Source organism: Dermacentor albipictus, chromosome 8 (genome assembly GCF_038994185.2).
Source record: "Dermacentor albipictus isolate Rhodes 1998 colony chromosome 8, USDA_Dalb.pri_finalv2, whole genome shotgun sequence".
Classification (NCBI taxonomy): domain Eukaryota; kingdom Metazoa; phylum Arthropoda; class Arachnida; order Ixodida; family Ixodidae; genus Dermacentor; species Dermacentor albipictus.
The window spans coordinates 102,104,236-102,364,100 of record NC_091828.1 but is presented as its reverse complement, the minus strand read 5'-3'; the positions used below and the strand labels follow the sequence as shown (position 1 = coordinate 102,364,100).

Below are 259,865 nucleotides of genomic sequence, written 5' to 3'. Positions count from 1 at the left end.
AACTATTCTTACACCTTGCCAAGACCGTGGCCAATGGGGATGAGCATAGAGTTTCCTACAAAAATTACTCTAGGAAACTCTATGGGGATGAGAACTGCTGCCGCGATGGCGCAGGCATAAACTTGTGTCGACCCCTGCCGGCAGCCACAGAAAGCAGCCGATCTGGGAGTGATGCCCGCTCCACGAACGCGGGGCAGCCCTCCCTGAAACGTCCCTGAAACAAGATAAGCTCAAAATGGTGTAAACTTTTTTAAGCATATGTACTCTTTAAAAAGTTTGACCCTTTGTGGCGTATCTGGCCCCAATATGGTAATCGTAATCTGCCTTGCTTGCCTTTCCGTTCTTTAACACTGCAAGCTCGGTACTTCCAAGTCACGAACAGCGTGAGCGTTATCAGCGTGACATAGAGCACTCTTAAAACGGTTGCACCCTTTGGGGTGTATATTTGTCCCACAACGATAATCGTCATCTCCCTTGCTTGCGTTTCCTTTCCTGAAAACTCGGCGCTCTCTACTTTCCTGTCGAGAATGCTGCGTCACGCTGATAACGCGCATGCCGTTCGTGACTGGGAAGAACCGGGCTCGCAGCGTTAAAGAAAGGAAACGCGGGTAAGACAGATGACGATTATCGTTGTGGGACAAGATACGCCTCAAAGGGTGTAAATGTTTCTAGTAGTGAAGATATGCACCAAATGGTGTAAATTTTCTACACTCTTAAAACGGTTGCACCCTTTGGGGTGTATATTTGTCCCACAACAATAATCGTTATCTTGTCTTGCTTGCGTTTCCTTTGCTGAAAACTCGGCGCTCGCTACTTTCCTGTCGAGAATGCTGTGTCACACTGATAACGCGCACGCCGTTCGTGAGTGGGAAGTACCGGGCTCGCAGCGTTAGAGAAAGGAAACGCCGGAAAGATAAATGACGATTATCGTTGTGGGACAAGATAAGCACCAAAGGGTGTAATTTTTTTAGGGTTGCCTCACAACGATAATCGTAATCTGCCTTGCTTGCGTTTCCCTTCTTAAAAGCGCTGATCTCGCTACTTTCTTGTAGGTAACGCTACGTCACGCTGATAACGCGTGTGTCGTTGATGGCCTGAAAGCACACCTTTCACAGTTATTCCTCGGAATTTTGAGAATGGCAGCCCACAAACAATGAAATGAAAAAAAAAGAAACTAGGACAGCGTATATATATTTTATGCTAGCTCTTCTCAGACGGAAATATTAAAAGCGCGAAACAATAACAGGAGATGGACCCGCGCAAGAGGCCGCGTTTCTACCAGAAAGCTTGCCTTCGTGCATAGCGTTCGCCGCGCCAGCGTTTCCCGGTAAACGTTACGGTTACGTAAGCTGCAGTTGCCGGGAAGCATGAAAAGCAGTCAGGGGTATTTTAATGCTATCGCGTTCCATTCTTAAAGGCGAAGCTTAAGCGTACTCCAAATTTTTCGCATGTGATATGTGTATGGCACAATTTTAAAGTGATACCGAGTTAATAAACCTAGTTCATCGAACGACACTTCTCCTCGTCGTCGTACCTGTCGATGCATCTGCGCTTGCTTCTGCCGGAGCTCATCCCCCTTCACCATCGTCTCCCTGGTGAGCTGATGCGTTTGCACACGAACGGCTGTGTCACATCGCTACACATGCTTGACGAAAACAAGTTCACAATGCACGTACAAATGTTTACCGTGCTAGGACACAGCGAAATCAGCTGCGCAGTGATCGTCGATGCTCACGAGAAATATTTCCAGTCCAGATTGGCAGCTCGTGATACAGTTGATAATGAAATATTTGCTTTTGCACTGTACACTGCTTCGTCCCTGCAGATTGTACGGCTGATGCGGACTATCTAAAAACCGCAGGGGAACCAACGAGATATCTATATACTAGAAAGATATCTAGATATAGATCTATATAGATATCTATCTAGCAGGACCAACGAGATATCTACATACAGCGAAGCTTGTGTGAGTGTGCATAAAGAGTCGAAACACACACAAACACACACACACACACAAATTATACCGAGCTTGTTAAGCCGAGTTGCTGACTACTAGCGAGTACGACGGACGCCTTGAACGCATCACGGTTTCATAGGCAGCATGCGCACAAGCACACCCGTGAGCACAAGTATACGGACCAGGTGATCGCACGATAAAGCCTATTTTTTCCCTCTGCCTGTGAATGCAACTTGAAATTGAGGACTGCAGTCCAAACTTGGCATTGCGAACTTTCCATCGTAGTCGTCAATTTGAGTTTATTTATGATAATTACAAAGAAATTTACTTTTTTTTTCCCGAGACCCTGTGGTCCGTATACTTTCGCTCACGGGCGTACGTAGCGCAATTCCAACCTATACAACAATCCGCAAGAAGCGTTTACTTCCTCATTACCGCGCAGCAGCAGATGCGCGAAAGCGAGCTTTCTGGTTCCTTCTTGTTATTTCCCCCGCACGACCGACGACGACGCGGTGGCAAGCGCCATCTGGTGGGGCTGCAAGGAACCCAGCGGCGCGCGTGCTCCTCTGTGATTGGTTGGCCTATTCGACGACAGACAGCCGCGCAGCTCCCACGGTCTATGCTACATAAAATGCTACACAAAGTCTGAGAATTGTCTACTAACGCGTCAGCAAGTTTTAACTCGGCTGTTACTTAGGTTTTACTTACTAGCTTTTCCTAGATTATGCATGTCTACTCATCGCTTTTTCGGGTGCCAGAGAAATGAGACCAGCGTACACAACGGTGTGGAGGTGAGTTGCCGGGAAGCTGCATGACCCCTTGAAGTTGGTCGTATCAGCTGAGCCAAAACGTCGTCACAGCTAATTGGTTTCGCCACAGCTGTTATTCCTTTTTTATTTTATTTCCTCATTTCCCTTTTTTTTTGCAACGACATTGACGCAGCGACGGTGCCAGCTTCATTAACGCCACCAATCATCTATTATTATCAAACTATTATCACATGCACAAATTAGTTATTCTTTACACTTGGCAGGCCCACAGCAGGCTTCTCTGCAGGCACACCCTTAATTCGGCAGAGTAAGCTTTCAAGGCGGCCTGACGAGAATGGTTTTCTGCCTGATCAATTCTTTTTGTTTCCATTGTCACTTATCGATTATAATTCTACCAGTCATCTGCTCTTGCGCTATTATAACAAGTAAATGTCTTAACTTAGCAAATTACGAATTATCGTGCACATACAAGGCATTACACTTTTCGCGTGACAGGACATATTTTGCTGGGCTACTCGCCGCTTACACATAAAAAAAAAATGTTTTGGACCCAAATTGGCGCCTGTGGACTTCAGTCAGGAAAATGCGGTAGTCACATATTCAAATAACTTTGGGGCTGCTGGCGACGCGACGCACGTCTAGGATCTCGTGCTCTGCGAATAGAACACGGATAGCGCGCTGGAAACGACTGAATGGGATATGTCTTAGAACGCAATAGCATCTCATTCCATCCGAAGTCACACCCCCTAATTCAAAGATTAAGTTTCTTAAAGTTAATGTTCTCTATCTAGCCAGGTAATTAGTACGCATAAGTTATCCTGGCAGCGAAACAGAACTGAAGACAAAACACCGTGCGTCTCATAATTTCAGGCTACGTATACCGGGTTTCATTTATTTGCAGTTTTCTTCAAAGTTTTGTCATCTGGAATGCACGTGCCCAGCGCGTATGCCGACCGATTCGTGGATCTTCGACGTCGTGTGTATGAGGTTAATAAAAAAAAAGAGACCTCCGTTCTGCAACCTAGTTGTCCCTACGTACAAAATGAACTGCGTCTGTCTGTATCTCTCTCTCTAACACATACACACGCACGTACGCATACACACGCACGCATGCACGCACACGCACGCACAAAATATGTGTCGTCTGGAAAGCTCTCGTATAAAACATCTACATGCGAAAGGAACGCGGATCTATTGGTAACAAACTATTGAAACCAGAGAGCTGGAAATGGACCGAGGGTTATGCCCAGCCGACGGTGCTGCTGTGGACTATTAAAACCAGAGAGCTGGAAATGGACCGAGGGTTAAGCACTGCCGACGGTGCTACGACATCCACAGCTGCGGTCTGTCGCGTGGCGCTTGAAAGAAGTGCCGGCACATGCGTCGACAGAGAGACGACTGCAGAAGAAATCATTTATCGGTGATCGATGACGGCCTTTGTGGGGCGTATACCGTTCGGTAGTGCTAAGGCGTCAGCAAGTTCGTCTGGAATGTTAGCGGTACACGTAGCGATCGCTTCCCTTAGAGAATTAATTCGACCGGAGGGTTTACGTACGTGCTCACAAGGGGATCAGCTCAACGGGTTGCAGGTAAGCAGACTTGCATTTTTATTAGGCGAACCCAACTGCCCAATTGATTGAGTGATTGATTGATTGAACGATTTATTGAGTGACTGAATTAGGTCCCAGCCACTGGCGGATCCAAAGAGAGCTGGCGCCCTCCCAACCCTCAGCTTTTTCCCACCTGTATATCAAATGATTAGACACATCCACAAGGCTGCTGTCCCTCTGGAGAAACCTGCGATATTTTAGTGCTGCATAGGGGGCACACTCTACCCCTTCTCACACGCTGTCCCTCTGGGGACTTTCAACGCGAGCCGAGGATCTACCGGCGTTTGGGATCTTACCCTTTCCCCTTTGTTTACACTCCGTTTCTATATGTAAAGATTTATACTATATACATATATGGTGTATCCCAGCTAATTTTAGATAAGCCTTAAATAAGTATGCCGTTGCATTCAAGGAGGGCGCGACCAAATGCGTGATGTTGGCTATTGTATGGTGCAAGTCAGCACCATACAATAGCCACTGTGCAATTAACTGTGCAGTTAAGCGGAACACATTTCATTGTGTTCCGCTTAACTGCACAGTTAGTCAAGATTCAAAAACCAATTTCGCAAGTTGTAACTTTAACAAAAAAACACAGACTGAGCAATTTGTAGAGCTTCCTCGAAGACATTTAAAATTCAGCAGCTTCCAACTTCCTACCTGTTCCGTAACCATCGATCTACGTCTTAAAGGAACGCGAAATTTGAAGGGAAAAAAAAAAACGCACGTGGTCATGCTCACTTGCGGGTCGCGATTGCAGTGCTCTTCGACGTATGAACGAACAGCGCATTTAATCTGGTGCGCTCCATACCGCCGTGGTGGCTACGGCATCGCGCTGCTGAGCACAAGGTCGCAGGATCGAATCCCGGCTCCTGCGGCCCCATTTCGATGGGGCAGGATGCTAGGGCGTCCACGCACCGTGCACCGTAAAATCATTTACACCCTTACAAGTGAAAAGGGGTGCAAGTTTGCCTATAGCGCGCCCCCTTGGGGTGTTAATCACATAACTCCCACCCTACGGGTGTCGGTTATATCAATCACACCCTAAGGGTGTCAGATATAGACGCATTTACACTCGTTTTCAATTTTCAGGGCATAAATTACTGTACAGTGTGCGTACAGTGTACAGCAGCAGCAGCTCATTGGGAATCTTATGATAGGTGGCTTGCACTGACGTCATTTTACAGGCGCGCCATGCTGCCGAACCAGCAAAACGAGCATCCGCGTACGTGTGCGCCTCGCGGGGCTCCAACACAGTGGGCGTCGGTTTTCTGCTAAGCTTTGCTTCCTCCTCGGAGGCAGTGTTAGCCGCGGGAGTGACTGATACATTGACGTCATTAGGTGCCATATTGTAGAACCAACACGGTGAGGAGCTGCGCCGGCGACGCCACGTGCAAGCTATGCATGATACATACATACATACATACATACATACATACATACATACATACATACATACGTACGTACGTACGTACGTACGTACGTACATACATACATACATACATACATACATACATACATACATACATACATACATACATACATACGCTCTTAAAGTCTACCGTCAGCTACATGTACTTCGTTCCTCCAGGAGGCAGGACGTGGCCCAGTTTTTGTAGTTGCAATCTTAAGAAGCCAACATAAAATGACACCAAAAAAGGCATAGGTGCAATTATTTGTATCTTGAATTGCGGTTAAGAAATAAGGAATGAGTGGAAAGTAAAGTCGACGAAAATAAACACACACACACACACACACACACACACACACACACACACACACACATATATATATATATATATATATATATATATATATATATATATATATATATATATATGTCGTAATAACCGAATAACCAAACCATTTCGCGATTGCCCACAGTGCCTCTACGGTACCTCTTCGATTTATTTATTCAGTACAATTATCAATCAAACATAACATTATTTTATCCCACTCTCTTACGCATCGATCACAGTAATAAGTTTGATGGTATAAACACATGTACAAAAGCTTGCCAGTACTCACTCGTTCCACGGTCTTCAGAGAACTGCAGAATCACCCTTTCCGGATCAATCACTTCCGTGCAAGACGTTGGTCACTTTCGTGAGTTGTAAGTTAATGCTATATATTCTTCTGTTTACTGTGTCATTTCTGAATTCTACCGCGCCGCTCTATAATGCCTTAAGGCCTCATATGTTAGGTTAGGCTAAGTACTTTAGTCTGTAAAATGGTGCCTTTTTAAAAATAAGTAAGAAGGGTGTTCTTGTGCAAGCAAGGAGTGTCAGAAGGGTGTAATTTGGGTTAGGTTAGCTTAGGTTAGGTATTTTGGGGGTGTAATTGTTTGTTAAGGAGACGTGGAATTAGGTGTTCCTTGGCGAAAAGGGGGTGCGAAGAGGGTGTAAAGTGGATTAGGTTAGGTCTCCCGCGTGCAAAAATTTTTTACAAATGGAGGTGTAAAAGGGGCGCTTTTTGGCAATGAAAGAGGGGGGCGGGGGTAGGCCTCAATGCCTTAAGGTTTCAAGGCCCCCGAGGGTAGTAATAAGTGAAACGAAATGAAGTGCTTGAGCATATCAGGGACGCGCACGAGTTTGCGATAATAAGATGCCCATTTTTGTTTTCTCTTCTATCTCTCAGTTGGCAGCCAGTAAGCAATATCGTTGGCGCGCTTCAGAGAGAAAAAAAGAGAGCAAGAAATCTGAGACACAGAAGGGAGAAAGCGTACACAGCAATGAAGCGCTTTCTCTTGTCTCGCGTTATCGCCTCTGACTGCATAGCTGGAGGACAGCCGCAGCTGCAAGTTCGTTTGGGGAGGGCGGTGGAAGGGGGGGGGGGGGGGGTCTTTGGCAAGGGTATACACCGACCGTGAAACACAATAGCGCCCCCGCTGGAACGGCCGTTTCTAGTGGAGCAGCAGCGACGGAACAACGAGACCCGAAGTTCTCCAGCAGCCTTATCTCGAGCAGTGACAAACCACTGTTTATCGGCCATCGCAACGAACCGTCGTCGACTGGTAAGTTCGAATTTCGTAGCGGTGCTCCTGTAACCATTCATTAGCCATTCACGGTACGGCTTTTTCACTGGCGTTACTTATCAGCGTGGTTAGCGTGCGTTCCGATGTTGCTGGAGTGAGCCCTATATATACAAGGGTGTTTGAAGTCAACGCCAGTGCCGTCGGACAGACAGCCGAATGTTCCGACTCTTTCTTTGGGGGGGAGGGAAGGAGAAGTTTGTACAAAGAACATTCATATGTGTTTAGCGATCAGTGAGCATACTCGGCCGACCAGGGTCGACTCGTGCCGTCTCGGGCCGGGTTCTGGCTCACAGGTCCAGTATCGGGCGCGAAACAAAAAGCGGTTGCTGCGCGCTGATATAGCGAAAATCCTGGCCGGCCAACTCCGGTTCATTTTCGGTAAGAAAGTGCACTACAGAGGCTGGAAAGAATGTCCGTGTGCTAGTACTCCGGGCTGTTCTCGAAATGCTGGAACGCCGGATGTAACCCGATGCAAAACATTTGCACCCTGAAACGTAGCCAAAAAAAAAAAAAAAGAAAGCCTAATGCCGAGGAAGGGAGTATTCGCGGAGAAGCACCAACCCCAGTTACTATCCATACAAATATGATTTTACCATGCTTTGAGAGGTGGTCATTTATGGCACTCTACGTTATACTAGGCATTATGGGTGCCTAGTATAACGTATAACCCCCCCCCCCCAAAAAAAAGATAAACAAGAATTTCACAGACAAAAGAAGGCGCCGTCAGATCTCGACAACTCCGGTACTTCGCAAACAGTAATAGCTTACGGACAAGCTAAAGCTATATATATACGCAACCTCGCAGTCGCCGTCATTGCATGATTGTCGCTGGTGAGGATATGCGTACGCTGCGGTTAAATTTGAGTGGACATGCGCATCTCACCAAATAACGGTTCGTTTCCTAGAATGCGTATGCGGAGAAGCGCTCATCTCGACAACACGATGTGTCATCGCCGGGACGGTGTGGCAGACACGAGGTGACTCGCCGTCGTCGTGATGTCACTGCATGCACATGTTACATATAAGGTTGCCACGTGCGCACATATAGCGATCCCGAGAGAGAGAATCCAAGTTTTCGCATTCACAGTACATCTTTTGCTATTGGCGGTGACTCGCAGGCACGAAAAGTCAGCCATGGATAAACTACGCGTGGTGGACCTGCGATCGGACACGCTGACCAAGCCGACGCCCGAAATGCGCCGGGCCATGATGGATGCCGAGGTCGGCGACGACGTCTTCAAGGAGGACCCCACCGTCAACGGTACAATCTCGAGACCCCCACATCGTCCTTAGTACGAGCACGTACGTCTTGTAGACGTCTTGTAGACGCTGTGAATTGAAGCATTTTGAGCGCATACGTCTTATAGACGTCATGTAGACGTCTACTAGACGTTGTGAGTTAAAACATTTTGGTATGTCCAGTGGATATTCCGATTTTTTTCTATTGTAATGCCTGGAGTGGACGTATAATAGAGGTAACCGAAAAATGCACAGAAAATTATTTGATGTTGCGCGTTGTTCATACGCCGAAGATGGCCATGCGCACAATGTAACGGGTGTTTATATTACATTGCCACCGGCTGGGCGCTGTGGCACCGTCCCGGCAAGTTTTCGAAACCCCAAAGCATGCACCGCATGACGACCTGCTTGCTGCGCCAACGTCTGGGGGAGGAAAAGAAAAGCCGTTTATAAAACAAAGTTTATTTCTCCGCCACAAGGTACGAGTACTGGCACTTCAGATGCTCAGACAATTACGCCCGTAACCGATTGCAATACAGAATAACAGGCAAAAATTATATTTCACTTATCTCTAATGCAATGTATGTCTGGTCCATCTGGTTGCCTGGCACTATATTGAGCTGGAATAACACGTTTACATGGACCATTTTCCATGAAGTGTGCGGATGGGGACGAGAATACTTTAGACCCACGGCGCTATACGCGGCGGCGGAAACCACTCACTGTTGCAACCCGTCGGAAAACTTTGATGCCTTTGTAGGTAGGCACAGCTATAGTTTGAGCGGCTGCTTGCAGGGTGTTCCCGTCCGTGGGCCTTCTTTCTTTCGCGCCGCGTGCAAATGGAACTGCTATATATTGTGCAAGAAAACAACGTGTCATTTCGCATACTTTGGCGGCGCCTACACTGCAGGACACCAAAGCTGGAACGCGGAAATGATTCGTGGGTTGGGGAGATCACCGAGGCCTTTTCGTATATACCGGAAGCGTATAAGATCGTCCGTGCGCTATTTCGGACTGACATTAGAGAGTTTTAGCTCAGGGGACGCAAGCGGGCTTGCGCACGCAAGAACTAGGGGCCACGGTACTGCGCATGCGCAGATCCCCACGTCTGCGCATGCGCAATACCGTCAGCCCTAGTCTTGTGCGAGAAGAGCTCCCGGCATGCTCCGCGGCCTCGGCGGCCCCGACCAGCGCCACGGACCGGCCTGCATGACCCCAGCTTCACGTTTGTGAAGCCCTCTGCAGCTTTCTCCGCGAAACAAAAAAAAAAGAATTGCGCACTAAGATCGTTCTTTTTACTTCTTACGTAGACATTTGAATTCACATTTGCAAGGTACCTATTTAATTTCACTTTATTTTACCCCCCCCCCAAAAATGTTATAACAGTTTATTTCACCGCCCGATTCACGGCCGATTCCCCAGAGTGGGTTGCGCCATGTCATTAAGGACCAAGAACTATCATGAACTAACTAAAGCCAGTGCATATAAATCTACACTGGCTGCCGCCGCAGACGGCTGGAATACCCTGCAATAGCCGTACGTCGGATTTCTCTCAAAATCATACAGGCATTTGTATCCTGCTTGTTCGTCGGAATGATGAAAAAAAAAAAAAGAACGTTGAAGACCTGCTGGATAGTTCGCGCCGGTTGGTGGATGCGGATGTTCGTGTGTTCTGCTTAAAATGATGGTACTAACACGATATTTTCCCGTCCTTTTTTTTTTACTTTAAATGAAGCTTTGTTACCTCTAAACAACGCAGAAAGTACTGTCAACCCTGGCCTCAGAGCGCCGTAAATAATTCAATAGCTTTATTTATCGCAAAAAGAAATTGATAGACGGACATACGACGTTAGTACACCCTTTTAAGACGTAGATGAGAACACGAGTGTGGAGCTGCGTGAGGAGTACTGCCAATCCGCCTTTCCCTCCATGCTTCCCTTTCACAGAACTCGAACGTGTGGTGGCCGAGCTGCTGGGAAAGGAGTCTGCTCTGTTCGTGCCCACGGGGACCATGGGAAACCTGGCAGCAGGTAGGAATATACTTCCTTAACGTTTCGTTCCTTCATTCATTCTTTTCTATTTATTTTTTTATTTATTTCATACTGCAGACCTAGATCAGGTCCAAGCAGGGTGGTTATACACAACAATAATGCAATGCATTATTCAATCAAGTAGGGTCGTAAGACACAACAGTAGTACAATGAATCAATCAACTCAAACGGGAAACAAGGAGTTATTTCAGTCTGTTATAGTTCGGGCAAAGAAAGAATACTTGAATACATCCGTCCGTGCAAAATAAGGTGTTAGTGAATTCGGATGATGGTGTCGAGTAGGCCTAGACGTTGTACTAGACAGATACGATGCGCTTTACCCTGCATGGAACGCAGCAAATGAAATTCCTCGACATATCTTGTAGGTGTATACTCTAGATATCAGTGGCGCTGTTTTGGGGACAGGAACAACTGGTGCACGCAAAATCAGATTATGCAGACACGTACACACACGTGCACGCGTATACTTGGGTCGAAAAAAGCTACCAGGTGGTGGTGGTGCCTGCGGCCAGTTTAAGCATATTCCCGGAATGTGGCGCTGCGCTAAGCTCTCTGGTGAGTCTCTGGTTTGCGAATGTGGATCATCTTATAAAGCCGGGCTTCGCGATTGATGGATATATAACACTATTCAGAAGAACAGAGATAGATAGATAGATAGATAGATAGATAGATAGATAGATAGATAGATAGATAGATAGATAGATAGATAGATAGATAGATAGATAGATAGATAGATAGATAGATAGATAGATAGATAGATAGATAGATAGAATAAAGGCACAACTATACAGCTACATTGATGGAGATACATAAAAAGACAAAAACAGAGGCAAACAATACACAAATAGATGCGGACAGACAAACAGACAGACTGGCAGAAACACATATACATATACGAGTATATATAGACAATAAGAGGGGCCCAGTTTTTTTTAGCCACGACCAGAAGCCAACAGAAAACGAAGCTAGAGAAAGCATACAGGAAATATTTGTTGGCTTCATACATACATACATACATACATACATACATACATACATACATACATACATTAGACAGATAGATAGATAGATAGATAGATAGATAGATAGATAGATAGATAGATAGATAGATAGATAGATAGATAGATAGATAGATAGATAGATAGATAGATAGATAAACTTTACCCTTTAAACTACCCGCAGTGCCATGGATGAAGGAACGAAGGTACAAACCTTCCAGTAAACGCACATGCGCGTGATCGACTTCGTTTGAGAAAAGAAAAAGGTTCGCCGTCATGATACATTATCTCGCGTTATCGTGGTTTCTCTCGAGGAAGGGTAGGCGGCGCTTATCTCCGTATCGGGTTCTTTGTTCTGATTTCCGGAAAGAAAGGTCGACCGAGCACGTGACACGCATCCCCGCGGGCGCACGCCACCTGCGCTGTTATCTTTCACTGCGAGATAAGCGCGCGCGTTATCAGGCTCGGGGAGCAATGCTTGCGGCTCATTAATCTTCGCGCATTCCTCGACTCGCTGATCTACGCGTTGGAGAGCCAGCGATGCAACATGAACGCCTCGCAGCGTTCCCCCCATATTCCACTGATAAAGAAAAAAAAATCACTAATCAACTTCTGAATTACATATCAAGGCGCATATTGCAATTACGAATCTTAGCTGCCGAGTTTGCAAGATGCGCCTCCCCTTGAAATGAATCTCTCGGATGACAACAGTTTCGAGATATTAGAGAGTTTTAGAATAAGGGCCCCGTGTCCCAGAAGATCCGGCGTCGGACGTCGCCTCTACAAAAAGAATTTCGGACCAAATTCCGAACCACGCACACCCAACCACTTCTCTACAACCAATGTTGCTCAAATGTTGTCTTTTGTTCTTTACAGGGTTATTCCTCGGAATTTTGAGAACGGCAGTCCACAAACAAATGTAATGGCAAAAAACACCGACAGCGCATATCTTTTATGTTAGCTCTTCTCAGAGTGAAATATTAAAAGGGCGACGCCATAACAGGAGATAGACCCACGCAAGAGGCCGCGCTTCTACCAGAAAGCTTGCCCTTCGTGCATAGCGTTCGCCGCGCCAGCGTTTCCCGGGAAACGTTACGGTTACATAAGCTGCAGCGTGGCCTCCGCGATCACGGAACGGAGCTGATCGCGGAGGCCACGGCTGCAGTTGCCGGGCACCATTGAAAGCAATCAGGGGTCTTTGAATGCTATTGCGTTCCACTCTGAAAGGCGAAACTTAGCCGTTCTCCAATTTTTTTTTAAATTCCCAAAGTATGGTACGAAATACATGCGCGTCCCAATTACTGTCAACCTTATTTTCGCGATTACCTCCCCCCCTTTTTTTACAGAGAGAAAAAAAAAACAAGAAAACATTTAAGGGCAAGGAACAAAAGGCTACACAACAGCAGCTTGCCGGAATTCCTGCCCTTTTCCTTGGCAATCAGTTACAGCGAATACGAAATGAAAAAAAAATTATTACAGGCGCACAAGATATGTCCACATCTATACATATACACACATATCTACTGAAGAAATACATTTACCCACGCATATGTAATGCTCTTCATGCAGATTCGCCTCAATGCATAAAATAGGACATTGTAGAAAAAAGAAGGAAGTAAAACAACGGTGCATTTTTACGTTAAACTTTGACGGCGCTTATCTCCCAACCGGTGTCGCTCTGGGGATACATTCCAAGTGGATATATACACGCGTCGCCAACTCACCGGCTGCAGTGCGTGAATTTTCATACGTGTCTTACAGTAATTAATAAGGAATTTAATTAGCGGATGTTTGTTAATTAGCCGAATATATGTTACGATTTCTAGTGCAAGCACAGTCCGCTTCTCCGAATAATCCAGCTCAACGACAACAGAATTACGCTTATCGGCAACGCGGGTGATAACTAAAAAAAAGTGATAACCCAGTATTGTCGTGGTTAACGAAAATCGAGCCTCACGGGTTCCCTTCTCCTCTAACCACCTATTATTAATTATTACTAATTACGTGCATCGCGGTATTAAAGGTCAATCCGAGTCTCTTCGCAAACTTCGCAAGTTTCATCCAGGATGCATTTCCGACGCCCAAAACAACCAAAATGTACATCGTATGCACGTACGTCATTCAATGATACTCCGCGACTTCCGGTTTACGGCAGCGCCATCTTGGGGAACCTATAAGCCTATGCGCGCGCCTCTAAATAAGGTACCCCAAGATGGCGGAAGCAGACGACAGCAGCGGATGTGACGTCTCGTGCATACTATGTAAACGAGGAAAACGTACCTCGAAATCAGTGACGTCACACTGACGTACACCGCCGCCACGAGGTTTTTGGCGCGAAAATTCAAGAAGCTGTAAATTGTGCGCCCCTCGAGCACCCCGCCCGCCCCTTCAAAGTTTTGCAGTAAATCTTTCTCCAGTCGTAATCGTATCCCTCATTTGCAGGCAAACGAACGAAAGCTTAAGAACCTGCAATTGAATTAGTGTGTGCAGATCGTCGAGTTCCACTTAAAGGGGGCGAATAGCCACGTCCCCCGCCTATTAACAAGCTTTCATGCTAAGCCTCATAGTATTGTGCAACTTCATATGCAGTAATGGCCCACTGTGACCAGAGGGGCCAAGAGATCCTTGTCGGCGACGCCTCGCACATATTTCTCAACGAGCAAGGCGGAGTGGCCCAGGTAAGACTGCGCGATTCTTCAGAGGAACAACCAAGGAGAAGAGTGTTAATATTGGAGACTATATATATATATATATATATATATATATATATATATATATATATATATATATATATATATATATATATATATATATATATGTATTCTTGAATTCTGGCTACCCCTGTTAGCTCTCCAATACAAATCGCCGATTATCGCCTAAGTCAGTCAGTCAAGAACTTTATTGAGGTCCTGAGGGGGTCTAAGCCGTTGGAGATCCCACGCGGGGAGCTCCTTGGGCCGAAACCGTATACGCGACGCCCAAGTCGGGACGGGAACGTGGTGACGCCCCGCCAGTTCTTGGGCCCTCTGGACGGCCTTGAGTTGGAGTGTGAGGTCCGGGCTTTTGAGGGCTTCTTCCCATTCGGGCTCACTGGAGAGAGGGCCCTCTGGTAACGCGGTACATTGCCAAAGCATGTGCGAGAGTGAGCAATAGAGTTCTGGGCAGTCTGGGCAATTTGCCGGGATTTCTGAATTGTAGTGACTTAGTAGGCCTCGTGACGGATACGAGTCCGTCTGCAGCATTCGAAACGCGGCCGCCTGCGCGTGCCAAAACCACTTTCTGATTATGAGGCACGCCGTAGCGGAGGACTCCGGAAATTTCCACCACCTGGGGTTCTTTAACGTGCACCTAAATCTAAGCACACGAGTGTCTTCGCATTTCGCCCCCGTCGAAATGCGGCCGCCGTGGCCGGGATTCGATCCCGCGACAGTTCTTCGCCCAGGGTTGGCGGCTCCCTTAGTCCAGAAAGCTGTTGGGAGTTAAATAATTGACCATTTAGAATTTTCCTTTTACCACCGAGTCTCCGTGGGTACATGTCGATTTGAAATATTAAGCATTCGTGGGGACAATCAAGTTTGTTCACACTGTGCCAGATTGCACGCAGTATTAATAATAATAATAATAATAATAATAATAATAATAATAATAATAATAATAATAATAATAATTGCTTGTTCACAGTCATGCTATCTGCGCCAAGCTGATAACTACAGAAGGTTTAGATTGTCCGGGATACGTCGGAATTCTTTACAAGGGGTCTTTCTTTACGATGGTTTGTAGTTACCGCAACTCTGGTATTTCTACGAATTCGTGTTGTCTTTTGTGCATAATATTTACGTTTCAGCGATGCAGAAGCGCGTAGGCCAGTTGGCATGCCGCGTTGTAAAGAATAATAATAGCGCAATACGCTCAGAGGGCGCTCGAACTGTTTCGTCTCACTGTCTGTCCTGTGTGTTGCGCCATGTAATCCTCGAAAATTATAGTTTACGCTTTAATATTTACCAGAAAAGACGACTCGCACAAGTTGGAGTATAGGCTTCTTTTTCAATAAAATGCGGCTTAGAAATGTCACGCAACTACGCGTCCGAAAAGTCGTCCCACTTGTTTTTCTTTCCGTTCTATGTGATCGGATCCGCGCAGCAATATATTGTCATGCGGGGTGATCATTGTTTTTTTAGTTTTACAGAATTCTTAATATAGGCTGTTGCAGATAATTTTGTAGTCTTTGAGCTGGATTATTAATCGAGGCGCGCACATTACTAAAGCTCGATAAATTCAAAAACGTATTCAACTAATTACCAAAAATTCACTAAGTAACTTTTGAATTAATTACTTTACGGCACCTGTTGCAATTTACGAATTGTAGCCGATGACTTTTCAAGCCGTATCCGCCTGAAATGAATTTCCAGGGTGATGCCCAGTTTGGAGACATGCACCACCAAACTCGCCATCAAAAATGCACTGTTGTTCCACTTACTTCGACAATACGCTCTTTTATGCATTGAAGCCCAAAAGTAACTGGAACGCCCACGTATTTCGTCCCACAATTTGTGAAATAACATCTCGATACTGATGTCATCCTGGAAATTCATTTCAAGTGGATACGTCGTCTTGAAAGCTCACTTGAAGGCTTCAGTTCGTAAATTGCAATATGTACCGTAAAGTAATTAATTAAGAAGTTATTTAGTGAACTTCTGTTAATTATTTGAATTTGTGTTTCGATTTCTCGGACTAGCAATGTCCGCCTCTTCAAGTAATCCAGCTCAATGACAAGAATGAGCCTATCTGCCACAGGCGCTTGTATATAATTTCCATAAAACATAAATATAATCACCCAGTAATATTGTACGGTATGCTATTTACGAACAACAATCACTGCCGCAATGGATACCAGCTTACTCCTAAGAATTATGAGTTACTTCAAGCGACATCTCCTACAGGTGCGCACAAGCGTTTTGGATGGCTCGCTAAGCTAATTTTTCTGTGCGGCTGAAACAAATAGCCTGGTTAAAAAACTAACCGCTTCCGAGCAACTAATAAATTACTCGATAGTTAATCGACCAAATAGTCAAGTTCTGAAAAGTAAACCATTCATCGCGATTTTTGAAGGGGCGTGAAAGACATTATGAGGCCGGTAGTTACAAGTTATTTATATAACTCCCAATTTACATAATGATTCCACATTCCGTAGTTGTCACACCGAAAACATCGAGCTTAAAGGCCTTACATAAACCGCAGGAACCTGACAATATTCACAGAGATCAGGATATTAACTGAAATGGCACGTACGGCAATGACAAACTGCGACAGCACTGAAACAATGCACGAAGCGCAATATGTATGCTTGATGCGTTGGAAAGCAGATGTAACATAATTACGAAGGCTTTAAATTTCCAACTAAGAACAACGGTCTCGCTCTACTCACGCACGCTCCCGATTGTCGGGCAAACGCGAGAAAGCAGCAGGTCTCGTCTTCAGCAAACTCTGAACCGCAATGCCGCGAAAGTCAGCATTTCACCGGTTGCTGAAGTTTCAAGCTGGCACTGCGAGAAAATGGCGTTGCAATGTAGTTACCATGGCCATTCAACGCCTCACAAAAACTCCCTCATAACAAAGCCGAGCAGTACACGTCACCTCAAAGGCGGACGCGCATACTCAATGGCTGACGTCGTGTACTGTGATGCCACTTGTTTATAATTGGGATGCAACCTTGACTTACAATACTACTTCTCCGTTGCGTACGCTTCGCTAAAACTCGGCAACATTTCTGGATCACGGCGCACTTGCGCAGTGTACACACGCGCCGCGGTGAATGTTCCTCTACTGTCAGGTTGTAACGTATGCAAGATAAGCTCAGTGCAACGGCAGTGCACGACCTTATGGCCATTCAACGCCTCACGAAAACTCCCTCATAACTCCGCCGAGCAGCACACGTTAGATCGATGGCGGACGCGCATACTCAATGGCATTACGTCGTGCACTGTGATGCCACTTGTTCATAATTGAAGCGCAACCTTGACTTACAATACTACCGCTCCGTTGCGTACGCTTCGCTAAAACTCGGCAGCATTTCTGGATCGCGGCGCACTTGAACAGTATACGCGCGTCGCGGTGAATGTTCCTCTACTGTCAGGTTGTAACGTATGCAGGATAAGCTCAGTGCAACGGCAGTGCATGACCATATCTAGTGCTTACGCTTCCTAAAAAATTCCTAAGGGTGCGCCGAGCTGCACACGCTCACAGCGTATACACAACTACAAATATTATAAGCCTATACTGTGCTCTAACGTGCTCATAATTGCGGCGCAATGTTGAAGTACAACGTTACCGCTCTGTTACGTCTAGCTAAAACTCGGAAACATTTCTGGATTGCGGTGTGAATTTGACTGACTGCGTGTCAGTGTAGTTATTTCTATGTTGTCAGCATGTCGCATATTATAAGCGCAGTCCAACGAAGTGCTTACGCTTCGTTAAAACGCCCGCACATAAGAAAGTGCCCCGAGCAGCACACGCTCACTGCGTATACACACAACGGCAGCAGTTAGAATGCGGCGCCACTTATTTATACTATAAATGCGATGCAACGTTGACTTATAACGTCGCCGCGGCGTTACACGCCTCCATAAAACTCGGTAACACTTCTGGGACCGCGCACACTGCTTGTATACGACACAGCGGCGGCGAGCGTTCCTACATGTTTCAGCATACCTTTATACAGGGTGAATCGATGGAAGCAGCGCATGACTTATAACATCGCCACGGTGTTACACGCCTCCCTAAAACTCGGTAACACTTCTGGGACCTCGCACACTGCTTATATACGACACAGCGGCGGCGAGCGTTCCTACATGTTTCAGCATCCCTTTATACAGGGTGAATCGATGGAAGCGGCGCATGACTTATAACATCGCCACGGTGTTACACGCCTCCCTAAAACTCGGTAACACTTCTGGGACCTCGCACACTGCTTATATACGACACAGCGGCGGCGAGCGTTCCTACATGTTTCAGCATCCCTTTATACAGGGTGAATCGATGGAAGCAGCGCATGACTTATAACATCGCCACGGTGTTACACGCCTCCCTAAAACTCGGTAACACTTCTGGGACCTCGCACACTGCTTATATACGACACAGCGGCGGCGAGCGTTCCTACATGTTTCAGCATCCCTTTATACAGGGTGAATCGATGGAAGCAGCGCATGACTTATAACATCGCCACGGTGTTACACGCCTCCCTAAAACTCGGTAACACTTCTGGGACCTCGCACACTGCTTATATACGACACAGCGGCGGCGAGCGTTCCTACATGTTTCAGCATCCCTTTATACAGGGTGAATCGATGGAAGCGGCGCATGACTTATAACATCGCCACGGTGTTACACGCCTCCATAAAACTCGGTAACACTTCTGGGACCGCGCACACCGCTTGTATACGACACAGCGGCGGCGAGCGTTCCTACATGCTTCAGCATCCCTATATACAGGGTGAATCGATGGAAGCGGCGCATGACTTATAACATCGCTACGGTGTTACACGCCTCCCTAAAACTCGGTAACACTTCTGGGACCTCGCACACCGCTTGTATACGACACAGCGGCGGCGAGCGTTCCTACATGCTTCAGCATCCCTATATACAGGGTGAATCGATGGAAGCGGCGCATGACTTATAACATCGCTACGGTGTTACACGCCTCCCTAAAACTCGGTAACACTTCTGGGACCGCGCACACCACTTGTATACGACACAGCGACGGCGAGCGTTCCTACATACTTCAGCGTTCCTTCACAGGATGAATCAATGAGAGCAGCGCAGTGTAACGTGAACTCGCGACTTCACCGTGCGGTCACGCTTCGCGAAAACTCCCTAACGATTCCGCGGCTCGTGGCACGCGTGCTCGCTTGCCGCTGCAGGTGGCCGCGGTGCAGAGCTGGGCGGTGCCGACGCAGAAGGACGGTCGTCTGCTCGTGGAAGACCTGGAGTTCCGAGTGAGGCACCATGACTTCCACTGCCCCAAGACCGCTTTGCTGTGCTTGGAGAACACGCACAACGTATGCGGGGGCACCGTGCTCCCCCTCGACTACGTGGAACAGGTTTGTGGATCGAGGCTGCATGTCACCACGCGTGCTCCAGCTGCATGCCAAAAGCGAGCGAACTGTTTAACGGTTATAGACTACAGTGCGATCGTTTTTGGTGATGTCGTTATGCCTGCGCACCGATTGGTTTCACAATTGGATGTGACGAAACGTATCCTTACCGGAGCGTGATTTCAAACGTACTTTAAGTTCCGCAGTTCTAACACAGACACGTCTTCACTATTTTCACTTTGATTGTTTGAGAGCAGTTGTAGATAAAAAAAAACATTTTTAACTCTTTTTGGCTATTACAAGTCGCTGAGTTGTTTATTTCTTCTTATACCTTATGGTGTTGCTGCTACTGTACGCAGTGGTATTTCGTACAAGCGCACATCTTATGAAGTATTCTGTACGTGATCATTGTATTTGGGGTTCCTCAGCCTAGCTCGTAAACTAACACAGATTTATCATTACGGAAATATTTGTTATAAATACTTGTGCTCTTTTACTGCAGCATGTTTTCAATATATATATATATATATATATATATATATATATATATATATATATATATATATATATATATTGTTACGCATGAAGAAAACGAAGACCAGTGAACGTGCTTGCGGTCCCGTGTGGAGGAAAGAAGAAGAGGACGACGCTCAGTGGATAAACCAGCTGACCGCTCTTGCGCTCACCTTCGCGACTTAAAGTAAACGGTCCCCTTCATCCGTAAGGGTTACAAACGGTCTCCTTCGCGCGCAACAAAGTGGTGGAGGTGCGGGGTACCGCTCACAACAACGGAACCATCACTGCCGCAGCTTCGTCGAAGCCGTCGACTTGCCGGCCTCCCGCCATCAGCCGTGACCATCTCCGACATGCCAGAAGAAGGAGCCACTCCGAGGGCAGCGCCTAGCAGTCCACTGCCATACTACCGAGTTCCACCCACCTTCGGAGGCAAAGCGGGGGAAGATGCCGACGAGTGGCTCGTCCACTACAAACGAGTGAGCAAATCCAACGGGTGGGATCCAACCGCTCAGCTCACCAATGTGGTGTTCTCCCTGACCGATACCGCCCTCGTGTGGTATGAGAACCACGAGGACGCGCTTACGACGTGGGAACATTTTGTTGACGAGTTAAAGGCGTGTTTTGGGGACTCAGTCGCCAAAAAGAAGCGTGCGGAGCAGACACTGTCGCAACGGGCGCAGCTACCAGGTGAGACATGCACAACATACATCGAAGAAGTGTTAAAGCTGTGCAAGGTGGTCAATGCTCGCATGTCGGAAGAAGATAAAGTTGGACATTTGCTGAAAGGAGTGGCTGAGGATGTCTACAATTTTCTAATTGGAAAGGAGAGCCTCAGTTCTGTGTCCGACGTCATTCGGCACTGCCGAACTTTTGAAACGCTCAAGATGCGTCGGATTGCGCCAAAGTTTGGTCGGTTGGCAAACGTTACGACGGTTGCCAGCGTGGACACGAGTCCTTGCCTCGACCTTCCTTCGACTATCCGACAGATTGTCCGCGAGGAACTTTCCCGCCGCGAAGGGTTGTTGCATTCGACTGTTGACCACCATGGCGTGTACACGTCGCGAGAGGCTATGACGGCGCAACATTCGGCCCCATGGCAACCGATGGTTACCGCAGCGGCCGTGGAGTACAGCGCAGCCCCACAGTCGAGGATGACAACACGCCCGCCGACTCCGCGCTATGACCAACGCACTCAGCGCACGCCTTCTCGACGTCCGATGCATCCTCGTGACACACGCCACGAACCAACCTACTACACGCGGGAAAATGGTAATATCCGCTTCATCGACGAACGACCAAGGTTTCGACCTCTCCCGGTGTGTTATTCCTGTGGCGTCCCGGGTCATATATCGCGGTTTTGCAACCAGCGTATGACCACGTGGTATGGCCAGCCGTCAGAGTTTTCTCGGCCCTCCGAACGGCCACACGGTGCCCCGTGGCCAGCACACGTATCGTCTGGCGATGAGTATTGGCCGAGCAGCTCCCGGAATCGCTCCCCAGCATCTGACAGAAGTTTGACACCCCCACCGCAACGTCGTGCTCCCCGTTCTCCCTCACCGCTGCGTCGCACCGCGTCCCCTTCGTCACCGGAAAACTAGCTAGCGCGGCCGATGGAGGTGAGGTCGCTGGAGACGTGCTACTGACAGAAATACCTCCTGTGTTGATGCTGAAAAACAAAGTGCGTGTGCTTGTAGATAATGTCCCTGTGATGGCTCTGGTGGACACAGGCGCAACAATTTCGGTCATGAGTGTCTCTTTTAAACACGTGTTAGAGCGAAAGGTTTTGTTTAAATGGGACGAAGATTCAAAGTTCTGTGGAGTGAGTGGTGAGCCGTTGCGACCTATTGGTGTGTGTAGTGCTGACGTATTTTTGGGAGGCCATGTTATTACGACAGAGTTTGTAATTATTCCTCAGTCGACTCATGATGTTATTCTCGGCATGGACTTCTTGCGGGAGTGTGGTGCTACTGTCGACTGCCGCACAGGAAAAGTATTCTTAAGTGGTAGGATTCCATCAGGACTCCTGGAGAACCCTGTAGATCGCGAAATTGCACTGTGTGTTTGTGGTGATACGGTCATACCTGCATCATCTACCGTTTGCGTTCCCGTTGTCTGTTGCGGCGCCGATTCCGACTGCTTCGAAGCTACCGTAGAACCGATGCACTTTAACTGTATGAAGAAGAATGTGTTGGTGCCACATTGTGTGGTGTCGATCAAAGGCGGACGCACTGGCTTATGGACCGTAAACTGTTCTAAGGAGCCCGTTATACTATCAGATGGCATGAAATTAGCCTTCGCCAGGGAACACGCGTCCTTATCAGTGGCTGAACTTACAGATGTGCCGGAAGAACCCGATGGCCACAGTTCGGAAACGGCCCTTTTGTCGATGGTAAATAAATCGCTCAGCACGAGTGAACGCCGAACGTTAGTGGGTGTGCTTTCGAAGCACGTTTCGGTATTCGACTTTGCGCAGAAGGACAGTAAACCTGCAATCCCTGCGTCTCGAACGCGCCATATTATCAACACGGGTTCGGCAAATCCGATTAGACAAAAGCCATATCGTGTTTCACCATCAGAGCGCCAGATTATCAACGAACAAGTGCACGAAATGATGAAAAAGGGAGTCGTACAAGAGTCAGCAAGTCCATGGGCAGCTCCAGTGATTCTTGTTAAAAAAAAAGATGGATCTTGGAGATTTTGCGTCGACTATCGCCGTTTGAATGCTGTAACAAAAAAGGACGTGTACCCACTCCCACGTATTGATGACGCAATAGACTGCCTTCATTCCGCCTCTTACTTTTCCTCAGTAGATTTACGATCCGGCTATTGGCAAATTCCGATGCATCCTGACGACAAGGAGAAGACTGCTTTTGTAACCCCTGACGGGCTCTTCGAATTTAATGTGATGCCATTTGGATTGTGCAACGCTCCGGCAACTTTCGAAAGATTTATGGACACTGTATTGCGTGGCTTGAAATGGAACATCTGCATGTGCTACCTCGACGACGTCGTCATCTTTGGCCGCACCTTCAGCGAACACAACTCGCGTCTAGATATTGTCCTGAACTGCATCAGAAACGCTGGTCTAGTTTTAAACTCTAAGAAATGCCACTTCGGAGACCGCCAAACCCTTGTGCTTGGGCACCTCGTCGACAAGGATGGCATCCGCCCTGATCCCCAGAAAACAGCAGCCGTTGAAGCGTTCACTGCACCGCGCTGTGTCAAGGAGCTCCGTAGTTTTCTGGGGCTTTGTTCCTATTTCCGCCGATTTATTCCTAAATTCGCCGACGTTGCGTATCCGCTGACATGCCTGCTACGAAAGGACACCCCCTTTGAGTGGACTCCGGAGTGCGACTCTTCTTTTCGTCAGTTGAAGTTCCTGCTGACGTCACGACCGGTTCTTCAACACTTCAGTCCTTCAGCTCCGACAGAACTCCACACGGATGCCAGTGGCATAGGTATTGGTGCCGTCCTAGTTCAACGCTACGGTGACCGCGAACACGTGATCGCATATGCAAGCCGCTCATTAAGTCGGCCCGAGCAGAATTACACTGTGACGGAACAAGAATGCCTCGCGGTAATATTTGCGGTTCAGCGGTTTCGTTCTTACCTGTATGGACGCCCCTTTACAGTGGTCACCGACCACCACTCATTGTGTTGGCTTGTGAATCTTCGTGACCCTTGTGGCCGCCTTGCGCGCTGGGCGCTCCGACTGCAAGAATACAGCTTCACCGTCTCTTATAAGAGTGGTCGACGACACGCTGATGCGGACTGTCTCTCGCGTATGCCACTTAGTACTACGGACTGTGACGCCGACGACTTCGATCACCTCGTCGCTTCTGTGTCGCCGCGTTTTCCAGACGTCGACTGCTTCAAAACCGAACAGCGAAAAGACGATAAATTAACACCGCTCTTCACCTCTACGACCGCCTCGACGACTGCAAACCAGTTCTGTGTACGTGATGGACTCCTCTATAAGAAGAACTTTTCCAGCACTGGCGCACGTTTTCTCCTAGTGGTGCCGGAGAGCCTTCGCACAGCGATTCTGAGTGCTATGCACGACGACCCTACGTCTGGCCATCTAGGTTCGGCGAGGACGCTCTACCGGATTCAGGAACGCTTTTATTGGCCTGGAATGCGACAATCTGTTGAGACGTATGTGGCCAGCTGCATGCAGTGTCAGCGCCACAAACGGCCATCTACTGCTCCAGCAGGTCTTCTGCAGCCGATCCCGCCTCCAAGCACGCCTTTCCAACAAGTGGGCATTGACTTCGTAGGCCCATTTCCAAAATCAGCCAAGGGAAACCGTTGGATAGTTGTTTGCGTCGACTACCTCACACGCTATTGCGAGACGGCGGCCGTGCCCTCCGCAACTGCTACTGACGTTTCAACATTCCTGCTGCAATATGTGATCCTGCGACATGGTCCGCCTCGCGTGATCATCAGCGACCGTGGACGACAATTCACAGCAGACGTCGTAGAGGAGCTGCTTCGTTTGTGTGATTCCCAGTTGCGTCACTCGACACCATACCATCCACAAACGAATGGGCTTACGGAGCGCACCAACCGAACAATTGTAAACATGCTATCTATGTACGTTTCATCCGACCACAAGAACTGGGATGACGTACTGCCTTTTATCACGTACGCGTTCAACACCGCCAAGCACGAGACCACCGGCTATAGCCCTTTCTTCCTGCTGTACGCACGGCCACCCCGGTACACCATCGACACTGTTTTCCCCTTCTGCAGTCACGAAAATCCCACTGTCGCCGAGACTCTCTGCCTCGCCGAAGAAGCTCGTCGTATTGCTCGTTTGCGCACTTTGGCATCGCAGGACAGATCAAAAGCACGCTACGACATTCGCCACCGCCCGGTAACCTATCGCCCTGGTGATTTAGTCTGGCTGTGGACTCCAGTACGGAAACGCGGGTTATGCCAAAAGCTTTTGGCCACCTACGATGGACCGTTTGTGATTATTGACAGACTCACGGAAGTCACGTATAACATAGCTCGCCTCATGGCGAGTGGTAGAAGAGCTGCCAAGACACAGGTGGTCCATGTCGCCCGCTTGAAATTGTTCACGTCAAGACACATGGATTGACTCGCCCGGCGGGCTTCGTCTGCGACGAGAGGAATGTTACGCATGAAGAAAACGAAGACCAGTGAACGTGCTTGCGGTCCCGTGTGGAGGAAAGAAGAAGAGGACGACGCTCAGTGGATAAACCAGCTGACCGCTCTTGCGCTCACCTTCGCGACTTAAAGTAAACGGTCCCCTTCATCCGTAAGGGTTACAAACGGTCTCCTTCGCGCGCAACAATATATATGTGTGTGTGTGTGTGTGTGTGTGTGTGTGTGTGTGTGTGTGTGCGTGTGTGTGTGTGTGTGTGTGTGTGTGTGTGTGTGTGTGTGTGTGTGTGCGTGCGTGCGTGCGCGCGTGCGTGCGTGCGTGCGTGTTCACTGATGCATACTTCTGAGTTGGGCTGCAACCTAAGTGCATAGCATGTGTCTCTATGTTTGTACTTATGTATAAAATCCCACCAGCTTGGTCCAATTTGACTGTAGTATACATAAATAAATAAATAAAGACACAAGTATATAAAGTTATGTATTGTAAATCGCGGTTACTTGTGCATAGACATTACAGAAGTAGCTGACACGAAAGTTTCGTCGCTTTTGTTCAATTTATTTGTGCTTTCGATGCAGGTTTCTCAACCTCGAAACCCCAGATAAAAAAAAATACTCGCAACCCTCAGAGCACCCTAACTAATTTACTGCAATAGCTTTTGGGTCATTGCAAGCCAAACGCCGCAAAACGTTGCGCTCGGCCACCTCAGATGTTTTCATTAAGGATCCCTGCCCGATCAGTGCGCCATTGACGGCGTTTCCTGGAAGTTATACGAGGCAGATGTCACAGCATAGGGGCAGTCCGGAATAATTTTGACCACCCGGCGTTTTTTAACGGGCACCTAAAAATCTCGCAGCCACCGCGGCCGTGATCGGAACTTGCGACTTCGAGCTCAGTAGCGCAATGCCATAGCCACTGGGCCTAAAGCGGGTTTGCCTATAGCTGTCTCATCTTTCATGTTGAATTCCCTCCAAACTTGTTCCTGTAAACTCTCAAACGCAGGCCGCTCGGTTCGCGAGAACTCACCAGATCCCGCTGCACATGGACGGCGCCAGAATCATGAACGCGGCGACGTATTTGGGCCTCCCCGTTAAGGACCTTCTCAGGGGTGTCGACACCGTCATGATGTGCATCTCAAAGGTATTTATTTATTTATTTATTTATTTATTTATTTATTTATTTGTGATACCCTCAAGGTACATAATTGTACATTGCAGAGGGGAGGGGCGAGAATACATTCGAAGAGTAAAAAATGCAGAATTAGTTCAAGGAATTTCCAGGGAACAAAAGCAATATGAAAAAAGTAGTAATGCATTCATAACAAATAACAGACTTACATAACATGAAAAATACAGGAAAAATCGATACTCTCGAGCGATTGCTTTGACCCGCCGCGGGAGTTTTAGGTTGCCGTTTTGCAATCGTTGAAGTGGAAATTCTCGTTTAGCGACACATCGGGGGGAAGCACGGGGAGATAAGTTCCGTTTGTCAGGAGTTCCATTTAGGCGAGAGATTGAGCTCGAAGGTACACAAGATGCTCTTTTCAAAAGCAGCGGATATACATTATCGTCAGCAGCAGATAATACGCGCGGAAGAGTCTGATTAGACAAGCTGCTTCTCACAAGGTTCCTACTAGCACGCAGCCGCGGAGCAAATAGCTAGCAGCGCAAAACATAATTACAAAAAAGAAGAGTTATTTAACAAAAAAAAATGCCGTTTCAGTCCAGCAACCGCTTATCGTTAACTCTGATCATGGCGAGAAAACCATATGGAAAACCCGAAAAAGAAAGGCGCTAATAGCGAAGTCCGTCGCGATGCCGCTTTAGATGGCTCAGTTTCATTTTCGAAAATTTTTTGTATTTATTTACACGGAGTTTTAAAAAAAAATGTAGTTCCGTTTAACCAGCTTTCTTTCTTTCTTTCTCTCTTTCTTTCCTTCTCTCTTTCTTTCTTTCTTACCTTCTATCTTTCTTTGCATTGTTTCAATGTAACACCAACCAACTATAAGGCTGCTGTTCCGCTTAAGCGGAATTGCCGCCTAAACGATTTCCGTGTCGTTTACCGAGATTCTACTGTATTTAGAGAGCGAGAGATAGGGACAAAAATTCGTTTGGAGGAAGGCAGAGAGGTTGGCCCTTATCGTCGACACTCCGGCCTTCCTTGAAATGTACGCGAGCGCCAGAGATTAAAGTGGAAGGCACGGTGTGACGCATATACAGATAAGGGACGAACTCAACAAGCGTAAGATTACATTCGGTGACCGACGACTGTGCTCACTGATGTCCTTCCTGATTTGAGTTCAAGTTGCTTGCGCTTCTCAGAAAAATATCGCCCAACAAACTCATGTCTTTTTTTTTCAGTGTTTGGGTTTTCACTATCACACCGTATAAAGCGATGATAACGTATAAACACGATCTACGTCCAGAAAATAAAAAAAAAGCATTTAGAGCGAAGGACGTAACTCACGCAATTCACGCAATTATTTCGTAGACGCAGCGCACGCAAACGCACGCGCATGTAACCTGCACGTGTAAGGGGCTTATATAATTCGCTCAAACTTTATATCAGCTAAATTATTTCAGAGGACGGCAAGAAATGCCAGTCTTGCTGCGCGATTGAGCAGCCCCTTTAGGTTGCCCGGTTTCAATTTCTTCTTCCTTTTCGCGGACATCGTTCATTTCTTACAGTTCTTTTGCGATTATGCGATCGCGGTCACTAGAAGTAGGCTTTCTTCTTGAAAGCTAGCTCCCATGAGAAATTGAAAAGAAGAAAATTGATGAAAAGGCAGATTCTATTTTTTTTTAAACCTGCATTTATTTGGCGTTTTATTTTTTTCTAATGTGACACCAGAAATGCCTACAGCGTATTTCCTGCCCTTGTCGACAAAAGTAGCGAGATACGTTGCGCATTCTTTGTCTATGTACCAAAATTAAACGGCATGTATATAGTGCCACCTTTGCCACAATGAGGTAATTCGTCATGGGCAGCTAAGATGTTACATGATCACGAGGACAGCTGAGTGGTGCGACCTGAGGTAAGGGTCAGTGGCTATGGTAAGGGGATGGGCCAGTGGCTATGGGCCTATGGTATGGTAAGGGCCAGTGGCTATGGCAGTGGTAAGGGCCATTTTTGTGTCTTCAAAGAAAGGTATGTGTGTCCAAAGGAAGAAAGGTCCGCGTTTCACTTCGCGCTAGAAGCCAAAATCATGTTACCGTACCAACTCGCCCAACTGTCTATCCTTTTGTTTGCAAAGTCTTGGACATATTTGGGGCATGCGGCAAAGCAGACCTTTAGGACTTCCGAAAGGGTGTAACCGAGCTACTCCCCGATACGATACAGCCTCGCTGTCGCTGGCGCATGAGTTGCTCGAATTGGCGTTATGTAGGTCTGCTCAATTTTTCGCTAAACGGTCAGCTTTTCGGATTTGTTCCAGGGCCTCGCCTGTCCCATAGGATCCCTGGTGGCCGGCCCGAAGGATTTCATCGACAAGTAAGTATCGTCTTCCGTGGAAACTTCTGGAAGAGGCGTGTCTCCGCGATGATGCGTGTATACAACGTTAGTTGCGCAGTAACCCCAAACGCATTTAGCTGGGACGCTTCTGTCACGATACACGGGGACGGAGAAATCGTTTCGAAGGCAAGGTCACTTTTGCTGGCTCCTTACGGGTTTGGTGTATGTGGGATCTGGCTATCTCTATATGTGTGCGACCTCTTAGCAAAACGAGAAGAAGAAGAAACTTTAGTAAAGAATAGTCCGGCAGAGCGCAATTTTTTTTATGAATCGTTGAAAACAATTTGTAAAATTTTGTAAATGATTGTAAAGATGTTGTAAGAGTCAATGTTGATTTCACTTTATTTTCGTTCAACACTGTTTTTGCCCACTCCTGCAATAGCCCTCCTATGGGGCTGCAGTATGTACAAATAAATAAATAAATAAATAAATAAATAAATAAATAAATAAATAAATAAATAAATAAATTTCGTTGCTTTGGAACGTTGTGGAATAGCAGTCACGTAAGGTGTCAAAATGTAGTTTTCAACGAGATGAGAAGCGAGAACTAGTCACCGAGTAGGTAACATTAACGCTACGGGGCGCTATTAGCACCAATATAGTAAACAATAATTAACCATGTTGTGCCATAGACTGCGCTATCGTGAGGACCGGCTCATCTGGCCTCTTGGCCCCCCAACCCCATCTCACCCCCCCTCAAAAAAAAAAAACTGAACAAACAAAAGTGTGTAAAACAAAGTCGACGCGAAAGAAGACGATGTCGACGTACATGCGCGTGAAAAAAAGTGAATAAAATAATTGACACGAGTTCAAAAAAGTAGAGCGTCGGGAAATAAGCGTAAAGTGTGACAATGGAACGAAAAAAAATATGAAAATAATGTAAAAATATTATGCAATTATACAATACATCATCACATTTATAGTGCTTCCAATATTAGTACATATGGATACACGTGTCATGTACGTCGACCTTGCCTTCTTTCGCGTCGACTTTGGTTGACACGTCTTTCTATGTTTTGTTTTTTTCTTTTTGTCGGCAACTATACTGCACCGAATTTTATTAGTCCGTTTGCACCTAAACGAAAAAAAAAAGTAGAAGGTGACAAGAATGTTAAAGATTACACTGTCGTTAAAATGTAGAAGACTGCATCAGTTCAAACTTGAAAAAAACAACACAGGTCAATTATTCGACTTCAGAAAAAAAAAACACAATACGGTGCACAAAGTTGTAAACCTAATGCAGCTGTTGTAAATTTGAGTAAACGAAATACAAAAGCGGAGTCACAGAGCGATACTATTCGCAGGAGAACATTTCCCGGCTTTTATAATTGCACATTCACTTGCGAAACCAAGCCGCTAGCTGGACAACTTCAGGGTGGGTGTTAAGGAATTCCGGTTACCAGGGTTGCCTCTCTGGTACCAGGTCCCATTTTTTTTTTCCCTTGAGTACATCAGAACGCTTGTCTCACGCATGGGATGGCGAACGCAAGTTGCTATTTGAAGCGAGGATGATCGTCAAGTACGGCCCCCCTCTCAATCGCATCGATCCTCAACGCACCTAACTACAGCGTCTCCCGGGGCGCCTTGGTAAGCAAGTTGACGGCGACGGTCAACAGTTAAGACCTTACGTAGCCTGCGACAGCAGCTTCTTTATTGTTATATGGACAACAATGCAAGCGAATTTTTTGCCGTCGCCGTGATGTTCGACATATAACGTTGTTGTTTAAGATCGGGCAGTTCCGTTCACTACTGCGTAACGAAGTGCAAACTACACGATGGTATACTGAGCACGCACCGACCCACTGTCGCCGCTATACCACCGCGCGGCTAGTCGCAAGGCCGTCGCCGTGATGTTCGATATATAACGCTGTTGTTGTTTAAGATCGGGCAGTTCAGTTCACCACTGCGTAACGAAGTGCAAACTGCGTACTCTATGACATTGAACACGTGCTGACTCACTGTCGCCGCTGCACCACCGCGCAACCAGCAGCAAGGACTCCACCTGGTGCTACGAGGACAAACACGGGCGTGTAATTTTCCGGGGCCCTGAGGCTAGAATGAGTGCGGGACCTAATCCGAGCCACGAAGGCCCTGTTCTCATAGTTACATACTAGTCGGTCTCATAGACATTGTTTCATCTGTTGTTAGACCTCTGGGCGTTACTTATATCTATTTTATTTAATTGTTTATTTCTTTCTCTTATTAATTAATTTATTTATTTATTTATTTATTTATTTATTTATTCCCTGGCGAAACGTTCCTTATGCAGTCCAATAATTCCTCATGTGTTGCGTACAATTCTTACTGAAGACATATGCAATTTATATGGAATTTTTATAACGTATGGAATCTCGCTCAAGAGATAGGATCGAATTCGCTGAACTGACAAAACTGATCAACAAGGAGAAAGTAAGGTATATTCGAATTTATAACGTAGGATATATTGAGGAAGTAGTAAAAGAATGGTCGCCGCATGAAATCAGTGAGAAGAAAACCTGGCATAGGATAAAGCAAGGCGCATGCACTGAAAGATAACCAGGGTAACGTACGTCATCAGCAATTTCAATCACATAGTAAAAGCAGCAGCAGCATTTTATACTGAGCTGCACAGTATCCAGAGCAGCCACGCTACCTTCATTCGAAGTAGTGATGAACATGATACAGAGGTTCCTTCTATAACTACCGGTGAAGTTTGAAGGGCATTGCAAGACATTAGCCGGGGAAAAGCGGTAGGAGAAGATGGAATAACAGCCGTTGTAATCAAAGATGAACGAGATATCATGCTTGAAAAGCTTGCGGCCCTTTATACGCAATGCCTCACAACTTCAAGTCTACTAGAGAGCTGGAATAATGCCAACATTATCCTAATCCGTAAGAAGGGAGACGTTAAGGAATTGAAGAATCATAGGCCCATCAGCAGGCTTTCAGTGTTGTATAAAATATTCACCAAGATAATTTGCAATAGAATAAGGGCAACACTGGACTTTAACCAACCAAGGGAACAGGCTGGCTTCAGGAAGAGATACTCTACAATGGCTCAGATCCATGTGATCATTCAGGTAATCGAGAAATCCGCCGAGTACAATCAACCTCTCCATATGGCTTTCATAGATTATGGAAGTGCATTTGATTTACTAAAGCTGCCAGCAGTCATAGAGGAACTGCGTAATCAAGGAGTACAGATCGCTTACGTAAATCTCTTGTAAAATATCTACAGAGACTCCACAACTACCTCAATTCTCCACAAGAAAAGTAGAAAGATACCTATAAAGAAAAGGGTCAGAGAAGGAGACACTATCTATCTATCTATCTATCTATCTATCTATCTATCTATCTATCTATCTATCTATCTATCTATCTATCTATCTATCTATCTATCTATCTATCTATCTATCTATCTATCTATCTATCTATCTATCTATCTATCTATCTATCTATCTATCTATCTATCTATCTATCTATCTATCTATCTATCTATCTATCTATCTATCTATCTATCTATCTATCTATCTATCTATCTATCTATCTATCTATCTATCTATCTATCTATCTATCTATCTATCTATTCTGTGTTTTCCTTCTAGTCCTAGATTACTCTCTTCTCCATGTCATCTCGAACTCATCTGAAGTAGCAAGCCCTACGTAGCAGATCTGACATTTTCAGCTTTCATTAGTACCCTTGCTCTCTCTCTCGTACCAGAGCGAACAATGTATTACACGAATTATATGAATGAATGAATGAATGAATGAATGAATGAATGAATGAATGAATGAATGAATGAATGAATGAATGAATGAATGAATGACGCTTCTCCCCTTCGTGCAGGGTGTCCCGAGTGCGCAAGTGCCTGGGCGGCGGCATGCGCCAGGCGGGCATCGTGGCCGCGGCGGGCCTCGTCTCCCTCGAGACCATCGTGCCCAGGCTGCACGAGGACCACGAGAACACGCAGAGGCTCGCCAGGGGTGCGTCGTGTGTTTATACGCACTCACCGAGCTCCCCGATCCCCCGCACGTTCCTCGGCAAATGTGAACCGTTACAGCGAAGCCGGTCGCTGCGAAAACACCCCTGCGGAAACACCCGTGCGAAAACACATGTGCGAAAAAATGCGAAAACACCCGTGTAGTTATATTTAGGTGCGCATTACAGAACTACCAGTAGTAAAAAAAAAAAAATTCCAGCGTGCCTCATAATCAGATCGTGGTTTTGGCACGTAAAACCTCATTTTCAATTTTTTAACGTGAAATAAAATAAATAGGCAAATAACAATACTGAAATTTACGAAAGCTTTAGTGTATCTTTCTAAAAGCTTCGTTTCGATCTTACAGTGAGAATCTAGTATTCCTGAAACTCACTGAAAATTCTTCTTCTTCTTAGTAATTTGGGAGAGGTAGAAGAAGAAGAATTTTCAGTGAGTTTCCGGAATACTAGATGGTACATGAACACATCTATACTGGCCTTCCCAAGTCTCATCGTAGAGAGGGCTTCTACAAAACGGGGTACCTTACTTAATGACGGAGGATGTACACAATTTTTTTTTATATCCACTGCACCTTCTCGTAACGTTGACATGGTGTACTGTGCGGTGCACTGTTAAAGGGGAGCCCTTCATCAGGCTACCCTCACTTTGCTGGCGCTGCAGCTGAGGCGATACGTCAATGTACTGTACAAGTGTGTATGAGGTGCCAGCGCCTCTAACCTCAAATAATGTTCTGCAAAGTCGGGTGCTTGCGTACTCTCGCCAGAGAGAAAAATTCACGCAGGTCAGATACACTCAGGTAATTGTTCCCCTTAACAGTGTGTAACTACGCCGCTGCCTTTATTTAAGACGTCTAAAAGACGTCTATAAGCCGTTTTCTAAGACGTTTTAAGACGTCTAAACTAGAATGATCCCCTGTGTTGGAGCTGCGGTCCGCTCTGCCGTCACATCATACGCTAGACGGACGCTATTGACGCGAGGTGTCTGTCCGTGCAACGTTTTGCGCAGGCGTCTGTTTGAAAGGCAACCCGTACATGAGCATGGACTTGGAGACGGTGCAGACCAACATGGCAGTCTACGACTTCCACGACATCAGTCGGCTGTCGCCCGTCACCTTCTGCGAGCGCCTCGGAAAGGTTAGTACATATCTTCCTAACGCGGATTTATGCCGTATATACGTGCAGTCGACCACAAGAGTTTGCGGACCTAGCGATCTCGGAAAACGCTGAACTTCCGGGCAGCCTGTAACAGTAGCCATGTAAAACCAGGACGTCACAAGGTTGTTCGCTTATGCAGACAAACCTCGCTACAACGAAGCGGGACATAACAAAATAATGGATAGAACGAAGTGAGATTCCCCTTGAAATCCCTGTAGGGATTGATATTGCAGTACATATGCGATCATTGATATAGGGATGTAACGCATATACCAAAGTAATTTAAAGCTCTCTCTTCAATTTCGTTACAACGAGGTTTTGCCGTACCCAATCACCTGCACTCATTCAAATTCGCTCACACTCACGAGCATTCGGCCACCGTTCTTCGCGTCCACTTATAATCACCTTCACCGACTCACGTTCGTACTCGCGTATATAACACTCACGTCCACTCACATCCTTCGTCAATCACTCTTAACGCTCTAGCTAATGACTGTGAAATGAGCGTGAGTCAGCGTGCCGAGCTACGGCTCCGTCAAGGCTGTGTGGCTGCCCCCCCCCCTCCTTTACCGAGGCGCCTATGTCCGAGCTGACACTTCATTTGTTCTATTCTACAGTGTCAGCGTTGGGCCCGATGAACTGAGCGTCTTTCCGTGAGCACGCAAGGCCGCAAATTTTAGTGTCGATTCTTTCGTGCAAAAGTCACAATGCTGCGACATACGTGTCGCGTAAGTCTACGAGCTTGCTGTACGCTGTTAATTGGTTAACCCAGTATGCTATGTGTGTGTGTGTGTGTGTGTGTACTTGCATTTCGCGTGCTATAGACTGTGAAGCTGCGAACCTCTGTATGGTGTTATCGGACAATTCACGTGTTTACTTGTGCCGAGAACATGTTTTATGTTCATGTGACTCCCTACGAACTTGCAGAAATTTGTGGTCGTGCTATCCAACTATATTCGCTGTATTTCCGTCACTTTGTTGTGGTTTAATTTTGTCCACCGTGCGACGAGAAGTTGCCAGTGCCCACCGAAAACCGCCAACCTCCGCGATTACATAACGTCGATTAAATTTAAAAGAAAAACCTCTACAGATAAGTCTGGCAACCGATACATCAAAGAGAGCGAAACTCTATAAGAGACTTCTTACATTCTTCAGAAGTATCCGTTTGCTGGCTATCGGCCTCCCGCCTACGCAGCACAAGGTTGCAGCGATTGAAGCTGACGCCGTGTTGCTACAACGCAGTAAGTCTGCGAGCACTGCAGACCGATTACACCCTTAAAACACACTTACGGGGGCAAATCGGTCAACAACTCCCGCCATTACACCAATAAAGGCTGTGAGAGCAGGAGTTATTGACTAGAACCGTTACACCACAAAGGGTATAAAGGAGGAAGCTGCTGACTGAAACCTTACACCATAAAGGGTGTAACGGTTCGAGTACATAAGAAAGCACCCTTAGAGAAGGTGCAAATCGGCTTACAGCATGGGAGCCGTCACTGGAAAGAACAGCCAGCTAGCTTTATGGCGACCGCTCGCACAGAGGTCGCGTTGCAGCAACATGGCTCCATCTTTCAACGTTTCTGCTGTGCCAGTATGCACATATAAGTTGTACATTCGAATGAGGTAAACGTCGCGTAACTTTTATAACCATTACTGATTACGTTTCGAAGCGAGCTCGTGTCTCCGGCACACACTGCGTTATATACGTTTACATGTGATATCGATCACACCGCCGCACGCCAGCAGTAACCACGCCACGAAAACAGTTGCGGAATTTCCCTTTAACAGGCTCCGCTGTAAAAAAAAGCTCATTTTTTTGTTGTCTTCAGTGTCACGGCTTTGGAACGCAGCATAGCGTGCAGTATAACCAAAAAGATTAGTACCGACACTACTGGAATCCTCTCTATCTCGCTAAGTGTGCACTACACGAAGTGCCAAAAGAGCTGCGATCATCCTTCTTGTGACGTCACCCGCCGCAGGTGACGCAGAGGGAGTACGAGGACCTCCAGCAGGCCGTCACGGTGAAGATGATTCCCATCAGCCACAGCAAGGCCCGCGCCGTGCTCCACAACGACGTGAACTCGGACGACGTGGACGCCGCCGTGGTCAAGATACGCTACGTCATCGAAGAACTGTGCCGGTCCGCCGGGGCCTAGGTGGACATTGCGCGGTGTCGCACGCGCGGGACGCGGCGGGCGGAGTAACGTATGCGCATGCGCAGAGTCGACGGAAAGCCTCCCTGTATAGTCTTCGCAGTAAACGCCGACCAATTATACGAAAGTGATGTGTGTCTGCGTTTTTCCTTGCAAATGAGTATACTTGTTTCTTCTTTTTGGTGCGATGGCTACTATACGAACACTCCAGGGGCATTTCTGTCGTCGGCGTGTAAATTCTGTGTCTCTCCCAAAGCAGACTTAAACCACATCATGTGGGGCTGCCCTAAGCGCCCCCTTTCCTCAAGCAATTAATATCTAGTGAGGAGCAGTGGGAGGCTGCCTTGCGCAGCTCCAGGCCCGATCTTCAGGAGGCCATCCTGGAGTGGGCCGAGAGGATAGAGGAGGCCTACTTCAAGTAGATCCTCCCCCACCCTTTATTCCATTGCCCCCTTCCCATTAAAGAGGGATAAATAAAGTTTTTCATCATCATCATCATCGCCGTGAGGTTCCGCATGAAGTCCCAATTGCGATGACGTCGCGCGCCCTACGTATGCTGCGAGTGCGAGTGAAAACGGGCGAGGATCAGCAGAGAAGGATGGTGGCTCGAGCTCGCGCGCGCAAGGGAAGGCGGCGGGGAGGAAGCGCGCCGTCTTGCGTCGCGCGCGAGGCTGCAGGGGGGTGTTCTACTCCGGCGGCGATCCCGCCGTGGTTGCTCAGTGGCTATGGTGTTGGGCTGCTGAGCACGAGGTCGCGGGACCGAATCCCGGCCACGGCGGCCGCATTTCGATGGGGGCGAAATGCGAAAACCACCCGTGTGCTTAGATTTAGGTGCACGTTAAAGAACCCCAGGTGGTCGAAATTTCCGGAGTCCTCCACTACGGCGTGCCTCATAATCAGAAAGTGGTTTTGGCACGTAAAACCCCAAATATTATTATTATTATTACTCCGGCGGCGGCGCCGTATGGCACGGCCGAGCGTGTACCCTGCCTTGAAATCACGTGCGGCGAGCCTGCAGTCTAGGAGATCCGATGGCTGATGGCTCCGTCTGCGCCGTGTTTTCGCCGCTTAGTAATAGCGCTGAAGCGAGAAGCAAATCGATGGGCAATTCGCTCGCTACTGCTGCCGCTCATTCTCCCGCTAGCGTTTTGACAGCGAGTGTGCGCGGTCATCGAGAGAGATGTGTTCATGTTTGCCTGTGCCCACGTGACCACCATGCTTGTTAACCAAGTTCGCAAACGAAGGTTTACAAGTTTATACATCTGATAAAACTATACTATCCTTCGACTTCGTGTATCCTTTGGACGATACTGTCACATTAAAAAAAAAGAAGCTAAATCCTCTGTAGGTGCCAATCAACTTTCTCCATTGAAAATTTCTTGTATCTAAAGAACCATGAAAATTTAGCGTACCACAGCAGGACAAATTAATAATTTTCCACTGTTCAGTGAGTTTTGCAGTTCACAGAATTAAAGCGACGCCCCCATCCCCCCCCCCCCCCCTTACGCAAAACCCTAAGTAACTTTCGAGTGATAAAGTATTCTTTGAAAACTCCACTGTCGTTAATTTCGCGGTAATAGAGAGTTTTAGGTTAGGGGACGCAAGCGGCTTGCGTACTCGACAAGGGGAGACGGTAGTGCGCATGCGCACACCCAGACGTAGGTTTCTACGCACGCGCAGTACCGTGGCCCCTAGTTCTTGCGTACGGGAGCCGCTTGCGTCCACTAACCTAAAACTCGCTATTTTAGCCAGTTCTCGCAGAAGGAAAGAAAAGGAATGCGCTATATGCTGCAGGCTTGCACGCTGGCTCCTTTGCACCAGCAGATATAGCATCGTCGTTTAAAATACAGTGTTGCTTGCTCTATAGTTGAGGTCCGCAGCGTCACACAGTGGTGCCACCAGCACGTCATATGTGGTGTTCCGGTATTTGGCAAATTGTACAGCGCGTTTAGTGACAAGGCATTTAAAATGAATAGCTTTTGCTTGCCGCTTTCGGCCGTGTTCGTGGGTGTTAGTGGTCGGCGGTCTGTGGTCGATGCTCGGTGATCGGACTTGCGGCGAGGGCAAGCTCCGAGCAACATACAGGGCGCGATCTTGTACGCGTTCCAAAATAGAACGGAGGCGGTTCGTTCCACCGAGCCAAATACGATTCGTCAATATGAACCGAACGCCATGACATCAATTGTGACGTGATATCTGCTGTCAATCATTCCGTGTCGTCTGCTATCGGACGAACGGAACAGAGCATACCGCCTATTTCATGACGTAAAGAACGAACCACCTCCGTTCTGTTTTGGAACGCGTACAAGATCGCACCCATAATGCCTGCTTTCGGGCAATATAGTCGTGGAAAGGGTGCGCGGGGGGGGGGAGAGGGAGGGTTGTCGCTTGCTCGTTCGTCGGGCTACTTCAATTGCTTACATTGAAAATAGTCGTCGATGGTTTCCGCCCGTAATTCTTTAACCACTTCGTTTGATTTGAGGGTGACATGTAAAAGGAAATCGTATATATGTAGTTAGAGAGCTTTGGCTTGCGCGTATAAACTTTTCCGGAGTACCGGAGACGGGGACGACTGCGACAGCGCCGGTGGCGACTTCTCGTGGCGCTTTGTCGAACCACTATACGCGTTCGAGAAACGTTTCCTTTTGTTGTTGTTACTAGTACACAAGTTACTAGTATTGCAAGATAACTGTCGTCTGAATGAAACCGTACTACGACAGACCGCAACTGCTTCCGCCTACAAGCATATAGCGAATGACAGCCTAGAAACCACTGCCTTCCGTATGAGCATCGGGACGACGAACTCTCAGAAGGGGGACAATGACGCAAGATGCTTTCAAATCACTCACGCCAGCCCGTCCAGTTGTTTACTGCTACCTGCGAAAGATAGCGGCAGTGATGCGGGCAACACGGGCTAACAGGGAACATGCGATTGATGCAACGGGTCATCAGCGCGGCGCAAGAGTAAAGAAGGGATGGAACACTGGCGAAAAAGATTGTATGCGTGAGACTCTCGCTTAGCTTTATTCGCGTAAGTATGGTGGGGAATGATTAAAGGGTCTAGCGCAAGTTACGTTAAGTCACGTGACAGCCTTTTCCTCGCGTTGGACATGCGCGACTTGCATACCATCGCAGCGCTTGCTCGAAACCCACTCGTTTGGTGTCGTATTGTTAGTAACCACGCATGGGCTAGCGAAAGATACGCGAGATCACGTGAGAGTCTTTACCACGTGGTTTGACGCTCGCTGGTACCATTACGTATTTTTTGAGTTTCGCGTTCGTTTGATATCCAAGTCTGCATGGTTGGGAATCACCCATGGGCTCGCGAAAGTTAGGTGATGTCACGTGACTTCTTCACGTAGATATGTATCCCAACTGCGGCCAGTCGCTTTTTTTTTGATCCACTTTCATCGCCATTCATCGACCATTTCTTCAGATAAACTAAGGACTTCAATTCCCGTTATGTGGTCCTTGGTGACACTGTTTGTAGGGTCCTTCATCATCATCACCATCATCATCACGATCATCATCATCAGCCTGGTTACGCCCACTGCAGGGCAAAGGCCTCTCCCATACTTCCCCAACTACCCCGGTCATGTACTAATTGTGGCCATGTTGTCCCTGCAAACTTCTTAATTTCATCCGCCCACCTAACTTCCTGCCACCCCCTGCTACGCTTCCCTTGGAATCCAACTCGTAAACCTTAATGACGATCGGTTATCTTCCCTCCTAATTACATGCCCTGCCCATGCCCATTTCTTTTTCTTGATTTCAACTAAGATGTCATCAACTCGCGTTTGTTCCCTTACCCAATCAGCTCTCTTCTTATCCCTAAACGTTACACCCACCATTGTTCTTTCCATAGCTCGTGGTGTCGTCCTCAATTTAAGTAGAACCCTTTTCGTAAGCCTCCAGGTTTCTTCCCCGTAGGTGAGTACTGGTAGGACACAGCTCTTATACACTTTTCTCTTGAGGGATAATGGCAAGCTGCTCTTCATGATCTGAGAATGCCTGCCAAACGCACCACAGCCCATTCTTATTCTTCTTATTTCCGTCTCCTGATCCGGATTTGCGGTCAGTACCTGCTCTATGCATAGATGTATTCCCTTACCACTTCCGGTGCCTCGTCACAACACTCGACAAAGCATTTTCCATTGTGCATCCTGGTAGCCGGAGGGTATGTATTTTCACGATACACTCGAAACGTATCTTTTCTCAAAGATGTCACGAGAGGAAAACGATTGGCTTTCGCACATACATGACGCACCTTAAAGAAAAAAAAAGTTGTCTTTTATTACGTATTACAATACATTACAGTACAATTTACGTATCACAATATACGTGGACCCCAACCTCTTGGAAAAATTGCAAAAATCGTGCTATTGCCTAAGAATATGTCTTGGACAACATTCGGCCAATTGCCCCTACTTAGAAACTAGTCCAAATTCTAGAAAAAGTAATCAACGTCCGGCTCAACGACTTCATTTCTCAGGGTCTTCTGAGCTCGAGACAGATAGGATTTAAGCCTCAATGTTCCATATGGTTAGCTCACGTTGATTTAGAAAGCCGCATTCGACTTGCAGGACTATATGGATATGTATCAACATTGGTAACTTTAGATATTGCAAAAGCTTATGACAGCGCCGAACATGGAATTTGAATTTCTAAATTAGTAAGATGTGCTTTTCCAGACCATTTAGTGGCCTGGATACAAGAGCTCCTTTCGGGTACAGAATTCTTTTGTGTCAAGCATGAAGTGACATCGGGTACCTATATAAACAGACGGGAGGCGTACCACAGGGATGAGTTCTTTCACAACTTGTGTTTAATATTTTGTTGTCTTGTGTCCCAGTTCATCAGGATGTGCAACTCAATCTGTATGCTGATGACATTGCATTTTTCTCATCATCACGGGATATCAATACGTTATACGAAATTTTGAAATCATACTTGCCTTAACTAGAGTCCAGGCTGGACGGACTGTCCTTTTCGCTTAACGTCAAGAAATGCAAGAGACTTCTGTTTCCATTGTCAAATCCCGTTTTCATTTCTCTGCATTACTGAAATGAACCGATAACGCAAGTTGCAGCCTTGAAGCACTTAGGGATAAGTTATGATGGTAAGCTAAACTGGCAGCAACAAATCGAATCAAATGCTAGGAAAGAGGAACGTGCCAGGGCATTGTTGCGCAGGTTCAGCAATAAAAAATTGGAGGACGCTTAAGCTTCGCCTTCAAGAGTGGGACGCGACAGCGTTCCCGTCGACCCGCCAAGGGGTATAAGACAATGCGCTACGGCACAGCGATCACTTACGATGCGCCCCGCATCGGACTTAGCGCCCACCTATCACGCGGTGAGCGTCGAGCAACGCAGCGTTCGGCGCGGCAACGAAACGTGCGCCTGAGCGAACGGAACGAACCAAAGAACTCGGTGTCTCGGAGGGGAAACGGTCTACGCCAGCCAAACGTCGTGATCGGCACGGGCAGAGAGATAGATAGTAATCTAAAGAAAGGAACGGCGCTTGATTCTGCAACCGGGAGCACGGCGAAGCGTCGTCAGGGGAGAGGGAGTCCCGCGACGCGCCTGGCAGCGGTCCCAATGCGCGCGCGGCGCGCCTCCTGTCGGGGCAGCGCCGTACATTGAGAGGAGGGGGTCTTCTGTGTTTGCCGCAAGATGGCTCTGCGTGTGCGGAAAGCGCAGAAGAAATGCAGCGGAAACGCACTTCGCAACTCGTGTAATTGTGACTTCTGTACGTTACATGTTCATAATAATTACCGATATACACTGCAGTATAACTTTCCACGGCTCGTTTCGAAGGCAACACCGCATTCACTAGAGGCGCGTTTGCACCGCTTGGAAGCATCGAACTCGTGGCTGAGTGGTAGCGTCTCCGTCTCACACTCCGGAGACCCTGGTTCGATTCCCACCGGGCCAATCTTGGAAGTTGCTTTTTATTTATAAAGCGCCTGCCATGATTTATCACTCACGGTAAACGCCGCCGACGCCGACACCGACGACACCGGCTTTTCTGCGACACCAGCTCCTTAACGCTATCGCGTTAAAACACAGGTATGCGTAGAACTACACTGCTTATGATTTATAAACTTTACGTACGCCCCATTATCGAATTTCGCTGTGTTCTTTTTAAGGATGTGCTACACAGAAACTACGACCTTTAATATTACTAGAAAGGCAAGCGCTACGCCTCTGCCTTGGGCCGCCAAGTTTCGTGGCAAACAATGTACTTCATTTGGAGCCTGGAATTATTCCGCTTGAATCTCGATTCAGGCAACTTACTGTCTTGACCTTCCTGAAGCTTTGTGATGCGTCCCTCTTCCATTTTCAACCTGTTTTCGTCAATTCTCCAGAATTATTTTTCACAACAGGTTGGCGGCGTTACCAACAGCCACAAGTTGTTTTTGTTCAGACGCTGTTACCGAAACTTCAAGTTCGTCTGCCGAACCTGATTTTTCCAAAACCTAATTCGTTCCAGTTAAAACTGATCTATGATGACATTTTTACCCAAACCACGCAAAACTTCTTCCGGCGCCCATGCCTGATGAACTCCTTCAAGATAATCTTAATCAATTTCCGTTTCACATTATAATTTCAACGGACGCACCACAACATTTAGAAAACGCCGGTGTTAATTGGTAGCTTTTCAATTCAGCTTAACTGGTTTTTTGTTATCCATCCTGCCGATTACACTCCGACATTCCTTGATGAATCCCTGGCGATAATTCTCGCCATACCAAAAATTGGGTCCACAGATATCTAACGTAATAGTGGTTACAGACACACTTTCGGTCTGCACACATTCAACTTCCACTAATCGGTCACACCTGCTGAGAATATTTTCGACTGTTATTGTCCCGGGACTGTTATTGTCCGGGGTCCCGGGACATAGTGGAATCTTTTTTAAATGAGTCAGCTGACTCGCTCGCATCGTCATCGCTAAATCATCATCATCATCATCATCATCATCAGCCTGGTTACGCCCACTGCAGGGCAAAGGCCTCTCTCATATTCCTCCAACAACATCGCTAAATGGTGCGGTCTTAAACGTTCTTCCTGATTTCTCTTCTACGACAGGAGCCAGATTCAAACGCCCTTTATTGTTGACTTGTAATATGAGTCATCCATACCTTTTGCACATGATTTTAAACATCTAAAATTTCAGTGGAACACGAGCAAATGCCTCTCACGCCTGTGCGAGGTGACGTTAGCAAGTTTCCGCTGCCAAGTTCCCCGCCTGAATTTATACCTTCGTAGATCTCGTCTATTCATAAACAACCTGTGCTGTTCGTTTTGTAATGAACCAGAAACAATTGACCATTTCTTTCTTTGTTGCCGCCGCTTCTCCTACTTTCGCAAAATGTTCCTCATTTTACAAACTAGAAAATTAGGTTTAGCGCTTGGTACTGCTCTGCACAAGCTAGTGAAGCATCCGGAAGGCTATACGCTGCCAGGGTACCGACAGTGGGACATTCCATTTTATTGTTGTCATTTTTCCTTAGCTTCTCAGTTTGAGTTCTTTAATTTTTCAGTGTATAGGTGCTCACAAAATCGGTGTTATCAGCTAATTGCCAAACAATCCGTTTTAATGTTCGCGTTTAACAATTTGGAAAGTTGTTGAGTGATCGTTTCATTCCATGCAGTGTGGTCAATCTACCTCGTGGGTACGAGCCATGTTTTGAGGCAACAACAACAAATCTACGGGAACCTCTCCCAAATCACGAAGAAGAAGAAGAAGAAGAAGAAGAAGCCTAGCTAGATTTGATTGGAGAAAAATGCTACCAGCGCTAGGATTTGTTTACTTCTCCAGTCTCGGCTTTGTAGCCTACAGAGACTGCCTGGTACAAGCGCTCAGTGAGAAAAAGGCTCCGCACCTCACAGACTACGGAGACGAGGTGAGTAATGTATTTGTGAGCCGCTGGTCGGGAAATGTATCGCTCGACCACGGTGACCGCGCAGCTTTCCTATGCACGTAGCAAAATGGTTCAGTGGATACGACACTCCACACGGGAGCATCCTGTAGGAAACTACATTCCTGGTCGCAGCGGCATGGCTCCGAGATCCGAGCCTCCAGCCTCAGGCGATGTCGAAGCCCATTCTCCACCCCCCCCCCCCCCCACCTCGTCTAAGTGTCGTTACCAGAGGCTTCTGTGTCGTTACCAGAGGGTTCTCTTAACCGCATCATTGGAGGTTTCTTTTGAGTTCCTTTCGGGGCCCGAGCAGGTGGTCGCCCCCCGGGAAACATGAACGTTCCGCCTATGGCCCACTGCATTGATTTGCCGTCGTTTTTGTTGTGCGTCGAAGAACCACGCGTTGTGGAAATTAATCCCAAGCGCACAGCTATAGCGTCTCTCATAGACATCTCCTCCTCCCCCCCCCCCCTCAGTGTCCACACCAGGCTTACTGTTTTATCGCACTGCAGCAATATTGTGTGTGACTGCGTTTACACTTCCGAAGTGCCGTTAATCCTTTGCTCCTAACGTTGGCTTCATTGTTTGCCGCTTTCCAGATGCAGACGCTTATTCTCCGGGTACCCACGATTTCAAGCTGCATCTCGCGTCAGGGATCATGCCATACGTGAACAATAACTTTGACGGCCACTGCCATCTGCAAGCACCTGTTGTACCAGCGGACACAGACAGTGCTGGCTGCTGGCGCTCAGAACAACCTGCCGCAGGACCAGGCGGCGCCTACGATGCAGGCCGTCGCAGAACTGTGGAGGCGGGCGCTCTTTTCGTCCTTCCCTATGGTGCTGCTGACGGCAGTAGACGCGGACAGCCACGCGCTCCAGCACGCAGCCCTGGTGCTCCTCCACGTCGTTCTGGAGTATCTACTTATGAGAAGTTTCGCTGCAGTTTTCTCAGCGGTGCGCCCAGGCACCCGGAAGGTATGTATTTCCACGATACACTTGTGACCAGGGGCGTAGCCAGGGGGGGGGGGGGGCGCAGTGGCGTAGCAACAGTGAGGGGTCGGGGGGCCGTGGGCCCCGGGTCCACGGGGCCAGTAGAGGGGGGGGGGGCTGTCATATACGTCTGAAGACACCCGAAAATTGTGGATATCCTCGCCTTCCTCGACTACACCCGGGAGGCGGGGGGGGGGGGGGTGAGAGAAGAGCTAAGGGCCCCGGCTGCCAGACGACCTAGCTACGCCACAGGGGGGGGGGGGGGAGTAGGTGGCTTGCTTATGGGGGTTCAGCCCCCTCCCCCCCGAAATTTTTCGTGCTGCCCATGCACTGCCGATCAAAGCAACCCCCGGCGCCGGAAATCATTCTGGATTTTGTCTAGAACGATTTTTTTTGCACGCCCGAAAAGCCATTTCACCGCGAAAATTGCGAACTCGGGCTGCATTTCGCGGCAACGCCCATGCACCGGGAGTCACATAACGCAAGCAGCCCCATCCGAGCACAAAGTTTCAAAGGCGTTTTGATGGCGGAAGGGCTCGCCGCGGCATCTCGCGGAGGCTGCGGAATCTACACTCTATCATGGAATCTACGAAGCGCGTGGATGTCAATTCCGAAACTTTAAGGGCATAAAGTTCTCATAAACGTTTGATGTGAAAAGGTACACTGACATTTCCAAACGTGTGCTTTAGATTTTCAATTGCACAAATTTGTAAGTTTAACGTTCCCATAAATATCTGACGCCAAAGGTTCATTAACTTTTCCAAAGTCGTACATCGGGCCATACAACGAGACAAGCAAAATCAACACGCTACTCAGACAAGTTGACAAAGCCCGCAGCGAGGCCCGATGAGACGAATCGTTGTGGTGGTTCCTTCGTGCCGTCATGTCACATAAAAAAATATCAACATTTTTTTTTTCACCTGCGCCAAAGCATCCAGTGAAGAGACTAAAGCCAGCCAAGGTAACTACGTTCTTATTTATTTTTTCTACTTTGACTTTTAATCGCGCGGACACACTGAGCCTGTCCATTCTTATTTTTTGTTCTCGCTCCCCTACCCGCGAGCTGCCACAGCCAGCCAGAGCGCATGCGTTTTTCTCGTGTTGCTCCGACCACCGCGCGGCGCACTTCGGTGCGCGTTCGGTTTTCTCTGGCCGAGTGCATTTTCGCCTGGCAGAGTTTTTTGGACGCTTTCTAGCTAGCAGACGAGAAAAAGAAACAATGGTCGCTCGCCGCCATCAGATGGATTGCACCGCGTTCGCTTGAGCGCAACCTCTACATGAAGTCTTGTCTCGCCGGTGTAAGGTACCGAGTGGTACGCGCATGGTTCTTGGTGGACCAAGCGTCTCGTGTTTTCTTCAATATTCCTTTAATAGCCACATTAGTTGCTCAAAGTAGGCATTCGATTGTGAACAACATTGTGTTTTTTTTTTTAAATTACAGTGCCCCCGCCCCACAAAAGAAAAAAAAAAGCGTTGTTACGGTGCAGCGAATCGTCCCATGGTGAAAGTTCTATTTTGTTACTTCTTTTGCGGAAAGTAATGGGCCATGGGACGCTTCAGTTGCCAGATACTCTTATTATATTATTGCGATAGCAATTATATGGAAACTCCAGGCGCATTCCTGCCGTCGCCATGGCCCTCATGTTCCGCATAAAGTCCAAAGGCGATAACATCATGATCGCGCGCCGCATGCTATATGTGCGAGTGAAAGCGTAGGGAGGGGGATGGGGGGCTGGAATGGGTGAGACGACGATGGTGGCTCAGTCTTGTGTGCGCAAGGGAGAAAAGTGAGGAGCAAGCGCGCCGCTTTCCGTCGCGCGCGATACATTGGGGGGAGTGGATGGATTGGGGAAGCGATCTAGGATTCTGTGAATCTGTGATTGCGCAACATGTTTATTTACCTTGTGTGACCTATTATATACCGTGACTTTTTCTTAGATTCGTAGATTTATTGGAGACCTATACGTATGTTTAGATATCTCTTTGCGAGGTTTTGTGCATACGTGCAGTGAACTTTGTTTCCAGTGGCACTTTTTTGCCCTTTATCAAGCTGTATCTTCGCATCTGTATACTCCGTTGTGTCTTCGCATTTCTAATGTACGAGGGCGAGTCAAATAAAAGTGAGCCTATCCACCCTGCGCAATTATGATTCTGTTCATTATCTGCAAGGCCTGCGCGTAGCACACAGGCATCTCATTTACAAAAGTGACACGCAGGTGTGAAAATAAATGTTCTTTAATGCTCTCATACACTGGGTTGAACATGTTCGCGTGAGGTAATGGACGCTCCAGAAATTGAGCAGCGTGGTGCAGCGAGGTTTTTGACAACTGTAGATGTTTCCCAAAAAGAAATTAGCCACCGTATGGCTGCCGTGTACATTGAACATTGCATTTCATTGGCCACTGTGAAGCGTTAGAGCAAACGGTTCAAGGAAGGACGTGAAAGTTGCAAAGACGATCCCAGACCGGACGAAAGCCATCGTGCAATCACCCCCTAACAAAACTGCAAAGGTTGATGAGCTGATGACACAAGAACGGAGGATAAGCATCGATGAACTGGCAGAGCGTGTGAACATCAGTAACGGTTCGGTTCACTGTCACCGTTCACGCCATAATTCATGAACATTTCGATTATCGGCTCTTGTGTGCGCAATGGATGCCCAAGATTTTTGAACCACCGCCGTAATACGGAGAAGTTCGGCGCTGCCTTTACTCATCTGATCCGGTATCACAATAAGGGTGACGATTTCTTGCCTGCAATTGTGATCGGAGACGAACCATCATGTCACTGCTACGAGTCTGAAATCCGACGGAAAAGCTTAAAATGGAAACATTCGAATTCACCACCCCCAAAGAAAGCAAAGGCCGTCATTTCCGCCGGAAAGGTGTTGTTGACTTTTATTTTTCGATCGTCAGGGGCCATTACTGAGAGAATTTGCTAAATCTTGAGAGTCTTATCAATTGTTTCCGATATTGTGAAACGCCGGATCGGCTGCATGTTGCAATCAAGATCAAACTACGTGAAAAATGGACGAATGGGGTCATCTTGTTCCACGACAATGCCCGTCCCCACGTCGCTGACGTGGTTAATAAAAAACTGGCAAAGTTCAAACGGGAAACGCCGCAACATCCGCAATACAGCTCAGATTTGTCGCCTTGCGACTTACACATTTTGGGGCAACCGAAAAAACAGCTCAAAGGAACCAGATTTGCCTCGGACGATGACGTGAAAGTCAGTTGCAGACATTTTGAAGCAACAACCCAAGGAGCTTTATGAGACGGGAATTACGCGACTCGTTAGTCAATGGGACAAATGTCTAAATGCTCATGGAGGCTACTTTTAAATAAAGTACCTTGTTTGTCATATATTCGCATTGGCTCACTTTCATTTGACTCGCCCTCGTATATTCTGCAGAACTCCTTTTTTTTATACGTGCTCTCTGTTGCTACTATAATTTCGGTGCAATTACTCACGATACACGACCGGTGACAGCTGCTCCTGCGTAATACATTGGAACAAATGACAGCGTCATTGACATTTTTCACTGGCCGTTGCATATGTACAAGAATGTAAACAAGGATCTTGAATGACAAAGTTTCATTAACATATTTGCCCTCAGCGTGTTCATTTCATGGCCTTTACGCATATCAGCGGCATGCACTGCTTTGCTGGTTTCGAACTGATGTAGTTCTAAAGGTCGTCTGATATTTTCTTTACGCATTAAATAGACAAAAAACATGGAAGCATTGACATCAGTTATGTTGGGCACAATTTTTGGCGCATACGAGTGTAATATTTTATGAAAAAAATACATATTTCACTTGTACTGATAGTGGGTAGCGTTCAAGAATTCGTTTGCAGCATCTTTGGCAATGACAATGCAATTATTATTCATGTATTTGATCCCTAGGCAAATTGTTTAAACCCGCCGTGGTTGCTCAGTGGCTATGGTGTTAGGCTGCTAAGCAGGAGGTCGCGGGATCGAATCCCGGACACGGCGGTATATTTCGATGGGGGCGAAATACGAAAACACCCGCGTACTTAGATATACGTGCACGTTGAAAAACCCCAGGTGATCGAAATTTCCGGAGTCCTCTACTACGGCGTGCCTCATAATCAGAAAGTGGCTTTAGCCCATAAAACTCCTACGCGGCCTATTCAGATACATGTAAAACGCAGAAACGCTTTTCTGAGATAACTTCTGAATCGCTTTTAATGAAATTTGTTGCATTTGAGAGAGTAAGTTGAATTCTAGTGTCTGTTGGAAGCAGAATTTCGATTTAGGGCCCGAACTTTATCAAAAATATTTTGAAAAAATTCGAAATCTCGAAAAAAATAGCACGAAGTTTACGAATTAATAGCTCTGCATCAAGAACAGGTATCGCGGTTCTGTAAACGGCATCCATTACACCATTCAAAGTGGACTAAATTCTATATGTCTATTTGTATCATGTGAATTGGTTATAGTATGTACAACGGTTCTGCAAAAGCTATATATCCATAATACTTAATTTTTAGAGACTCATGTGTAACATCAACTTTGTCCGCTGTAGATATACTATTATGTGCAATTCACAAAATATTGATATCAATGTTCATTGCTGATTTACAGAGTTGTAAACTTCATTGTTTCGTTTTCTGAAAATTTTCGATTTCTGCCACTTTTCAATAAAATATTGACAACGTAAATCGAAAATTCGAAACAAACAATCACTAGAATTTGATTTTTTTTCTTTTAAATGCAACAAACCTCATCATACTTGGTGAAGTGGCTGCCGAGAAAAACGAATTCTTCTTCTACATGTATTTAGATAGGAGCATCCGACCTAATGTTTTCTCTTAGAGGAGGCCGAGCTGCATTGAGAGACCTCCACCCCTCCCCCCCCCCCCCCTTCCCCCGGACGAACTAATTTTCTGGCTACGCCACTGCTTGTTACCTATGTTCGTGACGAATCAGTGCATATTTCTCAAAGATGTCACGTGAGGAACACGATTGGCCGTCGCACATACAGGACGCATCTTAAAGAGTAAACAACGTCGTCTGTTATTTTGTAGTTGGTAATAAGGCACTCGCAACTAGGTTTTCTCGAGAGAAGTAGGCGTAACGGTCACTCATTATACTGGTAAATTTCCCTCGCCGGGTGGCTGAAATACTGCCGGTCTTTGTTGGTGCTTGCATTAGAGTAGTTAGGCCACTCAGGTATTGCACTGCGACGGCGCTGTGACGTCACCGTAATGAATGCCCACCTATACGTCACAGTTCGGGAAAAGGCGAGCTTCGCATACCATCGGCGGCAAAATGACGTAAGACTTATTCTGGATATCACAGCATCGTGTTGAATTTCGTGTCCATGTGTTACACTAGTGTTGTTACACCAGTGTTGTTACACCAGTGTCAACACCTGCCAAAACACATAGTCAAAACACATAAGCAAATAATGAAAAAGATTGAGGAATTACCTTTAAATTGATTACGTTAAGGCACATATTGAAATCACTAATTGTAGGCGGTGAGTTTGCAAAACGTATCCACTTAAGGTGAATCTCCAGGATAACACCAGTTTCGAGAGTATATTTTCCAGTGTACGACTGTTCACTTACTTTTGTTCTTTTATTTATAAAAGTGCCTTTAAAAAATAAAGCAAGCTGAACAAAAGTTCACTTTACGGCATGTTTGATGGTGCAGATCTACAAACTAGTGTAATACAGGAAATTAATTCCAATTCGATACGCCTTGCAAGCTCGCCGGCTCCAATTCGTAAATTGCAGTATGTACCATAAAGTAATTGATTAGGTGGTTAATTACTGCATTTCATTTAGATAAATATGCGCTTTGATTTCTCGTGTAAGTGTTGTCCGCCTCCGTGGATAATCCAGCTCAACGAGTAGAATTACGTTATATGCAGCAGGCGATTTCTAAATATCCCGGAAAACGTAAAATTTACCGCCTCGTACATGGCTCCCTATAGAGCATACAGTGCATCTCTTATCGTACTTTGCCATCTCGATATGTTTAGAGCTTTTCCCACGCGCTGCTCATAACAGTCGTTATCGGCATATGTATAACTCCGATTGTTCCGAGATCCTGCTCCTGGATCCGAAAGTTGCGGCTTGCGCTTCGAAAGGTCATTAAAATTATTTCTTCCTTTCATTATTTGCTGTTTCGTATACTTTCATACGTAACCTTATCTCTAACATGCCTGTCGAATGTCATTAATGCATCCCTAATTTTGCATTAAACAATCATTTTCTGTGCCTGTGTCCTGCTGTTAGTGTAGTATTTTTACTGGTTATAATTACGCCTAGTTCCATTTTTCCCCACTGTAGGTCGACCTTTCTCCTACGCAGTTATGCTAAAGTACCCTAGCCATCAATGCATTCTTTTACGTGTGCCGTGACACTCGAAATCTGCTAATCCCCCCCCCCCTTCTCCGCGCCCCCTAAATAACCAACCACGTACCCGCTTGGCTTGTTGAATGTATTAGTTCAATGGATTGGCATAGAGCACGACGCTTTGACATCAGCAATAAGCAGGCCGTTGGAGCCGATAGGCTCGGTCTGCTTTCTGAGCACGCTTGAACCGATCCTTGGACTCCTGTTTGAGGAAGTTTCCGCAGAAGTTCTGGGAAACGTCCCGTCGTGGTGCTTTCATGACGAGTTTCGGCAACTAACCCCCTCCCCAATCCCGCTGGGGTCTCGGAATACGTACGTCACAATGACTTCGCGGGTGCCGAGACGCTCTCCTGCAGAAATGTCCAACTTGTTGGCATTTATATGGTGCCCGCACATGCCCCGTTGCTGGGTAGAGATATGATATGAACTGGGTAGAAATGAACTAGGTAGAGATATGAACTAGAGAACGATAACTCGGTCGTGACATAATTTGGCACGTTTGACTGTTGGAGCAATCTTATTTTGTTATAGCGCAAGCTTGACACGGACAACAGAAGGCACATCAGACACACGCAGCGCTGTGTGCGTCAGATGTGCCTTCTGTTGTCCGTGTCAAGCTTGCGCTATGACAAAATAAGATATGCCGTACCAACAAGCCCCTACTGCTATCCTTGTTGGAGCAAGTTCTGCTCTTGCAGCCGCTTGGTTAGAAGTGACTGTAGGTAGCCGTGCCACTAGAAATAGCAGAACGGGAAGCAAGTGCAGAAGAAAATCCACAGAACAAGCGTTTTACTTTAACACGATATGCGTGTGACAACCTTAGCGTGCGGTGCAAAGCTAACGCTGCCATATGCTACAGTACACGGTTCAAACTTGTATAGCGGAATCAGGCAGAACGCTAACGTGGCCAAAATAAAACCACTGGACGTTCAATAAGTGCCTTGAGAGGGCCTCCTGGATGTGCCAAGAGAAAAACAAGTTGGCGGTGTGTCCATCATCCGGAGATGCTTGAAGACTTGAATGCTTTTGGCGATCTATGCAGCATCGTGTGCTAGGCCCATCATCGCTTGCGTATATACCGGGCATGGACAGTGTGTAATCGCACAAGTTCTTACTTTTGGTACTATACGCTACACTAAAAGCGTCTAAAGAATAGCGTGAATGACAAATGTGTTCTGCTTCAATGCGCTGGAAACTGAATTATTGGTTCTCTTGAAAGAAAGGCGTGCCGCGTGAAGTGACATTAGTAATCATTCGCAATGTCATTACTTTAGAATGTTTTCAGATTTGATTCAGTCATCTTTTGTCAAGATACTTACCAGCAAATTATAAATACTTTATTTACTCCCAGGGTGCCCTTTTCCCCATAGCACCCTCTCGCATTTCTCAATACGCACTTCAATAAATTCTTAGAGTGAAACCCCAGACTAGCGCATCACGTAATTTGCAAGATGACACGCAAAGTCACTCACTGTGGAGCTTCTTTGCACCAAAGCATCTCAGACGTTGCTATTTTCTTTCCCACGCTGTGCAAATGAGCTATGGCCACTTTCAGTGCATCATAATTCTTTCCTGCAGATGGGCAAAAAATTTACCGGCTATATTTTCTATTACAGAAGAGCGTCCTGGAACTCTTCACGATTTTCTATATCATTTTCACATGCCTGCTCATCGTCATGGCCATTATCAAAGAATTCGCCGTCATCGTATTCGCTCCACAGGATATTCGGTGCCGGCGAGTAGCAGAGATCGGTAAGTAAATGTTAACATTTCTGTTCCTATAATCTCGTTTGCAAACGCACTCTTTGAATCTCTCGAATTTTCGACACGCAGAACAAATCTTGCAGAACTCTACGATGACCTGAAGTGAAGGCGCTAAAATGACGGAGGACAGAGAAGAAACACACACACACACAGGGCGCCACACAGGACACACACACAGGGTGTGTGTGTTTCTTCTCTGTCCTCCGTCATTTTGGCGCCTTCACTTCAGATCATGCTTAACCAACACGCCCAACTATCCATCCTATCTACGATGACGGCTGTCAATGTGAGCGAGTAGCCGAGTCCATCTGAATGCTATTCGCCTAAATGAACATTATAGAGCGATGGTTGTCGTTCCCGTGTGCTCGACCACAGCGTCTAAACGCTCAGTCGTTCCACAGCCGTAGACGCTAGCGCCACACAGCGACGTGGGAGAGAAACGCCACGAGGAGGATCGGCAGACGACAGCGCAGCATGACCGCGTTTTCGCGTGGCTGCAGTCCGGGCTGTGCCAACAGCTGCCAGGCAGGCACAGGTGCTGCTGTTGAGCCATTTCGCGCGTGCGATGGTTCAAGCACTACAATAGTAAGTTCACGTGGTGCATGCCACAGTGCACAGACATACTTGCTCGCAACAAGCTAACGCTCCTTTCCAGTGAACCAACCGATGAGACGGTGTGTAGGAACCTTCGCTTTCCGGTTTTATATTACAGCGAAGCTGTCAGCGGTTGGTCGGGAATTTTCGTGGCATCGTCCTCACGAAAAAAGAAAAAAAAATTCATTCTACGACTACGAGAAAGAAAAACGTTCAGCGATTAAAGTGAAGAGTGCATATATTCTTTGGTATAACGCATACGATATACAGCAGAGCATTCGTTTCAGTGAAGAACAAGCACAAAACAAGCATCCAAACCACATCATTGATGACAAGGTTCTCCTAATTACAATACGAAGCACGCAGCGCACACGTTTCTCGATAAAGATTACAGTTGTGGAAGCTGCGGCGGCGACGGCAGCTTGCGGCGTGGAGACTGACGTCGTTAAGCCTTTCACATATAAAAGAACCATCCTAGTGGCTGATTTTATTGTTGTTTCAGCACCGCTATGGGTGTACGACGCATAGTTAGGACTCTCGAGAAGCAGCATTAATACGAGGAGATGGCAATACGGCCACCGCCGATGTGCTGCCGAAATTGCCATTACGCTCATCATTACCATTATTCTACGTTACCATTACTATCAGTCCTGGGTGCCGGCTTTCGAGACTAAGACTGTGTTATGGCCATGTCAAAAGCCCGCTATTTACAAAATATTTCCAGCACGAAAGTGCAGCTTATGTGATAAGTGCGTAGTACGCTGGAGAAACCTCCGCCTGACTGGGCGCACTTGTTGGACGCATGTGCGTGTTTGCCGGAGTTTTGAGTGTGTAGCGATGTTCGCTCTATTATATTTTCAGTTTTGTTTTCCATGTAATAAATAAAGAATCGAAAAAGACAATGTGATCTAATGGTTAAGACAGCTGTCTCAGGATTGCAAGGGCGAAAGTTCGGATCCTGCTGAAGTGAACTCTATTTTGTCCAGTTTCTTATGATGCCATAAATGCCTACTATCGGCAATTATAACGTATAATTATTGCGATTACCGATGTCAAATTTACTTGCGATTGAAGATAAATGTCTAAAATAAGCTGTCACAGACTTCCTTCAAGAAGCCTTTAAGACCTCTAATAACGTATTAAGGTTATTAATTATTAATAACGTTATTATTATTAACGTTATTATAATAACCTTATAACGTTATTATTAACGTTATAACGTTATTATTAATAACGTAACAAAGTATTATTATTATTATTATTAGCAAAGCCACAGGGGGTGTCAACGAACTGTATATGTCAAAATGTTTACACTGACACTTCTTTTAGACGTTTCGATTATCCGTTAACGAAGTATTTCAGTCCTTAGTTACTTCTGTGTTGGATTGGAGATGTCACATAATGTCAGCGTCATCTTGTCGCACATTTGCCGCATCCTCATCTACAACGCCGCTTCCCTGCCTTCGGCCTCACTCGCAGTCCTCCTCCAGACAGCCACTTTGGCTTTAATCTCAATTCACTAGGCTTCGCCATCTTTTATAGCTAGGTCACGGGTGTAACGAATCACTCGGCAACAGATGCAACCCGTGACGCCGGTGCTCTAGAGCACGCTCCCATTGCATCGGCGCCTTTGCATCAAAGCTGAAAGCCCGCCGACCGCCACAAATACAGACGAAACTGCCCTCCTACCCACCCTAGTCTCTCCTCAAAATAATAATAAAAAAAAAAAACAGAAAAGTCACTAGGAGATCTGGGATGTGATCTTGCGCGCGTTCCAAAATAGAACGGAGGCGGTCCGTTCCACCGAGCCAAATACGATTCGTAAATTTGAACCATGCCGAACGCCATGACGTCAATTGTGACGTGATATCTGCTGTCAATCATTCCGTGTCGCCTGCTATACAGACGAACAGAACGGAACATACCGCCTATTTCGTGACGTAAAGAACGAACCGCCTCCGTTCTATTTTGGAATGCGTACAAGATCGCACCCCTGGTCTGCTTTGTCCGTGCGTGCTTTCTGAAATGGATGTGTACGAGTGTACAGCTTTCTACTGGCCCAACGTGGCCCACATCCTCTTAACAATGCGCCGACGTCCATTGGTCATGTCTTCTCACTGAGGCTGTATATATGACGGCCCGCCCTTGCGAAGTGGACCGCCTGACGAGGCCGTGCCCCTATGGTCCGAATAGGATGCCTCAATGTGGTTGCTCTCCTTCCCTCCGTGAGTGGGGGAGAGGGAGACCCAGTAGGCACCCTACTGGCACGCCGTGGGAATAGTTCAGATGCACCATCACGTATTACTGTTTCCTTCTGAAATGGAAAAAAAAGGAGCGAAAAAAAAAGCAACTCAATTGTACAGAACATTATATGGTTGACGGGAATGCCTGCTTGCTGGAGCGTTGAAAGACAACAAACGCGAAATGGGCACTGCGAGTCTGAAAAGCGCCTCTTCTTCCTTTTGTTACAGGTCATGCTCTTTTAGTTGAAAAGGGAGTCATACTGGCCGGCATGGAATTCATATTTCAGTTCAGTTCAGTTCAGTTCAGTTTATTCAGACATACATTGCCTGGGTTGAAAGGACTAAAAGGCAGATGAGCTCTGCCTGACTAAACAGAAACCATTCTCGCCTTCATTTTCACCATCAAATAAAGAAATGCACCTGCTTTTTGAAGCGAGGAGTGCATACATTCGTTGGTATCACGCATATAATACACAGTGCAGCATTCGTTTCAATAAAGATCAAGCACAAAAGAAGCATCCAGAGCGTTGTGACAGCGAGGGACACGGGCCGCAGCGGGCTGGCTGGCCGCTGTTTGATGACGTAAGCAGGGCCGGTATTTTCTAGCGATGCCTTTTCCCATTCTATGCTTTTTCCGGCTTTTCGCGATTGGCCAGTGGTCGGAGCGACGGTCTGCCTACATTATCAACGGGATCAGGCGGCCCTGTGTGGTCGATGATAAGAATAGCGTAGAATAAGGAATAAGGCATCGCTACAAAATAGCGACCCAGATCGCCGCCTCGAAGGGCGCAAGGCTGGGGTCGTTGTAGACGCCCAATTTTGTTTTCGCGGCGCTCCAATAGCCGAAATTTTTTTTATTATTCATATCATAAGATGCCTACAAACAGTCACACCAGGGGCAGCATAGGAGGAATTACTTGTCCTTAACTGACCTTTAAAGATATGGTCAATAGATGGCGATGAAAGTGGATGGCAAAAACAACTGGCCCGCATTTGGGATTCGAACCCGCGTGAAAGAGTCACGCGACAGCACGCAACTTTCGCTAGCCCATGGGTAATTCCCAACAATGCAGGCGTGGATATCAATCGAACGCGAAACTCAAAAGCTATGCAATGGAACCCACGTAGCGAACGTCAGACCACGTGGGAAAGGCTGTCACGTGACTTCGGGTATCTTTCGCTAGTCCGTGCGTGATTCCGAAACCATACACACATATGACGTCACATGAACAGACTCGGACCAAGCTCTGCGATGATACGCACGTCGCGCACGTCAAACAACGAAGAAAGGTATGTCACGTGACTTTACGTAACTCGCCAGCCCAGCTACCGATATGGATATCAAAGGAATAATAACCTCAAAAGCTATGCGAAGGTACCCCACCTAGCGAACGTCGAATCGCGTGGGAAAGGATGTCACGTGACCTCGCGTGCCAGTTTACCGGCATAGCTGTGCGCCGGTAAACTGGCAGCAGCTTGCGGTAACTATAGCTTGTGGAAATACAATTGCAACTGCCATAATATATCTAAATGCTAGCGCATAGGCATCGGCAACAGTAATGGTTTGTGTACCATAGTTTCTTCTACTCTGGAGTACATATGCATCCTCCACCAGAAAATGAAGCTTTTTCGTCCTCCTCCTCTATCAGATTGGAATGTGAAGTGGGGTGTAATTTGTAGGGTATACTCTTGCATAAACTTCATAAGCATTTCTCTATATAGACTTCTAGAACGCCGCATCTGTAGCTGAGAGTTTGATTACCAAAACGTACCATTGAAAATAACTGGCCGACATCCGCATCCCCTGAAAACGCATTCACTGTGACGAATTAACACAAGTCCCCTCGCTGAAACGTTGGCTCCGTGGCTTTCCCCGTTCATCTACTGTTGATCACCAGAAGTACTTCCAGACGTGCATAACTGCAGGAAATGCGTTAGTCTATTACGGCGAGTTGGCGCTTGATTCAATTTTTTCAATGGGGTTACGTAAAATTGGGACGCTTGAACGTGTTGGTTCTCGCGCGAGGCATCGTGGGCGTGGTCCACGCAAGTAAAAAGACGACTTGCGAACACCTCACAGTCAGATGAAAGATAAGCAGCAATGATTCTGGTGCAATGCCCACTCAGGCATGTCCGGACGCTCTGTCATAACAGCAGCGGCGGTAATTAACTGCATCGTTTTCAGTTAGTAGCATCCGTAACCATCAACGCGTTTACTACTGTTCGATTTTCCCGCCGTTCCGCCGCACCGGCATGTGGCGCCATGCCACGGTAACGGCTCGAAACGTGATCGTTTCCGAGATCACTCCTCGGTCGCCGCTCTGTGTCGCAGCTGTCTGAGCGGTCGATCTACAGTCACACGTAAACTTGTTCGCACTCGCAGCAACCGCCAGTGCATTGCGTGTGCTGTCAGCAAAACGCGCAGCTGGGACCGTTAGCAAACAGGATGTGGCGACGAGAGCCGTGCGGCGTTTGTGCTGTACTCTCTACGTAACCTGGCGACGTTTACAGCGGCCATGGACAAGCCGCGCGTGGTGGACCTTCGATCGGACACGCTGACCAAGCCGACGCCCGAGATGCGGCAAGCCATGAGGGACGCCGAAGTCGGCGACGACGTCTTCAAGGAGGACCCCACCGTCAACGGTACGCACGTGCAGCCATATGGTGCAGCACGGTTAACACCTTGATCTCCAAACCGCGTTCCGAGCAGCGAGAGTACAGTGAACTCCCGTAGCGAGAGCAGACGGCGCGAGCTGTGGCGTGAGCGCCAGACGACACATTCCGCTATGTTGCGCATGCGCGCGGCCAGCCCCACAGCGTCGTCTGCTTGCCTCGCTCGGAAAGCGGCCCTAACAACGTACTCGCGTACCAATGTCAATGTTCTGTGGCATCAAGTTACTAAATTTTAGTGGGAGCCTATGTTCTGTGGTACGAAGAGCGTTGCGCGCGGCTAAAAGCATTGCAACCCGCGCGGCGCGATTGTCGATTTCGCGTTTCGGTTGCGGCCGTTTAGCGCGGGTGATTCAAAGGCGAGCTCACTGGCGCGATGTTATAACGGTTCGATTTCCGAACTGATATAAGATCGCGCCCAAGCTGGTTAGCACTCAGAGAAGCGCTACTGGCTGTGTAATTTACCTTGCCTAAAAAAATAACTTCGCAGTTTCGCCTGAAAAGCGAAGCATTGAGTGCGATAACAAATTATTAGACAGCTATACGAAGTAAGGATAGCAACTTTATCGGCCATATATATACTTGTAAACATTCGCTTACTAACTCAATTAACAAGCATGCATGGTTCCACGTGCGCAGAGGCAAACATGAACACATATCACTCGATGACCGCGAATGCTCGCTGTCAAAACGGTAGCGTGAGGAAGCGCGGCAGCTGCGGCGAGCGAATTTCCCTTCCCGCTGCCTCTCGCTTTAATGCGAACGGAGTGACAAGAGCACAGCGCGCACGAAGCCATCAGCCCTGGGTGCGCCTACACTCAGTACTCACCAGAGATCGCTTTGAGATAGGGCCTGCGCGGCCACACCATTCGTAGCCACCGCCGCAGTAGAACGCCCCCTGCTGCCTTGCGCGCGACGAAAGACGGCGCGCTTCCTTGCCGACCCTTCCACATTTGCGGCTGACCCTTGCGGCTGACCCTCGTACGCTTTCACTAGCACCTACAGCATACGGCGCGCGGCCGCGATGTTATCGCATAGGAACTTCATATCGAACATCACGGCGACGGCGGAAATGCGCCTGGAGCGTCCATGTAATTGCTATGGAACGAAAAAAAAACGGAAAATTAATTTCCCATCTTCTCGGAACAGCGTTGTTAACACTTTTATCGTTTCTCGAATCCCAAACAGCCGCTCCCTTTCACATTGAACCCGGCAGTACTCGTGCGTACGCTAATGCATATGCATCAACGGTAGACGAGACCTCGCGAAAGAACCAACAGCGATGGCGCAGCTCCTCTCTCACCCACCGCCTCTCTCACCTTCCAATGAAAAATAAATATGCACAATGAAAAAAAGAAGGGGTGCGAGCCACGGATAGTTTGATTACGCGAGAAAAAGCCACGTACTCCCCGTTTACTTCACTCCACCTCTCACGTGCTAAGAACAAGCACGCATGTGCCAGGCGCAAACCAACCAACCGCTTATATACTCCAGCCTGTATGTGCGCGCCTTCCAACTGGCCTATCTTCTCACGCGAGGCCCACACCTGTGCTGACACAGTGCACCCACTATATCCCAAATAATTCCCACATGTTACGACACTTGATTCCCCACACTACACCCATAATATAGGGCTCCAACATATCCCTCACCTCTGAACTCCACCACCTGCCTGATACCAAGAACAAACGTATCTTGCGGTCTTCATCAGCGACATCCAGAAGAACGTTGCAAGCCAGTCCCTGGACTGAGGACCCGCGACAGCCTATACCAGCTTTTCCTTCCAATACGTTGCGTTCTCTCTCTGCACCATCCTTTCTTTGTGTTTTGCAGAGCTCGAACGTGTGGTGGCCGAGTTCATGGGAAAGGAGTCCGCTCTGTTCGTGCCCACGGGCACCATGGGAAACCTGGCGTCAGGTGAGACGGAAATATCTCGTAAACGCCCCTTGCCCTTTCCCTCCATATCTCTTCGCAGAGTGCCGACGCTTTCCAGTCTGTTCTTTGACCTCTTATAGGGAACCCAAGCTCAAGTTAGGGCGCGCGACGACAGCGCGCACTGCTGCCCCAGCGAGCGAGCAGTGCAAAACTGGGGATAGACGGCGCCCGCGCCGCCAGGCGCAACCAGTTTGCAGGCGGCCACTGCACGTGCGCGCCCGCGCTATTCAGTCGAGCCGGGGCACTGGCGCGTCGCGCCGCCAGCTGGGAACGTTGTCAAAAGGCTTCTTGCGCGAAGTTGAGTTTCCACAATGGCAAAAGCGGCCCCGCCGAAGCGAAAGCGCGGTCCGAAGTACTGCTGTGTCGTGGGCTTGTGTGTCGTAACGAGCCCATAATTCTCGTACCTTCAGTACTGGCACAGTTACTTATCTGAAGCAGTGCGTTCTACAGCATGAATGTTTTTCTAACTCATTTGGGAAAAGGTCCGAGACATCTTGTTCTAGGCGTATCTTCGGCTTTCCGCTTGGCTTGCCCCATTTCTGTGGCTGGCTGATGCATGAATTTACTTCTTTATTGTTGACGTAAATGCACACCGCAGCTGCGTGCTTGCACTGAGCCGTAATGCCAGCTTTGCAGGTGCATCTCCTTCTCGAAAGCAAGAATTCCTCTTCTCGTGGCACGACCACTGCAGCTATGAAAGAATGAAAATAAGGGTGAGACAGTGAAGCCATTTGCCACTACTTTTCAAATGCAGCTGCCTTCCAAACTTGCCTCCACAAATATTCAGCAACATGGCATGGTGCGCATTTCCAAAGCTAACTACAAGTTTGCACCTCCGCCACAATACTCCAGGCTGCCATATAAAGCGAAAATAAAGGCAACATAATATGCTTACGTTTACTAATATAAACATTCAGCACAGTGTTTCGAGTGTGCGTTCACTAGCGCGCTAATTACGCGAGCGCATCACGCGCACGATACCATATCGCGCCTTTAATTCTGCATCACTCACACTGAACCGCGTTCGCGAAGCAGGTTTTATGCGCCTGTAAAACCGCTATTTTCACAAAACTCGAGTGCAGGCATGACGCGACCGCCGAAATCAACGAGGTGAGCAGTTCAACTAGCTTCGCAGTGCTTAAATTTCAGCTGCCTCGCCACCAAGTCAGTGGGTGATCCTCCAACGGGCGAAGCACAAGTGTTGTATATTCCCAGGCTTTTCAGTGGGATGCCATGGCCGTACAATTATTTTTTTTTTTCGCACGCCGCAAACGTTCGACCCCGACAGTAGACGACAACAACTGTAAGGCTGCCATATCAAAACAACTAAAGCACACGCTTCATATTCGACTACGAAAAACATCGAGAGTGCGCGGCTTCATTTCGCAGTGTGTATAGACAATCAGTATTTTTAACATATGACAGAATGACCCTCACCTCGAGGTACAGGTCGTGCACGATTTTGTCGCTCACTTGGGAAATACATTTTACATTGAGCTGTGCTTCGTTGCCGTTGAATGTCTGCTCCACAGAGTTTACGTGACTGACGAGCTTTTCTCCTGTTAACAATTTGGCTTTCCTAAAATAGCTGGCCGATCTTTTTGAAGCCGCAACGAAGTCGATACATTGTGACGCGCCGCACGTGCAAAGCGAGGAGAGAGCCCTGCACGTGCACAAAAAGCGAGAGGCTGCAGCGCGGCGCAGCAGAAATGCGCAGTGGATATTCCCAGTTTCGACTTTTTCTGCCACAGATGGTGCTACCCGTCAGGAGCAGTGGCGCCGCTCGCGGTCCTTGGGTAGCCTATAGCGTGACAGTTTTTCCCTCGAAGGAAGAAAAAAAGTGGAATTGCGGTTAGAAATATTTGTATACCAGGTACGGGATAAGAACATCGAAATTACTATCATGTCATTTGCTATTCCGGATGATATTTGTAGACTGGTTTAAAGAAAGCTGAAACGGGCATCTATATGGCTTTGTACGATGTACAACACAATGCCTTTGTATTCGAATGTTTTGGCACTGAATAAACTAAGACTTGGTACTGTAGGGGTTGAAGGACGGGACGTCGGGATGAAAAAACAAAACTTGGGAGGGTTTATTTACATATTATAAAGGGAGATGAGAGTCAAGTACCAGTCGTACAGACATTACGGGCCGGCAGCAACTCGGACGCTGCGGCCCGCGGCAAGAAGTTCGAGAGAGGTGAATCAGGGAATCAGGGCATGTCCCAGAATCCTCAGGTCTCTCTGGAAGGCTTCTTATAAGCCCTTCGAGCACTGCAAGTCACGTCATGTTTGACCAATGGGAGAGTCCACTCCGATGACGCCACTTGCAGCCAATGGTAGGCGCCCGTGTCGTGGTGTCACACCTGGCGGGGCTCTCTGCTGTCTTGCCTCGCAGACTGGCAATCCACTTGTAGGCTGGAGAAGGAGCGGGGTCACACCTGGCGGGGCTCTCTGCTGTCTTGCCTCGCAGACTGGCAATCCACTTGTAGGCTGGAGAAGGAGCGGGGGGGGGGGCGCCCGTGCACCTGCTTCATTGTCGGATGCCCACCTGCTCCCGGTGACTCGGCTCCGCAGTGGTGGCAAATGCCTTCTTCAAAGACGAAGGGGGTCGATTGCGCTCCATTGTCCCAGGCCCCCTTCTAATCCCGGCGACGCACGAACTTGTTGCCTTAAACTTGTTTGCTCGGCCGCTTCTCTGGAATGCGCTTTCCTGCTTCCGCATTCCTCAATTAGCTGTGCTGCCACTCGAAGCGGTTTGGGGAACTCGAAGTAGCCTCAGGAACCAGCTCCATATCTAACAGCTCGTCCTCGCCCCGGTTGTTCTGAATGGCCGGTGAACTCAATTCGCTGGCCAGGAGGAACGCTGAAAGAAGCTGCAGGGTACTGGGGTCGAGCCTCGTTTGACGAACTTCGGGATCCTAGGCCCTGGAGAACAAACGTCAAACAAACAAAACAGCACAGCGCTGCACCACGCGTAAGCGCAGGCTCTTCACCCCTGACTCGCCAGACTATTACTGAGTCAAAATCAACCCTGATCTTTTAGTTCCCCAATTTTGACAACAGTTCCAACCACCCTTCCAAACAGCTATCCATTTCTCCTCGATTGCCGACAAGACCAGAGTACTATTGTTGTTGCAAAACAAAAGGGTCGTCGACGATGCAAACAACAAATGAAAACAGCCGAACATAACATAAGTGGCCTAACTACACGAACAGCATGTTTCCAATTTATCGCAGTGGCGTACTTATCGCACGTAATGGTGCCACTGAACAATCTGGTCAACCTCACAAGTACGTAATCACAAGTGCACCAGCCTTGTGGTCACTAAACAGAACGCGTACTTGCATTGAAGGCAAACTTTTCACTTACGCTTACTCACGTTTTTTCCCTGAAGGTCCTACAGGACACGTGACGTAAACGAACAATTAAACTTGCGGGACTTACACACTCCGCAGAACTCTTAAAATGATGCGTCTTCTAATAACTCGTTCCACGCGTACTTATAAGAGAAGTCAGAATACGGCTGCCAGAGCAACCCAGTCATAAATCTGCTTCCTTCCGTCCACACAGGACACGCGCCAATGGAACTAAGAACGCCTCTCAGTGCAACTCATGCACTTACTGAAAATCTACGCGCTTAACCTTAAAATTCAAAAACACTTAAAAAGAAAGAAGGTTAAATAACACACGCGCTTTACCATAGGCCTTTCGACGATAACCTTGACCTTCAGGTTACTCACACACACCAAAAAAAAGCCTATCTACTTATTAATGAGCATCTCGCGAGACTACATGCTTACATAAAAACGCGTCTTTCAAATCTCGAGCTTCTCGAACGAAAACATAACCAAAGCTCAAACCTTACACATTGAAAGAAATCCCAGTCTCAAATCGCGAAATTTTCCGATGCTCAAAAATAAAACAAAACACTTCATTTCTACGGAAGGGCTCCTGGCCTCCCTTTCCAAACGCTTACGTCTGACTCATACTTTGAGTCGTACCCGGGGTGGGCGTGGTCTGAAAGCTACTCTGGCTGCCGGGGATCAACAAAAGGACTGACTAACTATCAGCTCCCCCAAGACGTTACGCTCTCTTGCCAATTTGCGTCCCGGCGCCCCGCTTTCAACACGAACTCGACTGACCGCGTCGCCACTCCCCACCTGGCCTCGTCCTGCCACCTTGCGTTTCTTCGAACTGCACGCTGAGCTATGAAAAGAACTACGGAACGACGAGGAGCTTAACTGCCTCGTGCCCTTTGTCCGCGTCCGTGCAGAACATTCTTCGCGGTCCCCCTTTGACCTGTGGCTCGAACGTTTTGGATGCGTCAACATCGTCCTTGACGACCGCATCTTTTTCCTTGCGCCCTGCCCTTTTGGGTTTCTCGCCATTTTTGGCGGCGCTACATTATTTACCGTCTCTCGGTCTTTACCGCGCTTCTTTTTACGGCGCTTTCTCTTTGCACTCGTTTTCATGTCGCCTCGTGCCTCGTGCTGGCCGGTACACATTTCGTCGGCCCGGATCGGCCTCTTACCCGCATTGTCTGAGTGATTTACATTTAAATCTACTCTCTCTCTGCCTCGACTGGCGGACAGCTCAACCGACTCTGGCACAATGCAGCAGGCTTTACTCGAGTAAGACAACTCGCACTCTTGCGAACTGCCCTCTACTACATTGCCCAGCGCACGCTGTGAATCGGCACACAGCCCGTCGGTATCGATCGCTGTCTCACGCGCACAGTCCGAATGATTAACTGAATCATCCCTATCTAGGCCATCTAGACTGGCGGAGAGCCGCACCGATCCCTGAACAATGCAGTTGTTCTCTCGTGAGCTACGGAGCTCGCCACCCCGAGAACTATTCTCAACTGCATCGTCCAGCTCGCACTTCACTTCTGCACGCACATCTGGCTCTACATGGGTGCTCGCTTCTGTCGGGTCAGAAGTGCCCTTCTCTTCGCTAGCAACCTCGCTAACATTACCAGCGACGCACACGCTCGGTAACTGTGCCAATTTGTTCGCAGCTGGCCTAGCTGTCTCCACAGTCATCTGTTGGCACAGCACCTCGTCGCTCTCACTACGGCCTTTAACGGCCTCTGTTGCCACTAAGGCATCGTTAGCAGCTAGCGTTTTCCCTTCACTTATGAATCTGCAGCCAATCTCACAGGCACTACTCTTTTCGTCGGCTCCTGGCGAAAATCTGCTAGACACTTCGTCATTCTTTCGCTCTGTACTTCCTACAGAATTCTCAGACAGCCGTTGTCTCTGTGCCAATACCTGATCACAATACTGTATCTCTTTGATCAGTGCTGCTTTCTCTCTCTCATACTTTTGCTCACGCTCAAGCTTACGTTGATTCTCACGGTCGTGAAGCTCACACCTAAGAGCAAGTTCTTGAAGCTCCTGCTTCCGTTCATTCTCGCGTTCTTCACGCTTAAGCTCACTCCTAAGTTCACGACGCGCTCGCAAACGTACACGACGCTCTCGCTCCCGTGGCTCCTGTATCACTTCCCAAGCAAGCTCAATGCTTTTGTGATCATTGCCACTATCATTAATCGCCTTTATGATAGCTGGCGTTTCCATCCGTTCGTCCGCCTCAACTCCCAAATCGTCGCACACCAACAACAAGTCTAACCTCGTCAACCTTCTAAGATCCATGGCAGCTGCCCCGACAGGTGGTTAAAACTGTTTTCCTTAATTAATTTGTGCAAACACACAATGCAACAAACTCCCGATTCCCAGAACTATCAAAATTGAACACACAACCTTTGAGTCTGGCGAATCATAAGGAAAAAAACCACGCGCTCACTTACGGTTGCAGCACCCTGCCATCCGGTTCGTTCGTCCGCTGTTGCCGGTTCCTTCCGGACTCCCTGGGTCGAAGGCTCGCTCCTTCTTCGATACTCCCAGTCTCTTCGGACCTCTTTCGACGAAGGCTCTCTCTTCTTCGCTCTTCCCGGTTCTTTACGATCTCTCTCGACGAAGGTTGATTCGTAGCGCTGCCACCAGCTGATGCATTCGGAGGCGATCCTACCGCTGCCAACCAGATGTAGGGGTTGAAGGACGGGACGTCGGGATGAAAAAACAAAACTTGGGAGGGTTTATTTACATATTATAAAGGGAGATGAGAGTCAAGTACCAGTCGTACAGACATTACGGGCCGGCAGCAACTCGGACGCTGCGGCCCGCGGCAAGAAGTTCGAGAGAGGTGAATCAGGGAATCAGGGCATGTCCCAGAATCCTCAGGTCTCTCTGGAAGGCTTCTTATAAGCCCTTCGAGCACTGCAAGTCACGTCATGTTTGACCAATGGGAGAGTCCACTCCGATGACGCCACTTGCAGCCAATGGTAGGCGCCCGTGTCGTGGTGTCACACCTGGCGGGGCTCTCTGCTGTCTTGCCTCGCAGACTGGCAATCCACTTGTAGGCTGGAGAAGGAGCGGGGTCACACCTGGCGGGGCTCTCTGCTGTCTTGCCTCGCAGACTGGCAATCCACTTGTAGGCTGGAGAAGGAGCGGGGGGGGGGCGCCCGTGCACCTGCTTCATTGTCGGATGCCCACCTGCTCCCGGTGACTCGGCTCCGCAGTGGTGGCAAATGCCTTCTTCAAAGACGAAGGGGGTCGATTGCGCTCCATTGTCCCAGGCCCCCTTCTAATCCCGGCGACGCACGAACTTGTTGCCTTAAACTTGTTTGCTCGGCCGCTTCTCTGGAATGCGCTTTCCTGCTTCCGCATTCCTCAATTAGCTGTGCTGCCACTCGAAGCGGTTTGGGGAACTCGAAGTAGCCTCAGGAACCAGCTCCATATCTAACAGTACACAGTCGGCACTGCAGAGATAGCGACTAAATTTATGCACCTGGGTGGACGCAGCCACCCGAGTATATTGGAGTGTTCAACCCCTTTGGAAGCACCGTGCACGAAATGTTCTTGTTTTTTGTTTTACTCCTTTGAGTGAGAGACGGCGACACCCTGACGTGTTTTTGCTGGCTGTCCAGTGATGACGTCAAAATCAGGATTTGTCTCGCCTAAGCGCCTCGTTTGGACTTGTGAGCCCTAGATTCAGTGTCGCGAAATCGCGACAAAAGGCTCGGAGAGGTTAACCGATTTATTTATTGATTGATTGATTGCTTTATTTATTTATTTATTTATTTTCGTTTTCTAATGCTTTCGCATTTATTACACCACTCGGGCAGCGAATCCAGAATTCAAAATGTCGGCGCGTTTGAAGAGTGAATGGGGAGGGGTGTGACGTCAAGGGTCATGTGAGGAGCGCCGAATCAGAGCTGGTAGATTGGTGGGAGAGAAGGAGGCGCCGTGCCGGCAGTCGTGGAACGAGAAAGACAGAGAGAGAGAGTCGATAAAAGAAATGCTGACGCATTGTGCAGTCGCTCAAGTCTAAAACGCGTGCTTATCTCTGAGATCTCTTATTCTTGCGTGACTTCCGCAGTGATGGCCCACTGCGACAGGAGGGGAGAGGAGGTGCTGGTGGGCGACGCGTCCCACATCTTCCTCTGCGAGCAGGGAGGAACGGCGCAGGTAAGTGCTTTTTACCGTCATCTGACGAAACTGGCAGGCGGAGTGAGATCGATCAGCTACGATGCCATTCACAATCGGCTGCGGTGCCTTGTAGTGTAGCCGGAACAAGCGGATTAAAAAGCCTGCGTAACGTGCACACGAACACTGGTGACTCAAAACTATTAATAGTACTATCTATACTATTGATAGTTTAGTCGTTATCGAGCTATCGATGCTGCACTATGTCGATGGTATCGTACTATCGATCGCACTATATCGATCGTGCTATATCGATAATGTAATATTACGCGACGAAGCACACGTAAACACTGCAACATAAACTGGACGATCGTTTCCCTGATCCGAGTTGTATGAGCTTGCCGGTGGTCAGTTTTAAGGGAAAATGTCTTATAACACTAGCCAAGAATGGTAAAACTATCGATCGCACTGTCAATAGCTAACTGCTGCAACACTATCGACATCACTGCTATCTAAAGTCATGTTTCTGTGCACTTTATATCGATAGTTTCATGGCGAAATATCGCAATATTATCAATACCAGCAGCATCGATAGTCTTTACTCTATCGGTAGTTTCGAATAACTATAGATACTATTGACATCCATAGCCAATACACGATAGAGTGCCCCACGCTGTATCTAGTATATGGTTTGCCGACGTTTCAATGCGACATCAATTCGTAGGAAACTCGCTAATCTTCGTCCTTGGCGTCAGTGCAAGCGGGTGTATCGCGGATGCAGTCAGTGCAAAGCAGAGGCATCGGTGGCCCAGCATCCGCATGACTGCAGCACAGGGTGGTGTATAGGCTCTATGCAAGGTGCTGCACAGATGTAGATGTACACAAAGCCGACTGCTTGATAAGTTGCAGCTGCGCAGTGGCGTAATCAAGGGCAAGCACGCCGGGCACGTGCCCCTGCCCTCCTCCCCCTCACTCTCCTCCCTCGAGATTTCTGCGTTAGTACGCCTCCTCCCCAGCCCTCCTCCCCTCAGCCTCTTCGGAAAAAAAATTCTGGCTACGCCTCTGCCAGTTTTCGTTCGCTAAAACGCTCTCCGAAAATGAAATCAACAAAATGAAATCAAGAAAAAGAAATGGGCATATGGGCAGGACATGTAATGAGGAGGGAAGATAACCGATGGTCATAAAGGGTTACGGACTGGATTCCGAGAGAATAGAAGCGTAGCAGGGGGCGGCAGAAAGTTAGGTGGGCGGATGAGGTTAAGAAGTTTGCAGGGACAACATGGCCACAATTAGCACATGACCGGGTTAGTCGGAGAAGTATGGGAGATGCCTTTGCACTGCAGTGGGCGTAACCAGGCTGATGATGATGATGATGATGATGATGATGATGAAAACGCTCTCCAACTGTGCAGCGCACTGAACCGCTCCAACTGCTCGACGCAGGTGGCCTCGGTGCACAGCTGGGCCGTGCCGACTCAGAAAGACGGCCGGCTGCTCATCGAAGACCTGGAGTCTCGCGTCAGGTACCGCAACATACCCTGCCCCAAGACTGCGCTGCTCTGCCTCGAGAACACGCACAACTTCTGCGGGGGCACCGTGCTCCCCGTCGACTACGTGGAACAGGTGTGCTCGAGGGATGGGATCAACCTTGGATTTTTATTGCCAGCCTTCATTTTTTTTTCTTGCTTTGCAAAAAAGAAGAGTCAATGGAAGCATTTTTTTTTTTCAGAGTGTATCACACATTTTGGGTGCGATCTTGTACGCGTTCCACAATAGAACGGAGGCGGTGCGTTCTTTACGTCACGAAATAGGCGGTATGTTCCGTTCCGTTCGCCCGATAGCAGACGACACGGAGTGATTGACAGCAGATAACACGTCACAATTGACGTCATGGCGTTCGGCACCGTTGAAATTGAAGAATCGTATTTGGCTCGGTGGAACGAACCGCCTCCGTTCTATTTTGGAACGCCTACAAGATCGCACCCATGTTTTCCGCGCGCCGCGAGGATTGGGTCGCGTGTGTCACGTGACGACCTCCGAGTGAGCGAGTGAAGAAACCTTACTGCAGGTCACGGCGAGACGGTCACGTGACCTCTCACCGCCACAGGTTCCTTCCAAGCGTCTATACGGCTTACGCGCACGGAACACGCTGACCGGACGTGGTACTTTTAGCAGCACACTGTCGCTTTATTCAACGCGTGCAAACGCGGGCCCGAGTTGGCCTCGAAGAGGTTCGTCGAAGACGAGCATAGACCAAGTGGCACCTACCGAGTGCTCCTAGTCGGCGTCGGAGAGTTCCTTCGCACAGCGGTACCTATACCTGCAGTCCCGCACGTACACAGTAGACCCACGTCGACGTGAGAGAGGTTCGTCGAAGAGCGACACATACGTACAGCCGTGAGAAAAAGTATACGGACCGGGGATTGCGCGATAAAACTCAATTTCTCCTCTGTCTGCGAATGCAACTTGAAATTAAAGACTGCCGTCTAAACTTGGCATTACGAATTGTCCAGTGCACTTGTCTGTTTCTGTTTATGCATGTTAATTACGACGAAATTCTGTTTTTTCGGCGACCCTGTGGTCCGTATACTTTTGCTCACGGGTGTACACATTGCCATACACTCGGCTACCCCAGTTAGCCCAGCGGTTGGTTTCGAACCCTGCTACCTAAGCAGAGCCAGCCGATGCGCTGCCCGTTCGACCATGAACCATAACCAGTGACCCACGTAGGGGGAAAAGACTGTTAGGTACATACAAACACACAGCCCCCGGAAAGAGCGTGAAGTACCCTAAGAGCGCAAACGCATTGATAACCGCTGGCTCCAAACAGACAGATTCAAATAGCGATACTTGGACCTTCATTTTCTCATCTGATAATCAAACTGTTATTTTGAAATGACTGCCTGCAGGGTTCTTAAACAATGCTTCGCTAGTCTAAATTGATTTTATTGTTTCGCTTATAGTGTCCCTTTAAAGGTGCCCTCCGCGCGCAGGCCTCCCGGTTCGCGAGAAGTCACAACATACCGCTTCACATGGACGGCGCGAGGATCACCAACGCGGCGGCGTACCTGGACCTGCCGGTCAAGGACCTCCTCAGGGACTGCGACTCCGTCATGATGTGCATCTCCAAGGTGCGTGCATAGAGTTTCTCACCACATCACCAAGAGGGAAATCTGGCGCTGCTGCGCTGTGGTATGCATGGGAATGCCCGTATATTGTGGATTCGGATTGGCATCGTTCTCGTGGAGACAGGACACCTTGAAGGCGCGCTTGGCAAGTACCGTTCCGTCTGTCACAATGATTCATTTTCTACTAGAACAGCACGTAAAGAGTTGTTTTAGCTTTATTATTACGCGAAAACATGTTTTGCTTAACTATGAGAACTTGTTATTGTGTGTACGACTACATGTTGCGTAAGAAGTATCAGCGGGCCGCTAAGTTTGGAGGACAGACGACAAGGTTCGCGCTCGCTTTGAAACAGTTGGTCGTCTGTTCTTGCTTTTCTTCGCTTGGTCATGCATCGTTGGTGAGTAAAAATGTAATATGCGTGAATGGAAACATTTTATGAAGATTTTACTTTGAGAACGCGTTATTTGTGCAGCCATATCCACGTTTTAGACGAAGCCTCTTACAACACCAGCCAACACGAGCCTCGCAGACACATATACCGTCATTCCCATGACGGCACGGTGCCCCCTTAAGAAACTCCCATAGACGGTGGCGCCAGATTACCCTCTAGGTATTATAGTGAGAAACTCTATGGGTGCGTATACAACCAGCGCGTGTCGCGATACGGGAGAACGCGGCTGCTTGTATACAACTATAGATGCGACGCAACCAGCGCACGAGGGATAACGCGCGCGCACGGCTTGCCGTTTTATAATAGACGTCCCCCAGCAAATAAGCGGCCACTCGAAAACGCTTTCGTGCGAAAGAAAGAAAGCCACGCGCGTGTAATTTTAAAGCGAACACCTTCCTCTGGCTCTTTCGCCCGTTTTTTTTTTGTTTGTTTGGTAGTCAGGCTGGCACCGCGGATGCTCTCGCCCAAACTGAGATCGAACAGCAGCAAGTATTATATGGCTCTTTGAGACGATGAGCAAACGAGAACAAGGTGAAAGCAGGAATCGAAGTTTCGACAAGTGGACTTGACTTCTTCAAGGCCTTGAAGAAGACAAGTCCACTTGTCTAAACCTTGGCTCCTGCTTTCACCTTGTTGTCGTTTTCCTCATCGTCTTGAACTTCCATCTCCTGTCTTTCCCCCCGTTTTCCATAGCTCTTTCAGAAACACGTGCTGTCGCGCGAAAGCTGTGGGGGGGGGGGGGGGGGGGGGCGTCGGAAGGTTTGGGTGGCGTGGTGGAGAGCTCGGGAAGGACTGCCCTCCTCTTCTCCCGGCCGCAACCTCCCCGCCGTGGTGGCTGCGGGAGAGTACTCCGGCGGCGGGAGAGAAGGGTGTCAGTTAAAAATAATTATGTGGTTTTACGTGCCAAAACCACTTTCTGATTATGAGGCACGCCGTAGTGTAGGACTTCGGAAATTTCGACCATCTGGGATTCTTTAACGTGCACCTAAATCTAAGCACACGGGTGTTTTCGCATTTCGCCCCATCGAAATGCGGCCGCCGTGGCCGGGATTCGATCCCGCGACCTCGTGCTCAGCAGCCCGACACCATAGCCAATGAGCAACCACGGCGGGTGAGGGTGTCAGTCGGACAGGTTGCTTGCGGAGGAATATGAAAGTGTATGAACGGAAGCGGTGCAAGGCGTAGGCTCCCCGTGTAAAAATTGAAGCAGTAGCTTTTCAAAGCTTAACGATTTGATATGCTAATTTTTTCTTGATACACTGCAGGAAAGGTACAGGAGCTAAAGGAGCGCAGCGCCTGACACAGGACGCTGTACTTATGGCGTACAGGGGTGTAGAGGTATTTTGTAAGAGCTCACCCCGTGGATGTACTCTTACTGAATAATGTAGGAGTCCACCTGTAGTCCAAGGAGTCCACCACTCTTACAGAATACTGTACGTAGTCCAAGGAGTCCATCTAGTGGACTCCTTGGACTACCTAACAGTGCTGATTGGCTGGGCTGGGGCATGCTTCAGCAAGACGCAGGGACTCCAGCAATCAGCACTTCAGAAGCAGACGAAATGGACATGTCTACTAGGTGGACTCTTACCAGAATACTTCCCCCCACCCCCTCCCAGTTTTGTACATCACGTGAGATGGTTTGCTAGGGTGGTGCTTGGCTGACCCGGGATGAAAGAACGATGCAATGCGACCGGACAAAGCGCTGACTTTCAAATGATGACGGATTTTATTAGGAGTACGGTTATATATATATATATATATATATATATATATATATATATATATATATATATATATATATATATATATATATATATATATATATGCCAACCGCGCGCCAGTTATAATGTATGAGGTGGTTCACATGCTGTAAAGTTTGCAGTATAGCTCAGACAGACAGACAGACAAACAGACAACAGACAACGAATTTTATGTAATCCTGAGGAGCTACTGTCAGGACCTCCTAACGGGAGGCCATTGTAGCCGCTGGCCGCGCCCACGTAGAGGACAGAACGCCGTGACGCTCCGCCCTTTCCTGGGCCCTCTTGATAGCCTGGGTTTGATTTTGGAGTACCGTGCTTCTGATGGCGTCCTCCCATTCGGCTTCGCTGGAGAAGTCGTTAGGCAACGCGGGACATCGCCAGAGCATGTGAGCCATAGAACAAAACGTTTCACTGCAGTCGGGACAACTAGGGTCCACATCCGAGTACAGCCTACTGAGGAATCCCAGCGACAGGAAAGATCCCGTCTGCAACATTCTAAGAGTAGCTGACTAACCTCTACTGAGCTTCGGGTGAGCCAGAGGATAAATTCTCCGACCAAGTTTAGTAATTTCATTAAATGTGAGGAGTGGATCGTTCTGCTGAGTCCCTTCGTGCCCCTCCGGAGCCTCTAGACCGTTGCGGCTCAGCAAGACCATTTTAGAAAACTATATGTCATGCTAAATAGGTTCACGCCCCGTGAAGTAATAATGAAGACGCGAGAACAACATCTAATCGCGTTGGCTTATTGTTCACTTGATCAGTCCGTAGGTTGGCAGCTCTTTTCTCTCGAGTATTACGAGTTACGGGACAGTGCCTGTAACGGTTGCTTCTTGTTTCTGCAGGGACTCTCGTGCCCCATAGGGTCCCTGGTGGCCGGGTCTAAGGACTTCATATACAAGTAAGTCGTGGCAGCGATACGCACTTCGTTGTTTGTAGACAAGGAAGCACTGAAAATGTAACAAGTGTTCCGATTGCCTACTTCGCGCTTGCAACATACATGTTAAACAACTTGTGCAGCTGGGCCAGCAGATATTTCTCACGCTTTTGTTATGTATAGACAAAATTTTTTAACGCTGCAAGGCTTGCCCCCAATTGATTATCGCTATCAATCTTGCGTATACACTTCAATTATTTAACGCCCTGTGGTCGTTACTTTTCTGTGAGGAACGCTAAATCACACTAATACGTGCATGCGGAACGAAGATTATGGTTCTTGTTTAAAGCCTAAGCAATACCCAAAGGGAGCAAATTTTTCTTAGCGCACGTGCATTATGTCTGTTTTCGAGTGGTTGGGCACTCCAGAAACTCTGCTAAGAAAGGCAGTCGTGGAAACTTCTTTTCGATGTATTAACTGCTTTTATAATTTTTTTTGTATCCGACAACCTTTTGATAACATTTTCGTACTCTCTTAATGGAGTACTTTCACCCTCATTCAACCTGCTTGGAGTCAATGGACACACTCTGAGAACAGTACACACCCTTTGGGGCGTATATTTTTGTCCCACAGCAATAATCGGCATCTCATCGTGCGTGGCTTTCCTTTCTGTAACATTACGTGCGCCCTGCACTTCCAGATCACGAACGGCTTGCGCGTTATGAGCGTGACATAGCATTCTTTTGGCAGGGAAGTAGCGAGCGCAGTTTCCAACAAAGGAGACGCAAGCAAGACAGATGAAGATTATTGCTGTAGGACAAACATGTGCTCGAAAGGGTGCAAAGCATTTTCGCAGTGTACACTCTTAAGCAAAATTACACCCTTTTGCCACACAACAATCGCCATCTGTCTTATCCGCATGTCCTTTCTTCAACGCGGTGAGCCCGGTACTTCCCAGTAACGAACGGCATGCGCGTTATCAGCATGGCACAGCATTCCCGACAGTAAAGTAGCGGGCTTGGCGTTTCCAAGAAAGGAAACGCAAGAAGGCAGATGACGATTATTATCTTATGACGGTCGTGTGGAAAAGATGCATCCCAAAGGGTGTAACTTTGCCTAAGAGTACGCCATGGGATAGCATGAGGTCTGTCAAAAACGGAGTCAAATAAAGGCTAAACATTACTAACACGCAAGCAGTTGACGGTTTACTTCCGTTGTTCTCGTCTGTCGGCAGTAGTATACAGCGCAGAAGAGGGAGGCAGAAATATTGTCTTATTTATACGGTCGACGATGTACGCATGCATGCGCGTACGTCGAAGACGCATGCATGTACGCATGCATGCGCGTACATCTCTCTCGTGATCGTCTTAGTTGGCGATGTTCCTTCCTAATTCAAATATGCACCATCTAGCCCAAATGGATGTTGTCCTGAGCGATACAGTATGTGCGGCAGAACCCTCGCTGTAACGATTTCATCGGAATAGTAAATATACTTCGGTTTAAGCGGTCTGTCGTTAAAAGCGGGAAGTCTCTAAAGGAGTCATTGTAACGCAGGACGGGGGCGCTCATCACACGTGCGGAAGCTTGTAAAACGTACATCGAAACAAAGGCGCACCCGATACCCGGGACCCAACAGCGAAATTCGGCTGACACCCATGGCCGGCTGTCTCGCCTGTCAGTGTTCATCACATGATACTGTTCGAAAGAGCTGCCGCCAGGCGGCGGAGTGATCTTCAGAGAGTTCTTTACCACTCAAGGTTGATACGAAGCTCGAAGGCGCTTCGAACTTCGTACCAAACGGTACGTGGCAGTGTTCATAAATAACAGCACTAAAAAGGAGAGCAAAACGAACACATTCGACAGGATCGTCCATCATCATCATTAAAAACATTTATTGGTATCTGCAGGATCTTTTGTTGTAGTCCGTCAGGGCATTCTTGAACGCTCTTGACTTGGTTTAGCCTGGGTGGGGACCTTTGTCCAGGGCACCGTGCTGTCGTATGTGTTCTTTTCGTCCTATTCTGTAGCGGTGTTACGTATGAACACGGTCGAGATCAACCAACGGGCCCACATAAAGGCGTTGTCGATGTATCCGGCATCATGGTCGTTCCGACAATCGTTCTAAAAATGCGTACACCGCGCGGCCGGGACTACGAAAACTTCGAATAAAGAGATATTTCGAATAAAGAGAGTTCGTTATAACGAGCGGCCGCTCTAATTCCGATAATCGTTCTAAAAATGCGTACACTGCGCGGTCGGGACCAGGAAAATTTCGAGTAAAGAGATATTTCGAATAAAGCGAGTTCGTTGTAACGAGCGGTCTCTCCAAGTGATCGAGCGACTGTGACGTGCAGGGTGTCCCGAGTGCGCAAGTGCCTGGGCGGCGGCATGCGCCAGGCGGGCATCGTGGCCGCGGCGGGCCTCGTCGCGCTCCGGACCATGGTGGCCAGAGTGCACGAGGACCACGACAACGCGCAGAGGCTCGCCAGGGGTAAGACGCTATATATATCGGCCCCAACGTTGAGGGCCGAAGTCTAGTAGCGTACAGTGAGGGGCTAGATGGTATATGACAATATGAGAACAAAGTGAGCGCCTGTGTCGTGTGGTTCTTTCTCTGTCTTGTCCTTTTTGCGCAGTTTTTCTTTGTTCTCATATTGAGGGCCGAGCCGGATATTTCTTGGCCGTGCCTAACTGCCACAGATGTCCAATATCACACCAGCTCCAAAGCTCCTTGTCAACCTCTGGGCATGTTTTAGCGCATACCTGTCAGTGCGAGTCGGGTTAACCGACTGACGCGCCATCTGTGTGCGGCAAGGTGAAACTCGTGGTCACCTAATGCCTGATAAAGAGTGTTTGAAATCAAAGGGTTTCCTGACTATAAGGGAAACAGCGCAGCAGCGATTCAACCGGCGCGGAAATGCAGGATAGTAGGTGGATTTCCCTATGATTCGGCATGGCTTCGTTGAAGAAAACAAAACGCACCTTCTTTTATAGATGGCGCCAAGAGAATGGCGGCCATGACGCATTTTTGCTTCCGCAGTCACTTCCGGCACGTGCTGTCCGCACAAGTATAGCCTTCGAGATCAGTTTCTATTACTCTGAGGGAGCCGTCGCCGGAGCGTAGAGTTGGACCCCGCCTATCGTTTCTTGTGGTTCAGCTGTGTTGCGTGCTTGTCATACAACATCTCTTGAGAGCAGTGTAGCGTTAAACATTGACAACTACTTCGCTTTGTTATGTAACATATACTGCATAAATGAGTATAGACAGTGATGAGTGTCGCTATATAGATCTGGACGGGGCTCTTGGGCGGTGACACCCACCAAGGGTTGCCATGATATTTAGGTACTTTGAAGAATTCCTTTTCATTTGTAACGTTCTCAAAACAGTGCGATGCTAGAAATTAGAGGGTGAACAAGGACAATCGTTGGCATGCAGCAAACTTGAGATGGCAATACACAGTTTTAGAGCAAGGAACCAGAAGGTCGCTCGAAGCAAAAGGGCCAAAGCTTTTAGGCAAAGCCCCCCCATGCCTGGATTATATGTACTATATCTGTGTACTATATCCGTCATTACAGTGCACTTTACCACCATTGGCAGGCTAGTTGAAGCGCTGTATCGGCAATTCGCGTAAATGCAAGTGCCATACTTCCTTCCGCTATAATTTTAGAATGACACTCGATGCTTCAAATGGCAAATACAGTAAAACCTCGTTGCAGTGAACCCGCATATAGTGAACTAGCGGCTATAACGAATATATATATATATATATATATATATATATATATATATATATATATATATATATATATATATATATATATATATATATATATATATATATATATATATATATATATATATATAACCGAGGTGTATGAGTTGCGCACTTCTGCGCTATCTGGTTCTTTGCAGGCGTCAGTCTGCAGGGCAACCCCTACATCGGCTTGGACCTGGAGACGGTGCAGACGAACATGGTCGTCTACGAATTTCGAGACACGAGCCGTCTGTCGCCCCTTACCTTCTGCGAGCGCCTCAACAAGGTTACAATATCTCTCTATTGGAAAAATGCGAGTCTTTGTCAAAAGTAAACGGGGCTATACGTTGTCTGCGACCGCCGTGCTGACTAACGGGATGCTTAAAGGTGTTCCTGTGGAATGCCGAAAGTTTCAACGCCCTGCGGAATGAATTATCGTGTCCTGCATGTATCCTGTATTATCCTGTATCCTGTATCATGCATTTTCGTGTCCTGCAAGTCAGGAGTGTCATTATGTAGTGTCACGGGAACCGCAGCAAACAAACAAAAAAGAACGGGATGATTCTTAAGGTCGAGTGCATGTTCTTCAGGGTCTCTTTCTGACAGACTTCCAGTAATCTTTTTGCTCAACGACATCCAATATTTCGTTAAAAAGTGTGTAGTTTCCTTTCATTGGTGCTCTAATTGTCAATATGTAAATCAGGCGGCTGTAAAGAAAATCACGTTTTTTTTTTTTTGCAGACAGGTGCACATCGCGTTTTCTTTGTTTTTCTCGCAGATGGAGAAATATTACGTGGTGCACAGTCATATGGCATTTTTTTTTCATATCTTCAGGGCCTGCTCTACTTACCGGGAAAACAAATAAAAAACAAACAAAAGAACATATAATTTGTATCTTGTTAGAAACACCTCCCCATTTTGGCGTTACTATTCTCTACAAATGCCCAATCGGCACCTTGACAATTCGAACAGCACTTAAAAAGCTGGATTATAACATTTAATTAAATAATTGGACGTATATGACTAATCAAATACTAGAGTGTTTTTTTTTTACAGGACTGTCAACAAGCCTGAGCAACATGCACTTGTTCTTATTCCCGTAGAACAATCCTTTTTTAATGATTTGGTTCCTGGTAACTGGGACATCCGCTATAGTGAAACCGCAAAGTAGCCCGTATACTTTTGACAAAGGCTGTACATCATTCGTTCGCATGCGCACGTTCGGGAACAAAAGTTCTCGTGGCCACGTCGTGTCGCAGATTTCTGTTCCCTTGGTGTTCCTTTCCCTATCCTTCTCAGAGCCAAACACAGCTCGGACATATTTTAATATAGCTTTGCAAGTCGGTTATATTATCGACTGGTATATTACAAACGTAAAAAAAGAGAGAGAGGAAAGAAACTTTTTTAATGCCTTAGCATTAGGAGTGTCAAAGTGAAACAACAAAATACAAAGTGTATGTGTGTGAAGTGTGGGGCGCCAGTCACGTGGTAGAGGTAAGTGTTTGTGTGTATATCTATCTATCTATCTATCTATCTATATATATATATATATATATATATATATATATATATATATATATATATACATATATATATATATATATATATATATATATATATATATATATATATATATATATATATATATATATATATATATCTGAACGAGAAGCATGAAAACCGCGGGGCTCTATTTTTATGAGTCACATAAGAAGCCGACAAAGATACCCAGGACAGCCTAGGGGAAATTACTTATACTCGTTATTTGAATTAAAAAATTGATAAAATATTGGAAATGAAAGTTGATCAAAAAAGCAACTGGCCGAAGGTTGTCCCCTCATGCATTTTGTCGTAAAAACGAAAACTGTTTTCGAGGCCCATGAACACACAGGTGAAAGTGTAGCATCGCGTAGCATCTTTTGGCGTGCTGTTGCTGTGCACGCTGGATTTTCCTAGTCAACGAGTGGTATTCGAAAGACACCGTCACGGCTGCTTTTTCGTCGCCTGTCTATAACGACGGTTATACGTGACGGTTTATAAAGGCCAAATCGGCGAAGCTTTTCACCAAGGCTGGCGGCATATAAGACTGCGCTTGAAGCAATTTCCATATATATACATATACGGCTCCGCACGCATCTGGTCTTATAAATCGCGGACAAATATCTTACGCAGTCGCTTTCTCGGTTATTCTCGGGAAACGACTGAAGGTAATGTGCATCACTCGCATGAGGATGTGGCCAGCAACTTTTCCGACTCTTCAATCGTTCGTCCGGGCTAAATGGCTACTATAACAATGATGTGGTATAAAGGTTATCATAAACAGGGATGAGGTGCCTCAGACAGGCTGGCCAACGTTTCGACAGGAGGATCTATCTCCACGGAAGATAGATCAAAGACGCCTTCGACTAAGACAGGTGCTCCTATCGAAACGTTGGCCAGCCTCTTTGAGGCACCTCATCCCTGTTTATAATAACCTTTATACCACAGTGTGCTACTCCATCTGCCTGCCCCCTTCTTCATTTATGGATTATTCTAACAATGATGTGATTAACGATGGTTGGACAAGGAATGTCTTTGCAGCCAACGCTTCGATAGGCGACAACGCTTCGTCAAGAACCGTTAGCTGCCCTGACGAAGGTCACCCCGCCCACCCCCTTTGCCGAAGCGTTCGCTCCAGCGATATTCCCTTTTTAACGCGATAGCGTTAAGGAGCTCGTGTCGCAGAAAAGCCGGTATCGTCGGTGTCGGCGTCGGCGTCAGCGTTTTGCGGCGTTGACCGTGAGCGATAAATCACGGCATGCACTCCATAAATAAAAAGCAACTTCCAAGATGGGCTGGGTGGGAATCGAACCAGGGTCTCCGGAGTGTGAGACGGAGACGCTACCACTCAGCCACGATTTCGATGCTTCCAAAAGGTACAAACGCGCCTCTAGTGAATGCGGTGTTGCCTTCGAAACGAGCCGTGGAAAGTTATACTGTGGTGTATATCGGTAATTATGAACATGTAACTTACAGAAGTCGCAAATACACGAGTAGCGAAGCGCGTTTCGCTGCATTTCTTCTGCGCTTTCCGCACACGGAGAGCCATCTTGCGGCAAACACAGAAGACCCCCTCCTCTCCATGTACGGCGCTGCCCCGACAGATGGCACGCCACGCGCGCATTGGAGCTGTCGCGGCTCGCTCCCTCTGTAGAATCAAGCGTCCTTCCTTTCTTTAGATCACTATCTCTCTATCTCTCTGCCCGTGCCGATCACGGCGTTTGGCTGGCGTGCATCATTTCCCCCTCCGGGATACCGAGTTCTTTGGTTCGCTCCGCTTGCTCAGGCGCACGTTTCGTTGCTGCGCCGAACGCCGCGTTGCTCGACCATATGGCTCGACGCTCACCGCGTCTGATGCGGGGCGCCTCGTAAGTGATGGCTGCCCTGTAGCCCATTGTCTTACACCCATTGGCGGGTCGACGGGAACGCTATCGCGTTCCACTCTTGAAGGCGAAGCTTAAGCGTCCTCCAATTTTTTCGACCACGGTTGATCGCTTAAACTCACGCCCCGGGGGTCTTCCTGTGGACTCGCGCATATCGCTTGGCTCGATTGACACGACGATTGAACTCTTCCACAACACTGCCGAGGTGCAACATTTCGCAGTACATGGTTTTGCTTTTTGATGTTTTTCTTTTTGCCCCTCTTTCAGGTCACGCAGCGGGAGTACGATGACCTCCAGCAGGCCGTCACGGTGAAGATGATCCCCATCGGCCTGACCAAGGCCCGCGCCGTCCTCTACAACGGCGTCGGCGCGGACGACGTGGACGCGGCTCTGGTCAAGATGCGTTACGTCATCGAGGAACTGTGCCGGTCCGCCGGTGCATAGTCGTGTAACCATGTGGTCGCTACAACTGGAGACGTGCGTACACGCGGGCGTCACATAAACGCGCGCGCGCGTGTGCGCATGCGCACCCTCGACGAAGCGCACTTTCGAACGTTCGCGCAGCTCGGAACTGCTCCGAACGAAGTTTACATAGTTGGTATGGCACGACTGTGCACGGTGTACGACTGCGACGCTAAATGGAGACGCGATGGGCACAGGGACACGTAAAACAGGCGCACGTGTCTATGTCGTGTCTCTGTCGCCTCTATGTGGCGTCCATGTCGCGTCCAGGTCGCGTCCAGGTCACGTCCAGGTCGCGCCTAGGTCGCATCCAGGTCGCGTCCAGGTCGCATCCAGATCGCATCCAGGTCGTGCCCAGGTCGCATCCAGGTCGCGTCTAGGTCGCATCCAGGTCGCATCCAGGTCGCATCCAGGTCGTGCCCAGGTCGTGCCCAGGTCGCATTCAGGTCGCGCCCAGGTCGTGTGGCACGTTATCAGCGCGCAAAAATCACATACAACACCATACAGTAATATACTTGTCGCAGTGGCAAAAAGTCTTCAAAGTCGCGGTGTTCCCTAACATATCCGAATGCCAGAGCCATAAACCGGTCCCTCGTGAATCCGCGGAGGCCTTGGATTTTCTGGGGAAGGATGCCGACTATCTTTTCGACACCCCCTTCTCTGCGGAGTTTGATTGGTTGGTCGATCGGGATTCAGTTTAACGTTCCAAAGTAGATAACTCTGTGGTATACGCTATAGCGGAAAAAAAAAACATTCGAACTGATTCTCTACAAATGCCCAATTGGCAGCTTGACAATTCGAACAGCACTTAAGAGGCTGGATGGTAACATTTAATTAAATAATGGGATGCAAATGACTAACCAAATACTAGCGTTTATTTATTGTTTTTTAGTGTGCACTTAAATGTTCGATGCACGCGCGGCCGCTCTTGCATTCCACTCCCATCGAAATTGCAATTCGATGGCGAACCACCGACCTTCGTGCTCTGCAGCGAGACCCCCAGCCACCGCTCGGGGTCTCCAGGTTGGTTCTACCAGCCATCACAGTTCTGACGTAATAAAGAATGTCACCGTCACATCTGTTATGCGAGTAAAATTGTCAACTGCGATGTTTCTTTCTTGGCTCTCACTGCAGCTCACGCTGCATGATACTATATGCGATGTTCGCAGAGCAGCGAAGAATTAAGGCATCTTAAGCGACGTGTACCCCACGATATCCGCCTCATGACAAAAGCCGCTACTTTCACACCTGTGTGAATGAAGGACACAGTTAACGTACGGGACACTCCCAGGTCGCTGAGAATGAAAACGGAAAACTTATTTTTTTTTTTCGTGACAACGGGGTAAGAGCAACGTTGCTTTTACGGTTGACGAGCTTCCACTGGTAAACTGACAGAAAGGAACCGGGGCCCGTAGCCACACACAAAAAAGAAAAGAAATATTACGCTAAAAGCGTTTGTAAAAAGCAGATTCGAGACGATGGTGATGGTAGACGGCCAATGACATGCATGCAGCTCTTATACGAGCAAAACGCTTTCTGAATTTGGCCTATCTACAGGGCCGCATTCACAAAGGCTCTTAATTACGCCACAGTTGTTCGAATTCCTGTCAACCCTGATTATTGACATAGTAGCAAAGACTGTCCATCAAAGCAAAGACTAGCAAAGATTAGCCAATGTCAAAGAGCGCTTACGAACGAAAAGCTCTGCGAATACGGCCCCTAGATCTTCGAACAGACTATGGTCCTTGCCGTCCTGTTATCGTGTTTCTCGTGAAAGTTTCAATAACTTTCCCCCTAAAGCAATATAGAGAACGCATGTAAAAAAAAATACGCAGAAACTCCTCTGGAAGGTAAGTATGCCAAACCATTACGACGCGGTGAGGTGGTGGTGATGATGATGATGATGATGATGATGTGTCTGGCACATATCCCCTCACGGGGCTTGGCTAACAGTCGGGCAGATTTTACATATGTACTAAGCGAACAAATTTAGGAATCCATAATGTCGAAGAATAAATCCAGGCGAGTAAAATCCAGGACGATTCTAATCGAGCAGTCCAATAATTTTAATAATCTAATAATGACATGATAATGCATAACAATCTAATGATAATATAATAAGTAATATAATAATCTAACAAAACAACTGCGTTCTATTAGAATCTATTCGAATAGTTTCTGATAGAACGCAGTTACAGTTTGCAAACGGCCAGGTATCGCGCGAGACGCAGCCGATCGAGCGCGCGAGAGGGAAGCGGCCCGAATCGACGACAAAGAAGAAGAACAAAGAAGAAGGAAGCCTCGGCGGATCCCGAACCGCCCGCGGGTCAGCCCCGAGTTGGCCGTCGTCTTCGGTGGACGTCCGAGGTCCCCCCCGAAGACCGCGCGCTCTGAGGAGACGTCGGCGTCGTCGTGAGGCGCGTGAAACTCCACGACCCCTCGGGCCCCCCCCCCCCCAGAGTCCTCCCCCCCGGGGACCGGAAAGAGGACCAGGCAGCCGCTGCCCCCCATGGAGACCGTCCCGCTAGCCGACCAATCCTGCCACCGCGCAGGTGCGCATTTTTATTTATTTATTTATTCATACCGTCAGCACAAGCCAAGACAGGAGTTGCGCTTACATTGTTATCGAACTAGACATAGTATACGTTTAAACAATTCAGTAGCAAGCAATCACAAGGTACATAGTACATGTTTGAACAATTCAATAGAAAGCAATCAGGATAGGAAGGCACAGCATGTAAACAAATATGAAGCAATAAACTACATGAGTAACTATTAACAAGTTATAGCACTATATGGGTCTAACGTATAGGGTAAAAACGACGCGCGTCAGCCTTCTTCGAAACGAATGGGAGGTTGCATGTATAATATATATGCAGGTTCTGTCTCAGCACGACGAAAAATGTTAGGCGTAACGTGAAGACAACGGTGTGTGTTGGAGAGCGAGCGGAGGCTACGGATATTCTAGTTGACATTAAGAGAACAAAATGGAGTTGGGTGGGACCAAGGAGGTTACATAAAAACTTTCTTTAACCTCCTTGGGTGGGACACACGTAATGCGAAGGGAAAGTAAGCGAGGGTCTACAAGTCAGCTGACGTTAAGACCTTCGCATAACAGATCGCTGGGAGAGCTGGGAGAGAGACCTTCGTCCTACAGTCGAAATAATAAATAGCCCGATAAACATGATGCAGGCTCGCCCTTATTCTTTGCACTGCGGCGGCGTAGCCAGGCGAGGGGGAGGGGGGAAGAAGCCCGTTCCAGGTCACTTATGTGCAATCACCCCCCTCCCCACCACCATAGGGTCCCTCGAAAAACGTTTCTGACTACGCCCCTGCAGGGAAGGCCATATAGGGCTCGAGTCGGTCATTCGTTGACCAGAGCCTGCAGCGTGTGCCAGTCAAAGGACGGAGAGGGCTCGCCCACTGTGTGCCACTGATCCTTCCGCGAAGCTCCTATTCGGTCGGGGTGGGGAACAGGGCGATCACTGGCGCGGACAAACAATGGGCGAACCCTCCTCCTGGCCCCCTCTCTTCGCGTTGGCCGATATACCTTCGCACCACTGCACGCAGTTTGTGAAACGGAGTACAGGGGTGAGTTGGAGCATCTGGAGGCATCCTTCGAATTAATTCAGAAGTGTATAAAAAAGAAAGAGTACACCGATTCCCGACCGAGGCGAGTGCATTCCGACGGGTTATCGGCTCAGGCTAAAGGAACCTATATATGTCGTCAGAATAAATGTGGAGCCCCCCCACACCAAACCCCCCCCCCCAAACTACGATGTCAGAGGTGTTGATATGAGACGTTAAACCTAAAGCCCCTCAAACTTCGTAAAGTAGCGACACTCTCCTCCTCCGCCTTCACTCCTCCTCGTTTCTCCTCTCTTTCACGCTCCCTCCTCGACCGTGGCGCCGCCGCTCGAGCGTAGCAACGGCGCTAACACGCACTCCTCGCCACTCCGTAGACGCTGCTTCTCGAGCGAAAATGGCGCTGAAGCACTACTCTAAACAAACGAAACCGGCGCGAGTGCCCACGTGATGCCATTGGGCCAATAGCCACGCGGCGTCGGCCAGAGCGCGCGAGGAGGACGCGGCATTGTTCAAAGCGTGTCGCTACTTTGCAAAGTTTAAGGGGCTTTAGTTAAACTCCCTAACACCCATTTCCCTCTCCTCCTCCCATACGCAGGAATATCGATAAACGATTTCGGCGGAGGCGTGTACCTCTCCCGGTGGCCACCGTCAGCGACGACCGTTGTTCAGCCGCTCCCAAATGAGGACGACACCGCGGTGCTGCCCTCTCCGTGCCAAGCCCCTGCCACGTCTACCGGTGAAACGGGACAACCATCGCTCTCGCAACGCGTCCCGAGCGCGTTCTTGCCTTGCGTCCACGGTCATCCTGTCCTGCTACCGCAGCTGGTGCTTCACGGACCGAGGAACAAGAAGCTGCCGTCCCGCTGCCGCCACTTCACGAGTGTGGTCCTCCATTTCGTAGCGTCCATATTCGCCCTGAACCTGCTGCCTATACTCGCCGCTGCGCTTCTACGACGCTACCGCAAAGCCAGGCTTCTGCGGGCGACGGCGCTGAAGCCGACGAATCGGGGTCCGTACACTGCGACGTTAGCGCCGGGCTGTCCACAGAAGAACAGTCGACTACGCGGCGGGGGCCGGCATGCCGACTGGTCGCCAACTGAAAGAAACGCCAGTCAGCTTGCTGCTATCGAACGGCGGCGACGTCGGCCTGGAGGTAGTCGTCCCAAGACCACGAGACAATGCGGTTGTCAACCGGCAGTGACCTCGTCGACCATGTGGTGACTCCACGCTAATTAGCGTATAAGCTGACTGGGCTAGTTGGTTGACCATGGGCAGTTCTGCACCCTGCTGCCACTGCTGGTGCTACGCGTGTAGAAGTCACTATGAGCCATAGCCTGAGCTAGGCTATGTGTCAGCGAGCCGGCAGAGGAGGCCAAGCGATCCCTGCACTGCTATCAGAGTTTGTGTTGTTTTCTTGACCATCAAAAACTGTTCTTTTTAAGGGCACAAGGAATACCGGTTCCTGCGTGAAGTGGTAGTGATAGCATCGAGTGTCTGTCGGGGCTGCTGGCGCGCTACAGTGATTGACTGCAAAAACTGATGTCTCATGTCGCGCACTGGTGACGTGGCAGCAACGTACAGACGTGGGCCACTGGCGGAGCTTATGTTTTTTCTTCTTCTTTTTCTTGGTTTTGACTTTGTTTTTGTTTTCTTATATGTAGTTGAATGGGGAGCCATGAAAAAATTCTTTGCATTTCTTTAAATTTTTTTTCGCGCCCGAACGCGGAGGTGTAAACCAATAAAGAAAGTGTGTGTTGCCTATTTTCTTCTGCGTATAAGTTTGATCAACGAGCAGTTTTCCGTAGCGTCATCGCAAACGGCGACGAGAAATTTCGCATCGCTGAGTGATGCGCATGTTCCGTTGTAGAGCAGTCCCTTCGTACGGACGGAATGGAACATACGGCACAGCCTTTTCATGTCGCCAAGAATTCTTATTTTCTCGTTATCCGTCCCCTCCTTCCGGGTGGGTATAGGGACAGTGAGAAATATTTATTTTTACAAACGAGAAACCAGCTCCAGCGCGGCCAGGTGTAAGGTTCGAGCTACACCGCGTAGCCGACATCAATCGTCCAAGACCAGTGGCGTAGCCAGAAATTTTGTTCGGGGGGGGGCTACGCCACTGGCCCTACGTATATATATATATATATATATATATATATATATATATATATATATATATATATATATATATATATATATATATATATATATATATGGGGCCAGTGGCGTAGCCAGAAATTTTGTTGTTGCATTTAAAAGTAAAAGTTTAATTCCAGTGACTACTGCTTTCAAATTTTTTTATTTAGGTGGTCAATTATTTATTAAAAATTGGCCAAATCGAAAATTTTCAGAAAACGAAGCTATCAAGTTTAAAACTCCGTGACTCAACAATGAAAAATGATATCACAATTCTGTGAATTGCATCTAATAGTACATCTACAGCGGACAAAATGGATATGTTACACATGATTCTCAAAAAAATTTAATATTGTGGAAATACGGCTTGTGCAGAACCCTTGTACACAACGTAACCAATTCACGTAAAATACAAATTGACATAGCAAACTTGCCCCCTTTGACTGTAATAATAGACGCCGTTTACAGAACCACAGTGTCTGTTATTCATGCATAGCTATTAGTTTGTAAACGTCGTGCTTCTATATTTTCAAACTTTCGAATTTTTTAAAATATTTTAAACAACATTCAGGCCCTAAATCGAAGTTGTGTTTCCAACAGAACTAGGATTTAACTTTCTCTCTCAAATGCAACGAATTTCAGTAAAAGCGATTAGCAGGATTATCTAAGAAAAGGGTTTCTACGTTTTACAAGTATTTGAATAGGTCGCGTCGGATTGGACCCGAGCTAAAGCTTCCTCTTAAACAATTTGTCAAGGGATCAAATACATGAATAACTGCATTGTCATTGCCAAAGATGCTGCAAACGAATTCTTGAACGCTACGCACAGTCAAAACAATAAAATGTGTATTTCTTCATAAAAGAATATACTCGTATGTGCCAAAAATATTGCCCAAAATAACTGATATCAATGCTTCCATATTTTTGTCTATTTAAGTAAAGAAAATATCACACGAACTTTACAACTATATCAGTTCGAAACCAGGAAAGCAGTGCATGCCACTGATATGAAAAATGAAAAGGCAATGTACTGAACAAGTTGAGGACAAATATGTTAATGAAACTTTGTCATGCAAGAACCGTGCTTACATTCTTGTATATATGCAATGGCCAGTGAAAAATATCAATGACGCTGTAATTTGTTTTAATGTATTACGCAGAAGCAGCTGTCACCGGTCGTGTATCGTGAGTAATTGCACCGAAATCAGTCGCAACAGAGGGCACGTATAAAAAGCAGGAATTCTGCAAGATATACGAGGGCAAGTCAAATAAATGTGAGCCAACAACGGGGTACTTCTTTTAAAAGTAGTCTTCATGAGAATTTAGACATTTGTCCCATTGACTAACGAGTCGCGTGATTCCCGTCTTATAAAACTCCTTGGCTTGCTGCTTCAAAAAGTCTGTATCTGGTTCCCTTGAGCTGTTTTTTCCGTTGCCCCAAAATGTAGAAGTCGCAAGGTGACAGGTCTGAGCTGTATGGCGGATGCTGAAGCGTTTCCCACTTGAATTTTGCCAGTTTTGTATTAACCACGTAAGCGACCTGGGGACAGGCATTGTCGTGGAACAAGATGACCCCATTCGTCAATTTTCCACGTTGTTCCTTCTTGATTGCGACACACTGCCGTTCTGGCGTTTCACAATATCGGAAACAATTGATAGCCTCTCAAGATTTAGCAAATTCTATCAGTAATGGACCCTGACGACCGAAAGAAAAGTCAACAACACCTTTCCAGCGGAAATGATGGCCTTTGCGTTCTTTGGGCGTGTAAATTCGAATGTTTCCACTGTAAGCTTTGCCGTCGTGTTTCAGGCTCGTAGTAGTGGCACCAAGGTTCGTCCCCGATCACAATTGCAAACATGAATTCATCATCCTCATTGTGATACCCGATCAGATGAGTCAAGGCAGCGCGAAAGTACTCCGTCTTCTCGCTATGGATCAAAATCTTGGGGATCCATTGCGCTCCAAAGAGCCGATAACTGAGAAGCTCATGAATTAAGGCGTGAACCGAACCGTGACTGATGTTCAGACGGTCTGCCAGTTCATCGATGCTTATTCTCCGTTCTTGTTTCATCAGCTCATGAACCTTTGAAATTGTGTGGGGGGTGATTGCACGATGGTTTTGGCCCGGTCTTGGAATGTCTTTACAACGTCCTTTGAACCGTTTGCTCCAACGCTTCACAGTGGTCAATGAAATGCCGTGTTCAACGTAAACGGCAGCCATACGGCCATTAATTTCTGTTTCGGAAACACCTTTAGCTGTCAAAAACTTCGCGACACCTAGCTGTTCAACTTTTGAAGTGCCCATTATGTGACGCAACCATATTCAACCCAGTGTATGAGAGCATTAAAGAACATTTATCTTCACACCTGCGTGTCACTTTTGTAAATGAGACATGCCGTTCTCCTACGCGCATGCCTCGCAGATAATGAACCGAACCATTATTGCGTAGTTAGGGTAGGCGCACTTTCATTTGACTCGCCCTCGTACATTAGAAATGCAAAGATACAATGGGATATACAAATGTGAAAATACGGCTTGATAAAGTACAAAAAAGTGTCACTGGAAACATAGTTCACTGCATGTATACACAAAACATCGCAACAAGATATTTAAGTATACGTATAAGTCTCCAATGAGTCTATGTATGTAAGAAAAAGTAACTGTATGTAATGCGTCAAACAAGGCAAATAAACATGTTGCACAATCATAGATACACAGAATCTTAGATTCCGCCCCGATTCCATCCACTCCCCCCGATGTATTGCGTGCGACGGAAGGCGGCGCGCTTGCTCCCCGCTTTTCTCCTTTGCGCACACAAGACTAAGCCACCATCGTCGGCTCACCCATTCCACCTCCCCCCCTACGCTTTCATTCGCACATACAGCATGCAGCGCGTGGTCACGATTTTATCCCCCTTGGACTTTATACGAAACATGAGGGCGACGGCGACGGCAGGAATGCGCCTGGAGTGTCCTTATAATTGCTTTCGCAATAATATAATAAAGGTATCCGGCAACTGAAGCGTCCCGTCGCCCATTACTTTCCGCAAAAGAAGTATCAGAATCGAACTTTCACCATGCGACAATTCGCTGCGCCGCAACAATGTATTTTTTTCTGTGAGGCGGAGGCACCGAAATGGAAAAAAAAAACGCATAGGAAAGTATGTTGGCCAGAATCGAATGCCTACATCGGGCACCTAATGGGGCTACAGAATTAATACCGAAGAAAACATGAGACGATTGGCCCACTGAGATCCATTCGCATATTGCTCAGTATCCTACACCGGCGAAACAAGACTTTCCGGAAAGGTTCCGTTCAAGGAACGCGGTGCAATCCTTCGAGTCCCCACAGTGATGGCGGCGAGCGACCATTGTTTTTAACGCGATAGCGTTAAGGAGCTCGTGTCGCAGAAAAGCCGGTGTCGTCGGCGTCGGGTGTCGGCGTCGGCGGCGTTGACCGTGAGCGATAAATCACGGCAGGCGCTTCATAAATAAAAAGCAACTTCCAAGATTGGCCCGGTGGGAATCGAACCCAGGTCTCCGAAGTGTGAGACGGAGACGCTACCACTCAGCCACGAGTTCGATGCTTCCAAGCGGTGCAAACGCGCCTCTAGTGAATGCGGTGTTGCCTTCGAAACGAGCCGTGGAAAGTTATACTGCGGTGTATATCGGTAATTATGAACATGTAACGTACAGAAGTCACAATTACACGAGTTGCGAAGTGCGTTTCCGCTGCATTTCTTCTGCGCTTTCCGCACACGCAGAGCCATCTTGCGGCAAACACAGAAGACCCCCTCCTCTCAATGTACGGCGCTGCCCCGACAGGAGGCGCGCCGCGCGCGCATTGGGACCGCTGCCAGGCGCGTCGCAGGACTCCCTCTCCCCTGACGACGCTTCGCCGTGCATCCGGTTTAGATTACTATCTATCTCTCTGCCCGTGCCGATCACGACGTTTGGCTGGCGTAGATCGTTTCCCCTCCGAGACACCGAGTTCTTTGGTTCGTTTCGTTCGCTCAGGCGCACGTTTCGTTGACGCGCCGAACGCTGCGTTGCTCGACGCTCACCGCGTGATAGGTGGGCGCTAAGTCCGATGCGGGGCGCATCGTAAGTGATTGCTGTGCCGTAGCGCATTGTCTTATACCCCTTGGCGGGTCGACGGGAACGCTGTCGCGTCCCACTCTTGAAGGCGAAGCTTAAGCGTCCTCCAATTTTTTTTTTTCTCGTCTGCTAGCCAGAAAGCTTTCAAAACTCTGTCAGGTGAAAATCCGCTCGGCCAGAGCAAACCGAATGCCCACCGAAGTGCACCGCGCGGTGGTCGGGGCCGTACGAGAAAAACATATGCACTCTGACTCGCTCTGGCAGCCCGCGGGTAGGGTAGCGAGAACAAAGAAATTGAAGAGGCTCAATGTGTTCTCGGCGAATAAAAGTCAAAGTAGAAAAATAAATAAGAACGTAGTTACTTTGGCTGGCTTTGGTGTCTTGACATGGTTGTTCTGGCGTAGGTTAAAAAGTGTTGATATTTTTTTTATGTGACATGACGGCACAAATGAACCACCCCAACACATCGTCTCTTTGGACCTCGCTGCGTGCTTTGTCAACTCGTCTGCTAGTGTGTTGATTTGGCTTGTCCCGTTGTATGTTCCGATGTAAGACTTTAGAAAAGTCAATGGACCTTTGGCGTCAAATGTTTATAACAACATTAAACCAACAAAGTTCCGCAATTGAAAATTTAAAGCACAACTTTGGAAATGTCAATGCACGTTTCACATCAAGAGCTTATGAGATTTATACCCATAAAGTTCCGCAATTGATATCCATGCGCTCCATAGATTCCGTGGCCTCAGTGAGATGCCGTGGCGAGCCCGCTCACCATCAAGGCGCCCTTGAAACTTTGTGTTCGTATGGGACTGCTTGGCGTTATGTGACTGCCGGTGTATGGGCATTGCCACGAAATCCAGCCCGAGTTCGCAATCTTCGCGGTTAAATGTCTTTTCGAGCGTCAAAAAGACATTCTAGACAAAATCCAGAGTGATTTCCGGCGCCGGGGGTCGCTTTGGTCAGCGGTGCATGGACAGCACGAAAAAATTTCGGGGGGGGCTGAAGCCCCATAAGCCCCCCCCCTGGCTACGCCCCTGTCCAAGACACAAATCCCAGTGTCGCAGCCAGGGGCGCGTAGGGGGGGGGGGGGGTTGTACAGGTACTCACCCTCCCCGAAATTTCTGTGTGAGCGTAATGCAGTGATTTCGACTTGTTGGTGAGACACACAGTTGCAAGTTAGCGCCTGTGTGTGTGTCACGTCTTCCTTTCGTCCTTGTCTTTTCACGCGCTATAAACCTCACGATCTACTGAACCGTTTCAATTTTTCCGCGCCTAAATTCATGTAACAAATATATAGATTTTTACCTCCATTTTCTGAACACATAAGCAAAGTCTGCCCGACTCTTGGCCAATCCCCGCGAGTGGGTAAACGGCAAACTCAAAAAGATCATCATCATCAGCAGCAGCAGCAGCAGCAGCAGCAACCTCACGATGTGTGAGCGCGCCGCCTGCCAAGTGCCCTCTCGACCCCCCCCCCCCCCCCCACTTCCTAAGCTTCCCGGCCCCAGTCAAGTGCGTGCAACCCTCCCTCAAATTCAGAGCCAACAGTGGTCGGCTTCTTGACTACGAAGCGTCGACCCCTCGGCTGTCTGCCACGTTATGCCTTGTGTGCTGCGGGTGGCTGGTAGTCGCCGGAGCCCGTATAGAGATTGGAGGATATATGCTATTGACTCTTTATGATTGTACCAGGTGTTTTTTTATGCGACACACCCTTACTAGTGTGCCTTCCCTTTTTGGGAATGGGCTACGCGGATAACTGGAGATTAGCAGCAAACAAAAAAAGGAGATTTCAACGATAGTCGCCCTAGTTAACCAAAATGAGCGAATTAGCTTTGAATTCGCTGAATTGAAGGTACATGTAATCGCGAAATCGGTGCCGAGTAGTGAGGCCATGTCTGCTTAGCATAAATCCTATGACTATATATTGTCTTGTCTTGTCTTGTGTCCCAGACAGTGGCGCATACCCACTAAGGGAGAATGGCCAAGAAGCAGGCGGTTTTTCATGTGCTTAGAAGTAAAGCCAAACTAGATTTAAATTGTGGAGCGTGAGAGTAGAACTGTAATTGAGACGTATGATGAAAATATTCAGAAGAATTTTGATAAAATAAGTTAACGTAAATAAATGAAATAATAGAAAATATTGATAATTTTAGAAAGTCAGCAAGGTACTCTTTTTGTATCTCTAATGAAATTGTAAATTGCAAGAAAAGCATCCCTGTGGCTTGATTCCAGTGAGGTCGCACCGAAAGAAAGAATGGTTGGTGAGGTTAGCGATAGCCCAAGTTTGGTGAATGAGTGTACTAATAATTTTCCTTGTCTTATAAAGCGGCGGCAGGAGAGAAAATAATGTTCGATGGTTCGATGACTATATATAGTGTGAGCGCAACACATGCCTGAATTTCATCATCTTCTCTACTTATCATCATCCATTGTGCATCTCATTGACCTGTATGTATAATCACCAGCTGCACAGCTTGGTCCTCGTGGTGGCAGCGCGGGCTCGGCTGGAACAAAACGCTTCCTTATAATACCGCCACTTTCGAGGTACGAGACCTTGAAACGTGTTACGAAATATAGCTGCGTTCTCTTTCTTTCTCTCGCTCCCAAAAGCCTGCATTTAACATTTTCGAACAGTATTAACCGCAACACTTAGGCATATTTTCTTTAGCACATTTCGGGAATGAACATCTCGAAAGTTCGGCTATAGTCTTAGGATTTCTGTTAAGGAGTCGACGTACGACTTTACAACTCGTCGCGACTTCAGTTTGGCTACTAAAACAGGTACCCTAAAGTTAGTCGTTAATACGTTAATTCTAAAATCATATTTTAGTTATTCAGTGAAATTACCGTTAAAAATCTTGCCCTATCATTGTCCGCTTACATAAGTAGCCTGTCTGCCAAAACGACAGGGGCCTAGATGTCATAGTTATTTTTTTCGTGAGTTCCGCAAGAAAAAGAAATGGCTGTGGCTTAGCTAAGGTTAAGCCCAGGATGCGAAGCATACTAGCCTTTATTTTAGTTGTTGAACCACTGTTTAGCCTGGTGAACTGCTGTTGCTTGGCTATATGTGGTTCGGCTAGACGAAGAGACGACTCATGCAGGCGAGCGCACGAGCTGAGACCCGGCTATGTAGCTACGCGGCCGCAAGCGAGCGCACGAGTTGAGCCTCCGCTTTTGCGGCTTTTATGACGTCATATGGTAGCTACGCGGCCGCGCGCGGCGCAGCAAGGAAGAGCGTGGTTGTGCGGCTAGTATGCTTCGCATAAAAAAGAAACACCTGATATTTTTAGGAACTGCACGGCAGGCTACGAGGGACGCCGCATCGAAGAGCCCCGGATTAACTCAAACGAAGTGGGGGCATTAAATCAGCGCATATACAATGCACTTGCATCCGAGTACACGGGCATTATCCCCGTTCCGCCTCCTTCCAAACGGGGGGCTGTCGCCCACTGCATGTATGGGAAACAAATGAACGGCCTCTTTCAAGTAAGTACGGCCGCTAGCAGAACGTAGTGGAAGAGTCAACGACTACGCAGCGGGACAGCTGACGTGTATATGAAGTGCACATGCGCGCAGGTCGTCCCTTTGAACCGCACAACTGTCATTTCGATCCCTATTGATATAGGGATCGAAATATACAATGATATATACAATCTATTTTCATTCATTTAATCATCCTTATTCACCCCCATCCCATGCCCTTGTATGCCCTGAGGCATTTATCCTCGCATTCAAAAAAAAAAAAAAAAACTCATTTCGCAGCACAGAGAGAGATCTTATTTACAGGAAAGGTGGAGAGGTCGACTCCCGAGCCGATGCGCTCTATAGCCTGCTACTCTGCACTGGGGAATGGGGAGGGAAAGTACTGCGATAGCTGGTGACGTGGAGGAGAAGGAGTGGATGCGTGTGCGCGTACACTGAACAAATAATTCATTGTGACAGACGGAACGGTGCTTGCCAGGCTGTCCGAGAACGATGCCAATCCGAAGTCTCAATATACCGGCATTCCCATGCGTACCTCAGCGCAGCACCGCCAGATTTCCCTCTAGGTAATATTGTGAGAAACTACGAGCTGCGCTTTCAAAAAGGTAGCAGAGACAACGGACAAGACTGAAGTACAATCGCCCCAGCTTGGTGCACACGACCACGAGCTTTTTTTTTTTAGATTCGCCCGGTTAAGTTGGTAGCCGAACTCGGTCTACATATATGTGCTGTATACAGCACGTAATAGTTCGTTATTACGTCATTTTTAACTATTGTTTCCCCCATTTAATTCTCAAAATGTCCTAAAAAATGTAGCGGTTATCTTATAAGAGCTAATAAAGTCACTACTGCTCCGGTGAAGTCACTCCCCTAGCTGTATCAGTCTACTATCAGCATATCGTGTTCCCTATTATCGTACCATAATTCTGGTATCCGTCTACCGTAAAGTCTATTATAAGCCTGTATTATCACCTGTAAGTATAGATTGCAGGACGAGGACCTCTCCCAGTGATCTCCGCGCCAACTCTGTCCGTGTAGAGATTAACGCGGACATAATGCGACGAGTTTCCCTTCGGAGGTTTGACAATTCCGAAGCAAAACGAGAGCATGCTGAATGTCACACACACACAAGTTTGCACACACATACAAGTCTGCACACACACACACACAGAGAGAGAGAGAGAAAGAGAGAAATAGAGAAGGGTAGGCAGGTTAACCAAGAACGTGTCGGACTGGCCGCCCAACACTTGGGGGAAAGGGGAAAGTCAGAGTTGATCAAACGACAAGCAGAGGTTACGGCAAAGACAAAAGTTTTTTTTTTATTTCAAACAAAGAAGACACTTTTCAAAACAAAACAAAAAGAAAGCACACAAAGAAGGAAAGCTGAGACGGACGTCTCAGCGCTGAAGACCTGAAAAAAAAAAGTGCTGGAAGGAAGCAGAAAGAGAAGAGTTAGAACATGCAAAAGTTGTTGTCGCGGCACATGCATAAAATATGCACGTTTATATACACTCTAAACTGATTTACACACTGAATTGTGATTTTATGTCTCGCATTCTTATGTAAGATATGTAAGCTATGGACCGGAATTCGCACCCTTAAGCGTGGGAATCGGTCACACCTTGTAAATTATAAACCATTAAGGGTGTAAAAGCGACAACGTACAGTTGGCGACCGCGTTACCTTGAAGACTGCGTGAGGATTAACCCTTTTTTCTTTTTTTTGCCTCGCTTCACGAAAGGGTCGTCGCACGAGGTTTGTAGTTGCGTTTTTCCGCTGAGCTCTGTTACCTTGTACCGTAGTATCCTTAAAAAAATACTAGGGGAACTCTGGCGCTAGGTTCTATGGGAGCATGCACGCAGGGTGGTTCAGCAAACGTGAAATCGATGGGTGTAGAGCACGGGTTCCCTCAATTACTATAGTGGTATCCACAGGAGCCGCCACCAGCAGGAGTGAAGCCAGCGTCTGCTGTGAAGCCACCAGCAGAAGTGAAGCCAGCGTCAGCCACCATTCACCTCTGAAAGAGAGCCCCGAGAGCTGAAGTGCGCTGCACAGCTCAAGTGCTCTATAGCTTTCTGAACGCAAATGGAAGACTAATTGGAAAATAAAAACTAGTTTCCGGCGACAGTTTTAACACTGGCCTAAATACTGACGTCGCGATCGCCGATAAAATAAGACAAGACATTCAGAGTATACCCTAAAAACTAGCGACGTAAACGTGCCAGTAGAGAAGGACCTGTACGGAAAATTGAGCCATATTAAACTCGTAAGAGTTTCCTTTGCTTCACCAGGAGCTAACGCATATTCGTGTCCACCCTAAGATGCCGGTGGCTTGGCTCCACTTTTGGATCATCATGTCAATTGCAGCAATCTCTTTTTTATGTATATATATATATATATATATATATATATATATATATATATATATATATATATATATATATATATATATATATATATATATATATAATCCTCTTCCGGTACCCTAGCTACTTTGCAGAGACGACGTGGACACGCTTGTGGTCAAGTTACGCCATGTACGTTATCGATGAAGTCTGTATTCCTACGGTTTTGCTGCACTATATTCAAGAGAGTGCGACATATCTCAGCCCTCCGATTCTAGCGCCGCGCACCCCGCTTGCAACGCGACCTTCGACGTCACGAGTTTATCCAGCACTCGCGGCATGCACGGTTTGTGTGAACTCTCTCGTTGGCAGTCATTCCACATCGATATATACCCGATCGGCAGCGCTGCGCAAACGTTACACAGAGAGTTTCAGAAACCGAGAACTCAAAGAATGCACTCGAAGAATATGTGTACGATATGAGGCAGCCGCTCGTGTGCGCACGTCGACGTGCCCTAATGCAACGATCACGTGTATAGCACGTGACGCCGAGGCAGTCGGAAATAAAGCATGATAAACAACGAGAGAGGACAGCCTCTTCGGACAAATCAAAAGAATCTAGACGGCTCATGCACGATGACCCATCGATGGCACACAGCTGGATTGGTGTACTATAGGGAACTATATTCTACACCCGCCGTGGCCTTCGAGATCGCGCGCGCATCTCGGAGGCCATGCACTCGGCAGGCACCGGACGTTCTAAGCACCCGCTTATTGAGGTAGCCGCCTTTACACGAATGCGACAGTATGCAGCCGTGCAACGGCGCGAGTACAACGGGGGCAGCCCTCCCACTTCCACTACCCTCCCTGAATGCGACACGCCAGCCTTCACGTGCACACCGCCGCGAGACGACTTTACCCGTCTCTAGAAGTACACCTACCCTCTTTACTGTGTCATTCACGCGATTCCTAACCCTTTCCCTGCCTAACGTGGGTACTACGCTCCAGAAGTACGGTGCGAATCATTTAATCATTTAATCATGAATCATTTAATCGATGAAGAAACCCTGCATAGAAAGCGATTAATCGATTAAAAGCTAAAATGGGGAATGCTGAATCGTTAATCGAATAAAAAGAAAGATTAATCGACCATCCCTAATACTGGGTTTCAGCGGTAGCTGCCTCGGCTAGCTGGACGGCCCAGACCTGGTTTCGCTGGTCCGAGCTGAACAGCAGGGTCTCCCACTGATGTCGGCTTTGAATTTTTGCGGCACTCGAAAGAAGCGGCCTTCGAGCATGCCCACAGAATATGCGGTAGATCCGCCTTACCCTTGGGTGTGTTCCAATTCCGGCCAGCATCGGAGACAAGTCTACGTAGACAGCTAAGGAGAGGCGAATCGAGCCGTCTGGAAGACGTATAGAAGACGTCTAGAAGACGCTTCCGTGACGTGACGCAACCTCGCGGCGACGAGAAAAAGTTCGAGAAAAGCATGCATTATTCCTGCATTTTATGTCATTGTGTCTGCGAACCTACGAAAAACACAATGTGACACAGGGCGCAAGGAACAGGGGTAATGTCTGACTTTTTCTTGTGTGCAGACAAACCTTCCAGTCGGCTTTCCAAGTGTACTACTCAGCCGCCATTTTGTTTGGACAGGAAAAGTAGCCTGCATCGTTGTTGACTACAATGCCGTCTTCGCGATGCTTGTCTTCTTTGACGCCTTCGTGAGAAACGGAACGAGACTTAAGATGGCAGCTGTCCATTTAGCCGTCTATACTTTGCCGTCCACAGCGAGTATTGGAACGCAGCTCTTACGTAATTTACATTGATCATTACGTAAGCCTTAGCGCGGGGCCAACTATACGATTTCCCCATTCAAACACGGGTAATACTCGGAAATGCTTTTGTGACACGAGCGCCTGCTTTCAATGAATTTCTCGCATTCGAAAGAAAGCTAACTTCTAGTGACTGTAGGAGGAAAAATTTTATTTAGGGCCGGAACATTCGCTTTTTTTTACAAAAATTTACAAATCAGTATCTGCACCAAGAACATATCGCAGTTCTGTAAAACGAATCTGTAAGAGCATCACAAGTGGAAAAATTGGATGTATGAATTGACAGGTTACGTGAAACCGCTACGACGTTTATGAGAATTTTTGCAAACGTCACTCCAAATTTAGTGGCACAGATCGGTGGCACAGAATTTAGTGGCATAAGATCGGTGCATAATACATCGATGGAAGTCGTGAACTGGATGCCCGCGTTTCCTAAAATCTTGCAACTTTTTTTTCCCAAGATAACTACTAGGGTAAATTGAGAATCGATAAGCCTCCTATACAGTTACTATAATATCTCTCTTTGATAAATGCAACAAACCTAAACAAATATCGCCGCCGTGGTTGCAGAGACAAAAATGGTTCCTCCATTCCTATATGCGTAAAGAAAGCTTTAGCCCGGGGAGCTCCAAGCACGCCTTTCAGCAACGGTTCGGGAGCCCGCCTACAGACAGCCTATACACACGTCAAGCAGCGAATTCCTTATGCAGCGCTAGGGACCCGTTATGTTGGGCCAACGCTGGCTGAGTTTCTGTGCATGCTGCTTGGCCAGCTCGGTTGACAGTGCCAACCGAACGCATGAATAAATACAGAGCGCGAGATCCTATGAACACGAATAATATGTACTCGCGTTCGTAACTAAAAAAACCAATAAAATCACCTTTTTTTGGTGTTTTAATTATGTGCCAAAACCGCAGCCTCAGCGACCGACAACGAACCCGCGACTTCGAGCCCACAGCAACGCCATGGTTACGAAAAAAGCTACCACGAAGGGTCGTGTTCGTAATTCGGACCGACCACGAGAACAGATTATACACACGGATGTGAGAAGTCGACGGGGCCCGAGAATGCTTCGCTAAATCGAGAACTTCGTTACAAAGCAGACACTTGGAAGCAGTCGTGTAAACGCTGCAACACCTAAAACACTCGTACGAATAGCATAATAACTTTTTCAGGAGCGATATAAAAGACGCCATTTTTGCTTGCGTGGGCTTGATCGGACTACAACTTGGGACTATTGTATTGTATTGGGCTTTATGGCGCATAAGCAACTCAGGCTATCAAGCGCAAAACACATGGTATAATTTATTTCAAAAATTGGGTATTCTCAGCGAAAGTCCTTGTTCGGACAAGGACTCTGAGGACAATTGGGGACTGAAGCTGCCGCCGGTGCACTCTCGTATTGACCCTTTCTTTTCGCGTAGCAGTTAGTCCTAGAGAAAACAGATGGCGCTTTCGGGGGGAAGGGGGGGGGGGCGCCCGCATCCGGTCAGTGGGTCGCCTCGCACTGGGCGCTCACGGGAAGACTACAAATGAAAGTGTGCAGGGTGACATGGGCTAATTTTGAAGTGAGGGAAGCTCGCAGTAAAATTGAGTATGAAGAACGGCTGAGGAATATGGAAGAAAGTAAATGGCCTGGGAGAGTGTTCAGGTATCTGTACAGGAAAAACATTGATTCACAGTGGAGGAAGAGAACTAGGAAGCTTACCAGCAAGTATGCGGCCTGTAGGATGGGCAACACAGCAACGAAGAACGTCAAGCGGAAAGTCAGAGAGGCCGAAATAATCTCATGGGTGGCGGCAATGGAAAAGAAACCTGCCATGAGTAACTACTTAAGAGGAAAAAACGAAATCAGGAGAGAAACCATTTATGATAACTCAAAGGGAAGCTCATTACTTTTCGAAGCGAGATTGGGATGCCTTAGAACACGCACCTATAAAGCGAGATATAAGAAGGAAGAAGAAGCATGTGCTTGCTGTGGTAAAGCTAGGGAAACTACGGAGCGTGTTTTATTAGAATGTGAAGACGTCTGCCCAGCGGTCGATTTAGGCACCACTGGCCTCCTTGAAGCCCTTGGGTTCAGCGAGAGCAGTGAAAAAGTAAACATGTCCGCAATAGGCACTAGTAAGAGGCGATTGGAGGATTGGTGGAATAAAAGTAGGGAAACGATAAAAAAAACGGAGACGTACAAAAACACAGTTCGCAATAGGGGATCAGAAAATTTGGGCGTGGTAGTTCACAGTGTTTTCTTTGTCTTTTTTCGTTGTTTAACCTAGGTGGAATATTAGGCAGTATAGTAGCAAGAGCTTGGTGGCGCAACCCACCACCCTGTTCCAAAGGGGACGCTCATAACATGCATCCATCCATCCGAAACAACACGGCAACGGCAACAATTCCTCTGCAGTTTATTTATGAATGCTATAGCAATATTATCCAATTTAACGAAGTGCTTTCGATTCGCCGACACCTAGCTTAATGCGCTCACGCGCACAAGCCTGAACTCGCAACGTCTCGCTCAGAAAAAAAAAAAAAAAACGTTGCGCGAGACCCTCGATTTGCGAGCTTGTTGCCTCGGTGTCTCTAACGCCAACAGGCTTACTGCATCGGGGAACTGGAAGCAGTTCGTTAAATCGAATACTTCGCAAAATCAGTTTTCGTTAAATCGAGGTTTGGCCTCATTCATCTACGGGGATGCTAACTGCCCTCAGGAAGGGCGAAAGAAGGAGTGAGCATACAGAAACAACGAAGCGTCACGGAACACCGTCAAATCGCACAATGCTGCAAGCACCAACTTACAACTATAGTCAGAACATTGGGGAAACGGGAAGGACCACAAGTGGCATAATATGGTAATTTCTTGCGCAGCGGCACGACAACGCACGCGCAATCAACATCACCATATACATACTCCCGTCACAGACAGTCTCGAGAAAAACGTCATCTTTACAAACCCTCGCGAGCTTTGTTTCCTCAGATAAAACGAGCAAGACAGGCAGTGGCGAGCAGAAGTCTATATAGTGCGGCAATAACTGCGGATGCCCAGAAGTGTTCAACGGTCTTCATTTGCAGCTAACCACCACTTTACTACGAGTGAATTTTACAGAATTGCACGGAAGGAACAACATCTCGCATTTCTACGCGGTGTTATCGTGACGTGCACTGTTGCACGCAGTTTTCCGGCGGGTGGCGAAAGGGCAAAAAAAAAAAATGAAATGAATCATTACAGAATGCGAGCCCCGGATATCACTTCATTTCTCGTTCACTTACCACGCCGAAAGCTGCGCGCAACAATGCAACACTTAACACTGCATGCAGTTAACGTTCGTAACCATCACATCGCGTGGTTTTGGCACATATAACCTCCAAATTCATTTTAAAAAACTTGCGCTGCGCTTAACTTCCTTATCTTTCGGCGACGGTTTGGCAGAGGGACTATTACCGCTTTAACTCGTATAGGTTCTTCAAGTGCTGGGTGCAACGCGGTCTTGTCACTGTCTCGTGACGACTGATTACGCTATTATGCAAATCTATAGCTTATCATGCAGGCAAGAGTTTGAGCTGAAGCAGTTCCGGGGATGTTACACGCCACAACCACGCGCCTGTATTTCTTTCACCGTGCACGCCCAATGCAAGATGCACGGAACGTTCTTGAGTTCCGCCTTAACTATTCGCTTTAAAAAGGAAAATGAAAAAACAAAAAAACAAATCGCAGTTCCGCCGAAAAGGCGAAACACCGATTGCGATAGCAAATTAGTAGATAGCTGTGCGTAGTAAAGATAGCAGTTTTATAGGCCGTATAACCATGTAAACATTCGCTTACTAACTAAATTAACAATGAAAGAATGTAAGCATGACTCAACGAGGACGTAGAAAGAAACAGACCTACGGGCACCGCGCTGTCTTTTGGTATCTTCGACTGGTCGCCTGTATGCCCCGAAGCAGAGTCGGGTAGATCTGTCGTTTCCCGAGCTCAAAGGTAGGCGACAAGCGCGCAAGCCGAACGTGCGACTCGCTCTCGGAGGAGGAAATTGCTGATGCGAAACCACGTGACTACTGCCAACGTCCGATGTTTCGCCTATCCAAAGCTCCCGGCGCTGCCGGAAAAACCAGCGGACGTGCCGGCGGGACGAACGTTCGTCGAGACGCCAGCATGCAGTGGCCAAGGTTGCCAAGGTTACGGTGTGCCGTCGCCAACAGCAGCGACGCGGCGCTGCGATGACGTTTCAATCTCGATGACTGCTCCGACGACAGAGCTCGGACCGCCTCAGAGCGCTCCAAGATGGAGGAGAGCAATCGAGAAGAACCAGCCGAACGCAGGGCGCGCACCCTCTTTCAACCAGCCGAAGACGACGCCGCTCGCGAGAGCGCTCCAGAGTGCTCAGAAACGACCAGCCGAAGATAGCATTTGCTTCTTTCTACGTCCTTGTTCACTCGCGCTTACACATTCTATCATGAATTCAAACCAACTAGCCAGTCAATGCGTTTTAACTAAATTAACCAGCACGGTGTCACGCGCGCACAGATAAACATGAAAGTACGTCGCTCGATGACGGCGGAAAACTGTCTGTGAAAACGCTAGAGATAGGAATCGCGGCAGCAGCCGCAAGCCAATTGACCTCCGTGCGTCTGTCGCTTCAACGCGTACGAAACGTCGAAAGCACAGCGCATCCGAAGCTATACCGGCAATACGCGCGCTCTACAAACATCCCTGTTCACTTTGAAGATGAGGCCCGGGCGGGCGCGCACTTTACAGCCGCGTCGCAGGCCGTTTGCAAGACACACGAGCGCCGGCAACGCATCCCTATACGGCGTCTGCCCAAGGCGTCTACCCCGGCCACGGAGTAAGACATATAGGAGGTGAAACTCCCGTCAGCGCGAGCGAGCGCGGGCGACCAGATAAAGTCACAATTGTTGCATGCGCCGACGCTACCCTATGCAGTGGCGGCACCATGCGGCGCGTCGTAGAAGCAGCAGCGGAAAAAAAAAAGCAGCGCCCGGCGCTCACTCCGGCGGCATCCGCTCAAAGCAGACGACACGGGTGTTTGCTTCAGCGGGCACGCCGTAACCGAACTGCGTAGGTGCGTGCACTCAAGAAAACTGTTTTGTTGTGTGCCCATCAAAAAAAGCAACACGTGTGGCAAACTTCCGCTAATCTTCCTCTTATCGCCAAGCAGCTAGGGCAACTAGTTTTCGCGAGTCTTATAAAAAAGAAAAGGAACGGAAACACATGCACGGCGGCATCCTTCCTAAGCGCACCCCTGTGAGCACTAGAGCGAGAAACAAGCGGTCGCCCTATGAGCGATTAGGAACGAGATAGCCATCAGTTTCGCAAGTGCAAAAAGCCGAAAACCGCCCGCCACGGAGCAAGATAGCCCTGGCTACAACCAGAAGCTACGTATCATTTTATAGCTGTCATGGAGAACGCGTTTTATTTTTTACTGTGCTCAAATGGCTGAGGCGTAGCAGCAGTTGCTCTTCGGGCTACAAGCGGTAAAGAAGCGCGCGAGAGTTCCCTCAGTAGAAGCAGAGTAAAAAAAAAAAATGCAAGGACTCTGGTAGAAGTCAGGCGCGCGCGGCCGAACGGGAGCAACACTCGACCGGTTGCCCTGGCAACCGAAACAGCGGTAATTTCTTCCCATGCCGCCAGGCGCCGCCAGCATGAAAATATATCTGCGGGCTTGTGACCTTTTCTGGTCGCCGCAAACAGCGGAGTTTCCACTCCTATATTTCTTGCTCCGTGACCCCGGCGTCCGCGATTCGCGTGGCCGACGCCGTAGAAGACGCCGCGGTTGTCTCCACTCTGTACGGAGCGGCGGGCGAGGAGGACATCGAGGAAGAGAGAAGAACGCCCCTCCTCACTCGCCCCCTTGCCTCGCGCGCCACGGGAGAGGGCACGCATCCAGGCCGCGTTCCTCACTCGCGCACGTGAGACTGAACCGCGTTCGCCGGCTCACCCTCAACATATCGAACTCATTTTGAACCTCACGGCGACGGCGACGGCACAAATGCGCCGGACTGTCCATATAATTGCTATGGCAACAACATGAAATACGGACCATCGGGATTATCGCCAAGACGCCACTCGTCTCGTCCACCCACCTCCGAGCAGACGACCAAGCTTGCCGGAGGGGGGGGGGGGGCGAGTCACACGAAGTACATGGCCGTCTGCAGGGAGTCCAGAACCTTGACGGCCTCCACGTACTGGCTGGTGGAGACCGAGTCGGCGCTGCCGCCGGACGAGTCACTGCTGGAGCTCGAGACGTCCACCTTGCTCATCACGTGGTTCTTGGCGCGGTACGCGGCCAGGTGGGCGTAGTACACGGGCGCCGGGATGCTCACGCTGCGCGCGCACCTGGCGTACGTGTGGCACAGGTAGTAACTGAGCTTCTGCAGGTCGTCGGCCGAGAAGTTGGAGTCGTCCCACACTATGTAGTAGTGCGAGGGCTTGCTCGTGCCCTGCGACGCGCCGGTCGCGAGAGAAAAGAAAATTAAGAAAAGAGAGAGAGAGAGAGAACAAGATGGTGTCGTTTAGAGGGAGATATGGCTCGTCGCGCAGGTAGGAAAACGGGGCGTTCGTTCTGCAATGTAACAAAGAGCGATAGCGCAGTTACGCCGATAACACAGCACGTGGCAATGAATTGTTGATAGTCGAGGTCCGTTCATAACGCGGGATATCCTAAAATACAGGGGACGTTATTGTCGGACGATCAACTTTAGATTTTGGTTTCACGTTCGCGAGATTTCGCGATAACCGGCTCTGGACGAATGCGGACAAGGGACCGGACAAACGCGTTGGCTCTCGCCGTCAGAGTCCCGCGAAGGTGAAAAACTATCGCCGGAAAGTGTTCGCCGGCGAGAATTCCGTCTCGTGCAGCCTCCCGCAGTCGTCGTGAGCACCCTTTTAAGCCTTATCCAGACTTGCAGATCAAATTTTTTTTAAAGGTCAAGACAGGTCGGGCTATAGAGATCCACGACACTCGTTATTTTTTTGTTACGAGATGGCGGGAGCATCGCTTTAAAAACGCACGCGTGCACCCAATCCCTTTAGCAGCAGGCGGCCATCAGTTTCGTGTTCGGTCAAAAAAACGCACCCCATAGTTTACGCAAGTCTGAACAGCGCCGCTATCGCCAAGAAGCCGTTACGTGTTTTCTTTCTTTTCTAAGACGCCCATCCGCACCTGGATTCCGAAGTGGCTGCACAAGAAGAAGTCGAAGTCCAGCGGATGAGTGACCACGGAGTCGACGGTGGTGCCAGGAGGCACGTTGCGGCACTTGCCAACGCCGTCGCGGTCGCTGGCCGGCATGAACCGGGTGTGGTGACGCTTCTGGACCACGATGAACGTCAGGGCCGGCTCGTACGTCTCGTTGGGCGACAGCTCCTGGCAGGCCAGCCGGATGGCGCTTACCTGCAACGGGCGACAAATATACGCTTATAACGAATATCGGATATAACGAACACATTTTTCACGTTGCACGCGGCTTCGTCGCGACAGAGGTTCGACATTCCGCAGCGCGTGTAACTGGAGCCAACTTCGGTATCGCAAGCGTGGAGACACCGGCCGGCTGGCTCTCGAGTGCCTTGCAGCGTCGTTGTAGTGCAACTGCAGCTTCACCACGTGGCACAGTGACAGCTCTAGTTCCATCACTGCAAATATCTCGTGGCAAGGGCAAATGTCTCGTAGTAATGCAAGTACCCATGGCCAGAATGCGCATTGGAGATTTAACGAATGTTATTATACACAAACGCTTCAATTCCACGCTTCGAGCGAGCATATTACCCAGTAAGGAAGGGACCTCAGCAAAGCTCTTCTGCACCTAACTAAAAACGCTAGTCACGAGCTTATGCGCATTGCTAGGGCACATCTAGCGGCGGCAAGCGTACAGCAATGCTCAAATTGCGCACGTTAAAAGGCAGCTTTAGCTCGGGCCCAACTCCGACGCGGCCTATTCAAATACATGTAAAACGCAGAAACGCTTGTCCGAAATAACCCCTGGACCGATTTTAATGAAATTTGTTGCATTTGAAAGAGAAAGGAAAACACTAGTGACTGTTGGAAGCGGACTTTCTATTTAGGACATGAATGTTGTTAAAGGAATTAAAAAATTCGAAAGTTGGAGAAATATAGAAGCACGAAGTTTATAAACTAATACCTCTGCATCAAGAACAGATATCGCGATACCGTAAACGGCATCCATTCAAAGCGGACAAATTCAATATGTCAATCAATAGCTTACGTGAATTTGTTACGTTGTGTACAAGGGTTCTACAACAGCTGTATTTCCATATTACTATTATGCATAAAAGGTGAGGCGTGCAGACAGGACACAAGAAAAGAGAAGTGAGCAACACGTACGCCATCTGCACGCCTCACCTTTCTTGCATAATTAATGAATCCTTACCAACTAGCTCAGCTTTCTGTCGTTCTAAGCTTCCATGTTACTATATTTTATTTAGATTCATCTTTAACATATGCCATCCGTCCGCTTTCGATGTACGATTAGATGCAATTCACATAATTGTTATATCATATTTCATTGCATAATTTACGATTTTTGTCAATCAAAACTTCGAAACCAACAGTCACTAGACCTTAAGTTTTTCTTTTAAATGCAACAAACCTCGTCAAATTTGGTGCAGTGGTTGCCGAGAAAAACGAATTCTCCTTTTACATCTATTTAGATAGGACCATCCGAGCTAAACCTTCCTTTCACGCGGTCGCTGCCCTGGGAATCGGCGGCCTCGCTATCGGCAAAGGGGTTACATCCTTCCCCGTGCTTGAGCCTCGCGATGTCCCGTTTGCGAGTTTATTCGGCGAACATCTGCCCGAAAGCAAGCGAACGCACAATTCGGTGACGGCGATAACAGCAAGCGCGCTTATACGGCGTTCGTCGGTTCTGACAAAGGAGGCACTGGTCTGACACAGCGCAAGCGGTGGTCCCGTATTTGTACCTTATTTGCGTCGCGTAATATTCGAAACGCGTCCACGACGCCGCGCGCGTCGCTGCGCGTGTAGACAAGAGAAGTGGCATAACACGCGTGAATGGTGAAGCCGAAATAAACGCACGTGGCAATATATACCCACTCCCGCACCCTGGAAGGACGTCTAGAGCGCATTTCTAGAGATATAATGACTCGCAGCGCGAAGAGAACCGAAGCAAGAAAACTCGCTTCGATTTGGCTCGGGGAATTGGGCCACGGCGGCAGAGAGCTACATATACCAGCAGAACTTTTTGTTGGGCTAGTTGGTGCATGTTACTGAAGTACTAGAGCGCGAAACAGACGACACAAGAAGAGACACGGACGAGCGCTTACTAACAACAGTTGTTAGTAAGCGCTCATCCGTCCGTCTTCTCGTGTCGTGTTTGGCGCTATAGTACTTCAGTAGCTACATACGCTCAATCTCGCAAGTCGTTCGCAGCGCTGCCGGAGGTACCGAGGCGTGCGCAGGCAATATATCTTTGCGCAGCAGCATATATCTCCGAGCGTGACCGATTAAAGGCAGGATTTCGGCTTTTACTTGGTGCATCAGACGTTACAGCGGTATGCGCGACATGTTCGGACGTTTCAGCGCGCACGTCATGTATATATACCGCAAATCAAGCAGACGTCGAGCAGACGACGCGGCGCGGATGAACACCTCCCGAGAGGCATGCGAGACGTAGTCTAAATAGCAAAGCAATTTGGCCCGACCCCGGGGCAGACGACAAGCAGAAGCGATTTCTCTCACCTCCCGATTGCGAACCTCCATGAACTGGCCCTCGCTCACACCGTCGCGATAGAAGATGATCCGCTCGGGCTTGTGCTTGGTGGCGCGGTAGAAGGCCTTCAGCATGTCCTTCATCATGTCCTTGAGGTCTTTGATGATCTCCACGCGCGCCGTGGCCGCCGAGTCCTCCATCTGGATGCGGATGGAGGCATGGAACTTTGACGGGATGGAGTCGAGGCTGCCCACGCACGCGGCGATCGAGGGCCTCAGCTTGTCCCCGGGAGCCGGGTGGGTCACGTCCGCCCCGATGATGATCACGGGCTTCTGGAAGATGGCCGGCTTCTCCTGCGACAGCAGGCTGTTGTTGGTGCCGCCAAGCTTGGCGTTGATCTTCTGCAGCAGGTTGGTGACGAGCGCGGCGTTACACTTCTTCACAACGTTGTTGTCCATGACGCACTGGGTGCGAAGCCCTATCTCGGTCTCCGCCACCTGCTTGATCTCGGCGTAGTTGGAGTTCTTGGCCAGCACGATGACGATCATCTCGAGGTTGGGCTGCTTGCGCTGCTCCTCCAGCAGCACGGAGCGGACCGGCTTGCGGTTGGTGTCGGCGGCGCCGATGTCCAGCGGCTGCTCGATGCGCATGCCCAGCTCGTGGCCGACGCGCACGAGCATCTTGGCGAAGTTCTCGAGGCTGTCGCGCTGCGCGAACCGGCTCAGGTTCAGCAGCGTCCAGCGGCTCAGCGAGGCGGCCTTGTAGAAGTGGCGGCCCCGGAGCTCCCAGGTCCCCTCGCGCGGCTTGCTCACCGCGTTGTTCTCGAACACCAGCGACGGCGGCTCCAGCACGCGGCCCTTGAGCTGGGTCGGCTCGGTGCTGATCTTGATGGAGAACTCGCGCAGACACTGATCGCTGCTGGTGACCAGGTCGCGCACCGACTGGCGGATCTCGTTGAAGCGCTTGGCCGGCGGCTGCGCCGTCCGCTTGATCATCTCGGACGTCTGGTTCTCGTCGAGCTTCTTCTTGCAGTGCTGGCCCTCGACGATCTCGCACACCTCGAGCGGCAGGTAGACGGGGTGCGTCGCGCTGCCGGTCTGCACGCACGGCAGGTTCGGGTAGTTGAGCCGGCCGTACCGGTTCTGGAAGTAGTCGGCCACCGAGCACCGGGAGCCGTCCTCCATGTTGAAGTAGAGCTTCTTCGCGGGCTCCTTGGTGACGCGGATGACCTTGTACTTCCGCGGGTACGGCAGGTGGGTCACCTTGACGCGCAGGCCCTTGAGCTCCTTGTTGAGGCGGACGTTCTGGAAGTCGCGCAGGTCCCGGAAGTCGCCCGCGGTCATCTCGCGGCGGCCCTCGCTGAAGATCTTGCACATGAAAGAGATGATGGGGAGAGGCTCGTAGAAAGCCGTGGCGGACATGTCCACGTTCAGCATAGGCTTCCACTGGGCCGGTCGCACGCTGGTGTAGTAGCCGAACCAGACCTCGCGACCCCCGCCGAGCGTGTTGTTCTCGTTGTGGGGCGGCGGCTTGAAGAAGGACCGGCCGACGGGCGTCAGCTTGATGGACGGGCCGTGGCGCAGCACGATGTCGACGGCCTGCAAGACCTCCTGCGGAACGGTGTTGACACGGTTGTCGAAGACCGCGTGCAGCGCGTCCAGGTTCACGGTGGCCGCGTACTGGATCTTGACGACGAACTTCTGGACCCGCTGGTCCTCGTCCAGGTCGACCGTGAAGGTGCGCTCGCGAAACTTGAGCTCGCGCCGGGTGTAGAGGTTCTTGCGGCCGTCGAAGGCCGGCACGCAGTTGCTGAGGTCGAGGCGGTACTTCTTGACGAGCAGCTCGATGACCAAGCGGTTGATCTTGGTGCTTATGCAGCGGTACTTTCGGTTCTCGGGCACCTTGACCTCCTTGCGGGTCTCGGAGAAGATCTCGACGTCGTAGTGGTACACGTTCCCGGCCGGGATCTCGACGGCGAAGTGGTTGGCGGTCAGCTGGATGGGCCGGCCCAGCCTGCCTTGCGCCGGCCGCCGCGGGAAGTGTGACGGAAGAGTCCGCTGGATCTCCTGCGAGCAGCGCGGTTGATGCAATGACACGCGCGCACACGGAAGCGGAATGGAATGACGTGGGCCCGTCGCTAAAAGCGTCCCAATGTATGTGTGTGCGCACGCATCAGTTCAATAACTCGTATCGTATCGATAAACAGCTACCATCATAAGCAAAATCGACAAAAAAGAACAACGTACAACGAATGGTCATCTCAAATAGACTAATCATAGGCGCCTACAAATCAGGCACTATTGACGCGCCTTAACCACAGATTAGGTCCAGGCCCGTACCCACGATTCTATTTAGGGGGAGGGGGAGGGCAACCCATGTTAACTTTTCTATGAAAACGGGGGGGGGGGGCGGGTACCTTTATTCGTACAAAATTATGCCTGTCAATCACCATAAAGACGCGTAAACCCGCAGAAGAGAAATGAAATAAAGTATATCTCACAGGTACACCTGTGAGATACGCCTCTCCTTTACTAGGAAACAAACCACATCAAAAGGAGGAATATAAATTTGCGGAACAATCACAGTTCTTTTGGATCCCTCGTTCAATGCTCTACGAAGTGCCACAATCGACTCGTATTCTTATTTGGGAAGTTGCGTAACGATCCGTCGCCGCCAGTCCCGTATAACCTGTAGAGCACAGGACGCTGCGGTTATAGACGTACTGCGCCCACCGCGGAAGGTCAGAAAAACACCTATACATAAGCACAGCAGAGAAGTGACTACGTCAGGCGGCTCGACTGATAACTGTAGAAGCGTCATTCAAAACACACCGAATTGTTATCCGCTTCCGGTGGCGTTTTCCCTACTTCCTTTTTAAGATGTTGATGTTGAATAAGATTTTCATAAACGGTCAACTTTGTTAATATTCGCTTTTTCTTCCTGTCTGGCTGTTGCCTTGGCTCTCTCCCTTAGTAGAGCGCTTAATTTCTCAACTCCTTGCGACTGTTGTTTCCAGCTGCCAATTTTGCACGAAAAGGGCTGTGCAATTAGGGAAAAACCAGACGACGTAACCGGTGACAATCATATTGCTTATGGGGTTAAGAGGAAGCTTTAGCTCGGGTGCTCCCATCTAAACGCATGGAAAAGAAGAATTCGTTTTTCTCGGCAACCACGGCACCAAGTTTGACGAGGTTTATTGCATTTAAAAGAAAACTTAAAAATCTGGTGACTGTTGGTTTCCAATTTCGGAGTTACACTGTCAATTTCTTATTTAAAAATTGGCAAAACTAACTCAGCAAGGAAAAAGAATATCACAATTTTGTGAATTGTATCTATGTTACATCTAAAGGGGACAACATTTTTCATGGAAAGCTATTAATTTATAAACTTCGTGCGTCTATCTTTCTTGGAACTTTCGAAATTTTTTTTCACAAAATTCAAGCGATACATCGTAATGCCGCTTCCAACAGCCACTAGAATTAATTTAACTTTCTCTCTCAAATGCAACAAATTTCATTAAAATCGGTCCAGGGGTTATCTCAAAGCGTACATATATGATTACGAGAAACTGCCACCGTCACGGCGAGCCGTCACTCGAGGAAATAAGACTTTTAGCGTGCCCGCTATTCCGGCAGACCGGGGCGGTTTGGCCGGATTACCGGATGGTTGTGGGCGCAAACGTGAGCGACCGGATCGGTGCAGCCGCCAGGTGTTGTAGAGCTCAATCAGACACAGAACTAAAATTGCAGTAACCTACTTTATTCTGCTTCGCTGATGGTGCAAATTTTCGGCAGCGGCGTAATTGTGTTCACAATTACGCCACTGTCGAAAACTTACACCCCAGCTAAGAAGAATAGAGTAATTGGCTCTGTGTTTAGGTGGTTGAGCTTTGCACCACCAGCTGGCGCCACCAACCTGGCCGCTCACGTTTACGCCCCCGCTGATCCGGCAATCCGCCCCGGTTTGCCGGAATAGCGGACAAGTCTCAATGAAGCAAAAGGGCAAGTTAAACGCAACTAGGCGTTTTCTCCGGCCGCAACTGTTTCTTGTGCATACAGACCAGCTGACTACGGACCGAATCCCTTTCCTGGTCCCTGGATCAGCCTAACAGAGAAGGTTGAACTAACGAAGCAACAGCATTGCGCGTGACCGTTGAAAAGGTGGTGACAACTGAATGCATCTCGAGTTAATCGCGCGGGCACCGAACCTATGTGAAAACTGGCCTTCACACCCCAGGAGATGCCGATAACTACTGCCATCCAAAAGGAGTGAAAAGGTAGTAAAATATTGACCGCCGAATACACTCTTAGAAAAAAATTACACCCTTTGGGGCTTATCTTGTCCCACAACAATAATCGTCATCCGTCTTGCCCGCGTTTCCTTTCTCTAACGCGGCGAGCCCGGTACTTCCCAGTCACGAACGGCATGCGCGTAATCAATGTGACACAGCATTCTCGACAGGAAAGTAGAGAGCGCCGAGTTTTCAGGAAAGGAAACGCAAGCAAGGCAGATGATTATTGTTGTGGGACAAATTTACACCCCAAAGGGTGCAGCAGTTTTGAGAGTGTAGCTGTCAAGTCTCAAGTTTTATTTGGTGGCGCCTTAGGAATGTGTGCGAGGAGTGGTGGCGTGGGTGAGGAGGGGGGGGAAGTATGCCGCTTAATTACGCCCCCCCCCCTGGGTTTGTGCCTGATTGGGTCATTAACAACGCTTTAGCGGAATGAAGGAACGGGCAGACGCTTTTGAACGAAAACGCGAGATATTGCTTTTAGGAGAACATGCGCAGCTACAACGGCAGGTACACCTTCACGCTGGAAAGTAATTTATGGCAGCGCACAACTGTTATGAGGGAGCAGGAGGAGGGACAAATGAGGGAAATACCTTTCCCTAACCGGTTGAGAGAAAGCAAAATTCGACCTCCTTCAGAGCCCAACAGTGTTGCACGCTCTGGTCACTGTGAGAGCTCCGAAATGTTCCGCTCTCCATTGCCCAAACTGGTAAACCGAAGTGGTGTGGTGGTAAGTTCCTGCTTCCCCTCTCTCTCTCCAATGATGTTTATTGGCATCCCGTTTGAAACGGGGCCACGACAAATACCTAGATTTCTCGATACGATCAGGTTTTGCTGCATCTATCGCAGTCGAGCGTTTTGCTTATCCCTCCTGGATCTTTTCCATCTTCATTAAAACGTCTGCAGAGTACGGTTACTTAAGCCTGCAACTACTCCGGTTCTAACAACAACATTCCCGCTTTTTTTATGCACCAGTACTCTATCCTGCTTATCTGGACTGCTGCCCAATTCCAATCCCAGCGCTTCTAGACGTTTTGTACGGGTCTTGCGGGGCGAATGCCCTGGCACCATATTACAGAAGCACGTGTTGCTAGGCTAATCGGTTCATATTGCTCAATAGACCACGTGCTCTATCAACCATGCTCAGTAGAATGATGTGCTCAGGCATATCTGGACATTTTGCCTGCAGCAGACACATGCCTCCCCCGAGACCCTAAAGTTATACTGTATACGCTACCTTGGGTAGCATATACAGTAACTCTACGAGATCATTCGTGACCGCACCCCCAACTCCCCCCTGTGAACGACCGACCACCCCTCCCCGCTTCGAGCGTGGCCTTCGAGACGTCAAACGGCGCGCGCGCCGCCCGATCTCGGAGGACACGCTTCGATGCATACCCACGGAACCGGAAGCGCTACGGTCGGGCCTTCTCACCTGAATCCTGAGCTCGTCGCTCTGCGACTTGTCCCTGCTGATCCCGTTGCCGTGACCGCGCACAGCCGTGCCCGTGGGCGAGGGCGACGTCGCAGGCAGCGACCCCTCGGTGGGCGCCACGCTGCGGGCCCCGTTTCCGTTGGCGGTTCCCCCGCCGTGGTTGATGGCCGCCGAGGCGGCGACCACGTTCGCGCTGGTGACGGAGGAGGTGGTGGTGGCGGCAGCCGCGGCGGCGTTAGCACGCAGTTGCGCAGCGGCAGAGGGCGCCACCCTCTGCGAGATGGCCTGCGCGAACGAAGCCTGTGTCGTGCCGTTGTAGGGGAGCGCCGAGGGCGCCACCTGGCTGCCTCCTCCCGGTACCCCTGCGACGACCGGGGAGCGTCCCACGTGTACCGTTCGGAGTTCTGACGCGGTGCAGCCAGCTGCCACTGGAAACGCAACAGCAGTATAGCGATTTATTTATCTTTCTTTAATTGTCGGATATTGTCAACCCTATTCCCAGAGTAATTACAGTAGAAAAACTTTTCGAAACCACTGATACGTAATATATGTATACGCTGCGATACACATATTCACATATATAAACACAGGCATACTAACTAAATTAAGAAGCGTGGTGTCAGGCGCGCGCACAAGCAAACATGAACGCACCTCACTCGATGACCACAAGAACTCGCTATCAAAACGCTGTCCTGAGGAATTGCGGCAGCAGCAGCGAGCGAATTGGCCTTGCTGCTGCCGCTCGCATCAACGCGATCTAAGCCGCGAACACACAGCGCAGCGCGGGCTCTGTGCCCGTCGCAGACGGCATTCAAGATACAGCTGCCCGGCCGCCCGCACTAGAACGCCCCCCCCCTCTCCTACCCTTCTACACGAAGCCTTGCACGCGACGGAAAACGGTGCGCTTCCCGTCTTCCGTGCACGAGATTGAGCCGCAGTCGACGGCTCAACCCCCCGCGCTTTCACACGCACATAGAGCATACGGCGCGCGGCGACGCCTTCATCGCCCTTGGACTTCATACGGGACCTCACGACGACGGCGACGGTAGAAATGCGCCTGGAGTGTCAATAGGGACTTTTAGCGTGTCCGGTATCCGGGAAAGCGCGGGCGGCTTTCCGGTTTAGCGGGGGCGTAAAGGTGAGCGGGCCGATCGGTGGCGCCAGCTGGTGGCGCAAAGCTCAACCACACAACCACAGAGCTAATTACTGTATTCTGCTTAGCTGCTGGGGTAATATTCGACAGTGGCGTAATCGTGTTCACAATTACGCCGCTGCCAAAAATTTGCACGAGTGGCGAAGCAGGATATGGTGAGTTACTGCAGTTTTAGCTATGCGTTTGTCTGGTTGAGCTCTACAAGACCAGGCGGCTTAACCGCTCACGTTTACGCCCCGACCATCCGGTAACCCGCCCAAACCGCTCCCGTTTACCGGATTAGCGTACAAGCTAAACGTCTCTAATGTAATTGCTATAGGGGCTGTACGGAACATACCCAGAGCGGGCCCACGTGGCTCGCGCTGTAAAGATCGCATCCTGTAGCCGACGACTCTGGCACTGGGCAGCTAGCGCCGATGGCGCAATGCGGAGCGGAAAACCTGATGCTACGTGCAGCGCCAGTGACACGAGCCATACACCGACTACAAAATACTGCCGCGACTGCATTACGAACTCTGCATCGACCGCTTATACGATTCCGTTTGGACGGAAATTGGGTGCAGTGGAGACAACTCGGATACTGTGCATTTTAAGGCTATCTCCAAGCATTCATTCAAATACAAGTTCTGAAGCAAAGCAGTTCTGCGTAAACCTGCAAGGTGGAGGAAAGCCCATTAAAAGGGAAAAGAATGGTCAATGCAGCAAAAAGCTACCAAGGAAATCCATTCTGAGAATCCCGTCTGGGTTTTCTTATAGCTTTGTTCTGCACTCAGGTGAACATTTTTTTCCCTTTCAGCTCCTAAAGCATTTCGAAAACAGTGGCTGATGAGACATCCAACGCAGACCTGACCACGAGCACTTGAATACTGATCAGGTACACACGCGAACTCGCAATATGATTGACATTGCACAGTGGCGTAGCAGGTAAATTTTTTCGGAGATAGGGTTGGGGGGGGCAGCATGAACTTGACCGGGGACGGGAATCTGCAGGAAGGGGAGATGGGGACGGGCAGGCAGCACACAGACAAATTTCGGAGCGGGGGAGGAGCTTACGCGCCCGGTCTGCAACCCCTAGCCACGTCACTGGCCCTGCCGGCCAATCAAGACGCCCGCGCTTCTTGTCGGACCCTATTCGCATAAGGCTCGCGCCATCGACACAACCGTTTGCACACCACGTCACCTAATACCGTTAAAACTGTTTCGATGCGAGAGCATCAAATGGCCCACTGAGCGAAAAGGCCGGCGTCGTCTGTGCTGAGAAACGGCACCTAAATTCCCATTGGCTGCGACTCAACGTCACGAGCGCGCAGACCCAGACCCATACGTCTGGGTCTGCGCATGCGCAGTGCCGTCGACCCTAGTTCTTGCGTGCGCAAGCCGCTTGCGTCCCCTAAGCTAAAGCTCTCTAATGCTTTCGCATATACACAACCCATAAGAGGCGGAAAATCTTCAGCGCTCACCGCGACAACGTTGGCGCGAACCAGACAAAGACCCAAATCCGGTTCTGTCCGGTTCACGCGACGGTTGCGCACGAGGTCAACGCGCTCGTCTACGCAATCGTCCGCAGTTCGTCGCACACGAATCCGAATCCGAGGGAGTGGGAGAGGAAGGCGCGCTCACCGCAGCTGGCGCGAAGCAGATCGGCAAGCGCGTCGGCGCGATGCCGTTGGGTCGGCTTCGTCTCGCCAACTCCGTGCACGGCAGCGAAGCCTACGCACGGGGGGCTCACGTGCAGCCAATGAGCGACGAGGAACCCGGTCGCGTGTCCGCACAGGATGGAGGAGCGCGCCCGCCCACCCGTTGTGGGCTACCAATACTTCCGTGAACCGTCCGTTCAATCCGGCTCGCGCGCTGAGGGCCAACAGATCGGGGACATAGGTTGGGGGGGGGGGGGGCTCTTTGCTGGTTGGTTGACGCTATATCCGTAGCTTACGAGGCAGCTCACGAAGTTGGCGAGGTGAATGTGCAGCCTACAGGGGGGGCAGGTCATCGTGGGATCGCAGGCCCCATATAACCGACCCACGAAGCTGCAAATCGAGAGAGGAAAAAAAAACCCAAAAAACAGCGCTCACCTCTACCACGGCCTCGTGGCCTCGCTAGCGGGACGGTCTCCATTGGGGACAAGGAACGTTTGTGGGATCCCAGATTTGCGACGACGAGGGAACAACAGCCTTCGGGCCGTTCGCGGGGGGGCAACGGGGGCGATGTCGGGCGGGGGGGTTGGGTCGCGCTCCAGCGAGGGGACCAGCCGGTGCCGGATGCGGACGAGCTCCTTCTGGACCCGGGTAGGCGGCGCGGGCCGCGCGCCTAGCCTCGGTCCCAGCGCGCTCGGCAGCGGCAGCTCGGCCAATAGGAACGCGGGGCATTGTTGGTCACCCGCCGTGACGTCAGCGTAGAGGGGCGGAGCTACACCCGCGCGCCCAGTCGCGCCAAACGGACCACGGGAGATCGCGAGACCACGGACCGGGCGGTCGCAGTCAGAACTTCGTCTTCGTAGGAAAACACTTAATTAGCACCGTATTGTTGTAAATGAGTTTACTGAGTCAAAGAACTACTGGTGGCCGCGGTTGTTTCATGTTTTGCCCTTTGGCGGAGTTGTCAGGAATTAAATGTACATGTGGTTGGTCAGTCAGCAACACCACGGTAATATTTCTCGGATCGCTCCTTTTCTGCCCAAGGCAAGCATCGACTGGCTCGAGCTTGGCCTGCGAGTCGCGCGGCAATTTTAGGCGTACTCGCAGGCTTCTCTCACGCTTGGAAAAACACCTTTATGTGGCACGCATTCAGAAACAGAAAGCTGTATCGGGAGTTTTTCACCTTGCTCTACAATGCTCTCGTTGACACTTTTCATCTAACTATAATATTTGAGAGGTTGATTAATAAAGGAAGACTAGGCGAATGCAAAAAAAAAATAGTCTGAGTATTCAAACAACATTATCTTTGTTATGTCCAGCTACGTGGCATTTGCACATTTTTAAATCTTGTTACATGATAGGTGGGATACGCTGTACAGTAATACGTGTTTCGATTTCTCGTCCAAGTAATGTCCGCCTCTATGAATAATGCACCTCAAAGACTAGAATTATGTTATCTGCCACAGGCTATGTTAAAATAATTCCAAAAAGCTTGAAATGATCACCTTGTATAACACACACCCACGCACACATACACGCTCTTCTAAGCCCTCCCATCTCCTCTCTGGTGACCGGCATCCCACACTTCTCACGCATGCTTTTTTCCCCATTTTGACAACACTAATGCTAACGCATAAAACGAATGACGCGAACCGTTCCCCTAAAGGAAAATGGGGGTAAGCGAAGCTTGTGCTGCATGCACCCGACATTCGTCACGGTTAAGTAACCCATAGGTAGCCGTGCCGGATCGCTTCGGCCTCCCGGTCCCTCAGCTCGCGATCTCGTTGCCGTCGGATTGCCTGGGCTCGAGCGGCTCTAACGGCTGGATCGGCGAGCCCTTTCACGGGCTAGTTCTCGCCGCCGCTCGTCGAACGCTGCCCGATCCTCGGGAGAACGCACACCGCGTGGCCGTCCCATCCTTTTTCCAAGACTGAACAGAAACGAAGCCATCGCAGCGCGCGCAAAACCCTTTCCCTCGCCGGCGGAAGCGAAACGGCTGATTGGATGCGCGCGTGGCGTGAGCTCGCGCCTATGCAGCTGGAATCCTTGCCGATGACTCGCGCTCCGTCCCCGGCGCAGCTGTCAACTCGTCAAACCGCCCTTTCTCGCAACTGCTCTGTTTTGGGAGCAACCGGGCTTTTGCTTACGTGACCACGAGACAACGCCACTTGTGAGAGTCATGAGAGTCAACACAAGCTTCACTTGAAAACAAGTCCGCCTCCATTCCACCCTGTGAAAGTGGATGTACAGCGAAGCCGTTTCCGACGTTCGGCGACGTTAAACGAGCACCAGCACCACAAGCGACGTACGTCACGCGTGCGGAATTGCAGCGTCACATCCTCATTGCTCTAGGCCCCCCGCCAAGCCCAAGTACGTCATCGAACTAGTTTAATTCCTCAAAGCGAATTGCGTCACAAAAATTCGTACAAGTACGACTTAGACACAAGCGCGAGAGTATAACGGCATCGTCAGGTGACTGGCATCGCCTGACGACGTCATCTGATGGCGTCATCGCGTCAAACGTGATACGCCAAGCGATGGCGTTTTCGCCAAGCGATTATGTCACCTGACGCCTCCATATAGAGACGCAGCGCGCCGTGCGCTTATATTCCGCTTCTCTGCACTGTCACCGGGATCGGCCCACATTGTGCGAGCCCGGCGCACAAGCGGGCATGGCACATGCCCACAAACTAGAAGCATCGCTGTAAAACACCGACTCCCACCAGCCCACCGCTGCTGCCTGAGGCCACAAGAAGGCGACAGTAGACAGTAGAGACATTCCGGCAAGCGCAGGCGGTTTGCCGGATGGTCGGGGGCGTAAACTTGAGCAGCCAGATTGGTGGCGCAAAGTTCAACCACCTAAACACAGAGCCAATTACTATATTCTTCTTAGCTGGGGTGTAAGATTTCGACAGCGGTGTAAATGTGAACACAATTACGCCACTGCCGAAATTTGCACCAACAGCGAAGCAGAATAAAGTAGGTTACTGCAATTTTAGCTCTGTATTTGTCTGGTTGAGTTCTACACCACCAGTCGGCTTCACCGCTCACGTTTACGCCTCCGACCATCCGGTAATCCGCCCCAACCGCCCCAGTTTGCCGGAATAGCGGACACGCTAAAAGTCTCTAGTTTTAGTTAAGCGTACGCTATACAACAGCGTACGCTATAATACAGTGGGTCGTTACTTCACATGCGCAGAACGCTAAACGATCCATAGCGTATAGCGTACGCACGGTGACAGCCGAAGAAAAGCGGGCGACGGTGATAGAAAGGGGGAAATATAAGCGGGGAGCGCCGCGCGGTGTCTCTTGCGGCTAGCGAGCTAATAGAGAGCTTTAGTTTAGGGGACGCAAGCCGCTTGCGTCGCCTAAACTAAAGCTCTCTATTATAGCCATCGGGTAAAAAACGAGCGAAGGCGACACCGCCACGTTATAGCCACCTTATTCCCGGTAATTCCGATGTCAAGATTTTCGAAATATCCGGAGTCCACGGGCGCAAATATTTATCGAGATAGGGGGGAAAAAAAGCAAATGGGTAGAAACTTTTCGAAATGCTCAAGTCGAAAAAGAACCGGTACATCGAGATATAAAAATTCGAGTTAACGAGGCTTCACTGTGCATATATACGAGGGGGGAGGGGGCGGGGGGGGATTGACGTTCCGTCGCATCAGTAGTGTTTTCAGTAAGCACCTACTCACGCCAATCCACACGAACTGAGAAAAAAAAATTTAATCACGAACAGAGCCGAGTGAAAGCAAATAGACACGGCCTTGCAAAATCGATGTAAGAGCAAAAACAAAAATAGAAAAACAAAACGTAAGAGTCAGGATCGAGTTCAGGCATAACTTTGGCCTGAGACCACGTAAATGCTGTAGCCAGGGGCTCCCCTCCCCGTGTTAGCTTAGAGAAATAGGGGACAGCAGCTGGAGTTCACTTCACCTACACATTTTTTTTTTCCTCTGCGAAACTAATGTTTAAATTTACGATAGCAAAGCGGGAGTCGGCCCTCGGAGAGAGCGCGGGGGGTGGGGGAGGGGAGCACTGCGTCCCCTTGCAATGGAACAAGTGCGGAGGCATTTTTGCTCTTACGCCGTTTTTGCAAAGGCGTATCCATTTTCTACTCTTCCATTCGGCAGCACTTTTTTCCCCGCACATACATATGTACAGTAAAGCTTCGTTAAATTGAATTCGGATATCTCGGTCTATCGGTTAAGTCGATTTTTTTTCGGGTGTGGTTTCAACAGGACACCGCTAGAGCTATCCACTGCAGAAATGGAGCTCGTTGACCCGTAAGAAATTATTCTGTTATTAAGCTATTGCAGTAGATGCGTTGAAAGGCGGCCTACTAAGGTCACACAACGAATGCATACAGTCGACTGCAATTTCCACAGTACCTTCACAGAGGGGAATAGTACGGGATCGCACGCAGACACGCGCATGCACAAACAGATACACGCGGCAATTTGGGGATCTCCTTGTAAAGTGAGAAAATTCCCAGCCGAAAATTTCGTGCTGGCCAAACTGGTTTAGTGCCAAATTCCCATATTAACCGAGATATCAGCTGTATAAACTGGGGATTGGAGTGAAGAACAACTCGTCAGTTGTGACCAGGGTACGCATTCTCGGATGATCACAATTTCGGCGATACTTCGCGTGACGTAGCACACGGCGCGGTGTACGATTCGAACGGTTTCGCTAAACCAGCCAGTCAGCTCAATCGGTTTTGCTCAACAGCCAAAGAGCAGGCACTGAAAGTGACATCTCCGAAAGTGACCGTCCGGGAATACGTCCCCGGTAGACAATTAGTGCGACTCCATAGTCAGGTGATAGACCTGAGTCAGTGGTAACTGCCGAGGGGAAGTCTCAACACGTAAGGCGAAATCGCGAAGTAGCGGGTAGAACAAATTCACTTCTAACGTTTTCACGCAAGCGAGAAACAAAACAGCAAAAAAAAAAAGAAAAACGCGGGGGCAAGACCCGACAAAGTCAGTCATCAGAATAGGAAATCTCCACCGCGTGTTCAGAAGTCGCAATAATTACACTTGTAATTCACTTACTAACTGTTTATATCTGGTTTCTTAAAATAAATGCTCCAATAATCACACGCCCGGTCATAAAATTGCCTGCAATCGAGGCACACCCGATGATGGAACGTAAGTACGTGGCCTACTAGATGGCCACGTTCTATTACCGCACGCGAGCTATGTTCACTACGAAAATCCTCCGCGAAACCAACTAAAACTCGTGCCAGATCCCCTGCTGGTGAACATTAAAAAAAGAACTCTGTCTAACAACGAGCTCAAGCAATACAATTAACGAAAAAAAAAAGCCATCAACAGTCGTGAAGATGACTTATCCGACCATCAACGTAAATCGAACGCCAGAGCTAAGTACTACGTGTCTCGTATAAGGCCACCAAGCTAAAATGCCAATTGCATGTCCTTTCCGCGACTCGATCGGCTCATCCCTTTTTTATAAACGTACAAACAAGACTCGAGAACAAGTTCGGCAAAAAACCTAGCAGTATATGGAATCGACGCGAAAGACTTCTTTTGCTTCACCGCGAGGCCTCGCCCGGCCATCTCCGAACTGGCAACACGGACGAAACACTTCTTTTTAAGTCTTCCCGATCGTAAAATGAAAGGAACGTGGGGGGAACGGCAGCTATACAAGACACGGAAAGAACGTAGAACAAGTAAATACTCACTGCGGGGTCGCATCACCGCAACTTTCGACATTGTTTCTTTCTCGGCAAAGTCCGGGTACGAATGCAGCAGCTCGAGCTCCACAGGCACCCTCCGAGGCAGGAACAACGCTTATAGACACTTGGCCGGAACGCGCTGGCGATGGCTGATTGGTTGGTCTGGCGTGGCGCGGATGCGTCGTTAATCGTCGTCTTCGTCGCCGCAGCCAGTTCGTGAAGATGGCCGCGTACAAACGCCGTCGGTTGGTCTCGGTCGGCGGCGGAGTCTCCGCCCGAGTTGACCGGCGAAGGAAGCCCCCAAGCACCTGCTGGACCTGCCACGCAGACTAACGCGTCGGCAAATGATGGGACGACAGGTCGTTAACGTTACCGGATCACTAATGGAACGCTGCCGGCGTCCGTTAGTTGTATTTAAAAGCGCCTTTTCTTTGTTTGTTTTTCTTTTTGTCGCGGAGGGCCCTGGTTGGTGCGCTTCTGTCACGAGGCCACCAGCGCGAGCTTGGCTCTCCGCCAACCGCAGCTGGCTTCGGTTTGTGAGCGTGTTTGTGCGCGCGTAATTAAATTGGAGCGCATGAGACGCGTGTAATGTGGAAAAGCGCGTCTACTGCAGTGGACACACCGTTAGTTATCCACCCTAGAAACGGAGCTCATGGGCCTGAAGCCCCTCCATCCACGCGCTACGTGTGGATGTAGGGGCTTTAATGGGCCCACAGCGCTTGACGCTACCGAGGTGAACTCTTTGTCGCTTTATTTATTTATTTTTTCTATTGGAAAGTTTGCCCTGCAGCATCCTTCCAAGCAGACTTTCTTGCACTGCTGCAGTGAGGAGAAATTATGTTTGTTAGGTTTATTAGACGCAACGGCTGACGTTATGCAACAGAGCGCAATTACATTTTGTCTGATCTCACCTGATGAAATATACGACTGCATTAGAGAGTGCAAAATAGTTGCTGCAAACGAACAGCGGAAATTGCCGTGAGTGACGTAAACATGGATATAGTGAATTCTTGCTTTTACTGGAACAAGGAAAAACGAAATGGTTCGAGAATGAGCGTACGTGTACTTCCTTAGGGCACGTCTGTGAACCAAACCTCGTCTTAGTACTTTCCAACAACGATGGAGGGGCGGGAAATTTGGCTATGTGCATTTTATTGCGCTATAGCAACTACACCCACACTCCAGGCGAATTTGTGCCGTCGCCGTGATGTTTCGCACGCGATAAGATCGCTCCCGGCATTTGAGTGGCCTAGAATTCCGATATTTCCAGTACACTCAAATCGTACTCTCTGCAGTGAGGGCTACCCGCCGTGGTTGCTCAGTGGGTATGGTGTTGGGCTGCTGAGCACGAGGTCGCGGGATCGAATCCCGGCCGCGGCGGCCGCATTTCGATGGGGGCGAAGTGCGAAAACACCCGTGTACTTAGATTTAGGTGCACGTTAAAGAACCCCAGGTGGTCCAAATTTCCGGAGTCCTCCACTACGGCGTGCCTCATAATCAGAAAGTGGTTTTGGCACGTTAAACCCCATAATTCATAATTCAGTGAGGGTGCCAGCGACAAAGCGGGAGGGGGAACCGAAAAGGAGGGTGTCATCGACGGGCTTCGATGCGCGCCTAATGTTGGAGGTCACGTGATCAAGTACGCCCTGGAGAGGTGCAGGAGAGCGTGCGTCTGCTCCTCGGTCACGGTCGTAGCTGCACACCAGTGGCGCCACTTAGCGCATTCGTGGGGCCTTACATACGGGGCCGGCGCGTCCCAACGAACTTGGAGGTAATCTGCGGCTGGTGCAAAGGTTAAAGGCGAGCCTAGATGGCTGGTGAATTCACGTGCGCCGTCTTTCCGCACGTCTATATAGCGTCGTTGGTCGCGCAATCTCAAGTTTCGGAGACGCGTTGAAGCGAGAAGTAGCACTTAGAGTTCGTACCGTACCGCTGCCGGCGCTCTCCGCACCAGTTGTGACATCGAGTGTTCGCAGTCATCGAGTGCGATATGTTCATGTTTACCGGCGCGCGCGTGACACCACGCTCGTGATTTGGTCAGCACGCGAGTGTTTACTGCAACTTATTCGGCCGACAAAAAAAAATCACTTACACGAAGAAGCGCCCAGTAGGTACGACTTAGTGCATTAAGTGACGTAATTTTACTGCTAAGCATTGCGTTCGGGGCGAAAGAAAAGGCGTGTTGTTGGCTTATTTTACCTGGTCTTTGATTGAGGAATAGGCCTTTCTGCGAATGTTTTCTATGTGCTGCTGCAAAAGCCGACTGTTCGCTGTTCTGCCTTGCCACCACGCGTTACTCAAGTTGTGGCCAAGTTCAAGATGTGATAATGTGTCTTTCCGTTTTTAGTACAATGTTATCTTTGCTCTGCCATGTCTTTTTCATTTTGTTCAGTAATAATGAACATGTCACGCATTTCATATACTTTGTGCAGTTTTATGAGTAAGCTCTTTCTTTTTCTTTGGTATGTCTGTCAATCAAACAATCTTGGCATTTTATTCTACCTTTTTAGGTATTTTGCGTGTCATTGTTTTTGCCATTACCAGCGAATTTTCTCTTTCTTTAGTTGTCATAACTATGTCATACACATCGTCCAGTTTTGTGCAATATCTCAGTGCACATATCAGATCGAAGCTCTTGTACACTTCGGTCTTGAGAGCATTATATAAAAATCTTTTATATGTGTGTGCATGAAACGGCCTTCGCGTTTTCTTGAGTTTTATCTTTTTTGTTATTTCACTGTCTATAAATTTTTGTGTTGGTTAGTAATCATGTACGTGTAATGCGTTTGTCACTTTTGTTCATTTTCTGAGCTTGTATCATAGCAAGTTATGCGAAAATATTTGTTTTCGGAAACGGAATTCAATAAAACGAGGCCAAAGATCTGTTGTGTTGGAAGTAGAATGTATATATGTTCCGGCATACGGCTGCCATACTCAAAGTATGGACAAGACTGCGTGCGTGCTAACGCATAAAGAACCCACGGCATACCATGCGCCAGTTTACAAACAATGGCCTGGGGTTGCGCACGCGCGCGCGCGATAAAAAAAAAATATACGCGACGCGAACGGGAAAAAAGAAAGCAAAAGTAGATGCACGCGGGGCATGGGGAAGGGTGGAGAGGGACCGGAGCGGGTCGTCATAACAAAAACAGAGCGCTAGGGTGAGGAGGTGCCGCGCGCCTGCAGTTTCTGTTGCCACGACAACGTAAACAATCGTGTGCGCCGCCATTTTGTCAAAGTATCGCCCTCACGCTAGGGTCGTAACTGAAGGGTACGTTGGCGCTAGCGTCGAAAGAGCGTCTGTTCAAAAACAGCCAATGGCAGCCATGCGGAGATTCACCCCTCGGACCCTAGGACCTGACAAGTTCACCTGGCTCGCTCAACACTCCTGTTGAGGCAAATGCTTCATTGGTACGTTGTAGGTTCTAATCCTCAGTGGAAGCTTTTGCGTAATTGTTTAGCCTGCAGCTTTCCTTTAAAGTCTGCAGCTGTTCGCAGTTACAGCGCCACACATCTGCACCATCAAAGACTAAGGAAATACTCAGCCGCGGTATAGCTGTCATGGGGCCCATCACAGCTCTACCGCTGCCAATTGCCGTGGTTGAACGAAGTTTATCGAGCGATAGCACGGTTTTGCTTGCTTTGGGAAAGGCCACAGATGCTGCTCGGCGTGGCAGCAGCAGCAGGCGATTTGACCTTCAGGCTGCGCCTCACTTCAACACGAACTAAACGTCGAAAGCACAGCACATACGAAGCTACCAGCACTTAGCGCCATTTGCCCACATCGCAGATAGCCTTCAAGATATGGGCGCCCATGTGGCGTACGCAGCAGCTGCCAGCAGTGGCAGGCTAGGTCCCAGTTTGGTCTTGGCTGAGCTTTAAAGTTAGATGTACGGAACGAGGCGTTTCCTTCGTTTTTACCTGGAGTAGTAGAGCTATCGCTCCAAAGAGCGGCACAATCTTGCACGACGTCTAGCCAGTGATGCAAGCCAGATTTTGCAACCTTATATTTTGACAAAGTCGCCAGGTCACCACACAAAATACTCAGCCTTTGTGAAAAGTCAGTAACTGATAACGACTTGCTTGGAATTTTGCCTTCTTTTTTTTTTCAATTTCAATAGCTTCAAATTACCTCGTGCATTGGCAAATCAACGGTCGGAATACGAAAGGGGAAAAACCCCCATTTCCTAAAACGGCATAGGTCTCAAGATTGTGCCTTGCCTAGCAAAGTCGTTTCGATGCGCCCACCCAAATGGCTCGCTAATCTATTCAGGCATTTAGAAGTAGCGACAAAAAAAAAAAAAGAAAGAAAGGGCATAATCTCCTTTAGGAGAAATGGGGGAAGTAATTGAACTTGGCTAAGGTCCCTTGAAAGAGTTTTACCAGAACAATTTGCTGGCTACTTGTGTCGCCTAAAAAGTGGTGCAAAATTAAAAAGGTTAAAGTTGTTAAGGTGACACAAACTTCCTTGCCAGGACTGCTGCAAGGAACGCTTCACAGAGTCACCTCTACAATGATGTTGCACCCTGTCGATCTAGTCTCCTATGTCTAAAAATGCATCGGGCAGTCATGTTTGGCAAAGATATTCAGCTCAGAGTACAGTCTAAGAAGGTACCGTGCCTGGGCACAGTGCCACACTACCTGTGCGTAGTCGGCGATTACTCTGCACATGCCCTGCAATGATTACCCTGATTACCCTACTCTGATTACCCTACAATGACGAGCTTGCTCCTTGTAGAAAGACTGCAGCAGTGTACAAACTGCTTAGCTTTTTTTTTTAAAGACTACACCTCTGCAGACTTTTCTGTGTCAGTGTATGACCTACAGGCATCCTATCGACTATACAAATTCCATGTATAGATAATCTACAAATATTTCTCTAAAAGAATGTGCCTGCAAATTTAGCTGGACAGCCTATTAACTCGCAACGCCTATACAATTTGTCTGTGGCTAGGCTGATTAAACATGCCAACAGACTTTCCACGGTATGGAGCAAGAGTCCTAATATCGAGAGAAATAACGTCATGAATGACACAGTGCCTGCGCAATTCCAATGGTCGAAGCATCGCAAAAGACTACATGATTCGATCATGCTCAGATTCAAAACAAGCAGTTTGGAACATTCAAACAGTTTTATTCAACCACCACGTGATAGGGTTATCTTTCATGGGCTTCCGTCATATACGACATATGTACGGATTTAGAGTTTGGTAGTAGCCACAGCATCCTGCTTGTTCTATCCTGCATGGAAAGCAATGCTCCCCAGTCTCTAGTGATACAGGAGCTTCACTGATAAAATTGACATGACATTCAGCCTGCAGCATTTTGCTTCCTCTTCACAAATACATCTCTTTTGAATAACATCATTATGCTGTCTTGCTTCACCTCGTCAAAAACCTAGACTCGTCAAGCGTGAACTTGCGGCCTGCCGAGCTTATCAATAGAAAAAAAAAATGTTCGTTGTTTGTTAGAGCATGCAAAGTCGAACGAAAAGCCAGGCTACCAATGTTTCACTTCCTGTAGACAGAACATGCAGGATGCCACAACCTCTACCAACTTCGGAAAAAAAAAGAAAAGGTGGGAGAAGGGGGAGGGTACTGGGGAAATGACATCAAAACGTACTCTGAACAACTGGCTTTCTTCGCAGAGCACCAGATAGCTCGGCAACATTCCAATGATAGCGGAAATCTGTTATCACGTATCACATCTTAAATCTAGATGCATCAATACACAAACCCGAAAACAACACTCGCTTGTGAAACTTTTTTAAAAAGAAGGGCACTTTGAGAACTCAGTACAACAACACAGCACATTAACACAAAGAAAAAAAAACAGCAACAAAAGAATCCACCATTTCAGTTATTACCACACGGAGATCATTATAAAGGAATATACCAGGCACCACCATTACCAGCCGTGAGAAAATGGCACCACCGGAAACAGACGACGGGAACATAGCGGTGTACGATGCACACGATGTACACTACATGACACAGCCCAAAATATGGTGTATATAACATGTATATAATATATATTTGATGCCTTATTTATGGCCTTAATATCTGTCTTGTGCATAATCTACGACTCGCATGGTGTAGCTTGTCGTTTGGCGATTTCAACAGCAGTATTAAAATAACAGGCTCCTTCGTTCAACAGCTTAAAACTACAAGGGGGGTCACACTTTCAACTCTACGATAAAGATTTGTTCAAAGGCACTTCGTACGTAGGCTCTAAATTATAGCTGTAGAGGCTGTCATTAACCCCAAGTCTATGGCATCGCTTAACAGAGGGCACTGTTTTTGAACTTGAAAGAAGAAAACGCCTTTCTTTTTTTTCACCCTTGGCACGGAAAAGTTTCGAGCTGCTATGCGAGATAACATTGTGCAACTTGAAGAAGCCACGTTTGTTCAATTGCCTACACAACGCTTAGTCACCAGGGATGGAGAAATAATGGATGAACGTCTAAAAACTGAGCACGGGCTGCGTAGACGAATCCATGGATCTTGTACAGCCAGTATACTGACAGGATAGAAATAGTGCCGTTGCCGACACCTCTCGTACGGGGCGTCAGCTCAGCGTGGCTTAACCCCTACAAGGCTGATGGGATAGTAGATATGGTCACAAAGGTACGTGCCGCAGGGGCCAACAACCCTTTCGGCCTCGGAAACATGCCTTGGGAAACATTGCACAAAGTAACGCTACAATGACCAGGTGACAAACGAGCTGCTGCATGCTATTACACAGAAAAAACGAGCCAACAACGTGCACCTTCACACCCATTCACCGAGCATTGCAAGTGAGTGCCCTCGAAGGGTGTGTTACAGCGCAAGGGCTACCATACACTAGGCAAGCTCCGCTGCCATGCTAACTGCAAAACGACAAACAATACCAGAGAGGCATAGCCACTGCAGCTAAATCAAAACCTTAAAGACGCATCTTGTCTTCAAACTTCTGGTGATCTCTTCTGCGGGCAAAAAGTGCACAATACCATGGTGTGGTACATAAAAATTGCTGGTGCCTGACCGCTGCTGGTACCTGAATGTTGGTACCAGCAATGTGCCTAACTGAAGGATGGCAATGAGCGTCACGGAAGTGACACCTACGTCTCTTTGCTACAGAACAACGTATACAGGCAACAAGAAATGATCATGCAGCAAGTAAACGCACTTTCGTGAACCAGTAAGGTGCGAGCTACTACTGTACAGTACAAGGGAAATGTTAAAAAAACAAATATCTGGAGTCTCACATGACAACAACCGAGTTAGAGAGGAAATTCAAAACTTCTGCAAGAGAGCTATGTCAACAAAAACGTAAAAGTTGGCCAGAAACCATCACAGTTCCAAAGAAAGCTTTTCCTCGAGCGTGAAAAATACGCTGATGCTTTGGCGTGGCGGTCTGCACTCGGGCATGGCAAGAAAAGCAGGTACCAGGAGGCTACCGAAGACAAGCACAGGGGTCCCAGAAAATACTGCTGCAACCAGCCACGGGTGCGACAATTCCCTCTACAAACTGCTAAGGATGTGGTGGGCTCTTCTATATATATATATATATATACAAGCACTTTTCCTTCTTGGCCAACCTCGGGGGTTGTTTGACAAGGAAAGACACGCTTGCTTGTTCCAAGATGTCCAGATGGCCTTGTTGGCAATTCATTACCGTTTTTAGAAAGTGCAAATGACACACAGGCAAGAACAGGCAACACAACTGCTGCCCTTCAAACAACTGTCAGTGCGTCGTCTACACCGTGGAAAAACAGTTAAGGAGCAAACTCGGTGTGTGATCGAAGTATGTTCCTTCAGAGAACGAACTGCACAAGTTGCACGTCACTGCTCTTGCTCCTACACCACAGCCACAAAGACTGGTGCGCGAGCCTCGCAATACTTTGCACGTCATCGCGCTGTACTGCTGCACTGTCTGCCGTAAAACATGCGCAGGTTCCAAGTCTGAACCTGCCGCATCCTTTCTTCGTCACTCTCTGGAACACACCTTCCAATGTGCAAACAATTTGCGCAGCTGATTACAGCTTCAATGCAAGTACCAGTGCCACCTAAAGCTCCTAATGCAATACGCAGCAAGACAGATGGCATCTGACCGAGTCCTGGGACAGCTCGACGACACTCGTAAGAGAACTGCACCATGAACCCCAATGACAAACAGTGGCCACCAAAACATGATGCATGGCTTGCCTGCACACCGCAAAAGAGCATCAATTGAATAGTGTGAACCGGCAACACGGTGGACAACAACACAGCTTCAGACATGCTGCTGCTGCCTGCTTGCTAACATTGTTTTGTAAAAGCTAGTGGCCAACACACACAAAGGGCAGCTCAGTTCCAGCAAAGCCTGGCTAGGGAGGGCATTGCAGATGAGCTACAACATACTGCACCTACGAGTTACTGCCAAATTTTTTTGCACATAAAGCTTTCTTTCATTGGGTCTGGCATAAGCTAACAAAAATGTCTTATCTTGTAACAAAGCTGAACTTGAGTGTTCAAAGTGCTTTTGAAACTTGCTTAAGCTGATGACAATAAGGCCTCGAGCTGTGACTAAACCAATCACCCAACTCTTGAAGTGTGCATTAAGTTTTCACTGAGCTTGTGACGCCATTACACAGAAAACTACTACTCACAGAATTAATGCACCAGACAATGCTATTACCCACGTCATAAGAAGCCAGAAGATATGGCCAAAACCTTTCAAGCACATTTGTTGCAAGCATGGCATGCAGTTTTGGTTGCACATGGCAGCAGCACAGCAGGTGGATATCGCTTGGCCAAGAGTATACTGTCGCTCACAGATCTTGCGGCACGTTTTGAAACTAGTCACAAGATGTGTTCGTTGCCGACAGTCTTGGAAAATTACTCTCACGCCGACAGTGCAGCGGGCTTCTGTGGAGTCCACACACAACTGAGATGTACTAAAAAAAAACCATCAAATAACAAAGCAGTATTGCCACTACCAAACAGCCCCAAAGTCACATTCTACAGCACTCTTGTACAAGTTTGCAAAGCTGAATTTCTTTGGCAGCTCAACATCCATCCGTAGAACGCTGGATGGCGCCTAAAGCCCGCCAGAGCAAGGAGCAGTCCTCCAACGGAGCAGACGTAATGAAACGACGAGTTCTGCACATCGCACTACACTGCACGGTCCCTCAAGCACCGCACCACCACGACGTCCACCGTTGCGTCGCCCGTACTTCAGTCCACCAACACACACACGCGGGCCATCTCACACAAGCCAAACACTTAAAATAAAGATAGCAGGGATCAGACAGCTTGGTGATGAAACACAAGTGCATAAAATAACGCACACTCACACACAAACATAGAAATGTCAAGCACAAATGAGCCAATGCTTGCTCAAACCAGCACGGGTTTGCGTGACGACGCAATTAAAATGGCAGCCTACTTCCACGCTGGCATTGAGTGTCCTGGTAGGCTTGGTCAGCACTTGACTGGCAGTGTGTTCTGCCTGCCTCCACAAAGAACGCATTGGCAGAAGATTATTTGAGTGTTTGCACATAAACAAATGTTACTGTAACACCTGGCCTATGAGATGGCTCCAATGACACTGCAGAACTTTTGTCAAGTGACACAAAAGAACCCTTCCAAAGTTAAAAAGTAAGGAGAAAGAATGCCTACGGAAACCAAAGAACCTGAACTAGTAGCAGTAGACAAGTTTGTTTCCCTCTCCCCATTGACTTAGAATTAAAAAGTGGGAAATTATAAACTAGAGCGGAAGTGAGTGGGAGACGAAACAAACCAATCATCTGCTCCATGGCACCGTGGTTAGCGCGAGTGGCCTTTTCGTCGGCTTAAAACTTGAGCAACGGCTAAAACTGGGGCTTTAAACTGGGGATAATTAAGCAAGCGATAATGTTATGATGGTTACGATGAAATAATGAGCTAGGTGCATAAGATGTGCTTGCGCATGTAATCAGGAAGGTCGTAAACATGGTCAGGAGCAGTTGGTCGCATTCAAAAGGTGCAGAGCCCGAGCTGTGCTTCACACAGTGACGCAACACCCAATACTGTAGTGCTACAGATGCTACCAAGTGGTCCTAGTACTTTAACAACTGCCAGTGCCTTGTGCTGGTGAGTTACACTGGTGCCATTCCACAGTCTTTGTGTAGCGAGAAAACCGTACCACACAGCAGCCATGGCATGGGTAACGTAACATCTGTTGTACGGTCTAGTGGCTGGTCCTAGCACTACAGCAGCTGCTGGTGCCTTAGGCCGGTGCTGGTACATGCTACTGGTGTCAATACTGTAGTTTCCAGTTTTCAGTTTTTTGAATGCCCTCATCAGGTGCGTTAAAGTTGTGTACGAAATATGACAAACAGCAGCAAAACGAATGCTAGCAACACCAATGACAAAGCGCTAACAACTGGCAAACCAGGTGGGCTCGAAACTGCGCAAGTAAGAAATGTGTAACAAAGGACTCGCTGAGCATCCTAACACATGCTACAGTCACCTGCTTGCGAGAAGTTAACAAAGTAATGCTCACTGAGCCTACCAACTTGTGACACCTCATTTGCTGCTTGCAATATAAAGCATCCAAACAGCTACAGACAAGCGTACACTTTTTAATAACTTAATCAGCGTGGCACATCTTTAGAAAGAAACTATACATATAGGGCTACCAGTGAAGCCATTTAGTTGCACAAATGTGTAATGCTATAAAGATTGAGCAATGTCAAAACCATATGAACATTCAACTACAGCAGCAGCGATCTGCACAGCCAATCCTTCTGCTTACTTCTAATGTTATCGGTACCCAACACTCCAACTTTACGCCAAACTCTTACCTGTAGCACACTCACAACACACCTGTCATTAAATATTGTAGTCGGCAAACCACTTACATGCTGCTACCATACACAAACGAAAAATACTGAGCCTTCGAATAACTGAAACAGCCATAGGTCAAAACCTAGTTACAAAATGCTCAGTGACGTGGCCTTAACGGCTCAAAGATTTACAGGTTACATAATACTTGAACATCATTTGTAGAATCCATGAGCAACAATGCATAACTGGTATGGTGATATCAGAGTTCCTTGCAGTAGATACATCCTTCAGTTTAGAAATCGAACAGTCACATATCTGCCTCAGCGTCCGGACAGATGGGAAACTACAAGCAATGACACACCAGCACCAGGCACCAGCACAGCTACTACTATCTGAATGGAGTACAAACTACAAACCCTCTGCCCAAGAAATATGTGAGCACCGGCTTGTCTACAAGTTCGGTTAGGCATAACCTACCAACTCACCAGCACAGCTGCTGCCAGCAGAACAAGCTGGCCACTGCGATCTCTCTCACCAGAAATCAGCGACCACTAACTTAGTTTGTCCAGGAGCTCGACTAGGCAGAACCACCAGCAACAAACAGCACACCAGCATTACCCCAAACATCAGACACAAGCAGTGCGCTGCATATTTCTGGCATGTACCACCTCTGCTCCTGAAAATCTGACATCCACTACTACCAACATTCAAAAACCCCACATGGCGGAAACTACCACCAGACTGGAACTAGCGCTGCCCAGACATCACCACACGTTGAGACACCTCGCGGGGCACGCAAGCCACTTTGACCTTCCCGACCAGCGATCACCGGCGAGAGAAAGCTCACGAGCCAGGGTAGTAGTACGGTGGCGGCTTCGCGAACTGGTTGCTCTCCCAGTCTCCGCTGTGGCGTGCTGCCGGAGGCGGCGCTGACTCGTAGCCCTTGGCGTAATGTGGGATGCCCGGGTCACGCGAGTAGTGGTAGGCGGGTGCGGGCGAGTAGGCTATGGCGGGCGACGTCACGGGGCGGTGGTGTGGTGCAACAGGGTGCTCGCGGTATTCGGGACTGATGTCATGGTAGTAGCCATCGCGGCTGTCGTACGATGCCCGGTTCACGACAGCGCTGTTGGCTCCTGTGTGTCGGCGCTTGTGGTTCACACTGAAACACCAAAAGGACATTGACAGGATAATTTCTCTGTTTGTCCAACTTGCCCTTACCCTTTTGGCAATCCCCGACTATGCTGTACGATGGTAACAAGGTGTCAGCTCGTTTTCGCAGTACATATTGTCTTAAGAGCGTTTGCTTGCATTGTGGCATCTGCTGCTATAGACAAGACAGTAAACAGCGTGATAACTAGATGATTGCTATGGCAATGGCTGTAATTTTCGGAGAACCGCAGAGTTAATAGATACAAATGAACTGCGGCAACATGAAATTACGAAAAAGAAAGGACACGGATCAGGGACGAACAACGTCATCCAATCTGTGTCCTGTCTTCATGGTGCCCATGCTTGCGTCCTGTAGTAGCACAGTTCTTTGAAGATTATGGCCGTGGGTATTGCCCACATGGGCACACATGTGTTGTTGTTATGTTTGACAGCTACGTTATGCATGACAGCAACACTATCAACTTTTCTCAGTTTGAAAAAGAAAGGAATGAAGCATTGTAACACAAATCTGACATGGCTAAACAAGTCAACACGAAGTGACAATATGAAGCAACAAATATCTTTGCACTTAACAAAACATGCATTATAGATAATGAACATATAAACGACACAAATAGCACAAAGACGGGAAACACATAATCACAGCACTCTTTTTCACTTCGGACAATCATATTAATTTTAGAACGAAGACATATATGTCGTGTAGTACCACCATTTAACAGTGTGCTTCACTTCACTGTGTTCCTGTGCTGATCATGCGTATGCGCTGTATTGCAAGCGAGCTGAAATTTCGACTCTCGTATTACAAGCTGCCAAGTCAAGCTGAAAGCAGCCACATAGAAAACCCACCATACCATAAATTGCATTTGTTGTGCTGCTTTCATAATCAAGTGCCAACAGATTGAACACAGGCTGCACGTGGAGTCTAATGCAGCTACATTTAAAAAGTGAATAGCAGATAATTTTGTCACAGGCAGTTAACACAGGTAGGTTCACAGGTGTACCAAACGTGTTACCACTGTTAGGTTCCTCAGTCATTCACTATGGCCTAATGTTGGCTAAATTTTTGTACTTTCAGGTTTCCACTTATCTAAAAGGCATGAAAACTCTACAGACTGAGAGCTGACACTATAGTCTTCATTTGCTTTGCTGTAATCTTTACAGCGGCAACCAAGGCGTTTTTCTCCAGCTTCTTATTGACACACAACAGCGCAGCACCGCAGTGCGACACATGTATATCAGGGTAACCTGAATCAGAATTCGTAATTATGTTCGAGGTAAAGAAAGACAGAGACAAGCGCAAGAACGGCCACATTTGCTGGTGGTATGACGTGAAGGTTGGCGCTTCAGAACTATTGTGGTATCTCTCTCGTTTGCGACTTGGTTGGGGTTACAACTACACTGCCTCTGCTACAAAGGTGTTCTGACTAAGAAGCAAGGTGCAGAACGCTGCGCAAGGGCATGCAAGCACTGTGGAGCAACACATATAACTTAGCATGACGGAAGGCTGAGTGATATGGTAGGGATTAACGGTACAAAGAGGAAGGTATACAAAACGCAAGAAGAGCAAAAGCAACACAAGTTATGACTATCAACTGAAAGACTGAAGACACAGCAAAAGCTGTCTGAGTATGCTCGAGGAAAGGCAGAGCCCTTTTCGATCAGTCAGGGAGAGACGTCTGGGCTGTCCACACTGCAAGTTTGCGTTGTCCTCGTTTTGATTATGTCAGTGTTTTGTATGCTCACCTTTCCGTACCAAGATACACAAATAGTGACCGAAACAACAAGCTGCTGGTCGGCCGTTCAAAGAAAAAGAAAACTGCATAGCATACCAAACACGATCGTCTATTCCACATTTGGAAGTAAGCGCAAGCACAGAATGCTTTACGTCATCGTCACCTTATCACTGTTCTTACATACTTGCAGGGTCTCGTCACTTCCACAGTCACCTTACTCACTGCCATAGAGCACTACTTGCATCAGCATCTTTTTTTTTTTTAAAGGGTCCCTCACCAGGTCCGACCATTTTGAGCCGACAAGCGCAATGCATACAATGCACGCTAACGATCGTGCCTCCTAAGTATTACATCACCACGCGCTGCGAAAAGAGCTAAAATTTCAACCCAAACACTGTTTGCCCTTCTCCTCACAGGTGCCACACTCCAGGCCGGTGAGTCGACGCATATCACGCAAGTGCGCCTACATACATGGCTGCGCTGTGACCTTGCTCATAGTGACACACGACATCGAGAATTATTCAAGGCAACATCTGTTATTTGTGCAATCTGGTGCTTCAATAGGCAAATTAAAGTTTAGAGAAATAATAAAACACACGAACCAAATGTCTGCGTGTTTTTGTTTTACTTAGTATCGCAGCAAGAGAGATGTACTTCCGTTTCGTCTGCATGTTCTCACGTCCAGTCGCACACGCGGACAACGAAACTACGTCGTTTTCTACCAAGTTCCCACGCGCGATCATGCTCTGTGGTCAGCTTGTGTCTGCCTCAGTGTTCATGTACCATTGCTTTATAACACTAGTCGGATGTTCCCGTGCACAGGGCACAAAATTATGTGCTGTGCAAAATGAGACAAATGCAATAGCTCACAGGCGACACCATCAGCGGAAGTGCGCCGCACAGCAAAAAATGGAGGAAAAAGAATAATGCGGGGCTTGCGGGACTTGGCCATGTCTCAGGGAGACATGGCCAAGACGGGTTAGCAAGAATGATTCTGCTAGGCTGAAACTTGATTCACACACCACCACTTATAAGCAATGCTACGAGAATGATCCCTTCTCCTGCACAGCGTTCAGGTCCGGAATTTTAAGTGAGAAACCACAACCCACAATAACCACATAAGGACCTCACTCAGCCCCAAAAGAGAAACCAGTATGCAGTTAACAGCATCTCACAACAGCAAGAGCTATTAGTCGTCATGAAAGGCCAACGGCATGCAAAAGCTTCAGTTCCAATGCATCACCCATGCCTAAAGCACTTAAATATGTAGTACGACAGGATAGAGAACAGCACTACTTCACCAGACATATCCGAGGAAGGGTGGCAGCTTGCGGCAGCAAACACAGCAAACAGAGAACACACAGAAAGACAGAGGACCAGAGCTGGGAAGAATTAGAGAAGGTCCTTGTTTAGGTGAAATTGATGGTCAACTTTAGCAATGCCCAAGATAATGCAAGTTTGAAGCAGAATACGCTAGGAACCATGCAGGCAGACGACTTAATGACAACAAGAGATGAAAGTAAAGTCAGAGACTGATGATTACAGAGACAGGTGAAATTACACAAAGTTGAAGTGGAAGTCGAGCTACACAGAGGGAAGACTTAGGAAACGCACAAAACAGCACAAGTTTGAAGCAGAGCACAGACCTGCTTGCTGACAACATCATACGAGATCAAAGGTCAAGCAACACAAGTTTCAAGCAGAAGAACGGAACCACGCGTACAGATGAATTTGTTAACAATACCAGACGAGACCAAAGCCAAGCATAGAAGACTTCACAGAAGACACGTGTGAAGGGAAGACAAGGCTGAAGCAGAAGACCAGAGCCAGATGGACAGACAGACTTGATGACAACACCGGGCAAGACCAAAGTCAGAGACAGATGACTACACGGAGACATGCAAAAGGACACAAGGTCCAAACAGAAGACATGAGGCAACATGGACAGCTGGACTTTTGACAACATCAGACGAGACCAAAGCCAGAGATAGATGACATCACAGAGACACGTGAAAGAAAACAAAGACGAAGCAGAAGCCAGGGGGCCACGACGGACAGACAGACAAGCTTGCCGAGAATGCCAGACAAGAGACCAAAGCCAAAGAAGAGGGGCAGGACCCCCCCCTAGGAAAACAACCACCCTTGAAAGACAGACGTACAGAAAGACAGTGACAGGAAGAGAGAGAGAGAGCTTATATAATCACAAACCCACGCTGGTAGGGATGGTTATCGTAGCCCCTATTGTCTCGTCCGTTTTGCTGGGGTAGCTTTTTCAGCCTGCAAACAGAGGTGCCAAGGCACGGGGGGAAGAAGACCCATCTAAGCATGCAGCATGCAAACAGTGGAAAAAAAAAAGAAAGAACCGGCAAGTTCCGCAGAAGCATTTCAAGAAGAAGCAAGGAGGTACTCTGGGGCACTCGGGAGATTTCTATAATTCGCACAGAAAATAAGATAATGCAAAACAAATAGCAAATGTCCTGCTGGCCAGGCACCAGTGAGCACTTCTAGTCATCTACAAGGTGTTTTCCATTTCCAATTGTAGCCTGTGGTATAACAAACACTGATCGGGCTAGCTTTGTACAGGTCCAAGGTTATACAGTCGCCGACCAATTTTCCGGACTCCAAAAATTCGGACATGCCCGATTATTCGGTCAGCTTCGCGGCACCGCCATTCTCCCCATAAACCATAATGTATAACAACTGCCGAAATTTTGGACACCTTGCAACCTCTCGTCTGATTTTTCAGACATTCCTTGAGCCAACTCGGTCGAGAGCACCATGCACCGACTCTGACCGGTGCATGGTTCGACTTGCTGAATGCCATTTTTGTTTTGAACGGAGCTTCCTTGCTGCCCCACGAAGTGGCGCTACTGGAAATCCCCGCTCATCATCATCGTTTCTGCCTGGTTAGATAGGGTGGCTCTGCAGCAGTTCCAGTTTCAGCTTAGTAAGCCGTGTCAAGACAATCGAACAGCTGATTTGTTTTTTTTGCGCAAGACGCTGCGAGCAGGCCGCGTTTTTCATTTGTGCGACTGGTGTCTGCACAGTGGTGTTTGCTTTGTGTGCTGTGTCGAGGTTTCGGTGATCCAACGCGGCATACGTAAACATTGCGTCAAGGGTCTAATGGCGCTGACAGTGCCCGCGCAGACTGCGCTGGGGAATGCCGGCAAGCGGGTGCCGGGAGGCCTAAGACTTGTCGCCTTCCGATGTGCTCCCTACTGATGCGGAAAATGTTCTGCCGAGACCTGTGCAGTGGTTGCATTGTGATTCCGGACACCATCTCATTTGACAGTTTCATAGGTGCTGACACTGCTGTATTGACATGCGCAGAACTCGACGATGGCAAGATCATTCGTCAGGTTTCTGCTGCACCGCCGGACGATGACTCCGAGTCAGAAGATGACGCACCATGTGCTACGCTGCCGTTGCATGCGGAGTGTGTACAAGCAGTGATTGTGCTTTCAGCCGCTAATAGTGACCGTACGACCCTCTCCGAGATTCAGGCTTATCTGATTGCACGTAAATGGAACAGCGTGCAACGGCGCATTCACGATTTCTTCCAAGCCTACTGCCGAGCCCAAATAAGTGCGTGGAAATAAAGGATTTTTTTTTTTCTTAATCTGCTTTTTTGGACACCTGTTTATTCGGACATTTTCGCAGTCCCCGTGAGGTCCGAATAAACGGTCGGCGACTGTAGTTGGCACATAACAGACAAGAAGGCAAGAAACAGACGACACAGGCACTTGTGTCATCTGTCTATTGCTTTCTACTACCTATGTTTCGCCCTGCCTATAGCTATGGCAGAACCCCCTGCCTTCCAATTAATTGGAGCAAAAGCATACTTTCTGTATTAGACATACCTATTGGTTGTGACTTGAATGTCAACATACCCTATGGAAAGGAAGCAAGCTATATCCAGGAGTGAAACTTGACAGGACTGCTTAGAGCTAGCAAACAACACGCACTACTTGGGTGGAATTAAATTGTAGCTCCCAGAGCCGCCACTGCATCGATGGCAATGTTCTTGGCATTTTACACTGACAGAGTGCAACGCCTTGGCCCCTTGGCCTCCTTCCTGGAAAGATTTAGGTGCAGCTACCATTAACAGATGTGCCCAGTTTTAGGCTGCCTTGGCTACTAACCATACAGGCATTAACATGCGCCAGAGAATTCACTGTTCCTACGTCAGCATGTGAAGCTCGTAATACGCACTGCACTCCGCTAAGTTATAGAAATGCTAAGTTGAAAAGTGCGATCACTAACTATACATCACTGTGCATGGTCAGACTCGCCACACATTCATTACACAGTGCCAGTCATCACCGGTTTTCATTGCGTGGCCTAGCTAAATGTGAATTCCCCTACGGTAAGCACTTATTCCAATACGGCTCACAACAACGGCATTCTGCCATAATACGTTTTTCTTCCCACGAGTCTCGTACGACAATCCTGCATGGCCTTCTGTTATAAAACCGATCGCAATCCTCTGCCAATGCCTGCACCAACCACGAAATTTTGCTACACAAGAAATTTCAATGGCGTCCCATGCGTCTGCGCGAACAAAGACAAAAAATGTTTTTTAAAGACAGTCAAATTGAGCACCATCGCATCCAAGCATGCACAGGCTTGAAAGGGTAAAAACAGCTTCTGAGAATGAAACATGACACAGTTGCCAACCGATAATTCAGACTCGACGGGGACCGTCAGAACGTCCGAATAGCCCGGAAGTCCGAAATACCAAATTTGCCCAATAATATGCGATCTTATTGCACAAGTGGCCAAAATAGGCGTGCCGTATTCTAGGCTCGTCAATGTTGGAGATGGCTCCAATTTCGCCTGACTAGCGCAAGACACAATGGCCTCTGCGAACGACGACATTCTTGTCACAGTGACAAGCGTGCTATCTGTTGCCCTACCAACGACGTAGCCACATTAAATTTTTTTTTTTCAGGGGAGGGGGGCATGAACTTGATGGGGGAGGGGGAGGAGGGAAGGCTGGGCAGGTCGCATACTAACAAATTTCTGGGAGGAGAGGGGGGGGGGGGGGGGAATGCACGTGTCTGGTCAAGCTTTGGACCAGACATTCAATAGTCACAATTTTATAGCAATGCCTCTTGTTGCTATTCCTTTTCACGCTTTTCGTTCTTTTTCAGTGGTCAGAGCGACATTCTGCATGCGTTATGAACGGATCAGCCAGCTATGAACAGTAGATGATAAAAGTGGCATAGAATTGAGCGGGAAGCAACGCCACAAAATTGCAGCCTGTATTTTGACCACTGTCATGCTGGCGCTACAGATACATGAAACTGCTGTCAATGCTAGCAACAATTTCTTGTTGGCGACTATTAGATCGACTAGGCTTAGCAAGTTACGTTGTTGCAGAGCAATGGTGACGTGGTCAGCATGCCGACGACGTCTCAAATAGAATATATTGCTACTATTTCTGCTTGACTCCGTGGGGATATTATAGCACACGGTCTTGTAGTCGGAGTTCCGAATTATTGCACAACGTGCCTGTAAGATGTCCGAAATTTCAGTCGTTCTCATACATTAAGTATATGGTGCGGTGCCGTGAGACTGCCTGAATAATCGAGCATGTTCGCATTATTGGTGACCAAATAATTGGCAGTCGACTATACATGAAACAAACAAGTGTTCTACCAGAACCAACTAGCATAATAATTAAATTCTGGAATTTTATGTGCCAAAACCACAATCCGTTTACAAGACACACCATATCTGTATTAATTTAGGCCACTTGGGGTTCTTTAACGTGCACCCAATGCCCCGCACGCAGGTGTTTTTGCATTTCGCCCCCGTAGGAATGGGGCGGCCGCCGCCGGGATTTGAACCCACAACCTCGGACTTAACAGAGGAACACCAAAGCCACTGCGCCACCATGGCGGGTCGGAGACAACTAGAAGTACTCAGTGCTGGGAGACTAGAGTACCTCAATAAAGTTGAAAAGACATTCAAGTGAAACAAAAGAATGACTAGTTGCGTGCAGTGTGCGGGCGCAGTTGAGGCAGTAAGCCTTAAACGGTGCTAGAAACTGTTAGTAAAAGCAGGGGCAGGGACAATCCTCCTTGGGAGTGCCAAGTCCAGGGGTGGACACGCAGCTTACCGTGCAAGCGGGATAGTGTCACTGTCCATGTAGCTGCCTCCAGACACGTGTTCCCTGAGCAGATAAAAGAACAGAGAAACAGATTTATAATCCTAGCCGACAGGGACATAGAAGCCAATCCCTCCCCCATCATGAAAATTTGAGAGGTCAACATGCAAGTCGGTATGCTTGAAACTGGGAACGTTACCAAGACTGCATGCATTTTGCAATTGTTTCTTCATTGACACATTCCTTCTTTGTTGGTACTGCACTGTGGTTGAGCACTTGTTTTCCAAGGGTTGACACAGAGTACCATAGCTGGTCCACTGTCAATCATGTTCTCTGCCAACTGTTCCCGCTACGACAAATCATGCCGATTCTCCAGTGTGCTTCGAGCAGACTTTGACGGTCGGCGTCTTGCCAAACTGAATGCCTTGCAAGCCTGGCTTTACAGCCAACCAGCCCAGACAGTCACACAAGTTTACAACACATGAAGGCAACAGACTGGAGTGCCCGACTGTAGACACGCTGTACCTCGTGTAGTGTGCGATTGATCCAGGCTACAGTGCAGATATACTCTTTAGGCGTGTACGGAGCACCTTACAGGAAGGCCTGCTGATGTCCCCTATTTCAAAACAGTGCCATGAAATGACTCTCCGATCACAGGTCCGTCACGCGAGAGGCGTCGATGCCTTTTTTAGGAAAGTGTCCGATGTTCTCGAGTTGTTTTCTATGCGCTCTTGCTTTATGCAACAAATAAAATTACGTGACTGTGTTCCTTCTTAGCACCTTCATTGTCCGAGCATGGTTTCATGCGAAAAAGAATTCCATATTTCAGGAGCTACTCAAGCGACATAGTTCCGGTACGCTACTCAGATGCATCCCGCAAGCAATCGTGTAATAGCGCCCAGCCTCTGACGAGACAGAAACATTTGCGTCAGTCCTGTGCGTGATATGCAAGCGATAAGCCCGCCAGTTGCCATGGCGACGAGACCATTTTCTTTCATCCTACTTTTCGCTAGTCTGTTGTGCCGATTTCTCACCCGTAGGGGGGGGGAGGGGGTCTGTGCATTCTCGGACTATCACTTCTGAGGTCACAATATGGCACCAGCTGTCAATCAAGGCCAAAGGCCTGACAGCCCACGCTACGGCCACCATCTCACGTCCCACAAACAAGCCCACAACGGTGGCAAGTTGATGTTTTTGTTATTGTTGCACTTTCTTTCACTGAGCCACAGATTACGTGCTACACACAGTGAAGATTTTGACAGCAATCAGGTCAATGGCAATGCGCCCATGCCATTTGAAACGGCTGACCGACAAATAAAATGGCAGACATAATGCGTTTCCGGCGCAAGTGATCACTTCCAGCCCTTTGCTGCTGTTGTAAACAAACATGGCGGCGGCCTCTTAAGTGTGCTGTGACGATTTTTCACACAGGTGGGGAGAAAATGATATTGGGTCTAATGTGTTGGGAAATATTGTTGATGCAGGATTTCAGATTTGTGACGGTTTGTTGAGAGATATGAAATGTATTGAATCCTATGGCCGTTCGCTGAATATAAAAGAACATTTTGTTGGGGCAAGCATTTACTCGTATTGGGCTTTCGTTATCGACTGTACAGCTATAGAACTTGTGAACTTCAGGTCTCGTCAAATCACGTTAATTAATATTTGCCTGCGGCATACTATGTTTTCGTCTCGAGCGCAAGAAATGCACCGTGGTCACTGGTCACAGAAACGTGTTGCTCCACTCGTTTGGTGGGAAATAGGTTCAAATTAGCGATGCCTTCCATTTTCTAACATCAAATTATGACGCTTGCATGTTACACAGAATTACATGGTGAATGCGTATGTCTTCCTTTCATGCATGAACACTATTTTTTGATTGAGAATGCGCGCAGCGACAGAAGTCTCGCTAGCCTTTGTAACATTGGCTGCTATGTATGAAACAAGGCATAGTTAACTTCCCTGTTGCGGATCAAGTCACTCTGCAGCAGACCCGTGTTCCCGTGCTGCACTGTCGACTTGGGGCTCATTCACAAGGGCAACTCGCAGAGGTCACGCGACTAAGTTGGTCGCAAATAGTCACAAATGGTCGCTTTGGTTGAAAAGCGAACGTCTTGGGTCAGTTATTAGCCGCTTCTGATTTTTCAGACACGTGACTGCAGTCCCAAAGCTACTGAACCATCCAGTGGCGCGAGAATGGGACACGCTGAACGGTCATGTTACATAACGATGGTGGTGCGAGACGACGTGAGTGGCATCAATCGAGAGACATTTGTGTGTGGCTACGGGCAGGTAGTGCTTACTGGCATGAACAAGCAGTCGTCACAAGTCCCTCTTTAGTCAGCAGCTGCAGCCGATCACGTGACCTCTGTCAATCGCCATTTAGTTTCCTTCGATCACATTTGTATCTGCTGTATACAAGCGTCATCAGGGGTCTTGCTTGAGGATATACGCATGCTCCTCCGAATGCCCAGTGGTATTCATCATTACACTTTCTTTGATTAAAAGAAATGCAAATGACACTTTGCAAAACACAAGCGGAGAAAAAAAAGATTACATGCACTTTAACTGCTCTGCAATACGTTACACGGCGACGTAAAGGCAACTTGTATGTCACTGTCATTGCCTGTGCAATTCTCACGTGACAAAAATGCAAATAAAAGATAAAATCATTGCAATACACACCATCTGATTTCAGGAAGCTTTACGCAAGCAGCACACACACACACACACCGGAACAAGACGGTACTTACGAGTCTACGGGACTCAGTGGGTCCAGGTACAAGGTTGCCGGGTCCACTCTGGCGTACAACGAAGCTAGGCACAGAGCAAACATGACGGCTGGAATGCCCACAACCAGGAATGCGGCAACACTGAACCAGTAGCCATTCTGAAAAAGCCAAGCCACGATTTATGAGATTCATATGACTTATAAAAAAAAAAAAAACTTAAGTGCAATGAGTAGGCTATCAATAAGAAATAATGCGGAAAGGAAAAAGAAATTGTGGTACCAAAATGTGCAATAACGGAGAGTATTCAAATGGGATAATATGTGAACACAAGTGCGTGTCATTGGCAGAGGAGGAAAAAAAAAACAAGCCATGAAGAAAGGTGGATCTATCATTTGATTTACCTCTCCATAAAAAGTTTTGCTGCATTTATTTTCCTTACAAATCAACCTCACTTAAGATTGTACTGATTACATGTTCATACAAAACCAAATTTTGCACTAAAACTGAAATGAACGCAGCAAAAACGCAACTGCAAATGACAGAATAGAGGAACACAAATGCTGCTATGTGTTACAAACGAGAAGTCCCTTACCAGTGGCAAAAGGACATCGTCGCAGACGGAGCTCACAGCAGCGTTGTAGACTCCGTACAGAGCCCTGCAGTCTCCAACATTTTCTTCCACCTAAATGTCAAAACGTGGTAAAATATACAAGATGTCAACTGACAGAACGACCAACGACAGATAAACTGGCAAACAAAATGGAAACAGAAAGTCCAATCGAAACACGCCTAATGATTCGAATCTTAAGAAGACAAGCCAGGTCATCAACAAACTCCTGGAATACTTGGCAATCACCCAGAACAAATCTCAGACACCTAGCAGGCCCAATTCGTTATAACATCCTTATATTTGATATTCATCATAAGCATACTGTAAATGTACGCTCCCCAATCACTGCGCCTGAGAAGCTATTACTTTGCCTTATGTTACTTTCCCAACTCTTCTGGGCACGAGATTGCTGGCTACTCACCCTTTTATCTTGTCTATGGACACAAGCCTTTCTCTGCCCTTCATTACTTGGACTTCCCGCTGCTCTAAGCTCATACACCGCTTACATTCGTGAATGACAGCGCAAGCCGACGCAGCTCATCAGATCACTTGCGAGCAGCGAGTAGCATTTCCAGGCTCCCCCAAAAACCCTGTAGGATCGTCTCCACAGTGATGTCTATTACTCACCAGGTTCCCGGCTGCTACATTTGTTAAGAAGCGATATGGGAAATAAACGTTTTCTACTCACTTCCGTACATCCACTAATTGGTTATACTTGTTTGCCGCACTACAGTGTTCGGCTGTGTTTTAATTAAATTGTGGGATTTCACGTTCCAAGAATGCGCACCGAGATGCGAGGTACGCTGTAGTGAAGGGCGCAGGATTCACTTTGGCCACCCGGGTTCCCTTAACGCACACCTAAGTCTCGATACGTGGGCGTTTCTGCATTCTGCCTGCCATCAAAATGAGACTGCTGAAGCTGGGATCGAACCTACGACCTTGCGCACAGCGACCCAACGTCACAGACGTCTGAGCCAATCCACTGGGTGACTGTATTTTGTGGGGATGCGCGACTCTCGCGCGTCCCCTGATGTTTTTCCCGCATAGCACGTCTCCTGTAATCCCGCTTCGCCGCGTGGCCTGCGTGACGCCGCGGCGGTCAGAGCGGTACAAGCATGGTGCGAGAGATGGCGCGAGTGTCGCGACGCTGCGCGGTTACGTGGGTGCGGGAAAGACAAGGCGCTCTCTCGTGGGGTTCGAGACAGCAAGTGGGACGGACGTGCCGTGCCGCACGTGCAGCGACCCTCTTTCCCGGCGGATCGGCGCACGGCGGGGACGTCTCCCGTGTGCGCGCCGACCCATGCTTCTGCGAGACCGCCTCGCGTGGCCGCCCTCGAACGCGCCACGATTCGCGTGACTATACACGCGAACGACCAGGCGTTGGGATCCAGCATGGGGCGAACATATTCGCTCGCTTCCGGTCGCGGTGAGTCGGACTTCTAGATTTGTCGCGCGCCCATCGGCATGTTTTGCGGATAGCAACTCGGCTAGTGGGCATTGATCTATGAAAGGTGCAATAAATGCCCTTGTGATTGTTTGCACTACTGTGTTGTCGTTCCCTTGTCCCAAGAGTACGGAGGACATCTCCCACAATTTCAACGAGGCAAACTGGAGCCGAGCCAAACGAGAGAGTTTTACTGCCCGGTGTCGCTCTGCGGTAGCAAAACGTCGTGCAACGCCAAGCGAATGTAGACGCACCCCTCTCCTGGTGTGGTTCAGGTACTCGTTCACCATTTCGAGAAACTTGTCCTTGTATTTTCTCGCCGACTCGATGGTCCTCGCAACGTCCTGCTTCAGCTGGCTTTTGGCGTCCTGGATTATCTTGTAAGCGTACTCCTGAAACAGGTGGAAAGTGATTTTGCTGCAGGCGCCTGCCGCTCCCAGCAAGTGACAACTGGGCAAGCTGGCACACGTCGATGTGAAGGAGAAACTAGCAAAATTAAGTGATAACACGACTGCACCCAGTTCACTTCCTCGACAAGCTATATAAATGAACACTGAACAGCAACATGAAGTCTAGCTTTCTCTCACAAATGGAATAAAATTAATTTAAATCGGCCTAGTGCTTGATTAATGGGAGCATTTTTGCAGTTTTTCACAGAGACCGAAACTATAACGTCTTCACATTTATTTCTGACCATAAAGAGTATATTGGTATGAAAAAACAGTGAAATGAAAATTGAGTAAAAGATTAATTGTGTGTTGTTTTCTCACTCAAGTCTTGTCCCTTAGTTGCTCTGCGCAACAGTGTTAAGCTGCATTTGTGGTTTGTCGCGTGCAGTTTGGCACGTCGAGTGTTGGTTGCTTCACGAGTGAAATAACAAAACACTCCTGAGTGACTTCTTTCGATTGCTATTATGGATGTTTGTTGCTCAGGATCGACAGGCAGCTTCAAATGGCACCAACTCAACCTGCATTATCAGCGCTGACAAGAGTGGCGTTTAACTGAGGGAGGCCGTCAGACATCGATTGCTGCGAAGAATCTTGTGACCATCTGGCTATAGAAGCCCAGCTGATGACCTCTGTGTATTGTCCACAGATGGAGATTCGGTGCATACATAGACCGCACTTTCATCTATTTGTAGTGACAGCATGACAATGGTAAAAATATAGACTGACCAGGTTGCATACAAGCATATGTCCATGCGAGGATGTAATGGAGAGCATTTTTTTTTGGCTACTTAGTTCATTTCTGATGAATCCAATATTTCGAACTCCTAATTATTCGATCTTTCAAGCAGTCTTTTCAGCAACTGAATTATCAGTCGGTGACCAACTGCGAAAATAAATGCGATGCCTGTCTCACCAATGTAACAGGCTCCAAATGATTAAAGGATAAAATATGGAAAAGGGGGCAGAAAAATACATCTACTATGAAGAAATGCCAAACATGCGAGTGCCTAACATGCCATAGCAACGCACAGCTTTTTGAACATGCATGTTACTCACATTCAGGTCTGTGCCATTTATGGCTAGAAGGCTTTCCACACGTCCAATGGATGGCACCACTACCCCCTGCAAACAAGAGCACACACACGCAAATTTTGTTGTAGTACACTAGAATCAATGACGTGAAAAAGTGTGATTAGGTGTTTAAAGGCCTACTGCAATTAAACTTTGGACAGTTTAGAAAGCATACCTTTAGATGTTGTAGATATAACACAGGCTCTGCACAGAATTTTGCCTTTAAGATATGAGTGGATGCTTAGGAACAGAGAAGTGCAGCATGTTTAATTCAAATTGGTCTACTGGTTGTCTAATCAAAACGCATCTGTGTTTCACGCATTTTGAATACAAGAAATCGGAGCTGCTCGAGGTCAATGCTGCCTCTTAACTAACCTTTGACCTCTTCCAGACGAGCTAGGCACGTCCAAGTGTCTTACCCACCAGCTACTTCTGAAGAGCTAGGCTAGTCCGTGGTAAAGGCAAATTTATCTCACCAAGGACAATGTGGGCATATACAGAGGTCTACGTCTCAGTTTTCTGGTCACAGATGGCAGTGCAACAGTTTCAAAATCTCGACAGAAGCATTTTGTTCAGGTTAACAACAAGAAAAAATACTGCCGTCGTTGGGCTGCACATGTAGTGGTCGAATCTTTCCGCGAGGAAACTGCCAGAAACAGGTAATTATTCATTGCACCAGGTAGTCCGCTGCGTCACGACTCTCGCAGGGGCACGGAAGTCGTGTTCTGGACGTTAACTTTAAAATAAGTTTATTCGTGTTGAAAAAGCCAACCTCAAGCACTGCAGTGAAGGCAGCCTTTTCTAGCACTAAAAATTTGTTTGCATGTTCCCAAAATAAGTATAATTATCCTAAATGTATTTCTGGCATTTAATATGATGAGTCAATCAAGAATTTAAAGAAATTTGTATTTTGGGAGATGTAAAAAAAAAATTATTCTGGATTAAGAAATGTGGAGCAACAGCGAGTGAGGCATCGGGTAAGAGCATGACAAAGCACGTTTACACTTCACTTTTATGCCCTTCTCGCGCAGTTTAAAGCTTTCAGCTCCGGCCTGTTTGACAGTGGCCAGTGGTGTTCATGAAGAACTCACCTTGAGTTGTTCAAGGGTCCCGATGAATCCCTGAAGCTTCTTGAGTTCATCAGTCACGTTGTTCAGGAGCGTCAACACCTTCAAGAAGCCAACCACAGGCAGCACACAAATCAACGCACGATTAAGTGCACACAAAAACCGAAAAGCAAGCTAACCCACTGGGAAAGCAAGAAAGCTCAGCCACGTGTAAATCCCCCAAGAGACCGTCGGCCCACTAACAGGGGTTCCTGTCTTCAGTAGCACAGGTGGAACACTTCGCATTCCATCTAGAATGATTCGAGAAAGTCTAAATTTCTCATTTCTACCTGCAAGTGAATACTTTAGCATTACCCTTAATTGAAGCGCTGGATAAGTCTAGACTGATAAAGCATTCTTTAAAAACTCTAGTTTCATCGAATTTCACGGTAGAGGGTTGATTACTATAACAGAGAATTAAGGCCGAGCTTGTACATTTCGAATCTGGCGACAGAACTCCAGCACAGGTATGTCAGTGCAACGTCATGAACTTACCGTATTTACTCAAAATTGGTCGACCCCTAATATATGGTGAACTCCCCGAGAAAAAAAGTCAGTTCCCACACAGGTCGACCCATATCCTTTTGGAAAAACTGAGAAGAACGTTTAACATGACACACCTTTATTTACTGTAAGCTTGGCTACTAAACCTCACTAGTCGATGCCACAAGCTGCATCCTCGTCGGAACAGCCAAAAAAAAGTCATCCTTGCCGGATGCCTCGCAAGCGTCTTCTGCACTCAAAAAGAAACATCGCCCTTGGTGCCTTTAAGTGCATTGGACACACGTCATTTCTTAATTAAAGCCAGTCTGAATAGTCTCCAGACCGACTTTGCGACACGCGTGACGAAGGAACTCCACTAGTTTAGTACTACTGCAAGCCTCGTTTGCACATGGCTCAAACACAGTGCGAAGAATGAAGCAGCGGGGAGGAAACTCACCTCACCAGTCTTTCCAGACTTGAACTCCTCCATCTTTGTCAACACCTCAGCCAAGTTAAACTTGAGGTGGGAATCATTGACCTACGAGAAGAAAAACAAATCGGCAAGTAAAAAATAAAAGCTGCGACTGCTAACGAGACGGCTACGTATAAGCGCATATTCCGTATTTGCTGCTTGAACGCATGCCAATATACAGGGCTTTTCAAATGTCAGCAGTCAGAATTTTTCAGAACGGGCAGTGAAGTTGATGTGGTTTTAGACACGTAAGCATTTCTGTGCCTACCCAATGAGGAAACCCGTCCGTCCATCCGTCACGTAAGACAATATCCCTTTCAAAACAGGGCCCCCGGCATCTTGCTTCATAAATGACGACAACGCAGGGCAAATGAAGAGATCAGCAGCCGGCACACTCTGTCCCCATCTAGGCAGATCTCGCGCAGCTGCGCCATACGCAGTCGCCTGAACAACGAGAACACCGCAAACAGCTGCTGCTGCCGCAGTACGTCCTTAAAACTTCTTTCTGGGCGAGTTGGTGCATACTTGACTTAAAAATTTTAACTTGTGTTTCGTCCTCGTTACTTTGTGGATGCATGCATTTGTGCTGTTACCATTTTTAAGTCATGCCACAGTACGGTTGGTCATGGTTGATAGCGCTTCGACGCGGATGAATAAGGTGCTAAAAACAGACAACAACAGCTCATAATGAGTGATACGTCATCAGCATGCCTGGAGCCACCACCTGCAGTAGTTTGCTTGCGCCGACACTTCAACTTACGCCGCAACCTGCAGCCGTTCTTGTCGCCGCAGCGCAGTCGGATCAATTTGCATAACACTGATAATGATACCGGGCGGCGTGGAGATGAGCAAGTGCAACAATGCTTATGCATACTTAGACTAATTCCCAGAGGAGTTCCTGCGTGAATTTTTTCCTTCTGTGACAATGGATTGGTAGTGGCAGTAAACATAGATAAATGTGTGATAATGACCAATTACTAAATAACAAAAAAATATATACTAATCAACATGTTAATGAATCACTTCATGGTACACACTTTAATTTCAGAATTTACGCTGCTAAGTGCTTGAGATGTCTGCGCACAAGTGGATATACAAGACATCCTTCCCCAAACTTCCGAATACTAGCGCTCCAGTAAATATTTTCCCTGTCTCTCACCAAATGTGGGACAAAGCTTGTTAGATTAGCACCTCTAAAACATATAAATGCCATGTGCATCTCAAACAATTTCTAACTTTCATAGCACAGCAAACTGCACTGTTCAGGACTGGCGCAGAAAGTTTCGCTAATTTCAGAAGGCCTCTCAACACATAGATACAGTCAACCACAAAAGTTTACAGTGCGCAGGGTCAAGAAAAGCCGAATATCTCTGGAATGCAGATTAGCACGCTGATTTACATCCTGTAACATAGTATGTGGAAACACTAACACTGTCTTGCAGGATTTTACAGGTTGCTGTCACAAGCTGCTTGGAAGTTCAATGTTTTCTCAGGTCCCGCGGTTCATAAAATTTGGCGGTTGACCATACTTCTCACATTACAACCCCTACAGTAAGACCGGCTGTCGCAGCCGTGTACTGAATTTGTAACATTTCGCAAAGCTTCAAACAATACCTTGGTCTTCAAATCTGAAAGGTCCCGTCTGTTAATGTTGAAGCTCCTCAACTGCTCGATCCTGTCATCAACCTCCTTTGGCACAATGTTGTCAACGTTGATGTCATTGATTGTCTTCTCAAAGTCCTTTATGCCCTGGTCGATGTCGATTTGCGCCACATCACCTTCCCCCCAGAGCCAATCGACCGAACCCTTCCCAGCCTGGTCGCCAGCTGCCTGGCGGGTGATATTCATCACCAGCTCCTTGCCGAGCAGCTGAAACAGGCTGTACGACTTGTTGCGGCACTCGCTGAAGCGCACGATGATCTCCTCGATGGTCGTGGCGTTGATCTGCGCCACCTCCTTGCTGGCCGCCTGGGCGACCTGGCCGATGAGCGACCTCGACTGCTCGCTGCCTGGGTCCCGGGCGATGTCGCAGACGCCTCGCTGCCCCATGATTCCCAGGGCCAGGATCAGCGTCGACAGCACCATCGGCACGAAGAATGCCAGCAGGAACAGGACGGCGCCGGTCGTCAGACAGCTCCCGCCGGTCTTGCGGTTGCAGGAGCCCTCGCGGGAGCCGCAGCCGCCCCAAGTGAGGCCAAGCACGTAGCAGGCGAGCACGAACGCGAGCACGCAGGCGATGGCTAGGGTGACATAGCCGTAGTATGCGACGTACTTGTTGGCTTCCTCGAAAGTGTCTCTGATGGACGTCACGTCGAGAACATTCGGGTTGGAGATGAGCTGCAGGTCAAACTTGCTGCTCGTATCCCGGAGCGTTTTTTCGACATCATTGAGTTTCGTGCGGATTTCTGAAGCATGAATGGAAGAACAAGGAAAAGAATTAAGTCCTTGCTTGATTCGACTGAACTATAACACTTCAAAGAAAGGATGACCCTAGGTTTAATCTACACGGTTATGGTGCAAAAGGGATGAAAAGGTGTAAAGAAATAACAGGACAGAGACGAGCGTCATTTGAAACTAAGTTTACTTAAGGGAATGGTTCAATTTTTCAGGAAAGGTTTCGCCATGTGCAAACACATTAGTGCACCAAAATCAAACCAGGTAGCAATGGAAATGAAATTGTCGAAATGCATGTTTGCTCCAACATAACATCAAGTAATTATGCTCTCTGCTGTTCTTACCTGTTCTGTCATATCTTCACATTTTTCAAAGTCTTTTAAACAATAACCAAGTATGAACTAACCAGCACAGCAGTGAATAATGATACATTTATCTACATTATAAGGATAGGCTGTTGGGCAAGGTGGTATGTGGCATTTTAGCACAGGATAGCCAGAAAGGAGGTAAGGATCATAAGAAAAAAAAATGAAACGGAGACAAAGTTGAAGGCATTATGTTGGACTTGTGGGTATTAGGTTGATTCGCAACCGAATTTACTTCTAGAAATTTACCCAACAAGCTAAACGGCAAGGGCCCAACACAGTGAAGTCACTAACTAGTGGTTCGAGTAATGCCAATGTGCCTACAAATTTCAATCGGTTACAGCACAGAAAAGTAAACCAATGTTCAGGGCACCGTGGTGCTGCTGCTACAAGAACGGTTAACATAGACGTCGTTTTTTTTATGTGATTTTCCAGTTGGTGAATGAAGAGAGGAATGCAACTGACCCACAATAAGTAGCAGCCTCGTCAACTGCTGAAGTAAAGTGAAATGGAGCCGAATTAACTCCCTTAAGTTAATCCAAACCATCACTTGCCACAAACCACAGATGCATTGATGAGAAAACGAACTTCACCTTTACAGGTAATACTGCAAAGCCTGTCAACATTGATAAAAGGCAAATCGTACGATGCTTGAGACAAGCTTTCATTCTGACCATTACGATCTATAATGTAACCTGCCGACACAGCTTTTACGTGGCTGCAGTACAGAGATTACTTATTCCCTGATCACCCACACTCGTACTGCAAGCCTTTGTTACAACAATATTGACTTATGCAAATTATCAGTTTGACTGAAGTGCTACGTAATCCCAACCCACATGCGTGCTCTCCAGACCGGCATACTCGAAGCCTGCAAGCAGTGGGTTCCGCTTGTTATGAAGGACAAACTGGCAAAAATTCCGAATCTTGAGGTGCCCTCAAGGCGGCCTGCACAAGTCCACACCTCCAGCCCTACCATGAGAGGCAGAGAAAAATACAGAGTTGCATAGAATAATTACTAGTCGCAACTCTGGCGCTACTGTCAACGGGAGCTTCTAGCAGGGTGGTTCGGCTAGCATGGGAATGATGGTTAGTACATCGATTTGCCTAATCTTCGTCCTCCTGGCTTCAAACAGCTTCACAACTTTGTAAACTCACCATTTCAAACCAAAGTACTGTGCTATAAATAATTAAACAAGCACCATTAGAACTGTCCCGTGGCAGGGTTTGGACACAGGATGTCTACTCCAGAAGCCTGATAGTGTCGAGATGCTTGGCTCTTTCATGTGGCCCCCTCAACAGGCTGAACCGCTGCAATCAGTGGCGATTGTGCGTTTTCATAGGGACTCTTGCACTTGTAAAAGTATAGAATGCTTTGAAATTAAAGACGATGAAGGTACATAAAGCGTAATAAACAAAGCCACAAGAATGTCTCAAACCACAAGCATGAAGATCAGACAAATCCATCACTCCCATGGCAGCTGAACGATCCTAACGCCAGAGTTCTCTCTAGTAGTTATTGCAGGAAACTCTGAAGAAAACAGTGCACTCAAAGGATTTGAATCCTTTCCCTTTTTTTCCCTAAAACATAACTCTGAGAACTGGTGTTCCAACAGTGATAAAGCTTTGGCTAATGGCCATGGCTAAATATGGCACGCAGTTTTCGCCCCCCTTGTGAGGTGTAGCCTCCAAGATTACAAGAGTGAGAACTCTTCCAATCTTGGAGGCCATCAGATGGCGATGGGAGCGGCCAACTGGGGAAAGAAACATTTCTGAAGGGGAGCCCCGCGTTCCGGTAGCGCTGTCGCTATGGTCCCAGCTTTCAAGACGCATCCGCTCTTTCCAAGCTGCCGTGCCTGCTGAATTCTTTTGCTGCCCAGTTGACTTAGTCATGAAAAGGGTTCAATGAGCTTGAAAGCCCCTTTTGTGCTGAAAGTAGGTGTTCAAATGGTCATCACGAGAACCAAGTACTTGCTCACCTTCTGTTGCTGTGTTGACTTTCTGCATGATGTCCTTTCTCCTCTCTTCTGTGTCCAAGGCCTGACAAAAGGGAGAAAAGGAGAGAGACATTAGCAACTTCACAAGAAGTATTCTAAAGTTTTAACCATCAGCATTAACATCAGTAGTCATGATAAGCCGATGACTTAATCTTTCCAGACTAGAACAACATTAACTAGGGGCTACATTCTTGACTGATTTCTTTCAGGGACGTTGCCTTCGGTTCCTGTTGATTGGCTAAGTAGAGGAAGTTGATGAATGTGATGAAACGCTCGACAGTTCGCAACCGCACTCGGAGGACACCTGTTCCAGTAACACACTGATGTTGCATCACACTAACGGGAAATAAACTCTCCCTCAAGGTTATCGATTCAGAATAACGCGCCAGGATATGCAGTAAGCAAAGTGGTTTTATAGAAACAAAACAGGAGCACTACAGGAATGAACAAAGAGAACAACAGAAGCCCAGTAAAGAAACACAATTTGCACCTTCTTGCTACGATTCTATGAATGGGGCTCAGGCTCTTGACTTGCATGAATTTGGTACAGGGTGATAAATAAGTAAAAAAAAAGTAAAAAGAACAAAACAAACAGACAAATATAAGTAAAGCCTGCAGCCCCACGAATCCACACTGCATGAGTCTATGCTTTAAAGAGGCTCCTGTCACATGGTGGAGTTCGATATGGCCGATGGCAATAATATAGCTTGCAACAAACACGAGTAGCTCCAACTGTGATTGCACGACACCACACTAGAATTTGAAGGAGGTGCAGGATGTCCGTCAACATATTCACAAGAGTAAAATTAAAAAAAGAAGAAAAAAATGCTGAAGCATAGACACCTTTTCAACTTCACTCTTGAGCTTGGCAGGCTCCAGGTTGTCAATGTCATCCTTGGCCTTTTGTATCTTATCCAGATTCACCTGAAATGAGAAATGGGCCAACATGTGTGAAAGGAGACTCAATGAACAGTCAGGCAAGCTGTCAGTGCCTTCGACGACAATGCACTAACTTCCCATCATTAGTCAGCACAGACAACCCTTAAGTCCCGAAACGCTTTTTAAAAGAGTTATACCTCGTTCATTTGGATTTCACGGAACCGAAAAATAGAAAGATGTCCGAATTAACTGCATGTCGAATTATCGAGGGTATCAAGAGAACCACAGGCTTGCTGCATCAACACTCGTTTGTGTACTGAATAATTCAGCAAATTTTATAAGGCACAAGAGCAGTGCGGAAGCTGCAACTGTTGTCATCTCTAGACTGATAGCACCCATAGCAGAGAAAGCCTCGCAATTTCCCTCGCAGTGTGGCTGCATCAGAAGACTTCCGTCTTCATCCGAGGCACGCCTCTTTACTCACGCGCACATTCGATCATTTTTTCAACACAGATTGCAAACAACACATGGGCCAGCCATCGTGGTGTAATCACCGAGCCACGGCTGATTTGCTCTTCCTCCTCGACAGCTTCTGCTGTGTTTGCGACATTGCAAGTGCAAGCATTGCACCAGGCAAAAAACGAAACTACTGCTCGCCACACCCGCTGCGGACAAAACCCTGGTCGCTTTTAATGCAATCGTGGATGGTGACTACACAGTTCTGAAGGAATGCGGCCGACGCATGCGTACAGTCAAAACGAATCTACTGTTTTCTGCAACAGCTGCGGACGAAGCCGCAATCGTTATCGACGCGGTCATGGGTGGCGACTACTTAGTTCTGAAGGCACACGACCAATGCAATGTCATGCATGGCAGGTATTAAGCGTTCCAGGGTTCCTGTTTGTTCTTGTACGGTTTTCGCCAATGACTGCGACAATGCCGACTCCGACACTTTGTTTTGACTGGACGCTAGTGCTGCTCCATGCTCACCATGCCCCGAGGGTTGTTCGAATTAACTGGTGTGCAGCCACGTACATCTGAATTAATGAGCTTGGGTCCGTTAAATAATGCATACGTCTGGCAGGACCATAGGAGGCGTCAGAACTATCCGATTTTCCAAATTATTGAGTACTGACATTACATAGTCATTTTTTTTGTTACATGAATGTCCTACACCTCGAAGACCTAATAAATATGCTGCGAGCTTTGGAGCACCCTAAATAATTTACCATATTGGCTTTTCTACAAACCAGTTTCAGTCTTGTTTCCTAGGAGGTGTATGTGCATGTACGTGTAGTGATGTCATGATGCAGAATAAAACATTTTAACACTTGGCACTTCCTCCTGCTTGCTCGGTCTTCAGCTGTGCTACTACTCATTGCGTAGCCCAATGTAGCAGCATAACAACATAATGTACTGGTGTAACGCACCCCTTATGTAATAGTGGATGGATTTGCATAAACTTCATCGTTGTGGCTTCGAATGGCTTTGCGACTAAGCAAAATGGCCATTTTCAACATAGTATTGCGTTACAAGTGCAACAATTTGCAATGATCATGTAAGTGTGCAGAGACTTATTGCCTTGCATGTGTTTGAAAAAATATGACTGCTTGAAAATTCAGAAAGCCACAAGAATATCTGAAGATGCAACTAATGCACGAAGTACTTACTATTGCTATGACTGACTAATGATTGCAGCATCAGTTCTTTCTAGCGATCTTTGTAGGATGCTCTAAGGCTGCGTTAACTCTAGACAGTAAACGCCAGCCAAAGTATTACCAAGTGCGTTTTAAACAACCACACAAGTGGTTTACACTCTAGTAAATGTTGCCTTGCTCTGTTTCTATGGCTTCACAACTCGAGCGCTACGTTGGTTGGAAGCAAATATCACAGCCTGCTATCACACTTCCATAAAACTGCCCGACCAGCAATTCATGACGGGCGACAACAGACAGAGGCCCCTCTACACAAATAGCTACCGTTGAACATCACGACTGTCCAGCAAGGCAATAACATCATCCACCGGCCCTGCACAAAGAACGGAGAATAACAAAGCACGACGAGACGGCCCTAATCTAGAGATAAGCAGGGTGCGTCCCAATACTGCTGCGTCCGGTCGCCGTTGCTTTTTTGTTGGAGGGCAATAAGCCACAAAGACTAGGAAATTATATACCGGGCTTTCAAAAGCGGGCTGACACGCAGGCAGACAAGGCACAGGTGTGGGCGTGCGAGGGATGCTACTGAAGTGCTTCTCCACATCGTAAACAATCGCCAGTGGTCTAGGACGTCCTACAAGAAGCACAAAAGGAGCCGAAATAGTTGTTCTCTCTCTCTCTCTGTATGTGTGTGTGTGTGTTTTTTGTATGACGAAACTGATGAGAGTAGCTTTCCACAATAAACTCATGTACGCTACTCCCACCAATGAAATAACCCTGTTCCGTGTTCTCTACCCCCTCCCCCTCATTCTTTCGGGTCAGAGATTTCCTTGAAGTATCTGTGATGCTGTGCTAAGGAGGCTAGAACATTGTGCTGCACGAGCAACAGCGAGGAAGCTTTTACCCTGGGTCCAACTTGGATATGAGTAACCTCAAGCTTTAGCATTTCAGAGGAAGCTTTAAGCTCAGGCCCAACTTGGATGCCACCCATTCAAATACATGTAAAAAGCAAAAAACCCTTTTATGAGGCAGCCACTAGACCAATTTGAATTAAATTTGTCGCATTTGAGACAGAGCAGTGACACTAGGAACCAGAATTTTATTTAAAGCCTCTATTTCTTTCTACGAATATTCCCAATAATAGGCCAAGTTTCAAAAAGCATTGAAGCACAAAGTTTACAAATCTTTAACTAAAATAGAATTCTGGGCTATTTTGCAATGTTGCACATTAATCACTGTGCTGACTGGAAAGCTTGTTCAGCACAATGATCAATAAATTCTGGGGTTTTACATGCCAAAATTAGGAAATTATTACGAGGTACGCTGTAGTGGGAGAACTCCGGATTAATTTCAACCACCTGAGGTTCTTCTAATATCCACCCATTGTAAAGTACTACCGTGCGCATTCTTGCATTTCGCCTCCACTGAAATGCGGCCTCCGTAGCCGGGATTCGATTACGTGCCCTCAGGCTTACCAGCACAACACCAAGGCCAGTACTCCACCACGGTAGGCAAACATCTTGTACTCTTCACCAAAAAACAGATATTCCACTCTCTACGATATCTGCATCTCTTACGAGCACCTGCGACTGCACCTTTCAAGGATCTGAAGCGGACAAACTTGATATGTGAATTTACATCTCACATGAAAGTGTTAAAATGTTTACGAGGTCTTTGCAAAAGTCCAACTCACAAATTATTGGTTTGTTTCTGAGGGGCATATGACACATGAATTTTGTACGTTTTAGATTTTCTCATTTGGTGCACTTTACAGAACTGTGATATTGTTTCTTTAAATCCAAGTTCAAAATGTAAGCACGATTCTGCAGTTACCTTAAACTTAACTTGAACGAAACCGTAACTTAGCGATGTAAATGTTTGGGCTAGTTGGTGGGTGATATTTCGACTATCTTAACTATGCTCACAGCGCAAGGCTTCACGTGACCGAAAGATAAGACTAGACAGTCCTGTCTGTTTCCTAGTCTATTCTTTCATCCACGTGAGGCCTTGAACTGTAAACACAGTTCAATGAAAAGTTGAAGCTTTACTTCCTGAAGGTGGTAGATCTCACATTTTTTTTCCGTTTTTTTTTTTACATGCTATGAACCTCTAATTTTGAGGCAGTGCATGCCTAGCAGGACGATTTGTCTATTTCCATGTATTTAGACCGGAATTCCTGAGGGTAAGGTTTCTTAACAACGCTTTCTCAGTCTCTCGCAAGGGTACCTTGCTGGGACCGTTGGCACATTCGTACAGCCCGCACTATTTCCACATAAGCACAGACTGCCAAGAAGTCTACGTACAGTCTCAAACTTGAACTCCAGGTCCTTCTTGTTTTTCTCAATGTCGTCGCAGGTGGAGCCACCACTTTTCTCCTTGCACTTTTTGGACGCCTCTTCCACCAATTTCTTGACGTTTTCGACCGACTTCTCTATGTTTGTCATGATGTCCTTGGCTTCTTTCGCCACGGCCGTGATGTTGTCCACCTCCAAGCTCAGCTTCTCGACGTCTGCAAATTGAGGACGACCACTTGAGTAACGAAATGCAAGATGGGCGTGAACATTTGCTACTGTGACGGACATCCGGGCATCATCAAAAAGTTTCGGCTCCTACGCCTCATCAGCAAAGGTGCAGCCAAGTCGACAAATTAAAAAGAAAATTCTGCAGAAATCGCCAAATATTGGTATTTTCATTATAAGCAAATAGCCAAGCACTTCTGGAAAGCTATTCACTTGATTAAAGGGAAGAAGTGCCTGAAAGTGTATGTTTGTTGCAATGAGGACATTCCGGTAGCATTTGTTTCATAACGTAATTGCATAGAGAACAGAGCTGCTAGCCAGTACATCCACAACTGTGCTCGAGCCCTCTTCTGCAACCCCCCCAGGGGTAAGGGGCGGGGGCAGAAGAGGGTCGTCCTCTCCAACCGCTTCACCGCAGTATCGCTAACTGTCTGAACATTCAGGTGCCTCAAAGCTCTTGCACGACACCACGTGCCGGAGGGGCCGGCCATTCCCTTACACATCCAATTCGGTCATGCTTAACGGACGACGTTACGACGGCGCGTCTGCAGTAGGGCCAAGTCCTACCTTCGCACTGTCACTCACCGTCTATATTCACAAACCCCGTGGAACAAAACCCAAACTAACTGCCGCCTGCCAGTGCGCGTGCCAATGCGCGAGCGGTAGTATACAGATGCGCCGGAGCAAACAAACTAGTTATAAAAAAAACCACGCAACGAAAACCGAGAGGGGCAGGTGCGAGAAAAAAATTCTGTGCATTCCCACATAGTGGCAGCACATGCCAGGAAAGAAAAACTTTGGAAATTGGCGCGCTTTTTAAACGTACAGACGCCGCCGCAAATGTATGGCATCGCCCATTTTTGGACTCATTCGTGGCACCGTATCTTTACGTCACTGGCCCTGAAAGGGTTGACATCCTGAAGCTGTACCTGTGCATTGAAGGACACCACAGTGAAGGTCTCAAGATTAATTTCAACCACCTGAGTTTCTAAAGAATAGACATGCCTAACACAAGCATATAACACTTTCTGCATACTACTGCTTTGGGAATTTGGGTGCGGCAGCCAGAAATTGGATCTATAGCCTCTTGCTCAAACAGTGGAACACCAATAACCACTGGGCTATCAACCGCATTAAGTAAAAACAACCCTGACAGAGATTTTTAATGCTTTTGGCAATGCTCCTCTTCCTGCTAATGAACGAACTAATGCTGCCAACAATTGATCACTACAGTGCGATAAAAAGAGAAATGCAAGCTCACTGTCAGCCACATGCTTGAGTTGAAAGGCTGGGGACCGTGTGATGATCCCAGAGACGTCATCGCCAACCTGGTGTGTGCACACTGCAAAAAAACAGTGCAACAAAAAAATACGCTTTAATAAACCGAACAACCAATAATTAAATTTATTTACGTCTATTTCTACCAACAGACAGAGCAGTCGCAGACATAAGCCATGTTGACAAGCCTTCGTTACGAGACCACCGGGTCGACTGCTGGGGCAGCATTCTTGAGCGATCACTTTCGGGAATACAATCACTTCCGTGAGAATTTGCACGACTCGGAATTACGCACACAAAAGTGTACGGCCGGCAACAACCTTTACAGAGTGACAACAACACTTGTTGCTCATATACACCGACGCGCCCGGTATCAAGTCGCACAAGATCTCACGAAAGCGATCCCACTGTTATTCCATATCAATATATCTCTAAAAGTTATCGCCCAAGAATACCACTTAAGCCGAAAGGTGCACGAAGAAAATGCAGACGATTGCATCAAAACCAAAGTAACAAAATAGCTAACATAATAGAGTATTGAACAACTTCCACGTAACCAGGCTATGGTGCCTCGTTTACAATATTAAAGCATCGCTTGCTAGAAGCGCAGGTAAACAAGTAAAAATTAACATATTCATGATTCAAAAGAAATGGCAACGTATAGCATAAATGTTGCACTCCTGAATTAGAACCGTCTGTTTACAACTCGTCTAGGTCCAAGACTCATTTAAGCAAATAAGGAATGTCAGTACTCATCTAAGAACTTGGATATCTGACTGAAAAGTCCACGCTTGCATGAAAGATAACGCCAAGCAATAAGCCATAGCCAATGCCAGAACATAGCCGAAGTCAAGATTCAAGACAGTCGAAGAACGCCCAACTTGGGAAACAATGCTGCCAAGCTAGTGCGGTGCACAAAGACTGTGTCAAACAGGAAAGTAAAGGAAACGACAAGTAGGAACCTACATCATAATAATACACATCTGAATGAACCATCACACGCAATGAGGTTCAACATAAATGAGGTGCATTGGGCTCACCGTTCAGCCGCTGCTCGAACTGGAACTTGAACTCCGCATAATTTTTCACAAGCAGATGGTCCACATCCTGTAGGAGATGGCACGCAACGACGCGCATAAGTTTGGGAAAACGTAAGTTACTACGGCGCACAACGATGCCCCCATTTACTACGCTTCAAGAGACGACTCCTTAAATTATGAAGGTTTGGTCAAGTTGGTTGAATGTTTTTTGAAACCTAGACACAGGAAGGTAGAACAAATGAAAGACAGGACGAGTCAAGGACACTATATGTCCCCTTGCTTTTCTTTTTTGTGTCCTTATAGCGTTTCAGTCCAAAATACTGAAGCAGCATTCATGTGCAAGTGGTGGTGGTGGTGGTAACAACTTTATTGAGATTCTGCTCAGTTATGTTCTGGCAGGCCCGAGTCCTAGGATGGCCCCTCACGAGGAGCGACCCTTTCGGCCCAGGCAACAAGGGCTTCTTGTACTTTTACGTCCGGCGTTCTGAGCAGCTCTTCCCACGTCTGTTGTGAAGGAGCTGGCAAGAGCGACCTGGGAGGGGGTAAGCCCTCGCACCCCCATAGAATGTGATTTTGGGTAGCCAATGTTTGATTTGTGCAATTTTGACATATGGGGTTCCACTGCTCGTTGGTAATTATGGCTAGCAAATGTGGGCTGGGAAGTGCAGGTGCTACTTGCACTTGACACTCCTGCCCTTAATGCACTTAGACTTGAGCTCAATGCTCTTGACGCTTTAACCATTAGTCGCTTGGTGCTCCTCTGGTTAAATAGTTACCACTTTCAAATATACATTTCTTTTAACTACAAATTTTAATGCCAAACAGCATGCAATGCACATTAGCAAACACAAAGCACAGCCCACTCACGTCTTTAGTCCTATTCACGACAACCACAACGTCGTGCACGGAGTGGTCGATACTGTCTGGAAGCTTCACCACCGCTGCTGGAACGAATGCGTTGGTGACAAACGCACAGACCACTGCAAAGCTGAAAAAAAAAGAAGTGATAAATGACAATGCTTCAATGCCGGTCAAGTGCACAAGCAATTACGGCTGTTCAGTGTTAACACAACACTTCCTTATTTTGCACCTCAAGATCTGGAGCACATTAGTTACATTTCACGAGAGAAAAGAAAGCGTCGCTTAACCAATTGGCTTGGTGTTCCCAAAACAAAGAAATGCAAAGATGACTGCAACATGGTACATTCTTTGCAATGCAACAAGATGAATGAGACAGCAGCCAATGGTAGAAGGGCAAGATGTCTGACATGGATAATAAGTACATGGATTAGATTATAGATAGATACAGGATACACATGCATGGACAATAGGTAGACAGGACAGGACGGACAGACAGACAGATTGACCCTTGTGCAGACAGACAGAACCTTGTGCTCAGCAACAAAAGGCTACAACCCCTGAGCCAATGCAGCAGCTCATTACAAAAACAGATGAAGGAGAAAAAAATTTACAAAACGTGGCCCACGTATGCTTCACAATTGCCTCTACAAACAGGTTCGTTATTTGCACAGCACAAAGGCTACCAGAGACACGTAAAGGAGAGGGCCGCGCACTTCATCCTTTGTGCTGCAGAAGTGACCGGCGAATAATGCCACCGCACAAAATGTGCCGTTTCGAAAAACCTACGCGGAAGCCGAGAGTGACTCACAGCAGCACAACAGCGAGAATGAAGAGAAGCACGCCCCGCCAGCCCCGCTTGGTCGCGTCTCCTTTCTTTTCCGGCACGTTCTCGGCACCACCGCACCTCTTGCAGCAGCATCGGCAGCACAGAACCAGCACGCCGACAAACGGCACAATCAGTGCCAGGAACAGTCCCACGGCCAGCAGGATGAGCAGGCCCATGAAGACGTAGGGAAACTGCATACAGACAGCACCATGCTCCGTCGATTTCTTTACGGAGTTACACAGTTTGAAGGAGCGCCGTCAAAACATCTTAGACAAATTATTATTATTATTTTTTTGCTTTAAATGAAGGTCCTTCACCTCGAAACAAAAGATCCTGACAAGCCTCAGAGCACCCCAAATAACTTACTGTAACAGCTTCTCTACGAACCATGTTTGGTTTCATCTTCCACAAGGCGTATGTGTTGTGACATCACAACGCAGAAGGTGGACACGTGAGAGCAATATAAATAGGGCAACATTTTGGCACTAACTATGACTTGCTCAGTGGTCTCTTATACTACTACTCATAGCATGGGCCAATGTAGAATTTCATTTCTTTATGGTCCTCATTTTAAAACTTTGGACTTTTCCTGACATAAAAGTCATAGCACTTCTCCACCAAGCTACTGTGAACACTGGAACATTATCACAATGGGTGCCCAACGCTTCAAGCTAACTATACCTTATGCACACTATAACTAAAATTGTAAGCAAACTCCAACTAAGTGGGTCCCACAATGTTAGTAGCAGCAAAAAAAGACGTGATGATCACTACGTCTTCAATTTGACGCATTTGTGCTAGTAAGAACCACTTGCGTATGCTAACAAAACTAAGTTTCACTCACCTCTGATGATCACTACGTCTTCAATTTGACGCATTTGTGCTAGTAAGAACCACTTGCGTATGCTAACAAAACTAAGTTTCACTCACCTCTTTCCATCGTGTCAAGGCAATGGAAATGGGATCCTTAAACAGCCTGTCGTCCTCGAGGAGTTCTGAAAGCCAGAAGCACTCACAAGGTCAATTTATATCCCGTGCTTGGAAAAAGAGACCACACAACTAACATGCAAAACTGGCTTTTAAATCGAACTATTATGGCCATAAAAAGAAGTTTGTCTGCGGCACCTGCCACAATTCTACCACTTCGTGCAGGATCGCTCCACAAAGCTGATATAATAGGCGGGCAAGAAACGTACAATTAGCTAATAAAAATCCTTAATTGACTTTTGAGTTACTCACTTCTGAGCACATATATCAAAGTGTGCAACTGAAGCAAATCAAAGCTCAAGGCTCGTCCATCTAAGTAGGCTATTGCGAGACTAACACACTGGTGTCAAGGTTCCTTGATCACCAAATGTGCAAATGAATACGACAGTGTTCACAGTATTAGTAACTGTAACACTGCAATAAAGCTACAGGAAATGCAACAGTCTTTTCCAAATCTGCAAGCGTGCTTCTCTGCATTGCACATTTGCCTAACTAATGGTCAGACCAGTCGTCAGTCAAATGATGACGGAGTGCAAACTGGGCCTGCCGGTGCCCCATCTGTTGCACGTCAATTTCACCACCCGCATGTGTGTTTTTTTCCATCTCATAAAACAGTGAAAGTCTGCGCAAATGCTATTTGTAAGACAGACCGCACCACCATAAGCTTGGCAAACTGCCTCGTGGGGAAGCCAGCTTAGCCCTACGAAGCCTGAGCATCACCATACCTGCCAACCTGCTTGCTTTGACATTCGTGATAAATTTGTGGAATGGGGGTATAGGTACGCACTTTATTAAGAATAATTTCACTTTGGACGTAACACACAAGCAGAAGTAAGCTTGGAACAGCAGGGATTGAGAAGCAGCAAATTGTCTTTAGACTGCACTGACGTTTTCAGCAACTTTGCTGTCGCTGATTTCGCCTGTTTCGAGAACTATACTGAATAGACTTGCTCAAAGAAAGTGCCCAATGGTTATACAGCACCTTGCAGTGTCACAACAAACCATTGCGAGTACCATCTTGATTCCTTCTCTGCATGCTCGTTGCAACTTTGCACCACCCTATCTTGCAACACCTGTGAACCTTTTCGAAATATGGAATTTTCTTTTTGAAGAAAAAAAAGGAGAATGATGCAACCTTTGTAAAATTGTACGACCACCCCAATTTCGTAAACTATAGTACAGAAAATTCGAGAGAGTTGACAGGCACACATTGTTCCACAACCAAAGAAAATTAAAACAACTTTTTCACGTTTATTTCTGACCACGGAGAGAGTACACACCCACACATAGAAAAGAAAGAAAGAAAGAAGGAAGGAGGAAAGAAGAAAGCCGCTGAAGTGCACCGACTCCCACTTTCTTCACGCTCATTTCACAGGCACAAAATAAAGTGCTGGTACACGACAAAGGGTGTAGGTGGCTATGTGTATGAACTGGAGTGAGTGCTGGTAACTGCAAGCACGAAAGAATGTCGGTAATGTCGATTTTCAGTCGATGTTGGTATGAATGTGGGTTGGCTGTTGGCAAGTGCGAGTATGTATGCGAATGAGTGCCGGTGAGTGGACACAAGTATGAGCATGTGTGCGTGTTGGGTAAGTGCAAATGGAAGTGACAATGAATGCGAGAGAGCGTTGGTATCAGCACGACTAGGAACGCGAGTGAGTGCCCAAGGCGAGGGCACATGAGCGCGAGTGAGCACGTGACCTGCAGAAGATACTGGGGAGCGGGTATGAGCGAGGTTCTACTTGTTCCGCCGACCTACGGCTATCCACAACCACTCCACTTGACTGCGTAAAAAAGATGGTGCGACAGGATTTCCATTGAGTTTCCTGCACTTAAATTACCATTCTGAGGCACCACACTTCGGCGCTTGAAAAATGATAACGTCTGGATTGCGGGATTAAGGAAGAGGCCAGTTGCTGGCAGTCTTTACATGAGCATACCACGGTCGCTCCCTCGGCCCTGTCACGTGATCCAAGAGAAAGCGCTCACCTTTTGGAATTCCAGGCTTAGCAACGAGCGACGCAAAGTGCGTCACAATGCTGTACAGGTGGTCCATTCCACTCGCTTCCGGCACTCGAAGCGACTGAAAGTCATACGAGCTGGGGTCCACCGACGTGAAGTTGATGTTCACTGGGCTGAGGCAGCCTGGGGTGGCAGTCACAATGAATAAGGAAAGACAATTAGTGGAGCCAGTGCCAGGCCTGCCTACATTAAAATTTTAGATATACTACTGTTTAAGCCAAAGAAATACTAAAGGTTGCTTTAGTATTACTCAAGGTGCGACTGTTTGTTACTAAAGTTCGGAGAGTGTATTTGGTACAGATAGTGTGAACAGGCACTCTGTGCTACAGGCGCACCTACAGTGATCTGTGCCACAGACAACAGAAATATTCCTGCTTATCCATACAATATTTAAATGATGTTGGCAGACATTTTGATTGCTGTTATAGGTTATTTCATGGGGGGCGTGGCTGACGGTCACGCAGGAAGATCCATATAATCATGCGGGTCAGAAAAAACCCAGCTGCACCGTGTGCACCAGTTCTGTTCTTTTAAAAACAGTTTTGCCCTAAACCAGATGTACAAACAAAAATTCATAAACTTTTGGTGTCATTATGACAACTGTACTAAAGCTAACATAATCGAGCATACACAATAAACTCATAAAAGTTGTCAGATATCCAGTTGAAACGGCATTCGCAGAGCCCTGCACGCAGGATGTTAGTTCATAGCTGTTTATAATACTTTTATACGTTAACAGATTGCCTCAGTGATCCCCAAATCACAAAGCCCTGCGCACAGGATGTTAGTTCATACCTGCTTAGAATACTTTTATACGTTAACAGATTGCCTCAGTGATCCCCAAATGTATTCGGAAAGCACAAAGACCGCGAGGAAGTTCATATATGCAAAAACATGTCCTAAAGCTCACCGACAGCTTGAGCACTGCGCTTGGAGTTTAGCGAGTTTTGTGGGCCACAAGATCACAAGTTGCATGGTCGCAAGGCCACAAAAGTAGTTTTCGTATTACATAAACATTTTTTTTTTCAGAAGGTGTAAAACACCTTCTGAAAAGGAGCAACGATGTACAGCCATTCCGCAGAACTGATTTGCCGGCCTTTGCCCAAAGAAATGAGGCGACCAGATGGGGGAGCGCAGAAAAAGTCCTGACTGTGTCAAGACTGATCCATGCACACTGGCATCAAACCATTACATTGCTCCAGAAGTAAGCCAAAAAAATTATGGGGTTTTACGTGCCAAAACCACTTTCTGATTATGAGGCAGGCCGTAGTGGAGGACTCCGGAAATTTTGACTACCTGGGGTTCTTTAACGTGCACCTAAATCTAAGCACACAAGGTTTTCGCATTTCGCCCCCATCGAAATGCGGCCGCTGTGGCCGAGATTCGATCCCGCGACCTCGTGCTCAGCAGCCCAACACCGTAGCCACTGAGCAACCACGGCGGGTCAGAAGTAAGCCAGGCAATCTAGCAATTAAGCCGACATCTTTATCACCTCTCCCATGCATCTTTTTTCAAACTTTGCACATAAGACAAGTCTCTACTACAACCAATAATGCCACATACTTTTCCTTTAACTTGCTGTACTGTTTAGCATTGTGCTGTTACTCTTAACCAGTGCTACACAATGTCCCAGGCGGTAATAGGCGACCAGGTGTCGGTTGGTGCACCCCAAAGTTGCACTCAATATAACGGAGTTTACCACATGCTAAAATGAACCCACCATTATCGGAATCGTTTTGCGATGTGGCAATGGGTAGTGCCGCCGCCGCCAAGGCGACGGCAAAGAAGGCTATCGTTGGCCCCATTTTGGCAGCTAGCATGGCGACGCAGTCATCCAGGCCTAGGTGCAGTAAACGTGGCGGACTCTTCTGCCACTGTGTGCCCACTTAGGAACAGAGGGGGAGTCCTGCAAAAGCATGGAAGAACATTTAACGTCAACGTGAAACACGTCACTGAACCTTGCCTCACTGGCTGCTTGGCCCAGAGATTTAGGTCTCTAAAGTGTTGGATTCTTTTCCCTTGCTTTTGCTCTTCACGCCTATAGCTTAAGGCTAGCCTATCCTGGTGATGATGAGGGCAGGGCCCCTCTTGGACCACTGACGAAGCGTAAACGGGAATAGCATCAGAATAAAATTGCTACGTTATACTGACCCTACAGTCTAAATGTGCCTAAGACATTGCAAAAATCGGCCCATAAGAACACAAAAATTTACCCCAACGCCACCCTTTCAAGCGTATCTCTCCACCTGCCATGCCAGACTCAAGCAGACATTTTAATCTGATCTCTTCAGCCCAACGAAAGCATACTAGAAGATATTGCGGAAATTTTCAACCGACACAATCAAAATGCTATACACAAAGTCATGTATACCAACACAACACTGCAAATGCAAAATATTTGCTTTATTTGGTGCCTGGCAGAGCATAGGTGAAATTTTTATAAGCAAAGATCTGTAAACAACACTATGAGTACATGTATGCAGCTGTCGTGCTGGTGCCCCCGAAAAATCCAGCGCCGTTACTTTCAAATTCAAAACAAACGCAACATATACCATGAATGAAGTTAGGCTCTGTCTCAAAACAAAATTATATTTAACAGATGCTTTTAAGTTCAGAGAAGGAAAATGATAAAAAGATTTGCCTACGTATGGAACATCTTGTTTTTTTCCGTTGTGCACTATCAGAAAAATCCTGTCTCCTTTGTCAACACGCAGTGGGAGAGCCACACAGCTATCTCATTTACTTTACATTTACAGCAAGACAGGAGATACCCACAGAGATATCCATAAGAATACAGCGGATCTATCTGGTTCGCGGACAACAAGATTGCATGGTACTGCCTGCATTCCAGCCATTTTGGCCAGTGCCTTTCCATGACAAGCATCGTACGAGGATGCATTCTTGCTGAAACCAATGTAACCAACGAAATGATATGCTGCGCAAGGCAATGCTCTAAAAGCACACATTACAATCCACATTGCAAGTATAGCTTGGGACCCAAGCCAGCTGTACCTTGTCGATAATGTGGAGAAAATACAACATCTGGCTCTGAGCTTCAGTTTTATTTTATTTTTCTACTTATGACAGAACTCGTTCCATTGTCGAGTTGCTTAGCATGGCAGAGCCTTGAAACTTGCTAGGCAAAAAAAAAAAAAAAAAGGACCTAGCTTCACCCGACAGGCGAAGCATTCATTGCGATAGCAAATTATTAGGCAGCTATACGAAGTAAGGTTAGTCGTTCTATCAGCAGCACAAACTACTGTAAACATTTGCTTACTAACTAAATTAACAATCACGTTGTCATGCGTGCGCAAGTAAACACGAACTCATCTCGCTCTATGACCACATACTACACTCGCTGCCAGAACGTTGGCGCGACGAAGAGCAGTCAGCAGCAGCGAGCGAATTCCCCTTCGTGATGCCTTCGTTTCAATGTCAGCAAAGCGTACGAGAACACAGCGTACATGAAGCCAAGCACGTTATCTGGCTGGCTAGCCTTCTAACCAAACCCAGGCTGCTTCCACGATGGGGCACATGCGGCCGTGCTCAGCTGCGGCAGATGGTGTAGAAGAGGAGATGCACGCTAACCTGCCCCTTTCCAAGCGCACACAACTTGACTCACACCTACATCAAGCCAACACACTTTCCTTGCATTTACAGCGTGCGGCACACAGCCATGATGTCATCGCACTTGGACTTTATACAGCACATCATGCCAGCACCGATGCAGACAGTGAAAATTCGCCTGGAGTGTCCATATAGATGCTGTTGCAATAATAGCAAGATTAATGTTCTTGTATAAGTTACATGTCTTTAAATTCTGAATTCCAGCCTGTACAGTTACGCCTCCCCCCTGCTCCCCACAAGAGCCTGTATTAATAATTCTCTTGCTTTTATGCTCCACGTCTCAAGGACTGTCTTTAAGTATTGCTGTTTTGCAAGCTTGATTACAGACTGTAACAATGTTATTGTAGAAGTGTTCTGGGTGCAGATTCTGTTGATGGACATTAAAGCGAGTTGGAATTGCTGTTTCTTCAATCTGTGTGTGAAGGCTACTAAAAACTGCTTGCATTAATGTGCAACGTTTTGTTGTGCATTTGTATTTCACACTCTGTTAAGAGCCTAAAAAGACGATGTGCTGAAAATAAATATATTTTAAAGTAGAGCAGCCAACAGAAACACAACAATGGGCCAATTCTATTTGTCCTCCAACGAACATAACTTGTAAGCACCTGCGTCAGTCTCCTTTCCTTTGTTTTGTAGCTGGCCTGTGTTGTAGTCTTCAGGTTGACCCATTAACAGTAAGGACAACCAAACAACAGGATGGAAACAATACAAGCACGTGAAGGTGCTGCATCACTGTCGCCTTTCTGTTGTCATGTGTAATTACAAAATGTCAAATCAAGCTACAGTACCTAGGCAGATGTACTCATGTGCTCAACTCGGCCAGTCTTACAAACGGGAAGCTCACATCTTCCTATGAGAATTGGCCCCTTCTAAAGTGGCACGTCTAGTTGGGTATACGACAACAAAACGCAACAGAACATGGCAACAGAAAAGCTCACGAACAACCAAAGGAGTGCACAACAAGCGATGGAACAAAAAATGGTAGGCGCAATGTTAAGCGACAGGAGCTTAGCGGGCGGTTCGAGAGCAAACGGGGCTAGCAGCCGATATTCTTGTTGACATTAACAGGACAAAATGGGACTGAGCTGGTCATGTAATGCACAAAGCAAATCACCAGTCGTTCATCAAAGTTACCAAGTGGGTGCCAAGACAAGGGAAGCTGAGCCAAGGACAGCAGATAAGTAAGGCGGGGTGATAAAATGAGTAAATTTGCATGCATGAGATAAGAGTCAGCTAGCGCAGGACAGGGGTAATTAGAGATCGCTGGGAGAGGCCTTCATCCTGCAGTGAAACTAAAATAGGTTGATGACGACGACTACGGATACCCCAAAACACTCTTTGAATTGATACAGTGTAGCAGGGCCACCTCAAAAGCACACAAGAGAGATAAGCGAGAGATACAAGTGCAACCTGTGATGATAAATTATATCTGATGTCCCAAGGTTGCTTCGGATATTTTTACCAGCATCTGGCTCTTTATTGAGCTACCAAATCTAAGCAACTAGGGTGCTTTCTAGTATCTCTTCATTATAATGCAAATGGGAATCAAACGTGCAACCTCATATCCGAGCTTCACAGCTACCGATTCACTGCAGCGAACCACACACTATGATGCCTTCCCTGGTTCCCTCGTATCTCCCATTGTTTGAAGCTCGCCCCCGCAATCTCGGAAGACAATTGTTGCGCACAGGTCAGGAAAAATGGCAGATACGTATGTTTTGTTCTCTTCTAACACGAACATTTTCTCCTATACATTAACCTCATTAGCTGCTGAAGCGTACGGTGTCCTGCACATAATGTACCGCAGGGGCAAGTGTACTGCTTTTTTTTTTTTGACCCAGAAACTCGCCAATTCCAGTCTACACAACACTGTCGCTAATGGTGTGCCGTCAAGTAGTATAATACTATTGCGTGATGCCACACGGTCAACTAAGACAATGGAACAGATAGTATAACAATGCTCTATGGAATGGAAATATTTCCTATCACCAATTCTCGCATTCTAATTATCCACATACCGAGTGCCCATTACATGTCCATCATTCCTTCATTAGCATGCAAGCGTAGAAGCTCGGATGAGTTGGCAGAAGTTGGCCTCAGTTGTGCTGGCAGTGCCCACAGACTCGAGGAAAAAAGGAGACAGGCAGAGAGAGTGGATTTCTCTATACAGCATTTCTTTAGCTATAGTGTTCAGTTTAGCATTTCTTTATTTTCATTATTTTCCACACAGTTTGAATTACTGGAGATACCTTATGGAGCATTTTCTTTCGCTTCTTCTTACGTATACACAGAAATTCTTTAAAGGAGTACTGATAGAAAAATTTTGTCCCGTTTTTATTTCTCTATGAGCTGTGAACTCGGCATGTATTTACATTACAGAGCCTCAATTCCTAGACAGCATGGCAAATAATTACATCACCTTTCAATATTACCAGTTCGGAATGCGCACCAAGTGAGACACGGCGCTGGACATGAGGAAGGCACTTATCGTCACCGAAAGCAGAGGTGGCGGTCTCATCGTACCAGACACAACTAACAAATACACGCTCACTAAATAACCTGAATTAGCCCTTTCAGTGTCAGGTTTTTTTGGAGGTGACACAACTGGAGTATTGAGTATTTTTTCACGGATATTATAAAATAAACGCTACGGTTTATTTTTTGGCTATGCAGAAGAGCGAAAACGACACGCATAATGGCAAATACTCTCTAGGTATGGTCCTCGCATTTCTATCAGACGTCACTGACACGCCCGGACCGAAAAGCGAGAATGTGCCAGTATGTCAGTGATGCTGAAAGGGTTAAAAACATGCAGCATATTTAACAGCCCCAGTTTAGCTTCAGGCCATTAAGCTCAATAAACGAAAGAATCATTAGGTTGTTATGATTGAAATACAGCATAAAGAAAGAAAAAGATGCTCACCTTGCCGACTAAAACTGACTTAAGCCCAACAGTACTTCGCAGCTGACATCACATGTAACATCCTAAACACATTCCTAGTGGCTACAGTATGCACAAGAGTCGAACAATGGTTGCAAATCCAAGAAGGTGCTTGCACACAATGCACCAGCAAGCAAGCTCTGGGAATTCTAACAGCACACCAAGGCGCTAGCGAAGAGAAGCAGCGATGATGCTGCCTATCGTGAAGCCTCCCAACGCTGATAGCACGACTGTCCCAAAGGTAATACATCTACCGTGTCGCTCTCCTGGCTCAATGCACGAAGAACACCAGAAAATAAAGAAGGCAGCAAAATGGGAACGAGCAAGATTAGAGACCTGTCCATTTTATCAAAGGTCACGGGCGAGGGAGATAGGGCGATTCGCTGCAGACGTTAACGTGCCCCTCTCCAGCCCGCGCCAATACGAGCGCCAGCTACCGCATAAAACGGCACTTCGTGAACAATGACTTATCCAAAAACTGTAGAGATCCAAGGAAGTACATGTGAGACGTGTGAATGTTATCAAGCTCTCTGCCTCCCCCGTGTCAGTCACAGGGATGTAGATTATCAGGCATTTAAGAGGAGGCTTTAGCTCAAGGCCAACTCCGATTTCCTTGTTCAAATACATGTGAAAAGCAGAAATGCTATTAACTCATGCGAATGAAACTTGTTGCATTTAAGAGAGGAAGTTGAATTATGCAGACTGTGGGAAGCTTGATTTAGGGACTCTCATACCAAAACTTGAAAAAGATGTGTAAGTTTTAAGAAATTGAAGCGTGGAAAGTAAACAAAATTCGCAACTCTGCAGCAAAAACGGATATCGCAGTTAAGTGATCAAACGTGACATACAAGTTTATGGCTTATGTGACGTTAAAGGGGCACTAAAGGGAAATATTAAAGGGGCCCTGAAACACTTTTTCAACAAATCGTAGGATGACCTCATTACTAAAGGACGTCGTCTCGTGAATCTTAAGGCACAACATTTTTTTCAAATCCTTCAAATACGAATATAGTTATTGCACCAACATGCATCTTCTGCTCTCTTTTTGTCGCCACTAGCGCACTGGAAGCTACACATGGGGTAAGCCATAGGGGCAAAGCCTCACCCAAAAGATTAATGTCTTGGAAGCAAAAAGGCTCGTTGTGGTACCCTGTGGCAGCCGTGGTAGACTACGCCACGCAGCAGACTCGGCTACATGCAACTGTCGTGCGGAGACCGGCAGTGCAAAGATGACATGATTTTTCTGCCTTTTGAAATTGCAGACATATATGTGTTTAATTCATTTAACTAAACATTAGCAGTTGTGTATTACGGAGAATGTTCTCGCGATCACAAAATTAGCCAATAGCTGTACGTGCAGCTGTCGTGCAAGGACCGGCAGTGAAAGGTGAAATGATTTTTCTGTCTTTTTGAGATTGCAGACATATGTGTGTTTCATTCATTTACCTAAAAATTAGCAATTGCGTATTACTGAGACTGTTCTCCTGATAAAGAAATCAGCCAATAGCCGTTGGTGGCACCAGCTGCTCATGATGACACTGCACAACCACATTGCCGAAGCGAGTGCAAGCAATTTTTCCCCATTTTCGACACGAGATTGTAAATTCCCCGATGCACGCAGCGCAGCAATATTTGGCTCACATTTTCACAGGGGCCTCTTGTACAGATCGGCAATGTGTGCTTACTGTATCCGAATAGTGTTTCAGGGCCCCTTTAAGTCGAGCTACCTCGATTATTCATCTAGAAGTGCGACATCATTTTCTGGATGCCACTATACCCCTTTGCTGCGCAGAAAAAATTGCCACAGAAGGTTCCACTGCTGCTTCTCGATTTGAACAGCCTGCACCAAAACAGGCGAGTTGACGTAATCTCCACGTGACATCCCTCCATGCTGCTCTCTGTGAATAAGCCAGTGCTGATGTCGCATGAGAGGTACCGTAGTCCACAATAGGTAGTGCCACTCCAGATTTTCCATTTTCTTATTTTCTTGTTTACAAAAGCTCTGTTCTCACTACAAATTATGAATTCATTATTACACAAGCCCAATTCTTTCAATCTAGCTCGACTTCATATTTTCATTCAGTGTCGTTTTAAAATTTTATGAAAATTTTTCGCAAAAGTCCTACTCACAGATAAGCTGTATATTTCAGAGTATGATACATACCCTATGCCTGCTTTATATTGTTGAATTACGAGTTGTAAACTAGATGCAGCAATTCTTTTATTAATGTTACAATATTTAGCAATTTCCCTAAAAAATTGCACTAAACCGAAAGGTTGCTTGATATGATCGGTATAATCAAGCAAACCTCCTGATGTTCAGTGCAGTTGATAATGAGCAAAACAATGTCTATGCTTTCCATTTATTTAGAAAGCGGCTTCTGACCCCAAGGTTTTTCACAGTGTAAACCAATAATCAAAAAACACGGTGACATGAAGCACAGCAGTTGAGAGGAAAAGGATAGTCATGCAAACAGGCTACGGCGAATGTTTCCCAAACCCAGCCAACAGCAAGATTGGCAGACAGGACTGCAATTGTAACGTACATGCACCAAGATAGTTTACGACAACTAGCCAGGATATGATGCAGATGAAAATGAGGCACTGATGCACAGACTCAAGTTACTTGCTGATGGCTGATGCATTTTTCCTTCTGTTTCATTGTTAGATAAAGAAAATTCGCTTCTATCATCACATCTTTAACGCATTTTATTGTAAGTGGTTGTTTTTACGCACTTTACTGTTTTTAGTATGACCGGGTGGCTTTTGTCCACGTCTTTTTTATCACAAGTGTTATATGTAATATTGACGTTGCTCTTTTGACTTGATGGCGCAGATCAGCGGGTATCATATGCGCTGTAGGGTGCTCTGTTAACTAGATCGCGCAGTTCTGTCGGTATTTAAGTAAGTAGTTCTTCACAAATAAAACCAGTTGTTAGAAAGCGCTCGTCCTTGTGTTGCCCCTATTCTTCGTCCCTGTTTGTTTGCGCACAACAAGTATCAATATGAATATGTTCCAACTAGGCCGACTCGCAGTTATGCAACATTTCTTGAAACAATCTCATATCCGTAACGATTTTGTGTAGCTGTGTAAACTGACATCAAAATTTGTCCACTTGAGGTGCCCTAACTGATGCGGTTTACCGAACTCTCATCTCTGTTTTTCGTGTAGAGTTACAGGTTTGCAAACTTGGTGCTTCAATTTACTTTTTAAGCTTGCCAAAATTTGGCAATCTCTTTTTTTTACCAAAACGGAAACTTGCCTAATATGACAATTTTTCGTCCCACATTCAGTGAAATTTAGCTTTATCTCTTAAAGAAAACACATTTCATACAACTCCATCTAGCACTTGCTAATTAGAGAACTTTTTTCACTTCCCGTGTATTTGAATGTGTAAATTGAAGTTGGGACCAAAGTACAGGTTTTCCTTTAGCCATACCAAAAATTTTTAATGGGATTTTCTAATTCCCTTCACTGCTTAATAATGTCCTCACCCGTACTTCCATGAACCTGTAACCTTAACTATAATGATCGTCTACATTGCACAATCCTGCTCTCCTAATGCACTAGACAAAATAGATGCAAGAAATTCACTTGGCTGCGCTTCCTAAAATACACGAATATCTCAAACCACTGGGTCATGTGAACAGACTAAGATAGCAACTTTGGGGATATTCCAGGCATTCATCGTGAGAACAGCTAAAGAAAACATGAATGAAGAACAAGACACAGCTGTGCCATTTAATGTTCATTACTAAACAGCTTAACAAAGCAATGTGTACAGAGGAGGAAAACCAGCTGCAGAATTTAAATCACAGGCAAGGAGGTAAACCTTGGAAAGACTATAGCTCTGTTCATTTCGAGATATGCGAAAACACGCATGTGTACACAATGAACCGCTATTTTTTTAATTTCTAGAGACAGTGACATATAACGGTTGTGTGAAATCAGTTTGATCTATGCACGTAATGCCGTTCGCAACTGCATGTCCAGTCCACTCAGGAGCTTGCAAATGAGGAACGGCCGTCTTCAGCTATCGCGCATGTGATGAAAACGACAGCAATGAAAAGAAGACGTGCAAGTGCGATCCTACAGCACAATACAGAGCTTCAAGAAGTGCAAACATAAATCAAGACAACGAATTCGTGTATAGGCTGCCTATAGGCAAAGCATTCTTATTAAACGACCGGACATTACTGGACAAAAGTTATTTGCCCCCGTGCGATTACTTGGGGAACTGGTGCCTCTTCACAGGAACCGTTGCTGCCATGACAGAATCAATCGGAGCAGTCCTCAATCACACCAATGTTTTTCAAACAGAAATAACTATTGGACGATTTCCAATAGTAAGTTATTGCATCAAATAGCAATGACTGTTCGATTCATGTTTGAAACTTTTAATCTTCGCACAACCCCACTTATCGTATTGTGCTGTGCAACTTCGATCCTCTTAATTCAAGAGAGAGCTCCAAGGAGAATAAGAGTGAGCTAGAGGTAGGTCATATAACAAATCACCCCACCAGTCCTCAGATTAAAGAAAATTATTTTTTTTTTTAAGGAAAACCAGTTGCACTCCTAGATACTGCATGCAATCAATGCCCACAGTTTTTACAGAGGATCACGAGTAACATGTAAACAAGTACCACTCAGTTAGGTCATGAATTGTCCACTGCGTGAAGAGCATGCTACAGTCTGCAAAACAATAATTATGAAGGAGCAAGCACGTAGCATTAAGAGAACAAAAGGTCCCTTTATAAATGAGCATGGCTGAAATCGGCAATGAAGCTATGCCCCAGCCACACACACACAAATAAACGAACATTATGCGTTAAAAGGGGACTAAATTCAATTGAGATGCAGTAGTAAATTGCATTTCTACAGTACCAAAATATGGCACTCTTACCGGGAGACATCGGAAAAGGCGTGAAAATGAGAGATGGGTGGCGATGGCGCTTTTAAGTTTTTGCACCAGCTAGCCGTGAATTTCGAGAGCATCTGCTAGGGCCTAGGTAAATTTTTACGGATAAATATGAACTACATTGTATTCCCAAAGAGCCAAAGACTGAACTTGGCAAGTTTCAAGAACCTTTAGTGAGCCACAACGATGCAAGAGCAAAAAATTACTTGGAAATTTGTGATGTCACACTGACGTACTGATGCTGTGGTTTAAGTGCAATATCTTCAAAACTTGACCTTCGTCTTCTCTTCCAATAGCTAAGCTATAGCAGCAAAACTAACAAAAATATACTTTTGAACCGTTCATTAATCAATCTAAATTAATTTAGTGTATTGCTTTAGTGTTCCTTTGACTCCCCCCAAAAAGTTACTAGGTATTATTGTATCAAGAGCTAATACCCTGCCGTATGAGTTAATCATAATGTCATCAAATAAAATTACCTAGTAAGCAAAAGTTTATGACGTGCCACTAAAAACAATATTTGACCTAATTTATTTGCCATTATTTGAGTTTACTTCAGAAATTGAATTTTCATTTGCAGTTGTAGCTGCTTACTGTAAGAGTGGAAGCATATATTTGGTAGCCAAATTCTGGGAGAATGATGCAAAGTGTGTGGCAGCATCAAATGGCATTAGAACGTTAAGATATTAAGCATTTAATGTCTTTTGAGGCCGTGCGGTGCAAATACAAATATCAAGGTTCGATGTCATCAATGGGACTGTCTACCGCTTTTCAAGGACATTCTATATTGTAGTGCAATAGAAAGCCTAACATTTGAAATGACTAAACGTAAAGCGGTATATTTTTTTTGGAAGGAGGGTAGAAAATCTTGAAGCAGAATATTTAAATCTACGTAGACTCTTCTTAAAGCTGTGTACACACACCACCAACACCAAATTACTTGTCGCGACTGCAACGCCACAGGGAACTGGAAGCACACGGAGTTTCCGAAGGAATGATTACTTCGCGTTAAACACTGCAATTATGACCCTAGTAGCTGCCCCAAGCACACAATTTGTGGCGCGAGTCATTCGTTCTTTTTTTTTTTCCCCCCCTCTAATCTCCCATGTTTTTGACCGGCGCCGTCTGCGCCTTTCAGCTGGCACTGGTAATCCAAGACATTAGTGCAGTAGTCTAAGCAGGCATGTCGCGGTAAGGGATGCCTACAGCAATGCTGTGAAGACACCGGCAGGCGCTATAAAAAGAGCAATGCATTTTTCCATATGAAGAAAAAGGTCAGCGACTAGCACACCCCTCCCACAATGCTACTCACACTGCTACACATCACCGTGTGAAGAGTGCGCGCTTGAGGGCACATGAATGCGCCACTCAATTTAGCATGCACGAAGGCAATGCGACTTTTCAACATGTGCTAACTGGAAATTATAAAGAAATTATTCTCCAAGACGGAAAGGAAAGATAGCAGAAGCAAATGAAAAAAAAAATTTTAAGCAATTCATCAATGTATCAAAAGGTAGCTCCCTTCTGCATAGGTTTTCGGTCACGTGATGGTGCACAGTTTGGTTTGAAGTGCTTCTCCATCAAGCGACGCCACGTGTCGTTTTAGCAGCACTTTCAAAGCCAAACTAAAAACATTTCGTTGATAATGGAACAAAATGTCATTGCTTGTTGCAGTCAATGCGACACACAAATACACAACCTTCTTATTCCCATCACCATCCAAAGACACGTTATGAGCGATTGGCGGTCCCCTCTGGTGCCACAACACTGATATGCCTAAAATTTTGTGCAAATTCTCAAATTCTGCAAAGAACTGCAAATGTAAAAGTATGGCTATACCTCGGAAAAAGTTTTCTCTATAATCCAAATGTTATATCCAAATTTTGTGCAATGTAACGAGGTTTTCGCTTCATTGTTGAAGTAGGCTAGCGCTAAAGAACAAGCATAAGCCAGTGCCAAATGTGATAAGAACTTATTGCTACAGTGTATAGAGTTCCTACCAGAATAATATTTGCATGAATTGAAACATTATATATATATACATATTAAAAATTAAATTGTGGGGTTTTACGTGCCAAAACCACTTTCTGATTATGAGGCACGCCGTAGTGGAGGACTCCGGAAATTTCGACCACTTGGGGTTCTTTGACGTGCACCTAAATCTAGGTACACGGGTGTTTTCGCATTTCGCCCCCATCGAAATGCGGCCGCCGCGGCCGGGATTCGATCCCGCGACCTCGTGCTCAGCAGCCATATATATATTGGTCAATACAGCTTTGCTAGGCATAGAAAAATATGCTGGCTAACATGGAGCAGAGTAAACGCATTGCGTGCACTAATTGGTTGCAGCGAAAACAACAGGCATTACACTGAACGCTGTTAAGCTTTGTGCATGCAATGCTAATTTAACGAGATTAAAACTTAAAGCATTAGTCAATTATTCGTTTTTTTTAAGTCATGCGGCTGGGTTAGCGGGCCCCTACTTGCTTGACTCTCATTAAGAAAATGTTAAGAAGAGTTCAGCAGGCATTATGGTTAAATAAGCAAACAGGTTCCAGTGAACATTTAAAGGTTGGCAATGGCAGATGCATTGTAAGCCTATTTCTTGGACCACGCAACACCACCACCGTTCTCATAGTTTTAAAGCTATGGAGAGCTCACATCAATTCCCAGATCTCACTTGGAGTGCGCTATCATCACTCCCTGACGGCAGATTGCCATCCTAATGAAGGCTTTGTTGCTCTGATTGAAAGCTATAAACAAACATGTTCTCATGGAGTCCCGAACGTGATGTATTTTTCATGAAGTACAGTAAGAGCTAGATTTAGGGAAAAGGGAGTTCCAAATCTGTTGGGTTGAATAAAGCTTGCACGAAAACAAAAGAACAATATGTTCACTGTGCCAAACGTATTATGCTGCTACGAATATAAGAATCAATGAAACCAATGTCATAATATAAGTGGAAGCAATTCGTGTAGACTGAAATTAAAACGCTTACAGCTGGCAGCTCTTTGTTATTAGAACAAAACCTTAGTTATGAAATAATTAACCAGCTGCAAACTGAGGCTAGTGAACTTTCTGCATGAGATGTGTTTGCAAACACCTGGGATTTTCTTTCCTCCATGTCTCCAAAGCACTATGCCGACAATTTTTTCTTTGTCTAGATCTAGAAACACAGATTAGCTTGCTAGCTTATAAATTGCTTAACAGTGGCAGAAGCAAAAGAAACTAATCTTGTTTAATTCCCTGATATTAAGTGCACACCTGTCTCCATTTCTGTAATACAAAATTCACAACTTCACTACAACCTGCTTTGCTGTATGGCTTGACAAAAGCTTTCTTCATATATCAAATTTTCTTTTCACATATATGTTACAACGTTGTTACAAGAGATGTGTACATTTTTGACAGATGTGTTATGCTGACAAAAGTCTCACAGTTGACACCTGTAAGTCAGCGACTGTATTATACGCTACTTCAAATATATCTCATTGCCTTAAGAAAATACTTTTGTTGGATAAGTGAGCGTAAAATAACCTTCTGGATGAACTTGCCTCAAAGGTACCTCGAAGCAACACATTACGCATAGTAGGTGCATTCAATTGTGAGAACTTTGTGGTCCTATCAATTACAAACAGCTGCAAGACCACTATGCTCTTGAACAGACGCTTCATGCAGGCACATCTTCTGTCCTGTGCAATCCTGAATACACAAATCCACTGAAAATAAATTCAAATTGTCTGGTTTAACATTTTAAAACTGCACAATGGGTTACAAAGGATGCTGTAGTTAGTGGAAGGTCTAATGATTAATCTTGGTCATCTCGTCATCCCCCATTGTGACCTTCTTTCTTCTCCTCTTCCCCTTCCCTTGCGCTGAGTAGGAGGCCTCTTCGACTCAACTTCTTCTTGGTCACCTCCGTTCTTTAATTTGCGCTCGCGTGATGGAAGAAGGGAGGCTTTAGAGTTTGGGGCCCCCGACTTCTATTTTCCTAGCCTAATACATGTGAAACGCAGAACTAATCTTAATAGACAACCGCTGAGGTCTATTCCGACTGTTGCGAATACAACCTTGATTTAAGGCCTCACTATTTTTACGAAAGTTACCGGTAGTCGGCAAATTAAAAAAAGAAAAATTCGAAGCCGAAAGTTTGCAAATTCGTAACTATGCACGTAAAGCTGACATTGCAGTTCTCTAAATAAATGGTAACTTCTGGAGCATCTCAAGTGGACAAATCTGATGTAGGAGTTGATGGCTTGGGTAACGTTGCCACGACATTTACGAGTGTGTTGCAAATGTCCTACTCACAAATTAGTGGCATGTTTCAAACCAATGTGCAATACATTAATTTTGATCGCTTTAGATGTCTCAACGGGTGCCGTCTGCAGAACTGCGATGTCGTTTTTTTTTTCTTTCCTTTTAACTTCCGAGTTGCGGAGCTGTAAAGATTTTAATGTCTTTAGTTTGGAACGCACGACTCGGCTGAAACAAGAGGCAGTACGGCTCGCCACGAAAAAGGAAGGAAGCGATAAGTCGTTACCGAGTAGAAAACGTAGAAGCAAAAAAAGAAAAAAAAATAGACAGGAAGCGCTTTCCATTTCCTAGACAAAATGACGCGTACTATACGTGTGCGCGCCCTTCCAGACGAGCACGACACCCACTCCTCAACAAAGGATGTATCGCTGCATAGCAACGCGTTTTTTTCCCCACTTCTGTTAGCGCAGGCATTTTTCGAAAAGGTCAGCAGAAAAGGCAGAACGTGGTCATCGCGCAGGCATCGTTTGCAAACCCGGGGAGCAGTTGACTCACAGGCACGCTTTAACACGCAGGCGAAGTGCGCTTCGTGAAAGGCGATGTTGCCCTTTTGCAATGCCTTGGATGTAAAAGCAAGATTATGAGTAAACATCTCGAGCGGAAAGGGGGGGGGGGGGTTGAATGCCTTCTGTGTCAAGGCAGAATGGAGGAAACGTCTCAATCGACACACAGATATGCACAGGAATAAGAACCAAGCAGTAATTCTTCATTTCCCCAATGCATTTTCACATCGTTGTTGAGATTTAACAATTTACTCCCGATTTAGGAAGACTGCGGTGACGCTTTTATTCTGTCCGATGTTTTTTTTTTTTTAAATATCATCATTAACTGTTTTAAAGTGAGCAACAGCAGAAGAACAATGGTTTCTCCAAACACCGCAGTTTAAAATATGCTGCATAATATTCAGGTTAGCACATGAGAGCGCGTATACATGTTTGGACAAGCCAAGAAGCAATCCTTATCGTTTACTACACAGTGAACAAAATATAACACTACAGGACAAAAGAAAGCAGGCATTTCACTGTGCGGTTCTTCTGGGCGCCTCCCGAAATTCTCGTTCTACTGCACATTTCGCGTGTTCAAATAGTCGAAGTTATTTAAACGGTCCTTACTAACTATAGTTTCGAAAGCCGATAGCAAAGCACTGCAACGTCAGAAGCCGGCCGAAACGTTGTCCGATGGATGGGCGATTTCTGACAAACACGTGACACGTCGCCCTGCCGGCGGCAATATAAAAAGCTCCCCAAAAAGAACCGTACGCGGAAGGCTGTTATATACAGAAACTCAATATCAGCTACCCCACACAATTGCAGAAGTTTACAACTCGATAAAGCCGTCGAAAATCGACATAGGGAAAACAGATGCACTGCAACCGAAGCCACACCACAAACATTGCGCTCATAACGCTAAACTTTCAGCAGAAAATGTGCGTACCCACCCTACATTTTTTTTTTCTTTAAGTGCAAGACAAATCAACTGCTAAGTCACGTGCTCGCACGTGAACGCGAAGCGAGAACACCGTGTGAACACCAACACCACCACCTCGAAATGTTTGTGTGTAAGAACAGGTGACGCACCCTACCGTTTTGGCAAATAAATCCTAGCCCAGTGTCCGGTGACGTCCGTTATGCACGGAGCGACGAAGCCGTGTCGGCCGTGTATCGCGTCGGGGCCGGTGGAACACCCACCTCGGACGCGCTATCGGAGCGTCGCTCCAAGCAAACACGTCATATCCACAAGAGCACGGCAGCCAGAGGGCTTTGCCCTCCCCCTCCCTCTTCGCCTGCGAAACTCTTTATCCGGGAAGAACCGCTCCTTCTCGTTGCACGTCGGCGACTAATACGACAAAACCGTTGCTACCGGCAAAAACACCGCGGATAAGGTAAGCTTCGCCCGGGCCAGCCCATTAGCAGACGCCGCGCCAAGCCATATCCTACCACCACCCGTTCCCAAAAACTTGCTACTGAACGACCGCGTTCAAAGAAACGCGAGAAGGGGGGGGGTGAGTCTCCGGTCAGCTGTCGGAGAAGCTCGTTGCGCTTGCTACCTTGCCACCCCAAGCGCCGATGACCTCAACCTAGCCGCGCTACAACGTGCTGCTCTTATTTCTTTTTCTTTCTCGCACCTTGGCAGAAGCACTGCGCAAGCAGCCGGTATAGTGGGTTAACAAAAAAACAAGTCGGCGCCTCCGCGGCACGCTTGTGTGTTTACGTGTTCAAGCGCACGCCCGGAAAGAAACAAATAAGAGTGTGCAACCACTCACCGCTTTGTTTGCAATGCAGTCCGAGAAAGAAGACTCCGAGACGGCGGTGACGTGATGTCCGTTACATGCTTGCCTTACACGAGCCCGTCTTGCGTAGCTTTTTTTTTTTTTTAATTCCTCTCAGTGCACGAAATTCGTGAAGCCCACGGAGACAGGAGGGTCTTCTCTCCAACGGAGACAGGAGAGACTCAAGACAAAGAAGTAATAACAACACAAAGCACTGAATCTGGTCGACACACTACCGCGGTGCTACAGCTAGCGCTGGAAGCCTGTTTCTTCCTTCCCTGACGCCTCTTTTTCTTTGCTTGCTTTCCGGGCCCGCAACAGGAAGTAAACTGCCGACGACGTCGGCTTTAAGTTTCGGAGGGGAAGCAATTTAGGAGCGGCCCCAACGGATGCTGAGACGATCTCAGCTGGGGCGGTGGTTTCTTCTTCACCGGGCGATCACAATCAAAAAACGCCGCCGCGGCATCGTCGCTGATGACGCAATGTGTGGCCGCGATGACCGCAGGAATTGGACGATCGCCACGGAGGGAACCCCCTTCTTATCGATGACATCGCTGCTCCTTCTCGTCGGCTATTAAAACGCGCGCTATGCGACCGAGGAGGTCGGTGTAGGTAGGTAGGCGAGGCTGCGTAGGGCTCATCCGACTACTACCACGCTTTCTGTGGCGTAGCAACCACCGTCCTGCTGGCACACCAAGCCCTCGTCCCGCGGGAACGACACACCACCGCAGCGTAGCTGTAGTATAGTTGTTCCAGACGGCTTCGCATTCGTTGGGATATGCCCGCTTCGATGCTACGAAAAACGCCGCGCTGCCATTTGAAGCCGGACGAGAAGCGACGCCTTTGCGTGCCACGAAACCGGAGACTGCAAAACAGCGGAGTCCGCTGACCCACCGCGAACGAGGCGCGTAGTCGTGGTCGTCAACGAGGAAAACATCGTCGCAGGAACGGCATAGTAGACGGCGCGGCCATCTTTGATGAGCAGTTGCGGAATGTTGTTGCCAGCAGGCGCAAAACGAGGCGTTGCGTGCGATCATTACGGATGCGTCGTCGCGGTTAGCAATTATTTTGGCGACGTTGCCGAGTCTCTCTCTCTTTGTTTTTCTCTCTGCGGTTTCCAACTTGGCAACCGCGTCGCATGCACTTCTTTAAAAGGGCGGCCTTGGTAAAGTGCGAAGCGCCGTGTTTACCAATTGGGCGCAGGCGGAAAGCAGAGTTGCCGGTGGTACGCAACTTTCTGAAGAAATTCGTTTTCGATGCGGCCGAGCCCGTGGAATAAGCCGCGGCAGAGAACAACCTCACGGTCGGGGAGATAAGCAGTGTGCGCTGTTTCGAAGTTCTAAAGCCCCTTGCCATGTTTTTTTCTTTTCCTTTATATGTTTTTACTGGTGATTTTGTGTTCTTGCCATTTTATTCAGAAACGTTTACCGAACACTCCGTATGTACACACACTGCCAAGAATTTATTTATGCAGTAATGTGACTTTACAGGTTTGGCAATTCCTTTCGCAAGATTCTGTTCTTTCTTACCGTCCACTGTTCATGGCCGCCTGATCCTGCCGATAACGTGAGCAGTACACTATCCCATCTTGGATATCTGAAACTCTAAATGAGCATCAATAAACATCAGGAGAGAAAGCAGAGCTGTTCCCAATGCCGAAGCATTAAGGCCTATTTCAACATGCTAGTGATACGCATACAACGAAGCTTTTTGAGTCACGTACTTTTACGAACACTTACTTAAGGTTCGCTACAACGCTGCATAATATATAAGTCAGGATCTGTGCACAATACGCACAACCGTTTTATTATCATCGTTTACGAAGTTTGCGTTTTGCTATTATATACAGTAAATAAACTACGTGGTCTTTTGGTTCTACTGTGGTGTTCCGGAATACATCCAGCCGTCACCGCCAGTCCGCCATCACTTGCTCGTATTCTTCGGGATCGATGAAAGGCTCGTCCACAGACCTTTAACAAACAAACAAAAAAGGCCAGTATACACGTCACGTGACAACGCAAAAATTGCAAGTTACGACATTGCACGTATAATGCTCGACAATAGAGAGTCTTAGAATAGGGGCCCCAAAGAAATAGCGTCGAAGCCACTGCGCATGCGCGAGTCGCTAACTGCGTTTGGGTTTTGCGTTAGGAAAGCTATTTCAACGATTTAGCGGGAGCCCACCCAAATAGCGGCCCCAAAAGCTTTGCGCCAACAAACATGGCGGCACCCATCGAAGCGATGGCTCCAACCTAGCACCAAACTGGGTTTGATTCGCGGTAACGCGTGAAGTACGCAAGCTAGGAGAGGTGACTGCGGTTATCGCTTTCTCTCAACTAGCGTGTGTAATGAATTGATTCATTAGACGCCGCTGATTCCGAATTCGATTGTGGATTTTATGGCCCGCAGGCCTAACACGGCTAAGCGTGGCTGGTGAAGGCACGTAAAGTTGCTTTTGTTGCTCAAAACTAAGCGTAGCTAATAGCTAATTGTTTGCTGCTTACAGAATAACCTCTAAAATATAATTAAACGCGAATACACGCAAGTCAAAATTACTGCCTATCATAAAACGGTATATTTTATTTAATTATGTCTAATTGTTTTTCTTGAGGCCGTAGTGGCGCTGTCAGCGCAAGAGGCTATCCGCAAACGCAAAACCTCATTCTAAAGCTCTTCACTCCTGCGTGCTCCAACGCTATCCATACCAACGCTAACACCCGCAAAGCTCTTTGGGGCCCCCAAAATATTGGGGCCCCTATTCTAAAAAATTTGTTCCGTGTTCGAACATGGACACCGTATGGCGCATGTTGTACTGGGCGTTGGCGGCAGTAAAAAAAGCCCAATATCACGTGGGAATCTTTTTTTCAATGCGATAATGTGGGGGGAATGGTGAATGCTTTAATTAAATTGCTACCCACACGAGTCGCAAGGTTAATGAGCCGTAGCCGTAGCGCGTCAGAGCCGATTTGCCGCGTCAGTTCCGGTTTCGCCCCGCTGTGTCTAGCGTTGACACCCACACGCGTCGGAGACGCACTTTGAAAAGTTCTGGCGCACGTCTCGTTTATTTATTATACCACACATGAGAAAAGCGACGCCACACTGAGAGCGAAGCCAAGGAGGCGAAATATCGGACCTCTCGGAATGCGGTGGCAATAATTAAGAGCTTCTCGATGCCCACATAGCGCCCGCGCATTTAATTGCGGTCTGAAACCCACAGCTCGATAAGCACACTCGTTCAGATAGCAGTGCACTTGTCTCACACGACTTTATTAATGCGCCGGTTGCTTGTCAGCAGAGCATATGCTGACGTAATGATCAGGACAGACCGGATGACGTTATAAAAATATAATACGCTTTGTAAGATTCGGGTTACGTCCGTTAAAATCTGGAATGCCACGCAGTAGTTCTTCATGCTCACAGCAATGCTACATGTAGATGTACAGCTTCCATCAAAAGTATATGGGCTACTGCAGGCCTTCACCATTTATGTCGTTTGACTGTGCGCTGTTGTCCCCGCAGCACTCGTAACACTTCATACCATTGGATGGCGAGTACGGGAGCTTTTTTCGTTCCACTTGGGTGTTTGAAAATAACAAATACCGCAGGGACTGTAGTCCGTCTCGAGGTCGTAGGCAACGTAGCCCGTATTAGCTTTCACAGAGATTGTGCGTGCTATCAACATATGCTTGAGACGAATATACGTATACAACCACGTTTATTACAGAAGAAAAAAATGTCATCCATCAGACTGTAGCGCTAAGGATTTACCCGTATTTCACCCTTACTCATTTCACCCGTAGCCGTTTTAAACCCGTACTTTCTGAGAAACTCGTATGGGTTTCCTTTGTGGCCAGTACCCGTTTCACCCGCACCCGTTTTAAACCCGTACTTTCTGAGAAACTCGTATGGGTTTCCTTTGTGGCCAGTACCCGTTTCACCCGTACCCGTTTTAAACCCGTACTTTCTGAGAAACTCGTATGGGATTTCCTTTGTGGCCAGTACCTGTTTAACCGTACCCGTTTTAAACCCGTACTTTCTGAGAAACTCGTATGGGATTTCCTTTGTGGCCAGTACCCGTTTCACCCGTACCCGTTTTAAACCCGTACTTTCTGAGAAACTCGTATGGGATTTCCTTTGTGGCCAGTACCCGTTTCACCCACACCCGTTTTAAACCCGTACTTTCTGAGAAACTCGCATGGGATTTCCTTTGTGGCCAGTACCCGTTTCACCCGTACCCGTTTTAAACCCGTACTTTCTGAGAAACTCGTATGGGATTTCCTTTGTGGCCAGTACCCGTTTCACCCGTACCCGTTTTAAACCCGTACTTTCTGAGAAACTCGTATGGGTTTCCTTTGTGGCCAGTACCCGTTTCACCCACACCCGTTTTAAACCCGTACTTTCTGAGAAACTCGTATGGGATTTCCTTTGTGGCCAGTAGCCGTTTCACCCGCACCCGTTTTAAACCCGTACTTTCTGAGAAACTCTTATGGGTTTCCTTTGTGGCCAGTACCCGTTTCACCCGCACCCGTTTTAAACCCGTACTTCCTGAGAAACTCGCATGGGTTTCTTTTGTGGCCAGTAGCCGTTTCACCCGTACCCATTTCACCCGTACCCGTTTTAAACCCGCACTTTCTGAGAAACTCGTGTGGGTTTCCTCTGTGGCCAGTACCCGTTTCACCCGTACCCCTTTCACCAGTACCCATTCCACCCGTTTTAAGCTCGTACTTTTCGAGAAACTCGCATGGGTTTCCTTTGTGGCTTCGTGCAACAGTCCGGTGGATGACGATTTTCCATTTCATTAAACCTCCCTCCACTTTGCGGGCTTCCATGGAACCGATTTGCCAGCCATGTTAATTATTTCGGGGAAAAAGCCCACAAGCAAAATTCCACAACAAAACTTTAAGGACGTATCATGTGAATGGCATCCTGAACCATCATCATCAGCCTGTTTTCTATGTCCACTGCAGGACGAACGCCTCCCTCCCCCCCCCCCGCCCCCGCTTCGCTCTCCACTTACACGTGTCTTGCACCAGCCGATCCTATTCGGAACCCGCAAATTTCCTAATTTCATCGCGTGACCAGGCTCTCTACCACCCTCGACTGTGCGTCTCCCTTCCGTAGCAGAGGCGTGGAGTACATAGGAAGAGCGTAGGTTTCCTACACTCGAGGTCTTCAGTTCGAATCCTAGTTCCAGCCACATTTTTCAGGCTTGGACTGGCACTCGAATCATATAAAAAAGAAACGCTGAAAGACAGTGGCGCTATACTAGATTGGGTGCAACTAAATTGCGAAGGCCCCACAGGGCTTTAAAAAAAAAAGAAAAAGAAATCTAGCTCGCTCGCCAGAAAACGGCATCTGTGACGCAGTATTTGGGCACTACATCGGTCATGAATTTTGCAATTAAAATAGTTTAGCTTTAGGTATGACATTAAACGAACGCCAAATAGCTCTTAATAATATCGCCAGACGGCTTCCCACTGCCGACGCCTCACAGCCTCACTGCAGATGTGACGAAACGCAAATGGCGCGAGAAGCCTATACGGGCTCACATGCCAACGATATCTGCAGTGACTCATTTACACACAGTTGGGGAGAACGTGAGCAAAACAAAAATTACGGGATGACAAGCAGATAGTGCGACACGGCTACGAGCCTGCACGATTTCATTCAAGGCAGATCACGCTTACCTTATTGCGATTTCGCCGCAGTACAGGCACTCGGCTGCAATGAGGTCATCAAGTTCATTCTGAAATCAAAGCAGAGTTGACAGTGCATTCAAGCTGATATCTATATCTATATGCGGCAGGAATGAAACCCTATCGAAAAGAGGGGGGGGGAGAATCCATAAGCATATGAACGTATGGAAGTCCCATATGAAAACCTGTACGTTCCCATATATTACATACAAGGGGGCAAATCCCGCACGATTACATGAACGTATATAAAAACCCGTATGTTTTCATATATAGGGTGCCCCAGCTAACGTTAGCCAACCTGTCCAAAAAAATAATGATAAACTAACATGGTACAAACTTTAGCTTGGGGGCTCTTATACAAATACATGGGAAAGGAGAAATCGTCTTCCTCGGCAACCACTCCACCAACTTTGACAAGGTTTGTTGGATTTAAAAGAAAAAGGTTAAATCTAGTGACTATTGGATGCGTAATTTTATTTAGGCCGTCAATTCTTTCATAAAGATTGTTGAAAATTGCACATTTTCAAAAAACGAAGCTCTCAAGTTTGCAGCTCTGTAACTCAGCAATGAAAAATGATATCGCAATTCTGTAAATTGCATCTAATAGCACAAATAAAGAGCAAAAAGTTTATGTATTACACATGGCCATCAAGTACACCGCTAATATGTGAGCACATCTTTCGCATAACCTTCGTAGACACTGTAACAAATTCACGTACGCTATAAACTAATACATCAAATTTGTCCGCTTTGCACGTTCTGACGGAGGAAATTTACAAAACCGCAATATCTATTTTTGGTACATAGTGACGGGTTCGTAAACGTCGTGCTTCTATTTTTTTTCTAGCTTACCAAAATTTGGCAATTTTCGTAAAAAAATATTAAGGTGGTACATCAAAATTCCGCTTCTGAAAGTAATGAAATTTACCTTTCTTTTCTCTCAAATGCACCACATTTCATTAAAATCGGCCGAGGTTTTATCCCAGAAAAGCATTTCTGCGTTTCATTTGTTTTTGAATAGGCGACACCGCGGAGTTGGGTCCGAGCAGACCCCTGAAATCGGAGCACCTTAGGTCTTATCACTGTACCTTGCATAGTGTTATCTTTCTTTTTTTTTGTTGAACAGACGGGCTAACGTCAGATGCCACCCCACGCGAGCGCGCGCGTACAGACACACGCACACACACGACAAACTCAAAGCACTTAAATTTCTAAGACACTCAAGTCCACAGGCGTACGTGAATCTTTGCAGATTAAGAAATACTATAGTTCGCGGTGATAAAATGCGAGCGATACAATCAAGCGATAGGAACGAGCACGTCTAGGCAAAACCCCAAAGAAAAAACAAGTTACGAGTGGAAGGCCATTTAACCGCCAGCTGACGTCGGTTAAAGACAAAGCCTTCCCGAGAGATTCGGGGAGTGACACGAGAGCGGGGGGGGGGGAGGGGGGTGCATTAACCCTATAATTTATTCTCCGATGCCCGCAGCGTCTCAAACGACGCGGTACACTATTAAAACGGTTGCACCCTTTGGGGTGTATATTTGTCCCACAACAATAATCGTCATCTGCCTTGCTTGCGTTTATTTTCTTGAAAACTCGGCGCTGTTGTGCCATTACCACAAGCCCGGATTCCGAATCTGCAAGATGCAGAATTTATCCTGCGAGCGCCCTAATTCTCCCTTCACAAGTCAAGATGCTGAGCCGTCAGGCAGCGGTGCTCTGCGGAGAAGCATCGGCGAGCAGCATGTTCAGACATGCACACAAGTGCCAGACAGCCCGGCGCCGCACCTCCCTTTTCCTGGGGGTCACCGCGCGCGCGAACTTTGAACCGGTGGCCAGCGCGGTCGCTGGTTGGACCTCTCGGACGACCGCCGAGTGCTGACTTTGTATTGGGCCGTTTGAGTGACAATGGTTCCTCGGGGATTATAAAAGCCGCGACGCGCCGCCTGAAAAACCGGATCCGCCGACCCACTGGGAGCACAGTGCCGCTCTCGACTGGGGTGAGATGTGTCACGCGTTTTCGCCGGACGTCGCCGTGCGGGAACAGTCGCGTTTGCTGTGAGATCTCGGCCCCAGTGCCGACCCGTTCATGTCCTGTATAATGACCTGTATATAGTGTATAAAGTCCCTTTTGTTATTCTCATCGACGCCTGGCTCGGAGTCTTCGCTACCAACGCTCTGTCACGAAACGGGTGACGAGCGCTACGGGACCACAAAGTCGTAATCGTGGTGCAGCGGTGCAAAGTCGTAACAGCGCTCGCTACTTTCCTGTCGAGAATGCTGCGTCACACTGATAACGCGCAAGCCGTTCGTGACCGGGAAGTACCGGGCTCGCAGCGTTAAAGAAAGGAAACGCGGGCAAGTCAGATGATGATTATCGTTGTGGGACAAATATACACCCCAAAGGGTGCAACTGTTTTTTAGACTGTATGCGTATTCGACCATACACTCTTAGGCAAAGTTTACACCCTTTGGGGTGTATCTCTGCCACACAACGATAATCGTCATCTGTTTTGCTTGCGTTTCCTTTCTTGAAAACGCCGCGCCCGCTACTTTCCTGTCGGCAATGCTATGTCATGCTGATAACGCGCATGCCGTTCGTCACTGGGAAGTACCGCGCTCGCCGCGTTAGGAAAGGAAACGCGGGCAAGACAGCGATTATTGTTCTGTGGCAAAAGGGTATAATTTTGCTTACACACTCTTAAAACGGTTGCACCCTTTGGGGTGTATATTTGTCCCACAACAATAATCGTCATCTGCCTTCCTTGCGTTTCCTTTCTTGAAAACTCAGCGCTCGCTACTTTCCTGTCAAGAACGCTGCGTCACACTGATAACGCGCATGCCGTTCGTGACTGGGAAGTACCGGGCTCGCAGCGTTAAAGAAAGGAAACGCGGGCAAGACAGATGACGATTATTGTTGTGGGACAAGATAAGCCCCAAAGGGTGTAAATTTTTCTAAGAGTGTACACTCTAAAAACAGTTGCACCCTTTGGGGTGTATATTTGTCCCACAACAATAATCGTCATCTGCCTTGCTTGCGTTTCCTTTCTTGAAAGCTCGGCGCTCGCTACTTTCCTGTCGAGAAGCTGCGTCACACTGATAACGCGCATGCCGTTCGTGACTGGGAAGTACCGGGCTCGCAGCGTTAAAGAAAGGAAACGCGGGCAAGACAGATGACGATTATTGTTGTGGGACAAGATAAGCCCCAAAGGGTGTAAACATTTCTAAGAGTGTAATCACCTATAGTGGTGCGGCGAGACCGATTTATAACATCCCGACGTTCGTCACTTTAGTCGGAGGAAGCCGCAACGATACGAGATAACGCTTATCGCGCGTTCGGACGTGCTCGCGCACGCACTGGCGTTGCATCGCTGATACGAGGCGCACTACACCCCCCCCCCCCCCTCCCGACGATGACGCAGACCCCATGGCGACAGTGTTCCGTTTCTCCACTATAGATAGTTTTCATGTGACGTCACGGGTCGACGCACACCTCACTGCGCTAGTACCCAAAGATGGCGGCCACGATGACGTCAATGATTTCTATTATCACACGCACATTGTTTTGCTTATTGACGGTGGCTGTTTTTCACCGGTTTATCACTGTTATCGCTTAGTCGTTCGACATAAGATAGGCCCATCGTGCTGCCACGTTTCTTGATTACACTCCTTCTCGACGTGCTAGTACCCAAAGATGGCGGCCACGATGACGTCAATGATTTCTATTATCACGCGCACATTGTTTTGCTTATTGACGGTGGCTGTTTTTCACCCGTTTATCACTGTTATCGCTTAGTCGTTCGACATAAGATAGGCCCATCGTGCTGCCACGTTTCTTGATTACGCTCCTTCTCGACGTGCTATAGTACCTAAAGATGGCGGCCGCGATGACGTCAGCGCAAACTATCTATAGGAACGCACTGGCGGAAAGGGGGGCGATTACAGGCACGAAAGTAAGCTTATCACGTGCGTCGAAGCCGCACAGCTTATCTATACGGAGTGCAGTGTAAATGGGAGCTCCTTATACATGCGACGCTTCCTGTTATAAACCACTCCCTCGCTGGCGTTCAAATATTGCACAGACGGTTGAACACACATGCAGCGAGTGTAGTTTGATGTCGCGTTTGCGGGCATTACTTGTGCCCATCTTGTCACCAAACAATAATAGTGGTATATTTTGCTTGCGATTTTTCTTGCTCGAAAGACCTGGCACTCGATTATTGTTTGGGGTAAGGATAAGCCCCAAGATGTGCCAACTCTTACTAGACTGTCTACGCACTCTAATAAATGTTTACGCCCTTTGCGACGTATCTTGCCAGACAACGATAAACGACATCCGTCTTGCCCGCATTTTCTTCACTCTAAGAACAGTTTACACCCTTTGGTGTGCTCCTTCCGCCACACAACGATAATCGTCATCTGCCTTGATGCGTTTCATTTCTTTAACGCTGCGAGCCCGGTACTTCCCAGTCACGAACAACGACATGCGCGTTATCAGTGTGACGCAGCATTCTCGACAGGAAAGTAGCGAGCGCTGAGTTTTCAAGAAAGGAAACGCAAGCAAGGCAGATGACTATTATTGTTGTGTGACAGAGATACAACCCAAAGGGTGTAACTTCGCCTAAGAGTGTATCGGTACCGGTGGTTATACACTCTGGGCACGTGTCCTTGCCAGGGAAAAAGGGCTATCTCGACGCCTTTATCTTGAGTCCCTCATGATTCAGACTACGCCACACACTGTGAACAGGAGCGATGGCAATCTGCAGTCAGTGTATGCGCGCTGCCTGCGTCACGTGTTCAAGACTATTTAAGCGAGCTGCTCGAGCAGCTTTGTTTATTTTACCTGTGAACAAGGCTCCCGTGTGGGAGCCGAAACATCTTCTTTTCTTTTAAATCTTTATTTGGTCGGCGAAGTGCCCCGGGTTTTTGTTTACCTTTTAACCATGATGATTATTGTTGGGGGACAAAGATACGCCCCGAAGCACGTAAGCTGTTTTTAAAGTGTACCCTTTTAGCACCCTTTTCGGGGGTGTTAAACATGAGTATTCCTCTTTCGAGGAAAGCGCCCCATGAGTGGAAGCAGAGAACTTACCATGAGCTTCTCCCGCGTCGTCATCGATGGCAAGCCCGCTGAAGAGGACAAAGAGGCGCTGTCGTCGCGGCCGCTGAGCAATGCCAACTGCCGGTGGATGTCCTCGATGCGGCTTGCCTTCGTTGGCAGCGAGTGCTGCTGGACCTGTTGCAACATTTAAAGAATGAGAGAGAGAGAGAGAGGAAGAAGGAAAGGCAGGGAGAGATGGTGCCTAGGCACAAGCATGACAACTTTTCCAAGATCAAACTGCGTACAAATAAGCCCAATGCTTTTCAAAGAAGCTTTGTTCAGCAGTAAGTAGCAGCATTGAGAGTGGCGATGACTGAACATGCGAAATTCTCCCTAGAACTTTCCTCTGTGCCAACATCTGTGTGGGGGCTGCCTACACAGGAGAATTGGGACAGGAAGTTTGAATACAGTGAAACTACTATTCTTATAGCCAATCATTTTGCCAGTCCCAAATAGGCCCCTATCGTTACATTGGTGAAAAACTCTTAAGGTAGTAAACAGCTGAACTAACCTATTTACAAAGAACATCAGATAAACTGACGGCACTGTTTATACCAAACGATGTGCCCCCTTGTAATAGCTGCAAAATTAAAATTCAAGCTTTGGTCATTCGTTACTAGCATACTCCACTGAAATCTTCATACAGCTGCAATCACTAGCCAAGTCTGCGAACCACAAGGTACACAGCATTTGCCTAACCTTCTGCTTAGCCAACCAAGAGAATGTAGGCCCGAGATTCGAAGTAAACCAAACCATTTTCTACTGTCTACCACTTTCTACAGTAAGCAATGTCCCTTTCTGCTGCTGAATTGCAGGATTATACGCTTCATGCATCAGTTTTCTAAAAATTTGCTACTTTCAGCAAATTTTGTGAAAAGAATGGGTAGTCTAAATAAAAATATCTGCTGCATAAAGTTGGTAGGTTCTAACTCCTTTTTTTTAAATGCAGCGAACCTCACTGAATTCAGTGAAGTGGTTGCTGAGAAAAAATCAAGTACTTCTCCATTTCTGTGTAGTTACATAGGAGCTCCGGAAGTCTCCTTTAATGTGGAGGTGTCCTGACAGCTATGACATCATAATGACAATGACAGTGTGCCTGAAAGGACCGACAGACGAAACCTTTTTGAAGCTTTTGGTAAGCCAAGCAGTGCCCAACTGAAATTCTAGCGAAATAAAAAGGAATGACGCAGATACAACCCACACGTTGGAATCTGATAAGCAAAGCCTTCAATGCCATGCCAATGCACAGAATTTCGCACCACAGCGGTTGCCTGTCTTTCAGTGAAGAAGCAAAGATGTGGAGACTCCCACCACGTGACACATGTGACCGCGCCTTACATGCTGCCTCCGGGATTGGCCCTCTTTGCTATACGACACTGCATCCAGGGTCGGCATGCTGACTAGAGTGGGCCGATCCTGGAGATAGTGTGACAGTAAACTGCATTCGATGCTGAAAAGAGACCAGCCAAGCAGACGTGCCAAACGCCAAACTCTAGGATAGTAGGCATAGGAAGACTTGCATTATATAAAGGAATTGTGCTCTTGATGACACATATTTGTTACGAGGAGAACATTTAGGTATCCTTTGTCCTATCGCCGAGTAATTCTGTAGAAAACAAGTCCAGCAGCTAGGACGTCTGTAGGGGTGGTAAGGACACTAGTGCTGTCCTGCACGTGAACTATTCGGCAAGACAGCCGCACCCAACCACGGTTCAGGAAAGTCCGGAAGGGTGCACGAAGAAAGCTTCCCCCTTCAAAAGGAGCAGAGCACATCCCGCACGCTCACCTCCGCTGAAAGGCAGTCGCCATGGAACATGTGGCCACACGGGAACAGGTAGAATGCCTGGTTCATCACCGCGTACTCACACAGGGCACACTTCGCATCCGACTGTGCGATGGCGTACCTGAAACACAGAAATACAGCCAGTTTACACGTTCATATCCCCTGCATTGCATTGCATTGCGGCAATTTTTCACAAACGGGGCGACTTTAGAACCGATGCCTCGATTTCACATTCCGCTGGTGCCCTCACGACAAAGTCTCACATGAATGACGCGCCTAGAATGGAAATGAGTAAACGATTGAAAGGATTGTTTCTTAGATTAAAAAAAAGAGTCCTCGGACTAAAGTTTCGTTAAAGTTTGCGCACATGGAGAATACCCCGCACCAAAAATTGTTTGAAAAGTGTTTGCTTAGCCAACGACCACCAATAATGTCGACTTTAATGGCAACTACCTACTCTTTTATAGCAAAGCATTTGGAAGTCTTCGTTCTGTGGTAGACTTGTGTTCTCATGCTGAAATAAAGGCTTGCAGTTGCTAGTCCAGTTTAAGCATTGATGCGCTCTTTCCTTTTTTCGTCCGTTTATTCAGTTTTTGTTTTGCGTTTGCACTTTGTTTTTTTCATTACTTGACCGCAAATCACTCAGCTCGAGTGTGCGCTCTGCTTAGCTAAGACACAGATGACCAGACTATACAGTTTCCTAAAAAAATTACCGGCACGAACACTGGGATTCGTGTATGCAAAAGAAGCAAGCATGGCAGTTTCAGCCAGTGTGGGAGTGACGGTTGGTACATGAACTTGCATAAACTTCATCCTTCTGCGGCTTCAACTGGCTTTGTGATTACGCAAATTTATCACTTTTAACAAGATGCTGGGTTACACATGCAACAAAATTTGCGACGATAATGCACGTGCCAAAAGTCCCACTGGCTTCTGCATTCGGAAAAATAGCACTGTTCCAAAATTTGGGACAATAAAGGCAGTAGGAGTGTATCAAACAAAGCCGCAAGAGTATCTGAAGCCAGAAGCACAAATATCAGACAAAACCAATATCCCGACTATGATTCGCATGGTAGCTGAACAAGTGCAGTGACCGAGTTCCCTCTGTAGTAATTTTCGCAGGAAAACTCTGTAGGCCAGGCCAAGTGGGCGTCCGACAGAGCGGTCAGCAAACCGGCCGGCCGACTACAACGCACCTGTTGCGGAACGCCTGGATCTCGGCGCGGATCTCCTTGGCACTGCGGGTGGCCTCCTCCATCTCAGCCTTGAGGCCCTCGATGTGGGCGTTGTACTCCTCGAGCGAGGAAATGATGGCCTCCTTGAAGTGGTCGATGCGCACGAACTCGTCGAAGAAGGGCAGGATGTCCTCGATCTTGATGAGGTCGCACTCCTGAAGGAACTCCATGGCGCGCTTGATGTCCTTCTGCTCCGTCACCACGTGCTGAGCTGTCACACGAGTCAGTGGAGGAAAGTTTTTTGGGGCATTTGTAAGCCACGAAATATACCATGGGACAGAGTGATCAAGTGTGGTCAAACAAGGAATGTTGCTGGAGGCAACAGTCCAACATGGTGACTAGTCCACGTCGAGGCGACAATACCATGTGATTGCAGACCACGTGACTACCACGTGACTGCAGACCCATGTGCGCGCAACAGCTGTGCTATCAAACCGTGTGGGTCAGAAAGAAAGCTGTTCACCTCATGCTCGTCATTCAGAACAAAGCAATTCCTTTATGTTGATATGCAATGATTTCCTGAAGAGCTGTTCACACGTCGTGCAGAGGAGACGCGTGCTGTCTTTGCTGCTGCTTGGCCCCAGTAACAGATGAACAGCTGGCTTTCGTACTTGAGGCTGTTCGATGACACTCCTATTCCTTGTGGATTTGGTGCGCAGTCACATGGCGTTTTTAATATTTCGTGGAATTTTTCTATTTGCTAGAAAGAGCAAAGTGCATCTTGCTGGAAACATATCATTGTTAGAACTATTGCTATCTTCTAAAACCCCCTAATAGAACTCTTGACAATTAGAACAATATAAAAGTTAACTAATTCCTTTTATTTACTAATTGAAGATCAGTGACCACAAAATTACTGGTGGTTTCTCTACACGAATTGCATGTGGTCTTACTCATGTGGAATAAATAATCTGTATTTCTTTTTTAATTTGGAGCATTATAGCTGTGACACACTGTATATCAAATCTCTCTGTTCGTGATGGTCTAACCGATGCAGTTTGCAGGACTGTGATATCTGTTATTGGCATCAAGTTACAGACTTGCAAAGTTCATGCCTCCATTTCTTTCTTTTTTTTTTTTTTTTAAGCATACTGACTTTTGCCAATCGTTTTAAAAAATGTGGTGTTCAAAGTTGAAATTCTGTTTCCTGGAGTTACTAGAATATACTGTTCTCTCTCAAATGCAGCAAACTTAATTCAAATCAGCCCCACCGCTGTCTTGTAAAAGCATTTATGTGTTTTAGATGCATCTGAATAAAGAAACAGGAATTGGCCCCAAGCTAAAGCTTCTTCCTAAGGTGAAACAAGTTCTTCCATAAGCTTCAGTGTTTACCATGAGCAAACACATGTGTACTGGATTGCTTATTAATTGTTTGTACATCGTTTCATTTTATTACTGTTAAAAATGTTTGCTTAGTAGTCTGCTACCTAAGCTGCTGTAGTGGGATATAGAAGGTGGTGGGTTCCCTGTCAGTTTAGTACAAAGCCGTCCTCTCAAGGTGAAAATAGAACGAAATAACACACGTTTCTGCGCTGTCCATCTTGAAGGTTTCTGCAGATGTTTGAAGCAATTAACAAGCGCTATATCCTCTCACAAAAACCACTTTACAAAAGGAAAGCATATTTTCAAATTTTTCCCTGGTGCTCTACTCTTATCCACAAGTGTGGAAGACTTTAACGAAGGGGTAAAGAACAGTTTGAACTCACTAATTGAAGTTGCATCCAACATAAGAATACCATATTTATTTGATTCTAACGTGCACAATCTTTTTTTCCCCGTAAAAGTTTACCGAAGTGGGACACGTGCATTAGAACTGAGTACGAAACCAAAACTGCGATAGGTGCTGCTAAATTCCGACCCCTTCAAGGTCGAATCCCCACCTTCCAATCTCAAAGGTAGCGCTTTGCTGTACTGCAGGTGCCAAGAGTTTGCCATCATTGGACAATGCGGGACATCTCAAATGCCACGGCCCAAACCGAAGATGACGTGCTCTGGGGAGACGATAATTATAAGAAGGCCTCGGACACGGATGACGAGTGGCACCCAGTCCATTGTGGTTTGGACGTAATAAAGCTTACCTACCGAAGTGAGAACAACTCGCTAGTATCTCTCTCTCTTACTTTCAACGTGAGGCCACGGAACAGTCGAGGGCATTCTATTTGCATTTCTTGAAGTATGAAACTTAGCGTGTGCGTGCGTGCAGTATAAAATCGGATGCGGTGCTTTTTTTTTTTTTTCTTATCCGGCTGCGAAAGATCACTTGGGCGGTACAACCGAGGGTACGTCAGAATCAAGCGAATGCGGCACCTCCACTGCATCCGATATTTGTTTTAATCCCACACGCCAATACAACTGAGAAAAATTTAAGAATTCAACATTTACTCTGTTACATCCAATAATTTCTTATATATCCGAGTTAGTTGCATCCAAGCCCGACTGTATTTAAATATCGGGACCAGCTTGTGGATGCTGCGAGTAGGACAGGCTACTACAAGTGCTCACCGATCTTTAGCCACAGTTTCTTTCGCAGCTCCTCATTGTTCTCTGGCTTGTCAGCGTTCAGCTTTGCAAGGTCGATGTCCACCTGCAGATCAAAGGTTGTTGATTGTCTTTTTTTTTGCAAACCCATAGAATACAATCTATTTCCATTAATACATTGAGATAGAGAGGAGGTATAAATAAAAAGCAAAAGCGCATGACGGCAGCAAATTTCTCACCTCGAGCGCAAGGTCCACGGCTTCCTCGTAGAGCTCCATGGTGCTGTAGATGTGCACGCAGGCCCTCGTCAGTCGCAGCTCGGAGCAGACGCGCAGGGCGTACTTGAGGTCGTAGGGCACGGTAGCTTGGTCCTTGGAAAGAAGGATGTGTTTTATGACGTCAGATGAAAATAAGGCACAACAAAGGGTACCCCTGTGTAAAATCCACGTTACTTGCACGGTGCTGTACTTTGTTGTTTCATGCACAGCATGCAACGCTACGAAGACTAGAGTGAATTCTGTCACTGGCCGCTGTTGCACACAAGAAACAGTGCATTACGTGTGCGAGAAAGACATACAGTTAAACCTCAATATAACGAAGTCGGTAAAATTGGTACTTTACTTCACTGCATCGAAATTCTGTTATAATGCAATTTGACCTTTTATGCCAATAAGTACAGTCGCCGAAGAATTTTTCTTACCCAGAAGGGGCTGTAAAAATTTCCGTATTGTTGGGCAATTAGAAAAAAAAACGAATTTCAAGGACCAAAAAATTTCATTGTTTAATTTAAGAGTCGACAAACAATGATAATATTTCACATCGTGTCGACAATATCTTCACATCGGCAACACAAATTGAAGACTGCGAAGCCTTCACAGCTACTTTGCTGCCGAGGCTGATGCATCACCTGCGGTGGGACGACGCTATCTTGCTTAGCCTATGCACCTGCTGCAAGTTACTTCCTCCGAGATAGGGTGCATGGTGGTATCAGTGCGCTGAAAGCTACGTGCAGCCGCGGCGGGGCTACAGGAGACGTGTGTTGTGGGTTATGGGGGGGTTGAGGTGCGTGTGCATACTGCTTATACCAGTAACTGTCAGTATTTTCATGTGCAGATGATGAAAACTTGGGCAGGAACCATCGAAGGATGGTCGTCGAAGTGAAGCTATAGCTTCCTGGTAGAGTGGGATAGGTTGCTGGGGACACTTGTTGGTTAGATCTATTGGTTAATGCCACGAAGCTTGCGGGTGCTGTGACGAACTACCTCTACAGTTGGTCGCATTACAAACCACATTGAAACCCCAGCAAGGATGTGCATCATGCACTGTCATCGGGATTAGTACACGAAGTCAATGCCTTTGGTGCCGGGACAAGCCCGGTTCACTTGGCTACGCAGCAGGTCATGCAAACTGGAAGGAAGAGTCAAGGAAAAGTTTCCCTTTAAGAAATGAAAACACTGACCTGCCCCTCGCGGTCGAGGTAACACATGAGCTTGGCACTGTCCAGCCGAGCGTACAGGGCGAGCAGGTAGTTGTGGATGGCCTCATCCCGGCTTCCCAGCTTGTAGACGCAGAACTCAAGGTAGCGAATCGCCTCGCATCCCTGCGTGCCAGGATGTTACAAGCCACGCAGTGTTAGGTACAAACCCAATGCATAATAATGATAAATGACAATTAGGTGAAATCATGAGAAGCCAACAAACACTGACACCATGGACAACATAGGGGAAATTACTTGTGCTTAATAAATGTAACGAGGAAACGATAAATTAATGGAAATTAAAGTGGATGAAAAAACAACTTGCCGCAGGTGGGAACCGAATCCACAACCTTCGCATTTTGCGTGCGATGCTCTACCAATTGAGCTACCGCGGCGCTGTTTCCCCATCCACTTTCTTGGGCATTTATGTGTACTAGTAAACCCTGGGAGTGTTAGCCAGCGCCACCACTCACAGACCTTGGCGGCGGACGTGGAACGTCCTTGTTGCCGCAGGCGTCTCATTCTCGTGATGCCTGTGGTACACATGTACACATGTGAGTACACATGTGTACATGTGCACACGTGTACATGTGTACACATTCATGCCCAAGAAAGTGGATGGGGAAACAGTGCCGCAGTAGCTCAATTGGTAGAGCATCGCACGCGAAATGCGAAGGTTGTGGGTTTGGTTCCCACCTGCGGCAAGTTGTTTTTTCATCCACTTTAATTTCCATCAGTTTATCGTTTCTTCGTTACATTTATTAAGCACAAGTAATTTCCCCTATGTTGTCCTTGGTGTCAGTGTTTGTTGGCTTCTCATGATATGGCTAATAAAAATCGGACCCCTCGGTTAACCCCCTTTCATCTCGTTAATTAGGTGAAAAGGAATACCAAGAAGAGGAAGACGTGACATCTGGACCCAGAATCAAGCATAAAGCTACACTTCGTCTCGCCAACTGCATGCAGTAATGTTAAATCAATGGGTTGCATTTGTGTGGGGGGGGGGGGGGGGGGGGAGTCTCCTGCACCGCAAATGTCAGGCGGGTGCATCAAGCAGGTTTGGGGAGAGGGAGAAAGCCTCCTCCAAGCGGATTGAATGCAGGAGCACCAGCGCTATCAGTGCTGCCAAGTGACTCATGTGAGTTCTCGTCGAGACTGCACGAGTCTCTTTGGTCACTGATGAGCAGTGAGTGCAGAAGGCTCTGCCGCCCCTCCCAGTTTCCCATACATGGTTAGTCAACCAAATTTCTGCTGTGGCAGTCGCTGCGGCTGCCGGTACCCCAGCTGGTAAGTCAGAAAGCCCTCTTTACCTAGCGTATTATTCTCTTCGAGGAAACAGTCAGCGATGTAAACTATGGCTAGCTGGCCTGCTCAAAGTGTTAGTTGCAGTTGTAATAAATGCTTTCTGAGTGTACAAGTGGTTGTCATCCACTGTTTCCTCGAGCCTTCACCGGATCGCAGTTGATGGGCAGGCTTGCACCAACTGCAGTGTGCGCTGTGTCAAGGCCTAGAGCAGATGGTAACCCCTTTTTATTCCTACACTTTACCCAACCAGGAAAGAGAACCAGCAAAAAGGCTTCTCCATTATCCACACCTAATTGCCTTCCACACTACGCCAACTGAACGAGTTTCACAGAAGGGTTAGTAGTTCAAGATGGATTACTCCTTGTCCTGCACCTGGAATGTGCAGCCACCTCTCTTTACTGACTGTATTAAAGTAAATAGCATTAAATTTTGTTCTGATATCGGTATGTAACAAACAAGCTTCGACAGTGCCAGCTTTATTACCGATGAAGAAAGTGAGGAGGTCTAGCAGAAAATTTAGGACCTAAGGGGCAATTAGAATGCCCTCCGGTCTTGCTGCATTTTTGAAGCGTGCAACACAGCTTGCCACCGACCTGCGATCGATCCTTGATGTTGTCGTACTGGACCAAGGCGGGGATGAGCCGTGCTGGATCAAGCCGCTTCTCCTGCGCAATCCACATGTCCACCGTTTTTTGCGGGATGCTCTGCACCAGTGTTGGCGAGAACTGGTACACCAGCTCCGGGTTGTTCTGCAGCCACATCCAGTTGGAAGGTAAAAAAGAGAGAAAGAACAGAGGGAGAAAAACGTAGAGTGAGAAATGAAATTCCGGGGTTTTACATGCCAAGAACACAATATTATTATGAGTCGCAATGTAATGGGGGAACTCCAGATTTTGTTCTACCACCAAGCGTTCTGTCACATTTGGCCCTATCAAACTATGCCCACTATAGCCAGAATCAAACTGGCAACCTCAAACTCAGCAGCGTGACGACTACCAAGGTGGGTGAAAATGTAGAGTGAGAAATAAACTGATTTATTGATGCATTCACTGACTGGCCGACTGACTGGGTGACTGGTGACTGACTTGACTCTGTGATTGGCTTACTGATTGACTGACTGATTGATTGATTGGCATGCTCACTGACTGGCACACTGACACAGTGAAAGGCGGACTAACTGAATTGATTCACTCACTTCTGTCTGATCTGGCTGTCTGACTGATTGACTTGCTTGGTGACTGGCTTGACTGATTGAACCGCTGACTCACTGGCTGGCTGACTGACTAACTCCATGACTAACTGACTCATTCATTCACTGGCTGCTTGACTTGACTGACCCAGTTACAGATTTGACCGACTTGATTGAACAGGCTAGTGGTGTGACTAATGGTGCTCAACATTCAACAGGGGCTATGAGAAATGTTGCAGCAGAGAGCTACGAATTAACTTCGACCAGCAGGGTTTCTTTAACATGCTCCAAAAGTTACGCACATGAGGGCTTTCACATTTCTCCCCAACCAGAATGCAGTCATGATGGCCAGGAGCCGTACCCGTGACCTTTTGGTTTGCAAACATCACAACCACAGAACCACCGCAGCAATTTTCAAATAGTCCCCGTTTGCACAAGGGTTGTTAATGAACCTTCCTCAATGCAGCCTTTATCAGTAAACATCCAGATAGAAAGTTGTCCAACGAAACCTGATTTTTGAATTGAATCTTTATTATCATGTGTTGCACATGAATGATGGCGGGAGTAAAAGCTGCCCAAAAGCAGCTTGACTAGCTCCCACTACCTATAAATGGGCATGGAAAAGACACTGCAGTACCTGTCGCGTGAGCACTTCGAGGGCAGCCGCATAGTTCTTGTTCTGGATGTGGTACTGGATGACACGCTCGAAGTCTGCAGACACAAGAGAGAGACGCCAAAAGTGGACAAGTTATGTTGCAAGAGGGGACGGAAAAGTGCGACAGAATGGAATATTTATGCAAATTTTCGCCCCAGTCGAGAGATTTGCCGAAACCTTTTGCACAATGTGCACAGCTGCTCACCCTAAGGCGCATTTTAAACTTTTTTTTTTGCTGTGAGCTGCAAAGAATGTTTATGCCAATACCGACTGGACAGTCGAGCATGTTCGAACCAATAATTATGTCTGTGTTTGGGTATTTCTATGACAGAAGAAGGTGCAATAGTTCAGCTGCGATCCCATTAGCAAAAACAAGCAAACCCACACCCAAGAAAGAATATTTATATGGGTTTTTGATTGAGTTTCTATGCAGTTTACAAAGACAATTCCTGAGAGCAACCCATTTGGGTGCTGCATACACAACTGTACCCGTCAAGATTGCACCTCGAAACCATAAGCACTAAAAGAAACAATCACGTTAACATAGATCGCATGTTTATAAGGATCGCATGTTATATTAGATTGAACCTGTGCTGTAAAAATTAGGCATTTTGTGTGGAGTGTGCTTGATGAAAAGCATGAGTAGATGAATGCCTACATATTTGATGATGACACCATCGTGTAACCATAACAGGATTATATAATTAATTGTTCTTGTCTTTCTTGCCTTAATGCTAATCAGACCTTGCAAGCAGCTGCCAAGGCTAATCCTGGTCTGCCAGTGTCCACAATAAATAAGACAGAAAATGTATCTGTTCACTGAAAATGAAGTCAACGGACAGAATTAACTGAAGAGGGTGCACAGTTGTTGTTGCTGAAGCTTGCATAAAAACAGAACATACAATTTTTAAAAATGCACATTATAACTAAGCACAGAAGGGATTGTCAAGGGACTGCGCATGAGCACAGTGAAGCCATTTATATCTGAGAGTGCTCACGGACCTTTCAAGATGTTGGCAAAGTCGATGAGGATGTTCTCTTCGCCGTGCTTAGCGATGAGCTTGTAGACGGCACTTCGGTTGTTGCTGACGCATTCCTGAAGGAACAAAAAAAAAAGCGTTACATATGAAGAATACCACATCTTCTCAACTCATCATCTTTACTCCAACATCAACAATATCTTTCAATATCTCAAAAACAACAACTCAACATCTTTACTTCTTTATGCCCTTAATGACTGAGGCAAGAAGGGACAGCAGAATCTGAGGCAAATAGAATATGTTACCAATGCCAAGCAAGAAATACTGCCTTCTCAGAGAGCAAGACTATTCAGGGAAACTGAGGTGCTTGCCTCTTATTAACAACCATATGAATATAAGCCAACAGACAGTGAAGCCTAGGGCATATTAACTGACTCTTTACTGAAATGTTGAATTAATTATGAATGAGGAGGGGAAAGTTTCCAGTCAGTTACATGTCCCCTTCAGGCGCTGATTATTTCTGTCCATTGAAAACTTAGTTTCACCCCATTTCTTGCATATTCAGGATCATGAAAGGCATACAGTTTCAGATAGAATCAACAATTTTCTATTCTTCAGCAAGTTCTGCCAAGTTTACAGAATGCAGACTCCACGCAAAAACTCTTTGCAGGAACATCAGGTGTGAGAACATCAACTATTTCATGTCTAGCATACTTGGAAAGTACCTATGAAGTCAGTAGTAAAAAAGTATGCCCAATGTAAAACTTTGTGAAAAACCATTTGAAAGTGTTGAACATGACACCCGATGACATACTGACATTGAGATCAAACAGCCTGCCATCTACCTTCCAACTCGTTTTACTAAAACACCTTCAGCATATTCAATGTTGCAGCACAAGTCTTGTTTGTAAGTGTTTCAAGACGGTCAGGGACGTGAACATTTTGCTTAAGATGTTCGGAAGATTTTGCGCTTACTGCTGCACTGTTTCTGCTCAAATTCTGCAGAAAGATTGCATTTGGGAGTTTACGTTGTTCAGTGCAACATGCGGCACAATGACATGCCTGTTTTTCTAAAAAAATAGAATGAGAAAATGCTTTTGTCTATGAGAAAGATGACTGCTGCAAAGACGGCGCTAGTATAAACTTTTATCGCCTCGTGGCAGCAGCAGCAGAAAGTAGCCCTTCAGGGAGGGTTGCTGCATGTTCCAGAGGAGTGCCTTGGCACCTGTCTTGAGCCAAAACAACGAACACAACCAGAGAAATGCAAACCACTGAAGTTTGCTCGAATAAGCATTGTTATGTTTGTTCTTGTCGCCTTCTCTTCCATGCCCCAAGATGAAACGTAATCATGAACGACTACTACTGGCTAAGGTTCAGTTCAACAAACACTGCTGCGTTTGTTCTTGTCGCCTTTAGCTTCGACATTACGAGAACAAACACAACCAGCCGAGCACTACCTGCAGGCTAAGGTTTAGTTGAATGAACGTGGTCCTGTTTGTTCTCACTAGCATCTCCAAGACAACAAACCCGAAAGGAATGCCAACCACCAAAGTTTGTCCAAACAAGCAGCACAACAAGCAGACAGCAATGACAACTAAGATACACTGTTGTTTTTGTTCATATTTCCATCTGCTTTGCACAACATTCCAAAACATTTTGCAACACTAGTAACAGCGCACCAAGGATTACGGACAGTGAAAGAGACAACACAGGAGTGCTAATTGAGGCTTACGACATAAAAAATTAATGCAGACACAAGTGTAAGCAGAACGTCAATCATGTTGCACGACACCGATGCTTTGTACCTTGAACGATGATTAACAGGTCATTTGCTGGTTATCGCGTTGCCTGGCACATGCGTATTGTTCGCGCCTATTTACTAAATGCTTTCCTAATAAAAATGTCCACAACCTGTCTGACTAACCGGACCAAACCAAGATTTCTGCTTACCGCTACTTTAGGCTCTTCCAGAAGTCCCCGGAACTCCGCAACGAGGTTGAGGTAGGTCCCCTCGTTCTGCCTGCCCGCCGTGCGCAGCGTGCCGAGCCTGTTCAGGAACAGCTCGATGAGCCAGAAGGTGATCACCGTCGTCTGCGTCTTGTCGGAGGGCCGCAGGCCCTTGAGCTTCTGCAGCAGGAAACGGCGCAGCGAGTCCTCGTTGTCCTCCTCCGCGCACTGGAGGAACTTGAGCGATACCTCCTCGAAAGAGGCGCGAGTCTGCGCGTACAGCTCCGCACTCTTCACATACCTGCGGCAAGAGTTCCCATTTCTTTTTACGAAGAAGATCGTTATTGTGGCCACAGTCATTCGAAAAATCGGCAGACGTCAGCCATTCCTCCCTTACTGAACTCGTCTACGGTGGCAGCAGCCGGCGTTGACAGTGGGCACGATAGTAATCTCGAGAACAACTTCCTTTAAGATGCACGCGTCATTTCGTCCACTACGTTACTGTCTTTTGTATAGGGGTGCTCCCATAGTGAAATTGCTAGAGTGAACAGAATGTGAAATTATTTGAGAAAAATCATCTGCAAATATCTGAACCAAATATCAGACACTTTCTGACTTTTAAGTAAAGCAAATATAAGTGAAATATGAAGTGTGCAGAGTACCATTTGATAAAAAAAAAAAAAAAATTAAGCCTTGTTTATATTATTTCTCAGAAGCACGCAATGCTGTTCGCATCATATGGTTCATAGTTATAGAAGCACGTAATGCCCAACTGAATGTCTAGTCAACTGTTATGTGGCACACCATGACACAAGAGCACAGCACGTCATCAGATTCACATAAACATGTTTGTTGAGGGGAGAAATGTGGTACTACAGCATTGCACATTGTTTTAAATGGATGCAAATATGCTGACAATAGTTAAATTATAAATTGCTTTGCCAAAAAAATTTGACAAAAAAATTGCGTACTGTCTGTCTAAATGCAGGGCTTCCTTATGGAACGACTGGTGATTATAGAGCAGAAGTTATCTGCTCAATGCATTCGCTCAGAAACCAGTGTCATTGCACGACAACCAGCTGGATCAATCAGGACACTCCTTACTTGTGTCTATTGCTCTCCTTCGAGATTATCATGAATGCTGAAAGTCCCTTAAATCTGAACAGAAGCGAAGACTCAACAATTTCGAATAGCTGATTCTCGGATCGAATGTATGAATGAAATAGCAAGGACAATTCAATCTGTCATCAAAACTTCAAATGTTCGCACAACTTCACTTTTGTGACCTCTGAAATGCATGCACAAGTGCTACCACTCTGAGTGTGTGGTCTGGCGAAACACTGCACAAATCGGTAAGTTCAAGAGCTGCACCGACAGCAAAATGAGGAGACAGCCTGATGATGACAACCCGATAATGCATTGTCAGATGGTCATCATCAAATGCTTCCCGTCGTTGTAAAGAAAAAAAAAAAAAAAACGCTCATTGTCACGTGTTGAAAAGCGGCCAAAGCTACCGATCTATTGTGGTTAAGTGTCGAAGCATAATTTTGAAGAACACACCACAGAAAATTTTCTGTGTCACAACGTCAAATGTTTGATGATGACAACATGATAATGACGATAATGACTGTTGTCATCAAATGATCATGATCAAGCATTTGACAATGTCAGCACCATCATCAAAATCTTGCTCACTGTCAAAGAGATTGAAGCTACTGATATACCACAATTTTGTTGAGCACATTACAGAAAATTTCTTGCATGCACATAAGTTTATGACGCTGTCTAATGAGAGCAGAGTCAGAAATGAAGGGTGGATTATTATTGATGACAGTTGATGGAAAGTTATTGGTTGACATACCCGCATACACTTACAGCTCTGCACTTTTTAGATATTTGTGTCTGCGTTCATCTAATTACCCACAATAACACTACATCAGGAAGCAGCTGTCAGCTTAATTATCTGCTATGGCTGATACAAAAGCAAATCTTGGCAGCTGTCACTTACTCCTTCTTTTCGAAGAGATCTTCGGCGTGTTTCGTGAGAACCTGGTCCAGCTTCTGGGGGTCTCCCTTTGTAAAAAAAAATTGAAACAAACAATGTTTTAAAAAGGAAAATTTACTAACATTTCCCTCGTACCACATACCTTGCAATGCTTCTTAGCAAGGTCGTACTGGCAACTTTTCAGGTACACTTCCCAGACGTTCCTGCACGTACGTTTGGTAGAGTGAGCAGCAGGTCAAGTGGTTCATTGCCACCCCCCCCCCCTCTCATATCGCATTCACACTGTTCGCCAAGGTAAATTAGCTAAGCAGCAGGCAGCCACTTATGACGACTGGTTCATTAATTCACGGGGTTTAATGTCCCGAAATCAACTTTGGGGCTTTGAGAGACACCGTAATGGAGGGCTTCAAATAAATTTTTACTGCCTGAGGTTCTATAATGTACACTTAAGCGCACAATAGTTTTTTTCATCCTAATCCCGTAAATATGCAGCCATGGCTTTCAGAAATTGAACCAGCCGTCTAATACTTAGCAGAAGAACAAAGCAGTCACTCAAAAATTCTGGTGGGTGGGGATCACTTATGTCAATAAAGAATAAAGACTGCACTCAAAATACACAAATTCACTAGGAGGTTGCTTAAAATCTTGTTTTCTTTTAAAAACTGCTTGCGACTGGAATGTACCGCTTTCCAACACTGCGAAAGCAGAATCCGACAACTTTTTCTTTCTTTTCCATTGTTCTTGTCATTGAAACAATTGTCTACTATTTCCTTCTCACAAGGTTTTGTTCTTTTTTTGCTTCATTAATTTCTCTTCGCCGCACTTATTGCAGTTCAACTTTCAATTGTAAAATTCTGCCTCAGCTGCGGCACTGTCCTGTGCTGGCTTACCTGTCCTCGTTTGTGACCTTGTAGCGGTACACGGCTAGCTCGGAGAAGGCCCAAATCGTGCCCTGAACGGGATCCCTGGCCAGACCAACAGCACGGCCATACATCTGTGAAGACCATACCACCGTGCATAAGATGAAGGAATCCACAGATCTTACCTGTGCTTAACCAGAAGGCAAGGAGAAAAATAATTATATGAAAACAAAAAATCCTGATGTACGCAGATTCAACACCTAAGCTGCACCTCGTCTTCGAGATGTACTCTACATGTTTTCAGGACATCTTCAGCTCAGCCAAAAAATGTGCAGTGCATGTGCATGACCCTATAACACAAACATAATTCCGCATCATAAAAAATTATACGTTGTTTACCTTTATTTCTGGCAATGGAAAGTACAGTCGCCCAAATAAAAGCCAATGAAATTTTATTTTGGTGATAAGTTAATTAGCATGTAAATTAATTAGTAATTTGTTTGCTGTACTGTCTGCAACTGAGAACTCTCTCCAGAATATAAAAAACAGTACCATAAGCTTGGCGTTAAGTTTGCCCTGCTTAAACCAGAATTTTGAACCACTGAAACAGCGCAGCAGACATGATACACTGGGCATTACAGGGACAAGCCGAAAAAATCCACGACAACTGCAAGGCCTGATCCGTGCTTACCCCGGAAGGCAAAGACAACGCTAATCACGCCTAAAACAAAACTACAAATGTATACAGATTCAGCATGTAAATTCCACCACCCATTTGAGATGTGCTCAAGACACCTTCAAGATACCTTCAACGCATACTGATCTAAGGCACATCCCCACTTCAATTGTGGAATACAACTCAAATGGGGGCGATTCCCACACGAGGGTTGAAAAACCTCTCAGTTCACTAAAACAAATTCAGACCATGATGATCCTGCTTTTCAGATCATCCTTATGAATCCTACGTTTTCTGTCTATATAACAAGGACTGCTGGAACCACCATGCAACTCAAATACATTCATATCACTTACATGTCATGCCTTTTTTCCCACAATTGTTCTATTATCCATATGGAATTTTCCATGTGCAAGAAACAATCATTCATGCAATGATGCGGGTTTTAAGATTACTTCTTTGAGAACACTAATAAAATAAACCTATTTCTTTTATAGCCACTCAATTTCATCAACATCCCTTTTCTTCGGGCCTGAATCTTGCATGCCTCGCACCACAGCACAACATCTTTTTCTCACATGTTTGTGGCTGAGAACAAAAGCTCAGAGAGAGAAAAATGTAATGTACACACCTCAGGAAAGACATCTTCGAAGACCAGTTCTTCGTTCAGTAGACAGTAAGCTCTCAACCTACAAACGAAAGCGCACAGGATAAATTAGTTGCTGCTCTCAAACTGCTGATTCATGGGCCTTGCCATTCGAATGCAACCTGTGGACCACTACAGACACCCCAGTGGAGGTTAACTTTAGCTACCCGTGATACCCTGAACAAGAACCAAATATGAAAAATACAAGTGTGTCCTTTGCATTCTGTTTCGATCAGACTGAGAATGCGGTGGGCAAGAACCAAACTTGCGCTTCTGTGCTCAGAACCAGGACACCGCAGTTTCCGAGCCAGTGAGTGGGTGTTTCGAGACTGGCACAAGGCATGGGCAGTACTATGCACATAAATTACTCAAGGCAGTGGTTTGGCCTAGTTTGTCTGGAGTGCTCAGACACTTGAGTAGTGCTACAAAGATGACGACAGATATATAGCCAGTGGAGTTTACTGATTCTTGGGAACAAGGGATACAATGACCAGTAGTTCATAATTGAGACACACTAAGGAATCCGACAAGTTTGTTAAGGCTTGCTGGCGGGCTAATTGGTTCCAATTCATAGTGAATGAATAACAGCGCATAATGATGAGGATGAGAAGGCAGCACACACATACGCTGTGTGCTGCCTTTTTGTGCTCATCCTTAAGAGCCATTATATGTTCACTGTGAATCAAAGAAGCTTGAATCACCATGAGGATATACGGAATGTACATCTGCTTAAGCAATGCCGCACTCCAAAGCCTAGGTCATTAAAGGGCGAGGTCCCATGATTGGAAATGGGCTAAGCAAGCATGTTTGCCTCCTCCCCCCCCCCCATTGGCGTCACATTGCAAAGCCGAACTGGAGGCCCTTCGCAAGGTAGTCTCGTAATGTACATTGACGAGCATGCGGTTGGTCTGTAGACGCTGGGGTCCTCTAGTCCAGTAACACGAAAGTAATTCCCTTTGTGCCAGAAACGATGCGCACCGTCAGGTGGTGCTAGTAGGAGCGTGCGTGCCATCTCTTTTCAAATCTGCGTAGCTCCTACCTTTGTGTGTCATGCGGGAAAGCCGAAAGTCACGAGAACCGAGAGTTGTGCGTCCTCTAGAGCAATAACGCGAAAGTAATTTCCTTTTGTGCCCAAGGCGATCAGCACCGTCGGGTAGTGTTAGTAAGAATGCTCGTGCCCTCTCTTTTCAAAGCTGCAGAGCTCCCACCGCCATGTGTGACGCGGAAAAGCCAAAAGGTTGCGAGAAGCGAGAGTCGTGCAGGGAAGGTGTATGTCAGGGGTGCAGGAGGGAGTTGAACATGCCCATAAACACGACGGCGCACGGCACTGAAGTGCCCCGCGTTGTGTGTAGTTCTGTGGGTTGTTACATCACGCATTCGTCTTCATCCTTGAAGCGCTACTCCGTTTCGGCATGTAAAAGTACAGTCGTGCAAGAGGTGGCAAATGTAATACTGCTTTTGAGCAACTTGCATTTCTGTTGCTTTGTAACATATTTGTTAATACTGCCGGTTATAAAAAAAACAGAGAAATACACTTTCTTGTCAGAATTAGCACTAAAAAATGAACAATAAGAGAGGGTTCACTGCTTCACTAGTTTCACTGAGTCATGTCGTCGCTCACCTGTCATTAAAGAGCACCAGCGTATGGAACTCTGTGAGAACCATGGAGAGAGGCTTCCTCAGCATCTTTCGTTGGGCATCTTCGTTCCCGTATCTGAGTCGCCGCAGCTAAAGAACACAAAACTATGTGCTTGTATGACTATTAGAATAAGTGCGAGAAGACAGACAGTTCCTCCAAAATTATTTGAGAACTGCTAAATTCACCCAACAAGTAGCTGCTAACCGATGACTTCCTTTCTATGTGACAATTTTATCACATGTTTGGCTTTTCTTTGTTTTTCTATGTCACCTATTTTAAAAAAAATTACTTATTGCGGGTTTTTTGAGTGACAACCATAAATATAACGGCACTTTGTTAGGTAAATGCAGACCCCGAGTAAACAAAGATAGCGTGAGATTTACAAGCGCTGTTCCTTCGCCATGCATCGCAAGCAGTTTGGTTTACAACAATGTTTTTTTTTTTTTTCAATTTGGACAACCCTGTGCAGATTTGAGATCAAACATTTGCACGACTGCTAACTTTCTAAATGTGCACAAAGTGCAGACGGCCATAAAAGCTTACAGGACAGTAGAGTCCGAAAATATCTGAATTCTTGAGAAGTCCGAGCACACTGCCTCAAATTTAGACTTTCAATCTGTAGAAGCTTTTGCAACGTACACAGTGATCCATAAAAATGCCAAGTTCAAACAAAATAAAAATTCATATTTGTCAAGAAAGCCATACCTCGCAAACTCGTGTGGTCGGCTGTGCACGAAAATGAGCACACACATGCATGTCCCAGTGGCCATGCAATCTAAGCTACACAGGCCGAGAAGGATACTCCAAGAGCTTGGCATTGAAGAGAACAACCTTGGAGTCGGAGTCCATGGCAGGCAGCAAGACATCGCCAAAATAGACACCAGGTTCTGCAGAGAAGGAGAGGAACAACTAAGGCACACAATTGATCTTTCCTCTCTACTGACGAGGAAATCATTTATGATATACAGGTTAACTGAGGGTTTTAAAACAGACAACCCTGAAACTCTTCTAGTCTCTAATAAAACTATTGCTTCCTTTTCCCCTGTGGAATCACCTTTTCTCAAGGAGTAAAATGCAAGTTTTTTGTGCCTGCAGTTTCTGGCCAAAGCGCGACCAGCAGTGGGACAACAAGGGAAGCCTCAGCTTGGAGCCAACATTTTGACGAGGGTACTGGGACCTGACAGCATTTTGTAAGACAAGGAGCCAAAATTAATTAATTAAACCTGGGGGGTTTTACACTTCCAGAAATTAAGCAAGAGGGGGGGGGGGGGGGGGGGAGTGCTGCACAGGGTCGTCATAGTGGAGGAATACGGATTAATCTTCGCCCTTATTGGCAAAGGCGAGCGCTAGAGCGGGATGGAAAGAAAGGCGGGAAAGACATCCAGGAAAGAAAGTGTCTTTCCTGATCACGTTCTCTGCTTCCTTTCCATACCACTTTAGTGCTGCCCCTTGCACAACACCACCATGTCGCACCAGCTAGCCCACCAATTTACTATTCGAAATTGATTACCTCGGGTTCTTTACTCTCTGTGTGGACCAGTGTTGCCTACGAACAACACGCAAGGAAAAATTTTCTTGTTGCCGAGTTTCCCTTTTGAATACAAAGTTTGTGGATAAATGTCTTTGACCAAGACTGAATGATGAAAGCAAGCGTCATTTGTTGGTTTGGAGCTGGAACACAGGATGAGGATGAGAAGAGGAGCAGGAACATAGGATGACGAAGAAGAGATTTGGCACGAGGCTCACTTTCTTAGGAAAGCCTGATCGAAGGAGACAGACAGATACAAGGTCTCTGGCTGCACTGGTATCCCACCCATGATGTAAAGCAAATGAAATGTACACCTATGGTTCCCATATGATCAGAGTTACATGTAAAAATTCCAAGGGGAGCCCTAGTTGGCTGAGGGTGAAGTCCACTTCCAGCATTATGCCTGATGTTGCCCCCATATTGCTAAAAAAGTTTCAACAAGATACACTTTTCTTTTTGTTGAATATGCCTGTTCTTGGTGTATTTTGCACATTCGGATGGAAAATAAATATATTTTTTCCGGGTATTTTTATGTCTCATGCTTGAAGGGTTAACGTGTACAAGAAGTTCGGTACATGAGCATTTTTTCCCTTTTTCCATGGCCAGGAATCGAACCGTCAACCTCAAGTAACCACCATCTTCATGCAAAGCCTTTGTCTTGTTTACCAAACAAGTGTGTGTTATGCGTGCGGTTCTGCAATTCATTCCATGCCACAGCACCCACGTGAAGTACACACTATACTAAATGTATTGTGGACAAATGAAACATGAATTAAAGTATAAAGTAGAATGTCTCTTACGAGTAAGGCACAGAAAACACCTCTTACGAGCCATAACTCAAGAGCGCGGCCATCAGGCCATCCAGGTGCCAAGGATGATGTAGGCACCCTCTAAGCTTATAAGCTGAAATAACACTGAAATGAAATGAAGTGATGAAAGTCGAAATGAAAGAATGTGTTACAGTTGGCTCTAGCTAGACTACACAGATACATGAAAGTAGAAACTAGCAAAAACCATAGTCTTGTAGCTTTCATTCATGCCTCTTGTCCACAGTATGGAAATCTTGCCTAGTATGGACAAGAATTCCGTATTGTATATCATACGGACTCTGCAATACGGAATTCTATGGAATACGGAAAAAGACAAAGGTGTGCTTTTTAGTACCAGGAGATCTGCTTACCCAGCATCATAGCAAACTTCTTGGCAGGTTCCGCTGGGCACGAACTGAACAGCTGAAGGCAGCTGTACTTCAGGTCGCTTGGGATTTCCTTGCATCGGTCTGCATGCGAGGCACGTTTATTAAGCCAGCCAAGACAAGCCAACACATGCCATGACAAAAACAAAATGTATACAGAAGCAATGTTTCACCAATTAGCCTAGCAAGACATTCTTCTAAGGCTCCTTATTAGTTGCCCGTTGTGAGAGCATGTTGCACTCGCCGGGATGAATTATTCATTTGATGCCTGTCACTTTGTCATGCAGTCCACTGATCTGACAGGAGAGACAGACTTTGGAAGAAGACATTTTGAAAGTGCAAGAGCACATTTATCTAGTACAATTACATAGTTACAGATGATGAGATGGAAATTTACAGAAGAGTAAAAATCGGTTGGAGCACACGTGACAGGCCAAGTTGGGAGTGGACACTTACTGCTATCCTTGAAAAGAAAAGTGCACAATCATTGCATTCTGCCAGTACTAACATATGGGGCAGAAACATGGGATTAATTAAGAAATTTAAGAAGTTGAGGATCATACAATGAGTGATGGAACGTAAGATGTTAGGCTTAAAGTTAAGAGAGAGGAACACAGCAGTCTGGATTAGAGAGCTAACGGGGGTAGCCGATAGTCTAGTTAATAGGAATAAATAGGGCTGGACAGGCCTTGTGATGCATAGGACAGGTAACTGATGGTCTCTTACATACAAAATATAAAAGTTACATGCCTGAATTTATTACAGCAAGGAAAGTGAAGAAAAACTGACTATCTCTTCCACATCGAAATAAAGAGGTATGAATAATTGACATTTGGGGAAGTTAGTACTGGTTGAACACCTTGATGGGGCAATGTAAGACGACAAAGACAGAAAGCAAGAAAGACATTGGTCTTGTATCTTTCCTGCTTTCTGTCTTTGTCATCTTGCACCGTCCTTTCAAGATGTTCGTACAGAAGTATTGCTGGCAAAGTCTATGCGTCGTTCTCTGTTATGCAAACGAGGCATACACTTCCACATCAGGAAACAATGCATGGACTGCCCCGGTAACATTTTTCTATCTCTCACTGGAAGTGAGATTTGGTTTTTTTATTCAAGTTCTTTACTGTGATAAATTTCACACCATGCGCATTATTTGCATGTGCATTTTTCTGACCTTCTGGCGACTAAAATCCCGAGAGACGGCCCACCCCCAAAAAATAACCCACCCCTGACTAAGCTCCCGGCTTAAAGAAACTAAAAGTTACCCCACCTCATATTTTCACTCGATTTTCTCTCGATTTTACAGGGGATATCCCTCGGGATTTTACGGTAATCAATCAGGCATGAGTTTAACTGTCTAGTACTTCTGCCTATACTGTACTGTCTTTTGCAATATGATGACTTTCGCAAGTGTCAACTAACTTAGCCAACAAGTTCTGCGGATAAAACTATCACATGATCACAACCACCTCGACACATCTTCTCCTGAAGTCGGCTTCTCCTGTCAGGTTGACAGGCTAGGTGACAGAGTAACAGGCATCAGATGAATTCAGCCCAGCAAGTGGATCATGCTCTCAGGACACAGTAATACTTGTGTTCTGTATCTCTGTATGGAAAGGAAATACAGTTGTATTTATGTTCCTTGCCGTGATAAATTCTACACCACCTGCATCATCTGCGCATATATTTTTCTCGTCCTCTAACGACTGTAACAAATCAGTTGCAGGAGTAGCGCCCAAGTCGTTCGATCAGTTCTGTTCTTTGTGTTCTTTGCACTCGGACGACTTCCGTAAAAGCTATTAGCTTCCTTTTCTTTAGGTGTTGACAGATACTACTAGGATGCGACAATCGTGCATACATCCATGACTTTGGGCACTGTCTGGACATCAAAGGCGACCAAGTATGTGGTGTTTGTGTCACAATTTAACGAGTCAGTTGGCAAAGAAGCAGACAGCACGGAAGGGCTGCATGAAATTCATGAACAATGCATTTGACAAAGCCAAAAGTAAGTAGAAACTGCAAGTACCAAGGACATTGTCGGTGACGTTGAACACCCTCAGGAGCACTGGTTGTTCACCAGAGGGCGCACTGGTACCAACAAACTGGTAGATCCGCCTGCATTATTTTAAGAAAAAAAAAATTGCGTGATATGGCCATTATATTTATAATGTTAGACATGCAATAATGTTAAACATCTACGCTGCAGCAAGGCTAAAGCCTATACAAATCTGCAAAGGCACAGAGAATTTGACGCCAACTTCTAATTTCAGTAAGTGTTAGCAAAGTGCAAATGGGAGTATGAAGACTTAATGGCACATAAATCAAGAAAGAAATATATATTTTTAAGCATACAATGAATGGGTACATACAAGAACTGAGCTCCACCCACTCTTCATTTCAAAATCACGCATACATGCATAATATTGTAAAATAAAGATCAGTTGGAAGTAAATGCTCATGCATGTTTCTTTATCGTTTTTGTTGTTGCTGTTGTATTTTTGCGTGCACTTATCAAGTCTTGAATTCTGCCACTCCAACTTGGCCTGAATGTGCATGTTCTTGATGCTGTTGAAGTACTACTATGCACCGCATGATGTTGCCTGGCACAAATAACACTAAACCAAGGACTAAGGGAACACTCGGATACAAATCTGTTTGCCTCCTTCATTTTTCGTCATGCGTTATCAGTGCCAAACAGCATTAAGCAACTTTACAACTAACAAAAATCAACCAACGCCCTCATAAGGGGTCTCCAAACACGCCTCTATGCTTACAGGAGAGTACTGACCCAACACGTTCAGCTTGTCCTTTTAATTCTGAGTTTCGTGAAATCCTGTGCCCTCTAAAGCCTAGAAGAAATACTACAAAGTGTCAAATCACTCTAAAGAGCAAAGGTACCAGCAGTTTTGGTACCAAGTAGGTACATGTGTCACGTCGTCATGATACCTTGGCTCACTTCATTCCTGTAGTTGCTGCAGATGCCACGAATGGGTGCAATGAAAACAAACATGAGCAGCACTCCTCCACATCTTTTCAATGAGCAACACCATCATGCCTAGTCTTACATATAAATGACATCAGAAAATTTTGCTCTGCATCAAGGTGTCGTGGTAATGTCAATGATGCCAAGCCTGATGCTTCGAGACCCACTCTAATCTCAAGATATCTGATGCTTCCCGGCCTTCACACTGGCTAACTTTAGCAAATATTGTTCAGATAAAAAACTTGGGTACGCTTCTTCCATATGGGATCCTCACACTTGTGCCCACACTTGAAGCCATCCAAAGCAATTCAGCTCGGTTCATTGTTTGCTAACCATTTTCGTACTGCCAGTATTACTGCAATATAATTATCTCTTGACCTCCCCGAATCTTCTTACGGATGAAAACTAGCCCGCTTATGCCTTTTTCATAAGATCTTCTTTACCGACCTGGAGTTGAAAGCTGATGCACATCTTGTTCTCTCCTCCCTGCTGTGTTTAACCTTCTGTCGACCATTCTGCCAGACCAACATGTATACTTCCAATCGCTTATACCAAAGCCTCATCTAAATGGAATCAATTCTCCACCTCCGTCACCAGCAACCCTGACCCCATTTCGTTCAAGCCATATTGAGCATGCTTTGAACTCCCATTCCTCTCTGTAACATCATTAAGACATTTAGACTAGTATTTAAATAAATGAATGAATGGATGAATGAATGAATAAATAAAGCCGTCATTCTTTTACATTCAAGATGTGTGGGAGATTGGCTATGATTCTGAAAATATGTCCGTACTATACTAGAGTGGCCATGAAACACTATGCTAACTGGTAGAATGACAACACTATTAAATTACGTCACCTCACGAATATCCTGCTGCAAAAATTTTGTCTAATCCTTCAAGCAGAAGCAAAGTTAGACATACTTATTGGACCGAACCATGGTTTTCTAAATGTTTCATTTTCACAAGCATGCTAGAAGCTACACAGGAAAGATGGCAAGGGGCGAAAGGGAGGAACGCCTCACTAACCCTGCCCAAAGGTTGGAACGTCTCGGTAGTGAGGCGGCCCATGGCGGCCCCCCCATGGCTGTCCGTGATATCTATGCTACGCTTTTAATCTCAGAGGCCATGCACAGCAGACACTGCAACATGCAACTGTCATGTTTAGACTGGCAGTGGAAAGATCAAATGGCTTTTCTCTCTTTTTGAGATAGCATAAGTTTACATTTTTCATTTACTTAACTCAAACGAGTAATAACTGTAGTAGCGGGAATGTTCTCGTGATCATGAAAGCAGTCAATAGCTGTTGTGGGTCCAGCTGCTGGCGAAGATGCTGCATGACGACACTGTGGAAGAGCAAGCAATTTTTTACTGCTTTTGGCATAAAATTGTAAATTCTTTGTGGTATGCAGTGCAATAATACTTGGCTCACATGTCCACTGGAGAGACTTGTTAACGGATCGGCAATGCTTGCTTACTACATTCAAAAAGGGGTTTCAGGGCCCCTTAAAGCAGTTGGGGCTTTTTTTTTTCTAGATAAAGATGTTGCAAATCAGATGAGACAAGCCAGCTCCATACCTTGGAGTCGTGACTACGATGAAGCACCGCTGGTCCAAGCTGCGTGGAACGAAGCGCCGAACCTCGAGGCCCATTATCGGCCCTATGCTCAGGTCTTGACTCAGCTGGAAGACCTGGGAAACAAGGTTTAACAACAAAGCTGTCCACATTTCCTCAGTTTAATTTAGGGCTTCCTAATTTTTTACAAGGATTTCGTAACATAACCTTCCAGCCAAAAACAGATAGCGTAGCAGGTCTGTAAACCACACGTCTGAGAGCATCTGAAGTGGACAAATGTGATTTACGAATTTGCAGGTTGTGCTGAAATTTCTGCAACGTGTATGAGGGTTTTGCAAAAGTCTAGCTCACAAGTTACATGTAAGCTTCAGAGCGGTGTGTAATACACTGCTTTTGTCCATTACTGATGTCTCGGTAGGCGCAGCTTACGGAATCGTCTCCGTAATCATTCATCTGTTCATCTCCGAGTTAGAGTTGTGAAATTGTTGCTACAGTTTTCTTGTGTGTTTTTCTACCATCCTCAGAGATTATTTGCAAAGGAGTGATGACCCAAATAAAACATTCACTCTCTACCGTCAGAGGTGCTTCAAAGTTTTTTGCTCCGAGTGAAACAAACTATATCAAATTGAGTGCAGTGAATGCCAAGCGAAATGATTTCTCTATTTCCATGCTATTTAGATGGGAGTTCTTGAGGCAAAGCTTCCCTTAGTTGCTTTCCCTCTGCTGCCTAGTGCAACGTGGTGTGGCACCAGAGCGTTCCAGTCGCACCAGCTGCAAAACCCCCTGCAGGCCTTGAGTTTCAGTATCAGACACAGTCTAACCTTAATATAAAGAGCACAGATATAATAAATTATTGGATGCAACAAACTATCAGACGTAATGAATTAAGTCTATGATGTTTCTCACTGACATCGCAATGTAACCAATATGCACGCACTTAAAGGAACTCTGGATACAGCGAAGGCACCTTTGTGCCCGATGCGGCTTCATTATAAAGAAATTCACGTGTAGTACTTGTGCGTGTGATGCGAAGTTCACCATCGTCATCAACCTATCTTTATCTCCACATCCAGCACAAGGGCATTTCCCAGTGACTTCCAATTACCCCTCTCGTGCGCTAGCTGATCCCATCCTGTGCCTGCAAATTTCCTAATTTCGTCACACCACCTACTTCTCTGGCGTCCTCCAATGTGCTCCCCTTCTCTTGGCACCCATCCGGCAACTCCAGTAGACCACTCTTTATACACCCTACACATTTCATGTCCCAGCCTACTATATTTTTTTTTCCCTCTTACCGCCTTACAAGATACAACGACCTTGTAAAGTCATTTTATCTCGCGAGAAGAACCTTCCCCACCCCTCACCGCAAGTTAAACAGGGCACAGGCAACCACCCTTCGCCTGTTACAGATGAATACATACCCCTCCCTCACACGCTATCACACTATGTACCCCGACATCTACCCGAGCCAGACGTGCAAGGTCTGTAAAACTGAATCGGCAACACTCCCCCACATGCTATGGGGGTGCAAACACCAATATCAAGACCTTAATCCTGTGACCCTCTCGTCGAGATGGCACGCCGCCCTGCGCAGCTCCCATCTCGACTACCAACTCTGGGCGACCCAGCAGGCCTACGAAGTGGCGAAGAGGCAAGACCTCGACGTCCCATCGTGGGAGGCCTAGGCCCAGCCGACTAAACTGCTGGTGCTTATTAAAGTTCACTCTCTCTCTCTTAATGTCAGCCAGAATATCGCCTAGAACCATTTGCTCTCCAATCACCACCGCTCTTTTCCTGTCTTGCAGCACTGTGGCCAACATTCTGTGTTCCATCGCTCATTGAGCGGCCCTTAACTTCTTTTCAAGCTTCTTTGTTTCTGCACCATACGTTAGAATGCAACGATTGTTCGCTTTCCTTTCAATGGCAACTTACCAGTTTGCAATACCGCTCCGGTGAGCCTTGCAAGAAGAACCGGTCGTCAGTGGCGGCCAGCTCGGTTTCAAAAATCATGCCTGCGGCAATTTGTACCATCAGCAAGTCAAACACAGCTTAGAGGGGAACATGTATCAAGGTGAGCTGTATTAGTAAATTACACTTCTGCAATACAAAAGTTGCCGCTACTAATGTAAGAGGAGTCCTCGGCTAAAGCCAGAAAAGATACAAAAACGAAACGCAGGTGGGAGCGCCACCACGAAGCTCCCATGCCAGCTCATCCCGATGTCATAAATTTTGAAATTGTCTGAGCAGGTACGGTTAATCCTGCATCTTTAAAGAAGAAATAAATTTGAAATTCTCGTGTTTTACATGCCAAAACCACAATCTGGTTATGAAGAACACTGAACCAGGTCAAATTTTTCTCAGAGTGCAAAGCTTTCTTTCTGAGAAATCTGTATGGGTTTCCTTTGTAGCTTTGTGCTACAGCTCAGGTGGGTGCCAATTTTTCCTAAATTTGTGCCTTTACAAATCACAAAAAAGCAAGAGCAAATTAGGCGAGCAACTAGTGGCAACACATACCTTTGGTTGTGCCGACAAGAATAAAGCTTGTTGAGTTACTTTCAGGAGGGTTTTCGTAGTTCCAGCCAACAGCACTGATGACGTGTCCCTGAAAAAAAAAAAAATGGCAGGAGGTCATTACTGACCTCGTAGTGGCCACGTGGTACAGCGTACCGCTAGTTCCGATTCGCCGGGGTTCAAAACTAGTGAATCACAGCAATGACTACAGTTGCTAGACACAATTTTGGCACTAACAGAAGGCGGACAACGTGCAAGGTTCACAACCAATAATGCGTTCCAAATCTCAATACAGACGGCTACTTTAATGTCTTTGCCAGGCAGCTGCCATCTTAAAGCGACACTAAAGGAGAGTATTAAGTCAAGCTAGAGTGGAAGATTAGGCTCGTGCGTTAACGAATTCGTCATTCCCAGTGAGAACAAAGCTTGCGTATGTGAGAAAATGACCAAAATACAGAATCGGAGTGGCGCTACCTGTTGCAGACAACGCTGCCTCAAATGCGACATCAGTACTGGCCTACTCACAGAGAGCGGAGGTCACATGGATATTATGTCTATACTTTCTTCTTGCACTATATAAAAATGTACAGAAAGCATGGACGAATGAGCAGTGCGCACTAGAACAGCCACCCACTAGCCCTTCTTATCACTCTTAAGAACATGTCAACTCGTCTGTTCTGGCATGTGCAGTTTAAATTGAGAAGCAGCAATGGCACGTCCGGAGGCAATTTTCTGCGCAACAAAGTGAAATACTGCCTCACAGAAAACCCCGAGACTTCTGGATGAACAAGGTGTTGAGCTAGCTTGACTGAATATTTTCCTTCAATGTATAGCAGCTTTAGCTCAGGTGACCCCACCTGAACATGAGAGAACAAAGAAAAGTGTCTCGCTTGGCGTCCACTGCACTGAATTTACAGAGTCTCATCGGATGAAAAAAGAAAATCGAATCTCTCAACTTCAGGGAACAAATCCTTTATTTAGGTGATCAATTTTCTGACAGAAGTGGTGAAAATTGCGGAATTTAAGAACACTGAAGCATAAGGTTTACAAATCTGTAACTCGGCAATAAAAAAAATTGTGCCACAATTCTGTAAACTACGACTACTGAGACACCTAAATGTGGAAAAAAATGATGCATTATACACAGTTCTGACATGTATACAACCAATTTGTGAGTAGGACTTTTATGAAACTCTCGTTAAACATTGTGACAATTTCATGTAAGTTCATATAGTAGTATCAAGTTTCTCCGCTGCAGGTGTTCTAAAGAACTTCCAACATTACAGAACCATGGTCTCTGTAACTGACACAGAGTTACGAATTTGTAAACTTCATGCTTAAATTATTTTTAAGCTTAAGCAAGTTCTGGCAATTTTTTTCAAAAACTAAAAAGCCCTTTATCAAAATCTAGCTTCCTACAGTTTTAACAATTCAGCTTTCTATATTACATACAACAAATGTTCTTCGCATCAGCTCAGCAGTTATCTAATAGGAGCATTTCTGCATTTAATATGTATTTGGATGCGGCGATCACAGTTGGCTCCCAAGGTAAATCCTCCAATTCAGTGCTGTCTCAGTCTTACCCTAGATGGCAAGGAGGACAGCTTCATGAAGACAACATCGAAATCTGCGACGATACTGGTTACTTCACTATCTAGTGAACAGACAACAAAGGATATACAATAGGTAGCTCAATACCTTAAAATCTGAACGAAAAGAAAGACAGGGTGCCAAGGCAAAACTTGGCTTAAAGATCAATCGAATTATGGATACTTAAATTGATCGCCGCCTCTGCCCCTATTCTCCCTTCGCTTCGACAAAACAATGCTAGGTTCTCAAATGTGCCTTGAGGAGACCGGAAAATCAGCTTTTTACCAAAGCAAAAGTGCTCGGAGCCTGTCCTCATTGTTCATCAGCCCAACCTGCCATAGTACAAGCTCTTCTACAACACCCGAAGGCAACTGATTTGAGTGCCTTACTGTAGACACACTGGCCGTTGTACAGCTCACATGCATGATTTGAGCATTTGTGCTTTTGCCCCTCTGCCTCTTTCTTTGTCTTGCTTCCCCTCTCCATATGTAGGGTAGCAAATTGAACAAACCCTCATTAACCTCTCTGCCCTTCCCTTCCTCTCTCTTGACTTAAAGCTGCGAGCACATGCTTCTTGCTGCCATGTCTCAAATACATTTTCTCGTGTAGGAATGCTTCCCTGAATTTCATGTGCCTTTAGTTCGGCATGACAAAATGACGGACAAACCTTAAGTTTCGCGAGTGACTGAGCCTTTGCGGCATTCTGGTGGAGGTAGCAGTTGTCGAAGAACGTCTCGCCGTCAGAGTGAACCACACTGACCAACAGGTGCCGACCCAGGGGGTCGAGGAACAGCTGGTAGATCTTGGCCGCATGACCCTTGTCTCCGAGTGACCGGATCAGATCAACCTCTGCGACAAAAAAAGAGTGAGAGAGATAGAAGAAAACTCTATATGAGAGAAAACAAACTTAAAGCTGTTGAAACAGGCACTGCATTCTTCGCAAATCATTCGCTGGGATGCTTTTCCCTTGGTTGCGATGTCTCCAGTGAGTCGGCCATTGCAACAACTTACTGGAACAAGCAGTGTCCTGTCCGCTGGCTTAGCCGGTCAGCGCATGATGAAAGTGATCTCAGAAATATATCTTTAAAAGAAACCTTTGAAAGCAATCTACTGAGAGTACGGGCTCTGGCGAGTTGGACAGGTTTGTTAAACTGCCCATAAACAGCGAAACGACTAAGATGCAAAGAAGAAACCAACTCGCGTTGGTCATTTAATTTTCGTACGGTCACCTTTTATTCTGTACGATCGTAAACAAATAAAGCATAGCACTCTTGTACAATGTCAGAACAGAACGAAGTTGTCATGGTTGCGTGACAAATATGTGGCCCTACGCTGTTTTGAAGTGGCTCTGTGAAACTTTTTCAACGCCTATAATACACTTGCCTGGCTACCAGACGAAGCTGGTAATGGAACAGCCAAATGAAGCTCAGGACAATAGAAAGCAGAACCAGACAGTAAGGATTCACGTTAGGAAAAAGTTAGGCTTGCAGAAATGGTCACAAGAGGAGGGAAACGTACAACACAAACTAGGTGTTCTTTCTTGTATGCACCGCATTAAGCTTTTGATTCGACTCGAACAATAGCCGGCCCGTTCCTGCAACTTTCCAAAACAGAAACCCAATGTGAAGGTTTCCTCTTGAACTTAAGTGACATGGAGAAAGGCACAACAAACTTACCGTGCGGATTGTTTGGATTTGTGATGGTGATGCGAAGAAGGCACTTGTTGGCCATGGCGAGGACCAGGATCTGGTTGCTGACAACCAAGTGTGTGATTGGGTGAGGAGGCCTGTTGAGAGCAGGACATTGAGGACGACGCTGAGCACATGTTTGAGTAAAGGCAGCGCCTGAATCAATCAAACAATATATCCACCAAGTGATTAATTTTTCATCTTCCAATGCAACGCTGCTACAAGAGAACTGACCTGAAGCTACAAGGTCAATGTTGAGCACACGCAAGAACACATCAGCCCATCAGATTTAATGTTGTAAAAGACACAGGTACTACAAGAAACCCCAACTAAACACATATTGCTCTCAAGAAGGAAATACCTCTACCAATTGCTGGAGACACAAAACTAGTTGAAATTCTATGATACTGCACCAAACAGAAAGCTACACGGTAAACGAGATATATATGGAGCTTAGACAGTAGATTCCACAAGTTGCAATGAGAAATGATGACACTGCCTAGTTCAGGACTGTCCAGTGTACAGCATTTCTTATGCATTGCAAGCATTTAAATTTCTAACGAAATGTGGAACATGTGCTCAATTTCAACAATTTTATAATTGGCAGGTCCTCTTAAAGTGCAAAATAAAAAGTATGCTCGAATTTCGAATTCGCTGCTTGATCTACGAGGAAACTATCAAACGCCGTCTTTCTTTTTTTTTCTTTCTTGCTTTCGTTTCTTTTTATACATTTACTATTTCTCCCTAGAGGGGAAAAATTAAATTCTGGGGTTCTACGGCAAACCTACGATACGATTATCACGCACGCCAGATTGGGAGGGCGCCGATTTAATTTAGACCGCCTGGCGTTCTTTAACGTGCACCTAATGCATGGTGCACGGGCGTTTTTTCATTTCGCACCCATCCGAATGCGGCATCCGCGGCCGGGATTCGATCCCGCGTCCTCGGGCTTGACAGTAGGTCTCTCTGGCACCGGTAGTTTTTTTAAGCGCTTGAATCGGCTTTCTAGCCAAAAGAACCTTACGTGAATGTTATCCTCGTCTTCTTGAAGATCGGCGCTTCCATTTCGAGCGAGGCATTGATGTAGCCCGTCGTCTGCAAAGAGGAAAAGCTCCCGAGTACAACCCCTGCACCTACTACCACGGTTGTAACTGAGGCCATTTGGAGACACGTTTATTTTTTTCTTTCGGTGCCTCCAGTTGGTGTCCCCGCTCGACAATCAGTCCTTGTCGTTTGGTATCTGACTGAGACGCATCAGCCACAAACAACATTGAGTTGCCCAAACAGAAACCAGTGGGCCCCGTTCGTTAATCTAGGCCGATTGTCACAAGGGAACCACTTAAACGTTAAAAGGAGCTGGCTTCCTTAGAGATCACGGTTACACATTTGTGACGAGTAAGAACAATAATAGCGGCGAAATAACTTGACAGCTAGCTTACCAGTTCTGGGAAAGCGGATCGGCCGGCAGAGCCCAGATAACCGGCCGATTGCGAGGTCACCTCTTCATATTGGTCAAACAAAGACGCCATCTTTTGTACTATTTAGCCTCGTAGATCACGATTAGAAAGAACTAATATTGGCGAACAGGTTGATGCATGAGAACTTCCTAAGCTTTTAAGACTGAATTCCTGTCGTGGGGGGCGTTGTGCCACCGTACCTCCTATCAACAGTTTACATACTGCGCATGTTACTCTTTCGTAAACAACACTTTGCACTTTATATATGCACACATCAAATGGTATCGATTTGCTTATGTACTCCGCCTAACACATGAAATCAGCCTCGATTTCTATTTGTAAACACGGCGTAACGAATGCTTAGCAAGAACTGTAAACAAACAATTGCATGTTGCATGTGGAGGCGGCCATGACAGAATTCATTGTTGCTAACTGACCTCTGCGACTCGCGCTGTTCACAGACATGTGCACTCTAACAACAGTTTACACCCTTTGGCTTGCCCCTTCTGCCACACAAAAATAATCGTCATCTGCCTTGGTGCGTTTCCTTTCTTTATCGCTGCAAGCCCGGAACTTTCCAGTTACGAACGGCACGCGCGTTATCAGAGGGGGCACTCCAAAGGGTGTAAACTGTTCTATGCCGATAACGCGCGTGCCGTTCGCTACTGGAAAGTTCCGGGCTCGCAGCGATAAAGAAAGGAAACGCATCACGGCAGATGACGATTATTTTTGCGTGGCAGAAGGGGCAAGCCAAAGGGTGTAAACTGTTCTTAGAGTGTGGACACTCAAAAGGCCACTTTGATGTTGACAGAGTTACATTTCTATCGGGCGCCTGCAACTCGGCTGCGACGACTTACCATACATGGCTAGAGGGATGCGGTTGTATACAAGCTAGCATATTCATCAGATATGTATTACACTCATAGAAATATTTACACCCTTTGGGGCGTATCTCGTCCCACAACACTCACTCTTAGACAATTTACACCCTTTGGGGCGTATCTTGTCCCACAACAATAATCGTCGTCTGCCTTGCCCGCGTTTCCTATCTTTAACGCTGCGAGCCCGGTACTTCCCAGTCACGAACGGCATGCGCGTTATCAGTGTGACGCAGCATTCTCGACAGGAAAGTAGCGAGCGCCGAGTTTCAAGAAAGGAAATGCAAGCAAGGCAGATGACGATTATTGTGGTGGGACAAATATACACCCCAAAGGGTGCAACCGTTTTAAGAGTGCTCTTAAACGGTTGCACCCTTTGGGGTGTATATTTGTCCCACAACAATAATCGTCATCTGCCTTGCTTGCGTTTCCTTTGCTGAAAACTCGGCGCTCGCTACTTTCCTGTCGAGAATGCTGCGTCACACTGACAACGCGCATGCCGTTCGTGACTGGAAAGTACGGCACCACGGATGACGATTATCGTTGGGGGACAAGATACGCCCAAAGGGTGTAAATTTTTTTAAGAGTGTATATTGCGTCGCTGCGAACTCAATCCTATGACGAGCCACGCTAAATTCAGTATCCGAGTTGTGCAGCACAAGGTTGTGACAAGTTTTTGTTAATGTCTCGTGATGACTTTCCAGGGATATGCAGGGTCTTTTTTAGACTATAAAGAATTTTTAAAAAATTGCATAAATTCTAGCCACGAAGCTGGATTACTCAAAAGTGTGGACATTATTAGCATGACATATCGAAATCCATGATCGAGAAATTAACAAATAATTACTAATTAATTACAATTACTTACTTAAGGGGCCATATTGCAATTGGTGAGTTGTAGGCAGTGAGTTTAGAGATATATTCATTCCCAAAGCCTGTGACGAAATAGATACGTTCGGGTTACTTTTAAGCTTCACCGCACAAAATGACGTTTTGTTCAAAAAGTAAGTGGAGCAATAGGACATATTTACCGCAAGTAATTTGCTAATGTTAATTTGCTAATTTGCTTAAGAGGCGGACGTAATGTCCGCCTCTTCGAACAGTACAGCTGGAGGACTGCAGTTCTGTTATCTGCCACAGGCGAGTTTTAAAAATTCTGTATATATTCTAAAAGCACACGCCCGTACGTACAGGGCACAATGAACAGGCCTGGCCATATAGAGGTGTAGTACAAGATGCCTACTGGCAAAATCAAGAGTGGTCACGGTTATGTTCTTATCCCGTCTGAGGACAGAGACAGTTTCAAACCGTTTAGTAACGTATGGTATTTCGATATACACTCTTAGAAAAATTTACACCCTTTGGGGCGTATCTTGTCCCACAACAATAATCGTCATCTGTCTTGCCCGCGTTTCCTTTCTTTAACGCTGCGAGCCCGGTACTTCCCAGTCACGAACGGCATGCGCGTTATCAGTGTGACGCAGCGTTCTTGACAGGAAAGTAGCGAGCGCTGAGTTTTCAAGAAAGGAAACGCAAGGAAGGCAGATGACGATTATTGTTGTGGGACAAATATACTCCCCAAAGGGTGCAACCGTTTTAAGAGTGTATGCAAGTGGATTCCAGGTTTAGCGTAGGCGTAAACCTGAGCGGCCGGATGGTGACGCCACCTGGCGAAGCAGAGCTGAACCAGACAAAGTATATCGTACTTCACTGTTGGTGTAAATATTCGGCAGCGGTACGATGGGGATCACGGTGCCTTTTTAAATGTTTTACCGACAAGAACACTCATGGAACACGTAAACGTCTCCACAAAGCATTTTTGTTAGACGAAGCGTCACAAGACGGCGCTACCAGCGCCCGGTAATCCAGTATTACGCTAATGCCTTTGCGTACGTATACTGGAATACCAGGCACGTTAATACTCTCTATTATCCACCAAGTCATTCTAATACCGTGTACACAAAAGTAGTCATGGAACTTCGTTTTTTGCCACTGGGATCATGATGCCGTGGTGATGAAATCGATACTCTGAACAGAATTGTTTATGCGCTTTAATAGACGGTCCCACGTAATGTATACAGTTGCACCTCGTTAACACGTTTTTCCAACTATAACGTCATTGAATGCAGCGGATCCCCCTTCTCGAAGGATCCCACAGCTGCGGCGAATGCGCACTACAAGGCCATCTCTTTGAGAAAAATGCAGACCACTAGAAGGTAAGGAACAAGAAATTGTTCGTCGTGATCGCATAATACGATTCTCCGGTTTGTACGCATTTTTTTTCTTGCGGTTACGTGAAAAGCGGATCATAGTTGTTCTAGCGCGTGCTTCTGCAGCGACTGCGTCAGACTATTTATAAAAGAAACCTTTGCCTTCAGAGATTCGCAGAGTTATGCCAACCCCAGCAACTCGTGCGACAAGGACAGCGAAACTCCGTAACCAAGCTGTCACACCATTCGGAAATCGTAAGGGTCTGTTTTGCCTCTGCCGAAACTAGACTTTGCGAACGCTCCACTTTATCCGGTGCAAGTTCTTCGCTGTACCCAAGCTTTTTCAAGTGCTTCGCTGTATCGAGCGTGACACATCGGCACTCTTCTCTATATCCGACTCATGTTCCTGCGTGCGGCGCCGGCTCTACACCGGCGCCGGCGTCCGGCTGCGCGTTCCGACGGCCTGTTCGGTTCGGTTACTTGTTAGGTGATAGGTTAGGGGCTGTTATTTAGTGACAGCTAATCGCCGATGCCGGTGTGAAGTTGCGCGTTCCGACGCGTCCTGTTAGGTTAGGTTAGGTTTGGTTTCTAGTTAATACTTAGGTTACAGGTTGCTGGCTGCTATTTTAGTGAAAGCTCATCACCGACACCGGCGTTAGGGTGCGCGTTCCGACGGGTCCCGCTAGGTTAGCTTCCTGAATCATCCCTGAATTGTCCTTCGTAGCACTGTGTGCAATACGAACTTTTTCTCGCATGTTTATTTCTATTAGTAGCTCATTAGAATTCTTTTTTCTCTTGCCATGTCACTGTCCCGACTTGCTGACCTCTGTTGACTTGATATGTTCTGTTAAATCTAACAAAATTCTCAATAATAATCACCACAATAATCATCATCTGCCTTGCTTGCGTTTCCTTTCTTGAAAACGCTGCGCTCGCTACTTTCCTGTCGAGAATGCTGTGTCACGCTGATAACGCGCATGTAATTCGCGACTTGGAAGTACCGGGGTCGCCGCATGAACGAAAGGAAATGTGGACAAGACAGATGACGATTATTGCATGTTGTGATTATTATTTTATTAGATCTAACAGAACATATCAAATCAATAGAGGTCAGCATGTAGCTGACTTCTTGTGTGGCAAGATACAACTTCACGGGTGAAATTTTGTTTAAGAGTGTAAAGTCTTAAAAAAGTTTACACCCTTTGAGTCGTATCTTGCCACGCAGCCATAAACGTCATCTGTCTAGTCCGCATTTCCTTCCTTTAACGCTGCGAGCCCGCTATTTCCAAATCACGAACGGCTTGCGCGTCATCAGCGTGACACAGCATTCTCAACAGGAAAGTATATAGAGCGAGCGCTGAGTTTTCAAGAAAGGAAACGCAAGCAAGGCAGATGACGGTTGTTGTTGCGGGACAACATAAGCCCCAAAGGGGCTTATCTTGTCCCTTTGTATCTTTGTATCTTTTGTCTCTTTGTATCTGTTTAACAGCGTACTACCAAGATCGAAGATGACGATTATTGTGCGCTGACAAGATAAGCCCCAAAGGGCGTAATCGATTTTTTTTTTTATTGACACGTGTACTTATCTTTATCGGGCAACCACGTTTCGCCGCTTAACAACTATAATCGCACAGCGAGGGACGCGCCTGCATGTATCCGACGTTTCTGGAAAGTTATCGATGCTTCTATCCGCGTGTCTGTTGTCGCCGAACCTTGTGTTATCAGATTTCATCGCGTGACACGAATGGTGTAGAACTTTGTGGAAGACACGCGGGTCCCATCAGTTAATCTGGAACATTCGACGACTGATCTATAAAAGCCGACGCGCTTGACCCGCTGATCAGATTTTCGACGATCGCCGACTGTGTTCGCCGCTATCGTTGTGCTTTAAGTGTAGCCTGTATTGTGGGCACAGGTTCGCCCAATAAAAGCTAGTTTTGCCTTTCACAGTACTGCTATAGTGTGTTCTCTCTTCACCGTCACTACCACGTGACATCTGGTGGAGGTGCGGGGTAGTGACGGTGAAGAGAGAACACAGTAGCAGTACTGTGAAAGGCAAAACTAGCTTTTATTGGGCGAACCTGTGCCCACAAAACAGGCTACACTTAAAGCACAACAATAGCGGCGAACACAGTCGGCGATCGTCGAAAATCTGATCAGCGGGTCAAGCGCGTCGGCTTTTATAGATCAGTCGTCGAATGTTCCAGATTAACTGATGGGACCCGCGTGTCTTCCACAAAGTTCTACACCATTCGTGTCACGCGATGAAATCTGATAACACAAGGTTCGGCGACAACAGACACGCGGATAGAAGCATCGATAACTTTCCAGAAACGTCGGATACATGCAGGCGCGTCCCTCGCTGTGCGATTATAGTTGTTAAGCGGCGAAACGTGGTTGCCCGATAAAGATAAGTACACGTGTCAGTATGTATAAAGCTGCACGAATTGTCTAGTGCGTGGTTTGGGATGCTGGTGAAACGTCGCCCGCTATACCACGTACCTGTATATACATACGTGGGAGCTCTGCCAAGCTTACGCCCGCGCGCATTCCGAAGTTTGAGAAACAAACAAACAGGCCGCAGACCTTCATGTCGCAGATTCATTATCAGCTGCGACATGGAAGTCATGCCTGAACGCGCCCTGCAGCAGACGTAGAGCACAGTCCGTCAGTACCTAACGATAACGTGGTGCAATAAATCCAAACCTGCGATATGCGCGTTTGTTGTTGTTTACGTGTGGGAAGAAAAGTCTGCGGAGGTCGTAAGTCTCGCGTTTGCGCAGACTCCCGAACTGACGTACATTGTCAATTTCAGCGGTGTTTGCATTTTTTCGCATGCAAATCAGAGAGGGCGCAGTTGCACTGTGGTCAGCCAATCAGGGCTGAGAATATGGCTGAATTCGAATGTCCAGAATAACACTTGCGTGCTCGCACAAAATGAGAAAAAGAAGAAAAAGGAATCAGGTAATCAAATAAATAGGCAAGATAAGCCTAATAACCTTACGTGTTGGGTGTGAGAGAAGAGGGCTTGTAATTAACGGTTTAATAACGGACTACCGAAGCGAATTTTGCGGTGGCTGGAATATGTTTGGGAACGTCAACCGCGGGCTCCATCGTGAGAAAGAATGAAACAAAACATGCACAATATAAACGCTTGGTCATGTGCGCTAGTGGTGACAAAGGTGTCGCGCGGATTGCGTCAGGGCTCGGCAAATTATGCGGTGGTCCCACGCGCAACAGGTGCGATGACAGGTGCTCCTGTCGTTGCGAAAGTGCGAACAAATGGCTCCTCCGAATGCGTATACGCTGCTGTGCGGGCTCTACCGCATCTTTAAGTGGTCTACGTATACGTTTGCATACCTGCCAATGACGACTCTACACCGAATATTCCAAACCGTCTTCGCAACAGTCTTTACAAATTTGGACACGTGTTACGATTTTACGAATGTGACGTGCACGTCAAGTCGTAAGTTGGCGAAAACGTTTCGCTCGTCGTCGGTCCCCGAACGTATGCCATCGGAATTCCTCTGGCGAAACACTATAAAAAAAAGTTTACACCCTTTGGGGCGTATATCTGCCACACAACGATAATCGTTATCTGTCTTGCCCGCATTTCCTTTCTTGAAAACGCTGTGCTCGTTACTTTCCTGTCGAGAATGTTCTATCGTGCTGATAACGCGCATGCCGTTCGTGACTGGGAAGTACCGGGCTCGCAGCGTTAAAGAAAGGAAATGCGGGCAAGACGGATGACGATTATCGTTGCACTCTTAGAAAAGTTTACACCCTTTGGGGCGTATCTTGTCCCACAACAATAATCGTCATCTGTCTTGCCCGCGTTTCCTTTCTTTAACGCTGCGAGCCCGGTACTTCCCAGTCACGTACGGCATGCGCGTTATCAGTGTGACGCAGCATTCTCGACAGGAAAGTAGCGAGCGCCGAGTTTTCAGGAAAGGAAACGCCAGCAAGGCAGATGACGATTATTGTTGTGGGACAAATACACACCCCAAAGGATGCAACCATTTTAAGTGTGTGTGTGTGGCAGATATACGCCCCAAAGGGTGTAAACCATTTTTAGAGTGTAGTGCGAGTGGCGCAGTCCCGATACGCATGCGCAGACTTGCTTTCTTTTGAATCATGACGAATGAAATTGCTCTTTTTTACACCCATTCAATATAACACACTTGTCACACACGACGTTGACGAACACTTTTTAACAATAGATTTGAGCATACGTTCGGTTTCAAACAAAAGCGATAAACTAACGTGCTTGCTGGCGAGCTTCGCTGGCTTCGCTTGCTCCGCCGATGTCATCTTGTTATATGAGACTTGGTGTACCGCTACGACACTGACGTCATCTAATATATTCCGGATGCACACCTCATTTGTTTTCCTTAACCGCATCATACAAAGCGCGGCGTAGGACATCGCACTTCTCGCTAAGGATTGTAACTCGTGTTCAATTATTACCCGACCACTGTCGGAGCAATGAGAACATTCAGACAGTTCCGGTTCAGTCTTCACGGCTCACCTTATGTGATGTGATGTGATGTGATAACTTTATTTCGAATCCGGCGATTGGGAGGCCCGGGCCTGGGGCCGCCTAGATGGCCACTGGGAGCTGTTGCTCCCGTGCGGCTTCCTTGGCTCGCTGGACACCCCAAAGTTGGTCTTGGAGTTCCGAGCTGAGCAGCACGGCCGACCACCGCGCCCGTAGATTTTCTGGGGAGACTGCCATTTTATTTTGGTATATTTTACATCCCCATCAGTTGCAAACTTATCGTCCCCCCCCCCCCCCCATGGTGATCTCGCCGATTTCTTTTCGTGTATTTCAACGCACAGCTACTTTTCTATCCCAAAATTACTTGAGTTCTTTAGGCGGAGACTTCTTCAACATTGATATGAATAGTCACAGCGCTGATCATGAACAAATGTTACATTATACCCTCCAAACCGCGGGCCTCGAAAACGTAATCGACAAATCCAACACGAGTTACAGCATTCCTCGTCATCGGTATTAGACCTAATTATTACTAATCATGGCAATGTATTTCGCTCTGGCCCCCTTGCCATGAACATTAGTGATCACTTGCCCGTCTTTATAAGTGCAGAAAAACATTATGGTCCCAAAGGCCATAACAATATAGGCTGCCGCTAGCAAATCTCGCCGTATAGACTTGATGTTATTTCATATATAGCCTTGATATTGGAACAATGTTTACAACAAATCCACTTCTGAATAAGCCTACCCAGAGTTTAATTGGATTTTTTTTTCCGATTTATAATGAACGTTCTCTTCCTTCATGCTAAAGCTACAAGGAAGGCACGGAAACCTTGGATGACGCCTCGCGCTATCCGCCTTGGGAGAAAAAGAAATACAAATTGCTTGCCACATTATAAGAACCGAAGAACCGAAAGATCATGAACAGCAGGTTGCCATTATCCCTCAAGAGAAAAGTGTATAATAGCTGTGTCTTACCAGTACTCACCTACGGGGCAGAAACCTGGAGGCTTACGAAAAGGGTTCTACTCAAATTGAGGACGACGCAACGAGCTATGGAAAGAAGAATGATAGGTGTAACGTTAAGGGATAAGAAAAGAGCAGATACGGTGAGGGAACAAACGCGAGTTAATGACATCTTAGTTGAAATCAAGAAAAAGAAATGGGCATGGGCAGGACATGTAATGAGGAGGGAAGACAACCGATGGTCATTAAGGGTTACGGACTGGATTCCAAGGGAAGGGGACGGCAGAAAGTTAGGTGGGCGGATGAGATTAAGAAGTTTGCAGGGACGACATGGCCACAATTAGTACATGACCGGGGTTGTTGGAGAAGTATGGGAGAGGCCTTTGTCCTGCAGTGGGCGTAACCAGGCTGCTGCTGCTGCTGCTGCTGCTGCTGCTGATGATGATGATGATGAACCGGAGGATTTAAAACAGTGCAGCTTCGATCTGCTAAGAAATGCCACTGTAACAGCTTGTTATGGAAGAAATTGTTCACATAGACCAAAACAAAACTAGAAACACTATAATTCGCGTTTTAACATCAATAAGCAGTCTAAAGCAATAGCTAGTTTAACCGTCAACGGAAAAGAGTTAGCAGGCTCACTTTTAGCAAGTGCATTTAATAAGTTCTTTTCGGAAGTTGGGCGATAGCCGCTACAGCAGCGGTGTCTTCGAACTCTTAGGTGAAAGGGCACAGGAGACCGTATATTCCTTGACCCGACAGGGAAGAGTGACGCGTCTACTATTCGTAATGGCCTCAGAGATACGTCAAGGCTCGATCCTCTAAACATTCAAAGCCTGCCTGTAAAATGCGCATGCTCTCATTAATTGCGCCGTGCCTTGCCTATGTTTACAAGATTATACTGACGACAGGAAAGTTGTGCAGCTGTCAGCTGATGTGCAGCTGTCAAGAGTCACGACCATTTATAAGAAAGGCGATAAAAACGTTCTGAGAAATTACAGAGCTATTTCTACCCTCCCATCTTTTCTTTAATAGGTCTACAGCGAGTTAATAATTATCGTCTTTCCAAATTTCTTCTGAAGCTTACAGTTTATAGCTGACTCTCAACACGGTTTCGCTAAACGTAGATCCATCGAACACTTGCTCAATTAAGAGGAATACGTACCCCAAGATATTAAAACACAGCTTTCCACTATAAAGGCATGTTTATATAGGCCTTATGTATGGGCCTTCGGTACGCTTAACCGTAACACTATTTCTTGTTAAACTTGAGCATTACGACCTAATTGTCTGCTGTCCACGATAGCACATCACTTCCATTGGTACCCATTCAGGATCCCCAACAGACTGTGATTTACCTGCCCAACCCATTAAATTGTTTGCCAAAGTTCATTTTAATGCAACAGTATTCTTTAAGAACTTCCCCCAGTTTGCTGTATGTATGTATGTATGTATGTATGTATGTATGTATGTATGTATGTATGTATGTATGTATGTATGTATGTATGTATGTATGTATGTATGTATGTATGTATGTATGTATGTATGTATGTATGTATGTATGTATGTATGTATGTATGTATGTATGTATGTATGTATGTATGTATGTATGTATGTATGTATGTATGTATGTATGTATGTATGTATGTATGTATGTATGTATGTATGTATGTATGTATGTATGTATGTATGTATGTATGTATGTATGTATGTATGTATGTATGTATGTATGTATGTATGTATGTATGTATGTGTATGTATGTATAAAAAAGCAGAAACTAAAACCGTTCGTGGTTCGATCGGTCGGTCGCGCGACGCTAAGCACATCTGCACGACTGTATATGTCCCAAAATTGGCAACACAATAACATTCCAAAGCATGTTCAGGTTAAGGGCCTAAAATGGCGGCGCCCAGCAAAGTCTATTTAAAATCGTCTGCATCTCAGACAGCGCACGACAGACGACTACGGTCCTTCGTCGCAAAGCGCAGGCGTATAGGTATATATGCGTCACGCTAACCTTTATCGCTTGCGATGTGGTCACGGGCAACAGGAAGCTATATGGAACATCAACAAAAGAGATATGCGATAAAGAAATGACTAAATATTCCTTTCGTGTCTATTTAAGCAAGGGTTAAGTTCAAGGTTCTTCCTTTTTCTTTTTTTTTATCCGGCGGCCAGCGACGTATGCCGTGCCTTTTTGCTCGTAGGGAGACCACGCGAAGGCAGCGTGATCGACAACTCCACCGGAAGGCACGTTCTCGTGTCCGCCCAATCTTTACTAATGCATCGATATTTTGCTTCTCTCTTGTCGCCTGCGACGTCCTTCCTACGCTTTGGGGAGCGTGACTCGTCTGTCCCTGGTAAATCGATACGAAACGCCCGTGACGCAATGCCCGTTACTATAGCGTCCAGTGCACCGCCCTGTCTGGCGGCGCGTATCGTCTGCTGGCGCGTATAGTATGCTAGCAGACGACGGGCCGGGCCGCACCCAAGAAACGGCTTGTTTTGTTGTTTTGTGCATCTCTCTCGGAAAGCCTTAGAAATTAGAGAACTTAAGGTGCGCTTGTGTGTGAATTAAAGCCATGTGCCTCGACAACTTTTATCAATGACACACTCTAATTACACTGGTCTCTTTCGAGTGCTTTCGCGGAGCAGTTTACATTCGGCCGATTGAAAACCGAATGCTTGGAACACATTCGATCTCCTGGTTCATTCAGCGCGCCGTGCCCTAGCATCTCAGAGCGGATCGGAGGCGCTCTCCCCTAATTCGACCTGGTAGCGCGAGCGAGAACCGGCAGAATCTCGGTCACGTGACTTGCTCCGGGAGCACCTGTATACGTTCGGCTGTGTTAGTCTCTCCCTGGTTTCAAAACTCGAGAGGGAGCTCGGCACCGCTTGGAAACTGAGTTGGAGGGCGGTGGGAACCAGTCGAATGTACCATAAGACTTCTCCACTTGTTCTCGTCAGTGAAGTCTATATATAAGGGATAGGAAGGGGAGGCGGTTCCCCGAAATTCGACCGATATATATATATATATATATATATATATATATATATATATATATATATATATATATATATATATATACGACTACTATTTGGGGACAAAATACAACCCAAAAGGTGTAAAGCTTTTTTAGAGTGTACACTCTACACTCTTAGAAAAAATTTACACCCTTTGGGGCTTACCTTGTCCCACAACGATAACCGTCATCTGTCTTGGCCGCGTTTCCTTTCTTAAACGCCGCGAGCCCGGTACTTCCCAGTCACGAACGGCATGCGCGTTATCAGCGTGACGCAGCATTCTCGACAGGAAAGTAGCGAGCGCCGAGTTTTCGAGAGAGGAAACGCAAGCAAGGCAGATGACAATTATTGTTGTGGGACAAATATACACCCCAAAGGGTGCAACCGTTTTAAGAGTGTGTAAAAACGGTTGCACCCTTTGGGGTGTATATTTGGCACACAACGATAATCGTCATCCGTCTTGCCCGCATTTCCTTTCTTTGACGCTGCGAGCCCGGTACTTCCAAGTCACGAACGGCATGCGCGTTATCCGCATGACAGAGCATTCTCGACAGGAAAGCAGCGAGCGCAGCGTTTTCCAGAAAGGAAAAGCATGCAAGACAGATGACGATTATCGTTGTGTGGCAGATATACACTCCAAAGGGTGCAACTGTTTCTAGAGTGTACACATCAGGCCTGAACGTGCCATCTCAGGTGGATGTGCTTGCCATACCAATACGAATTCTCCCCGCACTGAGCAACCTAAACGAGCGTTCCACCGGCAGCGAGCCGGGAGTTGTTTTCGTTCCGACCGCGTGGTGGCAACGGTCCAAACTTCGCAACCGCATTGTGGCGCGGGCGAGCGGTCACCGACGAAGGCCCGCCAAGCCGAACGAGCGAAGAACCTCGCGTCGGGGAGCCGACCATGCGTCGCATTCGACTGCGCCTCGTCAGCCCTCGGGTGGGCTCGATTTTTCGAGCGGTCGCCATCGAATAGGATTAGATTAGATTATGGCGTTTTACGTGCCAAAACCACTTTCTGATTATGAGGCACGCCTTAGTGGAGGACTCCGGAAATTTCGACCACCTGGGGTTATTTAACGTGCACCTAAATCTAAGCACGCGGGTGTTTTCGCATTTCGCCCCCATCGAAATGCGGCCGCCGCGGCCGGGATTCGATCCCGCGACCTCGTGCTCAGCAGCCCAACACCACAGCCACTGAGCAACCACGGCGGGTGCCATCGAATAACGAGCAACAGTTGTACGCAACGGTCCGCGGGGAAGAGGTATACAGTCGCGATTGAAATGGTGTACTGACGCGCATTTTCGCCCCAGTTGTAGAATCTATATACTCTACGGCTGCGGACGCCATACGCAGCCGCGGCCGGAGTAGAAGAGAGGATGCACGCTCACCTGCACCCCCCTTCCCCTTCACGCGCGCCTGAAGACGGCGCGCATCCTCCCCGCCTTCCTCCCACTCGCGCGCGAGAAGTCGCCGCCGCATCAAGGAGTCGTCCCTCTCGGCTCACCCTCTCATGGCTCACCCTGGCACCTACATAACACAACGCTCGACCGCGATCTTACGGGACTTGAACCTCATACGGAACCTCAAGCTGGCGTCAACGCCGACGAAAGCGGAATCTGCCTGGAGTGTATTAAATACAATTGTCATCGAAAAAAAAATGGCCAGGCTTAGCTTGGTTAAGCCAAGAATGCGTTGCGTATTGCACGAGTTGGGGCCCAGCTTTTCCTCCGGCTGTCGTGACGTCACGTCACGTGGTTGCGCTAAAGGTCAATGGTGGCTGCCCGGCCGCGCCCAAGGGCTGAACTGAGCGATTGCAATATGCAACGCATAATAAAACGAGTACACGCAAGCACAGCACTTCGAGCCTTAAAGGGACACTAAAGGGAAACAATAAATCAGTGTAGACTAATAAATCATTGTTTGAGAACCCTGCAGGCAGTCATTTCAAGAAAATAGTTTGAATATTAGATGAGAAAATGAAGGTCCAAGTATCAGTATTTGAATTTTGCGCCGAAACGCCAGCGCCGGTACGTCAGCGTGACGTCAGGGATTCCAAAGTTTGTTTTCGCATTTGGGCCGCGTTGGCTGAATAAAGGTTCCCGAAACTTGGGATGTTTAATATTTGGTTCCTTTAAAACACAATGTAGTCAATCTGTACCGCTATATATAATTAGTAGGCCCTAGAAGATGCCATCAAAATCCATGACGTCACAGCCCCCAGGTGCGGGAACTTAAGTAGGTGTCGCCACCCGTATTTCGTTCTTGCGCTTTTTCTGGCTTACCAAGCGTCTTATCGTTGTAAGGGTGGTGTTTTTGGTGTTGTAGAACGGTGATTTACTGATGCAGAAGAAATCACTTTTCACTTTAGTGTCCCTTTAAGCAGATCTAGTTGTGAGACAGCATGGGACTGCGTTCGCCAGCCGAAGACGCAGAAAGCATCATCGCCGCATGCAACAGCACACGCGGGCGCGGAAGAAGGAGAGGCGAGGACGAGGAAAAGAAATAAGGCAGCATGGGCGGCTCGGGCTCGCGCGCTGCATCCACGGCCCATCGGCCCGTACCGCCTCCGCCGCAGCAGGCCCGCTCCGACGCTCTGGCCCTGAGCTCGGCGCCCCGGTCGGGACCGCTGCTGGTGCCCGGCTACGCCATGTTCTTCCGGCGCGCATGGAGCAGGCTGCGCAAGGCGCCGGCGTCGACCGCCGCGGCCCCCTACGCGTCGCCCGCGGACCTCCGCGACGCCGGAGTCGACCAGCAGTCGACCGGCAGCGCTTCGACGGCGGCCGAGGACAGCGGCAAGGCCCCGGGAGGAGGTCCCTCGGCGAGGGCCACGTCCTTGATGGGCGTCGTCATGTCCTCCGCGGCGGAGGAGAGGATACGGTGGCGCAGGTGAACACTTTTGTCTCGCCACCTGGACGTGCTTAATGTTCGCTCTAGAAAAATCCCTAGACAGATCTTGCGCTATGGTGTCTACGGGAGCTTCTGGTATCGGTTCCGCCAACCAGAGTTACTGGAGCACCAGCGAAGAACCCGGCAACAGTACGCTCCACCACACAAACTACTGAGGAGGCGCAGAAATATAGAAGAATGCAGACGGATACATACCCACATTTGGGTAGATACCATAAAATAAGCCCAACCTTGTACACTAACTCTTGCCCGTGGCGCGGCTCATGGCCTTCATTGCCTCACGTAACATGGGAGTGCGCCAAAAGACGTCATGCCATTAATTCACCTTTGGTACTCACCTTGCTAAGGGAGCCCTGGGAGGCCATCCTCGCTCTTGCTGACCTCGAGGCCCAGAAGGGCCTCTTGGACCAAGCTGGGCGGGTCGCGATGGCCACTGGAGTCTTGGGATAGGGACCCACCCTGCACCGCTCCGTTCCGCCACTTTTTTTTTTTTGCCTCATCAATAAATGTTTTATTCCATTCCATTCCGTACAAGGAATACTACAGGGAAACCTGTTAGCTGAAGTGTATGGTAGCCTATCGTAGATGAACGATTGCAGCAGCTGCAGAGTTCCATCTCAGTAATCTTAGCTGTTAGCCCTACGGCCAACGCGGGTTGACTCAAGTGTGGCAGAAGTTACACGAAGGACGCGCAGCTGTAGCTGGTGATGACAACGTAAGAATATCGTTCGAGCTCCACCCTCAAAACCTTCTCTGTGACACCGCGCTCCAACCTAAGCGTAACTGCGTGGCCTCCAACACCGCACCTTGGCGCCGGTGGGATCTCGAAGGCCACGCAGAAAGACGTCGGCATTCGAAGAAATCCAAGTATTCCCCATGACGTCGTGCAAATGAGCGAACGTAATTGGCTGGCGAATCTGGACAGCGCGGTGTGCATTTGCCACCGGGTTCGTAGGGTAAACACTGACTTTAGCGCCCAGTGTGCATGTCGTCTAATGGTTCGGGTCTCGCGACGCGTCCTTCCGTAAACTGTTCACGAGTGGACCGAAACAGCTGGACGCCGCTCGTTCAGTCGCATCGAGGGATACGTGTCGATCGACTACGCAACGATGTGTTGAGATAAGCAGTGGCGGATATACTTTTCGTGAACGTATATCCCAGTCATAGTGTTCTTATGCACAATAGCGCGCGTTAGTGATTGGAATTCATCAACTAGACCAGAAATTTCAAACATCGTTGTCGAAGAGAAGTGTCGTCTGCTCTTTTCGCATACACCGATTCGTTTCAAATATGCAGCTTAACTGTCCACGCGGTGTTCCAGCGAACGTTAGCCGACGAAAAAGAAAACAAAATGGATTAAGAAAACACGGCGGAAGGTATACGATTCTAAAACCTGCAGCGTTCTATCATCGGTTCTCTGACGATCGAATACCGTATAGGTCTCATAACTGTATCTTAAGTTTCTCCTCCCTCCACCCCCCCTTCAACATCTTCGCTATAGCGTTAGTTGTATCACACGGTGTACCGAACAGTTAACCTCCGTTGTATCGCATAGGAACGGCCGAGACCGCCGAAGAAGTTGGGGCTTCCGTAAACTGAAGACCAGGAGTGACTCGGCCGTCTCTAGTCCCGAGGACCCGGCTAGTCAGAAGGCGCCCACAAACGTCGCGGCAGACGTCGCCGGCGCCTTAGCAGAAGGCTCGCCGCGAAGTCCGTCTGCCAACAAGCCCGGACTGTCACCCGCGGGGACTCTCGACCCCACCACAGTCATCGGTGCGACGGCTGGAGCAGACGACTACGCCTGCCTCGCAGAAGACGACATCAATTGGTCCACCGGCTACGTCAAGCTTTGCTACATGCCGGACGCTCTCAACCAAGGTCGTATGTTCGCTGCTAACTGTGCATCACTTTTTTTTTTTTTTAGTGCGGCAACGTTTTCTTTTGAGAACCCTTACACACGCTGGGCTTGCGCCCTCTAAAGCATCTGACGCAGGCTATATACAGATTAAGAGAGGAAGCTTCTCGCAGAAACATATCTCAAAGTTTGCACGCGAAAGTTGGAATCGGCTAACACAAAACAGGGGTGTAATTGGCGATCGCTGGAGAGGTCTTCGTCCTGCAGGGGACACAAAATATGCTGCTGCTGTTGATGATGATGATAATTATATGCGAGATAACGATGAGCGTGCCAACCCCCGGGGAACTTCGCTTTAACATGTTCCCGCGTTAGAACTGTTCGTATAAAGAACAGCAACTAGGCCCGTGAAGGCGGCCATCCGATATGACATGCTGCACTTACGAGTTCGAAAGTGCCTTGCAGATGCGATACTCCAGATATCAAGTTTCAGTTAAACAGAATGCAAACTGGGTGAGGTCCCAATTCCCCTCCCGTTGCAGAGTGCAGCTCGTTCCAGGACCTGCGCAAGGGTCTTGACGAGTGTCCCGCGACCACTGTGCAAAGCCAGGTGGTCGTGGAACGCCTGCAGAGCGTGGAGCAGCGGGTGAACCTCCGCGACGGCAGGTCTGTCTTCAGCGAGACCACTGAGCGTATATGCTACGGCCGGAAGACGGCGCGAGTCGTCTCGGAGGGCGACGCCTCCGCGGAACAGGCATGCGAACTCATGACCTTCGACGCCGACGGCTCCATGACGACGGCGGTCCTCCAGAGGTCCGTCGTCGTCCAGCAGAAGCGTTCCGGGACCGACTGTCCTGGATGGCAGACGTCTACGCCGGACACCGCCGACGAAGAGCGGACAGTTCTCGCGGTCCCGCAGCAGCAGGTCCTCCAGACGACCTCTACGACAACGGCCGGGGTGACGCCAGAACCGATCGAGACCCGTCGCTGCGGCAGCCTGTCCCCTACGGGGCCCGCGGTGGGAAACTACTGTCCGGTGGGTCTTCTGATCCAGCCCCACCAACAGCATCAGCAGCAGCGCCGACGTTGCTGGGGAAACGGCCTCTCCAACGACGACAACGGCAGGGGCGGTGCCGCGGTCCGGCGTCGGGACTCGGTTTTCGGCAGCGGCTCCTTCCTGTACGCCCTCAGGCACAGTCCCCCCGCAAACTTCCCGCCCCCGCACCCGCCCGCGACGTCCGAGCAGCAGCGCCAGCAGCAGTTCTGGTGCGGCGACCGCGGCAGTCTCGAGAACTACGCCGCCAGGGGAGACTTCAGCGGGCAGGCCGGCACCTGGCACAACCGTCACCGCCGCCACCGAGTTCCCAGAGCGGAACGGTGTTCCGGTTCCGCTGCGAGTTCCGAAGACGACGGCAGCGCCCTCGCGCGGAGGACGTCCTCGCGCCAGCGGTCGGGGACGGTCGCGGCGAAGGCGTCCTTCGACGACGGGGAGGTCGCGGACATCTTCATGTTCAGCGACGATGACGACGACCTCTGCGCGGAAGACCTCTGCGCGACCGACAGCGACCACGATCGCCCGGTGGTGGCGCCACCGATGCGGCCTGGCAACAACCACCACCACTTTGAGGTCGACCTCGGATCTCGAGAGACGGCCGCCGCAGCTGGGGGTCAAAGGAACGTCGAGGACGGTTCCGGGGACAACTCCTCGAGGATGATAGAGTTGGCGGTGCGCATCTGACGGGGTTGCAGTTCTGAGGGAGGAGAGTGAGAAAAAAAGAGTTTAGTTGTGCGAGCGCGAGTGCATTAAAAGAGAGTGTCTGTACCGTTGCCGAAAACAGGTGTACGTGTGTGTTTCAATGTACCTGCAACTATTTAGACGGGATCTGCTCCGTAATGTATCGCTACCTTTCGGATGCCTGGGTGTGTATTCACCAGTCGCCTATCAAGTGCAGCCGTTTGAAGCATAAGCTCCGGAGAAGCCGGAGAAACTAAGTAATGCTGTTCAGCGGGCAATCGGTGGCCTTCGTTGATGTTGACGCAATATAAACGGTATACACTACGAGATGACGTACACTACGAGATGACGCAGACACTACAAACGGTGGGCTGTACACCCATGCTGAAGTTTGCTTAACACATGACTACACGAGCAAGAACCAAATTTCAGTTAGTATCCTCTGACATTGTGGCTCACACCAACTGTGGGGGATTACATGCCCATGGAATCGGGTGGATAAGGGTTAATAAATGTAGCCGTCCATGTTTTATGTCGTTGGCGTCTTTCTCGCAGTGTCTCCTTCATATTGCGCTGGTGACATGAATGTAGAGCCAGAGGAACAACTCGAAAGTAATGCTGAAGCGGAATATAAGGTCGAACGCAAGCATTTGGCAAAAAAAGTTCGACATTCAGTTTCTCCGCAAATTGCAAACCGTACGAATATGCCTTTCGGCGGAGCAACAGTTGAGGCGAGAACGAGAGTGTGTGCGTGTGTGCGTGTAAGCGTGTGTGTATGTGTGTTGTCCATGCCAGTGATCATACTGCAGTCACAACTATGATTACTGCGATGTTCAAATGAACTGAAAGCAATCGCGCTGTTGTGGTAGTAAGGTAGGTAGCACCTGTTATAGACAGAAAGGTGACAACTCATACAGGTGACCACGAGGTGGGAAAAGTAAGTCATGGGAATGGCCGATAGATAATCATCAAATGAGATATCTTAATGCCGTTGCGCGTGAGGTCACTCGAGTGAAACACGAAGGCCTGCGCGTTCTTATTTTTCTTTCTTATTTTTGTGCCAAAGAAAAGCAAATAGCGTTTTGAAGGGATACCTTACCGATCGGTTTACACCTTCCGTTTAGTGCCCCTTCAAGGATGCCCTTCCTTTAGGATCTTTAGCATCACAGCGAAATGCGAAGGTTGTGGGTTCGGCTCCCACCTACGGCAAGTTGTTTTTTCATCCACTTTAAATTCCATTAATTTATCATTTCTTTATCTCCTTTATTCAGCACAAGTCATTTCCCCTATGTTGTCCTTGGTGTCAGTGTTTGTTGGCTTCTTACGATCTGCCCACTATACATCGGCGTTTCACGATGCTCTCCCCGGTCGCTGGACCTCGTTCGTACATCGTACGAAACATCGGCGCATGCGTGGCGGCGCACGTCCTATCCATATGTTGTGTGCGTTCGCGTCTGCGTCACGTAAACACCCACGTGACATCCGTTTCCGCTTTGAGAGATTCCCCCACGCGGGTCGGCGCGCCTTGTTGGCGATCGTGTTTCTAGGTTGGCCACCTTTTTGGAGAACGAAACTGGCAAGCGAGCCCCGTATGGTCACACACTACTCTGTCTCTGCAGTTGCGTGCAGTAATGGGTAAGCTACGGGCGTCTCGACCAATCAGGAGGGCCAACGCGACAAAAAAAAAAAAATGGCAGTGGCTTAGCTCGGTTATGCCAGGATATACGTAGCGAAAGCTAAGGCGTAGCATGGTTAGCCTTGGCTAACTTTGACTGCGAGTCCAGGTTAGTCTGGTTGTCTGGCTATGTTGCGGCGTTCAGCCAGTCGTTCGGCGCGCTGTTCGTCTGTTTCCTGGGCGATTCGTTTCCTCTTCATCTCGTTCCGATGTCGATTCCAGGCCTCCTCCTGCTTATCAGAATTGTCGCCGCCCATGCTGCCGCCTCAACTGTGGTTGCGGCGCACGCGAGCTCTCCTTTTCAATCCTCCGACATGTCCTCCGGCAATCCTCAAGACATCAGTCATGCGACGCAGCTGGCGAAGCGAGCGGAGGCGAACGCAACGACGAGGAACGCGGTGTGACGTCGTGTGCCTCCTCGGAGCAAGGCCACGGCGAAATCGCAAGTTCGCGGCCGGTAAAGCTTTCGCTTTAAAAAGCTATATCCGTTCACGCCTTGGTTGACCGCGCAAGCGCCTGCGTTAGTAGATATAGGTCTCGCAGCCTTGTCCCTGCTGCACGGAACCAGTAAGACCAAGCATATATGCAATGTTGCTGAACCTCTTTGACCGGTTTCATTCGGTTTATTTTTTATTTTATTTTTTTGTACGTGGCTCCACCGCTCTTTTCGTTGACGAGGCGTTCGCTTACAACTGATAGCCTTTAGAGCGTGGGTTGGGTTGTTTTTGTGCGGGGAACGGTGTTCGCGCGAACTAATCATAATGTTACGGCGAACACGCGGTGCGGCACAGGAGCGTCTGTATGAGGGTAGAGGACGGGAAGGGGGGCGGGGGCGCAGGAGAGCAAATACAGAAGAGAAGCGAATCAAGGTCGAAAGGCTGTAACGCCTTTCTTTCACGGTGCCTCCACTTCTCGTTCTTTTTCTTCTTTTTTTTCGCAGGTGGATGGCTGTTTCCAACTATAAAGCTGCTTACATTAGCGTCGCCATGACCACCTCTTAACCCTATCCGCACCCTCTCGTCCTTCCCTCCTCCCCCTTTCGTCATCTTGTCTACCAACTTCCAGAAGTACGCCGATCACCTTCTGCTTTTTCTTTTTGGCTACATTTATTTGTAAACTCTGTCGTTCGCTGCCACTCCCTGAAGACGCTCGCGTAGGAACAGGTGCGTTATACACGATTACGGGAAGTACACGCTCCGCGAACGTTATTCTGTGGTCATTTGGTCGACGTACAGATGAAAAAGGTGCCGCCTGCTCTTGCCCGCATTCGTAAATGTTTGCGCACCGCTTCAATAAGGCGGGGAGTGAATGGTCGCGCTGACGCCCACATATGGCTTTACGCGTCTTTCTTTCTTTCTTTCTTTCTTTCTTTCTTTCTTTCTTTCTTTCTTTCTTTCTTTCTTTCTTTCTTTCTTTCTTTCTTTCTTTCTTTCTTTCTTTCTTTCTTTCTTTCTTTCACTAAGTATCCGTTCCCTCGTAGCAGATGGTGCCGTGACGTCGTCTGCTGCAGCGCGAAGTGATCACGTGACATCGCCCAGCCCAAGCTCTCGCGCCTTCCCAGAAGTGCCAAATGCACCTCGCCTTTATTATTTACTTTATTTATTTATTTACTTTATTACGTTCATTATAACGTCATTTTCTCGTAGCGGCCGTGGTGCCGTGACGTCGTCTGCTGCAACCCGAAGTGATCACGGGATACTACCGAGCGCGGCCACTAATCCCATTCGCAGAAGTAAAGTGGAGAAGTTTATAGAGCAGAAGTGGGCCTTCGGAGTGCGCAGATTTCTGCCGCGAGATAACGCTTTGGGGCGCGACTTTTGTCGACCCCATGCTAACAGCGCTATAGCCTCGCTTAAAAGCAGACGCGACTTCTCTGAACGCCTTATCGCAGGTAAGTGCCAGATAACGCGTTGAGAGACGATGAAAGCATCAGCGGCAGCTTTCACAGACTGGCGCGGGCAGCGGTCAGCCTTGTTGTTCGTTATCGAGAAAAGGTGTTTATGAGAAGTCACCATGCAGTCTTCTTCGAACGTTCATCGGAACGTGGCTACGCAAACGATATCAGTCGCACAAAGTGCATAGTTTCGCAGAGGTATGTCTATATACATCGTATTCTTATTTGATCTTTTTAGACTGTAGAACATTTTTCAGAATCGCCTGCGGCAGAAAGCACATTTCTAGTCATCGAGCTCGATTTACTCGACGGGGCGGACATATAACTTGCACGAGAAATCGAAATCCATATTTGATTATTAACAACAATTCACTAATCATACTTCCAATTATTTACTGGAAGAATGTGAACGTTACACTAATCCACAAAGAGGAAGACGTTAAAGAATTGAAAAAAAATATAGTCCCATTAGCTTACTCCCGGTATTATAAAAAATGTTCACCAAGATAATTTCCAGTAGAATAAGGGCAACACTGGACTTCAGTCAATCAAGGGAACAGGCAGGTTTCAGAAAGGGATACTTTACAACGGATCACATCCATGTCATCAATCGGGTAACCGATAAATCCGCAGAGTACAATCAGCCTCTCTATATGGCTTTCATAGATTACGAAAATGCATCTGATTCAGTAGAAATACCACCAGTCATAGAGGCAATATGTAATCAAGGAGTAGAGGGCGCTTACGTAAATATTTTGGAAAATATCTACAGAGATTCCAATTCTACACAAGAAAAGTAGGAAGATACCTATAAAGAAAGGAGTCGGGCAAGGAGACACAATCTTTCCAATGCTATTCACCGCGTGCGATGCTTAGAAGTCATTCCATATAGTGGACATGCCTTTCAAGCTGGCCGGCTACAATTAGTAAATTACAATATGAGCTGTGGTGTAATTGATAAAATAAGTTGATTAGGTAAAGGAGGTTAATTAGTCGATAATGTATTTCGATTACTTGAGCGAGTAATGTTCGCGCCGCTTCTAGTAACTGTAGCTAAAGGACTTACGCTACACCTGCCACAGACGATTTTTGAAAATTATGTATAGTTAAAGAAACGCCCCCTATAGCGTTTCGTAGAGAACCATATTGCTGTTGGCGTATGGTGTATGCACATTCACGTACGCCTGCATAGAAGGTATAGTATAACTGACAGATCTACCCTTAAAGCAAAAGACTACCTGTCCTGCAGTGAACGTAAATTACAACGATGATGAACGTTGCCTCAAACCGTTCGAACGGTTATCTAACGAGAGCATTGCCGCATCTATTTCATACGCATCTCAACAGGCAATGTTCCGTCCCGAGCTAAAGGCACATCTTAACTTGCGTGCCTGGAGGGGGGGAAATATGAAGAAATTACAGCAGAACTCATCTCACGATGCCTGTGGACGGTAATGCGAATAGCAATCGAGCAGTGTAGCGACAGACCATATCCGTGCACTCGCGTCTATTTAAGACGTGCACTGTAAAATAATTTACACCCTAAAAAGTGAAAAGGGTGTAAATGTGTCTACAACTCACACCCTTAGGGTGTTATCTATATAACGGACACCCTCAGGGTGTGAGCTATAAACACAATTACACCCTTTTCACTTTTTAGGGTGTAAATTATTTTACAGTGTGTAGCGGTAATTCTGCGACTTTCGTTCGCTTCGGCTGTACGCCGCGTACTCCGATATCGTTCCACTTTGCTGCTGCCATTGTCGCCCGTAGGCACGGAGGCACGTCGACAAATGTACACACGACGTCGACGCAGCGACGATGGAACAATGACGAAGGAATTGTATCAGTGGAACGACAAAACCGCGTATAACGGCGACGGCATAGACAAGAATGAGATGTCGGTTCTTAAAGCCATTAAATGATGGGGTTTTACGTGCCAAAACCACTTCATGATCAAGAGGCACGCCGTAGTGGAGGACTCCGGAAATTTCGACCCCCCGGGGTTCTCTTTTAACGTGCACCTAAATCTAGGTATACACGGGTGCTTTCGCATTTCGTCCCCATCGAAATGCGTTCGCCGTGGCCGCGATTCGATCCCGCAACCTTCTGCTTGGCAGCCTAGCACCATAGGCACTGAGAAACCACGGCGCGGGTCCTTAAAGGTATGACGATGGTATAACAATGGCGACGTGAGGACAACGACCACACGAAGACAACGAGATGGAAGTTTGAACGACGATGGGAGCGTGACGATGACGCTACGACGACAACCGCAAGAAGAGGCGGAAATGACGACAACCGCGCGACCGAGACGGCACGACAATCATTGCCATGGCAACGGATGCCTATAATGACGTCTGTGCGACGACAACGCAAAACGTTGGCATGGCAACGGCGGCACGATCACGACTGAACGACGACGTCGCGATCACGATAGAGTGACGAACATGGACGTCGACGGAACGACGAAGGCGGTATGATGACGACTGTGTCACACCCTCGGCTAATTTACACCCGCGCGAGGGTGTAAGTTGGTCTATGACTACCACCACCCGCAAATGGTGTGAATCTGCCCGTAACTCCTCACCGGTAAAGGGTGTGAATGTGTGTGCAAGGGTGTGAGTTGCAGACAGATTTACACCCTTTGGACTCTTAGGGACGATGGTATGACGCGAGCAAGATATCACGAAGGTGGAATGACGACAATGGAACGACTATACGACGGCATCCCGACCAGCTGGAGCGCAAGGCAGGTAGACAACTTGGGGTATACACCCGGGCGGCGTGTTGGGCTAGATAGATATATGCTCAAAACGCCTGAAGTAGGCAAAGAATGCCATTCGCCTTAATAATTGGAAAACTAAATGTACAGACGTAGCTCGACAATACATGGATGTTTAACTATTCTCCAATCGCGATGACTCATCATAAAAATGCACAAGGCTCCATCCTCCCGCCTTGTCTTTCTTGCAGTGGAGTGTCGCGTGCTTCGGGATGAAGTTGCGTACACTTGACACATCTATAGGCAATCCACAATGCGCGCTTGAATGGCTTGAATGGCTTGAGGGCAACAGACTTGAGTGCCCGACTATAGACATCCTACACCTAAGTTCTCTCTCTCTCTCCCTCTTTCACTCCCCATTCCCCTCCCCACGTGTAGGGTAGCAAACTGGACTCAGTCTGGTTAACCTCCCTGCCTTTCCGTGTTCCCTTCTCTCTCTGAATGGCACAAGTTTATTCCCATAAGTGTTTAGGCGATTTCGGTTCGCACAACGAAGCTCCAAATCTATTTCCTCGGTCCCATCAGCTTTGTTAAATCGATGTTTAGCCGTACCTGACACGATAAGTCCTCTTTAGATTTGGGAATTCTTTTTAACGTAATTTGTTTATTCGTGCTCTATACAAAAATTGTTTGCTGGACTGGGCTCTCTTGTTCATCATGCGCGTTGCGAATATAAAGGCAAAAAAAAGGATAGCTCGCAGACGACGCCAATGTCGCCGTCTGCGCAACGACGCATAAAGACCGTGACACGACCCTGAATAACTTCGTGTCCTTTAGCAAACGGGGTCAAAGACAGAACTCTGCAAGCGAAATGATGGCCATGCGTTGGAGGTATACATACACTCTCGAGTTAAACGATCCATTGTGCGAGACGCACGTTCGCTTTCGAACATGTGTCAAGTTAAACGATCGCTAATTGGGCGGGCGTTAATCTCCGCTAAGGAAAGAACCTTGCTTGGCAGCAGGGTATATACGTAGGTAGGACGTCATGAGAGATGGCATTTGGCAAAGCTAAGCCTTCAACTTCCCAAGATTGCCACCTCTGGCTAATTTACACCCGCGCGAGGGTGTAAATTGGTCTATGACTACCACGCGCAAATGGTGTGAATCTGCCCGTAACTCCCCACCGGTAAAGGGTGTAGTAAGGGTGTGAGTTACCGACAGATTTACACCTTTACGGATCTTTGGGGATGTAAATTAGTTTAAAGCGCAATATAAGACCATGCAATCTTACGGAAGCTGTAGGAGATGTGCCGAGGCGGCAGCTGCGCTGCTCAAGAAAATAGTGCCAAACCCAGCCTCAAGACCGTTCGTCGCGTCGTTAATTAAAATTAAGTTCTGAGGTTTCACTGGCCATAACGACGATTTGTTTATGAGGCACGCCGAAGGGGGGAGGGTCTTCGGATCACCTTTGAAAGTGAAAGTCTATTTTTGCTTCTGTTAGAGAAACGGGAGCAAGAGAAAAAGGCTACAAAGGCCTGACAAAGGGCTCCCGCTGCTGTTGGAATTCAGCGCTGTGGTATATTATATGAAATATATTGGTTGCGTCATATAACATCAATGTTACATGTGCAGTACCGAGGTAAACATGTCATTGAAGTAAAAACTGAACAGACTAGTAGCGCGAAATAGAAAAGAAATACATACATTAAAAATAATTGTACAGATTGACTATGAATCTGTAGATAAAATTTCCCGAGTCAGTGAAATTAGTAACACGATAAACATAAATAAATTGTAGTATTCAATTCCAAGAACCATAAGAATATTTTATAACGTAGAATGCTAAAACATAGATATCATCTATATTGCATTTCATGCGTTATAACGTGCATTTTCATAGATTTCTTAGGCAACTTACTGCAATCAGGTAAAATTAGGTGATTTAATAATTGAAGAACCTGTTGACTCAAATGCTGTCTGCCGTAAATTGTTCGATACTTTGGCATTTTCCTAGCTTCCTTGCGTAGGCAATAGTGAGATTTTGATTCAGATGATTTTGATCTATACATTTTGTTCGTTTTTATATGTTGCAATAACCTATAATACTATATCTGGTTGGCTGTCAGCATAGTGTGCTTACTGAATAGAGTACGCATTCTCAAATCTTGAAGCCTGCCTCTGTAGTTTTCGAAATATCTAAAAACTCTTTTTTGTAAGACAATCACTCGTCGATAATTTTGCGAATATGTTGAATCCCATACAAGTAAACAATGTGTAAGTCGTAAATAAAACATGGAGTAATATAATATCTTTTTAAGCCAAAGTGGAAGCAGATCCCTGATTCTGTTAAAACATCCCGTGATTTTGCTGAGTTCGGCAGACAATTTTTCAACGTGTGTCTTCCAGGATGCATATCCCCTTTAAACTAGATACGCAGAAACTTATGAGCTTCTACTTGAGCTATTTGCAAGTCTCGAAACCATATTGTTAACTTAAAATTGATGGGTTTGTTAATTGGTGCAAATATTATATGTTTTGTTTTGTTGGCATTTAACTACAATTTGCTTATGCGTAACCATGAAAACAGAAGGTTTAAGTAATCAGTTATTGAAATCTGCAACGTTTCCAGCGACTTGTCTGCGAAAAACACATTTGTGTCATCAGCATACATGACTAAACTTTGAGCATTTGGCATCTAAGAAAGATAATTGACGTATAGGTTAAATAACAAAAGTCCTAATATAGGGCTTTGAGTGACACCTTGTAATATATATTTTTGGAGATTTGCAATTGTTAACTGATAAGTACTTGTACCTGTCTTGTAAATAGCTGCGAAATAAATCGCATGCTGACCCTGTTATCCGATAATCATAAATCTTGGTCAACAAAACGGCATGGTTTACATAATCGAAAGCTATTCTGAGATCTAAAAAGAGACCACCGGTGAATAATCTTTGTTCAATGTTATTTATCATTTCATGTTTAATATAGAGTAACGCATCTTCACGGGACCATTCCTTCTTAAACCCATATTGAGCATCGGACATAATAGTGTACTCTCGGCTAAAATTTTCGAGGCGGACGTTTATGGATGTCACAATTTTAGACATTACTGGTAATACAGATATCTCTCTGCAGTTGTTAAAAGTGTAATCTCTGCCCCCTTTATGCCCTGTGCACACTCTAGCTAGCTTGAGTGCTTCCGGAAAAACGCCACGTTGGAGCATACGATTGGCAATGTAAGCTAGAGGGCTGGAAATATTGTCCATTACGTCCTTCATGGAAATATTGTCCATTACGTCCTTCATGGCTATCATCGTATCCTGCGTTATTTATTTAGGTTACCTATTATATCTGTCACTTGATACTTCGTAGTTGGTGACAATAAAATGAAATTAATAGTAGCTTTTTTTAAGGGGTGTGGGCATATGTACAGCCGCCGACAAAAGTGGTATACTCCACTCAGTCCACGCAGCGGGAGCCGGAGCAGCGGCACACTGCATCCCAGCGCCATCTACAGGCAGCATCTGGGATCATGTCCGCCGATAATAAAGGGCATCCATTGGCTGTCTCGATTCCAGATGCCGCCTGTAGATGGCGTCGCGATGCAGTGTGCTGAAAGTGTACTGCTGCTCCGGCTCCCGCTGCGTGGACTGAGTGAAGTATACCACTTTTGTCGGCGGCTGTACTTGTGCGTTCATTGTGAACCGGAGGTGCGTGCTCTCCGCTACGAATGAATCGACAGTTTAGCAAAATAGCAGCTTGCCCGTCGTTCAGGATAACTTGAGTCGAAGATACAACTATGGGCGCTGCAACATTCTTTCTTTGAGCGAGATTGTTAATTGCCTGCCGAAATTGTCTCTTGTTGTTTGATATACGAGATAACAAATGTTCATAGTAATCTATTTTCGCATGTTTAAGTTCTGCATTGAGATTGTTGAGGTATATTTTTATACTCGGCAAATTACCGCAGATCACGTGTCTTAACAAAAGAATGATACATGTTTTTTTACCGCAACCTTATTTAAAAGTATAGGCGTGTGATTCACGGTTTCCTAATCGTATTCTTGGAACTTCTTTTATTTCTAATCTTTGCATTATTATCGGTCCCCAGTTTGTCTCCTCGATAAGAGAGCGGAAGCATGCTGAAGAATTTGGACTGAAATCCCGATATGAACGAACACCCATTTTATTGTTTTATATTTCGTCATCCGTAAGAAACAAAACGTAGGTAGATGATCACTAAAGGGGTTCTTCTATGACCACATGTGGTTCTTCAAAATGCACCCACTGCACTGTATGACGAGGGTTCTTGCGTTACGCCCCCATGGTGCGGAAATCTTCATGAGATTGTACTTTTGCAGACGAAAAAAAAAAAGAGCAGACGACAGAAAAAAGCACGCGGTGGTTGCGCTGCTCAGCGGCGAATGTTAAGCAGAGAGGCTCCTTGCCACGTTATTTATACGTTTTTCCGGGGTTGTTTAGAAACCCCTCGCAACGATCTTGAAGGCACGTGGAGACCACCAGCATGGGTGTAGCTGCAGCCTTGCAAGGTCGGCGAGCGAGGGACGCGAAATACGACTCGAAGGTGGCGGTTTGTTTTTCACCGCGCGTGTGCAAAGCCACGAGTGGGAAGCGTTTGCCGCACGTCGTCTGCTGCGATGCTTATCGGAAACAGACGACGGAAAACTAAGCAGCAGAAGTGCTAAAAAAGAAAAGTCGAGCCACACCCACGCAACAGTTTTTTCCATTCAGTTTCTCCGGTAGAATG

At 47.1% G+C, this 259,865-nt stretch overlaps 6 protein-coding genes, 1 long non-coding RNA gene and 1 other non-coding gene across 15 annotated transcripts; 4 read left to right on the top strand and 4 right to left on the bottom strand.

Moving 5' to 3' along the window:
• The first annotated feature begins 7,192 nt into the window (after positions 1 to 7,192).
• Positions 7,193 to 36,314, top strand: LOC135913714 (uncharacterized). Its single transcript, XM_065446311.1, has 10 exons — positions 7,193 to 7,347; positions 8,487 to 8,629; positions 10,554 to 10,637; positions 14,246 to 14,334; positions 19,573 to 19,752; positions 26,393 to 26,530; positions 28,824 to 28,879; positions 32,727 to 32,863; positions 33,886 to 34,013; positions 36,014 to 36,314. Exons 2-10 carry the CDS (start codon positions 8,503 to 8,505, stop codon positions 36,188 to 36,190), a joined length of 1,116 nt encoding a protein of 371 aa, XP_065302383.1. The 5' UTR covers positions 7,193 to 7,347; positions 8,487 to 8,502; the 3' UTR covers positions 36,191 to 36,314.
• An 8,444-nt stretch (positions 36,315 to 44,758) lies between these two features.
• Positions 44,759 to 83,134, top strand: LOC135913715 (uncharacterized). The gene is made up of 11 exons (XM_065446312.2): positions 44,759 to 45,088; positions 53,113 to 53,248; positions 58,609 to 58,740; positions 60,601 to 60,684; positions 68,150 to 68,238; positions 69,640 to 69,819; positions 71,190 to 71,327; positions 74,382 to 74,437; positions 76,768 to 76,904; positions 78,327 to 78,454; positions 81,858 to 83,134. Exons 1-11 carry the CDS (start codon positions 44,897 to 44,899, stop codon positions 82,032 to 82,034), a joined length of 1,449 nt encoding a protein of 482 aa, XP_065302384.1. The 5' UTR covers positions 44,759 to 44,896; the 3' UTR covers positions 82,035 to 83,134.
• A 1,181-nt stretch (positions 83,135 to 84,315) lies between these two features.
• On the top strand, positions 84,316 to 87,405 carry LOC135913698 (uncharacterized). Its single transcript, XR_010568095.2, has 2 exons — positions 84,316 to 84,604; positions 86,236 to 87,405. It is a non-coding gene; the product is annotated as an uncharacterized lncRNA (long non-coding RNA).
• A 9,246-nt stretch (positions 87,406 to 96,651) lies between these two features.
• LOC135913716 (protein argonaute-2-like) lies at positions 96,652 to 123,842 on the bottom strand. 2 transcript variants are annotated; one of them, XM_065446314.1, is made up of 6 exons: positions 123,456 to 123,842; positions 114,962 to 115,389; positions 109,268 to 111,304; positions 106,718 to 106,945; positions 105,639 to 105,995; positions 96,652 to 96,785 (listed from the first exon to the last, which is right to left on the bottom strand). In XM_065446314.1, exons 1-5 carry the CDS (start codon positions 123,484 to 123,486, stop codon positions 105,684 to 105,686), a joined length of 3,036 nt encoding a protein of 1,011 aa, XP_065302386.1. In that variant the 5' UTR covers positions 123,487 to 123,842; the 3' UTR covers positions 96,652 to 96,785; positions 105,639 to 105,683. The 2 variants fall into 2 exon arrangements, with proteins under 2 accessions (XP_065302386.1, XP_065302385.1); XM_065446313.2 differs by lacking the exon at positions 123,456 to 123,842 and adding an exon at positions 118,187 to 118,366.
• Positions 123,843 to 128,562: 4,720 nt separating this feature from the next.
• Positions 128,563 to 187,570, bottom strand: LOC135913718 (prominin-like protein). 7 transcript variants are annotated; one of them, XM_065446316.2, is made up of 21 exons: positions 186,512 to 187,570; positions 170,168 to 170,353; positions 168,415 to 168,570; positions 166,369 to 166,433; positions 165,421 to 165,629; positions 164,619 to 164,739; positions 163,752 to 163,818; positions 162,695 to 162,775; positions 161,218 to 161,423; positions 157,224 to 157,304; positions 156,363 to 156,423; positions 153,239 to 154,029; positions 151,610 to 151,690; positions 150,655 to 150,732; positions 149,549 to 149,614; positions 148,298 to 148,435; positions 146,582 to 146,671; positions 146,011 to 146,147; positions 143,270 to 143,323; positions 139,354 to 139,422; positions 128,563 to 135,398 (listed from the first exon to the last, which is right to left on the bottom strand). In XM_065446316.2, the coding sequence occupies exons 2-21, from the start codon at positions 170,265 to 170,267 to the stop codon at positions 135,083 to 135,085; spliced, it is 2,967 nt and encodes a 988-aa protein (XP_065302388.1). In that variant the 5' UTR covers positions 170,268 to 170,353; positions 186,512 to 187,570; the 3' UTR covers positions 128,563 to 135,082. The 7 variants fall into 7 exon arrangements, with proteins under 7 accessions (XP_065302388.1, XP_065302389.1, XP_065302390.1 ...); XM_065446317.1 differs by lacking the exon at positions 186,512 to 187,570 and adding an exon at positions 185,831 to 185,963; XM_065446318.1 differs by lacking the exon at positions 186,512 to 187,570 and adding an exon at positions 185,826 to 185,958.
• Positions 187,571 to 188,298: 728 nt separating this feature from the next.
• dor (vacuolar protein sorting-associated protein 18 dor) lies at positions 188,299 to 231,156 on the bottom strand. The gene is made up of 27 exons (XM_065446315.2): positions 230,702 to 231,156; positions 230,287 to 230,357; positions 229,251 to 229,360; positions 228,242 to 228,423; positions 225,988 to 226,075; positions 225,406 to 225,485; positions 223,477 to 223,589; positions 220,942 to 221,030; positions 218,901 to 218,999; positions 216,995 to 217,079; positions 216,175 to 216,267; positions 214,539 to 214,596; positions 213,262 to 213,365; positions 212,514 to 212,574; positions 212,375 to 212,439; positions 210,370 to 210,667; positions 208,442 to 208,535; positions 207,422 to 207,495; positions 206,189 to 206,344; positions 204,273 to 204,413; positions 203,053 to 203,184; positions 202,838 to 202,919; positions 200,297 to 200,546; positions 199,104 to 199,221; positions 197,309 to 197,452; positions 192,205 to 192,263; positions 188,299 to 188,487 (listed from the first exon to the last, which is right to left on the bottom strand). The coding sequence occupies exons 1-27, from the start codon at positions 230,789 to 230,791 to the stop codon at positions 188,424 to 188,426; spliced, it is 3,000 nt and encodes a 999-aa protein (XP_065302387.1). The 5' UTR covers positions 230,792 to 231,156; the 3' UTR covers positions 188,299 to 188,423.
• On the bottom strand, positions 204,613 to 204,685 carry TRNAL-CAA (transfer RNA leucine (anticodon CAA)). The gene has a single exon. It is a non-coding gene; the product is annotated as a tRNA-Leu (tRNA).
• Positions 231,157 to 244,777: 13,621 nt separating the features above from the next.
• LOC135913720 (uncharacterized) lies at positions 244,778 to 248,889 on the top strand. Its single transcript, XM_065446323.2, has 3 exons — positions 244,778 to 245,186; positions 246,763 to 247,085; positions 247,605 to 248,889. The coding sequence occupies exons 1-3, from the start codon at positions 244,813 to 244,815 to the stop codon at positions 248,798 to 248,800; spliced, it is 1,893 nt and encodes a 630-aa protein (XP_065302395.1). The 5' UTR covers positions 244,778 to 244,812; the 3' UTR covers positions 248,801 to 248,889.
• The last annotated feature ends 10,976 nt before the right edge of the window (positions 248,890 to 259,865 follow it).

Bases quoted from the DNA above. Each gene is read 5' to 3' on its own strand.
- dor (XM_065446315.2), bottom strand. From the start codon at position 230,791: ATGGCGTCTTTGTTTGACCAATATGAAGAGGTGACCTCGCAATCGGCC. The intron at 219,000-220,941 runs GTACTTGCAGTT...CCTCGCATGCAG, and splicing joins CGTCACCGACAATGTCCTTG to ACCGATGCAAGGAAATCCCA. The intron at 197,453-199,103 runs GTGAGCGTGCGG...ATGTTGCAACAG, and splicing joins GCGACTGCCTTTCAGCGGAG to GTCCAGCAGCACTCGCTGCC.
- LOC135913718 (XM_065446316.2), bottom strand. From the start codon at position 170,267: ATGCTAGCTGCCAAAATGGGGCCAACGATAGCCTTCTTTGCCGTCGCC. The intron at 157,305-161,217 runs GTACGTAGACTT...TTCTCATTTCAG, and splicing joins TGGAGTTCAAGTTTGAGACT to GTGAATCTGGATAAGATACA. The intron at 139,423-143,269 runs GTAAGCTGCGTG...CTCTGTTTGCAG, and splicing joins GACACTATCCCGCTTGCACG to GCTGAAAAAGCTACCCCAGC.
- LOC135913716 (XM_065446313.2), bottom strand. From the start codon at position 118,229: ATGGAGACCGTCCCGCTAGCGAGGCCACGAGGCCGTGGTAGAG. The intron at 115,390-118,186 runs GTGAGCGCTGTT...TTGCGTTTCCAG, and splicing joins GCCACGAGGCCGTGGTAGAG to TGGCAGCTGGCTGCACCGCG. The intron at 111,305-114,961 runs GTGAGAAGGCCC...CGCTGCTCGCAG, and splicing joins GCGACGAGCTCAGGATTCAG to GAGATCCAGCGGACTCTTCC.
- LOC135913715 (XM_065446312.2), top strand. From the start codon at position 44,897: ATGCAGGCCGTCGCAGAACTGTGGAGGCGGGCGCTCTTTTCGTCCTTC. The intron at 45,089-53,112 runs GTATGTATTTCC...TTTCTATTACAG, and splicing joins TGCGCCCAGGCACCCGGAAG to AAGAGCGTCCTGGAACTCTT. The intron at 71,328-74,381 runs GTGCGTGCATAG...TTGTTTCTGCAG, and splicing joins TCATGATGTGCATCTCCAAG to GGACTCTCGTGCCCCATAGG.
- LOC135913720 (XM_065446323.2), top strand. From the start codon at position 244,813: ATGGGCGGCTCGGGCTCGCGCGCTGCATCCACGGCCCATCGGCCCGTA. The intron at 245,187-246,762 runs GTGAACACTTTT...TGTATCGCATAG, and splicing joins GAGAGGATACGGTGGCGCAG to GAACGGCCGAGACCGCCGAA. The intron at 247,086-247,604 runs GTCGTATGTTCG...CTCCCGTTGCAG, and splicing joins GCCGGACGCTCTCAACCAAG to AGTGCAGCTCGTTCCAGGAC.
- LOC135913714 (XM_065446311.1), top strand. From the start codon at position 8,503: ATGGATAAACTACGCGTGGTGGACCTGCGATCGGACACGCTGACCAAG. The intron at 8,630-10,553 runs GTACAATCTCGA...TCCCTTTCACAG, and splicing joins GGAGGACCCCACCGTCAACG to AACTCGAACGTGTGGTGGCC. The intron at 34,014-36,013 runs GTTAGTACATAT...CACCCGCCGCAG, and splicing joins TCTGCGAGCGCCTCGGAAAG to GTGACGCAGAGGGAGTACGA.